General features: G+C 50.8%; 7 protein-coding genes and 1 long non-coding RNA gene across 18 annotated transcripts; 4 read left to right on the forward strand and 4 right to left on the reverse strand.

The window, feature by feature from the left end:
• The first annotated feature begins 326 nt into the window (after positions 1-326).
• Positions 327-51,677, forward strand: SHROOM1 (shroom family member 1). 3 transcript variants are annotated; one of them, XM_068157853.1, is made up of 7 exons: positions 327-401; positions 37,559-40,426; positions 42,142-42,212; positions 43,943-44,518; positions 46,281-46,431; positions 48,549-48,821; positions 50,938-51,677. In XM_068157853.1, the coding sequence occupies exons 2-7, from the start codon at positions 37,664-37,666 to the stop codon at positions 51,190-51,192; spliced, it is 4,089 nt and encodes a 1,362-aa protein (XP_068013954.1). In that variant the 5' UTR covers positions 327-401; positions 37,559-37,663; the 3' UTR covers positions 51,193-51,677. The 3 variants fall into 3 exon arrangements, with proteins under 3 accessions (XP_068013954.1, XP_068013961.1, XP_068013969.1); XM_068157860.1 differs by lacking the exon at positions 327-401 and adding an exon at positions 13,260-13,764; XM_068157868.1 differs by lacking the exon at positions 327-401 and adding an exon at positions 19,718-19,846.
• A 10,164-nt stretch (positions 51,678-61,841) lies between these two features.
• On the reverse strand, positions 61,842-65,328 carry SOWAHA (sosondowah ankyrin repeat domain family member A). Its single transcript, XM_068157894.1, has one exon. The coding sequence runs from the start codon at positions 65,203-65,205 to the stop codon at positions 63,787-63,789; it is 1,419 nt and encodes a 472-aa protein (XP_068013995.1). The 5' UTR covers positions 65,206-65,328; the 3' UTR covers positions 61,842-63,786.
• A 10,944-nt stretch (positions 65,329-76,272) lies between these two features.
• SEPTIN8 (septin 8) lies at positions 76,273-140,250 on the forward strand. 5 transcript variants are annotated; one of them, XM_068157920.1, is made up of 10 exons: positions 76,273-76,444; positions 99,932-100,046; positions 104,628-104,823; positions 105,741-105,927; positions 112,193-112,354; positions 116,446-116,542; positions 116,856-117,024; positions 117,441-117,573; positions 119,932-120,122; positions 137,459-140,250. In XM_068157920.1, the coding sequence occupies exons 1-10, from the start codon at positions 76,415-76,417 to the stop codon at positions 137,622-137,624; spliced, it is 1,446 nt and encodes a 481-aa protein (XP_068014021.1). In that variant the 5' UTR covers positions 76,273-76,414; the 3' UTR covers positions 137,625-140,250. The 5 variants fall into 5 exon arrangements, with proteins under 5 accessions (XP_068014021.1, XP_068014007.1, XP_068014012.1 ...); XM_068157906.1 differs by lacking the exon at positions 76,273-76,444 and having other exon boundaries at positions 137,462-140,250; XM_068157911.1 differs by lacking the exon at positions 76,273-76,444 and having other exon boundaries at positions 105,747-105,927.
• An 889-nt stretch (positions 140,251-141,139) lies between these two features.
• Positions 141,140-146,098, reverse strand: CCNI2 (cyclin I family member 2). Its single transcript, XM_068148444.1, has 5 exons — positions 145,939-146,098; positions 144,811-144,960; positions 142,922-143,056; positions 141,321-141,395; positions 141,140-141,160 (listed from the first exon to the last, which is right to left on the reverse strand). The coding sequence occupies exons 2-5, from the start codon at positions 144,922-144,924 to the stop codon at positions 141,140-141,142; spliced, it is 345 nt and encodes a 114-aa protein (XP_068004545.1). The 5' UTR covers positions 144,925-144,960; positions 145,939-146,098.
• A 2,596-nt stretch (positions 146,099-148,694) lies between these two features.
• On the forward strand, positions 148,695-174,958 carry KIF3A (kinesin family member 3A). 3 transcript variants are annotated; one of them, XM_068157969.1, is made up of 19 exons: positions 148,695-148,777; positions 150,813-151,095; positions 153,260-153,404; positions 153,628-153,712; positions 154,181-154,286; positions 155,200-155,339; positions 157,091-157,288; positions 157,649-157,823; positions 159,350-159,451; positions 160,988-161,059; positions 163,226-163,234; positions 165,237-165,393; positions 166,213-166,393; positions 167,152-167,262; positions 168,300-168,425; positions 168,673-168,726; positions 169,489-169,557; positions 169,746-169,870; positions 170,389-174,958. In XM_068157969.1, the coding sequence occupies exons 1-19, from the start codon at positions 148,772-148,774 to the stop codon at positions 170,435-170,437; spliced, it is 2,193 nt and encodes a 730-aa protein (XP_068014070.1). In that variant the 5' UTR covers positions 148,695-148,771; the 3' UTR covers positions 170,438-174,958. The 3 variants fall into 3 exon arrangements, with proteins under 3 accessions (XP_068014070.1, XP_068014052.1, XP_068014062.1); XM_068157951.1 differs by lacking the exon at positions 160,988-161,059; XM_068157961.1 differs by lacking the exons at positions 160,988-161,059; positions 163,226-163,234.
• A 1,549-nt stretch (positions 174,959-176,507) lies between these two features.
• On the reverse strand, positions 176,508-181,447 carry IL4 (interleukin 4). Its single transcript, XM_068148456.1, has 4 exons — positions 181,316-181,447; positions 181,100-181,147; positions 177,418-177,549; positions 176,508-176,612 (listed from the first exon to the last, which is right to left on the reverse strand). The coding sequence occupies exons 1-4, from the start codon at positions 181,445-181,447 to the stop codon at positions 176,508-176,510; spliced, it is 417 nt and encodes a 138-aa protein (XP_068004557.1).
• A 24,966-nt stretch (positions 181,448-206,413) lies between these two features.
• RAD50 (RAD50 double strand break repair protein) lies at positions 206,414-241,678 on the reverse strand. 3 transcript variants are annotated; one of them, XM_068157989.1, is made up of 26 exons: positions 241,636-241,678; positions 240,255-240,428; positions 239,223-239,306; positions 238,788-238,939; positions 237,865-238,050; positions 236,564-236,768; positions 235,637-235,765; positions 234,614-234,779; positions 233,545-233,738; positions 232,006-232,212; positions 230,561-230,743; positions 230,186-230,343; positions 229,315-229,490; positions 228,225-228,462; positions 223,032-223,221; positions 221,312-221,438; positions 220,925-221,118; positions 219,599-219,709; positions 218,576-218,668; positions 218,378-218,491; positions 218,136-218,263; positions 215,475-215,699; positions 211,458-211,543; positions 210,554-210,696; positions 207,663-207,796; positions 206,414-206,832 (listed from the first exon to the last, which is right to left on the reverse strand). In XM_068157989.1, exons 2-26 carry the CDS (start codon positions 240,381-240,383, stop codon positions 206,646-206,648), a joined length of 3,939 nt encoding a protein of 1,312 aa, XP_068014090.1. In that variant the 5' UTR covers positions 240,384-240,428; positions 241,636-241,678; the 3' UTR covers positions 206,414-206,645. The 3 variants fall into 3 exon arrangements, 2 of the variants coding, with proteins under 2 accessions (XP_068014090.1, XP_068014082.1); XM_068157981.1 differs by having other exon boundaries at positions 241,594-241,660; XR_010989687.1 differs by lacking the exon at positions 210,554-210,696 and having other exon boundaries at positions 206,743-206,832; positions 241,594-241,660.
• Positions 241,679-247,296: 5,618 nt separating this feature from the next.
• On the forward strand, positions 247,297-249,045 carry LOC137445792 (uncharacterized). Its single transcript, XR_010988489.1, has 3 exons — positions 247,297-247,368; positions 247,946-247,978; positions 249,006-249,045. It is a non-coding gene; the product is annotated as an uncharacterized lncRNA (long non-coding RNA).
• The last annotated feature ends 18,163 nt before the right edge of the window (positions 249,046-267,208 follow it).

Consider the following 267,208-nt stretch of genomic DNA (forward strand, 5'->3'; position numbering starts at 1 on the left):
TCACAGAATCTTTTAGGTTGGAAAAGACCTCCAAGATCATCGAGCCCAGCTACTAATTCTACTCTACCAAGTCCTCCATTAAGCCATATCCCCAAGGACTTTCCACGGCCGTGTGATGATTGGGGAGGAATGTTGAGCCCTAAAACAGGGCAGAATTTTCCCTCCTAAGCACATACCATATTGAAAACGAGGGACGCCTCCCTCCATGGAGCCCTGCGAGCTGGCCTTCTTCGGGGACAGAGTTCCAGGTTAATTACCCTGACCCCTCCTCCGTACCTCCTCCTGGGCTGGGCTCTCCCCGCTACCCTCCCAGGAGCTCCGGCGGAGACCGGGAGAAGATCCCAGTCCGTACCGGAGCCGCGGGATGCTCTGCCCGCCGCAGCTGGCCCGGGGGGCACCAGGTAACCGTCAGCCCGGCTGGTGGGATGCTGGGAGGTGGCTGTGGAGGGGTCCATAGCCTGAAGTGAGGAATTCTGGTGGGGGTTGCAGAGAAACGATGCTGATTTATTGCTTCTAATTAGCGTAGCCCAGTGCAGCCGGCTGGAAGTGATTCGCCTTTGGGGGTGTGTGTGTGGTGTGTGTCTGGAGGTGGACGATCTGGGGCGGGGGGATGGGTCCGAAGGAAGTGGATGGTGGGGCCCGGAGGCGGATGATGGAGGGGTCCAGAGGTGGATGATGGGGAGATCCGGACGTGGATGGTGGAAGGGTCCGGAGGTGGATGGGTTGGGGAATGCTGGGGAGGGGGAGGAGGAGGAGGAGTGGAACAAGCGAAGCGCTGCAGCAGCAAAGCCAAAGTTCAGCCAGCCCTTGGGATCTTTGGAAAGCTTCACAAAGAGACGTTTTGCCCGACTTTGGTACTTAAATTGCCACTACAAAGTCGTGCGGCCGGTGCCGTGCGGCCCCCTTTCTGCTTATAAACCTTTACGGCTGAAAACGGAGGGGGTTTTGGTTGTGTTTTCTTCGGGCCGCGACTTCTGCCGGTGCCTGTGCGGTGTCCAGGGCACGCTGCCAGCTCACTCCTATTGTCTGCTGAGAACACAGCAGCTTTAAAAGTGATTTTCATCTAACCTGATGTTATTTCGGTGGTAAAAAGCATTCTTTTCGCCGTTCAAAACTGCCGCACCAAAGGAGTTCTGATGTGTAACAATGTGCCTTATTTATGCTCTCTACAGCAGGAGGGTTTTAATCTTTCCATGCATTTAAAGACCTCAGCTACATAATTATTTCCAGCAAATAATTGCCTGGCCCCTGTTTTTTTTGTTTGGGTGTTGGTTTTTCTTCCCTCCCCCCTCCCCGTGTTCTTCTTATCCTGTGTTAATGGGATTTTTTTCCTTGGGAAGAAAAGTCTCCCAAGCAGCATTTAATGTCCAGAAAGCAGCAGTGTCAGGTAGAAACTGGATCTGTTCCAGTGAAGTGTGTCCTAAAGAATTCCAAACTAAGCTCTGGGGTGTTCAGTGTTTGGCAAATAGTCAATGAAGTGATGCAGTTAAAAAGAAGAAGAAGAAGAAGGAGTAGGGAGGAAAAAAGGTTTGGGCTGAAGTGTGGAAATTAATGAGGCTGTATGAAAGTTTAAAACTTGCAAAGCAATCTGAGTGTGTGTTCAGAAAATGGAAATCCAGGTTGAATAAGTAGGGGAGGTGACAGGAAAGTGGTTTCCAGTGTGTGGGGGAGGGAATCCCATTTTCCAGCCTTTTCCAAAGGGTGAGAGAATATGGAAATGTGTTTGTTTATGAACTTGCCCTGGAGGGGGGTGTAGCTTGATGCTGTCTCTTGTTTGGCCTTATTCAGTGCTAAGGTTCAAGCCTGAACATGCCAAGGGCCAGACTCATGCTAAGGAGACTATTCAGGCCTGCCAGGGCCTCTGGCTGCACCCAGAGTGAGCCAGGGGAACTGGGAACCACATCCAGCGTTCAGGGGAAAACTTCAGGATAGGATAGGATAGAATAGAATAGGATAGAATAGAATAGGATAGAATAGAATAGACCTTCAAGATCATCGCATCCAACCTATCATCCAACACCACCCAACCAACTAAACCATGCAACCAAGCACCCTATCAAGTCTCCTCCTGAACACCTCCAGTGAGGGTGACTCCACCACCTCCCTGGGCAGCACATTCCAATGGGCAATCACTCTCTCTGTGTAAAACTTCCTCCTAACCTACAGCCTAAACCTCCCCTGGCGCAGCCTGAGACTGTGTCCTCTTGTTCTGGTGCTGGTTGCCTGGGAGAAGAGACCAACCTCTGCCTGTCTACAACCTCCCTTCAGATAGTTGTAGAGAGCAATAATGTCACCCCGAGTGTCCTCTTCTCCAGACTAAGCAGCCCCAGCTCCCTCAGCCTCTCCTCATAGGGCTTGTGTTCCAAGCCCCTCACCAACTGATATGGCTGGAGAGAGGCTGAGGCATGGGCTGAGCTCTTCTGCCTGGGCATCCATGAGCCCTGGAGCTGCCCTCAGCCCAGGCACAATCTCTCCATCTCCAGTTTTGATCTGATGTTCCACCCCAAACCCTTCTCTGGAAGCTGAAGGATGAAACACTGCCATGCTGCCAGGTGTTTGGTGCTTCCAGCTGTTAACACACTTATTTCCTCACTCCAACTTTGTGCCAGAGCTTTCCATCTGTGAGTTTGCATTCTGCTTGGTAGCTTTGCCCAGAATTTTGGGAAGATGGGGTCAGGATGAATCCTACCTTTCTAAGAAGCAGCTTAGGGAGGAAAAGGCTGTCTTGCCTAACTTCAGTCCTTCTGACCTGTCACTGCACAGCTTTGTTTCCCACGCTTTGCAGCAGGGAACTGCATTTTGCTTTGCATGAATTTGCATCTGGGGTGTGCTTTTTGCTGTTCCCTCTGAAAATCTGCCCAAGCCTGGCCAATTAAGCCTCTGAAAAATGCCCATGCTTGGGTTGTTTTGAAGTTTAAACACCTGAAGATTCTGTCTTCAACATACTGGAACCCGACCTGTGCTGGATTTCATGGCCCTGCCCTGGCAGGGGGGTTGAACTCAATGATCTTTGGAGATCCCTTCCAACCCCTAACATCCTGTGAGCCTGTGACCCCCCAAGAGCTTCCAGTTGTGGCTGGGTTGACTGTGCCAGTCCCAAATCATGAATGAAGATGCTGCCTTTGACCTGTGGCTTCTGATGATTGTGGCTCTGAGCAACCTGATCTAGAGTGAGGGGTCCCTGCCTGTGGCAGGGGGGGTTGGAACTGGATGATCCTTGAGGCTCCTTCCAATCCTAACAATTCTGTGATGAAACCAGATTGTCACCATCATGACTGGTTCCATGAGAGCTGGCCATGGCTGAGCCCACTGTGCTGGCCTGGCACTCTGGGCCATGGTCATGGGGATGTTGGACAGAAGGTTGGACTTGATGATCTTAGAGGTCTTTTCCGGCCTTAACAATTCTGTGCTTCTATGAGCTGACGGGAGAGCTGTTGGCATAAAGCAGTGAAAATGGATTTGTGCAGGGTGGGGCTGAGACAGCTGTGGAACAGGAGACCTGTGAGAGTTCTTTAAGATAGTTCATCTCTGTAGAAATGTAATAGAGAGTGAGCAGAAAGCAAAGGGGAGAGGAGAAAAAAGAGCTAAGCATAGTTAATTGCTCTTTATGATGCTGTGTTTTTTTGTTCTCCTAATCTTAGTTATTGAAATGAAACTTTCATTCCTTTTAGAAGTCATTTGCAAAGGCAAAACTCTGTTGGCAACATCCTTGATGTCAAATTTGAATAGATCTCATAAAGTTTGCTCTTTGAAAGGTTCCCTCTGCTTACCTGAGTTTCCATCTTTGTGGGGTGGTGACGGCAGCTCGTTGTTCCTGCAGACTATTCTGGAGAGCTGGATGTGCACTGCCTGTGCTGGAAGTGTTGGCCAAGTGGAAGGCAGAGCAGACCTCAGTGCCTTGAGCTGACTCCAGCAGCAGCAGCAGCGTGCTCCCAGCTGAGCCTCTCTGCATCCCCTCCCCACCACCCTGCTGCTTTCAGCAGAGCTTTTGGCTCCGTTTTTCCAGCCTACCATTAGCACACTCTAACAAGAGAGGGCAAATGTGACCTCTCCTCAGACAAGGGATGTATTTATCTCAAGGGTAAGCCTTTTCATCTCAGGCTTTGAGATTTTGTCATTTTCTCTTTTTGCCTGCACAGCCCCAGTTCTGCTGCTGGCCCTTGCTGTGCCTCCCTGCTTGGGTTGCAGCTCCTCCTTGTCACTCTCTTCCTTCCAAGTCCAAATCTCTTTGTCCAAACAGGTGCTGACTCCCTTAGGTTCCCAGCTGATCTGTGTCTTCCTCTTCATTCTCCTCCCAGTCAGAATTCTAGAGGTTGGCATATTTTGGTGCCTCCCAATTAAATTTCCTTGCTAGAATCATAGAATCAATAAGGTTGGAAGAGACCTCAAGATCATCAAGCCCAACCTGTCACCCAAGACCTCATGACTACTAAACCATGGCACCAAGTGTCACATCCAATCCACTCTTGAACACCTCCAGGGATGGTGACTCCACCACCTCCCTGGGCAGCCCATTCCAATGGCTAACAACTCTCTCTGTGAAGGACTTTCTCCTCACTTCCAGGCTAAACTTCCCCTGGTGCAGCTTGAGACTGTGTCCTCTTGTTCTGGTGCTGGTTGCCTGGGAGAAGAGACCAACCCCCTCCTGGCTACAACCTCCCTTCAGGTAGTTGAGGATGGCAATAAGGTCTCCTCTGAGCTGCCTCTTCTCCAGGCTAAACAATCCCATCCTCAGCCCCCATTTTCCCTCAGGACTGCCAGTCCAACCTCAACACACTTTTGCTCTACTATATTCCACCTGATTCCAGCTCTTTTCTGAATCTGGTGATTCCTTTGCTCCACCTGACTGGGATCCAAGCAGCTGAGAGGTGAGAGCATGTGTTGGAGGCGCTCTGGTTTCAGTGTCTGGAGGGGATGCTGGGCTTCCACAAGAAATTCCAGGAATAGCCTTGTAAGCCATGGATTAGCTGCATGGAAACTTTAATGCATCAAATCTGGACTGAATTTATGTGAAGTGGTCGTTCAGGGCTTTAAATCCAGTCCCAGATTTAGATCATTGAGGTTTCACAGATAAATCAAGCCCAAGTGCTTGCTGCATTGGCTGCTCCTCAGCAGGTTTTCAGCCTGAGCTCTGAAGGACAGGAGCTGCTGTTTCATCAAGGGTTGTCAGAACCTTTACTAACCTGGAGGAGACAATGTGTCATCCTGAGACTTCTTAAACAGCTGGGACACTTCAGCTACCAAGTCAGAGAAAGATCACCCAAATCTCATGAGCATATCTCCAGCTGGCATATTCCAGTCCGATGGATAACCATTTATCCTAGGATCTGCAGCAGGAAAGGCGAAGCACTGCTGATGCTCATGGCACCTTCCTACAATACACAAACCTCTCTCTCTTTCACCTCCAATATGAGATGACAGCTCTCCTCTTCAGGAGCTTACTCTTGGTGCAACATTCATCCTGCTGGAAAGCAGCTCCATGGAGAAAGACCTTGGAGTCTTTGTGGATAGCAAGTTCCCCATGGGACAGCAATGTGCCCGAGTGGCCAAGAGGCCCAATGGTGTCCCAGACTGCATTAAGAAAAGGTTGAGGGAGGTTCTCCTCTTCTCCCCCCCTACTCTGTCCTGCTGAGACCACACCTGGAACACTGTGCCCAGTTTTGGGCTCCCCAGTTCAAGAGAGACTCCAATGGAGGCTATGAGGATGACTTGGGGACATGAACATCTCTGCTGTGAAAAAGGCTGAGAGCCCTGTGGCTGTTTAGTCTGGAGAAGAGAAGGCTGAGGGGGAATCTATCAATGTCTATAAATATCTGAGGGGTGGGTGCCAACATGAAGGTGCCAGGTTCTTTTTGGTGGTGCCCAGTGATAGGACAATAGAATAGACTTAACCAGGTGGAAAAGACCTTCAAGATCATCAAGTCCAACCCACCACTTGACACCATCTAATCAAGTAAACCATGGCACTAAACATTCCATCCAGGCTCCTCTTAAACACCTCCAGTGATGGTGACTCCACCACCTCCCTGGGCAGCACATTCCCATGGCCAATCACTCTTTTTGTGAAGAACTTCTTCCTAACCTCCAGCCTAAACCTCCCCTGGCGCAGCTTGAGACTGTGTCCTCTTGTTCTGGTGCTGGTTGCCTGGGAGAAGAGACCAACCCCCACCTGGCTACAGCCTCCCTTCAGGTAGTTGTAGAGAGCAATAAGGTCTCCCCTGAGCCTCCTCTTCTCCAGGCTAAGCAACCCCAGCTCCCTCAGCCTCTCCTCACAGGGCTGTGCTCCAATCCCCTCCCCAGCTTTGTTGCCCTTCAAGGAACAATGGCTACAGGCTGGAGGTTCCACTTCAGCATGAGGAGAAACTTGTTTGGTGTGAGGGTGCTGGAGGCCTGGAGCAGGCTGCCCAGAGAGGTTGTGGAGTCTCCTTGTGTGGAGAGCTTCCAACCCCACCTTGGCCATTGTGCTCCTGGGCAAGCTGCTGTGGGCTCCCTGCTTTAGCAGGGGGGTTGGACTGGGTGATCTCCAGAGGTCTCTTCCAGTCCCTACCATTTTGTTATTGTGATTCCATGCCTGGAGCTGCAGAAGACAGCTTCCAGAAGAGGCAAGGAGCATGGTCAGAATTTGAAAACCTTGGGCTTTCCTGTGCCACTCTGCCCCAGTGTTATGCACTGGGCTGTGCCCTGAGCCTGTCTCTTGTGAAATTTCAACCCTGGCTCGAAGCAAATATTTCTGGGTTGGTTGGTTGGTTTGTTTTTAATGACAACAAGCATAACACAGCAAGAGGTTTGTTTTGTTTGCTCTGAAAATCACTTCTATGAAAGTGACAAATAAGTATTTGGGTTTAAATCATCAACAGACTTTCCAGGAGTGGTGAAACAAAGGATGAGAGGAAATGGCACCAGGGGAGGCTTAGGTTGGACATCAGAAGAAACTTCTTCACTGGAAGGGTTCTCAAAGACTGGCACAGGCTGCCCAGGGAGGTGGTGGAATCCCCATCCCTGGGGGTGTTTAGAAGAGGCAGAGATGTGCTGAGGGCCATGGTTTAGCCCCTAGCCTTGGTGGAGTTAGAGACTGGTTGGGCTGGATGCTCTGAAAGGTCTTTTCCAACTGAAACAGTTCTGTGACTCCAGCCTATGAAATGGCTTAGCTGCTGAACACACTCCTGGAGCTGAGTTTTGTGGTAACCTTAGAGCCTGCAAAACGTAAGGGTTTGACCCCAGGGCTTGTCCAGCTCCTGTGACTAATCACCATGAAGCTAATCTCTGGGTTGGCACTGCTCTCTCTTTGAAATGCTCACACCATGTTGCATATTTATTGCTAGAGCTGAATTTTCTGGTGTCTAAAATATCAGAAGCTGGTTTTCCAGGGCCACTTGTAGAAGGCTCAAGAGTGATTTGATTTCATTTCCTACATAGCAGCAATCCAAGACCAATGATGCAATGCTGCCTGGATGTGACTGGCACTATCCAAATTGTCCTGAGGAGTCACCAGGGCCTCAGTCCTTTGCCCAGTCAAACCTTTCAAGGTAACAATATTCCCAGTAGCACAAGATCTGATTTAGGAGATTTAGGCAAGAGTTAGACTGTGGTGCCCACCCTGCTTTGGCACTCTGAGAACAGCCATGGTGTGATGCTCCAGGATCTCAGAGCTGAGATTCTCAGATCCCCCAAATGCTGGGTGTGAATCTGAAGCTTGGCTTGTGTCAGGAAGGTTTGTGTCACCGAGGCTGGAAGCAGATCATCTGTGCTGCCTCCCCACCATGGCCATGCACACTCATTCCACATTGCTGAGGGATTTAGACATTCAAAGGCCCTCCCAGCTGGAGATCAGATGAGCTCACATGGTTTGTATTTTTGTCTAATCCAGGTCTTTCTGCTCATGGCAAGTGTGTGGTGTGCACCTGTCCAAGCCTCCCTCCTCTCATGCCTTCACCTGTCCAAGCCTCCCTCTTCTTATGCCTCCACCTGTCCAAGCCTCCCTCCTCTTATGCCTCCACCTGTCCTTGCTCCCAAAGACCATTTCTCCCTCCTCTTATGCCCCCACCTGTCCTTGCTTCCAAAGACCATTTCTCCCTCCTCTTATGCCTCCACCTGTCCTTGCTCCCAAAGACCATTTCTCCCTCCTCTTATGCCTCCACCTGTCCTTGCTTCCAAAGACCATTTCTCCCTCCTCTTATGCCTCCACCTGTCCAAGCCTCCCTCCTCTTATGCCTCCACCTGTCCTTGCTCCCAAAGACCATTTCTCCCTCCTCTTATGCCCCCACCTGTCCTTGCTTCCAAAGACCATTTCTCCCTCCTCTTATGCCTCCACCTGTCCTTGCTCCCAAAGACCATTTCTCCCTCCTCTTATGCCTCCACCTGTCCTTGCTCCCAAAGACCATTTCTCCCTCCTCTTATGCCTCCACCTGTCCTTGCTCCCAAAGACCACTTGTAGGAGTGTAGAATCATTTTAGTGGGAAGTGACCTTTAAAGTCATCAAGCCCAAGCCTTGAGAAGGTCCAAGAAGATTTAGTTTGTAAGATTGCAGGGCTACCAGTGCTGTTCTCACAGTATCCACTGCTTTAGCTGCCTCTGGTGCTGCTAGGAGACCTCAGTAGGAGTTGGCCACCCAAGGAAGTGTCCTGATTTCAGGTGCCCTTGCCAGGTGGCATGCTGGTCAGTTACACTGCTGACCATCTCCACAGCTTGGTGGTTCTTGGATGGCTTTTCATGTCCTGAATGCCTTGAAATGAAGTGTTTAATTTGGGCTGGAGTTGGAACCTTTGATTTGGCACAGAAGGGAAAGTTGCACTTTGAAGGTTTTTTTGTAGACAAGCCAAAAAAAAAGGAAAAGTGATTTTTGTGGTCTGAACTGAAGCAATTCTCAACCAATTCAGCTGTCAGACTGAAAAGATCTCTGATGGGACAGTGCCAGAAAGCTGTTCCTGGCAGATCTCCTCCGGCAAGGTGCACGTCTCTAGTGCTTCTTGAATGAAGTGCTGAGTTTCCAGTCCCAACCTCATGAGAATTCCCCTGCAAACCTTTGACTGAAATAAGTTAGCAGGAGGCTGGGACTTTCTTCCTAAGCAGCTTCTGTTCCTCAGGAAGCTCAGTTGCTGCTTCTGCCATGTGGCATTTTCCAGCAAGGGCTAAGGAGCTCCACAAGGCAGACAGATGTGGGACTGTAACTGAGCTTTAGAACTCCATGGGTGGGAGCAGCTCTGGGATGTGTCCCTCCCTCCCTCCCTGCCCTTCCCTTTACACTAGCTGCTCTCCCTTTCCACAGCAGATCTCATGCAGTAATGTTGAGGTGGACCTAAATCCCCATCCAGGTCCATGGTGAGCAGAGTGGCTTTCAGGATTGTTTTTGGGATGCTCCAAAGGCAGCTTGGGTGGTGTTTCAGAAGGGTCTTGTAGAACCTCTTCTAGCTTACTAGTGAAATGAACTTGCACAGGTGCTCTTTGGGTCTGTTGAGCTCAAGGAGTTGAGACCACAGCCTGAAGTGACCTCTGGAAAAGCATCCTCAAAGCTTGCCTGGTGTGTGATTGTCTAATGTGGTAGTAAGTTGGACTTGATGATCTCTGAGGTCTCTTCCAACCTGGTTGGTTCTATGATCTGTGAGATCTGGGCTAGGTGACAGAGCAGGGCTCTGGCACACAGGAGGTTTGCTCTCCTTCCACTTCTGCTGTCAACTTACTGCATGGATGTGGCTAAAGTGCTGTGTAGCCCCAAGTCTGTCCACTGAATAGCTTCTGGCAGCTCCTTGCCCCCTCCCTCAAGGTGTTCAAGGCCAGGTTGGATGAGGCCTTGAGCAACCTGGCTGGTGGGAGGTCTCTCTGCCCATGGCAAGGGAGTTGGAACTGGATGATCTTGAAGGTCCCTTCCAACCCAAACCATTCTGTGATCTCTGAGAAGTATCACATTCAAAGCATCTTTAGATATAATTTTAAGGAGGGGGAGCAAGCAATTTTGCTTCAGTTATATAAAACAGGCTGCTAGAGCAAGATGGATTTGGTCATATGAAATCAAAAGGAAACCCCTTAGCAGGTTTGTGTGGTTTGTAGTGAATTGTCACTTGTGCTGAGGGACACAGGTTACTGGTGACCTGGCACTGCTGGCTGAATCAGAGAACCTTAGGATGGGTTGGGTTGGAAGGGATCTCCAAAGCTCATCCAGTCCAACCCCCCTGCAGTCAGCAGGGACATCCTCTACCAGATCAGGTTGCTCAGAACCCTGTTGAGCCTGCCCTTGGATATCTCCAAGGAAGGGGCTTCACCTGCTTCCCCTTGGACAACCTCTTCCAGTGTTCCAGCATCCTCAAGCTGAAGAACTTGTTGCTAACATCCAATCTAATTCTACTCTTCTCTCATTTCAAACCATTGCTCCTTGTCCTACCACTGCAGGCCTTTGCAAACAGTCCCTCTGCAGCCTTATTCATCGAGTCCAACCATCAGCCTAACCTCACCACGACCACTAAACCCCATGTTCTTGAGCACCTCCTAGGATGGTGACTCCATCACATCCCTGAGAATCCTGTTTCAATGCCAGACCACTCCAAACTACAACTCCTTGTTCATTGCTCTCCCTGGTGCCTTTCCCCTTTTCTCCCCCTCTCCCTGGTGCCTTTCCCCTTTTCTTCCCCTCTCCCTGGTGCCTTTCCCCTTTTCTTCCCCTCTCCCTGGTGCCTTTCCCCTTTTCTTCCCCTCTCCCTGCTGCCCTTTCCCCTTTTGCCCCCTCTCCCTGCTGCCCTTTCTCCTTTTGCTCCCTCTCCCTGCTGCCCTTCCCCCTTTTGCTCCCTCTCCCTGCTGCCCTTCCCCCTTTTGCCCCCTCTCCCTGCTGCCCTTCCCCCTTTTGCCCCCTCTCTCTGCTGCCCTTCCCCCTTTTGCCCCCTCTCTCTGCTGCCCTTCCCCCTTTTGCCCCCTCTCCCTGCTGCCCTTCCCCCTTTTGCCCCCTCTCCCTGCTGCCCTTCCCCCTTTTGCCCCCTCTCCCTGCTGCCCTTCCCCCTTTTGGCCCCTCTCCCTGCTGCCCTTCCCCCTTTTGGCCCCTCTCCCTGCTGCCCTTCCCCCTTTTGGCCCCTCTCCCTGCTGCCCTTCCCCCTTTTGGCCCCTCTCCCTGCTGCCCTTCCCCCTTTTGGCCCCTCTCCCTGCTGCCCTTCCCCCTTTTGCCCCCTCTCCCTGCTGCCCTTCCCCCTTTTGCCCCCTCTCCCTGCTGCCCTTCCCCCTTTTGGCCCCTCTCCCTGCTGCCCTTCCCCCTTTTGCCCCCTCTCCCTGCTGCCTGCTTTTTGCCTTTTCTTGTACTTGGGTAGCTTTGTGAGACACTGGGTTTTATTCATGTGGGTTTTTTCTCTCCAAGCTACATTCAAGAGACATCAGTCCACATCCTGCTGGGTTTATACCTTTATCAGCTCCACTGCACCTAACAAAAGCATTCCAGTAAGACAAGTCAATTATCAGCCATCACTCTGGACTGTAGTCACTGGCCAGAACTTCATGGCCTGTATTTGTTGATCCCACACTGCTGGACCAAGCTGCTGGTTTCCTTTGCTCTGCACTGGTTAATCTGGAAGCATGGCAGAGCTGCCCCATTCCCTAGCTGGAACTTAACTGTGTAAAGCTCCTTTTCTTTGTGACATCTCGTGGCTGCATTATTTATTTAGCCTCCCTGTGACACAGACACCACTGCACTGGAGTGTGGTGAGGGAAAGCAGAGAGCCTGCTGCTGCCTGTGCTGTGTAACTGGATCGAAGTGCCAGCAGCAACCCTCCTTAGGTATTTGTTTTTCCAAGTGCAGCAGGAGTGGAGCACAGAGCTGATGACAAAAGCAGGCAGCACCTGGCATTGCTGCTCCTCTCCAGCTGGACCTGTGTCCCAGGGGAGCCATCATGTCCTTCTCTTCTTACTCCTCTCACATTTTATGCAGCTTAAAAGGACAACAAATGGATCCCTGATTATCAGAAGCCTGCTCTTCAGCTAGAAGTGTGACTCCTGAACACATTTGGTCAGTGGAGCGACAACTTGCACTTCAGTTCTGGGGTGTTAAGCATGTGTCAGAAAAGAGAGTGCACAGCTCCTGGCAAGGGACACATTCCTGAAGGACAGGGTCCTGGTTCTTTTCCTTGAATGCTCCTGGAGGCGTTTAAAAGAGGCAGAGATGTGGTGCTGAGGCTCATGGTTTAGCACCAGCCTTGCTAGAGTGAGAGAACCATAGGATTGCCAGGGTTGGAAGGGACCTCAAGGATCAGCCAGTTCCAACCCCCCTGCCATGGCCAGGGACACCTCACACTACAGCAGGTTGCTCACAGCCACATCCAGCCTGGCCTTAACCTCGAGGGCTGAGGCTTCCACCACCTCCCTGGGCAACCTGTGCCAGGCTCTCACCACCCTCATGGGGAAGGACTTCTTCCTAGCATCCAATCTGAATCTACCAACCAAAGTGATTCTATGACTGTGAAGATCTGCCATTAAATACTTCACCAGGGTCAAATCCTGTAGCCTTACTCGGTCAGAGCTCCCAGTGAAGGCTGATGTGGGTAAAAGCATGGCTGTGCTGCTTGGCACAGTACCAGTTCAAGGTAATTCTTGGCCACTCTCCTTTCCCAGCACACAGCTGCTGGCTTCTGCTCCACCCTGCAGCACAAAACCCTGCTCACTGCAACAGCTGCTGCTGTGAGCTGGGGAAATTGGCCTTAAATAGGAGCAGGAGCAAAGGGAAGGCCCTTTGGCTGCAGAATGTTTTGTGTCACAGCAGGGACTGGAGGAACATGGGGACCCATCTTTGATCCACAGCACATCTATGTGTCTTAGAGCAACAGCAGGGGCTTCGTGGGACCTTTCTTCTGCAAACTGTTACCAAGCAAGGCAGGAAAAGTGATGGTGTCCCTGTGCTGGGCACTGGGGAGGCTGCAGATCAAATCCTGGGTTCAATTTCAGGCCCCTCACCCCAAGAAGGACACTGAGGGGCTGGAGCATGTCCAGGGAAAGGCTACAAAGCTGGTGAAGGGTCTGGAGAACAGGGATGGGGAGGAGCACCTGAGGGAACTGGGGGTGTTTAGTCTGGAGAAGAGGAGGCTGAGAGGAGACCTCACTGCTCTCTACAGCCGCCTGAAAGGAGGTTGGAGCCGGGTGGGGGTTGGTCTTTTCTCCCTCATAGCAGGTGATAGAAGGAGAGGAAATGGCCTGAAATTGTGCCAGGGAAGGTTTGGGTTGGAGATGAGGAACAACTTCTTTCTTGTAAGAGTGGTCAGGGTTTGGCACAGGCTGCCCAGGGAGGTGGTGGAATCCCCATCCCTGGAGGTGTTGTGGCAATGTGTGGCCATGGCACTTGGGGAACATGGTTTAGTGGCCATGGTGGTGCTGGGTTGGTGGCTGGACTTCCTCTTGGAGGTCTTTTCCAAGCAAAACAATTCTATGATTCTCTGCTTTCCTGGTAAGTCACTAAATGACAAGAAATGGCAGGAACCCCTCTGTTTGCTGAACCCTGAACTCCTGCAGGAATGCCTGGATTCTGTGGGTAAAACAATGAAGCTGTGTCTGTAGCTACAGGACCTGAGCTAGTTGGGTTGCCAGGTGGGCAACCAGGTCTGTGAGGGCTGGATGAGAGCTCCCAGGGATGTTATTTGCTAGGCTGCTGCTGTTTGGATGGGCTTGGTGGGTAAACCCCAGGATTTTGATTTCATTTTTTTCCCTGTGTCTCTGTGCCACCATTGACCTACTTTTGGAGGCCAACAACCCCCAGCAGCCATCTGTGTCCCAGCTGATGCCAAGTAATGAAAATAACCTCAAAAGGTAATAACCCAAGGGGTGATGGGGAGGGTTTTGGGGGGCAGCATTTGCTGTTTGTGCTGCTTCTCCCTTGGGATTTCATTTTCCAACACCTAGTTAAAAAGGCAGGGAGGGAGGATGGACGTGGAGATCAATGCTGCAAAGCAAGGGAGGGTTTAAATTAGCCCTGCCCACAGCTGTGTGGGACATGGCTGAGGAATCACTGGAGGAGAAATCCCTTTGTTGTGAGGGTGCTGGAGCCCAGAGAGGTTGTGGAGTCCCCTTGTGTGGAGAGCTTCCAAACCACCCTGGCTATTGTGGTTCTGGGCAGGCTGCTGTGGGTGTCCTGCTTTAGTAAGGGGGTTGGACTGGGTAATCTCCAGAGGTCCCTTCCAACCCCACCATGCTGGAATTCTGGGCCAGCCCTAGCTCTCAGTAGGAAACCCACCTTGTACATCAATATTTCTGGTTGTGAAGCAGAGTTTGAAAACACAGAATAAACTAAACACTGAGGAGCCCAAGGACAGATGAAATGAGCCTCAGCTCTGCTGTTTGTCCAGCCTCCTTTGCCCGTTTCCACTCTTGACTCTATTTACTATTGTTGTTACCCTCTAAGTGTAGAGATAACAAACCTCAGCCTGTGTTTCCATGACTTGTAAATCTCCTGAGAGCACTTCAGTTGCTCCTTAGCAGTGATGAATGGAGGGCTGCTGTGGTTGTCTTCAAGAGGGGAATGTGGTTTCTGCCTTGCTCTTATCACTTTCTCTGATCCCAGTGGATCATGGTGGGTTTCCTGGTCAAGAGCAGATGTGAATTCTCTTTGGTTTGGGGGGGTTTCTCCTTCATGTCATGTTATTAGTCATTAAACATCATCCCTGGGTAGCCTTCCAGTATCTTAAGGAGGCCTATGAGAAGCTGGGGAGGGAATTTTTAGGGTGTTAGGTAATGGAGGGGGAATGGAAAAAGATAGAAGTGGGTAGATTCAGATTGGATGTCAGGAAGAAGTTCTTCCCCATGAGGGTGGTGAGAGACTGGCACAGGTTCCCCAGGGAGGTGGTGACAGCCTCATCTGGGTTGGACGCAATGATCTTGAAGGTCTCTTCCAACCTGGTCTGGTCTGGTCTGTGCTATTCTATTCTATTCTATTCTATTCTATTCTATTCTATTCTATTCTATTCTATTCTATTCTATTCTATTCTATCCCTGGAGGATTTTAAGGTCAGGCTGGATGTGGCTTTGAGCAACCTGCTGTAGTGTGAGGTGTCCCTGCCCATGGCAGGGGTCTTAGAGCTGGATGATCCTTGAGGTCACTTCCAACCCTGACAGTTCTATGATTCTATGTCAGGATGTGATGCTGAGGGATGTGGTTTAGTGCCAGTGACTTAGCAATGGTGGTGGGATTGTGAGGTCTAGGGAGCAGTTGGACTTGATGACCTCAGAGGTCTCTTCCAAGCCCAGCAGTTCTGTGGTTCTATGATTTGATCAAGTTGAAGTGGGAGGCTGTGGCTGACCCCATCTCCCAGGGGTGTGTTGTTCCTGCTGTCCCTCCAGAGCAGCTGCTCAGTGATGGAATGCAAGGATAAAGCAAAGGATGATTGTTCAGTGCTCTCCACAAAGGCAGGGGGAGGTTTAATCATGGATACTTGTAAAGCAAGGTCTTGCTGTGGCAGTGGGGACCCTAAAGCAGCTGTGACCCTACTCCTGGCCTGTATCAGGACCAGTGTGGCCAGCAGGAGCAGGGAGGTCATTCTGCCCCTGTACACTGCACTGGTTAGGCCACATCTTGAGTCCTGTGTCCAGTTCTGGGCCCCTCAGTTTAGGAAAGATGTTGACTTGCTGGAGCATGTCCAGAGAAGGGCAACAAAGTTGGTGAGGGGCTTGGAACACAGCCCTGTGAGGAGAGGCTGAGGGAGCTGGGGTTGCTTAGCCTGGAGAAGAGGAGGCTCCAGGGAGACCTTATTGCTCCCTACAACTACTGAAGGGACGTTGTAGACAGGCAGAGGTTGGTCTCTTCTCCCAGGCAACCAGCACCAGAACAAGAGGACACAGTCTCAGGCTGCGCCAGGGGAGGTTTAGGCTGGATGTTAGGAGGAAGTTCTACACAGAGAGAGTGATTGCCCATTGGAATGTGCTGCCCAGGGAGGTGGTGGAGTCACCATCATTGGAGGTGTTCAGGAGGAGACTTGATGGGGTGCTTGGTGCCATGGGTTAGTTGTTTAGGTGGTGTTGGATTGGTTGATGGGTTGGACACGATGATCTTGAAGGTCTCTTCCAACCTGATCTGGTCTGGTCTATTCTATTCCCTGTTATCTTTTGCCTGTGGTTTGTGTGCTGATGATGTTGGCAGCATGGTTGCTCCATCCTCCTGGTGGGAATGCTGCCTGGGAGCAGTTGGTCATTGTGGGTTAGCGCTGCAGGTGACACAGTGTGGTGCTGGCAGGGCATTGTCCTCAGGCTTTGCATTGTTCTGCAAAGCTTCAGGTGATTTGCTCTGAGCTGTTACTGTCGCTGTCCACCCTGCAAAATCAGACAATCAATAAGGTTGGAAAAGACCTCAAGGATGTTTCAGCACCCTTGGGTTAGGGAAGTCGGGTTTGTGCCTGAGAGTCCCCCAGTTCTTAGTGGATTTATCCTGGTAACAGTGTGGTAAGAAAATGTAGTTGTCCATCCCAGGTTTACCCAGAAGAGACTCTTCATTTAAGGGCCCTTGAAAGTTGATGTGTGTGTGGTCCTTGTCCAGACAGTAACTAGGGGCTGTGCTGTGTTTGGAGGTCTGAACACCATCTCAACTCTGATGTGTTTAAGTGTCTTAGTAAAACATCTCATCCTGCTGAGGCCACAGCTGGAGAATCAGGTGCAGTTCTGGGCTCCCCAGTTCCAAAGGGCCTGGGAGCTACCTGAGAGAGTCCACTAGCTGGAGGCTACAAAGGTGCTGAGGAGTCTGGAGGAAAGGCTGAGAGCCCTGGGGCTGTTGAGCCTGCAGAAGAGCAGCCCCAGAGGGGATCTGAGCAATGCTCAGCAAGAGATAAAAGGTGAGGGGCAAGAGGCTGGGGACAAATGTTTTCCAGTAGAGCCCAGGGACAGGACAAGGGTCAATGGGCACAAACTGGAGCCCAGGAGGTTCCATCTGAACAGGAGGAGAAAGTTGTTTAGTTTGAGGTTGCTGGAGGCCTGGAGCAGGCTGCCCAGAGAGGTTGTGGAGTCTCCTGTGGAGAGCTTCCAACCCTCCCTGGGCATTGTGCTCCTGGGCAAGCTGCTGTGGGTGCCCTGCATGAGCAGGGGGCTTGGATGGGATGATCCTCAGAGGTCCCTGGGATCAGGGCCAAGCCTGACAAAGATACCCGGCAAATCCCAGAGCTAACCCAAACTCTCCAGAATTAAAAGCCTTGCTGCTGAATTCACAACTTCCCCTGCTGTGCCCTGGCCAGGAAGGAGTTAGAGCTGGAACCTTGTGAGCTGTGAGGTGACTTTGGCTCTCTGTATTTTCTCTGTGGTGTGTTGTGAACCTTCATTACTCATGCAGGGCTCAGGTCAGGTTTGCTTGCAGCCCTTCGACGCATCGGTCATCTCGACACAGCTGCACAACACTTGCTGGCACCAAAGGGAGACTCTGCAGGGGGACCACCACCCATGTCACCATCTCTGCCCCTAGCTGAGGCTTTTGCTCCTGACCTGGCAGGAGGAGCTGCTCAGGTTTGTCCTTTTACTCCCAAACTGGCATCATGCAGTGCAAGATTGTTGTAGTTTTCGTTTCTTGGGGCGTTGGAAGCAGCTCTCTCAGCTCCTGCTGCAGAGCACTTGATCAGATACCAAGGCAGTGCTTTGTGAAAACAGCATTTAATGCAATGACCAAACACCCACTTAGTTACTGAGTAACTTGCCAGGAGCCCTTCTCCATACTCTGCCAGTTAATGGTCACATTATGTGCTGCTGGAAAAAAGAACTTGGGATTTAGGGATGGTTTGCTTGTGTGCAGGGTTTGGAAGAGGAGCCTGGGGGGTCGCTTGCAGAAGAACTCTCAGCCTCTCCCTGCTTCTGTGCAGTAAAGCAGGGATGGCTTCTGAACCCTTTGCAGTGGCTTTGCCCACCAAAGCCTACATCTGGGTCCCACTGGGAATCATCTGCTCCTTGCCTCCACAGAGAAGCTGAAGGTAGCCACAAGCGACCAGGAAATGTGGAAGGAATCCCCAGGTTCCCCAATACATCAGCATCATAGAATCACAGAGTCCTAGGGGCTGGAAGGGACTTCCAGAGATCATCCAGTCCAAGCCCCTTCCAAAGCAGGATCACCTAGAGCAGATCACATAGGCACAAGTCCAGGTTGGCTTTGAAAGCCTCCAGGGGAGGAGACTCCATAACCTCTCTGGGCAGCCAGCTCCAGGGCTCCAGCACCCTCACAGAAAAGAAGTTTCTCATGTTGAGGTGGAACCTCCTGTGTTCTAGCTTATATCCATTATTCCTTGTGCTATTACAGTGGGTGCCACTGAAAAGAGCCTGGCCCCTTCCTCACCTGCCACCTTCCTCCTGACCCCACCCCTCAAGCGGAACGGGAAAGGCTCTTTTCAGTCATCGTAGAATTGCTTTGGTTGGAAAGGACCTTTGAGATCATCAGATCAAACCATTACCTGCCTCTGCCAAGGCTGGTGCTAAACCATGTCCTTCAGCACCACATCTCTCAGGCTTTTCAACACCCCCAGGGATGGGGATTCAACCACCTCCCCAGGGAGCCTGTGCCAGTGTTTGAATAAATCAGAGAGCTGCTGCCTGCAGGGCATTATCCAGTTGGCAGCTTAGTCTGAGGACAAAACACAGCGGCATAAAATCAGCTTATTATTTTTTTTTTTAAGGCCAGCTGGAAAGTAGCAGGAATTCATCTCAGCAGATAAGGATGTTATGAAATGTGGTATCAGGCTCCATCACATCTAGCTGGGGGGGGCAGGGGAGCAGGAGGGAATTTATTGCAGAGGCTTGAGCTGATTCAGGCTCGCATGAAACAGATGAAAGCTTCCATCTGTAAGGCTCCTGTGCCATTTTGTGAACAAAACACTTCAAAAAAGAGAAGATAAGACCCCAAAAGATATTTTAAGCATGCTTCCCCTTCCTCTCCCTCCCCCATCCCCCCCAAGCCTTGTGCAGAGTATAAAACATTGCTTCAGTGTTCCCTTGATCTCTATTAACTTCTATTGCACAACCCTTTCCTCTCCCCCTCTGGAAGCAGGACAGAATTTAAGAAGATCAATTCTAACTACTTTGTTGGATTAAATCTAACCCTTTTCAATTGGATTTAAGTAGCTTTTGTCTAATAGTGCTTCCTGGCTGGCCAAGAGCAAGGGGGTTTGTGGTCAGTGTGCTATGACCCCGGGCTGGGGACAGCAGAGGCCAAGGTGTGGTGGAGTGAAGATGCTCTTCTATGGAGATGATTCCCAGTGAGGCTATGATCTAGCCTTTAGTGGCTTTGGTTCAGAACCCATCCCTGGTTTATTGCACAGAAGCAGGAGAGGATGGGATTGTTTGGTTGGAAATAGTGTCAACTCCACATCTCCTGTGCACGAGGAGAGCAACAGGAGCCTCTGGGATACTGATGATTCAGTACCAGACTTGGTAGAGCTAAATGATGTTTGGACTTGATGATCTTCAAAGTCTCTTCTGACCAAAATGATTCAATGATTCTTTGAAGCCATGTTTGAGGTTCTTCTGCAAGCAAGTGGATGCTATTGTGGTGCTGCTGTCCCGATGGGATGCAGGGTAAGGAAGTGTTTTGGGAGCCGGGGGAAGAGACCCTCCCCTGCTCTCTCTGCTGTGGCTTCAGCAGCAGCATCATAGAATTTTTTGGTTGTGGCTCCGTGGGAGTGGTGGCCACTGCCCAACAGCTGGGGCAGAAAAGGTCCTTGGTTAATAATTGACCAGGGAGATAATGAAAGAGCAGATCCTGCAGCTGGCTTCCCTTCCTTCCCCACTGACATTGCAAAGCCCTGCATGGCAATGTCAGAACCCAGAGGTGCAGAGAGGAGCTGTGTGTGAGAATCTCCTGTGCACCCTCAACACCCCTGCTGTGCCTGCAGCTGCCCTGCTGCCTCCCAGACAGCCCAGTTGTGTGGAGAGCCAGGTGAGAGACTGGGGAAACCACCTCTGGTATGGAATGAGCTGCGTGGAAAACACCTCAGGTTCTGCTGTTTGCCCTTCTCTTCTGCTGTCTTTCAGATCCTTTGCAGGAGTAGCTGGAATGTGGTTCTAAACTGTTAGGAGTTGGGTTTTGAAGAGAAAATTGGAGGTAGAGACTTGGCTCTGGCTATGCTCACAGTGAAAGTGTATTCAGCTCTTGGAGGTAGCTCACCCAAAGGAGCAATTTCTCTACTGAAGGAGTGGTCAGGGATTGGAACAGGCTGCCCAGGGAGGTGGTGGAGTCCCCATCCCTAAAGGTGTTCAGGAAATGTGTGGATGTGGCAGTTTGGGACACACTTTAGTGGTCATGTAGGTGTAGAATGTTGGACTTGATGATCTGAGAGGTCTTTTCCAACCTTACTGATTCTCTGATTCAAAAGTCCTGCCGATGTGTGTGGTTTAGATGGACATGTCTGGGGTCTCTCTAACTCAGCAGCTGCTGGCTGGAGATTGCTTGATGCAAGCAAAGAATGACGATAACTTTCTGGTTGCTCCATGTTGCTTTTATCTTGCTAGCTGTAAATCTGGTAGGACATCCAGATTCTGCTGATCCAGAGTCTGAGTGACTGCTCCTTGGTCTCTGATGGTTTTGGGGAGGGAGGCATGCTCAGTGAACCCCTGAGTGCAGACCTCTGAGGCTCCCAGGACCTCCCAGGGTTTGATGCAGAGTTTGTACGGTGCTAGGTAGTTTGAGTGTTTCCATGCCCATGGCTGCTTGTGGGTATGGTGGCAGCATCTGACCAGGTGGTCTCTGCTCAGCTCCCAGCTCTGCAGACCTGTTGGGCACACAGGACAAGGATGATTAGAGACATTCTGCAAGAGCCAACCCAGACCCAGGTATGAGTTAATGGGGGTGGTAGGAGAAGAAGATGTAATGTTGGAAAATGAAGCACTGAAGTGGTGTGGTTTCTGTTGGTCCTTTCCCCTCCACCAAGGACTAATTTGGCTCTTGGGTTTCTTCCAGAGCATCTGCTGCCCAAGTTCGTCTGCTCCCATCCAGAGGCACATTCTGGAGCAGTCAGCAGGAAAACAGATGAAGGAGCAGGATGTGTCTGGGAAAATATTAAAACCACATTTGAAATGTTTAACCTAGGGTTGGTTGCAGGCAGCCTTAGGCACATGTGGCCACACAAGGCCACCTGAACTGCAGGGCTTACCCTCTGTGTCTCTGCATGGGAAAGATCTGATAGGACAAGAGGGAATGGCCTGAAATTGTGCCAGGGCAGGGTCAGGTTGGAGACTAGGAACAAATTCTTTGCTGCAAGAGTGGCCAGGCACTGGAACAGGCTGCTCAGGGAGGTGGTGGAGTCCCCATCCCTGGAGGTGTTCAAGAAACCTGTGGCCATGGCTCCTGGGGATATGGTTTAGTGTTGGGTTGATGGTTGGACTGGATGAGCTCAGAGAGCTTTTCCAAGCACAAAGATTCCATGAATGCAATCCCTATCACTGAACAAGGGCAGACCTGAATTCACAGCCACTGTGCAACCATTCATTCATCTTTAAGATGCTAAAGTTCTCAGTGTGTGAGGAACCAACCACGCCTCTCCCCATGGACACAGCCAGGCTGGTGGCACTTCGGTGTGGTGGTCAGCCTGACAAAAACACAGGAGGTCTGGGCTGTGCTTGGGTGTGCAGCTTGGACCTTTGTGTGCAGATCTAAGGAACTCCAGGTCTGTGTTAAACAGAGGAGGTGAGAGGTCTGCCACTGAGGTATTTTTCCATGGAAAGAAGTTTGGTCCAAATGCACCTAGTGATCCTCCAGCAGTGGCAGTGTTTCTGTGGAGGGGCTGGTGATGAAATCATAGAATCACAGAATGCACTGGGTTGGCAAAGAGGTCATCTAGTCCAACTCCCCTGCACTGTGCAAGGACATCCCCAACTAGACCAGGTTGCTCAGAGCCCCATCAAGCCTGACCTTGCATGTCTCCAGGAATGGAGACTCCAGCACGTCCCTGGGCAACCAGTTCCAGTGTTCCACCACCTCATGCTAAAGAACTTCCTCCTAATTCACAGATTGCCTTGAGTTGGAAAGGAGCCTCAAAAGTCATCTTGTCCAACCCCCCTGCAGTGAGCAGGGACACTTCCAACTAGATTGGGTTGCCCAGGGCCATGTCCAAATGCATGTGGTGATCCTCCAGCATAGGCAGTGTCTATGTGGAGAGTCTGGTAATGAAAGGTAGGTTGTAAACTATCCATTTGGGGACTGGAAGGGAAAGTTTCCATGGAAAAGATTAAATCATAGAATCACAGACTGGTTTGAGTTGGAAGAGTCCTTAAAGATCATCCAGTTCCAACCCCCCTGCCCTGGGGCAGTCCAATCCAATGTTCCACCAGATCAAGCTGCTGAAGACCTCATCCAACCTGGCCTTGAACACCTCCAGGGAGAGGTCACACACAACCTCCTTGAGCAACCTGTTCCAGTGTGTCCCCACCCTCACTGTGAAGAATTTCTTCCTAATCTCCAGGCTCCATGTAGAAAGGCAGACCTGAGAAATGTCACACTTTATTTGGAGAGGGACTAAAGGCTGTGAAGGGTTAGAGCAGATCCCCTAAGGAGACTTCTCTCTTGGATTCCTCACCCATTGTCAGGGGCTGAGGGACTGCCCTGGCTCAGCTGCTTTGCTCAAGTCTCATTACTGCTCTGAGCACTGCCTTGTCCCAGAATGAGACACATTTTCCTTTTCCTCCTGCCATCCCCAGCGGATTTTGCAGCAGCTCTGAATGCTGTTTGCAGATCAGGTGTTGAATTCCTGCCTGCTGCTCCAAGCAACCTGCACCCCAACCATTAAACCTCTACTAATCTAACTGGTGGATGTTTCCAGGTTCTGTTTGACTGCAAATGCAGGTGCTGACTGTTTGTTATGGAAACCAGTGATAATGATGTTTAGTGAGGTCAGGAATAAGTGATTATGGATTCTGCAAGATATGGGAATGTCCTGGAAGGCAACACTTGCCAAAGGGCCAGGCCAATAGAAATGGAGTCCTCTATGTGTTGGATATTTGCCTCTTTCTCCAGTAGAACATTCTGCAGTCACTGGATATTCCATTGCTGCCTCCCTCAGCCCAAAGGCAGGTTGCAAGTATCTTTAACAGCTGGATGAATTAAACTGAGAAAGACATCAGTCTGGAGAAGAGAAGGCTCCAGGGGGACCTTCTAGTGGCCTTTCAGTGCTTAAAGAGGAAAGATGGAGAAGGGCTTTATCAGGGAGTGCAGTGACAGGACAAGGGGAGATGGTTTAAATTGAAAATGGGAGAGACAGAGTGGAGGAAGAAATGCTTCACACTGAGGATGGTGAGACCCTGGCCCACATAGCTCAGAGAGGCGTTGGATGCCCCATCCCTGGAACTATTCCAGGTCAGGTTGTTTAGGGTCTGTGCAACCTGCTCTGGTTGCAGATGTCCCTGCTGACTGCAAGGAGGTTGGACTGGGTGACTTTTAAAGGTCCCTTCCCATCCAATCACAGAATCACCAAGGTTGGAAGAGACCTCAAAGATCAACCTGTCCCCACAGACCCCATGACTAGACCATGGCACCAAGTGCCATGTCCAATCCCCTCTTGAACACCTCCAGGGATGGGAACTCCACTACATGACACCAAGCTGTGTGGTGCAGCAGACAGACTGGAGGGAAGGGAAGCTATCCAGAGGGACCTTGACAGGCTGGAGAGGTGGGCACAAGCCAACCTCATAAGGTTCAACAAGACCAAGTGCAGGGTCCTGCATCTGGGTCGAGGCAATCCCAGGCACAAATCCAGGCTGGGCAGGGACTGGCTGGAAAGTAGCCCTGAGGAGAGAGACTTGGGGGTGCTGGTGGACAGGAAGCTCAACATGAGCTCTCAGTGTGCACTTGCAGCCCACAAAGCCAATCAGATCCTGGGCTGCAGCAAGAGAAGTGTGGCCAGCAGGTCAAGGGAGGTGATCCTCCCCCTCTGCTCAGCTCTGGTGAGACCCCACCTGGAGTACTGCCTCCAGTTCTGGAGCCCCTAATACAAGAGGGATATGGAGGTGCTGGAAGGTGTCCAGAGAAGGGCCACAAGGATGATCAGAGGGCTGGAGCACCTCTCCTGTGAGGACAGACTGAAGGAGTTGGGGCTGTTCAGTCTGCAGAAGAGAAGGCTCCAAGGTGACCTAATTGTGGCCTTCCAGTATCTGAAGGGGGCCTACAGGAAGGCTGGGGAGGGACTGCTCAGGATCTCAGGTAGTGATAGGACTAGGGGGGATGGAATGAAGCTGGAGGTGGGGAGATTCAGGCTGGATGTGAGGAGGAAGTTCTTCACCATGAGAGTGGTGAAGCCCTGGAATGGGTTGTCCAGGGAGGTGGTTGAGGCACCGTCCCTGGGGGTGTTTAAGCCCAGGCTGGACGAGGCTCTGGCCAGGCTGATCTAGTGTGGGGTGTCCCTGCCCATGGCAAGGGGGTTGGAACTAGATGATTCTTGTGGTCCCTTCCAACCCTGATTGATACTATGGTACTGATACTCTGATACTGATACTCTGATAACTCCTATGACCCTCTGAAAATGTGTAGCTGCTGTTTCTTATGTCCAAATAAGAATGTTAGAGAGCTAACAGCTTAACACCAAATTAATTAATCCATAACCCTTCATTTGTCCACATAGAAGTGCTACTAAGGTTTGCTAATTGCATTTCAGGCTGGCAGTGTGCTGTGAAAGAATGGCAGAGCCACAAGGTGTGTTGAGGATAGTAAGTTAACAAAATATCTTGTAGCCAGAAGGGCTTTGGAGGCAAGAGTGATGGATCCTGTTCCTGTTGCAGGGCTCTCTTCCCATCCTGTGGGGCTCTCTTCCCATTGTGGGGTATCAAATGAATTTCTGGTAAGGAAGATAATCCCACTGGGAGTGACAGCATTCTGGCCTGGAACAACAAGAGTGTGGTCAGCAGGACCAGGGCAGGGATTGTCCTCCTGTTCTCAGCACTGGTGAGGCCACATCTCAAATCCTGGGTTCAGTTTTGGGCTCCTCACTCCAAGAAGAGCACTGAGGGGCTGGAGTAGGTCCAGAGCAGGGCAATAAACCTGGGGAAGGTTCTGGAGAACAGGGATGAGGAGGAGCAGCTGAGGGAATTGGGATTGTTCAGCCTGGAGAAAAGGAGGCTGAAGGGAGATGTCATTGCTCTCTACAACTCCCTGAAAAGAGATTGGAGCCAGGTGGAGCTTGATCTCTTCTCCCTAGTACCAGCTGAAAGCAGAGGAAATGGCCTGAAATTGCACCAGGGGAGGTATAGGTTGGAGATTAGGAACAATTTCTTTGCTGCAGGAGTGGTCAGGGAATTGAGCAGGCTGCCCAGGGAGGTGGTGGAGTCCCCATCCCTGGAGGTGTTCAAGAAACCTGTGGCCATGGCACTTGGGGACATGGTTTAGTGGCCATGGTTGTATTGGGTTAATGGCTGGATCAATGACCTTGGAGGTCTTTTCCAACCCTAACAATTCTCTGATTCTATGTAAAACAAGGAGATGGATCTGTTGGCTGCAGCCCTGTTGCCCCATCTCTTCTTCCTTTCCCTGTCTTTCTCACAGGCTCAGTCTCCTCCTGGTCCATGTTTAGTCTTATGAAGTTTGCCAATTAGCAGGAGGTGATTTCTCTGCTGTTCTCTGGGAGGATCTGGGTGAGCCAGCTTGGCTGTGCCATCCCTTTACTCAGGAGCAATCTGGTGGGATTCTGTGTCCAAGTTGTTAGATGTGGGTGATCCTTGGATGGGAACAGCTTTGGGAATGCAGTGAAGGGAGTGTGAACATCTCCGTGTCGTCCCTGAGGTTCCTTGCACACAGCCCAGAGCTCACCGAGCTCAGCAGAGAGCTTCTCATCACACTGAAAGAGCCTGGAATGAATTGTGAAATCCATCTTTATTCCAGCAAAGGCCATCATCTAAATATGGACACACATCTATTGAGACACAGAAATAAACCACAGAATCCCACTTGATTAGATGGGAGCTGGGCACAGGGCACTGCCCCTTACCCAGCCCCACATCGATCGGGGTGAAAGCTGGAGCCACAGCCGCAATGTTTGTTCTCATGGCAGATCTGTCTGTGGAAAACATTAACAGCCCAGAGAAACTGGAGTCCTCAGCTTCTTTCTGGCTGAGCCTCTTGACCTGTACTGACAGAAGCATCCATTAAGCCTCTGAGAATAGTTTTATAACAGAAGAAAGTGAATCTAGCCGCCAGGAAACCACTATTCCTCAAAAGATAAGGTGGCTTGATGGCATTTCCCAGCCCAGCAGCTCTCCCTCAGAAGACTGAGTGGGAGTTTGTTCTCCCAGAGCAATAATAAAAGGCCAGGAAAGGCAAATTGTGCTCCATGAAATGCTGTAAATACTTTTGGTGTGGGGTGTGTGGCAGTTGCTGGAGCTGCTTTTAAGGAGCACTTGGATGTTTCTAATTCATGTTAACTGCGGACATGGTTTTAAAGCTCTGTCTTACAAAGAGTGCTCACCAGCTTCTACTGGTAGTCACACTGGAGTCCAACCTTGTGTCCAAGGAAGATCTTGGAGTGGATTTCACCTATTTAGAGGCTGGGATTTTTTGTTTTCTTCTCTCTTGATGCCTAGGCTGTGGGAAGCTTGGTGCAGTCCATAGCAAGTCAGGGAGGACTCTCAGTCTCAAGCTGTGCCAGGGGAAGTTTAGACTCAAGGTGAGGAGAAAGTTCTTCACAGAGAGAGTTGTTAGCTGTTGGAATGTGCTGCCCAGGGAGGTGGTGGAGTCACCATCCCTGGAGGTGTTCAAGAGGGGATTGGACGTGGCACTTGGTGCAATGGTTTAGTAGTCATGAGGTCTTGGGTGAGGAGGTGTTCAAGAGGGGATTGGACATGGCACTTGGTGCCATGGTTTAGTAGTCATGAGGTCTTGGGTGACAGGTTGGACTTGATCTTTGAGGTCTTTTCCAACCTTATTGATTCTATGACTATGAGGATTGGCTTTTTCTCTGCTTTTTCTTGGCTACCCTTGCTGGCAGCAGCCAACAAGGTAGGAATGGGAAAACATTTTCTGAGGCTGCTGTGACCACTGATGGTGTTGCACCCTGCTTCTGGAAATCACATCTCTTTTCTTGCTGTCTGCTAAAATAGGATGGTTTGTCCATCCTGGAGAAAGCAGTCATAGAATCACAGAATGCTTTGGGTTGGAAAGCACCTTAAAGATCATCCAGTTCCAACCCCCCTGCCAGGGGCACCTTCCATTACATCAGGTTGCTCCAGGTTCCCTCTGTCTCCTGATCCATTGGGTTTCTTGCTTGTCTATTTGCACTGAGCCATGCAGGGGTGGGAAGAGTATTTTTCTGCCCTTAAAGAGCATCCTTCTTCCTAAGCTTGTTGCAGGAGGGCACTAGTGAAGGCTTTTTCCTGCTTAGTTTGATTTTCACAGAATGTTAGTAGCTGGAAGTGACCTCAAAAGATCACCCAGTCCAACCCCCCTGCCAGAGCAGGAGCACATAGAGCAATCACACAGGAACACATCCAGGCAGGTTTGGAATATCTCCAGAGAGGGAGACTCCACAACCCCCCAGGGCAGCCTGTTCCAGTGTTCTGTCACCCTCCCAGTGAAATCATTCTTCCTCCTGTTTCCTTGTGTGTTTTCTAGGCTACTGGATAAACCATATTAATCCTACAGGAATTTTCAGGCATTGGAACAGGCTGCCCAGGGAGATGGTGGAGTCCCCATGCCTGGAGGTGTTCAAGAAACCTGTGGCCATGGCACTTGGGGACATGGTTTAGTGACCATGGTGAAAGTTGGAGGTTGGACTCAATGATCTTGGAGGCCTTTTCCAGCTGAAGCAATTCTGTGATTCTATGAACATGTCTGAAAATGAGCAGCAGCACTAAGGTGTTTTGGGTTGGTTTTTTTCCAAAGCTCTGAGATTGGTCTCTTCTCCCAGGCAAGCAGCACCAGAACAAGAGGACACAGTCTCAAGCTGCACCAGGGGAGGTTCAGGCTGGATGTTAGGAAGAAGTTCTTCCCAGAAAGAGAGATTGCCCATTGGAATGTGCTGCCCAGGGAGGTGGTGGAGACACCATCACTGCAGGTGTTTAGCATGAGACTGGATGGGGAGCTTGGTGCCATAGTTTAGTTGATTAGATGGTGTTGGGTGATAGGTTGCACTCAATGATCTCAAAGGTCTCTTCCAACCTGGTTAATTCTATTCTATTCTATTCTATTCTATTCTATTCTATTCTATTCTATTCTATTCTATTCTATTCTATTCTATTCTATTCTATTCTATTCTATTCTATTCTATTCTTCTATTCATATTTAGAGTCTAGTTTTTTAATGCTCCAGAACATTTCTGAGTCGGTCCTTTTCTCCTGTATAAGCAGCATAGATGGTAAATTGAGGGTGTCAAATGAACTTGATTCATTCCAAAAGCAAAAGAAAGAAAATGGGGCTGAAGAAAGAAAGAAAGGAAGGAGGAAATTGAACCAATGGGAAAGCTGGGAAAGAAAAGCAGATCTTTGGAATGAAGCTTTCTGAAGCTTTTTTGGTGTGAAGTGCTTCAGAGGTGGGAACAAAAGTACAAGTTTGGTGCCTCTGATTCTGTGTGGAGGAGATCAGGGAGTCATAGAAGAGAATCAGAGGATTGTCAGAGTTGGAAGGGACCCCAAGGATCAGCCAGTTCCACCCCCGCAGCCATGGGCAGGGACACCTCACACTACAGCAGGTTGCTCACAGCCACATCCAGCCTGGCCTTAAAAACCCCCAGGGTCATGATGATGGAAACCAAGAGAAATTGTTGAGGCTGAATAAGGGAAGTCAGGGAATTCAAGGACAATGGAGAAGTATGTAGTGGGTGAGTGCTCTAATTAAAAGGTCAGACTCTGTTGGGTGCTCAGAAAAGGTCTCTCACGAGGCTGGGCAGGCTTTGCCAAACCTGATCTTCCTTACTAAATCCTTGGCCAGAGAGTGGACTGTAGGGCCTTGGGTCCAAAAGCATTTTATCTGTGCCATAGATTTTCAGCAGCCAAGCACATGTGGTGTTGAGATGCCAAATGTTCATGTCCAGCAGAGAGATGTCATCATTCCAGGGAAGCTGTGGGATGGACCCATTCTGGCATGATGGCTCAAGGAGAGGTCCCATGCCAGTCAGCAGGAATCTTCTCCTTCCATAGAAAGCTGCGCATAGCTGGGTGAAGTTTAGGAAGAATTAGCTTCCTCCCCTCTCCTCCCAAAAGAAATATTGAGGTGCATTATTATTTTATTCCTCTTGCATGACCTAGGAGACCTCCATAGCTCCAGAAAACAGAAGGTCTGACTGGTTTTTACTGGAAATGTTTACATTCCTCAAACTGATGACAGTTATTTCCGTGCACATGAGGCATAAACTTCATCTACACCCCTTTTAGACACTGCTTTGGGACTGGCTGAAACTTTGACCTTCCCTGACTCCCAGTAACAGGGTAAATTTCCCACTGGGTCTGTGTAAGCCAAGCTTAGAATCATAGAATTGTCAGGGTTGGAAGGGACCTCAAGGATCAGCCAGTTCCAACTCCCCTGCAATGGGCAGGGAAACCACAAACCAGATCAGGTTGCTCAGAGCCACCTCCAGCCTGCCCTTAAAAACCTCCAGGGATGAGGCTTCCACCACCTCCCTGGGCATCCTGTGCCAGTGTCTCACCACCCTCCTGGGGAAGAACTTCTTCCTAACATCCAAGCTGAATCTCCCCATTTATAGTTTTTTTCCATACCCCCCAGTCCTATCACTCCCTGACACCCTAAAAAGTCTCTCCCCAGCTTTCTTGTAGTCCCCTTCAGATACTGAAAGGCCACAAGAAGGTCTCCTCAGAGCCTTCTCCTCTCCAGCCTGCACAACCCCAACTCTCTCAGTCTGTCTCCACAGCAGAGCAGCTCCAGCCCTCTGCTCATCCTCATGGCCCTTCTCTGGACACCTTCCAGCACCTGCAGATCCTTCTTGTAAGAGGGGCTCCAGAACTGGGTACGGCGCTCCAGCTTGGGAGGATGTCCTTGGATTTTGCTATGTGATATCCTTGGCAGCTGAGAGCATGATGGGCCTGGAAATTGCACTAACTGAGGGACCTGGGGTTTAGTCTTAAGAAATTCTTGTAAGGAAACCACAGATTAGCAGAACATGTGTTTTCCAGTCTTCTGAAGGAGGTGTCATCTGATACCTTCTCGTCTGCTGCCTTCCTGTTTGAAACCTGAAGCTGGAAGTCCTCAGGGATAAAAGTGTTGATTATAGGCTGGAAAAAAAAGGGTAATAAAGGGAACATGTGTACTTTAAAGAAAATAAATGAAAGAAGCTGAGAGAGAAATGGTGACTTTGAGAGGGCAAAAAGAGGATCAGCCAGCCACACTTTCCTGGATGGATCCTCTCATTTCCCTCACCCTTTCAACAGTCATGTGGAAATGATGGTATTTGAAGACTTCAGACACTTGTCAGCAGTTTCTGGATGTTTCAGAGCCTGGTCAAAGCAGCAGCTTTGATTTTCAGACATCTCATGTCTCAGCAAGAGAGGGAGTCATTGAGAGTGTGTAGGTCATCTGTGTCATGAGTGTGTGTGTGTGGATTTCTGTCCTGGATGGAGATCTGGGAGCCTGTGCTAGATCAGCAAGGGCTGATGTACCAAAGGTGGCTGTGATACCAGAGGCACTCTGCTCATCTTCCACAAGATTTTAGCCTCTCCTGCTTAGGGACATGGTTTAGTGGTGATCTGGCAGTGAATGAGCTCAATGACTTTAAAGGTCTTGTCCAATCAAAACTCAAATTGACCTGAAATTGTGCCAGGGGAGGTTTAAGTTGGAGAAGAGGAACAATTTCTTTGCTGCGAGAGTGGTCAGGGATTGGCACAGGCTGCCCAGGGAGGTGGTGGAGTCCCCATGCCTGGAGGTGTTCAAGAAACCCGTGGCCATGGCACTTGTGGCCATGGTTTGGTGGTAGTGATGGTGCTGGGTTGATGACTGGATGGGATGATCTTAGAAGCCTTTTCCAACCCAAACCATTCCATGATTCCATGGCTTCTCTTGGGTACCCAGGAAGGCTTTTCTGCTCAAGCAAGCCTCAGCAGTGACATATCGGTAGCGCTGGGATTTCACAGTCTGTGAAGCAGATGGGTCAGGTGCTGTGGACTGTGCAAGCCATTGGAATCTGAAGAATTTGGGCTAATATTTACATCAGGAGTTTACCTTTGATAAGGAGCAGGTCACTCACGAGCAGGTACATGACATAACAGTGGTAGGTTCGTCATGCTGTTTGCTTTGCGTCTCGCGCGCTGGCCGCTCTCGCTGCCTGGGGAGCAGCTGCACCATGGGGCCTTGATATGGGTGAAGAGCTGTGGGTTGCACCTTCATTGCCATGCAGCTCATCTGTGTGGGAGGGAACTCTGGTAGGAATAGCTCTGAGCTAGAAATAGCTATTTGAATCTGGGAAAGGACTTCCTGAAAGCAGGGTGGAGTGAGGTGGGGGTTGGGCTCTTCTCCCAAGTCACCAGCATGAAAATTCAATTTAAGAAGGACATTGAGATACTTGAATGTGTCCAGAGAAGGGCAGTGAGGCTGGGGAAGGGTCTGGAGCACAGCCCTGTGAGGAGAGGCTGAGAGAGCTGGGGGCGTTTAGCCTGGAGAAGAGGAGGCTCAGGGGAGACCTTATTGCTGTCTACAACTACCTGAAAGGAGGTTGTAGCCAGTAGGGGATTGGTCTCTTCTCCCAGGCAACCAGCACCAGAACAAGAGGACACAGTCTCAAACTGTGCCAGGGGAAGTTTAGGCTTGAAGTGAAGAGAAAGTTCTTCCCAGAGAGAGTAATTGGCCATTGGAATGTGCTGCCCAGGGAGGTGTGGAGTCACCATCCCTAGAGGTGTTCAAAAAAGGATTGGATGTGGCACTTGGAGCCATGGTTTAGTTGTCAGGAGGTGTTAGGTAATAGGTTGGACTTGATGATCTCTGAGGTCTTTTCCAGTCTGGGTGATTCTGTGTAATAGGAGTAAATGGCTCAAGTTGTACCAGGTGAGGTTTAGGTGGGAGATTAGGAAAGATTTCTTTGCTGCAAGAGTGGCCAAGGATTGGAACAGGCTGCCCAGGGAGGTGGTGGAGTCCCCATCCTTGGAGGTGTTCAAGAAACATGGATGTGACACTGGGGACATGGTTTAGTGGCTGTGGTGATGTTGGGCTGATGGTTGGATTTGATGATCTTAGAGGTCTTTTCCAACCTTAATCGTCTAAGTTTTCCACATGCCAACCTGTTGGCAGGGGATCACCTTCATCTCAGGTGGTTTGGAGGAGGAATCCTGGTTGGTTTTCTGGATGACCATTCTTCACCCAGACACCCCAGTCTCACATGAAGGCATGAACTCTGCTTGTGTTCCTTAAGGAAAATACTCCTCCTTGCTTCTGGTGGAAAGATCATGCTTGAAGGGAACTGCAGAAGCATGCAAGGGTTCTGCGTGGCTGTGCTTGGTGCTGGGACTCTTTGTCCTGGGTTGTGAAGGAAAAAAAAAACAGAGGCTTGATGAAGAAAATCCCTGTGTTGCTGAGGAGTGAGCCATTGTATATCACTACAGGTGAGTTATGGATCGATTAGCAGCACCTAACACAGTCTAAATAAGGTCAAACAAGAGCCTACTGTGAGGAGAAGAAAGGCTGCCTATAGAGGAAGGGTAACTTCTTAACTGCCTCCAGTCTAGAATCAGTGGTTTGCCTCTGTGTAGAGTTAATTTGCCGCGGAGACGTGAGGCTTTGACCTCCTAAACTGGTCAGAAGGAATTCAGGGTTGTGCAACACAAAGCAGCTCCCCCTGGCACTGAGAGCTTGAGGAAGTGACTGGTGTGAGACTTCAGGAGGACTTGAACCTGCACCGAACGCTGGGGCTGGTGTTTGGTCATGTACCTGAGATGAGAAAAGGTACAGCTCGTGCTGGAACACTGGGAATTTCCTGGCACTGCTGCCTTACTACTACTTCCCACCCCTGTTATTTTCATGGAGGAAACTTGGAACAGCTTTCTAAGACATGACATCATTGTCTTAGCCCAGAGACAGCCCAGCCTCACGTACACAGCGTCCCGGGTCATCCAGGTTTTGTTCTTCCTCAGCCATCAGCCTGCTGGGAAGTGTCAGACAAGTGCCATTCCCTATGGACACCCTGCTTCCCCTCTGTGATCTTGCTGATCTCAGCTCCCTAAAACACAGGTTGTGTGCTTTGCATCTGCAGACTGCTCTGCAGAGAGGGCTGAGCTCTGGGTTGGGTGTCCTAGGTAGTACTGGAGCACCCATCCTGCCAGGAGAGGCTGGAAGAATGGGGGCTGTTCAGCCCAGAGGAGAGAAGGCTCCAGGGAGACCTTAGAGCTGCATTTCAATATCTGCAGGGGACCTACAGGAAGGCTGGGGAGGGTCTGTTCAGAAGGGCCTGTGGGGATAGGACCAGGGGCAGTGGTTTAAAACTGGAGCAGGGGAGATTTAGGTTGGACATCAGGAGGAAGTTCTGCACAGTGAGGGTGGTGAGACAACGGAACAGGCTGCCCAGGGAGGTGGCTGAAGCCCCATCCCTGCAGACATTCAGGATCAGACTTGCTGTGCCCCTGGACAGCCTGATCTAGTTGGAGGTGTCCCAGCTGACTTGCAGGGGGCTTGCACAAGATGACCTCTGAGGGTCCCTTCCAACCCAATGCACTCTGTGAATCTGTGGAGTAAATATAATAAATCAGTGGATGGAAGTCACGTTTGCCTTTGGGGGGTTTTGAAAGGAAACAAACAAACTTTGGACCTTCCTAGGTGGCTTGTGGCTTTACTCCTTCCTTGGGCACAGAGTGACATGTCATCAATGCATCACCTTTGGTGTTCTTGCTTTTGATAGACTTTTAATTTAACTCCCCCCCCCACCCCCACCCCCCCCATTCAGAGGTTTACAAAGAAAATATTGTGAGCCTGTCTGGAATGTGCACGTTGTATTCCAGCCTTGCCAGGGCATTTCTGCAACCCAGAGTAGTCCATGAGAGTGCTCTACCACCTACCATCTGAGGAGAACAATAAGGGCATTGTTTGTGTCAGCTGGCTCTTAAGTGCAGCAATGTTTTTCTTTTCCAAGTGAAGGAGAAGGTGGTTTGCACATAGGTCCTGAAATATGTGGATGTGAACATTCTGCTTCCAGGGCTTAGGAAACATCTCTCTCCCTAGTATCAGGTGATAGGATGAGGGGAAATGGCCTGAAATTGTGCCAGGGAACGTTTAGGTTGGATATCAGGAACAATTTCTTTGCTGCAAGAGTAGTCAGAGATTGGCACAGGCTGCCCAGGGAGGTGGTGGAGTCCCCATCCCTAGAGGTGTTCAAGAAACCTGTGGGGACATGGCTTAGTGGCCTTGGTGAGGGTGGTTGATGGTTGGACTGGATGAGGACATCAAAACACTTGAACGTGTCCAGAGAAGGGCAACAAGGCTGGGGAGAGGCCTTGAGCACAGCCCTGTGAGGAGAGGCTGAGGGAGCTGGGATTGTTTAGCCTGGAGAAGAGGAGGCTCAGGGGAGACCTCATTGCCCTCTACAAGTACCTGAAAGGTGGTTGTAGCCGGGAAGGGGTTGGTCTCTTCCCCCAGGCAACCAGCACCAGAACAAGGGGGGACAGTCTCAAGCTGTGCCAGGGGAGGTTTAGGCTCAAGGTGAGGAGAAAGTTCTTCACTGAGCGAGTCGTTTGTCATTGGAATGTGCTGCCCGGGGAGGTGGTGGAGTCACCATCCCTGGAGGCGTTCAAGAGGAGACTGGACGTGGCACTTGGTGCCATGGTCTAATCATGGGGTCTGTGTTGATAGGTTGGACTCGAGATCCTCGAGGTCTCTTCTAACCTTGGTGATACTGTGATACTGTGATTCCATGAATGCAATCCCTATCACTGAACAAGGGCAGACCTGAAATCACAGCCACTGTGCAACCATTCATTCATCTTTAAGATGCTAAAGTTCTCAGTGTGTGAAGAACCAACCTCACCTCTCCCCATGGACACAGCCAGGCTGGTGGCACTTCGGTGTGGTGGTCAGCCTGACAAAAACACAGGAGGTCTGGGCTGTGCTTGGGTGTGCAGCTTGGACCTTTGTGTGCAGATCTAAGGAACTCCAGGTCTGTGTTAAACAGAGGAGGTGAGAGGTCTGCCACTGAGGTATTTTTCCATGGAAAGAAGTTTGGTCCAAATGCACCTAGTGATCCTCCAGCAGTGGCAGTGGTGGTGTTAGGTTGATGGTTGGACTTGAGGCTACAAGAGGATTTTTCCAACCCAAACAATTCTCTGACTCTATGTGACAGGCTTTCCCTGAGATGAGCTTTAGCAGACTTCTGGAGAAGACTGTGTGTGGATGTTGTGAGTTTCAGTTCTCATGGGTTTCACTCACTTTGAGGATGTGAAATTAGGAACTCGGTCTCGAATAAAAGAAAAATGCAAAACTCTGAGCCCTGCAAGAGTGGCTCCAAAGGACACCCAACACGTGGTGGGGAAAGTCCTCTTGCTTATCCAGCACTTCTCCACAGAGCACAAGGAATGGCTGCAGGCAGCTTCAGCCAGGCAGTCTCAGACAGGAGGAGGAGATGGAGGAGGGAATGTCCCCTGAGCTGTTGTCCTCCTGCACCTGGCACAAATGAGGGCTTGGTGCTTGCTGCTGCTGTTTCCAAGTCAGGTGTCCTGACCTCACCTTCTTAGATACTGAAATGATATTTCCTGCTATTTCTGGTATCATCACAAACAACTTGAGACAAAAATTCTCCACTGTGCTGCTGACCTCACTGCAAATGATGGACTAGAGGAACTTTAAGCTTCCTTCCACCCCATGCCATCCTATGGTCACACCACAGAGAGAGAGCTTGAAATAACGAGGGAAAAGAGGTCTTGGGCAACCAAGAGAGTTCTTGTCTTGATAAACACCAATCACAGCACAACTGTGTTTAGATTCTACACTTAGCTGTCAAAAGCTGGAGCCAAATTCTCACTGTAAATCAAGGTGGCTCTATTCACTCCAGTGGAGTGGTGCCAGCACATCCCAGGCACAGACTTGGCTCAGTCTATTAATAGCAACAGAGGAACAGCAGAGCTGCTTGGAGGGGTTCCACTGGAACACAAGAAGAATGACAGAGGAATCTGCCTTCTGGTTCCCTTGTGGGATGTGGTTCCCACAGGGTTTGGTCCCCAGCACCTCCAGAGACCACCCAGCTTGCATAGCTCAGTGCTGGGCCAGGTTCTCAAGTGCAGTTTGATGTCACAGCAGTGTGATAGCAACTGGGGTACAGTCCCAGGCTGCATTTAGTGTCACTGCAATTATCCTCTCTGCTGCTTTTCTTTCCCTTCAGGGAGATCCAAGTTTTTCCCTTTCACCAGGCACCTGAGCTTTTGATTTCTTTAAGTTCTTTGTGGTGGAGAGGATGGGGAATGTCATCAGCAGCCACTGATGCTTCATATTTCCTCTGTGACCCTGTTAGTCAGGTATGGAGAATTCAATTCCACAGCTGCATTTTAGATCATCCCTTAAAGGCAGAACTTCTCCAGGCATCCTGGAGGCCACTTCTGACTGAAGTTTCCAACAGCTCCCAGCAGAAATTCCCACTGCCTGGCATAACTCTGCTTTCTCTTCCCAGAAGCCACTTAACTTCTTCACTGAGCCCCACCAGTCCCAGCTTTCTTCATAGATTAACTTGTGTGTTTTGGCTCAGCCCCAGCTCTTCCTTTGGCTCCAAATGAATGATACCAGGACTGTCTTTGAAACAAGGCAGGAATGTGAAGCTTTTTGATTAAGCAGCAATCTCAGCCCTGGAACCTCTCTCTCTGCCAGCTTTAGGAGGCCACACTGCAGAAGTAGAGTACTGGGAAGATGAAGGTCTGGGGAGTTGAACCCTTTTGAAGGAATCAGACCTGTAACAATCTGGTGGGATCTGGGAACAGTTTGCATTGTGTCAGAAGGTTTTACTTGTCCCTGAAGGTTTTACTTGTCCCTGAAGGTTTTACTTGTCCCTGAAGGTTTTCAAGACTGTTTTGGGTTCCTTAAGAAAAATGCGGCAAGCAGGTTGAGGAAGGTTCTCCTCCCCTTCTGCTCTGCCCCAGTGAGGCCATATCTGCAGTACTGGGTCCAGTTCTGGGCTCCTCAGTTCAAGGGAGACAGGGAACTGCTGGAGAGAGTCCAGTGGAGGCTCCAAAGCTGCTGAGGGCCCTGGAGCAGCTCTGTGAGGAGCAAAGGCTGAGAACCTTGGGGCTGTTGAGCCTGGAGAAGAGCAGCCCCAGAGGTAATCTGATCAATTCTCAGCAAGGAATAAGGGTAGGGGCAAGAGGCTGGGGCCAGATTCTTGTCAGCAGCATCTGAGCTGGGATTTTCAACCCCTTGGATTTATTTTTAGGCAGATTCAGGAACTAGATTTGATTGTAGCCCTTGGTGTTTTACAATCAGGTTGAGAGGGCACCTTCTAATTTTACTTGTAGTCTTTTAGATTCAAATGAAGACCTAAAGAACTTGTTCTTGCAGACCTGATTGCTCTGTGTCTGATAGACAAAAGAATCATCCTTGCAAGATCCTGATAATTAACGAAGCCAGAAATTAACTTTAGTTACTCTAAATACTGTTTTCAGCTTCTCCTCTCGAGTGTGCATGTGTGATGCTTGCTGCCTGACCTCCCCAGGTGCCAGCAGAATCCTCCCACTGAGCCTTTTTCATCTGTTTTTCTTTCCCTTTTTTTAGGTTCCTCTGGATGTTATTGGCATGTGGCCATGGAGGAAAATGTGCTTCTCTAACAACTGGCTTGTGGACCATTCATGAGACTTTGATTTCTGGAAATGTTTCAACATGGATTCATCTGGGAATGAGATAGAAAGATGGACTCACAGGCGAGGTGGGCGAAGCGGAGAGCTGATAGAGCCTCCTGAAAACAGTAACCATCTCTCACCAGTGAAGTCCATCAGCAGTGCAGACCACCTCTTGCACATCCCTGGAAGAGCAGACTCTGCTTACAGCTCCTTCTCAGGGGGATCAAACATTCCAGAGTACCCCACCCCATCATGCTATGGGGAAAGCTGCTGCTTGCCTCCAGAGCAGGGACCATACATGGACTCAAACTACGTGAGAGGTATTTCTCCTCTCAGCACAGCAAACTCTGACCTCAGATGCCAGCAGCCACACAAGGCACCAGACCTCAGCACCCATAGCAACCCCCACAGCACCAGCCCTGCTGGTGGAAGCACTCCTGCCCGAGGGACCTTAAGCCAGGGAGCTCTGGGGGCACCTCCACCTTCTCCTCCCACCCGACTCGATAGCTACAAAGTCACCAAACAGCTGGAGAACTCAAGAGGGAGGCGCAGCTCTGGAAGCCACAGGGAGTGCGGCGGGCAGCCAGCTCCGTGCGGGCAGGACAAGCAGCTGGTGGATAGGGATGCCCCAAGGAGTCAAGGCAGGGGTGAAGCTGCAGAGCAAGGTGTGATGGCTGTCAGGGGACAGGCTCTGGAGAACAAAGGCCCTTCTGTCGATGCCACCAGCGAGGTGCCTACGGCAAAAACTCAGGGGCTACAGGTGGAGGAAGATGGGGAGTGGAGCCCATCCCAGCAACCTGTGAAGAGAAGCAACCCCCACATCTTCAGCAGACCTTCTTCATTCATTTTTCAAGAATACTTAAAGACTGACTCTGTGGCCAACGTCCCCAAAATACTTTCTGTTTATAATTCAGTCCAGGCTTATAAAATTCCTCAAGTGATGAACTCCAAGTCCTATCACCCAGTGCATGCCAACCCCAGCTCTGTTAATGATACACAAGAAGACAAACAATGTCCCTGCGGTGTACATAAGCCAACCTTCAGAGAGGCAGATCTGCAGGGCATGGTGCCAGAGCCCTGCCAGCCAACAGGATCCTCGTCCTGTGCTCTGTGCCCACACGGAGCTGAGTCGCACTCAGACCTGGATCAAGATGTGTTTGAGAACAGTGGTGCCTCAAAGCACCTGCAGAATGGCCTCCTGATTCAAAATGCTTCCTGGAAGCTGAAGGGTTGTGCAGGTGGAAATCAGTGCTGTGAGTCTGAAGGAAAAATGGGGAGTGGTGTTGGGGAAGCACTCCTGAATCAGCAAGGCAGACTGCGGAGGGCATCGCTGCCCTCCAGCTATGATGCTGTAGAAATGGAGAACCCTGGCTGTGAGGAGCTGGATCAGGGCCGTGGGCAATGCTATGACAGTGCTGACCAAATGTCCCTTGTCAGACCAAAGGAAGATTGCACATCTCAGTTTTTGCACAAAGCTAAGCAAGAAAACCAGGCTGATAACAGCAGGCATCTAGGACCAGAAGAACCTCCTGGTCCTTACCAGAATCATCAACCTGAAGTTCACAACCAGCTCTTCAGACAGCTTCAGGATGATCTTGCTGGAGCGCAGATAACCAGGCAGACGACTCCCATGCTTTACTATCTTTCTGGGGGGAAGCCCACCACTGTCCTGCACCACAAGAAGCTCACCCAGTGTCAGGAGGACTCGAGGAGCTCACCAAAGGAATTTCCAGCAGGCAGCCACCCTGCCTCAGCATGGTGTCTTGAGGTACAAAGGGAAAGAGATCAGGTTCAAAGGAGCAGCCACCACCCTCGGTGCAGCACTGCTGAGCTGCTGGAGGCTGAGGATCTCTTTCTGGGGAGTCCTGCTTCATCCATGGAGGAGAGCTTCAAGAATGACTACAGAGAGAAACTTAAAGTGGCTCAGAAGAAGGTCCTGAGAGAAACCTCCTTTAAAAGGAAAGACTTACAGATGAGTCTGCCCATCAGACTGCGACATAAGCCCTCTACAAGGCCATCCATTGAGCATCTCAGGTCTTTCTCCCTATCCAGTGCAAGTGAGGATGCCAAACCTGCTCCTTGCTCCCCTTCCCATCTAGAACCCATGGAAAGTTGCAGCAGAGATGAGGACATTAAGAGGCCACAAGTGACACGAATAGGGGGAAGGAAAAGGGTGACCAAGGAGCAAAGAAAACTGTGTTATTCTGAGCCTGAGAAGCTGGATCAGTTAGCAGACAAGGACCTATCCTGGGGTCAGGTCAGGGATGAAATCACTGAGCAGGATAGAGTGGCAGCTAGGAGAGGGGCTCTGGAGAACAGAGGGAGGGCACTTTCCAGTTCAGGCATCTCCAGGATGGAGCTGAAACAAATCCAGCACACTGCTCTCATTGAGTACATGGAAAGGAAGGTTAACCAGAGACCAGGTAGTGCACAGCACCTCCCAGTGCACAAGCCACCCCTCCAGAAGAGGCTCTCACATCCCAAATGGCCTCTTCCCAAGGTTCCCAATCCAAATGGGAGCAGGAATGTGCAAACCATTGAGGTTTCATGTCAAGTTTTCTCTACAGAAACATCACCTGATGTTTTTCCTCCTTTGGCTTTTGTTGCCCCACTGAATGTGGCCAGCGGGTGTGATCCCAGCGCTGCTGCAGGTGCAGCCACCTCGGGGCATGACCCAGCTCCCAACCATGCAGGTGGAAGCTGCAGCAGCAAATGTTCTTCAGCTGAAAGGCTCCTGCAGGCAGGTGGTCCTGCAGCTGGGAGAGCCCGTGAGAGATCCAAATCAACTCCTTCTTCCATGCAGGTAAGAGAGAGGTTGGAGCTCGATAATCTCAAAGGACTTTGCCAACCAAAACAGTTCTGTGATTCCATGAGATTGAGGTTTTTGCCTGAGTCCAACTGTGAGACCATCCACGTGAAAAGCTGCTGTACTTCACCAGTGAGGAACTGAGACTTCAATGTTTTGTCAGCATGTGGTAGGGAGGTGATAGGGAGGAGGGAAGATCTCCATTTTCTTAATCTCTAGGAAATGCTCTGCAGCTGTGTGAAAGCAAAGTGCCAGCTCTGCTTTGTAGCAGGCAGGAGAAAGAATTGGATGTGGGGGGTGGGTGGAGGTGTTCTGAGAGAAGTGCTACCAAGTTTAACATGGATTTAGGATTGATGTAACAGTTCATTGTCCTTGGCAGTACTCTGTAAGGTAGTGCTGAAGGTGTTCTCTACTGTGAAAAGTTGGCAGGGAATTGCTTAAGGAGAGGAACTTCCTAACAGGTGACTGAGAGTTGCACTGAGATTGGGTAGAGCCTTTTGCTGTCATTCAGCAAGTGCAGAGGTAAAGGCAGGGCAGATGAGGAGGGTCTGTGTCATGGGACATGCTGTGCAAGTGCTGTAGGCTCTGCCTGAGAGCTGGGCAGCACTGAGGTCATGAGAGTGCCTTCCAGAGCTGTAGAGAGATGTACCTGGGATCTGACACTCACCCAGTCCCAGCATGGTGGGAGCTGGAAGGGACCTCTGGAGACCATCCTGCTAAAGCAGGGCACCCACAGCAATTCACCCAGGATCACAATGGCCAGAGGGGCTTGAAAGCTCTCCAGAGAAGGAGACTCCACAACCTCTCTGGGCAGCCTGCACCAGGGTTCCAGGGCTCTCACACCAAACAAGTTTCTCCTCCTTTTCAGATGGAACCTCCTGGCTTCCATTTTGTGCCCATTGCCCCTTGTCCTATGATTGGGCACCACTGACAAGAGTCTGGCCCCAGCCTCTTGCCCCCCACCCTTTATCTCTTGCTGGGTATTGATCAGCTCCCCTCTGGGGTTGCTCTTCTCCAGGCTCAACACCCCCAGGGCTCTCAGCCTTTGCTCCTCATAGAGATGCTCCAGGCCCCTTAGCATCTTTGGAGCTTCCAATGGACTCTCTCCAGTATCTCCCTGTCTCTTTACTCAGAAGTCACATTGTAGAGGACATGTGGTGTGTGCAGGATGATGCTGTTTGGGTTTCAAGAGGTGCTGCTGCTAGCTACAGCCACCCAGAAAAGATTGTTATGGAGAGATTGCTATAAATGACCAATGCTTTTGGCTCCTGAATTTGAAGGACAGTAGCTGTCAATATTGTTATCAAGGAGAATAAAGAGGATAAAAGGGTGAGAAAACAAATAACCTGATTTACCACTGAAATTGCCCAACTGAAGAGGCTGAAAAACTTCATCCAGTGCTGGCTGCTTTCTGAATCATTAAGAGAGTAGAGGATAGATTTTGTTGTCAGCTGTTCTTGGTTGTCTAGTTACAAAACCAAAACCAAACCAACAGATGGATTCAACCCAGGAAGAGCACAGTAGGAATTCCATCAACAGAAAGAGACAGTTAAACTAAAACCAAACCTCTCAAAACCCGAAACCCACTAACCCTGGTGAACCTCCTCAGATCTAGAGCTGGCTTTTGTGTCTGGAGATGACAAGGAGAGGAGGCAAGCAGCTGTCTCCTCTGAAAATTGTTGCTTGTCCCAGTGTTCTGTTTTCATTTCCAGGACACTCATGGATGTGCTGGGGGTCCGGCAGCACCACCTCGGCATTGTGAGAGTTGTCACAGCACCCCCAGGTAAGGCTGAGCCCAGCTAGTGCCTGTGCCCAAGGTGTGTGAACTCCAGCTCTGCTGCTGTGGTGATGGGACAAAGGGCAATGGTTTGAAACTAGAACTGGGCAGATTTAGACTGGATATTAGGAAGAAGTTCTTTTTACAAGGGCTCGTAGTGATAGGGTGAGGGGCAATGGCTTTGAGCTGGAAGAAGGGAGCTTGAGGCTGGAGAAATTCTTCACAGTGAGGGTGGTGAGACACTGGAACAGGGTGCCCAGGGAAGCTGTGGTTGCCCCCTCCCTGGAAGTGTTTAAGACTAGGCTGGATGAGACTTTGAGCAACCTGGGCTAGTGGGAGGTGGCCCTGGCCCTGGCAGGGGGGTTGGAACTAGATGGATCTTTAAGGTCCCTTCCAACTCAAGCCATTCTATTATGTCCTTGTGTCCTGGGATCCTTCCTTGTCTGTATGGGAATATTCATCTGCTCAGCTATGTGTTTAATTTGGGGACAGTTTAAAATGATAGAGAAGGGCAATGAAGCTGGGGAAGGGTCTGGAGAACAGGGCTGGTGAGGAGCAGCTGAGGGAACTGGGGGTGTTCAGCCTGGAGGAAGGAGGCTGAGGGGAGACCTCGTTGCTCTCGACAACTCTCTGAAAGGAGGTTGGAGTGAGGCCGGGGTTTGGTCTCTACTCCCAAAGAGCATGCAACAGGACAAGAGGAAATGGCCTCAGGTTGCACCAGGGCAGGTTTAGATCGGACTTAAGGATAAGTTTCTCTACAGAAGGAGTGGTCAAGTTCTGGGACAGGCTGCCTAGGGAGGTGTAGAGTCGCCATCGCCGGAGGTGCTGCGGGTATGGTGGATTGGGCTGAAGGCTGGACACAGAGGTCTTTTCCAACCTTAACGATCCCGTGTGGCAAACGCAGCCTGTCCCCGAGCTGCTGTGCCTGCAGCGGCTGCTCTCCTGCCGATCTTTGAGATCACAGCTCCCTCGTCTGAGCTCTGCTGAGAACGGCATCTGCAGCAGCTCGGATCTGCTCAGCCTTCACAATGCGGGGTGGAACGGGGGCTTTTGAGGGCGTTGGGGTTTTGTTTGTGGTTGTTTCCTTCAAAGACAAAGAAAATATTGCACCCTTTACACCACACCTGGCAAGAAAGTGAGTTTCTTATCTGTTTTGTTTGTTTGAGGAGCCTCAGGGGAGAAAAACGTTGCAACTGTCTCAACAAAGCAGTGATGCTGACACTTGTGTAAGCATAGAATTTCCACTTGCAGTCACCCGTGATATTTCCAGAGACATTGTCCATTTCCCATGGTATTCCCACAGAAATTAGCCATTCCCCCTGATATTTCCATGGCTACTATCCATTTCCATGATATTCCACAGGTTAACAGATTGCATTGGGCTGGAAGGGACCCTCAAAGGTCATCTTGTCCAACCCCCCCTGCAGTTAGCTGGGACACCTCCAATTTGATTAGGCTGCCCAGAGGGAACACCAAGATGGATATTTCCATGGATATTCTCCATTTCCCATGATATTTCCAAGTATATTCTCCATTTCCCATGACACTTCCACAGATATTATCCATTTGCTGTGATATTTCCATTTTCCAGGTGATTTGCTTAGCCCATTAGCTGCTGCTACCCCCTTTAATGGGAAGAGGAAGCTGGAAAACTAATGATGATTGTAGCAGCTTAGGGAGCAAAACCATTGCAGAGGAAGTATCTCAGGTAAAAGGAAATCTCCTCTTTCATACAGTTTCCATGATCCTGAGAGAGGTGGGTGTGAGAACCATGGCTCTAAAGATGATGACACAGCTGGACATGGATGTTGTCAGGATATGAAGGAGCTGACTCCTCAAAGCCCTATACCTACCCCAAGAAGTGGAAGCAAGGATGATGCTCAGGCGGAGGAGGAAGGCAGGAGGAAACCACCGCACAGCAATGCTCTAATGAAGTGCCCAGAGCATCAGCCTGCAGCTCCTCAGGAGCAAGTATCCTCCTGCCACACAGTGTTGACTCACCAAGGAGACAAAGCCACAGCCAAAGGTTTGGCTGCAAAGGACACTTTCATGCAGAGCAGCCAAGATGATCTTCTCCCTGCCAGAGAGACAGCTCTGCCCAAGGGGAGGCTGCAGTCTCCTGAAGACCAGCGGTACGAAGAGCTTGCCATGGAGATCATTGCCAAAGACAGTTCTCTGGTTGATATTCTCATGCCTCACCCTGTTAGAAGCACTGCTCTAGACCTGCTGGAGGGTCTGTTTCCTGTGAGTGTTTCTATGCTGAGCAGACCACGCAGGAGCAAGGGAGACCTCCAGCACCGGCAGGAGAACGAGTAAGTAGACAACACCAATATTATCGAGTGTTGGAAACTCTTTTAGTGGATGAATAGTGTGCATGTACTTGTAGTATGATGGTCAGGGATTGGACTTGATGATATTTGAGGTCTTTTCCAACCAAAGCATAGCATCAATAAGGTTGGAATCATGGAGTTGCTTGGACTTGATGATCTCTGAGGCCTTTTCCAACCAAAGCATAGCATCAATAAGGTTAGAAAAGACCTCAAAGATCATCAAGTCCAAGCAACTCCATGATTCTATGACCTGAGCATATTGTTTGATTCTTGTTTCATCAGCAAAAGATTTTAACTTTCTGGGTCACATCTCAAGAAGTATCTGAGGCTGTGGATATATGATGGAAGAAATGTGGCTCAGTGAGACCTTATTAAAAGGGACTGTGAAAAACAGCGTTCAGCTTTGGGGGCCTCACTCCAAGAAGGGCATTGAGGGGCTTGAGTGGGTCCAGAGAAAGGCCATGAAGCTGGTGAAGGGTCTGGAGAACAGGGCTGGTGAGGAGCAGCTGAGGGAAATGGGGGTGTTTAGTCTGGACAAGTGGAGGCTGAGAGAAGACCTCTTTATTAGAATAAACCTTTATTAGAATAAACCAAACCAGGTTGGAAGAGACCTTCAAGATCATCGTGTCCAACCCATCAACCAATCCAACCCACCCAAACAGCTAACCCATGGCACCAAGCACCCCATCAAGTCTCCTCCTGAACACCTTCAATGATGGCGACTCCACCACCTCCCCGGGCAACCCATTCCAATGGGCAATCACTCTCTCTGTATAGAACTTCTTCCTAATATCCAACCTGAACCTCCCCTGGTGCAGCCTGAGACTGTGTCCTCTTGTTCTGGTACTGGCTGCCTGGGAGAAGAGACCATCATCCGCCTGTCTACAACCTCCCTTCAGGTAGTTGTAGAGAGTGATAAGGTCACCCCTGAGTCTCCTCTTCTCCAGGCTGAGCAACCCCAGCTCCCTCAGCCTCTCCTCATAGGGCTTGTGTTCCAAGCCCCTCACCAACTTTGTTGCTCTTCTCTGGACTCGTTCCAGCAAGTCAACCTCCTTCCTAAACTGAGGGGCCCAGAACTGGACACAGGACTCAAGGTGTGGCCTAACCAGTGCAGTGTACAGGGGCAGAATGACCTCCCTGCTCCTGCTGGCCACACTGTTCCTGATGCAGGCCAGGATGCCATTGGCCCTCTTGGCTGCCTGGGCACACTGCAGGCTCATGTTCAGCCTACCATCGACCTCATTGCTGTCTACAGCTCCCTGAAAGGAGGTTGGAGCCATGGGGGGGGAGTTGGTCTCTCATCCCAAAGAACAAGTGTCCTGACAAGAGGAAACGCCCTCAAGTTGCTCCAGGGGAGGTTTAGGTTGGACATTGAGGAAGGATTTCTTCCCCAAAAGGGTTGCCAAGACCTTGAACAGGATGCCCAGGGCAGTGGTGGAGTCCTCATCCCTGGAGGGGTTTCAAAGCCATGAGATGTGGCACTGAGGGACATGGTTTAGTGGTGGACGTATCAGTCTTAGGTTAATGGTTGGACTTAATGGTCATGAAGATCTTTTCCAACCTTATTGATTCATGCAGCACCAGGCTGTAAGTATTTTGCTCTGTATCTTGCCAAACAAATTAGAGAAGTTGCTGCTGGGAGAGGAGAGAGATTCTGAACCCAAGGTGGATAAATAAAGCCATGGACACAATGTCTGAGAAGAAAACTCTGTTTGCCCAGGTTGTTTATTTTCTGTCCCAATAGCCAGAAAAGCCATGGAGATGCACCAGAAGAGTGTCCTGAATCTGAACATGATGCCAAGCAAAGGAACCAAGATTCTACCTCCAAGGGAAACCAAGACCTGACAAGCAGCACAGACAGCACAAATGACCTAGAAGACATCACAGCTAAGAAAGTAGGTAGATGACCATCTGAGGAACTGCTGGTTCTTCACCATGACAAAGAAGCTATTAGCTTAGGCATATGGTCCAAGAGTTGTGTGCAGGGAGAAGTTAGGTTATGGGCAAACCTGATCTTAAGGTCTCTTCCAACCAGCTGATTCTGTGATAGGTTACACAGAATGATAGAGGTTGGAAGTGACCTCTGAAGACCACCAAATCCAACCTCCCTGCCAGGGCAGGATCATCTAAAGCAGATCACCCTGGGGAAGCATCACCCAGAAATGACCAAGTTGCCACCAGCAGCTCTCAGCTAACTGCATTCAACTGCATCTACTTGGACATCTTACTGTGCATATTTCTATTCATGACTTCTACCCCAATAATCATATTTCACAGATAACTTGGAGCCCATTTTTGCTAACAGATGAAGTCCTGGCAGCTTGGGATATTGACGATAAGAGGTGGTATTTAAATCCTGTGTGGTAGCTGACCTCAGTGCCCTCGAATTTCTGTAGGCCCAAGAACCAGAGGTAGCTTGGATGTAGCTGGACTGCAGTGGAAGTCTTGCAGCTAGGAAGGGCAATGTGTAGCTTTGAACAACTAAATATTATGTTTTCTCTGTAGAAACCTGGCCCTGCTCTGTCTCAGGCAATGACAATCTGCCCTCTTGAAGCTCCTTCTCCTAGCTAGATTTAGGCTGGACATTAGGACCAGCCAGATTTGGATTGCACATCAGGAAGAAATTCTTCACCATGAGGCTGGTGAGGCCCTGGAACAGCTTGCCCAGAGAAGCTGTGGAGGTTCCAAGCCTTGCAGCCTTCAATGCCAGGTTGGATGAAGCCATGCAAGCTGGTTTAGTAGGTGGTGTCCCTGCCCAAGGCACAGGGTTGAAACTAGATGATCTCCAAGGTCCATTCCAACCCAAACCAGTCCATGATTCTTTGAGCATGTGGTGATATTATTCATGGCCAGGTGCATGACCACATGTTCATGATCTAAGTGCTGCTCCTGGTCATAGAGGCATTGGCTGATCTCCACAGGAACTGATGGGGGTCTTCTCCTGCTCTGCTCTTGCAGCACTTTTCTAGATCAGCTTTTCCATACCAAACTACCCAGGCTCTGTGGCTTTTGGAATCATAGAATTGTTAGAGTTGAAAGGGACCTCAAGGATGATCCAGTTCCATCTCCCCTGCTGTGGGCAGGGACACCTCACACCACATCAGGTTGCTCACAACCACATCCAGCCTGGCCTTCAAAACCTCCAGGGCTGAGACTTCAACCACCTCCCTGGGCAACCTGTTCCATTGTCTCACCACCCTCATACTGAAGAACCTCTTCCTAACATCCAAGCTGAATCTACCTACTTCTATTTTTGCTCCATTCTCCCCAGTCCTGTCAGCCTGACACCCTAAAAAATCCCTTCCCAGCTTTCTTGGAGCCCCCTTCAGATACTGGAAGGCCACAAGAAGGTCGCCTCAGAGCTTTCTCTTCTCCTGAACAACCCCAACTCTCTCAGTCTGTCTCCAGAGCAGAGCAGCTCCAGCCCTCTGCCCATCCTTGTGGCCCTTCTCTGGACACCTTCCAGCACCTCCAGATCCTTCCTGTAACAGGGGCTCCAGAACTGGACACAGTGCTCCAGGTGTGGTCTCACCAGCGTGGAGTATCAGCCATGGAGCTGACCCTTTCTGGGTGTGTTATAACCACAGCTCCACTCAGTTCTTGCACAGGTTGATAACAGAGCTGTGACTTCACCACGCTCATGCCTTGGAGCACAACCATGTGTAATCACCTTGTAATCTTTATTGCAGTCCACTCCTGGCTGCTTGGAAGCTCTCTGAGCTGGGGATTATATCACCAGTTAAGGTGATTACCAGTAATTTGCTTTTCAGAGTTTTAAGTACAGCTTAGAAAACTCTTTCTTTCTTTTTCTCCCCTGTGTTTGTTTTTGGGTTTTTGTTGTTTTGTTGTTGTTGTTGGGGGGGGGGGGGTTGTTTGTTTGTTTGATAGAGCTTTAAATGATTTTAAAACTCCAAATTTTGGCAAAGAACACCTGAAGAAAATGCACCCCCTAGAAAGGATTCTTTGGGGGCAGTAACAGCTTTCTGCGGCTTGCTTTCTTTTCCCTTTGCAGCAGGAACTCATCTCCTGCCTCCAATCCAAGCTGCAGAGGCTGTGGGAGGAGAGGGAGCTCGTCCTTTCTGATGTCCAGGAGTGCTCCAAGCAAGGTGAGGAGCTGGAGGCGATGGTGAGGGCCATCTGCAAGCCCAACGAGTTCGAGCGCTACATGATGTTCATCGGGGACCTGGAGAAGGTGGTGAGCCTCTTGCTCTGCCTGTCCACCCGCCTGGCCAGAGTCCAAAATGCCATGAGGAGGATTGATGGCAACACAGACGCTGAGGAGAAGGTGAGTGATGAGCCAGCAGGGTATTTCATTTGGTTTAGCTCACCTCTTTGCAGGTGAGGCTCTCCTCCCTGCTTCTGTCTGACAGCTCTGGACAAGAGGTGTACATTATACCTGAGTCCCAGCCAGCTGGCCCAGCAGGTGCCTAGTGCCACACTGCAGGCTGTGTCTCCATGGCCAAAGCAGACTGGACTACAGTGGTGGCCTTTCAGGATTTAAAGGAGCCAGTAAGAAAGCTGGAGACAGATTTTTGAGCAGGGCCTGTTGTGACAGGATGAGGGGGGATGGTTTGAAACTACAAGAGATTCAGAATGGAGAGAAGGAAGAAATTTTTGATACTGAGGGTGGTGAGACCCTGTCCCAGGTTGCCCAGAGAGGTGGGAGATGCCCCATCCCTGGAACCATTCCAGGTCAGGTTGTATGAGGGTCTGAACTAACTGCTCAAGTTGCAGATGTCCCTGGGGACTGCAGGGGTTGGACTAAATGAGCTTGAAAGGACTTTTCCCACTGAAACTGTGCTATGATTCCATGATTCCTTGAGTCTGGTGAAGACCACAGGTTCAGTGTTAGACAACAGAAGTTCAGAAGGAGCTCAATAGCTGGGTGCTGAGATGGCAGTAGAACCCTGAGAGGGTCCAAGGCAGAAAAGGGGGTCACTGGACCCTTTGGCTACTCATAGAATCAGATAATTGTTCTGGTAGAGAAAGACCTCTGAAATCTTTGAATCCAGTCATCAAGCCCAACACTATGGCCATTAAACCATGTCCCCAAGTGCCATGGCCACACATTTCTTGAAGACCTCCAGGGATGGGGACTCCACTAGTGCCCTGGGCAACCCACTAGTGCCCTGGGCAACCCATTCCAAGGTTACTGTTAGTGCAGAGGTCGCCATCATTTTATCCTGCCACTGACACTCTGGCCACACACGTGTGCCCTAAAGAGCATCTCAGAATACAGAATTTGCCAGGTTGGAAAAGACCTTTGAGATCACAGAGTCTGACCTATCCCCCAACACCATCTAATCAACTAGACCATGGCACTAAGTGCCTCATCCAGTCTCTTCTTAAACACTTCCAGTGATGGTGACTCCACCACCTCCCTGGGCAGCCCATTCCGATGGCCAATCTGTCCTAACATCCAGCCTAAACCTCCCCTGGGGCAGCTTGAGACTGTGTGCTCTTGTTGGGTCACAGGTTGCCTGGGAGAAGAGACCAATCCCCATGCAGATGGGTAAAAGATACTTCAAAATTACCAGATTAAGTGTATTGATTTTTGTTTCGTTTGTTTTTTCTTCTTTTTTTCTGGAGAGTAGCACAGGAGAAGTGAGCCTTGGTGGGATTTGCTGGGTGTCTTTACCTTGCAAACCACAGGAATGAGTAATTCAATCGAGAGAAAACTCCTCTGGAGCACAGAGCCCACAAGCGGAAGTCATTAAACTAAATGGCTTGTGGCTTCCAAATGAAGATGTAGAGTCTGGCAGGACCAAGGAGTTTATAGATTTGTAGATTCATAGAATGGTTTGGGTTGGAAGGGACCTTAAAAATCATCCAGTTCCAACACTCCTGCCATGGGCAGGGACACCTCCCACCAGCCCAGGTTGCTCAAGGCCTCATCTAGCCTGGCCTCGAACACCTCCAGGGAAGGAACATCCACAACCTCCCTGGGCAACCTGTTCCAGTGTCTCACCACCCTCACTCTAAAGAATTTCTTCCTAATCTCCAGGCTAAACCTGCCCTCCACAAGCCTAAACCCACTGTTCCTCATCCTGTCACTACAAACCTTTGTAAAAAGTTCCCCTCCAGGTTTCTTGTAGCCCCTTCCAGGTACTGCAGGGCTGCTCTAAGGTCTCCCCAGAGCCTTCTCTTCTCCAGTCTGAACAGCCCCAGTTCTCTCAGCCTATCCCTATAGGGGAGGTTCTCCAGCCCTCTGATCATCTTCATGGCCTCCTCTGGACCCATTCCAACAATTCCATGTCCCACTTTTGTGTTGAGTGGACGAGAACTCTAGGTGAGGTCTCACGAGAGCAGAGCAGAGGCGGAGAAGCCCTTCCCTCATCCTTCTGGTCAGACTGCTTTGGGTGCAGCCCAGTTCTCACAGCTTTGCTTTTTCTGCCCCACAGCAATCACTGGCTGAACGGCACAAGCTCCTCTCCAGGCAACGAGAAGATGCCAAAGACCTGAAGGAGAACCTGGACCGCAGGGAGAGAGTTGTCTCTGGGATCCTGGCCAAGTACCTGACGGATCAGCAGCTGCAGGACTACCGCCGCTTTGTGCAAGTCAAGACCTCCTTGCTGATCGAACAGAAGGACCTGGAGGAGCAGATCAAATTTTTTGAGGAACAATTAGAACACCTTGAGCAAAGCATCCCCCTCTGATCCCCACCAGTGTTTGCACCATCTTTGTACACAGCACTGTTTGTGACCCACCCTGGGAAACGGGCAGCCGCTCGCTGCCTTTGGTGAATTCCTGCGACCCTGGGCATGGCTTGGTGAGTTCCTGCCGTCCTGAGAGCGCCACAAGTGCTTGGATGCTCCAGGGATGCCCTAGGCACATACTGGACAACCCTTCCCCTTTGGATGGGCCAACTGACAGCATCCTACAGCGGGCAGCAGACCGCAGTTTGCAACGACTGATCCAGGATGTGTTGCTCCTGTTTACTCAGTGCCTATTTCCCCTTCTGGTTGTCTGTCCATCTGTTTCCAGATTGACACAATCAATCTCAATAAAAGAAGGCCAGAAATAGTTTCCTCTTGTGGGTGGGCTGAATGTCTGAAGTGAAAATGAAAAATGGCCTGGGTGTTCAAATGTAATTTGGAGGTTGCAGGAAGCCATGGGAAACATTATGGATGGTTCTGGTGAAACTCCTTGGTTCTCCTGTTTGTGTGGTGCAGCAAAAGGACTCTGGAAGGGAGGGAAAGAATGCTTTCCTTTCTTGGCAGGTGTCATCCATAAGTCTCTCCAGGCTCTCTATGGTCCTGGTAGGATATTGAGGTTGTAGTGAGGTGAGGGCCAGTCTCTCCTCTCTAGTATCAGGTGATAGAATGAGAGGAAACACCCTCAAATTGCACCAGGGGAGGTGTAGGTTGGAGATTAGGAACAATTTCTCTCCTTCAAGAGTGGTCAGGGATTGAAACAGGCTGCCCAGGAAGGTGGTGGAGTCCCCATCCCTGGAGGTGTTTGAGAAATGTGTTGGCATGGCACTTGGGAACAGGGTTTAGCGGCCAGGGTGGTGTTAGGTCAGTGCTTGGACTGGATGACCTTAGAGGTCTTTTCCAACCAAAGCAATTCTATGGTTCTGTGGCAGGCTGCTCAGGAGTGGGTCTTTAGAGGTCAGAAAAATGAGTGGTCCTCGTGGGTATCACAAAGAGCTGGTCGATGAGGAAGGCAGCTGAAATGAACACTTGTAGGCGTGAGAAACTCTGAACTTATCCCTGCAGAGCCATTTCCAAAGTCCTTGCTATGCTTTTGAAGTGTTTATTTTTCCAGCAGCACCTCCAGGGGCTTGTTTTGAGGTAGTTTTCAAGTGCCAGCGTGCACAGGGAGTGCTGAACGTGGGGGGAATGCTCTGCTGCAGCGTAAGGTGGGTGGGATGAGTGGAGGAGATTATTCAGCTTGAGTGAAGCTTTATATAAATCCCTGGAGGGAAAAAAAAAGTCTTGAAAAACTCCTGTTGTGTGTTGAGTCAAAGCAGTGGTGGTGTTGAATTGAAAATCTGAGTCTGGCTGGTTAGTTTGTGTTGAAGCACTGCGGAATATTCAGGCTGAGCTCCACAGCCAGGCCTTGCCTGAGGTGTGGGTGCTAATTGAACTCAGGCTTCTCCCACGGGCAAGACAATTGTTCCAGGGTGTTGGGTTTTACCAAGGAATGTTGTGCTAGTGGTGTGTGTCTCCTGACTAAGTGTCATCTCTGCTGAAAGCAGCTGTCCTATTCCTGAGGCATCTTCTCCCTTGGGATTGGCTGTTTTCCCCAACCATGCAGCATGGGGACCTGGGGCAGGTTTAAGCTGATGGGTTGGGTTTCATAGAAGCACAGAATTGTTTTGGTTGGGAAAGACCTCTAAGATCATCCAGTCCAACCACCAACCCAACACCACCACTGCCATTGAACCACGTCCCAAGTGCCATGGCCACATGTTTCCTGACTATCTCCAGGGATGCTGACTCCACCAGCTCCCTGGGCAGCCTGTTCCAATCCCTGACCACTCTTCCAGCAAAGAAGTCATTTCTAATCTCCAACCTAAATCTCCCCTGGCACAATTCCAGGCTGTTTCCTCTCATTCTCTCCCTTGATGCCAGGGAGAAGAGAGAAGGAAGAAGAGGTGTTCAAGTGGCATATGGACCTGGTAATTAGAGACATGGTTTAGTGTTGACCCTTCAGTGCTGGGTTGAAGGTTGGACTGAATCATCTTGGAGGTCTCATCCAACCAGACTGATTCTGTGACCCCCACCTGGCTCCAACCTACTCACCAACAGCTGATGCCCAGAGCCACACTTCCAGGGGCTCCAGGGCCTTGGCAGTTCACCAGAGCTGAGAGCTGCTGAGTTGCTTCTTACTCGAAGTCAGGTGTATGTTGGGGGAATGTCAGGAATGAAGGAGCTCCCTGCTCTTACCCCTCAGGGAGAACAGGCAGGAAATCCCCGCTGCTGGCAGCAGTCAGCAGTCTCCTGTTGCAGCCTGCAGGAATGACACTTGAGCATCCCAGGTAGGAGGTAATGTGACCCCATCAGCATCAGAGGACTGCTATCAGTGAGCTGTCTGTGTGAACTAATTACAGACTCACAGCATGGTGGGGGTTGGGAGGGACCTCTGGAGATCATGGACTCCAACCCTCCTACCAGAGCAGGATCATCCACAGCAGGTTGCACAGGATGGTGCCCAGGTGGGTTTGGAATGACTCCAGAGAATCCACCACCTCTCTGGGCAGCCTGTTCCAGTGCTCCACCACCTTCAAAGTAGAAAAGTTTCTCCTCATGTGCAGATGGAACTTCCTATGCTCAAGTTTGTGCCTGTTACCTCTTGTCCTGGCACTGAGCACCACTGGAAAAACACTGACCTCATCCTCCTGCCACAAACCCTGTAAGTATTTCTAACCATTGATAAGATCAGTCTTCTCTTCTCCAGGCTAAACCGCCCCAGGTCCTTCAACCTTTCCTCACAAGACAGATGTTCCAGTGCCCTCATCATCTTTGTAGCCCTTTGCTGTATCCTCTCAAGTAATTCCCTGTTCTTCTTGAACTGGGGGTGCCAGAACTGGACCCAGTACTCCACAGCCACATCCAGGAGAGCTCAAAATAGCAATGCTGAGGAGAAGGCAGAAGGTGAAACAAGCAAAACGCAGGAGCCCAGATCTCCTCCATGGGGTGGGGAGGCTGGGGGGAGGCTGGTGGGACTCCAGGAATGAGGTCTGCTAACTCATTCACAGTGAGGGTGGTGAGACACTGGAACAGGTTGACCAGGGAGGCTGTGGATGCCCCCTCCCTGGAGGTGTTCAAGGGCAGCTGGGATGAGGCCCTGAGCAACCTGGGCTGGTAGGAGGTGTCCCTGCCTATGGTGGGGGGGTGGAAGTGGATGACATTTAAGCTCCCTTCCAACCCAACCCATTCCATGAATCTATGAATCTGGCCATCCACACACAAGCAGTGTGGGGGAAGAATCTGCAGCAGCTTATGTTCTGCTAAGGAAAAGCTGGTGGGCTTGATTTTAAGATCAAAAGATGCCTTTTCTTGTCTGGGGCCAGAGAGATGAGCAAGTGCCCCAGGTGAGGGGCAGGGTGAGTGGCCAGCAGGAGCAGACAGGGAGGGCATCACTCCAGCTGACAGCATCTGGGCAGCATTGCAGGGATTTCAGCCACAGCAGCTCATTTGGGATCTGATTGAACATCCACTGCCATGTGTGGGAGTCACTGCTGGAGCAGGAGCTGCTGGCTCAGCCTCTTGGGCACTAAGTGGAAGAATTTAATGTGGATTTTTAAAGCCCAGTCTGGTTTCCTTTGCTGTGGGACTTCTGCATGTGGAGCTAATTGAGGAGTGGAGGGGTTAAAGTCAATGTGCTCTGTGAAAGATCTCTTTGGTGCTTGCAAGAGCTGAGTTTAATAAGTAGAAGGATGTTCTCTCAGCTTTGGGAATTCATGGCAACCAGCTGAATAATGCTTTAAAAATAACCCTCAGCAGCATTGCCAAGCTGATCTTCTGTGCCTGGAGGGAGCCCACAAAGACATGAAAGAATAATCAGCTGGAGGAACCCTGCAGCCCCAGGGTGGCACAGAAAGCACTCATGGAGCAGAGCCTGGATTTCACTGATAAAGGGAGAGAGGCATTAAAAGGTATCAGAGATCCTCTAAAATGTTACATGGAAGCTGAGTCATCTCATAGATGAATGCACAGGGAGAAAATATGGGCTGAAAGAGACACTGCTGAAGAGGTGCATAACCAGCTAGAGGTCTTTCTAATGGCCTTCAGCCCGTGATGTAAGAACCTCAAGAAGGAAACTCTTGGGAAGGAACCTCTCCCAAGACTCCAACCCCATGCCAGCTGCTGATGGGATGGCTGGCGGCTCCAGCAGCCCTGTCTGTGATTCAGCTGCTCCCTGTTGAGCATGAGATCAGTGTCACCTGGTGTCACAGTGGGAAGCACAAGCTGGTGGATGGAGACAAAGAAGTCTGAGTGATTGTCACTGATGGGTAGAAGGCTGGACCAGAGTGTGGGGGTGAATGGACAGCCCCTGTACACTGCACTGGTTAGGCCACACCTCGAGTACTGTGTCCAGTTCTGGGCCCCTCAGTTTAGGAAGGAGGTTGACTTGCTGGAACGAGTCCAGAGAAGAGCAACAAAGTTGGTGAGGGGTTTGGAACACAAGCCCTATGAGGAGAGGCTGAGGGAGCTGGGGCTGCTTAGCCTGGAGAAGAGGAGACTCAGGGGTGACCTTATCACTCTCTACAACTACCTGAAGGGAGGTTGTAGACAGGCTGATGATGGTCTCTTCTCCCAGGCACCCAGTACCAGAACAAGAGGACACAGTTTCAGGCTGCGCCAGGGGAGGTTCAGGTTGGATGTTAGGAAGAAGTTCTATACAGAAAGAGTGATTGCCCATTGGAATGGGTTGCCCGGGGAGGTGGTGGAGTCGCCGTCATTGAAGGTGTTCAGAAGGAGACTTGATGGGGTGCTTGGTGCCATGGGTTAGCTGTTTGGGTGGGTTGGATTGGTTGATGGGTTGGACACGATGATCTTGAAGGTCTCTTCCAACCTGGTTTGGTTTATTCTAATAAAGTTTATTCTAATAAAGCTGCTTGGAGAGGAAAGAGCTGGTCCAGCCCTGAGCTGACCTGAGCTTGGAGCAGAGCTGTTGTGCTTTGCTGCAAGGGAGGAAACCTTCTCAGGAGAGTGCTGGAAGAAAATACAACACAAAAAAGCATGGTGAGAAAGGGTTTGTACCACTGCAGTTCATCATTGTGACCATATTGGTGATCCTTACTGGTGTGGCCATGCTGAGACCATCTGTCTCACCTAGGAGAGGTTGGCCAGCAGTGCTGCTGATGACAGACAACATGTTCTCACCACTGTGCTCTGTCAGAGCCCCACAGGAGCCTAAACACCTCCATATTTCTGTGCCACAGGAGGGTTTTCCATCTGCTCCCCACCACATCTGCACACTCTAGAAATGTTGAAACTATTCTATGTGGCTCAGTTGGTAGCACATAAGACCCTTAACAGGAAGGGTGTGAGTTCAAGCCTGCAGTGGGCAGGAGCGTTCTCTCTGGGCAGCAATGTCCTTTCTCTGCCCAGGGAGGGAGGTGGTGGAGTCACCATCCCTGGAGGCATTCAAGAGGGGATTGGAAGTGGCACTTGGTGCCATGGTTTAGTGATGAGGTCTGTGGTGACAGGTTGGACTCCATGATCTTTGAGGTCTCTTCCAACTTTGGTGATACTGAGTGAATGAAGAGTGATGGCTTCAGACTGGAAGAAGATGGGTTGGGATTGGACATTAGGAGGAAATTCTTCCTCATGAGGGTGGTGAGGCACTGAAACAGGTTGCCCAGAGATGTGGAGGTTCCATGTCTGGAGGTGTTCCAAGCCAGGCTGGATGAAGCCTTGAGCAACCTGGGGTAGTGGAAAGTGTCCCTGCTAACAGCAGGAGGTTGGAAGTGGATGATCTTTGAGGGTCCCTTCCAAGCTAACCCATTCTGTGGTGATTCTATGACTGCAGTCTCTATGGGAGCATATCTGGCAGTCAGGGATGCAGAAGCTCCTCACTGCCTGGGATGCTTTTGGCAGTTGAGATGCAAGCATGGTGCCTGGATGCACACTGGGGAGGGAGGGTGGCTCCCTGATACCATCCATGATTTTATGTCAAGGGCTTGTGCTCTTGGGTGTTGTATTTGACTTGGTGAAAAGGAAGGTTATGTGTCAGCAATGATCCTGCTCCGCACTGGTCAGGCCACACCTTGAGTCCTGTGTCCAGTTCTGGGCCCCTCAGGTTAGGAAGGAGGTTGACATGCTGGAAGGTGTCCAGAGAAGGGCAACAAAGTTGGTGAGGGGTTTGGAACACAAGCCCTATGAGGAGAGGCTGAGGGAGCTGGCGTTGCTTAGCCTGGAGAGGAGGAGACTCAGGGGAGACCTCCTTGCTCTCTACAACTACCTGAAGGGAGGTTGTAGCCAGGCAGAGGTTGGTCTCTTCTCCCAGGCAGCCAGTACCAGAACAAGAGGACACAGTCTCAAGCTGCACCAGGGGAGGTTTAGGCTGGATGTCAAGAAGAAGTTCTTCATAGAAAGAGTGATTGCCCCTTGGAATGGGCTGCCCAGGGAGGTGGTGGGGTCACCATCATTGGAGGTGTTCAGGAGGAGACTTGACAGGGTGCTTGGTTACATGGGTTAGTTGATTAGGTGGTGTTGGATGATAGGTTGGACACGATGATCTCGAAGGTCTCTTCCAACCTGGTCTGGTCTGGTCTGGTCTGGTCTATTCTATTCTATTCTGTTCTATTCTATTCTATTCATCTGTGCTCTTTTCCTGGAGAGTCTCATGGTGATGAGGATGGAAGTAGAGGGAGGCCACAGGGCAGGCTGAAAGGAATTCCTCCCAGGAAATGGTGGTTTGGCTTTGGCTGGAAACTTGTGCTCTCAGGTGTAGAAGAAGAGTCACACTGTGTGTCTGCTGATGGGACTTTGCTAGCAGTTCACTCCAACAGAGCCAGTAGGTGACCAACCAGCATGGCTCAGTGAGCAGCAGGTGGTGATGGGTTGGTGTTTCACAGGCAGCAGAAAGGCTGGCTGTGTCACAAAGGCCTGCAGTGACAGGACAAGGGGCAATGGTTTCAAACTACAGAAGAGTAGATTCAGATTGGATGTTAGGAGCAACCTCTTTACCATGAGGGTGGTAGAACACCTGAACAGGTTGCCCAGAGAGGTACTTGAGGCCCCATCCCTGGAGATATTCAAGGTGAGGCTCAAGAAGGCTCTGGGCAACCTGATCTAGCTGAGGATGTCCCTGCTGACTGCAGGGGGGTTGGACTGCATGACCTTTGGAAGGTCTATGATTCATGATTTGCTTTGCCTTCTCATAAGCCTTGGAACTAGAATAGAAAATGTCTGCCCCTCATTATGAGGCAGAGCTTTTGATTTGTGTCACCCTGCTCTGTCCCTGTTCTCCTTCTGCAGCAGACAAACACCACACTGTTTGTGCCCATGCTGTGTGCTGGCCAAATCCCCACTAATCACCTCATCATTTGGGGTTGCCCCATGAGCACGAGCCACTGGCATGAGCCAAACCTGTCTTGTTGCCATTTTATTCAGATTAATATGTAAATCAGGAGGCAAATGCATCCCAGGAATGTAGGTCATGGTGGAAATGTGCAGAGCTGAGCAATGAGGAATTAGGATCCCCTAACAATGGGAACTAAGTCTTGAAAGGTCTCCTCTACCTTCACCTGGTGGCTGCAACTCCTGTTGGGTCTGTGGCTGTTATGCAGCCACTCTGCTGCTGGACCTTGGGTTTGAGATGAAGCCAAAACCTTGTGCAGCCTCCTGCGGGGTGCTCCAGCAGTATTTTGCAGAACAGCCCTTTGTGGCTGGCACTGACAAGGGAATGGAGGTGGCCAAGCAGCTGTCTCAGGCTGACCACAGCAGCCCCACCTTGTGCTGCTCAAATATCTCCATCCAGGAGGACAAAGTCTGTCCCTTTGTGCACTATCACGGCTTGGAGCTTGTTTGCAAATCTCTTCAGAGCAGGTTTTGGAGCTGCCACTCCTCAGAACAAAATGTACTGAAGGAGCAGAGGAGCTGAGTTATCTTGAGAAAGGCAGAGGGAGCCAGGGTCAGGCAAAGATGAGCTCTGCTGATCCCTGCTGCTGCTAAAGTGAACTCTGAGCTGGGTTTATTTGTGTAGGTGCAGCACTAACAGGTTGTAGAGGACACTGCTCGTGCTGCCTGCAGGCCTAAGGAAATTATCTGGATTCTAGTTCAGGATATCAGTGCTACCTGTGTGCTTTCAAGAAGTGACCAGGGTGATTATCTCCAGTGTAGAGCAGGAAAACTAAGATGAGGCAAGCAGGCAGGCTGGTAACCAAGGTGAAATACAACCCCAAGCTCCCAAATCCTGGTCAGCTTCCATCTCCAGCCTTCCCCCACCACAGAAGCACCTCCATGGGGAAAGAGCAGAGCCCAGGGGCTTGGGTGGTTCAGTTTTATCCTCTCCTGCAATTGGCTGTGATAGTGTAGAAGGCAGCTCTGGGCTGAACTAGAGGTTCAAAAGGCTGTTTGCCCAGCCTCTGCCACAAGCCAGATTGCTGAAGACAGCCACAGTCCTCCTTTTGCCTCTATCACTTGTGAAAGCATCACAGAGTCACAGGATAGCCTGTGTTGAAAGGCACTTCAAAGGTCATCTAGTTCCAACATCCTGCCATGGGCAGGGACACCTCCTGCTAGATCAGCTTGCTCAAGGTCCCATTCAACCTGGCCTTGAACACTTCCAGACTTGGAGCCTCCACGGCTTCTCTGGGCAACCTGTTCCAGTGCCCCCATGGGGAAAAGCCCTCCCAGTGTTTCATCTCAATCCAGCTTCTTGCATTTTGTAACCATCCTCCTTCCTCCTGTCACTCCACACCTTGGTACAGCTCCAGCTCTCCTGTAGCACCCTTCAAATACTGAGAGGCTGATCTAAGTTATCCCTGGAACCTTCTCTCCTCTAGGCTGAACAAGCCCAACTCTCTCAGCCTGGCCTCGCAGCAGAGGGCTTCCAGCCCTGCCAGCATTGCTGTGGCCTCCCCTGGCCCTGCTCCAACGGGTCCCTGTCTATGCTGAGGACTCCAGAGCTGCCCCAGCACTGCAGGGGAGGTCTCAGCAGAGGGGCAGAATCCCCTCCCTGCCCCTACTGCCCACACATCCTGGCTGAAATTCACAGCTCTCATTCATTCGTGTAAAAATCCTACTGCCTCCAGCCAGACCTGGCTGAAATGAAGTGAAAGATGAACTTAAGCAGAATCTGCCAGGCTGAGCCCCTCATAATGCAGTCACAGCCTTTGTCTCTGTCAGGACACGCTCTGATGATCATCCTGCAATGTCCCTTTCACTGTGGCAACAGCAACACTGGAAACCAGAGGCCTGATTTTCCTTCAGCCTGAAGGCAAACCCTGTTCTTGTTAGATTACAGCAGGGCATTTCCAGTACCTCCCGGTATTTGTCTGCACCTGAACTCCTGTAGCACTGGGTACACCAACCACAGCCTGCCTCAGAGCTATCTTTTCCTTCATCTGCTCTGCAAGGAGCAGGAACGAGCTGAGTCACGGCACAAACTTGTTGGCAGAGGCTGACCCACTCCACCCAAAGCAGCCAACCTTGGGAGCTTCCCACCTTTGCGTGGCAACCTTCCTGCCAAGCCTCCCAGCAGCTCTCCTGAGGAGGCTGCAAGGTCCAGGGTGCTGCTGCTGCTGGGCATTTCATGGCATGTCATGCCAGCTCATCACTTGCAGTGCCTGGAGGAAGGAGGAGTGCAGAATTTCCCTGATGATCTGTGTTGCAATGAAGTCTCATCCAGCTGTGACGTTTTGCTTTTCCTTTGACGCAACAAAGAAACCTTCTCCCTACTTAGAACCATCAAATGCCTTAGGTTAGAAGAGACCTTTAAAGGTCAGCTAGTCCAACTCTTCCTGCAGTCAGCAGGGACATCTGCAACTGCAGCAGGTTGCTTAGAGCCCCAGGCTGACCTGGAATGGTTCCAGGGATGGGGCATCTCCCACCTCTCTGGGCAACCCGAGGGTCTTATCACCCTCAGAGGACAAAAATCTTCCTTGTATCTAGTTTAAATCTCCCTCTTTCAGTTCAAACCATCACCCTTTGTCCTGTCACAACAGGCCCTGAGAAAAAGTCTGTCTCCAGCTTTCTGATCATTCCTTGAAGCACTGAAAGGCCACCAGAAGGCTCTTCTGGAGCCTTCTCTTCTCCAGGCTGAACAAGCCCAACTCTCTCAGCCTGGCCTCACAGCAGAGGGCTTCCAGCCCTGCCAGCATTGCTGTGGCCTTCTCTGGCCCTGCTCCAACTGGTCCCTATCTGTGTTGTGCTGAGGACTCCAGAGCTGCCCCAGCACCGCAGGGGGGTCTCAGCAGAGCACAGCAGAGGGGCAGAATCCCCTTCCTGCCCCTGCTGCCCAAGCTGCTGGTGATCAACCCAGGACAGGGCTGCCACCACACACATACTACCCGCAGGGTGAAGCCATAACCATGCTTCCCAGGTTGTTGGATTTTTTTTAACAGAAAGCAGTTCTTCCTTGACTCTTGCCTCTGACCCAGGTGGGTTTTACTCTGAATTAGCACTAAAAACTCAGCTGTGTGACTTGAACAGGTATGGGGCACACAGCCCTAACTGCTGAACAGACTTCTGAGTGAAATGGAATCATACTGGAGCGGCTTTCCAGTTCACACACCAACAGAACACTTTTCCCAGGCAGTGCCAGTCCTGGCAGTGCCTCAGACACAGCCCAACCATGCACAACAGAAGCAACAACATGCTTCTGTTCTGCAGGAAATACGGGGGGGGGGGGAAGGTGTTTAGTGTCAGTGAACTTGGCAAGACCTATTTTCTTTCTTTGCTGGCAGTGAGCTGACAGAGTGCAGCAGCAGGCCCGGTTTCAAATGGCCACGCTGGTCAATGGTCACACCAGCAGCCATGGAGCAAATAGGATTTTATTTCTTTTTTAACCCTACTCCAGATATAGAAGTCATGAGGTGCTCAATCATTAACGTTTGCTTAACAACTTAATGAGTTCAATACGGAAGCAGAGCGGTGCAGAATAATCCAACCTCCTCCCCCTGCTCACAACCGCTGTCACCAACCCCAGGGACTCCAGGAAGAAGGTGTTAAGAGAGTCAAACAGGGCAGTGCCTTCACCTTCAGCACAGTCCCACAGCATTCTTTTGCCCAGCCTTTTGGGAGAAGCCAATTACAGCCAATTAGAAGCAGCAGGCTTAATGCAAGGCTGAAGAAAACAAACATTCCTGGAGTCACTGACTTGGAAAAAGCAAAGCAAACCACGCAAACAAGCGTTTCAGGATGGAAACCAAAACACCTGAGGAGGCTGAAAAGCAGAGCATGCACAGGAGCACCATCCCCTTCTTCACCTCTGACTTTATTCTACATGGTTTTAGTTACAGTTTTAGAGCAAATGGGATGGCTCAGCAGCCCAGCCCCAGGAGCTGGATGATCTCTCAGCCCTGCCTCTTCACTTTGACTTGAACCAAATAGTAATTATCAAGCTACTTTATGTAGTACTTAACCTGCAGTTAGCATGCCTGTCAGAGCTACCTGTAGCTCTAGACACAGAACAATTATAAGAGCTTTGGGTCAGTGATTCATGCTGTTGAGGCAAACACTAGGAGGTCATGCAGCCATGCTCTCAAGAAACACCTAGCTTAACATAAAGCCCAAGTATTAGAAGTATTTATTGTCAACTAGTCAAAAATAGTAATAATAATAATAATCAAAGGCCAAGTTCTAAAGAAAAAGAATTAAGACACAAGAGCCTAACTTTGTTGGCTCCTCAGAACTGCTGCAGGATGCCATTCCCAGTTTTTCAGTTCAGTTGTTCCACCATCAAGCATCACCAAGCTTTTTCTTCCAGTTAAATGACCTGACCAGAGTCAGGTTTCAACGTTCACAGTATCATCAAGGGCTGTGGTTGATACCACCTGGCCAGAAAGGCTTTCAGGGTGAGGAAAAAGGAGGGGGAAAAAAAAGACATTTAAAATGCTGATGTAGCTTTCAGGCTGAGGTAGACAGGTCACAGTGACCTGAGTGCTGAGGGCTGGGGAGTTATCTTGAAGCTGTTTAGCTAATAAATTGCATTAGGCAACAATTCAGCTCATTATGTTCCTATTTTCTGATAGGGAGAAAGTTTGTTTTGAAAGAGTGAAGCACACAGAGTCTTTTTCTTTCTTTCTTTCTTGTTTTTTTCTTCCTTTTTTTAAAAATAGAAATATTCCTCTTCTGCTACCAAAATAGTCAGAAACATGATAGAAAACTAAGCATCTTCCCTCTAATGATTTAAGCCTGCTCTAGAACAAGCCACGCTAAAGCAGCCGGCTACCAGCTTGCTGTTCACAGTGTAAAAGACACAATGCTGTCCCTTCCTTTTGCTCTCCAGCTGAGGAACACACATCTCTCAGGCTGCACCTTAGACATTTTAAGCTGTCTGCACACACACACACACAGAGGTGGGTTGAATGTTTGACCATGGAAGTATAAAGGTCTCCACAGACATAGCAGCAGCATACATACAGCATTGATAACACTCCCTTTCCTCAGGTCTCTCTGAGCTGGGTTTCACCCAGTGCCCTTTGGAGCTAGATCCTATCACCCATTTAGTTCAACCTCCAAAAAGACAGACAGGGAGAGAAGAAATCCAAGCTGCTTCTGTGAGAGGAAATGGAGACAACCCCCCCTCCCCAACAGCCACATTATTAAACAATTTTGATCCCAAGGTGGCTAGTGGCCAAAGAACAGCTCAGAAACAGGTCTGCGTTTGACAACAACCTCCTCTTCCTCCTCCTCCATCGCCTCAGAGAGGGAGGAATATGAAGGGAACCCCCCTCGGGTCTTTGGCTTTCTCCTCGGGCCGGTGGTGGCAGCCAGGAGCTTGTTCAAGGACGAGGGCTTCCGTAAACCCTTGGTGAGATCGTAGAAAGCCATGTCGTCGGATATGACCCCCAGGAAAGTGCTCGTGGAGCTCAAGATGGAAGCTGCAAGCTTTGTGCTCTTCTTGATGGGCATGGAAGGCTCCACGCTGTGGGTCAGGCGGGGGTCCCCCAGCAAGCGCCTGACGGCAGAGGATGCCCCTTCCTTTAAGTACTGGTGTGGCTTCTTCCCGCTGTAGTCCCTCAGGTCCGTCTTGGCGTGGTAGCTGTAGACCAGCATGGTGATGATCTTCTCCTGGCCGTGGATGGCGGCCAAGTGGAGCGCCGTGTAGCCACCGTGCGCCCGGGCGTCCACGTTGACCCGGGTGCCCCCCTTCTCGGCCGCTCGGATGATGTTCGTCACCATGTCACAGTTGCCGTTCTTGGCAGCCCAGTGCAGGGCGGTGAAGCCCGAGATGAAGTCCCTCCGTGCCGCCAAGCTGGCATCGCCCAGCAGAAGCCCGTGGAGCTGCTGGGTCCACTGCCCACCTGCCGCCATCACTAGCCACTGGTGCTCAGCCTCCTCCAGGGGCACCGCTGCCGTCTCCTCACTGGCACGATGGCTCTTGAGCCCCCGTCGCAGGCCAGGCGAGCGGGACCAAGCCTCCTCCTCCGGCTGCGGGGGTGACAAGGGGGACCCTGGCTCCTCAGGCGTCCCCGGGGTGGCGGCGGTGGCAGAGGGGGGCGGCACGCAGCGAACCGGCAGCATGCAAGGCTTGGGCAGCGGCTCCCGCCGGGGCCCCGCTGCGCCGGCGGGCAGGGGCACGGTGCCATCACCACCCTGGAAGAGGCCCCGCAGCTCGGAGACGGCCCGTGGGCCCGGCAGTTCCTCGGGGGACGCCGGCGAGAGCTGCCTGGTGGGGACCGGGGCCGGAACCGGGTCGGGGCTGGGGTCGGGACTGGGGTCGGGGCCGGAGCGGGGGCCATCGCCATCTCCACCTCCATCTCCCGGTGCCGGAACGGCCCCCGATGCCAGCGCCCCCCCCGGCGGCGGGGCGGCGCGCAGGTCCCGCTTCAGCACGACGAACTTGGCTCCGTCCCGTTCCTTCACCACGGCTACGGCATTCACCGCCGCCTTGAACCGCTCCCGCCGCTCCGTCCGCTCCGCCGCCTCCCCACCGGCCTCCAGCAGCGGCCGGAAGGCGCTCACCAGCTCGGCGTTACGCACCGACCCGCCGCGCTCCCGCAGGAAAGCCAGCACGGCCGCCGGGCTGATGTCGAGCTCCGCCATCCCGCCGCCACAGGTGCAAGCGCCGCCGACCGACACCTACCACCGACACCGCTTCCTGCTCGCAGCGCAGGCACAACCCAGGAGCCCGTCCTCCCGGCCTCGGGGGCTGGCCGGGATTTGCGGGGCAGGAGCCACCTGCGGCGGCGGCAGCGAGCGCGTCCCCCGCGGCCGCTCCCGCTGAGGTGATCGAACCGCCCCGCCCCGCCCGCCCCACCGCCTCCGTCTGAGAGAGCGAAGCGAGCGGAGCGGCGGCGGCGTCTCCTCCCGCGGGGCGGCGCTGTTGGGGCGGCGACTCGGCCCCGACACCGGCCCCAAGCTCCCCTCGCCTCTTCCTCGAGAGGTGATGGGAAGGGAGAGAAAACGGGAGGACGGCGGCTTTATCGCGTCCTCGTGCTCGTCCTGGTCCCAGTCCCAGTCGTTGTCCTGATCCTGGTCCCGATGTCGGTACGGTCCCAGTCCTGTTCCTGGTCTTGGTCTTTCTCCTGGTCCCGGTCCCTTGTCCTGTTCCTCATCCTGCTCCTGCTCCTGCTCCTTGTCCTGGCCCTAGCCCCGATCCTGGTCCCGGTCCTGCTCCTCGTCTAGGTCCTGGTCCTGCTCTCCGTTCCGGTTCTTCTCCTGCTCCTCCCCCTGATTCTCGCCCTGACCCTGGTCCTGATCCTAGCTCTCGTTCGATCCCGTTTTGCTTACTGCCCTAATATATCCCAGAAGGAATTCATGTTGCTAAGATGACTACCTCAACTCTTCAAAGACTCAGGTACGAGCAAACCCTTCACTGATTTACTCCCAGCTTCCTAACCTGATTATTTTTCTGTTGTTTCAATAGTAAATAAGTGCAGCTATAGGTACAAGTTGCTGCAATCAGGTCTCCATCCTCTGAGAAGCCTCTCTAGGAACTGTGATTCTTCTGGGCTGGAGTTTCGTACCTCAGTCAGTCATTCAGAAGGTAGGTGGCTGGGTCAGTCTTTTGAAGGATGTTCAGCTCCATGTGATGCTATTATCTTACTTACTCTCTATGTGTCTTGTCACTGTCTCATGTCTACAATCTCCATACATCTCTATGTGTATTTAGATAAAGGACAAAATCTTCCCAACATGCCTGCATCTATCCATGTACACCTGGAGAAGAGAGAAAGCTCTCCCAAAGAGAGAAGCTGTCTGCTGCTCTATCAATTACTTCTTCACAAGTATTTCACATCATCATTGCTTATTATTCTAGAGGGAAAACAAAATCCCAGACAAAATGCTTTTCCCCAGGTGAAGGAGCAGGACTGAAGACCTTCTGGAGGGATGATGTTTCAGCCTGCAAAGTCACTTTTTTCTCCTCTGCCATGCTGGAATTGTTGGTGAAGGGTCTGGGGAGAACAGGGCTGGTGAGGAGCAGCTGAGGGAATTGGAATTGTTTAGTCTGGAGAAAAGGAGGCTGAGTAGAGAGCTCATTGCTCTCTACAGCTCCCTGAAAGGAGATTGAAGTCAGGTGGGGGTTGGTCTCTTCTCCCTAGTATCAAGTGATAGGATGAAAAGAAATAGCCTGAAATTGTGCCAGGGGAGGTTTAGGTTGGAGACGAGGAAAAATTTCTTTGTTCCAAGAGTGGTCAGGGAAGGGAACAGGCTGCCCAGGGAGGCAGTTGAGTCACCATCCCTGGAGGTGTTCAAGAAACGTGTTGACACAGCACCTGGGGGCATGGTTCAACGGTCATGGTGGTGTTGGGTTGGCAGTTGGACTCAATGCTTTTGGAGGTCTTTTCCAACCCAAACAATTGTCTGATTCTATAAGAAATTGAGATCAGTGAATTGATTCCTGAAGGACTGAACATTTTGTCTGGCAAACCAGCGAGACAGACTAGCACAGAGTGACCTGTCAGCGTGGTATGAAGGCAGATGAAAGTAACTGTCTGTACGAGGAGGGATAAGAAGACAGAAAATAGATTCAGTTTTGTTTCCACTGACTTGGAACTTGAATCAAATGGAGCAGCAGCCTGTGCCAAAGTCTCCCTTTGGAAGGTGATTTGAGGTGTGTCTGTCCCCACACACTTCATCTCTCCCTCTTCACCTTGATGCTGACCTCCCTTCTGCCTCTTCACACCTTTTTACTGATGGTGGGAGAGCCTCTTCCCACGGATTGCTCAGAGCCTTCCCTTGGCAGGGTTTTTTTCTCTCTCCCATCTCTGTGCAAACCTCTAAAAAGCCATTTTCTCTCTCTTTAACAAGCTGGCACCGAGCCAGTTCTTCTAAACTCATTCTGCTGCTTTCGTGTTCTTTCACATAATAGGGTGTAATCTCCATGCTGCTTGTAGCCATTCAGTGTCTCCACGTGAATCACACACCTCACTGCTGCCTTTTCACAGGGCATCTGCAGCAGCTTCACCCTCTGCTGAGGCAGCCGCTCGTGGCTGCTGGTGTGTGGTGTGAGCAGAGCTTTCTAGCTCATGGCATCTCCATAGTTCTGCCTGGCCTGCTGGGGAGAGCTGATAACGAGCAGGCATCAAACGTTAATTGCAGCACTTTGCTTCCAGTGTTGATTTCCTTTCCTTACTGGAATCCATTGCAGGCATAAGAAACTCTCAGCAGTCCATGATTTTTGCATTGCAAACGGTCAGCTATACCCTAAGATTACAGTTCTTGCTGCAAATGGGAATGGGAGGGGAATAAAGTCAGAAGAAGGGGCTCTTGTGTTACATTTTTCCTATGTTCCTCCTGGTTCAAACACAGCAGGGTGTTTCTGTGAGAGGTTCTATGCTCTGTCCCTGCCTGTGCAGGCATCAGCCCCCTGCACCCATGTATACTTCGAGACCTGGAATGAGGCTGTCTGATCCCACTCACTGAGCCCAGCCTCACCCTTATCCTGCAGAGGGATCTCATAAAATCATAGACTGCTTTAGGTCAGAAAGGACCTTTAAGATCAAGTCCAAACATTTCATCAAGTCTCACCTCTGAGCTCTATGAGCCAGGCTTTCAGGATGCCTCACTGCTTAGCACCTAAGGGACAACCTTTGGGTTGTCAAGGTCCCATCACCTCTCCAGGGACTTCATTGGGTCAGGGTCCTGAAGGAGGGGTGTAACTCAGACCGTTCTTCACTGCAGGTCCTGGCATTCCTTGAGGCTGCAGAACAGAGGAACGTGTCCCCAGGAGGACAGAGGGAGAGGATATCAAGTCACTTTGTGCCACACCAGGTAGGAGCTGGTTGCTCTTGTTTGACTGCCCTGACACAAGGAGCTCTTCCCCCAGGTAATTTTGCAGTGATCCATCCAACCTCCTGTGCGCTTCCCTCATCCTTTGTGGCCATCCTGTGCTGTGTGGTTGTGCTCCTGTCACAGCCTCTGTCAGTGAGTATGAGGTTAGTCTTAAACTAATTAAGAAGGAAGCAACACTTCTGGCTAATCCTTTGTACCATTTCCAGAACACAGACCAAGGCAGATCCTGTTTTTCAGCCTTCCCCTTTGTCTGATGATGCCTTGTGGTTGCCCAGTTTTCAAGTTGAGTGTCTAGTAGCACAGGACCAGATTCCAGGGAGCTCCTCTTAGCTCATCATCGTAGAACCATAGAATCGTCATAGAATGCTTTAGCTTGGAAGGGACCTTTAAAGGTCATCCAGTCCAACCTCCCTGCAGCCAGCAGGGACATCTGCAACTAGAGCAGGTTGCTCAGAGCCCCAGACAACCTAACTTGAAGTGGTTCCAGGGATGGGGCATCTGCCACATCTCTAGGCAATCTGGACTGGGCCTCCCCACCCTCAGTGTCAAACATTTCTTCCTTGTATCTAGTTTAAATCTCCCTCTTTCAGTTCAAACCATCACCCCTTGTCCTGTCACAACAGGCCCTGAGAAAAATTCTGTCCCCAGCTTTCTGATGAGCCCTTGAAGCACTGAAAGGCCACCAGAAAATCTTCCTGGAGCCTTCTCTTCTCCAGGCTGAACAAGCCAAACTCTCTCAGCCTGGCCTCAGAGCAGAGGGCTTCCAGCCCTGCCCACATCGCTGTGGCCTCCTCTGCCCCACTCTAGCAGATTCCTGCCTGTGCTGAGGACTCCAGAGCTGTCCCAGCACTGCAGGTGGGGTCTCAGCAGAGGGGCAGAATCCCCTCCCTGCCCCTGCTGCCCAAGCTGCTGGGGATCAGCTCAAGACATGGCTGGCTCTGGGCTGGCAGCACTCTGTGATGACTCATGTCCAGCTTTGCACCACCAGTACCCCCAAGTCCTCCTTGGGGCTGCTCTCAGTCATGTCCATATGGTCATACTCTAGTCCAGCTCTGCAGCAGAAGTTCAGCTGTCTCAATTATTCTTTTCAGTAGAGATAACAAAAGCCTGGAGCATTATGGCTGCTGATGCTCATCGCTCCTCTGAAATTTCCAGCCTTCAAAAGCAGGAGAAGTTTTGCCTCTCTTTCTGTGTCACCAAAATCCTACAAACCAAGTTTTGGTGGTTTTTTTTGTGGTGGGGCTATTTACAGAGTACTGTGGGCTGCTCTGTAGGAGATTTCAAGACAACTGTCTTGATATTTTTAATTCACTGACTGTGACAAAAACAATGTACAGAAAGCCACAATTAAATTCATTTAATACTCATTTTTAAATACAAACACTGCATTTTGCTTGTTCTGCATCATAAGCCCTAGACAGCTGCCCTCTGGTTTTGCCCTAAGTGACTGAGAATAGTTATGTTGCCTGTGAAGAAGTTTCACAACCTTCAAACTGTCACCATTCCAGCGTAGGAACCTGCACAGGGAGCCTGGGGCCTTTTCCCACCCCCTGAGAGGAGGAAGATAAAGGTTATGTGACTGTAATTCTTCACACTGCACAAAGCCAGGAAATAAAGAAGATCAAGCAAAGCATTAAATCAGAGCAAAGAAGTTTCTACTGACACTTCAAAAGTGAGGGAGGTGGTCACCCAGGTGTGGCTCCTTCCTGCATGATATTCCCAGAGCCACGTGGAGAAGGTGAAGCATCAGGTGGGAAGCAACAGAGGAAGAAAAAGAGAATGTGAGGGATAGTTCATCATTGAATCATAGGATGGCTTAGGTTGGAAGGGACATCAGAGGTCATCTACTCCAGCCTCCCTGCCATAGGTAGGGACAGCTCTCAGCTAGACTTGGTTGATCAAGGTCTCATCCAACCTGGCCTTGAACACCTCCAGGGAAGAAGCATCCACAACCTCTCTGAACAACCTACTCCAGAGTCTTACCACCCTTGCACTGAAGAACCTCTTCCTAAGATCAAATCTAACCCTACTCTCCATCAGCTCAAAACCATTCCCCCTTGCCCTGTCACTAGATGAAATGTCCCTCTTCAGCTTTCCTGTAGGATCCCTATTGGAAGGCAACTATAAGATCCCCCCAGAGTCTTTTCTTCTCCAGGCTGCACAACCCCAGCTCCCTCAGCCTGTCCTCATAGCAGAGCTGCTCCAGCCCTTGATCATCCTTGGGGCCCTCCTCCTCTGGACTCACTCCAATAGTTTCAGGATGCTGCTGCTTTGCTGAAAGGTGAAGCTTAGGTGCTGTTGACTACAGATAGGATTTGTAGCTCAGGGAAAACTCATTTTCCTCTGAAATGAAATCAGGGTTCCCAGAATAAATGAGATGACAAAGCCCAGGGGTTTCCACTTTGCCCCTTGGTATTTTCATGTGAAACAAAGGGCGTGCATTGTGAAGGAAAAGAGCTCTTCCTTTGTTCCATGGAGAAATGCAGTAACCTTCCATAGATAAACAACTGAGCAGAAGTCTGGGAAGGGGCAGGGAGGCGGGGAGGAAGGTTATTTACAGATAAAAGGCACTTTCTCATAAACCAGCAAGGTTCAGCTGTAGCTCAAGGACCTCAGTAACCAGTTTAGGAGATGTTTATCAACAGCAATCATTCAAACTGCACTTTGCTGTGTATCTCAGAGTATGTATTTATTAAATACTGCTTGTACCATACAGATGGTGCAAGGACCCACCCCAAACATCCTCTGGTTTTCAGCTGGTGCCTGTTAACCTGATGGGATTCTAGCAGGAAAATGCAAAGCTGATATGAGGCACAGTGTGGTAATCATAGAATGGTTTGGATTGGAAGGGACCTTGAAGATCATCCAGTTTCAAGCCCCCTGACATGGGCAGGGACACCTTCCACTAGCCCAGGCTGCTCAAGGCCTCTTCCAACCTGGCTTTGAACACCTCCAGGGAGGGAAAATGCACAGCCTCCTGGGGCAACCTCTTCCAGTGTCTCCCTACCCTCACTGTAAATCCTGCCCTGTAACCTTAGGAGGCAAAGGACTTTGGGGTCTGACTCCAGCCATCCCACTTAAACCCACCAGGACCACTCAGTGTGCACAGGGGAGAGGGACCTACAGCTCTAGCTTAGAAGGATCATGCTTGTGTAAATACACCTTGTAAGTGCCGTAATTTGTCAGTGGACCCAGTGCAAGATTAATAAGGGGCTTGGTGGTCATGCTGCTAGAAGAGCAGCTGTGAAACCATTTGATTTCTGACAATCTCCAGGAGGACACTGCAAGATATTAATAGTTTCCAATAAGCTGCTTCCTCCAGCCTGTGTTGGAAATCATGAAGAAATTCTGTTTATCTGCACCACCTGGATATGAAGATCAAGGATTTTACTCAGCCCTCTTCAGAAGGCCTTGATCTTGCTGCTCTGTGCATGGCAGGCAGGATGATAACTTGCTTGCTGTGGCTGCCTGTGAAGTAAAAACGGGCTGTGATCACATTTATTCCTCTCCACTTTCATTGCCTGTACCTTGGGGTCACAAGATGAAATAGCTCCTGCTGATCTCCCCTCACATCAGAACTGTGCTATTGCCCTGCAGTGAGGGGCGTTTTCCTTCCCCTGTTCAGGACAGAGAGGTTCAGGGACATATTTGTGCCTCTCCAGTCCTTTGTGTTCTCTGCCCCATCTTCTTACCTGTAGGAGATTCACTGCTCGTCCTAAATTCACTCTGGATTTCGAAGGCAGAAATGTTCCACAGGGTAGGTTGAAAATCCTTGCAGGAGCACCCAGCACTATAACATATGTTTAATTCCTGAGCTATTAGGAATAATTTGCATAACAACTGATGCCTTAGCGGCTAATGGAGCCACCCAATCCTATTCTCTTGTCTTGCAGCAGGTTTTGTGCATCTGAAGCTCTGGAAATGAGCAGGGTTTCGTTAGACTCGGCAGGAGAAATCGCGTCCTTGAGGAAATTAACAAGGTGTTTAAAAATAACCCCGAGCTTCTACACAGTGCTCTCCTGTCATAGAGAGCTGCCCCATGCCAGTGGGGCAGTGCTGGTGGACAAAAGGAGAGAGGACTCCAGCTGCAGAGGGTCACAGCAGCACAGCTCAGGGAGCCAGGTGACAGCAGTGCTGTCCCTTGATCTTCTGTGATGTCTCAGAATTCCCCTGATGCTGTGAATCTTGGCAGCTCGCAAAAAAACAGGAGCTTGTCTGGGAATCAGCTTTTGTGAGCCTTGTGTTGGTACATTCTGCACTTTGTTGGCAAGGAAAAGAGCTCTTAATGAAGCTAAGTCCATCATTTCTCCCAAAGTCCCTGGCTTAATGGCATTTGAAACTATGCTAAGCAAGACTTTAATGTCTTAAATCAGGACTCCAAAGCTGGTCTGTGAAGCACAAAAAAGGAACCCAAAGAAAAAACAGAGTAACTTTTTAACCTTTTTATCTGTTTATTTTTGCTTCTTTGTGATACATAAAAGAGGCCTGGAATGTTCCCTCTCTTAGCTGCTATCTAAACTATTCTGCTTTCATCTGTACACCAAAACCTCCAGGGTTTAGCTTCCCTGGTTTTGCTGAAGGGCCCAGGGAGAGTCAGGGAACCTCTGGCCAAAGAAACAAGATGGTAAAGGGAGGGTCTGGTCTGCACTAACATCTCACTTGAAGGGATACATGCAGCTGACACACCTGAGGGATGGCATCCATCCAGAGGGACCTGAGAAGCGGGGCTGTGTGGATCTCATGAAGTTCAGCAAGGCTGACTGCAAGGTCCTGCACCTGGGTCGGGGCCCACCCTGGTATCAAGACAGGCTGGGGATGAAGGGCTGGAGAGCAGCCCTGTGGAAAAAGACTTGGAAACGCTGGTGGGTGAAAAGCTGGACATGAGCTAGCAGGGCCTGTAGCTCCCTTCAGATATTGGAGAGCTACTATCAGGTCTCCCAGGAGCCTTTTCTCCATGCTGAACAGCCCCAGTTCTCACAGGAGAATACAGCCTGGAAAACAGCAAACTGAGGGGAGATCTTCTTAATGTGTATAAATATCTGAAGGGTGGCTGTCAAGAAGAAGAGGCCAGTCCCTTTTCAGTGGTATCCTGGGATAGGACAAGGGGCAGTGGATACAAACTGAAACCCACAAAGTTCCACCTCAACATGAAGAAAAACTTCTTTACTGTGAGGGTTCTGGAGCCTTGGAGCAGGCTGCCCACAGAGGTTGTGGAGTCTCCTTCTCTGGAGACTTTCAACACCTGCCTGGATGTGTTCCTGTGTGGCCTGCTCTAGGTGATCCTGCTTTGGCAGAGGGGTTGGACTCAATGATCTCTAGAGGTCCCTTGCGCTTCCTACCGTTCTGTGAAATCCTGGGAATATCTTGTTTAATTTTCCAGCATAAGCACAGTCCCCTTCGAGGTTGACCAGTGCTTCCCAGAGCTCCTGCAGCACAGTGTAGCTGGATCCCAAGGAGTCCTGAGAACAATCAAAGATGTGGAGATGCAGACTGTGGCTTCACACACCTGCTGTGGCACAGCAACTCAGTGCCCACCAGCACAGCGTGGGCTCGTTATTTATGTCACCGTGGGAGCAGGAGAGCTTCGTTAAGATCACAAATAGCAGGTGAGGGAGAAGACAGAAGGAAACATGGAGTCTTGTAATGAACCATAGCTCCTGGTTTGGTTGTCTTTGGGTGCTTCACTCCTGCTTTAGGGTTCTCCAGGGGCTGTGCTTTTGTGGAACTGGGATGTTGGGTATCTTTCCTTCCCTTATCTTGCCAAAAAGTGGAAATTTGGCAAACCTTTTGAGAACTCCAAACAGGGCCTAAGTGCAGCTGCTCACTGCTTCCTAGGAACTGGGCTGGGACTTGGAGCTCCAGTTGTGCCATGATTAGGTAATGACTATGTTTGTGACCCTCCTTTGTGCAGGATGCTGGAGCTGATCTAGGAGGACCTGAGTAGACAAGAGTCCCCTGGACAGAGCCATTCCAGGTAAGCTCTCCCTTGGGCATTCCCTGGCAGGTGGTTGCATTATGTGCTGAGATTAGCATCTAGCATAATTTAGGGAAGTTCAAGCCATGAACTGGTTCTTGAAGGACAATCCTTCCTCACCAGCAACAACAAAGACAGAAAAGCATGTTTTAGCCCTGCCTGGGGTGAGGAGTGGAGCACCAAGCCTTAGGCCATACTCAAAGCTGTCTTGATTCCTTAACATTCCATAGCTGGGAGAAGCTGTGAGTGGAGAAGCAGCCCTGAGGGTGGTATCAGAGGAGCAGCTCAGCTGAGTAGATGTGTCCCCAACAGCAAAGAGGGTTCAGTATGTGTCTCCAAAGCTGCTGGGAGGATTTCTACTATGCCCTCAGGAATTGCACAGTAACCACTGCCTTTTTTCTCAGACACCAAGACCAGGTTGGATGGGGCTTTGAGCAACCTGATCTAGTGGGACGTGTCCCTGACCAGGGCAGGGGGGTTGGAACTGGATGATCTTTACGGTCCCTTCCATCCCAAACCATTCCATGATTCTATGACAGTAGCTTTTCTGTGGCTCTCATGTGTAGTGCTTTGCAAGAGGCATTGCTCATCTTGAGGGGTTCAAAACAACCCCCACGAGTCCTTTCCCCATGCAGAGCCAGTGTTGTGGGGAGAAATAAATCTCTTTGCCCAAACTCAGATCTCCAACTGGAAGCAGGTATTGCTCCAAGAGAGAGGATGAGGAGGAAAGGAGACAGTGGCTGATAGATGGACTGAGGAAAGCCCAAGACCAAAGCAGGGGAGCAGACAGACTAGGGGTGTAGATGTGGTCTGGTGAGCCAGCTGCATGCCGGAGAGAAGGCGTGGCTCTGCAAAGCTGTTCCTTGAGAGGTTCACTGCAGCAGAGGGCACCAGAAAGCAGCAGAAATTGCGCTCTGCGCTAACAGCTTGTGAAATACTCCTGCCTCTGTGGCTCGGAGACTGAGGGTTTGCCGGTGGTGGGCTTGGCTTTGTGCTTTATGTAGGAAGAAATGACAAGTTGAAGGTCTTCTGGTGCATACTTTAATTTTCCATGGACTTGGGCAGCAAAATGGCCAGAAGCTCTCACTGGCTGCAACTTTGGTGTCACTTCTGCGTGTGACACAGGCACTCCAGTGCAGAGACACTGTGAGGCTGGAGTGAAGTAGGCATTGGTCTCTTCTCCCAAGTAACTAGTGATGAGAGGAAATGGCCTCCAGTTGGACCAGAGGAGGGTTAGGTCGGAGATTAGGAACAATTTCTTTGCTGCAAGAGTGGTCAGGCATTGGAACAGGAGTCCCCATCCCTGGAGGTGCTCAAGAAACAAGTGGGCATGGCACTTGGGGACATGGTTTAATAGCCATGGTTTAATGGCCATGGTAGTGTTGGGTTGACAGTTGGACTAGATGATCTTAGAGGTCTTTTCCATCCTTCTATGACCTGGTGGACTTCCAGAATGATGAATGCTTGAGAGATGGGGAAATAGGTCTGCAGATACCTGTGTGTATCCTCGGAACCCTGCAGAAGATGCTACTGGTGCTTCTAGATGACCTTTAAGGGTCCCTTCCAATCCAAACCATTCTATGATTCGATGATTTGATGTTTTTACAGCCGAGGGCAGTGCTGCAGGCTTATCTCGCAGCCCTCTCCATCTGCAGAACGCCCCTGGTGTCACGTCCTTATCCCCGTGCCCCCCAAACCCTGCCACTGACCCGCTTCGGGAAAGCTGCTGGGACCACCGGAGCCTCCCCCCGTGCTCCTCCGAGGCGGGGGGGCCGAGCCGGAGGCAGGAGGGCCGGGCCAGGCCGGGCTCTGCCTCCCGCTGCCGCCTCCCTCCCCCGCCGTGGGCGGGCTGCGCCGGGGCCGCTCCCGCCCCGTTCCCGGCCGGTGCCGGTGCCCGTCCCCGGGGCTGTCGGTCCGACGGGCGGTGCCTGTGGCGGGCGCAGGGGAGTTTCCAGGAAGTGGCCATATTGGATCCATTCAGCTGCAGCCAGCCGCGGCGGGTCGAGCCGCGCTCCCGCCGCTGGAGCCGCGCAAGCCCCGGCCATGGCCGCCACCGACCTGGAGCGCTTCTCGGTGAGCACCGCCCGCCCCGGCTCCGCTCCTGCTCGTTTTTCCTCGGGCCAGAAACTTAGGTTTAAGCCCTTAGGGGAGGGGTGGGGAGAAATAACCCTGCCGGTGGTGGGGAGCGGGGCAGGCGAGGGGTTGCACCGCGCCGGTGTGTGCGGCTGCTGCTTCGCCAGCCGAGCCGGGAGGAGCCCCTGGCTGCGGGGGCTGCTTCGGGTGCGGAAACTGCTTCGGCTGCTGGGGGTCCTGGGAGAGAGAAGGGAATCCGGCGTCCTCGGGAGGGTGCGGGAAGGTCTTGCCCTGCGCCGGGGGTCCGGCAGGCTGCAAGGCTCCGCGGCCTCAGCGTGATGCTGAAAGCGGTAACGAAAGTCACCCGTGACCCTTCCGTGGGCGCCCGGGATGCTCCCAAAGGCTGTCCGGTATCCGTGAGTCCGCAAGGATGGAGCACCCCGCAAAGAGGGGCGGAAGAAACGGGGTCAGAGCTCCCTAAATAAGAAGCGTTTGCGTGCGGCTGGTATCCAGACAGCGAAGCGGTGAGGAAGTTAGAGGCGGGGGGGGGGGAGTGTGTGTGTGTGACCCTGCGAGGGACACGCCGCTGGAACCGGGGGCGAAGCAGAGCCTGGGGGGAGCCGGTCCCTGAAGCAGGGTAGGAGGAATGTACAGCAAATATGGAGCGTGACCTGTGCTCCGCCGCCTCTGCAGCCCGCACGTTGTGTAACTGCTATCGGAAGTCAATTTGGCTCAAAGCTGTGCCTGCCTAAAACTAGGCTTTGTCTCTCCGGCTTTGGTTTTGGTGTTGTTGTTGGATGGTTGTCTCGGCTGAATAGCTGGGGGATGCGTCTTGGAGCCGTGCAGGGCTAAAAACGGTTTTACCGCATGAAGGAGCGCAGCTCTCCCAAGCCAGAGCTGGCTGGGGTGATGTAGCTGAATAAATGGGAACAGCAGCGGTGGCTCTCCGAGCTAGAGCCGTGCCCTTGGAGCACAAACAAGTTCCCTGCTACTGTTTGCTCTGTAAACTACTTTTGGCCAAGAATCTCAAACTCTTGTTTCATTTCTTTTGAATCCTGGCCCAAAAGTTTCCAGCTCCAGAAGGAGCTTGCAAGGCTGTCACTTACCAAAGACTTCCAGCAAGGAAAATAGATTGTGGGGCATTTATTTAAGAAAGCAAATGCTGCTAGATGCTGGAGAGAGGGGATTTAGATGAAGCCTCAGTGGTAGGGAATGGAAGCACCATAACCTATAGAATGGTAGGGATTGGAAGGGACCACTGGAGATCATCAAGTCCAACATCCCTGCCAGAGCAGGATCACCTAGGGCAGGTCACACAGAATGCATCCAGATGGGTCTTGAGCTGCTCTAGAGGAGACTCCACAATCTCTCTGGGCAGCCTACTCCAGTGCTCCATCACCCTCACAGTGATGAAGTTTTTCCTCATATTGAGCTGGAACTTCATTGGTTCCAGTTTGTATCCATTGTCCCTTGTCCTATCACAGGACACCATGGAAAAGAGACTGGCTCCTTCTTCTAGACACCTACCCTTCAGACATTGCAGCCTCACTGCAATTCTTTCTGCTTTTGTATCATATATGAAGGCTTTCAGTCCTAATTTGGTGGCCTTTTAGTCTTAATTTGATGTATTCTAGCATTAGAAGTCACCAAATGAAGATTAAAAGTCTCCAAATCACATTAATTAATCACATTAATTGGGTGACTTTTAATGTTGATTTGGTGCTTGTGTAGGTTTTCATGCAAGTTTGGCATAGAATAGAATTAACCAGGTTGGAAAAGACCTTTGAGATCATCGAGTCCAACCTATCATCCAACACTATCTAATCAACTAAACCATGGCACCAAGCTCCCCATCCAGTTGGAGGAACCAAAAATACTGCCTAGGCAGTAAAAAACCCTTGTGTTATTTGGGGTGGGTACATGAGTGCTGGCTATACTGGTGTCAATATTCTGTCACTTAAGTGAAATGGCAGGGCTCCAACAGTGGTGCCCAACTCCATCAAGAGAAAATCTGCTTGCTTCATGCAGGGAGCTGGGGTGGGTTTGTAGGGATCTGCAGGCTCAGGAGATCTGGTGATCTGCTCATCTCTGGATGAGTTTGCCTTTCTGGAACCATGCATCTGGCACAAGCAGATGGGAGAGCAGCAGCTTGCTTCTATCTGATGCAGGGCAGAAGACTGTCCTGGCTGCTGTTTCCTCTCCCCTCAGCACATCTCAGCTCTGATGCTGTTCCCCCAGCAGTACCACGGAAACCTCATGATGAAGGTGTTCCATGTCATTCTTTCTGCAGGGTTTCCTGCTTTCTTGGTGCTGCTCTGTGTCACTGTGCCTCAGTTTCCTGAGTCAGGGTGGGGATAACTCATTAGTGCCAAGGAGAGGTGATGACAAATTCATTTATTTTTACTAGCTGTTTGTACCTGCAAGGGGAGGTAATGTTGAAAAAGCCTCTGAAGTATGATCTTAAAAGTCTCTCAATGATCTTCAAGGTCTCTCCCAGCTGAGTTCTACAGTTCTATGCTGTTGAGACTGGTAAAGATATTTACAAGTGTCCAGCTGACACTGAGATCCTGGAATGCAGTGACCCTTAGGTTTGGATAATGTGTTTTCAAAACTCCTCAGATGCATGCTTCCCTTGTACAGTCCTCCAGAAGGCCTCTGTCTCCAGCACAATAAAGTTCCCTTGAAGTGCTGCTGTTGGAAGTGACCAACAAAAGCAAATGAAAGAAAGCTGACCCACAGAAAGCTGCCTCTGAGGCAGCAGAATCACACCAGTGGTGCTCAAGACAGCCTTTGTTTTTGTGAATGTACTGCTTGTGAGAGAGGTTGGCTTCAGCCCCTGGAGACTGAAGTTTTCTGCTGATCTGCCACGAGAATGAGGCTTAGATTCACTGTGTTTGGGGCTTGGTCTGCAGGCATCCCCTCTAGATACTGAGGTCAGTTGTCTTCATTGCAGTTCCCACCAAAGTGGAGAGAAAGCTGATCAAGTTTGATTCAATTATGAAATACTTCAATTTGTCATCAAACCTCAGAGCTTCTTCATTGCCAGTTCTGGCTAGTGCTGAGCTGGCAGACGTGGTGATTGCTGGTGCAGACACTGGCAGTGTTACCAAGGCTGTTGGCACATTGGGTGGGCAGCAGCCCAACCACCACATTCAAACAGAAGCCAGAAAGTGCATAAAATGCAGCAGGGAAATGGGGAAGCTCTGGAGGAAGGTAGAAAAGCTGGAAGGAGAAGTGAGGGAGAAGTGACTGGAGATGTGTAGGAGAATTAATGAGATGAGATACGAGACCTTGTTGCCCAGAGGTGTGGTTGAAGCCTTATCCCTGGAGAAATTCAAGGTTAAACTTGATGGGGCCCTGAGCAGCCTGATGTAGTTGGAGATCATAGAATGGTGGGGTTTGGAAGGGACCTCCAGAGATCCAGTCCAACCCCCCTGCCAAAGCAGAATCACCTAGGGCAGGTCATACAGGAACACGTCCAGATGGGTCTTGAAAGCCTCCAGAGAAGGAGGTGCCCCCCCTCAGAAGGGGGTTGGACAAGATGATTAAGGTTCTTTTCCAACCTAATGCATTCTGTGCCTGTAAGACTGTTTTGACCCCCTGCCTGTGGCTTTCCCTTGAAACGCTGTCACTTAACCACCCACATTAACCCCCTGGCTGAGTCAGAGGAGCAAAGGCAGTTTCTTGGGCTCTAAACAGAGCCTGTGAGGAGGAGCAGGTGTTCTCAGCCTTCAGGGTGGGCTGAGATAAGAATTTCACATTACACTGTCAGCGTTGAGGAGGTCGGGGCTGATGGCTCTGTGTGTGTACCATGACCATGCATGGAAAGGAGCTTTGCGATCGTCAACCCCCGGCGAAGGGAGCGCTGGTTGCACGCATGTAGCCGTGGCTGGAGGGCAGCTGTCTGCATGAAGCCCATGAGAGGATGTCTCTTGGTGGCAGTGATGGATAGCTGGGCTTTTCCTGGTGGCTTTACTATAAATTCATGCTCCTTAGAAGATCTTGCCAGAAAAAACACGGCTTTATACCGAAGGAAGCTGAACAACGTCTTCCTCGCTGCAGATAGACAATGGGATTTATTTTATCTCGGCAAGGTGCTGAGCTCTCTGTGTGGGGAGTCTGGCAGCATGGTGTGAGCATTACTTGGTTACTGGCTCCTTGTGTCCTGCTTCCAACTTGGCGGGAGGAGAGGGTGCCTGTGACTGCCATAACTGCCCAGGATGTGAGAAACTTTGTGTGTTTCAGCTGTGAGTTCCTGGTTTCCTTCACTGCGTGGCCTGCAGCTGCTCCTCCATGTAAAGGGACCAGTGTCAGCCCATGAAAGATGGGCATGAGGAGTGGGCTGAGTCATAGAACTGTTTTGGTTGGAAAAGACCTTGAAGATCATCGAGTCCAACCATCATCCTAGCACCACCATGGCCCCAGGTGCTATGACAACATCTCTGTCCTGGACTCTGGCAGGGCAGTTGCCAGAAGGCTTATCACTGCAGGTCCTAACCACAGACTTGCATTTTCTTTTAATCAAACTCTCAGAAAACCTTGCCATGGCTTAATTCCAGTGGAAATTGGGGTTTGTTTGGATTCAGACGTTCTTCCTGCCCTATGTTTTTGCTTATTTGGTTTGGTTTTTTTTAACTCAGCTGTTTGGAAGCTCCAGGGTTAAATTTCCTTGCCTGCTTTTGTCATTCAATAATTTTACCTTTAGCCTGGAAAAACCTCAAGTGATCCCCCATGCAGTGTGGAACAGAAGTGACAGATTTCTCTCCAAGCTGGTAACATGCACCAGGAAGGGAGCCCAGCAGGAGCAGCCCTTTCCCTCCCTGCCCTGGCCAGTTCTTGTGCCTGTAGCTTAGGCTTTTTTGGGGAAGGAGGGAGGGGGGGGAAAAGGGCCTTCCATTGGAGGATACAAATTGGTGGTTGCCTCTCTGAGCCCTGCAATCCCTCCCTGGGAGGCTTGACTGTGCTCGTACAGGAAGCCAGCTCTGGTGGTTTGAACCACAGGAGCAATTAGCTGCACCACAGTCCAGCACAGTTAAACACGTATTTGGAGTGTATGTGCTGGCAACAAATGCTGCCCAGAAAAAGGGGAGGGGGTTGTGGGGTTTTGTTGTTGTTGAAGAGAAGGCTCTGGGGAGACCTTACGGTGGCTTTCCAGTACCTGAAGAAGGCTTACAGGAGAGTAGGAGAGGGACTTTTTACAAGGGGTTGTAGTAGTAGGATGAGGGGCAATAGCTCTGAGCCGGAAGAGGGGAGATTGAGACTGGAGATGAGGAAGAAATTCTTTCCAGTGAGGGTGGTGAAACACTGGAACAGGTTGCCCAGGGAGGCTGTGGATGCCCCCTCCCTGGAGGTAGTCAAGGCCAGGCTGGATGAGGCCTTGAGCAACCTGGGCTGATGGGAGGTGTCCCTGCCCATGGCAGAGGGGTTGGAACTGGCTGATCGTTAAGGTCCCTTCCAACCCATTGCACGATTCTATTTTTTCCCTTCCCCACTGTGGTGCTGTTCCTGTGGGTGAATCCTGAGCCTCTCTTCCTCTTGCAGCAGAGATGCAACACGTTGCTCTGCGTGGGAGCTCCAGAGCTGCTCCCAGCCGCTCGTAACTGCGGCGAGCGCTGAGGCAGTGGGTGGAGGGACGTGAGCTGGCAGCTGCTGGAGCCCTCTGTGCCCTCTGCAGCAGCAAAACAAATGAAAGCCTGAAGAATAATGCTCTTTCAGGAGGCCAGCACCGTGTCAGGGCTCCTTGTCACTGCTGTGCTGTCAGCTGTCAGCCCATCTCCAGCGTTGCTGGAAGGCCAAAAGCTCTCTAAATATTATCTTCTGTAGCAGGATCCCAGCGCTGTCGGCAGCTGCAGGGAGAGATGCAGCCCTGTCTCGGAGCGCTCCCGCCGGCCCCAGCCTGCTTGTCTCGAGGCATCTTGGTGCAAACCAACAGCTGTGGGGACTGGGCTGATTTCATAGATGCATAGAATGGTTTGGGTTGGAGGGGACCTTGAAGGTTATCTAGTTCCAACCCCCCTGCCATGGGTGGGGACACCTCCCTCTAGACCAGGATTGATTGTCATACTCAGCTCCTTTTCCTTCTGGTGCTCCTTTGGCTCCAAGGTTGGGAGGGGAAGAAATGGCATGATGCTGAATTGGCTTTTTGTGGGTTGTGCAATCAAGAGAAGGTATTTGGGAGGCCATGGGACTGAGGTAGACGTGTAGGGTGTGGGCACACTGCTTCCACCCTGCACATTTACCTGATTAATTTGGATTATTCAGAACATGTTGTAGAATCATAGGCTGGTAGAGGTTGGAAAGGACTTCTGGAGATCGTCAAGTGGACCCTTCTGCCAAAGCAGGGCACGTCACACAGGAACACATCCTGATGGGCCTTGAAAGGAGACTCCACAGCTTCTCTGGGCAGCCTGCTCCAGGGCTCCAACACCTGCACAGTGAAGATGTTTTTCTTAATGTTGAGGTGGAATTTCCCGTTTCAGTTTGTATCCATTGCCCCTTGTCCTGTCACAGGACACCATTGTGTATCCTGGGCATAGTTGAGGCTGTAGATGGAGAACCTGCCCTGCTTGTTCAAGATTAGGCACAACCCTTAGAAATAACATTGTCCTGTCCCATCTTTGTGTTGCAGTGAGGTGGAGCCTGTGTCTTTATGCACAGCCTACTTGTTTCTCCCCTTCTCCATGCTTGTGTAGCATCAGCAAGCTCTGGGTTTCTACCTGAAGCTTTGCATTTGTAATCATGCACCATAAAAACATCAGGTGGGTAAGAGAGAGCACATCTCTGCTCCCAGAGCAGCTCAGGTGAGGAAAAAAGCCCACAGAATCCCAGCATGGTGAGGACTGGAAGGGACCTCTGGAGGTCATCCAGTCCAATGCCCCCTGCTAGAGCAGAGGCACTCACAGCAGCTTGCCCAGGATCGCAACATCCAGGTGGGTTTGGAATCTCTCCGGAGAAGGAGGCTCTACAACCTCTCTGGGCAGCCTGCTCCAGGGCTCCAGCAGCCTTAGAGTACATTTTTTCAGGGAACAGAAGGAAATGTAACCCTGAAGGTGCTGCTTCTCCTCAGTCCCAGCCATGTGCTTTCCTTCCACAGCCTCCTCTGGTGTAAGCAGCCGTGCTTGCCTCCAGCTTGTGACATTTAGATGCAAAAGCTGGAGCCAGACAGAGAATCAGCACCTTCCAAAATGGGATGACTGGAGATTTTCAGGGGGCTGGGGAAGGATGGTGTTGGTGAGAACCACAGGCTTCTCAGATACAACCCAAGTCGCTGCCCTTGGCTTGCAGGCTCACCAGGGCCCGTGGGGTCAGGGTTGTGGAGGCACCACTTTGTTTAGATGTTCAGATTCCTTTGTGAAGCCAAAAAGTGTCTGTCTCCCACACACATGAAATTCCAGAGATGTCAGACAGCTAGAGAGAGGTTCCCATGGAGCACCCTGCCTCAGGACTTTTGCCCTCGCTGGCTTGCACAGCCTCCAAACCACTTTGTCACAGGGAGCTGTGGATTTCCACTGAGGGACTTGGGGCTGCTCTGTTCTCTCCTCACAGAATTGCACACAGATGGGTAAAGGTTGGAAGCAGCCTCTGAAGATCATCTAGTCCAGCCCCTTGCTGCTGCATGAGGTGCTGTGATGGGTGTGTGCCACCTCTGCATGCCGTGTGCAAGGAAACATGCAGGGAATGCATCCAGAGTCCTCCACAGACAGCCAGAGGCAGGACGCATCCCTCAGCTTCTGCCTGGCTGCCTTCAGGTCTGCTCTGAAGAGCATTGTACAGGAACAGCTTGGTGTGAAATGTGTTACCAGAGCTCCTGCCCACACTGTGTTAATCAGTATCTGTTTTCCTGCCCAGGGTGTGTGGGGCAGCTCGGGTCAGAGGAGGCATCACTGGGTCCCTAACCCAGACCCTGCTCCCAGCAGGCTGCTCCCAGCTTTGGATCTTAATCCAAGTTTATCCAAGCTTTCAGCTCTGACATAGTAAAAGGGCTGCCAGAGCAGACCTCCCAGGAATGCTCTCCTTCCCCCATCATCTGCAGCAAAGGTGTTTCCAGCTCATCTTCATGAGCGTGCATCACACACGAGTAGTCCTTCAGCTTTATCTTCTGCTCCGTGTGTTTTGCAGACAGAGCTTTGCTTTGCTGGTTTTTTTTTTTCATTGCCTCCAGTCTTCAGATTAAAGCTGTTGTGTGCTAATCCATAGGAGCCTTTCTGGAGGCATGTGTTAATAGGATACAGAGCAGTTAGCTCGTTAGCCTGATGACTCTGGGTTAGCTCTGGGAGCTGAGTGCCTGTGGGGTGTAAAACTTCCTCTGAGGGCTTTCAGGCAGTATCACAAGGAGACCTGTCCAATAGCTTCATGTGGTGTGTTTGGGGAGGTGCTGTGAGATGCTTCACAGAACCACAGATTGCATTGAGCTGGAGGGGACCCGCAAAGGTCATCTTGTCTAACCCCCCCTGCAGTCACCAGGGACACCTCCAACTACATCAGGCTGCCCAGGGCCACATCAAGTCTGATCTTGAATGTCTGCAGGAGCTGGGCCTCAACAACCTGTACCAGTATTTTACCACTCTTAAAGTAAAGAACTTCCTTCTGATGTCCAACCTAAATCTGCCCTGTTCTTTTTCAAACCATTGCACCTTATCCCATCCCCACAGGCCCTTCTGAGCAGTCCCTTCCCAGCCTTCCTATGAGTCCCCTTCAGGTACTAAAATGTAGCTCTAAGATCCCCCTGGAGCCTTCTCCAGAGGAGTTGCCTAAGGCAGACTGGGAAAGAGCATCCAGTGATGACCAAAACTCTTGGGTTCCTGTTATATCTCTGTTCCCTTGTCTAAAAATACACAAAATAATGGCATTAGTTGTAATCAGGCAATAAATTCTGGGAATGGATGTGGGAATTAGCCATGTTTATTTTAAGTGGTAACTAAAACAAATTGTCCTGGTGGCTGATATCCAGCATGGCTTGATCAGCATGGTGGGGATCCAGATTCTTCTTCCCCTCTTCAATGTTCTTTTGAAACTGCCCCAAACCTTTTCTGTCCTTCCCCGTAGGAGTAAGCACTGGGTTTCTCTCTTGGCTTTGTCTCATGGCCATTTGTATTTACCCAAGTGTCTCTTCTTTGTGGTAGGATTCATAGAATGATGTGGGTTGGAAGGCACCTTAAAGGTCATCCAGATCCCACCCCCACTATGGGCAGGGACACTTTCCACTAGACCAGGTTGCTCAAAGCCTCATCCTACCTGGCCTTGAACACCTTCGGGGAGGGAGCATCCACACCACCATTCCAGTGTCTCACCAACCTCACTGTAAAGAACTTCTCCTGCTGGTCAGATTAGTTGAGGGAGGCTGGTGGGAAGGGAAAAGGTCCTGCTGGTCATATCAGTTGAGGTAGGTTGGTGGGAAGGAGGAAGATCCTGTTGGTCATATCAGTTGAGGTAGGTTGGTGGGAAGGAGGAAGATCCTGCTGGTAAGATCAGTTGAGGTAGGTTGGTGGGAAGGAGAAAGATCCTGTTGGTCATATCAGTTGGTGGGAAGGAGGAAAATCCTGCTGATCAGATCAGTTGAGGGCAAGCTGGGAATGCATCTCCTGCCTGGGGTGAACTTGGGAAAGTCTCTTACTAGATAAGGTGATAGGATTAGTCTCTTGTCAGGGTTAATTGGGAAGTTCCATTCAATTAAAAGCCTCAGCACCTTCTGAATAAACACTTTTGAGAAGCTAACTGGGGCAGCCTGGCGTGTTCTTGTTTATCTGCTTTTGGGGGCTTTGTTTAAACAGACTGGAGGAGCAGTTCTGTTTGTGCTTTCTTGGTTTTGAGCAGCTTTCTGGGGGATGGAATTCTGAGGCTGCTGAAAAGCTGAACTTTCTCATCCTTTAAGGTCATTTTGGAGGAAATGTCTCTCATTTTTGGTTGCAGGGTTTTCTGCTTTGACCACTTTCCTTATTCTCCAAGGCAAGGCACGTGCTTGCAAGACACTGTCTGCATAATGCCCTGCAAATCCTTTTTTGCTCCTTTGGAAACTGTCATCCAGGGTTTGTGATAACGTGTTTAATCCATTCTTGATTAAGTAGGACCTCACAATTAATTAATTAGGCTTCATGAATGTTATAGGGAAATGGCTAAATAGCAGCTTAAGGCGGCGGGGGGTGGGGGGGAAGGGAAGGGGTGGGAATTTTGCTTGTAGTGTGAAAAGGCAGAGAGGAATTTAAGCCAGAAACAGTCAGTTTGTTTGCAGAAAATGCAAACTGATGTTGCATTCACAGGTTGTGACTGAAGTGTCTTGGATGTGTGTTGGAGAAGGAAAGAGGAGAAGCTTTTCTCTCCCGTCGCCCTTAGCTCTGAAACCCAGCAGAAGCGTCTGGCTGAAGGCTGTGCCGATTCGTCTGCTGCCCTGCCTGTGTGTAGGATTTGTGTTGTATGTTTTGGGGTTTGTTGGTGTTTTGTAAAGGAGGAGAGGCTGCTGAGGCTGAAGCAAAGCTGAAGGCAGTGCTGGCAGTTCAGCTCTGTGCTTGCAGAGGCTGAGCAGAAGCTGGTGCAGAAGGGGAATGCGTTGGGTGCGCAGAGCCCTGCTCCCAGCTGGCAGTGCTCAGGGTCTGGTGTGTTGCTGAGATGGGATCAGAGAATCACAGAGTGGTTTGGATGGGAAGGGACCTTTTAAGGTCACCTAGTCCAACCTTCTGCATGGTTGCTTAGAGCCCCAAACATCCAGACCTGGAATGGTTCCAGGGATGGGGCATCTCCCACCTCTCTGGGAAACCTGGGACAGGCTCTCACCACCATCAGTAGGAAACATTTTTCCCTTCGTCCACTCTGAGTCTCCCTCTTTCAGTTCAAACCATCATCCCTTGTCCTGTTACACCAGGCCCTGCTCAAAAGTCTGTCTCCAGCTTTCTGATCAGCTCCTTGAGGCACTGAAAGGCCACCAGAAGGTCCCCTTGGAGCCTTCTCTTCTCCAGGCTGAACAAGCCCAACTCTCTCAGCCTGGCCTCACAGCAGAGGGCTTCCAGCCCTGCCAGCATTGCTGTGGCCTCCTCTGGCCCCACTCTAGCAGATACCTGTCTGTGCTGAGGACTCCAGAGCTGGCCCCAGCACTGCAGGTGTTGTCTCATCAGGGCATAATGAGGTGTTGGTACTGGGATACCAGTACAAGGTGTGCCCCAGGAATCAAAACACCCTTTTGGCACCAGTGCCTTGGTACAGGAAGGCAGTTAAGGAGTTTGCCTAAGGAGTTCCTCCCATAAAAGAAGTTTTGCTTTCTCACTTGAATCCCTGTCCACCTTCCTGCTCTGGCAGGGAGGTTGGGCTAGGTGATCTTTTGAGGGGGTTGGAAGGGACTAACGTTCTGTGACTGCCATGGGCAGGTGACTGACATGTTGGATTTGTACAGCCTGGGGCATGTGGGGTGCTGCACTCACTGGTCCCAGGGTTTATGAGCAGCTCTTAAAGATGGATCCAAAAGCTTTCAAGAAAGGCATCACTTCAGGCAACAAAACCTTTTGTTAGCCTTGGAGGAGAGAACCTCAGCTTTTGAGCCTTCTTGCTCCATACTGTAAAGTGGCTTTCATTTTGCTTTGGCAGGTCTTGCTGGTGGTGACTCCGTATCTGGTTTCTTCAGTGATGTTTGTGCCTGCCTGGAGTGCAGCTGGGAGCTGGGAGGGATCTGAATAAAGGCTTGAGTGTCTGGGAAAATTCTTGGCATTCTTAGGAGAGTGGTTTAAAGGGGGGCTGGGAATTGTTTGTTGGTTTTTTTTAGCATGAGGTTTTTACTTGGTGGGGGGGAAGGGGGGAAATGGATTTCAGTGCGGGCTGGGAGCTGCTTGTGAGCAGGCAGCAACTGGAGATGGCTGCTGACATGGTGTTGAATCCATGGAGGGTTGGCAGTGCTCTGGAGTGTTGTGTGTTGGAAAAGAGAAGGAACTGAAGGCCACTGGGGACACTGTTGGAGGGAAGAGCAATGTTGGACATCACACAGTTACGGAATGGTGGAGATTGGAAGGGACCTCTGGAGATCGTTGAATCCAACCCCCCTGCCAAGGTAGGGTCACCTCTAGGTCACACAGGAACACACCCAGCTAGATTTTGAATGTCTCCAGAGATGGAGACGTTACCACCTCTCTGGGCAACCTGCTCCAGTGCTTTGTCACCCTTAAAAGTTCCTCCTCATGTTTAGATGGAACTTCATATGTTCAAGTGTGTGCCTCTTACCCCTTGTCACTGGGCTTGCCCTGTCACAGTGCTGCTGTTTACAGTTCTTTAGGGCTTTCATAGCAAGGAAAACATTATGGCACTCCCTGCTCAGGCACAGTGAAGGCAGAGTTGCTTCTGCCATCTGAGATGTGTTCTCTTTGACAGGCCACATGCCACCAGCAGCCTGGACCACAGTGAGGTTGCAGAGCAGCTGGAGCACAGCAGGTTGCTATTGTAAGACAAGTGGCAAATCAGCCCAAACTCCATGTCTAAAATTATCTCTGTAGGGTTTGGGTGGTGTTGTTTGGGGTTTTTTTTGGTGGGTGGGGTTTTTTTTGGTGGTGTTTTTTGGTTTTCTTTTCTTTCTCCCTGCCTTTCTTCTTCTCCTGGCCTGTTATTAAGGGCTCCACATCAGGGAACTGGAATTCTGAGCACATGCTTAAGATTAGCTGAAAACCTGGAGAGTTGGGAATGTGCTTGCACTTGGCAGCTCTGCTTGAGATTAGGTGGCATTTAGGTGTGACAATTTTAGCCTAAGAGGTGCTGAGATCTCCTCTTGCCAGCCCCAGCTGAAGCGGGCAGCCTTGCATCTCAAGAGCCACAAACACCCATGAGGTCACACTTACTGTGCCTGAGTTTCCTGTCAAGGTTATGCTTCAGCATCACCTAACTGTAGACAACTCCAAATCTGAGCTCTTGGACCCTGTCTTTCTGCTTGGTAGGCTGTAAGCATAGAATTATAGAATGCTGGAGGTTGGAAGTGACCTCTGGATGTTGAGTCCAATGGCTGTGTTAAAGCAGGGTCACCCAGGGCAGGTCACACAGGAATGCACCCTTGCAAGTCTTGAAAGTCTCCAGAGAAGGAGACTCCACAACCTCTCTGGGTAGCCTGCTCCAGGCCTCCAGCATCCTCACACCGAAGAAGTTTCTCCTGTTGAGATGGAACCTCCTGGGTTCCTGTTTGTGCCCATTGTCCCTTGTGCTGTCACAGGACACCATTAAAAAGAGATTAACACAATACCCTGTATTGGTTTGGGTGGTAAAGGAAATTTCATCTTGTCCAACCCCCCTGCAGTCAGCAGGGACATCTGCAACTAGAGCAGGTTGCTCAGAACCCCAAATAACCTGACCTGGAATGATTCCAGGGATGGGACATCTCTCAGCTCTCTGGGCAACCTGGCCCAGGGTCTCACCACCCTCAGTGAAGTATGTTTCTTCCTCCTATCTAGTCCAAGTCTCCCTCTGCTAGCCTAGCACCACCTTCTTGACACCCAGCCCCACCAATGCTGTCATACATCTAATAGTCCTTAGCCTGGGAGTCCAAGAATGATCTGATTTTGAGGTGTGAAGTTGTTTTGAGCGTTGCTAGCACCACAGAGCTGCTTCTCAGTCGTCAGGTGTGCTGTGGCTGTTGCTACCCCTCAGCTGCTGGAGCTTGGCAGAAGCAGTGTTTTTCTCATGGAAACTTGAGTCTGGACTTGCTGCTGCTTCTTCTGTGCAAATGTCAAGTGGCATTTGTGGAGCCAGGGCTGAGAGATGAGGCAGGATCTCCTGAAAGAGCTGATTTGCCAGATTTTTCTGCATTGATCCAGAAACTGGGCCAAGCCCCAGGGAGTGCCTGCTTGGACAAAGAAGCTGAGCTTGGCTTCCTTCACCGTGTGCCCAGAGGTCTCTGGGCAGGGACCCAAGTGCTCCATGACTCAGTTGACTTGTGAAATGACGAACGAGGTAGCAGTGCCTCTGAGGAATCCTGCGCTGATGGGCGTTGGGGGATGGCCCCTCAGTACCACGCAGTTCTGGGCTTAGGGGAGGGACCCTGTGTGCACTGGACCCTTGAGCAGACCTCTCTGTTGCATGGTTTGGAGGCAGTTTGACTTGCCCTGCCCCATCAGGCAGTGCTGGCAGGGTGGCTGCTCGGGGTGCCAGCGGGCAGGAGCCTGAAAGTGGGGCCAGCTTGCTCTGCTGGGGTTTGAGCAACAGCCACATCTCATTTTTTCTGAGGTCTTGAGCAACCGGGGCTAGTGGGAGGTGTCCCTGCCCGTGGCAGGGGGGTGGAACTGGATGGTATTTAAGGTCTCTTCTAACCCAAACCAGTCTATGATGATTCTGTGATTCTCTGCTCAGCTGCAAATGAGGCTGCTTACAGAAGGAGCCAATCATTTCCTGATTCCCTGCATTTCCATTCAGGAGAGAAGGGAATGTCATCCTTCTGAGCACCCTTGGATGTGGGAGCAGAGAATTGTTTTGGTTGGAAAAGCCCTCTAAGATCATCCATTCCAACCATCAACCCAACACCACCATGGCCACTAAACCATGTCCCCAGGTGACATGGACACACATTTCTTGAACACCTCCAGGGGTGGGGACTCCACCACCTCCCTGGGCAGCCTGTTCCAGTGCCAGAGAATCCTTTCTGGGAAGAAATTTTCCAAATATCTGATCTAACCCTCCTCTGGCACAATTTCAGGCCATTTCCTCTCCTTCTATCAATTGATACTAGGGAGAGGACACCAACCCCACCTCACTCCAGCCCCCTTTCAGGGCCTTTCAGAGAGCAATGAGGTCCCCCCCTCAGCCTCCTCTTCTCCAGACTACACCCCCCCCAGTTCCCTCAGCTGCTCCTCATAAGACTCATTCCCCAGTCAGTGTGCTGCACACACAGCTGTGGGTTGTGGATGAGGACTCAAGAAGGTGAGGTCATTGCTTTGTGACAAACAGCAGTCCCCAGCTGTGCCGGGTGCTGGCGGAGCTGTGCCCGCTGCGTCCCACCACGGGCACGCTGCCAGGCGGGGCCACGGGAGCCTTCCATGCTCTTCCTCCTGCTGGCCTCTGACTCATGCTGATCAGGGAGCTTGCAATCTGTCTGCTAGGGCTGCTTGGTCGTCCTGTTTGGATTTGATTGCAAATTGGAAAGCAAAGGATCTGTCTGTGCTTTGCGCTTTGCAGGGTGCTTGGCACCGTGGCCCTGCTGCTACCGCAGCACAAAACGGTGCCCATGGGGACAGCTGAAGGCGCTTGGCAGACACAGAGCTGCTTAGCAAGGCCTGCTGGGGCAGGACACGGGGTGGTGGTTTGAATTAAAAGAGGGAGATTTTAGCTGGATAGGAGTAAGACAGTTTTGACACTGAGGGTGGTGAGAGCCTGGCCCAGGCTGCCCTGAGAGATGCCCCATCCCCAGAACCACTCCAGGTCAGGTTGTCTGGGGCTCTGAGCAACCTGCTCTAGTTGCAGATGTCCCTGTCCAGTGTAGGGGGGTTGGACTAGATCAGCTTAAAAAGTCCTTTCCCTCCTAAGCCAGTGCTACAAAGCTACTGACAGGAGTTGAGGTGAAGGTAACCAACTGTACCTGGGCTGGAGAGTGACCCATGCTGTAATGCCCTGGAGGATTTGGTGCTATTTGAGATGGAGATGTGCGCTAGGGTGAGAAATTTCGAAGCAGAGGTGCCCCTTGGTAGTGGGGACTGAAGCACTGTGTTGAAGTGCTGTGCAGGTGATGAGTTCTTGCCTCTTGCTGTTCAGTAAGCATGTGTGGGAAACAAAAAGGGGAAAAGCCTTGGGCAGAGGGGACATGAAGTCCCACTGCCTGGGAGCTCTTGGAACAAGAATGCTCTCCAGATGGCCATTCAGGGCTGGTGTCTAGGGAGCTGCAGCCTGGCCACAGCTCCAGGTGAACCCAGCTTGATGTGCAAAGCCTACAGAGAATGCTAGAGGGAGTGTTTGGGAGCAGCAGGTAGCTTTGGGTTGGAGGTCATGGCTCAAGGGTAAGCCCTTTTCACTCAGCAGAAAGAAGGGGCTGTGCTTCCCCTCCTCCTTCCCCTAGAGATCTTTGCAGTTTTGCCTTGGAAAATGTCATCTGTTGATCTTACTCCCATGTTTTGTTGGGCTGTAGAATGGGGAAAGGAACCTCAGATACAGGCAAGTGCTGTCCTTCAGCATAGAACCCCTGGAGTCTTCACTCAGCTCATGGTTTAGAAGATAAGCAGCAAACCCAGGTGATTTTAGGGATTCCCTCTTGGTTTTACAGGGCGTGGGGAGGGACTTTTGACAAAGGCTTGTAGTGATAGGATGAGAGGGAATGGATTGAAGCCTGGGGAGGGCAGATTTGGGATATTGGGAAGAAATTCTTTCCAGTGTGGGTGGGGAGACACTGGAACAGATTGCCCAGGGAAGCTGTGGATGCCCCCTCCCTGGAGGTGTTCAAAGCCAGGTTGCATGAGACCTTGAGCAACCCGGGCTGGTGGGAGGTGTCCCTGCCCCCCTGCAGGGGGGTTGGAACTGGATGATTTTTAAGGTCCCTTCCAACCAAAACCATTCTGTGATTCACAACTCACGTGTAGGCTGATGAGCCTGTAGCAGGGCCCAAGATTTACATTACAGCTCCTGTTTATGCCAAGGCACACATGTCCCCATTTATGACTGTGGCATTCAGTTACTCTTCCGTTTATCACCTGCTTACTTCAGGAAACAAACCTGAGGGTTTTCTCCAGCAGCAAACACAAAGAGATGTCACCCAAGAGCATTTCTTATTGAGCTGGAAGTGCAAAAGGAGACTTCTCAAAACGTCTCTTCTGTTTTTTTTCCCCACCAACTGATGTCGGAGTGGTCTTTCAGATCCAAGTTCCAGCCTGCTCATACTGCTCCTGGTGAGCAAGCCAGGAGAAGCATGGGGGGCAGCACATCTAAAAGCAGAGCCCCAGCTGGGAACAGGATGCAGATGAGGGGCAGCTGAATGTGGAGCTGATCTTCTGGCTGGTGCCATCCCCCACAGCTTGTGCAGGCAGCCATCCAGCCACGCTCCCTGAGCGGAGAAGGTGCTGAGAAACGGAGTGACGCAAAGTGAGAGCGATGCTAATTTGGAGGTGAAGCGTGAAGAGGGTGCAAGAGGAGAAGCTGTGATCAGATTCTTCCTTTTTAAAGGCTTGTGGGCATGCTGGTGATGCTGGTGCCACTTCTCCTTACAGGTTTCTTTCAGCCCTCTACTAGGAAGAACCTAATTAATAGGAGGTGTTTTTAAAGACACTCAAGAGGTGCGGTGCTGAGGGACATGACTTAGCACCAGACTTGGTGGAGTTCTAGAATGGTTGGACTCTCTGATTTTTAAGGTCTTTTCCAGCCAAAATGATTCTGTAATTCTCTGGTTCTAATATGTGAACACTCTGTGGACCTCCTTACAGGCATCTGCATTTGGTTTCTCTGAGGCTCCAAGAGTTGGGGCTGTGCAGCCTGGAGAAGAGAAGGCTCAAGGGAAACCTTAGAGCAGCCTTCCAGTACCTGAAGGGAACTACAAGAATGCTTGAGGAGGGACTTTTGACAAGGGCTTGTAGTGACAGGCCAAGGGGCAGTGGCTTTGAGCTGGAAGAGGGGAGATTGAAACTGGAGACTAGGGAGAAATTCTTTCCAGTGAGAGTGGGAAGACATTGGAACAAGTTGCCCCAGGGAGGTTGTGGATGCTGCCTCCCTGGAGGTGTTCAAGGCCAGATTGGATGAGGCTTTGAGCAGCTTGGGCTGGTGGGAGGTATCCTTGCCTATGGCAGAGGGGTTGGAACAAGATATCTTTAAGGTCCTTTCCAACCCAATCCATTCTATGAGTCTCTGTCCTCTGCCTTTTCTTGTCTCTCTTGCAATCAGAGGCCCAGTAACAGCTGCCAGCTGCCTGCCTCATGGACCCACAGCATAGTTTGTGGGACCCTGCTGTGGCTGGAAGCCGCTGTGGGTTTGATATAACTGGTTTTGACTCTCTGGGCAGCATCCTGCTGGTGTGGCTGCAGGCATGGTCCAGCCTGCTGATGTGCATCACAAATTCAGCTCCAAGCTCCTGCACAGCCTGGCTGGGAGCTGGGGGTGGCTGATGCCTTGCAGCAGGTTTCCCAGGGAAGTGGTAGAAGCCTCATCCCTGGAGGTTTTTAAGGCCAGGTTGGATGTGGCTCTGAGCAACCTGATCTAGTGTAAGGGGTCCCTGCCCATGGCCAGTGGGTTGGAACTGGCTGATCCCTGAGGTCCCTTCCAACCCTGACAATTGTATGATTTTATGAAACACTACGTTTGGAGGTTTCTCTTCGCTTCTCTTGATGCTCAGCTGAGCCTGGCAGTCTGCACTGCTAAGGGCGCATCTGTCTTACTGCTGCATGCCAGGAGAAGGGTCCTGTCACGTAGCTGTCAAACCAGAGCCAAAGATCAATATCCCTCTGGGATGGCTGCTGTTCCCATGTCTGTGCCCCCAGATGCCATTTGTGTGCCTGTTGCCTCAATGGCCTCAGCTTCTTGGCCTGACCAGAGCATCTGGGAAAACATTTAAAGGACTTTGGACTCAAAAGTGAATAAATTCTGCTCTGACCTTGTGATGAATCTTTTCTTTCCCATGAAATTCCAGATTCAAAACACAAACTATCCCCTTGTCTCTCTGCTTCAAGGCACAGAAGATCTTCAAAGAGCACATTCAGAGGCTCCAAGTGCAACCCTGATAGCAGCCTGTCATATGATGCCATTAGTGACCCAAGAAGTGATGTTGGGGCTGGAGCAACTGTTTATGTTGGGAGTTCACACTGGGAGCCATCACAAACTCTTTAATTATCATGTTGCAAAATGACCAGATTGGCTTCAAGAGAGGTTGACCAGGTTGAGGCTGTTTGCAGCTACAGAATGGGTGAGAAGCAAGAGAGTTGCTTGGTTCTGGCTCCATCTTTAGGGACATTCAAGGTCAAACTCTGTGGGACCCCAAGCAACCTGATCTAATTGGGCTCTCACTGCAGAGGGGGTTCTGACCTTTGAAGGTCTCTTCCAACCTGATGCATTCTGTGATTCTAAGTTACCTCTCCAGGGACCTAGTTCCCCTCAGGTGTTGCGGGGGGGGATCAGCACAGCTGGAAAGGGCAGGGCTGTGTTTCTGCCTGGCTCTTGCCACAGTTAATGCCATCCAGCTCTGCCTCCTAACCTGCCTGCTCCTGTCCTGCAGCACAGTTGCATTGCTGGCACCGTAAGTGCTGCTGAGATTCTAAATTTTGGCTTAAAGCAAAACTCACCCCACCCCCCCCATACTCCATGACTGCATGACTGCTGCCCTCATTTATTGCAGCATTTGTGTTCTGCATTGATTCTGCTGAGCACTGCAGCCTGGCTGCTCCTGCTGGAAAGAATTCCATTTGGAGTGTCACCTTCCTGGCTTCACTAGCAGGTGAACCATGAAGTTGTCCTTGAGCTACCTTGGGTGAACAGGAGCTGGCCAAAGGGGTTTGACATTCGGCCTGAGACTCGCAAGTCAGTTGCAGGTAGATGCAGGAAGAAGTGCTGGTGGTTTCTCAGTGGGGTGGTGAGTAGGGTCCTTCTCCAGGGCAGGTCAACACACCAAACACCACAGGTGAGCAAGAAATTTGGTTGTGTTCACAAGGCTGTCACATTAGAAGCTCAGTGGATTGGAGGGGAAGAATAAACCAGAGAAGACTTCTGCTCTTTTCTGCACCTTCCTCCTTTCTGCCCCTTTTTCTTTGGCTCCTTCCTCCCTTCTGCCCTTTTGTTCTTCCATTCCTTCCTCCTTTCTGCCCCTCTTTCTCCCTTTTCCCTTTCCCTCTCCCCCCTCCCTCCACCCCACTCAGGGCTGTGTTTGTCCTAACACAGCACCAACAGCAGAGCCTTTTGGAGGCTGAGTGACAGCAGAACACGCTGCAAGCGCAGCAAATGCTTTTCAGCTTGGGTATCAGCAGCGTCTTGGACTCCAACCAGATGATTATCACTGCTTACAGAAATGAAAGGAAACTGTGCATTTCAAGGTCACAGACAAAACTATTTCCCTGGGGTTTGGCTCCTTGGGTTAGCAGCTCCAAGAGAAGGCTTTGGCTGGTTGGGTTAGCAGCTCCAAAAGGAGACAGAAGCAGTTGGGAGCGAGTGGATTCTTGTCCTGTAACGAACAGCCCCCAGACGCCAAGAGAGGAGAAAAGAAAGCCCTGTGTGAAGACATTTGGGCTTCCTCTGGCTGAGACATGACTGAGTTCTCAATGCAGCCTTCCTGAGCTGGAGCCTATTTTAAAATCCTAAGCAATGGTGCTGCCTGTTGCCTGGAAACCTTCTCCCAGCCTCGGGCACTCTCAGCCTAATCATAGCCATCGGCAGCCTTTATTTATTTCCCATCCAAAATGTCATCTCAGGCTCCTGCTTTGCTTGTTTTGTTTGTTTGTTTGTTGTTTGCTTGGTTTTGTTTATTGTTGAAGCTGAAAAGGCACAAAGTGCAGCCATCAAAGTGGGTGACTTTCTGCTGGGCTGTCACTGCATTGTGGTGGTGGGAACAGGCATTCCCAGCTCTGGGAGCTGGTGGCTCAAAGGGACACAGGGGGAGAGGAGAAAATGGGGGCTGAGGGGCTCCTAGAATCAGAGAATTGTTTTGGTTGGAAAAGACTTTGCAGATCATCCAGTCCAGCCATTCTCTAGCTCTGCCAAGGCTGGGGCTAAACTGTGCCCCTCAGCACCACATCTCTGCCTCGTTGAAACACCTCCAGGGATGGGGATTCAACCACCTCCCTGGGCAGCCTGCTTTAGTCCTTAAGAACCCTTTTAGGGAAGAAGTTTCTTCTGATGTCCAACCTAAACTTCCCCTGGTGCAACTCAAGGGGGCTGAGAGCCTGAGGAATCCCTCAAGTGCTGTTGATGGATTCAGTGCCTTCCTGCACCTTGTGAGTGTCTCCTAAAGGGGAAGAACAAACCTAAACAGCTCTGAACCCTTCCCTAGCACATGCATCCAAATTCCCCTTCCCAGTGCTGTTGCACTATCCCATGCTAGATCCACAGATCAGTATTGGGCTGCCTGGATCAGCAGGACTTGCTTTTCTCCCTGTGTGCTGGGAATTCATCCTGTAGTTGGCTTCTGGCCCTCCAAAGGTATTAGTCTGAGCTTTAGCAGCTCTGTGTGCTGACAGATGGACAGAAGAAAGTTTAACTTGGAGGTTTCCCTATCTCAGGGGCTCTTTTTAATTCACCTAAACTCCTGGCCACCTTAAAACCTTAATTGATGCCATCTCTCCCACAGGAGAACTTTAAATGATTGCAATTTCCACTCAGATCGATCCTGGTGGGATGGAACAACACTAATGGCAGCAGCCCTGCTGTGATTTAGTTGTGTTGCTGACCAGGGAGTGCCTAGGGAAGAGCTAAAGTCATCTCAAAGCTGGTAACAAATGCTAACCAGGGCAGCAAGGAGCTGTCTGCGAGGCAGAGGAGCTGCTTCAGCTGCTCACTGTTGTTCTTGTGGTTGAAATGGTTTATCTGACAAAGCTGAGGCTATTTGTTCTACCAAAGGCAGGACTAAAGGAGGCTTTGACTGGAGATGTGGTTGAACAAAGGTTGGTGTTTTGTTTAGCCATCTTATTGCAGGCACAGAGCAATACACAAGGCTTAGCACTGTCACTTCTTCTATTTCCCTCTTAAATTAACTTTGACAGCCAGCTTAGGCTCTTCTCAGTGTGCTCTTGTCTCACAGTCTTAGTGCTGTGACATGAAGTCTGAATTGTCAGGGACAGGCAGAAGGAGCAGAGCCAGGCAAAGAGCAGATACTTTTTCCATCCCCATCTTCCACTGTGTGCTGGTGATGCAGAAAAACAGAGTCACTGAGCAAGGAAAGTGTGAGGGTGAGTGATTCATGCTCTGAAATCCTGGAAGCTTGCTCTCCATGGAAGGGTAAGAGTGCTGGAGAGGCTTCAGGGACTGTGCCCTGCTCCCTGCCTTTGGACAGTGGCACTTAGGGGGAAGGGCTTACAGCAGTATGGGCTTTAGGCCTTTGACAGGTATGAATGGGACGTGTGGGTCTGCAGTGGAAGAGGGACAAGCTTCTTTAAGGCTGCCAGGCAGACTGAAGATCAACTGCACACTGGAATCAGGAAACCTTCCTGCAGTGCCTTTGCTGCTGCAAAAAGAAGTTTTCAGTCTGCTGGTGATTTGCCCAAGCAGGGCCAGAGCTCTCTACCAGCTTCTCTGCACTGAAATAGGTCCCCAGATTCCTTCCTCACAGGGTTCTCCACTTCTCCAAAAAGGCAGCTCCCCAGAGAGGTAAAGCAAAGAGGGAAGGTGCTAGAGAAGCCAGGAATCTGCCACAGGAAGGAGTGAGAGGAAACCTCATGGTCAGAGCTCCCTGTTCCACCAAACCCCCATCACTTCATCCCAACCAGCATTCACTGGAGCTGTGGTTGTGTTTGGGACAGCAGACAAGTGCTGCAGATAGTCCTTGTCAGCAGGAGCAGCTCAGCTTTACTGCTGCTCATACGAAGACTAAAGGATCTGCTAAGCCTATGCTCTGCCCAGCTTTTCTGGGGCAGGATCCCAAGCAAAGTCAGGGTACCTGGAGAGGAACTTGGTGTGGTTTGCTGTGCTCTCTGCTAGAGGAGTCAGGAATCTCCCACAGAAAGGAGTGAGAGGCTGCAGGGATGGTGCTCTGCTGCCTGGCTTTGGACAGTATCACTTCACTGTGCAGAGAGGTGGCAACATCTCTTGAAACGTTTGTGCAAATCCAGACTGTTCTTAGGCACTGGAAAGAGAAATGACCCTTCTGTCATCTCCTCTCCTCTGGGATCCCAGCAGCTCTGGGCTGCCTCTCTGCAGAGCTCCCAGCATAGACTTCTTGTCTCCTCGGATGTTTATTGTCTAGTTTCTAAGCAAAGCTTCCTACAGGTGACCAGCTTTGCCTTCCTCCGGGGGAGGGAGGAGGCAGAAGGGAGAACAAAGTGCGTGTGGGGGAGGCAGGAACAGGAACAGCAGAGGAACGGTGGAAAGCTGCCTGGTCGCAGATGGTGAAGCAAGAGGGTTCCTCACCCTGCCTGTGCAACCGGCACCCCTGAACGGCTCGGCGAGCAGAGCCACGCTGCTCATGGCAACTGCACAGGCAACAAGATCCACTTCTAGAGGGAAAATGCAGAGGCTGTCGAGTTGAATCCAGTGCTGGAGGGTTTAGGCAAAGAAAATTGAAGAGGACAAGGAGAAATGAGTGCTAACGCACTCGGTGATGGGCTTGCCTTTGCTAATCTCTCCCACCTGCGTGTAGTTGGAGCTCATGCTGGTGTTTGCTTTTCTTTGTAGCCTGGTAGCTTCCTTCTCCCAGTTTCTCCTTTGCAATCAATATTTTTTCCCCTCCCTTGTGTGTTTTTGATGGCTGTCAGGGGGCTTGTGCCGTGGCACGCCAAAATACAAGCTCTTGCGGGCAGCATTGGCGCTTGTGTCGTGGCCCTGCAGTGCCCAGGAGGGTGGTTACTTGGGCTTGGTGGTTCCTCTCATGTCTCTAATTTTCCCTCTCAGTGCAGTTTGCTAATCTGGCTTCTTCTCCCCCCTCCCCAGAATGAAGAGAAGAGGAACCTTTCCCTCGGAGGCCATGTTGGCTTCGACAGTCTCCCCGATCAGCTGGTCAGCAAGTCCGTCACGCAAGGCTTCAGCTTCAACATCCTCTGTGTGGGTGAGCATGGGGCTCTGCAAACAGACGTGGATGGGGCCAGGATTACTTGGGTGTCCTGCTGTGCCACTGAGCAAGTCAGCAGTGCCTCATTCTTTTAAAGAAATCCTTGGTTTCGATGCACTTGAGCTCTCTGGAGCTCGATGCTTCCAAGCTGCAACTTCTCACAAGTGGCTCTTGAAGGCTCCCTGCTCAAAATTAGAGAGGGTTTTGGGGAAAGCTTTAATACAGCCATATTCTGCTTCTGGAGGGTGGAAGGGGGAAATGGGTGTGGGGCTGTCCAGCTCTGCCTTGAGCTGAGCTACTGGTGCAGGAGCTGCAGGGAGCATCAGGGAGGTCCAAGTGGCTGAGCCTTGTGGATCTTGAGACACTTGAATGTGTCCAGAGAAGGGCAACAAGGCTGGGGAGAGGCCTTGAGCACAGCCCTGTGAGGAGAGGCTGAGGGAGCTGGGGTTGTTTAGCCTGGAGAAGAGGAGGCTCAGGGGAGACGTTATTGCTCTCTACAACTCCCTGAAGGGTAGTTGTAGCCAGGAGGGAGTTGGTCTGTTCTCTCAAGCAACCAGCACCAGAACAAGAGGACACAGTCTCAAGCTGCGCCAGGGGAAGCTTAGGCTGGAGGTGAGGAGAAAGCTCTTCACCAAGAGAGTTGTTAGCCATTGGAATGTGCTGCCCAGGGAGGTGGTGGAGTCTCCATCCCTGGAGGTGTTCAAGAGGGGATTGGATGTGGCACTTGGTGCCATGGTTTAGTCACTAGGTCTGTGGTGACAGGTTGGACTCGATGATCTTTGAGGTCTCTTCCAACTTTGGTGATTCTGTGATCAAACCAGAAGAATGTCCACATCAGTGAGATGTTGCTTGTCTCCTTTGCTACAAGGGCTTTGCAAGAGGAAGGATTAAAGGAAGAGAGTGTGTATGGCAAGTTAAATATTTGCAAACTGGGGTGGCTGCTGTGAGCAGCTTCTTGGTGAATAAGATGTCCAAGGAGATGCGGTTAGTTGAGAGCTGCTGGTGATAACTTGGTCATTTCTGGTCGATGCTTTCCCAGGGTGATTCTAGGGTGGTCCTGCGCTGGCAGGGGTGTGATCTTCAGAGGTCCCTTCCAACCCCTACCATTCTGTGATTCTGTGAGTCAGAGGGCTTGAGGCATGACCATCTCTACTAGGAAAGGGAGCAGGAGTGTTCCTGGGTTTATTGATTGTAAAATATTTACCTTGTGGATTGTGAGCAGGTGCAAGAGGCTGGCTGTAAACCAACCCCATGCTATTCTTGTTGCTTTAATGCTGGTATTGATGTGATCCAGCAGGCTGTGCTGGCTGGAGTACTGGAAACCAATTCCTTCCAATGATGAGAGGAGCATTATCTGGTTGGTTCTTGTATTGTGTGTGAGTGCTGAAGTACTGTAACCTGCTAGAGCAGCAGAAATGCATCCTGAGACAGCAGCACCCTGTCTGCCTCCAGCCTGCCCCAGGGGAATATGGCTGGGGATAGGCTGAGCAGTGAACCCCTGACGGCTTGCATGAGGTGCTTGTACCAGACCTGAGCCATTTCTGCAGGTCCAAAGCACATGTGAAAAGCTTGGCTGAAATCAGAGCTGGGCTGCATAGACTTGTTCTTTAGCACAAAGATACTTGCCACAGAGTACAGTGTGGGTTTAATTAGTGTCCTTCTCCTGCCTTCTCATCTGTCATCCCTTTTGTGAAACACCAGAGAAAATGAACACATTGCTTTTGGATAAGATGGGGGAAAAAAAGCCCAACTCTCTACCCCAGTTCCTGCTCCCAGCTGTGCCCACAGCTGAGCATGAGAGCATGGCTTCCATCAGCGGTGACTTCTCCATGTGACCTTCCTTTTGGATTCAGCTAGAGCACCAGGCTGGTTTGATTTCCTACCACAACTCTAACCCACAGCTGGTAGGGAGCAGTATGGACCTCTGCCCTCTTACGGTTGTGCTTAAAGAAGGAAGAAGCCTTGGCAGCAGCAGAAACCTGCTCACCCTCCTGCTTTCCCCATAGCATCTCCAGTGCAGGGCTCCTTGGAGGTGGCTGGGTTCAGCAAGAGGAGCTGCACTCAGCAGAGGGCTCTCTGTGCTGGAGATGTAGGAAGTCAGCAGGGAGTAGAAGGCTGTTTCCATGGATTTTGCCTCTCTTCATTCCCTTGTAAAACTGTAGAGTAAATGAGGAGTTCAGTCTGGCCAATCTGGAAGATATCAGAGTCTCTTATAGTTACCAGGAGCAGCAGTTCAAAGCCTTTCTGGCTCACAGGCAGCTTATGAGCCAAATATTCTGGGATGGATCTTGGTTTGTGATGCATCCCAGGTGTCCTTCAGTGACTGTTGGAACTGGGCAGGGGGGCTACAGATGGGAAACTTCTCCTGGTCTTGGCCCTACTCATTCTCCAAGAACAATTCTCTTGCTGCCACCAAAAATGATTCTTTACCAAGTGTCTCTGCCATACCCTCTTGACTCCCAGGTTCTCTCACTCTGCATGTCTCAGAGGTTCAAGCTGGCAGATGACTTTTTTATTCTGTTACTGGAAGGGTAAAGATGCCTCAGAAGTTTCCTGCTTCAGGGTTCTGCTAAGACCTGTGATGAAAAGGCACCGTGGAAATGTGGCCTCTGAAAACGGTCATGCTTAGGCCTCTGTGGCACAGATGCTGTGTGGCATTTTGGTATTGGTTTCACTGGGGGTTTTTTCCACCCATAAACGATGTTTCATTGTCTCTTCATGCTGATCTGGCATGAAGAATCATGGGGCAACAGGTCAGCCTTGAAAGGAGCAGAAATACTGAAGGGAAGCTCCAGAAATCACAGAATTACAGCATGGGGTTGGAAGAGACCTCTGGAGATTATCCAGTCCGTCCCCCTTGCTCAGACAGGTCACACAGGGACACATCCAGGTGTATTTGGAATGTCTCCAGAGAGGGATTCTCCACCACCTCTCTGGGCAGCCTGCTCCAGTGCTCTGCCACCCTTAGAATCACAGAATCACCAAGGTTGGAAAAGACCTCAAAGATCATCAAGTCCAACCTGTCACCCAAGACCTCATGACCTCATGACCATGGCACCAAGTACCACATCCAGTCCCCTCTTGAACACCTCCAGGGATGGTGACACCACCACCTTAAAGAATCTCTTCCTCATGTTTAGATGGAACTTCTTATGTTCAGGTTTGTGCCCATTCTCCTTTGTCACTGGGCATGAATGAAAAAGGCCTGATTCCATCCTCCTGACACCCACCCTTTAAGGATTGCCCAGCATTGATAAGATCCCCCTCAGTGTGCTCTTCTCCAAACTAAAAAGCCCCAGTTCTCTCAGCCATTCCTCATAAGGGAGATGTTCCAGTCCCTTCCACACCTAAATCAAGAGCAGTGAGAGATGAAAGCAGCTGAGTTGCAAGATCTCCCTGTGCAGCTGGAGCTCTTCAGAGCAGAGCAGGACTTCTTGCTCCTTCTCAAGCAGCTGCTGCCTTGCTGGGGTGGTTTGGTGCTCTGCACAGCTTGTCTGGTGCAGGATCCCAAGCAAAGTCAGGGCACCTGGAAAGGAAATTGATGTGGTTTGGTGTGTTGTCCTCAATGGGGAAATGAACCCAAAGTGCTCTGAGTTAGCTTTGCATGGAAGCCACCTGGGCATGAGCCAGGGTGTGCCAAGATAGCCAAGAAGTCCAACAGCATTCTGGCCTGTACCAGCAGGAGTGTGGTCAGCAGGACCAGAGCAGTGGTTGTCCCCCTGTGCTGGACACTGGTGAAGCCACAGCTCAAATCCTAGATTCAATTTTGGTCTCTCAATACAACAATGACAATGAGGGGCTGGAGTGGGTCAGGGGAAGGGTAATGAAGCTGGTGAAGGATCTGGAGAGCAGGGCTGGTGAGGAGCAGCTGAAGGAACTGCCCAGGGAGGTGGTGGAGTCACCATCACTGGAAGTGTTTAAGAAGAGACTGGATGAGGCCCTTGGTGCCATGGTTTAGTTGATTAGATGGTGTTGGGGGATAGGTTGGACTTGATGATCTTGAAGGTCTTTTCCAACCTGGTTAATTCTATTCTATTCTAACTGGGAGTGTTAAGTCTAGAGAAAAGGAGGCTGAAAGGAGACCTCATTGCTCTCTACAACTCCCTGAAAGGAGACTGTAGTGAGATGGGGCTTGTTCTCTTCTCCCTAGCATCAGGTGATAGAATGAGAGGAAATGGCTTTAAATTGTGCCAGGGGAGGTTTAGGTTGGAGATGAGGAGCAATTTCTTTGCTGCAAGAGTGGTCAGGCACTGGAACAGGCTGCCCAGGGAGGTGGTGGAGTCCCCATCCCTGGAGGTGTTCAAAGAAATATGTGGCTGTGGCACTTGGGGACATGGTTTAGCAGCTGTTAGGGGAGGACTTAGTGAGATGTCTTTTCCAGCCAGACTGGCTGTGTGATTGTGGGAAGCATGGGTGGCCTTCAAGGATGCAGTTCCCTCTGTGCCCACACCCCAGCTGTCTGCAAGCAGTCTGCGGTAACCTTTCACAGTGTCATTTACCTCTGCCTTGTCATTAACCTCCTTTGAAGCAGCTGTGACAAACTGAGGCTGCAGCAAGCTGGTGGTATCTCCTCCTTAGGTGAGACTGGCATTGGGAAATCCACTCTCATGAACACCCTCTTCAACACCACCTTTGAGACCGAGGAAGCCAGCCACTACGAGAGCACCGTGCGCCTGCGGCCGCGCACCTACGACCTGCAGGAGAGCAACGTCCACCTCAAGCTGACCATCGTGGACGCCGTGGGGTTTGGGGACCAGATCAATAAAGATGAAAGGCAGGTCTTGTGCCATCTGCTTGCCATTTCTGGGCTTGCCTCTGGGGCTTGTCGTCCTGAGCTGCCTGTGGTCCTGCTCGCTGGGGGGCGGAGGAGGTGTCCGTGCTGCCCTTCAGGGAGTAGCTTTCGTGCAGTGGCTCTGATTCTGGGGGCTGGCTGTAGAGGTTGAGGAGCTAAAAAACCACCAAACACCCAACTGCTGAGTGTAGTTGGTTGGGGAGCAAAAGAAATAGAGGTCATAGGAACTCTTCCTCTTTAGGAAGAAGTTCTTCCCCATGAGGGTGGTGAGACACTGGCACAGGTTGCCCAGGGAGGTGGTGGAAGCCTTATCCCTGGAGGTTTTTAAGGGCAGGCTGGATGTGGCTGTGAGCAAGCTGCTGTAGTGTAAGGTGTCCCTGCCCATGGCAGGGGAGTTGGAACTGGCTGATCCTCGAGGTCCCTTCCAACCCTAACAATTCTATGATTCCCAGCAGAGACTGGTGTTCTCCAGGAGTGTGTGCAGTTAGCAAGCTGTCCTCAGTGCAGCATTGGGAATGATCTGTCCTGCCAGCACTCGTTGTCTCTGGATCTGTCTCATTTAATTACAACAAACATGTCAGTTAAGCCCCAGGTAAAGGCTTTCTGGGACTCCAAGGTCTTTCCTTGGTCATGTTGCACTGCTACAGCCAGATGGCTCAGCCTTGAGGCCTGGGCATGGTGTGTAAGTAGTCATCTTCCCACGCTCCACTATCCTCAGGCAGGCTCAGGAGCCTCCAGCACCCTGTGGATGAGAAGGTCTGCGTGTAAATGCCGCACATTTTTTGGTGTGAGGGATCTCATGGGTGCTTTTCAGATGATGCCACGGCGTGCCTGGGAGAGCTTGAGCCTCCCAAGGGCTGGGCTGAGCAGTGCCTGGGTTGCTAATGGTCTGGTTTTAGTTACAGGCCCATCGTTGAGTACATTGATACGCAGTTTGAAAACTATCTGCAAGAGGAGCTGAAGATCCGCCGCTCCCTCTTCAACTACCACGACACCAGGATTCATGTCTGCCTCTACTTCATCACCCCAACCGGCCACTCCCTCAAGTCCTTGGACCTGGTGACCATGAAGAAGCTGGACAGCAAGGTAAGGACTTGGAGAAGGCCATGGTCCCTCTTTGTGGAAGCGGTGCTGTGTCTTGTTGGTCGGTTGGCACATGGAAGGTTTTGCTCCTTCTGTATGGGCTGGAGGCCTTCCTATGTGTTCACAGAAAGCATTGGGTTGGAAGGGATCCTCCAAGGGCATCTTGTGCAACCCCCCTGCACTCAGCAGGGACACCTCCAACTAGATCAGGCTGCACAGGGACACAGCAAGTCTGATGCTGAACGTCTCCAGGGACAGAGCCTCAACCACCTCCCTGGGCAACCTGTTCCAGTGTCTCACCACCCTCATTGTGCAGAACTTCCTCCTGATGTCCAACCTAAATTTCCACTGCTCCAGTTTCAAGCCATTGGTCCACATCCTATCACCATAGGTCCTTCTAAAAAGTCCCTCCCCAGCCTTCCTCTAGGTCCTCTTCAGATAATGAAATGCTGCTCCAAGGTCTCCCTGGAGCCTTCTCTTCTCCAGGCTGAACAGCCCCAACTCTTTCAGCCTGTCTTTGTAGGAGAGGTGCTTCATCTGCACTGATAGGTTGCTCAGGTCCTGTGCTTTCCTGAAAGTCACCAGGTGACAAAGCTGTTTCCCAGCTAGCTGGAAGTCTGGAGTGTGTCCCTCAGTGTCACTGCTGCTGGTGCCAGCTGATCTGGACAGGAGATCACAGTATCTTCTGGCAGTGTAAATATTCTGATAAGTTCTCAAGGTGATAGAAATCCTACAAGTGGGTCATGAGAGGGTCCAGCTCAGGCTTGTTTCTCTGTCCATAATGAGAGGGTCCAGGTGGGAGTTGTTTGTGCCTTAGGGACCAGTGGGTTACTTCACTGGCTACCACTGACATTGCTGCAGCTCAGAGGAGGTTTCTGACACACTTCTGGTTGTTCCAGCTGGCTTCCAAGCAGCTGCAGGAGGCTTCAGAGGTCACTGGTAGCAGCAGCACATCTTCTTCATGAGAATTTCCTGTCTTTCAGAGCAGTCTCTTAGCTGCAAGGTGAGAGACTTTCAGATGGCAGATACTGAGCAGTTAACAAAGAGGGCAGGCAAGGCAACTGTGACCCCCAGAAACAGGGGATGCCCTGGATTACACTCAGGGCAAGCCTCTTCTCCTGCTGGTTGTCCTCATGCAGCTCTATTGGACTTTCCTGGTGGGCAGAGCTTCCCCTCACAGAGTGCCTGCTGTTTGCCCTGGCCACCCGGGGCTGTTGGCCTGCTTTTGCTTGGCCCTGCTCCAGAGCAGGCACTGGTTTCCCATTGCAGTGGGGCTGGCTGCAGCCCTGGTAGCTGTTACACTGACTTCATCAGCAATCCAGAAACTTTCCCTTCATAAACTCTTGTCTCTTGGTGTGCTGCCAGCATTACATGTTCCCAGAAATATGTTTGGAGGAAAGCTTTTGCACGATTCCCCTTGGTGCTGGTGGTCCCACAAAGCTTTTCTCTGCCTTCCTTTCTGCATTCCCTACTTCTCACATCTCCTCCTGGCTGCCTTTCATGTGGTCCTTGGGTAGGACCAAAATAAATCCTTTGTGCTTGTGCAGAGATAGGAACTTGGTGCTCACTCAAGCTTTTTATACTTCTAAACCTCCACTTAAATAATCCTCTCTGAAGTCATTTTATCCCTTTGCTCTCATCTCCCTTCTTACCACAGTGTGAGAGCATCTTGGGTTTCATGGTGTGGTGGCCTCACACAAGCAGGCACATGGAAATGGATAAGCAAGCAGAGACCATGACTCTTTTCTGGGTATCAGGGGGTTTAGGTTTCATTTTTTCTCCAGTGGTGTCATCCCAGGACATCAAAGTCCTTTCCAGGCACTCCTTAGAGATTTGTGGTGACTGCCTGTGCTGTGCTCCTTTGCAGGGCATGTGAACCTTGTGCCTGGGGGCCACTGTGTGTGTGCAGAGCATGCTGGGGTGTAAGCAAACCCTGGGCAGCTTTCTGTCTGCCCCAGACTGGTGACAGCAGCTGATTCCCATGGCTGAGCAGAGAGGTGACATGCACTGACTCATGTCTGCAGCCACCAGAGTATACCTTGAACCTGGCTTTCCTCTTGGCAAGCTCAGTGTGGCTGGTGGCCACTGTTTTACAGCTGAGGGATGGAGCCCAGGGAGGGGAATCATCATAGCTTCATAGAATGGTTTGGGTTGGAAGAGACCTTAAAGATCATCCAGTTCCAACCCCCTGTCATGGCCAGGGACACCTCCCACTAGCCCAGGTTGCTCAAGGCCTCATCCAACCTGGCCTTGAACACCTCCAGGGAGGGGACATCCAAAACCTCCCTGGGCAACCTGTTCCAGTGTCTCCCCACCCACACTGGAAAGAATTTCTTCCCAATATCCAGTCTAAATTTGCCCTCTTCCAGCTTAAATCCAACCCCCCTTGTCCTCTCACTGCAAGCCCTTGTAAAAAGTCCCTCCCCAGCTCTCCTGTAGCCTCCTTCAGGTACTGGAAGGCTGCTCTAAGGTGTCCCTGGATCCTTCTCTGCTCCAGGCTGAACTGCCCCAACCCTCTCAGCCTGTCCCCACAGGGGAGGTTCTCCTGCCCTCTGATCATCTTCCTGGCCAGAGGTGTAGCAGGGGCAAAGCTTTGCTGGCTCAGCCTCTGGAATTGGTTTCCCAAGGGGTTTTGTAGGGACCTGGATCAGTGTGCTTTGACACAGCACCAGGTGCTGGGCAGGCTCTTCAATCTGGGTGCTGATTTCAAGACTGAATCTTGCTTGTGGTGTGAAATTTACCCAACCCTTTCTGGCTAAAGCAGGTTTGTAAACAGCTGTAAAGCAATATTTGTTTGGCTGAGCTCATGGGCAGCTGTTGTGCAGGGTGGTTAGTTACAGCCAGAGGGCCAAAAGCATCTTCAGAAGTTGGTTCTAGGTAGGTCAGATGGGTCTGGCTGGTAGGTGGGTGGGTGGGCAACACCTGTGATCTGCCAGGGGCTGGCTTTCCACTGGGTTTAAACTGGGGAAAGGGAGAGATAAATAAATAAGATTAATATGGGAAATAAAACCTGGGGTGCATTAAGAGGAGTGTGTCCAGCAGATCCAGGGAGGTTCTCCTCCTACTCTACTGTGCCCTGGTGAGGCCACACCTGGAATATTGCATCCAGTTCTGGGCTCCCCAGTTCAAGAGGGACAGGGATCTGCTGGGGACAATCCAAGGGAGGGCTACAAGGGTGATTAAGGGGCTGGAGCACTGCCTGATGAGGAGAGGCTGAGAGCCCTGGGGCTGGTTAGCCTGGAGAAGACTGAGAGGGGATCTAATCAGTGTCTATCAATGTCTGAGTCAAGAGGGAGGGGACAGGCTCTGCTCAGTTGCACCCTGGGATAAGCCAAGGGGCAGTGGATATAAATTCCAGCACAGGAGGTTCCACCTCAACATGAGGAGGAACTTCTTCACTGTGAGGCTCACAGAGCCCTGGAGCAGGCTGCCCAGAGAGGTTGTGGAGTCTCCTTCTCTGGAGGCTTTCCAGCCCTGTCTGGATGTGTTCCTGTGTGACCTGTGCTGGATTCTGTGGTCCTGCTCTGGCAGGGGGGTTGGACTGGATGATTTCCAGAGGTCCCTTCCACTCCCTAACATCCTGTGAGCCTGTGAAAACTGCATCTGTGTCAGATGAGAAGGTGATTTATCGATTTAATCTGCCCTGCTGTGCTGCCTTGGGCATCCCAGGGCTCCCTGGATGATTTCCAGCCAGTGGGTGCTGTTTATGAGCTGTGGTGTGGCTGATTGCTTGCCCTTCATGAGCTGCCACATGCCAGATGGGTCACTGGGCTGCTTTGGGCTGGTTTGTGCCTCTGCTGCTTGCTTTCCGAGGTAGGATTTGCCTGCTGGCTTCACTGGGGCCTGCATCTGGGAATGCTTTGGAGATGGGGACAAATCCAGCTGTGGCAATGCCTGTAGCCTTTATTAGCAGAATTGTTTCCTCCCAGCTGCCTGATTTCAGCACCTCCTTGGTAAGTTTTCCTTTTGGAGACAAGAAATAACTCTGTGGTCAGGATGGCTCAGGAGGTGCATTTTCTGTCTGTTTGTGAGGTCGTTGTCTTGTCTGGAGCACAGACTTCCTCTGGCCACAGTTTCAGCTCTGGCAAAGACCTCCAGTACATGGACTGACAGTCAAGGGGACACTGCACTCCTGCCACACTCCAGTAGGCAACTTCTTTGCATAGAGAAGAATGCTCTTCCACCATGTGGCAGAAGAATGTGGCTCTGGGATTGTGTCTGCAACCCCAAGTAAACATTTTTTGTGTAAGAGTGGAGAGAGAAACCTCACAGGGCTCTGATCTAGCTGAAGATGTCCCTGCTGACTGCAGGGGGCTTAGACTAGATGACTTTCAAAGGCCTGTTACAACCCAAACCATTCATATCCTGGGCTGCATCAATAGGAGTATGGCCAGCAGAGCAAGAGAGGGGATTCTGCCCTTTTACTCTGCCCTGGTGAGACCCCACCTTGAATACTGCATCTGGTTCTGGTGTATCCAGCATAAGTACCTCTGCTAGGAATATAGGCTGGGGGAGCTGGGATTGTTCAGCCTGGAGGAGAGAAAGCTCCAGGGAGACCTTAGAGCAGCATTTCAGTCTTTGAAGGGGACCTACAAGAAGGCTTGAGAGGGACTGTTCAGAAGGGCCTGTGGGGATAGGACCAGGGGCAATTGTTTGAAACTGGAGCAGGGGAGATGTAGGTTGGACATCAGGAGGGAGTTCTTCACCATGAGGGTGGTGAAACACTGGAACAGGCTGCCCAGGGATGTGGTGGAGGCTCCATCCCTGGAGACACTCAGCATCAGACTTGCTGTGTCCCTGGGCAGCCTGATCTAGCTGGAGGTGTCCCTGCTGAGTGCAGGGGGGTTGCACAAGATGCCCTTGGAGGATCCCTTCCAACTCAGTGCAATCTGTGAAAAGATTTCTCCTGTCTGGCACCCTGCACATTTCCCAGGTGGTTCATGTCATCCACACAGCAGGCATGAGCTGTGACCCTCTCAGAGAGGCTCAGGGAGTCCTCAGGAAGGATCTGCAGCTACTTTGAAAGCATCTGAGGGGAGTCCCTGCACTTTCTCCTTAAGCACAGGAAGGCTTTCCCTCAGCTCACTGTAACAATTCCTTGAGCTTCTCCTCTCAAACAACTTGTCAGCACAGCCAGAAGGGGGTAGGTGATAAGTGGAGGTGTGACAGCTGATATTGTCTCAACGTGTGTAACAAAATACTCAGGTGAGAGCAGAGGCTTTGATCTGCTCCTCCTGCATTTATCACAAGGTGTTCATCTTTGCTTTATCTGGAAGCCTTGGAGCCTGATTAGTCCTGGGAAACTCTTCCCTCTAGTGTTCAGCTGGGCTTGTGCTGCAGCTTGCATGCAGAAGCTTGCTGGCTTTATGGGATGTAAAGCAGCCACTGTGGTAGGACCCAGAATCTTGTGTCAGGTTCAAAAAGGACAAGTGCTGGGTGCTGCACTTAGGTCACAACAACCCCATGAAGGTTCCAGGCTTGGGGCAGAGTGGCTGGAAACTGCCTGGTGGAAAGGGACCTGGGGGTGGTGGTTGACAAACAGCTGAAAATGAGCCAGCAGTGTGCTCAGCTGGCCAAGAAGGTCACCAGCATCCTGGCCTGGATCAGCAGCGGCGTGGCCAGCAGGACTACGGTGGGGTTTGTCTCCTGTACTCAGCACTGGTGAAGCCACACCTTGAATACTGGGATCAGTTTTGGGCCCCACACTCCAAGAAGGACATTGAGGGGCTGAAGTGGCTCTAGAGAAGGGCAGTGAAGCTGGTGAAAGGTCTTATGAGGAGCAGCTAAGGGATCTGGGGTTGTCCAGCCTGGAGAAAAGGAGGCTGAGGGGAGACCTCATTGCTTCCTACAGCTCCCTGAAAGGAGGTTGGAGTGAGGTGGGGCTTGGCCTCTTGTCCCTAGTATCAGGTGATAGAAGGAGAGGAAATGGCCTGAAACTGCACTAGGGGAGGTTTAGGTTGGAGATTAGGAATAATTTCTTTGCTGCAAGAGTGGTCAGGGATTGGCACAGGCTGCCCAGGGAGGTGGTGCTGGAGTCCCCGTCCCTGGAGGTGTTCAAGAAACCTGTGGCCATGGCACTTGGGCACATGGTTTGGTGGCCCTGGTGGTATGAAGTTGATGGTTGGACTGTATGATCTCAGAGGTCTTTCCAACCCAAACGATTCTGTCACTGTGTGACCAAATCCCCCCACGAGCACCAACCCAGCCGAGCTGCTCCCTGCCCTGCTGCTCACCCGCTTCTTGTTCTTCTTCCTTCCTTCCACTGCAGGTGAACATCATCCCCATCATTGCCAAAGCAGACACCATCTCCAAAAGTGAGCTGCACAAGTTTAAGATCAAGATCATGAGCGAGCTGGTCAGCAATGGTGTGCAGATCTATCAGTTCCCCACCGACGATGAGGCAGTGGCTGAGATCAACTCGGTGATGAACGTGAGTGCTGCTGCCGGCCGCCTCGCCACCGCGGCTGGGCACTGCCACGCTGCCCAGCCCCCAGAATGCACCTGAAGGGCAAGTTTCATCAGGGCTGTCCAGACACTGAAATCCATTGGAAAGCTGAGCTGGAGATCAGTCAGTCCCCCTGAGGCTGGGGCGTTCAGAAGGGCAGCAAAGCTGGGGTGGGGTTTGGAGCACAGCCCTGTGAGGAGAGGCTGAGGGAGCTGGGGTTGCTTAGCCTGGAGAAGAGGAGGCTCAGGGGAGGCCTTCTTGCTCTCTACAACTACCTGAAGGGAGGTTGTAGCCAGTTGGGGGTTGGTCTCTTCTCCCAGGCAACCAGCACCAGAACAAGAGGACACAGTCTCAAGCTGCACCAGGGGAAGTTCAGGCTGGATGTTAGGAAGAAGTTCTTCATAGAAGGAGTGACTGGCCATTGGAATGTGCTGCCCAGGGAGGTGGTGGAGTCACCATCCCTGGAGGTGTTTAGGAGGAGACTTGATGGGGAGCTTGGTGCCATGGTTTAGTTGATTAGATGGTGTTGGATGATGGGTTGGACTCAATCTCAAATGTCTCTTCCAACCTGGTTTATCCTATCCTATCCTATCCTATCCTATCCTATCCTATCCTATCCTATCCTATCCTATCCTATCCTATCCTATCCTATCCTATCCTATCCTATTCTATCCTATCCTATCCTATTCTATCCTATCCTATCCTTTAATCTGTAGGCTGGCTGGAGGAGCTCAGCTCAGCTCTGAAATCTCTTTTATTAAGTTTGGGATGAATCCTTCTCTCCAAAGTGCATTCTGTCTGCTTTCTTTGGGTGACTCCATTTGAGGAGGGGAGAAGCTTGGAAGCAAACTTTACAGTTAAGATTAATATAAATCTCCTGACCTATGGAGGCAAGGCAGAGAAAACTCCATTTACAACAAAGGAGAAAAAATCAGAAGCTCTACTTTGTCCTCAAAATTCAGGGTTCAAAGTTCAAATTCAAAAGAAGATCAGAGACCAAACTCAGACCTGGCTGATGAATGTGCAAAACAGTTGGAGGCTTCCTGTCTCCCACATCAGAGTGTGGCTGTTGTACTCTCACAGAATGCCAGCTTGCAAGGGAGCTCAGGGATCATCTGGTCCAAGCTAGCAGCAGCTGCAGTGTTTTCCATGTTAACTTTTTTATTACAAAGCAGCTCACAATGAACACTTTCCTGCAGAGCAGGTTCTGATTCACAGCTTTGCCTTTCTTTCACACCCTCCTCTTCCTTTTTCCCTTTTCAGTTTCAGTAGCCAATTGATTTCTGGATCACTTAGATAATGACAAAAATTTATCATAGAATCACAGAACTGTCAGGGCTGGAAGGGACCTCAAGGCTCAGCCAGTTCCAACCCCCCTGCCATGGGCAGGGACATCTCTACAGCAGGTTGCTCAGAGCCACAATCCAGCCTGGCCTTCAAATCCGCCAGGCATGAGGCTGCCACCACCTCCCTGGGCAACCTGTGCCAGTCTCTCACCACCCTCATGGGGAACAATTTCTTCCTGACATCCAATCTGAATCTCCCCATTTATAGTTTTGCTCCATCCCCCCAGTCCTATCACTCCCTGACAGCCTCAAAAGTCCCTCCCCAGCTTTCTTGTAGTCCCCTTCAGATACTGAAAGGCCACAAGAAGGTCTCCAGGGAGCCTTCTCCTCTCCAGACTGCACAACCCCATCTCTCTCAGTCTGTCTCCAGAGCAGAGCAGCTCCAGCCCTCTGCTCATCCTTGTGGCCCTTCTCTGGACACCTTTCAGCACCTCCAGATCCTTCCTGTCCTAGGGGCTCCAGAACTGGACACAGAGCTCCAGCTGTGGTCTCAGCAGAGTGGAGCAGAGGGGGAGAATCACCTCCCTGGTCCTGCAGGCCACACTTCTCTTGCTGCAGCCCAGGCTCTGCTTGGCTCTCTGGGCTGCAAGTGCTCACTGCTGGCTCCTGTTGAGCTTCTCCTCCCCCAGCACCCCCAAGAACTCTTCTTCAGGGCTGCTCTCAAGCCAGTCCCTGCCCAGCCTATATCAGTGTTAGTTCTTTTTTTTTGGATGAATTAATCAAAAAATTGAAGGATGGACTCTTGGTAAAACAGTTGCAAGCTGTGTGCACTGGGGAGAAAAAACCACGACTTGTGCTTGCTTGGATTTGCTTCCCAACCCCTCCAATGAAAATATTTTTGACCTCTTCTCCACCAGTTCCACCCTTCTGACTCCCTTTCTTCTTATATGTGAGGAATTGTTTAGTCTGGAGATACAGGAGGCTGAGGGGAGACCTTCTCACTCTTTACAGCTCCCTGAAAGGAGGTTGAAGCTTGGCGGGGTTGGTGTCTCCTCCCAGGGAAAGGAAATAGCCTCAGCTTGCACCAGGGGAGCTTTAAGTTGGACATTGAAAGAAAGTTCTTCCCTGAAAGGGTTCTCAAGGACTAGAGCAGGCTGCCCAGGGAGGTGATTGAATCCCCTTCCCTGGAGGTGTTTAAAAGAGGCAGAGATCTGGTGCTGAGGGACGATTCACAGATTTCATTGGGTTGGAAGGGCCCTCAAAGGTCTTCTTGTCCACACCCCCTGCAGTCGGCAGGGACAGCTCCAATTAGATCAGGCTGCACAGGGCCACAGCAAATCCACCACCTCCCTGGGCAACCTGTCCCTGTGTTTCACCACCCTCACTGTGCAGAACTTCCTCCTGATGTCCAGCTTAAATCTCCCCTGCTCCAGTTTCAAACCATTGCCCCTGGTCCTATCCCCACAGGCCCTTCTGAACAGTCCCTCTCAAGCCTTCCTGTAGCCCCCTTCAGATACTGAAATGCAGCTCTAAGGTCTCCCTGGAGTCTTCTCTCCTCTGGGCTGAACAGCCCCAATTCTCTCAACCTGTCAGTGTTCAGCCCCAGACTTGGTTGAGTCAGGGAATGGTTGGACTTGATGACCTTTAAAGGTCTTTTCCAACCAAAACAATTCTATGATTCTGTGATTTTTGTCCACCTCATCCTGCTGAAGCCCCTGCTCCACAGCTCCTTTCTGCAGTGCTGAGGACACTGCTCTGTCTCCTTGCTGCTTGGCAGCCTTGGAGAGCACTGAGCACATGTTGTATCCTGCACATGTCCCTGCCAGTGCCCACACACACACTGCTGTGCCAAGGCCTGGTTCCTGATGGCTTCCTGCCTTCTGCAAGGCAGGGAGTGCCCTGCTCATGGCATGTGGGGACTGCAAAGAACAACCTGACAAATGGGTAGAGGGACAGCAGTGATGATTCTGCTGTGCCTTCAATATTTCCCCATCTAGTTTAGCCCAGCCAGCACTGCTGCTAAGCTGCCCTCTTCTAAGGTCCCAGTGGGTAGTAGAGACAGCTCTGAGTGTTGGAGAGTGATGGCTGCAGAGGAAGGGCTTGGTGCAGCAGAGTGAGGGGGATCTAATGGTCAGGCTCATCTCTGAGGGGTTAACCCATGCTGGATATGAGCCAACATCTGCCCTGGTGGCCAAGAAGGCCACCAGCATCCTGGCTTTGATCAGCAATGGTGTGGCCAGCAGGACCAGTGCCTGTACCGAGCACTAGTGAGCCCACACCTGGAGTACGGGGGTCAGTTTTGGGCCCCTCATTCTAGGAAGGACATTGAGGTGTTGGAGTGAGTCCAGAGAAGGGCAATGAAGCTGGGGAAGGGTAGAGCACAGGTCTGGTGAGGAGCAGCTGAGGGAACTGAAATTGTTCAGCCTGGAGAAAAGGAGGCTGAGGAGAGACCTTCTGGCTGGAGGAGGCTGGAGTGCGGTGGGGGCTGGTCTCCTCTCCCAGGATGAGAGGCAACAGCCTCAAGTTGCACCAGGGGAGGTTTAGGTTGGGCCTGAGGAACACTTTCTTCCCCAGAAGGGCTGTCAAGTCCTAGGCTGCTCAGGGCAGTGGTGGAGACCCTACCCCTGGAGGGGTCCCAGAGCCACGGAGATGTAATGCTGAAAGACATGGTTTAGTGTTGAGCTGGCAGTACTGGGTTAATGGTTGGACAGGAGGACCTTAAAGGTCTCTTCCACCCAAACCCATTCCCTGCTTGTCTGCACTGCGTCCCTGGCCTTGGCTCTGTTGCAGGCTCACCTGCCCTTCGCCGTGGTCGGCAGCACAGAGGAGGTGAAGGTTGGGAACAAGCTGGTGAGAGCTCGGCAGTACCCCTGGGGAGTGGTGCAAGGTAAGGGGATGGGTAAGGGCCCCCACTACAGACCTCCCTTGTGCCCATGCATCCACTGGCACCCTCCCCAGCTCTGCCCTATGCCAACTGGTGCAGAAACATCCTCTGCAGCCTCGGGTGGGTTGGCCACTCTTTCCTACCAGGAGCTCCCGTTCCTGCCGGGGTCAACAGCAAGCCTTGCATCCAAGGGGCTGTGTGCTCTGGGTGGGACAGCGGGGCCAGGGGAGGAGAGCCTGGAATTAATCTGCAGGTGTGTTTGTCCTTCCCCCACCACACCTGCAGCGCCCCTGACTTGTGCCTTTGCTTCCACCAGTGGAGAATGAAAGTCACTGCGACTTCGTGAAGCTGCGGGAGATGCTGATCCGGGTGAACATGGAGGACCTGCGGGAGCAGACCCACACCCGCCACTACGAGCTCTACAGGAGGTGCAAGCTGGAGGAGATGGGCTTCAAGGACACAGACCCAGACAGCCAGCCCTTCAGGTGAGCAGCCTCCACGGGCTCCAGCAGCAGGCCAGAGCAGCAATCTGGCAGTGACGCTCCAAAATAAAGAGGCCTTTAGCTGTATCCGCCCTGCTGAGCTGGGCTCAAAGTTTGCAGCTGACCTCCCTCCCCTCTCCCTCCCCTCTCCCTCCCCTCTCCCTCCCCTCTCCCTCCCCTCTCCCTCCCCTCTCCCTCCCCTCTCCCTCCCCTCTCCCTCCCCTCTCCCTCCCCTCTCCCTCCCCTCTCCCTCCCCTCTCCCTCCCCTCTCCCTCCCCTCTCCCTCCCCTCTCCCTCCCCTCTCCCTCCCCTCTCCCTCCCCTCTCCCTCCCCTCTCCCTCCCCTCTCATTTTATACATCCCCATCCCTAACTCCCTGCTCTCCAAAGAGCCTGGATTTGGTTTTGCTTTCTTCCCTAGCCTCCAAGAAACATACGAGACTAAAAGGAAAGAGTTCTTGGGTGAGCTCCAGAAGAAGGAGGAAGAAATGAGACAAATGTTTGTTAACAAAGTCAAGGAGACAGAAGCAGAGCTGAAGGAGAAGGAGAGAGAGGTGGGTGTGCCAGATCCTCTCAGAGGAGCCTAAAATGCAGCCAGCAGGAGCTCTGGGGCTGGGCAGCCTATGCCTGCTGGAAGGCACTTGCAGCTCTTGGGCAGACCTCATCTGCCAAAGCACCAACACACAGAGCTTCATCCAGTCAGAGAAGGGGACACAGGGTAGGGGTTTCAGAAGAGCATCACTGCTTTAGGTGCCTCAGAAACAGAAGAGTCCTGTGCTGTGTGTAGGGGACCTGGCTGCTGCTTGGTGAGTGAAGGGCAATGAAGGATGTTTTGGGGAGCACCCATGTCAGGTAGATCTCACCCATGGAGGCTCTCTGGGCAGCAGGAATGCTCCAGGGGGCAGCTGGGCTGTGGAGTGCCCAAGGTCAGTGGTGTGAAGCCATGGACAGCTGCTGTGACTGTGGTGGTGGGGGAAATAAATGGCCCACCTTCAAAACTAATGAGGAACAGAAGGGTCCCCAATGTCCCCAGCCCTGTTGCAGGGCTGCAGGCTGAGCTGGCTCCTCAGTGCACTCCCCCAGAGCTCAGGCTTTCTCCTGGTTTGATGTGTGGTGCCAGGCAGAGCTGAATGTCTTCTGTTGTCTCTGGTTTTGGTGAAGAATCACAGAAACAGTATCACAGTATCACAGTATCACTTAGGTTGGAAAGGACCTCGAGGATCATCGAGTCCAACCTGACACCGCAGACCCCATGACTAGACCATGGCACCAAGTGCCACGTCCAATCTCCCCTTGAACGCCTCCAGGGTCGATGACTCAACCACCTCCCTGGGCAACCCATTCCAATGCCGAATGACTCGCTCGGTGAAGAACTTCCTCCTCACCTCGAGTCTAAACCTCCCCTGGCGCAGCTTGAGACTGTGTCCCCTTGTTCTGGTGCTGGTTGCCTGGGAGAAGAGGCCAACTCCCTCCTGGCTACAACCACCCTTCAGGTAGTTGTAGAGGGCAATAAGGTCACCCCTGAGCCTCCTCTTCTCCAGGCTAAACAATCCCAGCTCCCTCAGCCTCTCCTCATAGGGCTTGTGTTCAAGGCCTCTCACCAGCCTTGTTGCCCTTCTCTGGACACGCTCAAGTGTCTCAATGTCCTTCTTAAACTGAGGAGCCCAGAACTGGACACAGTACTCAAGGTGCGGCCTAACCAGAGCAGAGTACAGGGGCACTATGACCTCCCTGCTCCTGCTGGCCACACTATTCCTAATGCAGGCCAGAATGCTATTGGCCCTCCTGGCCACCTGAGCACACTGCTGGCTCATATTCAGGTGGCTGTCGATCAGCACACCCAGGTCCCTCTCTGTCTGGGAGCTCTCCAGCCACTCCGACCCCAGCCTATAGCTCTGCATGGGATTGCCATAGCCAAAGTGCAGCACTCGGCACTTGGACTTGTTGAAAGCCATCCCATTGGACTCTGCCCATCTGTCCAGTCGGTCGAGGTCCCTCTGCAGAGCCTTTCTACCCTCTAATTGACTAACATCTGCCCCTAACTTTGTGTCATCTGCAAACTTGCTGATGACTGACTCTACCCCTTCATCCAGATCATCAACGAATATGTTGAAGAGGACAGGGCCCAGCACTGATCCCTGGGGGACACCACTGGTGACTGGCCTCCAGCTGGATGCGGCACCGTTCACGACCACTCTCTGGGCCCGGCCCTCCAGCCAGTTCCTAACCCAGCACAGAGTGTAGTGGTCCAATCCACAGGCTGACAGCTTAGTCAGCAGTTTGCTGTGGGGGACGGTGTCAAAGGCCTTGCTGAAGTCTAGGTAGACCACATCCACAGGCCTCCCCACATCCACCAGGCGGGTCACCTGATCATAGAAAGAGATCAGGTTGGAGAGGCAGGATCTGCCCTTCCTGAATCCATGCTGGCTGGACCTGAGCCCTTGGCCATCCTTCAGGTGCGCAGTTATTGCTGCCAGGATGGACCACCAAGTCCAACCCATAACCCTACTCCACAAAAGTTCTCCCCTAAACCATATCCCCAAGCTCCACATCCAAACCACCTTCAAACACATCCGGGGTTGGTGACTCCACCACCTCCCTGGGCAGCACATGCCAACACCTGACCACTCTTGCTGGGAGAAACTTCTTCCTAATATCCAGTCTAAACCTACCCAGTTGTAGCTTTAGGCCATTTCTCTTGTTCTGTCACTAATTACCTGTGAGAAGAGCCCAGCACCAGCCTCTGTGGCTGCCCAGAGGTCACTTGTGCTGAGGTGCAGGGACGCTGGCTGCCCTGTGCCAGCTGCTGGGTCTCTGGGGGTTAGTGGGGATTGGGGCAGGAGGTGTGGCTGTGGCTCTGGGGTTGGGGGTGGATGCTGGATGTGATGCTCAGAGGCTTTGTCTCCCACCAGCTGCATGAGAAATTTGAGCACTTAAAAAGGATACACCAAGAGGAGAAGAGGAAGGTGGAGGAGAAGAGGAGGGAGCTGGAGGAAGAGATGAACGCCTTCAACAGGCGGAAAGTGGCAGTGGAGACCTTGCAGTCCCAATCTTTGCAGGCTACCTCACAGCAGCCACTGAGGAAGGATAAAGACAAGAAAAAGTAAGTGTCTGAACTTGATTCTTGTCCCCTCTGCTGCTGGGGAGCTGGGTGTCTGCTCAGATGCCGAAGCAGCAAATGAAAAGGGGGATTCTGAAATCCTGATTCCTACCCTTCTGACTCTGCCTAATGGGGAGGAGAGACAGGGCCCTGCTGTGTCCTGGCACTGCCCTGGGGAAGCCCTTGGGGCTGTAAGTAGGGGGAGATTGACAGTTTGGGAGCATTTCTTAAAGACTGTGGGTCATGTGAGATTGTCCTTACCTCTGTGACAGCAAGCTGCAAGGAAGGTGACTACAGAAATAAGCTGCACCTTCTCCCCAGCAGAAGCGTGGGGACACGCTTGACACAGCTGTGATGCCTTACAGATGAGGTCTCCCACAGTGTGAACCTCACTGTGATCCATACTCTTGGGACCCTCTTTGGAGAGTGTGGTGTTTTAGTTTTGGAGCCAGAGCTGTAATGATGGAAGCAGCAGCAGCTCAGAGTGGAGATGCAGTGGAAATTCTTCATGGAACAGGGCTCTAAGGCAGTTCTGCTTACCAGAAAGCTCTGTCCCCTAAGGGCACCATCCTCATCTTAGCTTGCTGGGAGTTAAATGACACTGCTGAAGCCAGCAAGAGACAGTGGCACATAAATAATCTTTCAGCTGCCTGGTTGTGAAATGATAGAATAGGAGTGGGGCAAAGAGGCTGAAAAAGAAACGGTTCTTCAGGGATCAGTGGCTATGAGCAGAACAAGAAGCACCATCATGCAAGCTGCTAATGCTGCTGTGGCAGCAGGTTTTGTTCCTTCCCCTTGCATGATGGAGCTGAAGAGCCTGAACTGCATTCTGTCAGCTCCAGAAGGGGCTGGTGGCAATGATTTCACAGCCTTTCAGTGATGGAAAGGAACAAAAAAACCATCCAGAGGAGCAACACTTTGAGTTCTGAGTTTGCTCTTGATGACTTCATGTTGCTGATTAGATTTCCAGTACCTGAAGAGGGCCTACAGGAAAGCTGGGAAGGAACAGGATGAGGGACAATGGCTTTGAGCTGGAAGAGGGGAGATTGATGATGTGGTCTGGGTGTGGGGCTGGGCTGGGTTCTGTCTTCAGCTCTGGAGCAAGGCATCAGCACCAGGAGTAAAATGAATAAATTAGGGAGAAGAAGTGGGTTGGGGCTTGGGGTTGAGGTTTGGGTTTTTTTGCTTCAGATTCATGAGCTAGTTCAAAATGCAGTATTTGGGGGTTTCTGGTTAAGCAGGATGATGAAATCTGTAATAAAGAAACTCAAAGGAAGCTCCCTCCCCTTGGCCTTGACCTGCCTGCCCAGACCTCTTCTTCATCTTGGAGGCATCCAAAGGAGCTGGAGGTCATGTGAAACCTGTGTGACAGAGAGCACAGCCCTCTCCCATCCCACTGTGGCTGGTTTGATGTTGACCCCACAGACCACTCAGGCATAAGGGGACTTCTGTACTCCCTGGCCAGCAGCAGGAATGTCTCTGCTGGCTTTGTTTCTGAGATCCTTCAACCACAATGGCATCTTGGGGTGCATGAAGGAGAGTGTGACCAAGAGGTCAAGAGGTGTTCGATTCCTTTACTCTGTCTTAGTGAGGCCATAACTGGAGTATTTTGTCCAGTTTTGGCTCCCCAGTTCAACTGAGACAGGGAACTGCTAGAGAGAGTCCAGCAGAGGCTGCAAAGCTGCTGAGGGGCCTGGAGCAGCTCTAAAGAGGAAAGGCTGAGAGCCCTGGGGCTGTTGAGCCTGGAGAAGAGCAGTCCCAGAGGGGATATGAGCAATGCTCAGCAAGAGATACAGGGTGGGGGGCAAGAGGCTGGGACCAGACTCTGGTCAGTGGTGCCCAGGGACAAGACAGGGGTCAATGGGCACAAAGTGGAACCCAGAAGGTTCCATCTGAACAGGAGGAGAAAATCTTTGGTGTGAGGGTGCTGGAGGCCTGGAACAGGCTGCCCACAGAGGTTGTGGAGTCTCCTCCTCTGGAGAGCTTCCAAACCCACCTGGCCATTGTGATCCTGCTGTGTATGCCCTGCTTTAGCAAGGGGGTTGGATTGGATGATCTCCAGAGTTCCTTTCCAACCCTCTCTATGCTGAGATTCTGTGAACCAGACTGAAATAGAGGAAGACAACTGAGATGTGGGAGCTGGTGGCAGGCAGCGTCCTCCTCAGAGACTGGCAGCAAAGCTTTCTCTGGCAGAACTCATGGTCCAGGCTGTGCTGGGCTTCGCCCAGTGAGAAGCTGATGCTGTGCAGAGCCAAGTGTGAGCCTGGACATCACTTCCAGGAGAGCCCCAGAGCTCCCCAGGGGATGGAGATGGGGATGGAGACATATCCCAAGCTCAGGGACCAAGATGTTGGGACCTTTTAAGAACTGGGAATCCATCATGAGCTCAGGAGGGGGTGGATTTCTTTCCATGTTTAGGAGACTTTATTGGCCCTTTTCTCAACTCCTCTTTCAACTCAGTGGTTTTTAGTAGCTTCAGGAAGTACAAGCTGGAGGAGTTGCAGGTGTGGAGGAGAACTAAAAGCATCTGTGCTGATGTTCTCCTTAGGCAGCTTGCCAAGCAGGTTGTCCTCTGTGGTGGGATAACTGGGCAGCACATTTAAGCTCTGCTTCTCTTAGGAGGTGCTTCCTTCAACACCAGAATCTCCTCATTTTGACCTATGCAGCACATTTAAGCTCTGCTCCCCTTAGGAGGTGCTTCCTTGAACCCCAGAACCCCTTGGTTTTGAGCTTTGCAGCAGGTTTAAGCTCTTCAGGCAGCTTGCCAAGCAGGTTGTCCTCTGTGGTGGGGCTCGGCGCGCTGGTGGTCGCTCCCATCCTTGAGCCCTCAGTGTTTGTCCCTTCCCTTCCTGTGTGGTGGTGGTGGTGTTTTATGTTCATTTTAACACATTTGGCTACGTTTTTGCTTTGGTTTTAATTTGCCATAACCTGAATTCACCTTCTTTTTTACGTTGTTCTTTCTTTTGTTTCTTTTGTCTTTTCTTTTCAGTTAATCACACACAGCCTTGCAGGCCAAGAGTGGACTTGGTGCTTTCATGTGTTTAAATAAAACAAAACAAAACAAAACCCACAACAACAAAAAAAAATGTTGCTTGAGTTTCCCCCACCCTGTGACCCTCCTCATAACATTTGTGTGAGTGGACCAAAGGGACAGAGGTAAAACTGAGCCCTCTGCGGCGGCCGCGGTGCGGAGGAACTGGCTCCTGGCTGTGCGCAACTGAGCCAGGAGGCTTTCAGGAAGGAAGTTGACCATCCCCTCTGTTTTGGTTCTTAAGAAATAAATCAACTAATCCCTCCAGCAAGATGGTTTGTAACCCTGTTCTAAACCCAGCAGCTGCGGATGGAGTTGCCCGTAACTTGCTTTGCCTCAGCTCACCCAACCGGCTCGATAATTGCTTCCTAGGTTGGTTTGGTTTGGTTCCTGCTGGAGGTTCATCTGCCTTGCCCTGCACCTGCCCAGCTGTGAGGAGTGGCATGAAGAATGCTGAAACCTTTAGGTTTGGTTTGGTTTGATTGCTTTCCTAACCAAATTCTCCATTGGAGTCCAGTTTTGGAGTGGGTAGGAAACCCACAGTGCTCAAAGGGGTGTTTTTTTTCAACCCTGGGAGAACCTTAAGCCCTTAGTTCCAGTAATTATCTATTTTAATCCTGAATTACTCTAAACACAGCATTTATAATATATATATATATATATAGAGAGAGAGAGAGAGAGAGAGAGAGAGGTTAATAAAACTCCTGGGACAATGTTTTGAGTTTTTCTTTACTGCTAAAGTAGAGCATTGATAGAGGAAAAGGTTGGGGTTGTTGGGGTTTGGTTTTGGTGGGGGTTTCTTTTTCACAGAGTCTGTTGTGTGAGGCGGAGCTTCAGGATCTCTGGCACTTCTTGCTCCCTTCTCAGTATTGACTGATGTCATCTTACTCTGCTGGAAGAATTATTTAAGCTGCATTCTTTACTTCTTACACTTTAACCTTAAGCTTACTCTGTGTGCCTAACAAGGAGAATCTCCTCATTCTGAGCCCTGCAGCATGTTTAAGCTCTGCTCCTTACAGGATGTGTTTCCTTCAACACCAGAATCCCCTGATTTTGAGCTTAACATCAAGTTTAAGCTCTGCTCCTCTTGGAAGGTGCTTCCTTCAACACCAGAATCTCCTCATTTTGAGCTTTGCAGCACATTTAAGCTCTGCTCCTCTTGGGAGGTGCTTCCTTCAACACCAGAATCTCCTCATTTTGAGCTATGCAGCACATTTAAGCTCTGCTCCTTACAGGACATGCTTCCTTGAACCCCAGACCCCCCTGATTTTGAGCTTTGCAGCACATTTAAGCTCTTCTCCTCTTAGCAGGTGCTTCCTTTGCCACTCCCCCTGCTTACAAATTACAGCCTTATTTTCATGGGCAGCTGAGCTTAGAGGAATTATTAGGATCAATATTAATTTCTTTCCAGTCAATCCATTTTGGCCAACTGAAGAGAGCCTCTCTAGCTATGCTGTCATGGAAAACTAATTGGATTCCCTGCCATCCATCAGATGCTAGGCTACATAAATAGGAATTAATTAGTATTAACCCCCCCACACACACATAGTGGAGATTGTAAAACACTGGCTGGCTAAGTGTTAGTTGTTGAGGGGTTGTGGTTTTATTTAGGCATTAATGTTACAGGAGACTTCCTGATCTTTGTTTTCTTCCTCCCCCCTCCCTTAATATTTAAGCTAAATGTCAGCAAATTCTTTCTGGGACTCCTAGATGGAGGTGCACAGAGCAAGGTCTGTCTGCAGGCAGCCTTTTGCTGGGCTGTAGAAGGAGGTTCTTTAACTTGCCTGTCCCATTCAAGCAGCTTTCTCTGCCAGCTGGCAGAAAACCTGAAACATGAAGCTGAAAATCATGCCAGTGCCACTTGGTTCATGTGAGAACCTCCTGAAGATCTCACAGGTACCTCAGAACTGGCCATTTTTCAACCCCATGTGTGCTTGGTAGGAGCCTGCTGGAAGCTCCACACTGGGTTTTGAAGACTGTGCCTGCAGGTTGGATGTGTTTAAAGAGTTAACTCTCCAAAATTAGGAGGGTTTATGTGGGGTTTTTTTCCCCTCAGAGAAACACAGAAGGAACCCAACTTAGGATCTGCAAGCAGACAGTTCCAGCTCACTGCTGCCTGCAGGAGCAGTCTTGGAGCAAATCAGGGGCAGGAGTTTGATTGTTTTGCTATTGATAAACACTCTGCCTGTGTAAGCAGCACTGGTTGGTTCCCTGGTTTGCTTCTCCAGGCTGCTGCTGTGCTCAGACTGCTGATGCTGGGCATGCAAACAGCTGCCTCACCATTGCTTTTCCAGTCAAGGTTTTTCTCCCCCTCTCCTGCTGCAGCCAGCATGGGCTGTGCAAACCCATTTCCATCTGCCCTGATGTGGCAGGGATCAATTCCTTCCTCCTAGAATCACAGGTAGTTAAGGGCAGTGATGATAACAAAGAGGAAAAGCCTTCACATCCTGGGGCACTGTGGAGGAGTCCCCAGCTTTGCCCTGGTGAAGGCACTCAGAATGTATGTCACAAGATTTTTCATGGTGATTCTGATGTGGCATTGACTTCATGTTCACCTTGGCCTTCTAGTTACTACTCCTTTAGAGCAGTCATCATCATCACCTCAGCTGGACTCAGACATCATTTTTTAGTCTTCTGGGATTCTTTTCTCTAGCATTTGATTTTTTCCCCCCCTTTTGGCTGAGAGAAGGCTGAAGTCTGTGGTCTGTAGGGTAGTTGTGTATCTTATTTAATGAGTTACAAGCACGTGGTGATGCTCACCTCCCTCCACTTGGAAGATTTACATCTTGTAGGCTAGCAGAAGTGGAAGCAACCCTCCCCCACCCTTCCAGATACAGCTGAACCCATTCAGTTGCACATCCTTGAGCTGCTCTGTACCCTGATCTGCCCAAGGGTTGCCAAAAGGCAGTACCCAATCCTGTGTGATTCCAACATTCACCATCACCTGTGTTGTCTGCTCTCTAGCTGAAGTGTCTGTGAGGCTCTGAGCTCCAGACCCTGCACTGTCTGGCCATGGTTGGTACCCCCAGGGTGGATGGGGAGGAGGTGGTTGGCTTGCAGCACATGGAGACCTGCATGGAAGGAGCTCCAGGTGCTGCATCCCTTCCCTTTGCCACTCCTGCTGTGGTGGGGGGGTGAGAGGGTGTGTGTGTGTGTGCTGCTGCTTTTCATTGTGTTTGGGTTTTTTTCTGTGTGTGTGTTTTATTTTTATTTGGCCTTTTGTTGCTTTCCACTCACTTTGTACATTTTTGGTTGGTTGGTTTGTTTCTTTGATTAAATCTCACATGTATTTTGAGTGTTTGTGGTGTCCTTTATTTTGGCAGTGGGCTCCTTGTGTCCTCTAATGGATCTCTGCTGAAGTACCACCATGGAGTGACTGAAAGCTTCACCCACAGGGGGTCTTATGTCCTGTGGGAATGCTCACAAGCCAAATTAGCTAACTCCTGTGTCACACAGCATGCAGAGAAGCATCTCATCTGGCACCTGGGGAGAGAGAGTCAAAGATACTCATCCAAATGCCATGCCTGTTGGGGCAAAGGTTGCTTTCAGGCTTGCTGGCACTTCTCCTTTGGGGGACCTGGTGGCCAAACTGATTTACCAGTAGCCTCACTGTTGTAGTGATGCCCAAAGAGGTGATTGAAGGGTAGGGTGAAAAGGGGGCAGAGGTGGAGGGTGATACAGGGTGGGGTCTGGAGAACAGGGCCGGTGAGGAGCAGCTGAGGGCACTGGGGTTGTTCAGCCTGGAGAAGAGGAGGCTGAAGGGAAGACCTCATTGCTCTCTACAACTCTCTGAAAGGAGATTGGAGCCAGGTGGGGACTGGTCTCTTCTCCCAAGGAATGAACAGCAGGGCAAGAGGAGATGGCCTCACATTGCACCAGAGGAGATTGAGGTTGGACATTAGGAGAAAATTTTTCACTGAAAGGGCTCTCCAAGGCAGGAGCAGGCTGCCCAGGGAGGTGATTGAATCTCTATCCTTGGAGGCATTTCAGGGCTGCAGGTCTGTGCTGCTGAGGGCCATGGTTTGGCCCCAGGCTTGGTAGAGTTAGAGAATGGCTGAAGTCACTCTCAAAGCACTTTTCCTACCAAAACAATTCTCTGCTTCTGTGGTTTGCTAATGGCACTTCCAAAGCTGTGCTCTTCTGGAGAAGCCCATCACAGCCACAGATGAAGGCCAGAAGAAGAGCACAGCTGCCCCTGAAGCCAGAGGAGGCCACAGCAATGCTGCCAGGGCTGGAAGCCCTCTGCTGTGAGGCCAGGCTCAGAGAGGTTGTTCAGCCTGGAGAAGAGAAGGCTCCAGGGAGACCTTCTGGTGGCCTTTCAGTGCTTCAGGGGCTGATCAGAAAGCTGAGGACAGGCTTTTGAACAGGGCCTGTTGTGACAGGACAAGGGGTGATGGTTTGAACTGAAAGAGGGAGACTCAGAGTGGAAGAAGGGAAAAATGTTTCCTGCTGATGGTGGTGAGAGCCTGTCCCAGGTTGCCCAGAGAGGTGGGAGATGCCCCATCCCTGGAACTATTCCAGGTGAGGTTGGTTGAGGCTCTGAGCAACCTGCTCTAGTTTCAGGGGGTTGGCCCAGATGAGCTTTAAAGGTCCCTTCCCACCAAAGCAGTCTGGGATTTTATGCTACAGCTCCACTGCTGTGATGTTAAAGAGGACCCAGCTGGTGCTTCCAGACATCATGTTAGCAAATACTTTTACACAGGAGCAATGTTAAGACCATTAATGTTTCTGCCAAGCTCCTAGAGAGATGCTTGCAAGAGAGAGAGAAGCACAAAACCTGGTTGTAAGAGCAGGTCAGCAGCAAGGGAGTTACTGGTCACATTTTATACCTCCAGAGCTGAGCCCTGGTGGCTGAGGCCCTAGGACATGCTGCTGCTTTCCATTCAGGACACAACCCAGACCTACCCTCATCTTGTCCTGGGCTGAAGCTGGGGGAGAGATGGAGCCTGGGAGATGAAGACAGTGCAAATCTGGTGGCTGTGCTGGTGGGGAGAGCCAGCTTGGGCTGTGCCTGTGGTCCTGGCTGGGCTGGAGATGGCTCCACCTCTCTGCCCAGCCTCTGTCTCTGCAGCAGGTGACTGCAGCCATCTTTCCTCGTTAAAGCTTTAAGTCAGGTCTCTGATTACCAGTTCCAGGTGAAATCTTGGCAGCCATGAGAGCTTCTCCACTCTGGGTGGTTTAAAACCCAAACTCTCCCCAGCCCCACGAGAGCTGCCCTTTGACCTTTCATGCTGTCTTGAATTCATGTCAATTAACTGAAACCCTGGTTCTCTTTTGTTCTTTCTGTAGCTTCTTTAGTCTTCCCACTGCGTGCTCCATAACATCAGGAAGATTTGTTAATTAGAAGATTTATTAAGGCCAACCCACCTCATGCAGAAGAAATTAATGGGTGCTTTCACCTTTAAGCTGGCAAGGTGGTGCACAGAAGAGGTGGTGTAGCAAGGACTGGGAAGTGCACCGTGCCTTGTGGCTGCCAGGAGTTGCCTTGATCAGGTTTCTCGATAAAAGTTGCCCCCTGAGGTCCTTGCCAAGAGCTAAACAGCTAATGAAGGGCTGCTGCCACTAAAGCCAAGCACTAACCTCTGGGTGAGGGCAGGTAGCGCTGAGCCAGCCCCCAGGCGGAGGAGGGGCAGAGCTAGGTTGGTGCGAGGTGGGGGGGCTCAGCTTGCTGCTTGAGCTGCTGCTCTGAGTCTCCTCTCCTCTGCCTGGGCTGGGATGGAACTGGAGAGCCTCCTAACATCCAGCTGCACCCTCTCACCTTTCTCAGCAGTAACTCTCTCGTGGAGCTTTTTCCCCATAGCCTTACAGGTGTGCTAACCTGAACCCCCCCACACCCTTCACTCCTTGAGGCTTCCATGAGTTACACCTTCTGCCTCACCACTTAACCCCTTCCCCAGAGCCCCCTGCCCACCTCCCCACCCCCTGCTTGGGGCACGGGTAACCCTGCCTGGCCAGGCTGCTGGGCTCTGGGTGAGATTGGAACCGTTTTAAAGGACAACTAAATGTTCACTGTTAACCTAAGGGAAACACTTGAAAGCTGGAGACTCCCTTCCTGGGGGTGAGTTCTGCCTTTGGAACAGGCTGACTGCCCCTTGCACAACCCCTTTGGGTTGAACAAGCAACCAAACAAAAAAGGGGGAAAACTTCCAAGTGTGATGTCTGTGCCCCAGACTCACCTCACACAGGAGCAAGGAGAGGTCCCAGTTGCTCTTGGTTTTTCAAACAAGCTTGTAAATGACTCTCAGGAATGAGCTGCTTGTACCAAAGTTGGGTTTAATAAAACCAGAACTGACTTGTTTAACAAACAGCTGTTAAAAGCCATGCTTTGTGCACCAGCTGGAGGCACTGGGACACCAGAGTGCTGTGGCCCAATCCACAGCCCTCACTGTTCCTCCAGGTTCCCCCTGTTTGCCTTCTGTCTCTGTGTTTTAAACTGTGATGTCCCCCATGTGCTCCCACATGCACATAGGTCCATCCATCCCCTTCTCCAGCCTGCTGTTTCTCCTGAGGCTGTAGGACCAGCATAAACCCAGGCAGGAGGTCTGAAGGCAGCTTGCACCTTTTGCACCTTGGACACCTGCTTTGTGCTGGGTGCTGTGACCAGAGCAGGACAAGACCTGGCCATGAAGTGTAGGGGGCGTGACAGCAGCTCAAGGAGGCTCCCACCAAGCCAGCTGGGTCTCCATCACCACCTAAGAGCTTGGGGAGGTGAAGAGGGTGAGGTGGAGGCACTGAGCTCCTGTCCCTGAGGTATGTTGGATGTCATGATCTCCAAAACCTGCCCCTGAGGTGTGTTGGATGTGACAGAGTCACCAAAACCTGTCTGTGAGGTGTGTTGGATGTCACAGTCTCCAAAACCTCTGGATGCCCTTGGCACAAACTGAAACTTGGAGGTAAATCTCAATAAGTAACAGGTGTGTGGCCTGAGGAGAACTAAACTGGGCACACAGGGAGGTTCTGGAGACTCCTGCCACATGCAGGCAGCAGGGACTAGCCTCATGCCAAGTGTGCTCATCCCACAGCAAGCAGGGCCGAGGCCCCAAGTGGGGCCAGGTGAGAAGCAGGTCTGCCCAGGCTGTCCCTCAGCAGCCATGGAGTCAGAGCTGGAATTGTCCTTAGCACAACTCTGTCACTTCATGTTGTGACCATCAGGCTGAGCTGAGCAACGGAACAGCTTTTGGTGCTGCTGTTGATGGTGAGTTCCAGACTTGCCTGTGCTCTCTGTTGAGGCAAACCTGTGTGACTCCCTTGGCAAACCTTTCATCCAGTTGGCAGGAGAGCTGAACTGGGAATGAAAACTTCTTCTTTTCTCCCCTCCAAATTGCTCAGATTTGATAAAGTCCTGTTTGCCATGTCTGTAGTTTAGGCAGCAGTGGGACTCAAGTTGCATTCCTTGCTGAGGAAGAAATGAGAGGGAGCTGCTGGGCCCTGCCAGGAGTTAAGGCAGAAGCTGCTCTAAGGGCACATCCCTGCAGTGCCCAAAGAGCTGAGCTGTGAGTGCTGGTCAGAGTGAGTCAAAACCACTACAGCTGATTAGCAAGAAACAACCCCACAACACATAGAGGTCATCCCACAGATGAGCTTTAAAGGTTTGAGGTATGTCTGGAGGCACTGGGTACCTGCAGGCTGCTCTGAAAGGTCCTCCTCTGTTCCCAGTGCTGGTCCCTGTTAAGCATTTATTTGCCATACCAGAAAACTCCCATCAGAAACCTGCAATGTGGTAAAAGAGCTCTGGGATTAGTCCTCCCTCTGCTGTGTTCTTCTGTCTTGGTCAATTCTCTGACCACAGGAGTTTTGTGGAGCTGTGTCAATGAACTCTTCTAGGTCATCACACCCTCTCCCATAAGCAGGAGTTCACTGGTGCCTGCTGGTCTGCAGTGAGGCAGCTTCATGCCTGTGTGTGACAGCTCCTGGGGGACTTGCTTTAGCTGTGGCACCTTCATTTTGGGGCTGCTTTATGAACAGGAGATGTAGCAGGAGCTGGGGGGGGGGTGTGGGGGTGACTCCAAATTGCTTTGCTCTTTCTGTAGGTGATTAAAAGGAGTTTGGTTTGTGTTCTGGTTCTGCTTCAGAACCTGAGCAGCAGAGGCTGCCAGGAAGCATCTTGAAGGACCAAACAATTCCATGGATCCTTCTCCCAGGGGACTGCAAATGCTTCCTTTGTGTCAGCTTCAGGCCCATGGAAATCTGGCCTGAAGTAAGGCAACAGCAAAAGGAGCCTGGGGTTGAGAGGTTTGCTTCCCCCAGGCTGAGATCCCTGCAGGGAAGGGATCCTGCCCCTGCCAACACAAACCCACCCAAGGGCTGGAGCCTGGCACGGGAGCTGTGGGATGCTGCTGCCCAGGGAGAGGGGGGCAGCAGCTTTCCCTGCTGTAAGAGCTCTTTGAAGATGCTCTGTGAGTGTTCTCTGGAGGCCTGCAGGGACTGAACATTCCCCAGACTAGCATCCTCAGAAAAGCAGCCCTGAGCTGATCAGATCTGTGCCAGCTGCATCTGGCACGTTCTCACCAGTAACTGCTGTGCAGCAAAATGCTTACAGGATGCAGAGGGGAGCTGAGCTGCAGGTGGGATGAACTTGTGTCTGTAGCATGTAGCACACAATCCAAGGAGGCAGGGACAGCAGGGAGATGGTCATCACTCCAAACCCACATGGAGGTGCTTTGTGTGGCCTTCTCCAGGTGACCTTGCCTTGGTAAGGGGCTTGACCTGGATGCTCTCCAGAGGTCCCTTCCAACCTTCACCATTCTGTGATTCTGTGATCTCTGAAACCCAAACTAATTGTTCCTGTCACTGCTGTCCCTGGCTGTGTGCTGTGTTCAGCTTCTTGTTCATCCCCTGTCCAGGCAGTTAGGGAAAGGTACTGGAATCATGGAATTGTTTGGGTTGGAAGAGACCTTTGAGATCATGCAGTCCAACCATTAACCCAGCACTGCCAGGGCACCACTAAACCATGGCCCTCAGCATCTGCAACAGCTTTGAAACTCCCCCAGGGATGTAGACTCCACCACTGCCCTGGGCAGCCTGATCCAGGCCTTGACACAACCCTTGTGGGGGAAGAAATTGTTCCTCAAGTCCGACTCGAACCTTCCCTGGCACAACCTGAGGCTGTTTCCTCATGCCTGCCTTGGTTCCAATCTTGTCCTCTATTAACAGCCTCAGACTCTGGTCTGCAGTAAGGAGAGGGTTTGTGCACCTCTTATCAGTGCTCTTTCCATCCCAGAATGGTCCTGCTGCACCAGCAGCTTCTCCCTGTGGCTTGCAGCCTGCTCTTGAGAGCAGGAGGCTCTGTTCTTAACGATGGTGCTGGGAACACAAAGGTAAGTGGCACTTTGAACCTGCTGAGGCCCAGCCACCAGTGTGCTGGATCCTTTTATCATCACTTCAGCACTGGAGGGACCTGTGCTGCCAGAGGGGAGCAGCAGTACAGCCTGGGGCACCAGGCTCCCGGTTCACTGTTCCCAGCATGGGAGCACAAGACCTTGGTGAGCCTTTCATCAGCACTGGCTTCATCTTTTATAGTCAGCCCCCTGTTAATGTGTGCTTTAGAGATCAGATGATCTGCAGAGGCTTGGAAAAGCAGCTCCAGGCATGGGCTTTGAGGTGTCATCCATCAAGAAACTCTGTAGAGAGGCTCAAAGCTGGGGGGAAAAGCCATGAGCTGTAGTTGTTGTGGTGTGAAGTGTGGTAATCACTGTGTAGAATTTTTCTGCTGGGTTCTACTGGTTAACACAGCTGGAGGAAATGCTTGAAGTGGGACAAAGGGATGGGAGAGAAGCAGAAGACAAGGGATGGGGAGGAAAGCAGAAGCCAGGGGATGGGAGGAAAGAAGTAGAATCAAAGGGATAGGAGGCAGAAGGAAAGGGATAGGAGGAAAAACAGAAGGAAAGGGATGGGAAGAAAAGCAGAAGCAAAGGGATAGGATGGAGGAAAAGCAGAAGCAAAGGGATAGGAGGGAGGAAAAGCAGAAGTAAAAGGATAGGAGGTAGGGAAAGCAGAAGCAAAGGGATGGGAGGAAAGAAGTAGAATCAAAGGGATAGGAGGCAAAAGCAGAAGGAAAGGGATGGGAAGGAAAGCAGAAGCAAAGAGATAGGAGGGAGGAAAAACAGAAGCAAAGGGATGAGAGGAAAGAAGCAGCCACCCTCCCCAGCTTCCTGCAAGGAGCTCTGTGGGCATCAGCTTTGGGCTGGCCTCAGAGAGCACACTGAACACAGAGACTCAGCTTGCATTTTATTAATGAAAGCTACAAAAGACAACTTGCCTCCCTCAGGAAGTCAGGCTGGCAGGTCCCAGTGTGCTGCAAAAGGAAGGTGCAGTGCTGGGCAGAGCCTTTCCACGGCATGAAGAGCCATGCCTGTGGTACCCAGGCAGGAGGAACAAGTACCACACCCCAAGCATGCTCCTTCCTGACCCCTGGCTGTGTGGGCACCTCATGAACCTCCTCTGGTCTGAGGGTGGGTGCAGCACAGCAGTCACAGCGTGTGGCACTTGCCCTATGGGACCTCTTTTGGCTTAACTGCTGGTTCAGGTCCCATATGCTCACAGGTGTCACTTCTCTGGGTCTCTGACACTCAGTGTTTCTTTCTGGAGCATCTGGGCACAGCTTTCTCTGTGTTTGAGAGATGAAAGTGTGGCACACAGAGCTCACTGTTCTCAGTGCCAGTGCAACACTTCAGGAGCATTTGCTGTTGACAGAGCTGCTCAGGACACCAGTCCTGCACAGCTCTCTGTTCAGGGATTCCCCTCCTACAAGGTAAGGTGGTGAGCATGGGGGAAGGTGGCCAGAAACTTTCTTCCTGCACTGTTACAGGGGTCTCCTTGCTCCTGTCTCATCCCTGTGCCCAATTTATTTGTCCCAGGTCACTATGTGACACCTGCTCAGTGCTGAGCCTGTGAAACTCTTCCCTGTCCTGTGACAGGACCTGCAGGTGTGGTGGTGTTACTCATCTGCTGTCTGGATGGTGCCCTCAGACTGGGGTAAAAATCACCTACAAGCCTGGCCACCCCCCTAAGGACACACTGATGTTAAGAGACTTAGCAAGTCTGGCTTTTAAAAGTGCACCAGAGATTTAGGCTGAGCTTTGTAGCTTGGAGAACTGCTTTGCTGTGAGGCTGAGCAGTTAATAACAACTGATGTGGTGGGGGGGAATCAATTAAAGGCATTTTGCATTGTCTAGCCTGGTAAGAGACAGTAAGTGAACTCCCCCAGGATGGCAAATGCTGGTTGGTGAGGGTCCAAGGCCATGCTGATGGCAGACAAAGATTCCCCAGCTTGTAGGAACTGGGATTGGGTCTTTAATGGCTTAACCAGGGAGGAGCACAGACCTTAGACCCCTGGATTCTAGGTTAAGGCTTTAAGTGGAGGCTTGATTCTCAGTCTTCTTCCTATGAAATCAAACCCTTGGCTCCACCTGAGAGCTGCTCTGCCAGAGCTCCCCCTTCCCCAAAAGCAGCTCCTGCCCCCTCTCCCATGGGGCAATTCAGATCAGCTCTAGTAGGAGACTAGAGTGGGCTGGTGAGAGACTGTCCCACTCCATCACAGCTACTGAAAACATAAACTCTCCAGACATTTGGTCCTTTCTGGTGCATTTTGTGTCCTTCTGCCAACTTGATCCCTGAGGTGGAGGGTTGTGACCAAGCCCCTCCTCTTCCCAGCTCTCTGTGGTGTTCAAAACTGGGGGTGGGGGATTGGGGGGGAGGGGGTAGCAGAGGCTGCTGAGGAAGGCCATCAAAAATGGAAAGGTTTTGTCATGATCCCCTGAAAACACAGCAGCACTTCTGCTCTTTTCTCTTGGCTGTTCCATGCCCACGAGTTTCCTAGCCTCTCTCAGGTGGCTGTAAAGGAGGACAAGGGGAGCTGCCTTCTCCAGCCCTCAGCTGAGGGCATGATCCCCCTGTGCTCACCCTCCCAGCACCCCCTGCCCCCTCCTCACTGCAGAGGCGTCTGAACCCATCGTAGAATTCCTCCATCTCCATGAGGGCACCAGGAACGGGGGCTGGACGGGGAGTGAAAGGTGCTAAAGCTGCCTGGGTAACAGTGAGCCTCCACCTCCCCTGGAGGGAATCCCTCGCTCCAGAAGGGTTGGGGTGGGGTGGCCCTGGCTTGGGGTGGCCCTGGGTGCCTTGGCTGAGGGGGTAGAAAATGTAAACAGCGTTGGCTGGCTGCATGCACGTTAGCTCCTGGGCCACCAGCTCCTTGCAGTAGATGAATTCAGTGCTGTCCACCTGCAAGGGAAGGTGCAGAGCTTGCTCAGTTCATGGTAAGTTGCTCTCACTTCTGGCCACTGCTCCTGTAAGTGTCATTAGGGGGAGGGCAGGGACAGGCTGTACTGGATGCCTCAGTAGATGTGCCAGCAATATGTGTTGGCCTGGATGTAAGGAGCTCCTGAACTGCCACACAGAAGGTGGGTGAGCACTCATAGAACCACAGAATGGTAGGGGTTGGAAGGGACCTCTGAAGGTCAAGTCCAACCCCCCTGCCAAAGCAGGATCACCTGGGGCAGGTCACACAGGAATGCATCCAGGCAGGCTTTGGAAGTTTCCTTAGAAGGAGACTCCACAACCTCTCTGGGCAGCCTGCTCCAGGGCTCCAGCACCCTCACAGAAAGAAGTTTTTCTTCATGTTGAGGTAGAACCTCCTGGGTTCCTGTTTGTGACCATTAGCCCTCCCCCTATCATAGGACACCACTGAAAAGAGCCTGGCCCCTTCTTCTTGCCCCCACCCTTAGATATTTTACAGATAGTGGTAAATATTGATCAGATCCCCTCTCAGGCTGCTCTTCTCCAAGCTGAACAGCCCCAGGTCTCTCAGCCTCTCCTCAGCAGATGTTCCAGTCCCTTCATCATCCTTGTAGCCTCTGTTGGACACACTCTAGTAGATCCCTGTCCTTTGTGAACATTTAGGAGGTGGCAACAAGTAGGAGGGACAGCAGGAGGTGAGGCTATTTCAGACAGATTCAAGACCACAAAATGGGTTGATGGTAAGGTGGCAGCTTGGGTCTTCAGCCTTCTAGGTGTGTTCTCTTGAAGAGCATGTGTTTCACGATTTAAAAGTCCAGCAGAGCTTGGTGGATCATCAGAAACCAAACTGATTAGATATTAAAAACCATAGGTGTCCAGTAGGAGGCTGGAGCTGCAGCAAGCAGGTTTTAAAGGTGCTCTCAGACACTCCCATCATGGGATTGTATCAGGACTCAGGGAATGGCTTGAGTTGGAAGGGACCTTAAAGATCCTTTAATTCCAACCCTCCTGCCATGGGCAGGGACACCTCTTACTAGACCAGGTAGAATCTCTCCTTGCTGAGGAAGCAGGGGTCTATCTGTGGCCAAGCAGGGTAGGTTTAGACTGGAGATTAGGAAGAAATAATTTGGGGTGAGGGTGGGGAGACACTGGAACAGATTGCCCAGGGATGTCATGGCTGCCCCTTCCCTAGAGCTGTTCAAGGTCAGGTTGGATGAAGCCTTGAGCAGCCTGGGTTAGTGGAAGGTATCCATGACCATGGCAGGGGGGTTGGAACTGGATGATCTTTAAGGTCCCTGCCAACCCAAACCATAACCAAATCAATTTGGAAACCTCATTTCCCTGCCAAAGAGAGGGCCCTCTTCCCAGTGCCAGCCCTCTTCCCAGTGCCAGCCCTCTTCCCAGTCACAGCCCTCTTCCCAGTCACAGCCCTCTTCCCAATGCCAATCCTCTTTCCAGTTGCAACCCTCTTCCCAGTGCCAGCCCTCTTCCCAGTGCCAATCCTCTTCCCAGTGGCAGCCCTCTTCCCAGCCCTCTTCCCAGTGCCAGCCCTCTTCCCAGTGCCAGCCCTCTTCCCAGTGCCAATCCTCTTCCCAGTGCCAGTCCTCTTCCCAGTGCCAGCCCTCTTCCCAGTGCCAATCCTCTTCCCAGTGGCAGCCCTCTTTCCAGTGCCAATCCTCTTCCCAGTGGCAGCCCTCTTCCCAGTGCCAGCCCTCTTCCCAGTGCCAGCCCTCTTCCCAGTGCCAATCCTCTTCCCAGTGCCAATCCTCTTCCCAGTCACAGCCCTCTTCCCAGTCGCAGCCCTCTTCCCAGTCGCAGCCCTCTTCCCAGTGCCAATCCTCTTCCCAGTGCCAATCCTCTTCCCAGTGCCAGCCCTTCACTGCAGGTTTATTCCCTCACTTTAGCAGTAGCAAGGTCTGCTCTGAGGCAGAACCTGGGCAGCTGCTCCTCAGCAGGCTGCTGAAGTGCAGTGTTGGTTGTAACCAGACATGTGCTTCCTTAACGCCTCGGTGTCCTGGCCTCAGCCCTCGTGACCCAAGGCCCTGTTGATCCCTACCTGTGCTTTCTTTAGCAGATCAGTAATAACAGCAAGCCAGCCAGGAGTCTGCCTCTCCAGCTCTAAGGTGATGATCACCAAAGCCAGTGTGGAGCCCTTAAACTGCACTAGTTGGTGGCAGGCCATACAGTGCTGTAGCTGTTTGGTCAAGAACGCGACGTGGCGAGAAGGATTCCTCTGAGGCAGCCCTTGCAGTAGATGGGGCCAGTTGGACATCATCATGGCATGGAACTGGAGAGAAGATAAAGTATATATATATATATATATATAAAAATATAAATATATATATAAAAAGAAGCAGAGGTCAGTGAACTTTGTATGTTTCCCTATGTCCCCAACCAGAAGTACAGACTTCATTTCATCTCCTCTCAGGAGACCTAAAAGGTTTCCTCCCTTTCTCCCCTTTTATTTTGTGTTTTGTGTTTGTACTTGCCAGCCACTGAACTGGATTTTGGGGCTGGGGGAGTGGTTTGGGCTTGGGTTGGGGTTTATTTTTTGAGCTTATGAATGTACAAGGTCTGTGTTTCCTAACAACTTCTGCAGTTTCTACATCACCCAGCTTGCTGTCCAGGAGAAATCGATTCAGGCCAGCAGATATGAGTAGAGTGAAACCAGGAGTCATGACTGCACTCTGAATTTCCTGAGGAAACAAGCACCTAAGCCAGGCAGTTTTCACAATCAGCAGCCTAAGATGGCGAAATTGCACATAACATTCAAACAAACAAAGGGATCCCAGGATGGATTTGTACCACCTGATTTTTTGCCTTACTAGCACATGGTCGTTTCTTGAAGACAAATTCAAATCATTTCTATCAAGTATTATTTAGCAACCACAACATGAGGTGTCCCTGCCCATGGCAGGGGGGGGGGGGGGGTTGGAATTAGATGATCCTTGAGGTCCCTTCCAGCCCTGACAACCCTGTGATTCTCTGAACTAAGTGCCAGGTCAGGGTTGTCTAAAGCGAGGAGGAACAATCAGCAGGACGAGAAGGAAAATGGTTTAAGAATCAAAACCACTAAACCAACTAAAGCTGTGTGTGTGTGAAATGTAGCAAAACTCTGACAGCTTTCTCTGTACAGTATTCATAGACTGGAGATAGGTAGAAATATTTTTGCAAGTGTGTATTTCAATAAAAGCAACACAGAGTGGTGAGTTAGGGGAATCTTTTTGATGTCCATTTTTGGTTTCCCCTGAACAGGGGGAGTAAATTCTCTTTATTTTTGAGCAAGATGAAAGGTTTTAAATAGTAGAAAGTGTTAAAAGTCCATTTACAAGGCAATCACTGCAAGATCCTTTCAAGTGCAGGTGGGTTGGAAGAGGTTGGTTGGAACTCAGCTGCACAGAGTTGTGCAGTATGGGAATCTTTTTAATGGCCACTTTAGCTCTCCTCTGAAAATGGGGAGGAAATGCTTTTCTATTTGTGAGTAGGATGAAAGGTTTTAAATAGTAGAAGATGTTAAAAATCCATTTACAAAGCAATCACTGTAAGATCCTTTAAAGTGCAGATGGGTTGGAAGAGGTTGTTTGGAACTCAGCTGCATAGAGTTGTGCAGTATGGGACTCTTTTTGCATGTCCACTGTAGTTCTCTAAAGTTGGGAGCACAGTTTGGTTTTGAGCAAAACCAAAGGATTTAAATAGCAGAAAGAATAAAAAACAAACTAAATTGACCACTGTAAGATTCCTTAAAGTGAGGATGGTTGGAAGAGGTTGTTTGGAACTCAACTGCATAGAGTTGTGCAGTATGGGACTCTTTTTGCATGTCCACTTTAGTTCTCTAAAGATGGGAGCACAGTTTGGTTTTGAGCAAACCCAAAGGATTTAAATAGTAGAAAGAATTAAGAATTAATTAAATTGACCACTGAAAGAGTCTTTAAAGTGACGATGGGTTGGAAGAGGTTGTTTGGAACTCAGCTGCATAGAGTTGTGCAGTATGAGAATCTTTTGCATGTCCACTTTAGTTCTCTAAAGTTGGGAGCACATTTTGGTTTTGAGCAAAACCAAAGGATTTAAATAGGAGAGAGAATTAAAAACAAACTAAATTGACCACTGTATGATTCGTTAAAATGAGGATGGTTGGAAGAGGTTGTTTGGAATTCAACTGCATAGAGTTGTGCAGTATGGGAATCTTTTGCATGTCCACTTTAGTTCTCTAAAGTTGGGAGCACAGTTTGGTTTTGAGCAAACCCAAAGGATTTAAATAGTAGAAAGAATTCAAAATGAATTAAATTGGCCACTGTAAGAGTCTTTAATGTGCATATGGGTTGGAAGAGGATGTTTGGGCAGGGCTGTTTGGAACTCAGCTGCGTAGAGTCGTGCTGTATGGGACTCTTTTTAATGTCCGCTTCAGTTCTCTGAAGATGGGAGTAAATTCTTCTTATTTTTGAGCAAAATGACTGGTTTTCAATAGTAGAACATTTTAAAAGTCAGTTTAAAAAGAAGTTCCTGTAAGATTCTGTAAATTGCAGATAGGTTAGAAGAGGCTGTTTGGGAAGGATGTGTGTGTGTCGGGTGTGTGTGTGTGTGTGTGTGTGCGCATCTGTGTTTTCTAGTCTGATTTGATAAGGAGCTGTTTCTTTAAAGAGAAGTAAATCCACAACAAAGTAGTGCTTACAATGTTTAGGAAATCCATTGGTGTTGCTGTGTAAAGATCCCAGTGAAGCTTATCTAGTATAATTCTTTCCATTCTCAAGATCTCAGCTGGAGAGCATTTACAGCCACTCTGCACTGCGAGCATCTCCACCGATGGCATTGCCTGTAACAAACCCACCATAAATCACAGAAAATAATAAAGCAGCCAACATCCTACCCACTGCTCTCTGTCTTTCTCTGTGCTCTGAAGGTATCTGACATGGTTATTCACATCCCAGGTGCTAAGCAGAATGCAGGAGACCTCTTTCCAAGGTAACTCCCATCCCAAGTGAGGGCTTGTCCATGCTCTCCTCAGAGCAGCTGGCTGTGAACCCAGCCCAAGGCAAGAATGGTGCTGGCTCACCACAGACCTCCTGGGCCACCATCAGCCTCCTGCATGCTGCCATGTTCCCTGCTAGCAGTCTTAGCAGTTCTGCTCCTCTGACAAGGAGGAGGCTTCCTGTGGGCCTGTTTTACAGGACCTTCTGTGGTCGTCCTGCTTCCTGTGGTCCTTGACTCAGCTTCTTTTTAGCAGAGAGGAACAGAAGAATAACCACAGCATGATGCACCCTGAGAAAGGCTGTGAAAAGCATTTCACTGCAGCAGAGGCTGCTCAGGGACAGGTCTGTCTGACTCCAGCTAGCTTGCCTGTTCCTTTTCAAACCAGGATGAAGGGAAGAGGAGAACTGCCATCTGAAATGCTCTTGGTTCATGTTTGTAGCTGTCTGAAGAGGTCTGTCAGTGCATTTCTGCCACAAGAGGTTATGCTGTGTGATCTCACATGAGTAGTTGCTGATTTGATGTGCTCGCCTTGAGGTGCAGACCTGAGTCATTTCCTCACCAGGTTCAGAAACCAGTTTGGACTGCCATCAAACTCCTCTGAAGGACTTCTGCTCTGTCTCACCTGCCTTACCCTCCCAGGAGCTATCACAACAGAATTGCAGCACACAGATGCTGTGCATCTTGAGTAACCCCCAGACTAAGCTTTCCTGCTGTCCTGATGAGAGCCTGGAGGGCAGGAGTAGGGAAACCCCTTTCATTACACAAGCAAATCAACACAAGTCCTTCAGCCATAAAGATCACAAATCTGCCAAAGATAAGACTGAACATGTGATTGTCACCCCTAAAGGACTACTTGGGGTAAACAAGCTAAACTGTCCCCATAATAGTTGTTGAAAGACCTGGAAACATGAACAATCTGAATGCAGGAGATGGGTTTAGTATGTTTGAAATTAGAGCATACAGACCTCATCTTCTTCACTGGTTTTTGCTGCAAGGACAAGGCAGGAAATTGCAATGCACTGAAGATATTTTAACTGGGCCTGAAGGGAGAAAGATGAAAAGAGTGAGTAAAGAAGATAACACTGGGGGGGGGGAGGGGTAGGGGGGAGAGTTGGGGGGATAATAATTGTCATTCCATGACAGATGTACAAGTTTCATTTCAGTTCCATTCATTGGAAGCTGGAAATAGGAATCCAAAGCCAAACAAAAGAAATCCTCTTCTTGGTGCAATTTGCATTCAGGTATCCCCCAGTTTTTAGCCTGCAGTGGCACAGTATTTATAAAGCAATGGGATTGCTCTTAGATGAGCATTGTTAATTAACATGCTGTTGCTAAATGCCACCATTCATCTAACCCAGAACTGAGAGCTGCAAGGTTCAGTTCCATGCAGAACTTTTGCTGTGGCTTCACAGGCAGGGAAAGCTGGACCCCCAGTTTGGGTTCAGACAGTGGTTTCAAAGTGAAACTGTTCAATGTGATAATACAAATGTTCTCTTTTCTGCAGAGCAGATGAGAAAGAGTTCTTTGTGCTTAGCACAGCATCTGGACTACAAGTCACACAAACCCTTCTGCTGAGGACTGTGGATCAGTGGAGCCTCATCAAACACTCCAGTTCTTGTGTAGATATTTATATATGGATGTGCTTTAATGCCTTCCCCAGCACTGACACTGCCTGCTCCCTAAAGTCATAAGGCTGAAAGATGGGATGGGTGCCATTCAGAGGCACCTGGACAGGCTGGAGAAGTGGGTTGAGGAGAATTTCATGAGGTTCAATAAGGCAAAGTGCAAGGTCCTGCACCTAGGTTGAGGCAAGCCCCATTATCAGTCCAGGCTGGGGGATATAGAGACTGGGGGCAGCCCTATAGGAAAGGACTTGGAAGTGCTGGTGGATGAGAAGCTGGACAGGAGCTGGCAATGGGCACTTGCAGCCCAGAGGGGCAATGGCAGCCTGGGCTGCATCAAAAGCAGTGTGGCCAGAGAGTGGATTCTGCTCCTCTGCTCTGATCTCCTGAGACCTCACCTTGGGTGCTCTGTACAGCTATGGGGCTCCCAACACAAGAGAGACATAGATCTGCTGGAGAGGGCCCAGAGGAGGGCCACAAAGATGATCAGAGGGATCTCCTATGATCAGAGCACCTCTCCTATGAAAACAGGATGAGGGAGATGGGGCTGTTCAGCCTAGGGAAGAGAAGGCTCCAGGGAGACCTTAGAGCTGCATTTCAATATCTGAAGGTGACCTACAGTAAGGCTGGGGAGGGACTGTTTAGAAGGGCCTGTGGGGATAGGACAAGGACAATGGTTTGAAACTGGAGCAGGGTGGACTTAGATTGGACAGCAGGAGGAAGTTCTTCACAGTGAAGGTGGTGAAATACTGGAACAGGTTGCCCAGAGATGTGGTTGAGGCCCTGTCCCTGGAGACATACAAGATGAGACTTGATGTGACCCTGGTCAGCCTGATTTAGTTGTTGCTGACTTCAGGGGGGTTGGACAGACCTGGTGCCTGCTTTGTGTATAAAGTGATTCCTTACTCCTTACAGGCAGGAGTAAGCTGAGGGAGGGTCTCTACCTTCACTGATGCCAGTATCCGGTTGAAGATGCTGGTTGCTAAGGCAAACGTCTCAGGGTGAAACTGGAACTGGGAGCTTGTTTCTGCAATCCAGAGCACTGCTTTCTTGTAGCACCACAGAGAGATGTCCATGCCCTGAGGGGAAGAGACAGCTGGAAGTAAAACACACTTAGTGCTTTGATGGTTTTGTTAAGGTATCTCCAAAGGAAGGCTGGAATTCTAAGGGCTCTAATGAATGTTTTGGATGGCTGGAGGCTTCAGATGGAGAAAGTCCTCAGCTGTGCCTACAGAGTGAGGGCAAGGGCACATTTTGGAGCAGTTTGCAGCACTCCTTTGTGTTGCCCACCCAGCCAGGCTCTAGCTATGCTTACAAGGGTCTGGTATTGGAACAGGCTGCCCAGGGCGGTGGTGGAGTCACCATCCCGGGAGGTGGTCAAGAAGCGTTTGGCCATGGCACTTTGGGATGTGGTTTAATGGGCATGGTGGTGTTGGGTTGAAGGCTGGACTGGACGATCTTAGAGGTCTTTTCCACCCTTAATGCTTTTATAATTCTATGATTCTTTAAGAAAGAGCAAAGCCACATTGTGCCTTGGGGGATGTCCCTCCCTGGGCAGCCTGTTCCAATGCCTGAACACTCTTTCAGGAAAGGAATTGTTCCTGACATCCAACCTAAATATATCCTACTTCATTTGGGTGAGAGGAAAGGCTTCACTCTCTGTCATTCCAGTGCCACTCTGTGCATTCTGCCATGGATTTGATGCACTTCACAGAAGCCACTGAGCCTGTTGCTATTGCACACAGAAGCCATCAAGTGTAGGAGCTTCCTATGGGAGCAGACCAGGTCACTTTAGCAGCCAGAAATGAGGCTGGGTTTCTGTCAGACCTCAGTGAATTTCCTCTTCTCCCATCTGAGTAGATGGGCCCCAAAGATGGGGTTGAGATCAGTTAACTCTACTGACATATTTATAGTTTCATAGTTTCATAGTTTCATTCAGGGTTGGAAGGGACCACAAGGATCATCTAGTTCCAACCCCCCTGCCATGGGCAGGGACACCCCACACTAGATCAGGCTGGACAGAGCCTCATCCAGCCTGCTCTTAAACACCCCCAGGGACGGGGCCTCGACCACCTCCCTGGACAACACATTCCAGGGTTTCACCACTCTCATGGTGAAGAACCTGCTCCTCACATCTAGCCTGAATCTCCCCACCTCCAGCTTCATTCCATTCCCCCTAGTCCTAGCACTACCTGATATCCTGAGAAGTCCTTCCCCAGCCTTCCTGTAGGCCCCCTTCAGATACTGGAAGGCGACAATTAGGTCACCTCGGAGCCTTCTCTTCTTCAGACTGAACATCCCCAACTCCTTCAGTCTGTCCTCACAGGAGAGGTGCTCCAGCCCTCTGATCATCCTTGTGGCCCTTCTCTGGACACCTTCCAGCACCTCCACATCCCTCTTGTAATAGGGGTTCCAGAACTGGACACAGTACTCCAGGTGGGGTCTCACCAGGGCTGAGTAGAGGGGGAGGATCACCTCCCTCGACCTGCTGGCCACACTTCTCCTGATGCAGCCCAGGATCTGATTGGCTTTGTGGGCTGCAAGTGCACACTGAGAGCTCATGTTGAGCTTTTTTTTTTTTTTTTTTTTTTTTTTTTTTTGAGCTTTTTTTTTTTTTTATGGCTGTCTGCTCTTACCTGCTCCACCCCAAAGTGCCTGAGCCCAACCAAACTGCCAAGCATCAGTAAGATGTAAGATGGGGCAAATACTGACCCTTCTCCCCCTCCATTCCTTAGCCTTAATCCATGTGGGATGACTTTGGCTCTCAAGTGGATTAGGTGGCAGGACCAGCACGGCAGAATTCCTTAGGGGTTTCCAAAGAGGGCAAGGCTACCTTCAGGGTGAGATCCTGGAAAATAGGCACTTTCCACATCCTAGCCTCTCTGGCTAAGGCATTTTCCAGGAAGGAGGCAAGTCTGGAGCTCTCTGGAGGTCCAGGGCACTTCATTGCAACTCTTTGAGCCAGTTTCCCTGATGAGAGCCTCTGTCAAAACCAAGACAAATATTTATAAAGCAACATCCCAGCTTTTTGTACCGTGGTTTCCTCTCGTGATGCCCTTCCAACGCTGAGAACCAAATCAGGAGCAGCCCTGTGACTTGTTTACTCGCAGGCAGAGCAATCATTTTGCCCCGAGGGGAAGCTCATGATGAAAGAAAACATGTCAGATGGCTGCACAACAGTGCAGTGGAGCTTTTTTCCTCCTCCTGGGCTGTGGAAGGGCTTGCTTGAGTAACCTTGGGTCGAGCAGCATGTCCTGCTCTCAAGCTGCAGTCTGTTGTCACCCAGTTTCAAGTTCAAGGTTTATTATTTTTTCCCCCTGCAAAAGCTCACAGATGACTGTTCTTAGGAGGTTTACGAATTCCTGGCTAAAAGCTTTCCTTAAAGCAGTTGAACCTTATGCTGGTGCTGCAACAGCCGCACTGCAAATGTCACTCTCCAGACTAAGCATGAAATCATAATGTTAGGTGACAACCAAGCAGTGGGAACATCTCAGCCTGAAACTGAGCAGGAAACAAAATAGGTATTTCTAGGCATAAAATTTCTGCTTTTCTTCATGAAGAGCAGTGGATGTGGGCTTTATATCCACTCAGCTCGCAACATTATCTCCACAGCTCCATGAAACACCCCAAAGTGACATGAATCACCCCAAAGTGACATGAATCCTCTGGGGGAATCCTCTGGGTGGAAGCAGAAGCCACACATGACTGTGGACTTTAGCTGCCACTGGATCCCAACGTGGCTGTTGAGGAATCCCAAACTGGATGTCAGAGGATCCCAGCCTGGATATCAGAGCATCCCAACTTTGATGTCAGAGCATCCAAATCTGGATCTCAGACCATCCCAGCCTGCCTGCCCGGAGCATTGCCACAGAGCTGTGAGATTATCTGTCCGGTGTGATGCACAGAAAAGGCTTTGCTTCTGTAATTAGAGAAGAAGAAAAGGAATTGATTAAAAGCTCACCCTGCAGGGACCGTGACTGGTGACCGACCCCGAGCGGCTCCCGCAACGCCAGCGCCTGGGCTGCGCTTCCCGTCCCGGTCTGCGGTCCGGGGAACCCCGGGAGCAGATGCTGGGTCCCGGAGCAGACCTCCGGGACAGCGGGTAGGCGGTGCTGCCCCGGCACCGGCGATGGGCTGGCCCGGGGGCAGCTGGCCCCGGCCGGCCGCTGCCAGCGGCGGCTGCGCGCAGGAGCCGCCCCGGGGAGGGCGGAGGGAGGCGGGGAGTGGGGGTCAGTCCTGCCGGGCCCCGCCGCCGGGACCGGAGGTGTCTGTGTCACTCCTTCAGTGCTCACAGGCGCTGCTGAGGGTCTCAGGGTTAGGGTGGAACACTCGGTGAGCCGCAAAACAGTCCCCAAGCCGTTTTTCTTGTGTTTTCATGGAGCATGTGGGACATGCTGCGACCAGTGCTGTTTAGTGGCTTCATCAGTGGCAGAGACAGTGGAACGGAGGCACCTCTGTGAGTCTGCACCTGACACTGAGCTCTGTGGTGCAGGTGGAATGTCTGAGGGTTGCAATCCATTTGGAGGGAGGTGGACAAGCTGGAGAACTGGGTCTGTGTGAACCTCGTGTGGTTCCAACAAGGCCAAGGGCAAGATCCTGACACTGCGTCAGGGCATCCCCTGGTATCAGCACAGGCTGGAGGGATGAAGGGCTGGAGAGCAGCCCTGAGGAGGCTTGACTTAGGGGTGCAAAGCTGGACATGAGCTGGCACTGAGCGCTGCCAGCCCAGCCCCAGCCTGTCCTGGGCTGATCTCCAGCAGTGTGGGCAGCAGGGGCAGGGAGGGGACTCTGCCCCTCTGCATTGTTCTGCTGAGACCTCCCCTGCAGTGCTAGGGCCAGCTGTGGAGTCCTCAGCACAGACAGGGACCCGTTGGAGCAGGGCCAGAAGAGCAATGCTGGAAGCCCTCTGCTGTGAGGCCGGGCTGAGAGAGTTGGGGTTGCTCAGCCAGGAGAAGAGAAGGCTCCAGGGAGACCTTTCAGTGGCCTTTCAGTGCCTCAAGGAGCTGATCAGAAAGCTGGGGACAGACTTTTGAGCAGGGCCTGTTGTGATGGGACAAGGGGTGGTGGTTTAAACTAAAAGAGGGATGTTTACACTGGAGAGAAGGAAGACATGTTTGACACTGTCCCAGGTCGCCCAGAGGTGGTAGGTGCCCCATCCCTGGAACCATTCCAGGACAGTGTGGGGCTCTGAGCACCCTGCTCCAGTTGCAGATGTCCCTGCTGACTGCAGGGGACTTGTACTGGATGACCTTGAAAGGTTCCTTCCCACCCAAACCACTCTTGTGATTCTACGATAGGCACTTCTGTGCCTGCCAGGGCTGGGCCCCTTTGCCAGCACCCTTGTTTCACCCCGTGTTTGCCTCCAGCCAAGGGCTCCACCTCTCACAACCACTCACAGCCTGGCTCCTGCTTCTCTTTGTTTTTCTCACACAGTGTTTTGTGTTGGGAGCTGGTTGCAATATTTTATGTTAAATCTTTTCTTGTTCCTCAGCTTTGTCTGCCCACACACAGCTCCCTGTTCCCTCAGCAGCCCTTTGGGTTATACATTTTTTTCCCTGGGTGCTAAATGACTCCATTAGCCTGCGAGCCTTTGCACACAGCAGAGCTCTGAGTAACGCTGTGGCAACACATAAACAGCATGGAGATTGTGTTTGCTGAACACCTTGTCCTCTGGCTTCCTGACTCATCTGTGATGCTCAGCTGTCCTTGTCCTGTCATTACCAGCGTGCTCCCAGCCCTGGATACCCTGCTGAGTCTGCTGGCTGAGATCAGAAACCCTTCTGGAATCCCCAGACCAATCCTGTCCACATTCCTGCTCCTGCCTACAAGCCTCTGGCAAAAAGGCAATGCAAGTGACTGGCAGCCCTTGGTTTGTTTCTGTGTTTGATGTGTCCTGGCCTTGCCCTGGTGTCCCAGGGCTTGCTAGCCAGAGCAGAGGCATCGTGAGGAGGAGTGGGACTGGAACGACACCCTGCAACTTGCCAGCAGAAGGGCTCGGATGTGCAGGAATTCCTGGGCGGGAAGGAGCAGGAGGAAAAAGAGATGGATTTACTGCTTGTGTGGAGAACAGGGTGAGGCTGCAGCACTGACAGCTCAGGAGCCCGTGTCACAGGCCCAGAGCTCTGTCACTCCCCTCAGAGCCTCATTAGGCCCAGAGCTCTGTCACTCCCCTCAGAGCCTCATTAGGCCCGGAGCTCTGTCAGAGCCACAGAACCCTGCCAGACCTACTGGAGGGGCTCTCCTGCTGCAGTGGGAGCTGTGTAAGGGCCACTGGAGCCTCATCAGGCTCAGCACCCTGTCAGGGCCATGGAGCCCTTTCAGAATCACTGGAGCCCTGGCAGACCCTGAAAGTCAGGGCTCTGTCAGCCCGCAGAGCCTCGCCAGGCCCAGTGCCCTGTCAGAAACCCCGGAGCCTTGTCAGCCCTACAGGGGCCTGTCAGCCCTCGGAACCTCGTCGCCCCTAGCTCTGCAGCCCCGGGAAGCGGTGATCCCGCCGCAGCGGCCCCGGCCGTGGCCCGCCCCGCATCCCCCCAACTCGCCGCCGTTTCCATGGCAGCGCCTCGCCCGCCCCCCGCCGCTCCGCCCCTAGCCATTGGCTCCTATGACAGCGAGGGGGCAGGGGCGGCCCCCTCCTCTCCAGCCATTGGCTGCGCGGCCTCCGCAGCGCGCGGGGATTGGCTGCGGCGCCGGGGCGGGCGCAGGCGCGGTGCTGTTATTGTTCCGTTGTGCCGCCCGGCGGCTCCCCGCGCCTGCCGCCGCTCCCTGCCCGCCGCCGCTCCCTGCCCTCTGCCGCCATGCCGGTGAGTGCCTCCCCGCCTGCTCCGCGCTGTCAGCCCGGCCCTGCTTTGCTGTTGGCCGCTGCCTGCCTTCCTCGATCCGTCGCTGACAGGACCCGAGGAGCCCAGCGCTGAGGGGAATCGGAGGCCCCGCGGCCTCGGTGTGGGAACCGACGTGCGTTGTGCGATGGGAAATGATGGGCGGTGTGTGCCGCGCTGTCAAGCTGAGCGGGGACGGTGGGGTAGGGCGGCTTCCCTGGCAGCGAGGGGTGGTGGCTGACCTCGCTGTCGCTGCCGCTGCCGAGCCTCCGCCGGGATGCTGCGCAGGCTCGCTGCGCCAGCACGGCCCCGCTGCTGGCGAGGCGAACGGCGCTGAGGGCGGGGGTGGTGGCACAGCTGAGGGCTGTGGGGTCCGCTCAGGGCTGAGGTCCAGCTCAGGCAGCGCTTCCCGCTGGGAGTGACGCTGCTTATGTGGCTCATTCCGATTCCAGAAACTCCTCTGCACCTGCAGTGGTAGAAGAGGGCTGTGGGATCCCTGCTCCACTAGATGAGACCACACAGCTCTCAGCTTCCACCAGCAGAAGCTGTTCCTGGCCTCTGCTGAGGCCTGGCAGTGGTGGGCAAGGAAAGAGGGTTTGTTTCTTGCCGACATCCGAGGTAGCTGCTTTGGAAGTGGTTCAGCGCTCAGATACAGAATCTGTTACCGAGGGTAGTGCCTTAGACTTCACTAGATCAGAGTGTTTGAGATTTATTTCATCAGGAAAGAGCAGCTGATACCAGCTTGCTTCGGTGCAGTTGAATCAGCGGTGCTTCAGAGTTTGCATTTGTGGCTGTTAGATGAAGAAAAGGTTTGTGAGGTTTTAGAACACTGCATTCTCAGGTGGCCAAGAAGGCCAACAGCATCCTGGCTGCATCAGCAATAGTGTGACCAGAAGGAGTAGGGAAGTGATTCTCTCCCTGTACTGGGGACTGGTGAGGCCACAGCTCAAATCCTGGGTTCAGTCTTAGGGCTCTAACTCCAAGAAAGATGTTGAGGGGCTGGAGCAGGTCCAGAGAAGGACAACAAAGCTGGTGAAGGGTCTGGAGAACAGGGCTGGGGAGGAGCAGCTGAGGGACCTGGGGGTGTTCAGCCTGGAGAAAAGGAGGTTGAGGGGAGACCTCATTGCTGTCTACAACTCCCTGAAAGGAGGTTGGAGTAAGGTGTGGGTTGCTCTCTTCTCCCTAGTATCAGGTGATGGAACAAGAGGAAATGGCCTGAAATTGCACCAAGGGAGGTTTAGGTTGGAGATTAGGAATAATTTCTTTGCTGGAGAAGTAGTCAGGGATTGGAACAGGCTGCCCAGGGCACTGGTGGAGTCCCTGTCCCTGGAGGTGTTCAAAAAATATGTGGACATAGCACCTGGGGTCATGGTTTAATGGCCATGGTGGTGTTGGGTTGAAGGTTGGACTCAGTGATCTTGGAGGGCTTTTCCAACCAAACCAATTCTGTTTCTGTGATTGTGTGATCAGCTTGCTTCAGTGCAGGTGCATCAGAGGAGCTTCAGAGTTTGTGTTTGTAACCACTTGATGAAAGAAAAGGTTTGGGAGGTTTTGTAACACTGCATTGGAATTTTCTAAGTGGTAAGAATTCAGAAAGTGAACTGAGGCTTGCAACTGAAATGAGTTGCCTTCAGCCAGTGCTTGTTGGCCTCTGCTTGTGTCACCTGCAAGGTTTCAGGTTGGGGTGCACCGGTGAGAGAGTGTTGATGTGAAAGACTGGCATGGCCACAATGGCTTCCAGCAAACTCCTCACAGATTGCTTGCAAGCATGCAGTTCTTCCTGGAATCGATTCCTAGATGATATTGAGTGAGTCTCAGGTTTATCCTTGAGTTCCTACTTGAGCCAACAGAGGATTGCTTTGACTGAATAAGTGCAAGTGTATTCTGGTTTTAAGTCCCCGTCGTGTGGAGATGGACGTGTCTACTCGAGTTGATTCAGCAGGGTTTGTGCTTAAACACACAGGCATGTGGAGTGTGGTGTCAGAGCCTGTATAATTGGTTGCTTTTTAACTGATGATAGATCAACAAGCTGGAGAAGCTGGACAAACCAGAGAGCTGTGATAATGTCAAGGTGGTTGTTCGCTGCCGGCCTCTCAATGACCGCGAGAAAGCTACAGGCTACAAGATGGCAGTCAGCGTGGATGAGATGAGAGGAACTATAACTGTCCACAAAACAGACTCATCCAATGAGCCTCCCAAGACATTCACCTTTGACACAGTGTTTGGACCAGAGAGTAAACAGCTGGATGTCTATAATTTGACTGCAAGGCCTATCATTGACTCTGTGCTAGAAGGATACAATGGTAAGTCTTCCTTGGTTTAAGTCAAGGAGCCCATCTCCTATTCTTTTGTTGCCTAGTTAAGAGTTCCTGATGATCTTATTTGAGGGGCCAGTCACCTTCTGAGGGCTATAGCCCTCTGTGGCTTTTGTTGTGGCCTCAAGGTAGCCTGAAGGTACTTTGTGTTGTGGGCACTCAGTGGCTGCACCTGCTGTGACCATTAACTGGTGGTGAACACAACACAGCTGAGATCAGTCACTTGGGTGATTACAATTTTTTTCTTCTCCTCTATCTTCTGTTTGCCAAAGATCTGCCCTTTGTCTCATCATCAGACTTCTCAGCAGCTCTTCACTGTGCCATTTCAGTAACCAGGCAGCTGCCCGCGGCCCTGCAGTAACTAGGTAATGCCCAGCAGCCTTGTGCACAGAACTGCTGCATCTTCTCCTCTAAACTTGGCTGTTTTCAACTAAGATAACTAGTTCAGCACATCTGCCCTGCCCCATGGTGCTTCCTCCAGCTGGGAGGAGCGTGGCCATGGTTTGTGTGTGTCTCTGCTGTGCATGTAAATGTGTTAGCTAAAGGAGAGCGAGTGCTGGCGGGGAAGCACTCCACTGCTTTCCATAGCAGCATGCTGCAGGTGGCAACAGATGACAAAGTCCTAAATGTTTATGAAGAACCTCATAAGCTCTTATGCTAACACACCCTGGTCTCAGCTGATTGCAATTCATGATTTGCAAATCAGTGGTTGAAGGTTTGGACTGGATGTGAGGAAGTGTTTCTTTATCAAGAGGGTGGTCAAATCCTGCAACAAGTGTCCTGGAAAAGTGGTTGGTGCCCCAAACCTGTCAGTGTTTAAGAGGCATTTGAACAATCCCCTCAACTATATGCTTTAAGTGTTCATGAGCCCTGAATTGCTCAGGCACTTGGACTCGGTGGTTGACAGCTGCCTGAAGGTGAGCCAGCATGTGCCCAGGTAGACAACAGCATCCTGGCTTGGATCAGCAGTAGTGTGGCCAGCAGGAGTAGAGACATGTTTGGCCCCTCTGTACTGGGCACTGGTGAGGCTTCACCTTGAGTACTGGGTTCAGTTTTGGGGTCCTCACACTAAAAGGACATTTTGGTGCTGGAGTGGGTCCAGAAAAGGGTGATGAAGCTGATGAAGGGTCTGGAGAACAGGGCTGGTGAGGAGCACCTGAGGGAACTGAGGTTGTTGAGTCTGGAGAAAAGGAGGCTGAAGAGAGACCTTCTACAATTCCCTGAAAGGAGACTGGAATGAGGTGGGTGTTGGTCTCTTCTCCCAAGGAACAAGCAAGAGGATGAGAGGAAACAGCCTCAAGTTGCTCCAGGAGAGGTTTAGATTGGACCTGAAGAACAATTTCTTCCCCCAAAGGGTTGTCAAGCCCTGGGACAAGCTGCTCAAGGCAATGGGGGAGTTCCATCCCTGGAGGAATTTCAGAGCTGTGTAGATATGATGTGGAAGGGATGTGGTTTAGTGGTAACCTGGCAGTGCTGGGTTGGTGATTGGACTTGATGATCTTAAAGGTCTCTTCCAGCCCAAGCAATTCTGTGGTTGCTGTAGGTCCCTTCCAGCTGAAATATTCTGTCCAGCTTGTCCGTAATGTCCGTGTCTTGTCAGTCAAAACCTGAGTTTCCAGCAGTGCTAGGTTAAAGCTTAGAACCAGGATATTTCTGGAGTTCTTGAGCCTGGGATCTCAGGATGCTTTCTGGATGTCTTCCTTTGCAGGCCAAATTGCAGCTGCATCTGCAGGTTGAGAACTGGGCTTGTGCTGTGGCCTGTCTAGAAGCCTCACGCTGTTTTTGCCATGGCTTAGAGCACCAGCAGTAGTTGGTATCTAATGATCTTCCTCTGATTGACCATGTTATTAATTGGGCTTGCCTTAATTACTTGTGTGTGAGACCTTAGTGTACTAGCACTCGCACTTTAATCACTCTGTGCAGTTAAAACAAGCTGACAATTTCTTGGCTATCTTGCAGGCTGCAGAAAGCAGTGGCTCAGCCTCTTGGCTGTGGTTGCCCAGCGTTTCTCTTGCTGTACCTCCTGGAGTGGGTGGAAACCTTCAACTCCATAACAGCAGAGCTGTTTAGAGCCATCATGCTAAGAAGGGATGAAGTCAAACTGCAGCTAGCAGCTTCTTTGTGTTTGCTCATGTATCTTCTTACCCTTCAGGTACTATTTTTGCATATGGGCAGACTGGAACAGGCAAAACCTTCACCATGGAAGGGGTCCGAGCAGTTCCTGAGCTTCGAGGCATCATCCCCAACTCCTTTGCCCATATATTTGGCCACATTGCCAAGGCAGAGGGGGATACAAGGTAAAAAAAGCTTCTGTCCACTGCTTCTCTCTCTTATGTCTCCATGTAGCCCGAGCCTGACCTTGTCAATGACAACTGACATGGTCCCTCTGCCCTTAGCTGAAAGCCTGCTGCTTGGGACAGTTCTTGGTGGGGTTGTGGCCATGCATGACTGTTTCCTCTGCACTCTTTGTTGGACTAACACACTCCTTACTGAGAGAGCTCCTCAACTGTTTGCCTTCAGGTTTTTGGTTCGTGTGTCTTACCTGGAGATCTACAACGAGGAAGTGAGGGACTTGCTGGGGAAAGACCAGACTCAGAGATTAGAGGTGAGCCTGCTGTCCAGGTCTGCTGCTTGTCCTGGTTCAGTGACCACTACTATAAAGACCAGAGAAGCACCTGAAGGGAAGTAGAGGTTGGACTCCTCAGCACTGGTGCTACTTCCCTAAGATAGAGTAGTTGGATATCTCCACTGACTTCTGAACCTTCTCCCCTTGGGCAGTTGCACAGTGGGAAACTGGCTGCTCCATCTAGGTCAGTTTTGCCACCTGCACTTCTACCCCAGAGGCCCCTCAGCAGTGTTTCTAGGAATTGCAGACTGAGCTTTCAAGTTGCTATCTGCCACCAGAGGAAACCAGTGGACTCTTGGCCTGCATGAGTCTGTGTTCCTTAGCTGCTTTGTTTCTGAGACTGGGAGCCTTTTGCATGCAAAGCAGACCCTGTCCTGTTAAAGTACCCCTGCAAATTGCTGTTGGGGATCTGCTGGGGATGCTCAGTCTCAACTGTTTCTCTCTTAGGTCAAAGAGAGACCTGATGTGGGAGTTTATATCAAAGACCTTTCAGCTTATGTCGTAAACAATGCAGATGATATGGACAGGATCATGACTCTGGGCCACAAGAACCGTACGTAGCCTTGCTGTGGGCAGCTTCCTAGCTCAGGCTGGTTATGGGACCCCAGAGTAAGAGATCCCAGGCCTACCCTGGGAAGATTGTTCAGCTGAGCAGAGAGGGGGGGAAAAAAAGGATACCTCCTCCTGAACTGCTTGTGAAGCACAGGTGAAGAAGGGGAGCGGTTGTCACAACTGCTGGTGTGTGTCTTCCACGTTTGCCCTCTTCAGTTCTGATCAGGGTGGAATGTGGCTAGGGAGGTGGTGTGGGTGGGAGGTGCTTTGTCTTCTGTATGGCTTCTGAAACTCAAATCCTTTTATGACCTGAAGTTTTGGCTGCTGTTGCTCTTGGCAAGGATTGCTGTGCTCTTATTTCTCAAAGTGCAGCTGTTTCCAGGGATCAGCTGTGCATGCTGGAACAGGTCACTCAGAGGTCATGGAACTCCCCCTCCTTGGAGGTGTTCAAGGCCAGGTTGCATGAGGCCTTGAGCAACCTGAGCTAGTGGAAGGGACCCTTCTAGTTGGAAGGGACCCTGAAGATCATCCTGCCCATGGCAGGAGGGTTGGAACTAGAATGATCTTCAACCCTTCCAACCCAAACTCTAGGAGTCCATGAATCTACGCTGTAGGCTCCTGATCTCTGTAGGCTTAAAGAAACAGCTGAGAACTACTTCTGCTGTTGGGATGGGAGTCTGTGGTTGTCATCTTAAAGCTACAGCAGGCTGTAACACCTCTGCAAGTCCGAACTGGAGGTGTGCTGCACCTCCAGCACCCAAGAATGCAGTTTGCTGCTGGCTCTGACCATCCATCTTCTGAAAAACAGGGTTAGGTCAAGCGGGGATGAAGTCCTCTTTGAGAGCAGGAAGCGCTAGGGGAGCCTGTGAGTCCTTCTGAAGACGTCTTTGCTTGTTCTCTCTCTCCCTCCAAAGGTTCTGTGGGTGCCACCAACATGAACGAGCACAGCTCGCGCTCGCACGCCATCTTCACCATCACCATCGAGTGCAGCGAGAAGGGGGTGGATGGCAACATGCACGTGCGCATGGGCAAGCTGCACCTCGTCGACCTGGCTGTGAGTAGGGCCTGCTGGGCCTGCTGGAACCTCTGGTGGGCGTCACAGATCGTCTGTGGGCTGTTGAAGGCACCCTAAATGGCGTTAAGATCCACAGCTGAAGTGGCTCTGTGCTTTGGTTTGACCTTGAACTTCTGTGCAGTGCTCAGAGGGGACCTGAAATTAGAGGTATACTAGGAAAGAGTCCTTGTAGCTAGGGCTTGGCCCAGGGAAAGTCCTCTCTTGCTACTATAAATTAACCATTAAGTGGATTAGCTACACTGGAAAGAGCTCTCTGGATTGAGTTTTCATGTCTTGGAGAGGGTTGTGACCATGCAGTTCATCACTTGAGAGTTTCAGAATGGGAGATTTGGGAGGGACCCCTGGAGGTACCCATTCCAACCCCCTTGCTAAAGCAGGGGCACCCACAGCAGCTTGCCCAGGATCACAATGGCCAGGTGGGTTTGCAGTGTCTCCAGAGAAAAATCCACAGCTCTGTCACTCACTTTGAACCAGTGGGATTGTGCTGGTACAATGTGGCCTCAGCCCAGATTTACTCTGGAGAAGATGGCAGGAGAGGGGAGACCACAGGCACTCAGTGCCTGCATGTTGACTTTGTTTACCTGATGTATGCTTAGGTTGCTCTGAAAAACACTTCAAAGTCATTGCGGTGTTGGTTTCCTGCCTGATAGAGAGAGTGACTGCTGATGGGAAAGGCTGGAGATGGTGCTTGGCAGCTGCAGCTGGGGTGCCTCACAACTGCTGACTTCTCAGAATGGTTTTGGTCATGGAGCCAATCTCCATTAGCCCAGCTGCATTAGTATCATACACTGCTTCAGTCTGTAAGGGACTGCTCAAGGTCATCCAGTCCAACCCCCCTGCAGTCAGCAGGGACATCTGCAACTAGAGCAGGTTGCTCAGAGCCCCAAACAACCTGACCTGGAATGGTTCCAGGGATGGGGCATCTCCCACCTCTCTGGACAACCTGGGACAGGGTCTCACCACCCTCATAGCAAAGCATTTCTTCCTAATATCAGTCTAAGTCACTCTTTCAGTTCAAACCATCACCCCTTGTCCTGTCACAACAGGCCCTGCTCAGAAGTCTGTCCCCAGGTTTCTGATCAGCCTTTGAAGCACTGAAAGGCCACCAGAAGGTGTCCCTGGAGCCTTCTCTTCTCCAGGCTGAACAAGCCCAACTCTCTCAGCCTGACCTCCCAGCATTGTTGTTTGAGCAATCCATAGTTTTATGGTGCTGAAAGCTTCAGTTCCAACCTGTTAGACTTGTCTCTCTAACAATCTGAGGTACTTAGCCAGGTTCTCTAACAACAGATGAGGTGGTTGGTGACATCGCTGCCAGCAAGACTTCATGTGTAGTTGATCCTCTTTAGTGAGGGAACATGTATTGGGGGATCTCGTAGGTCTCTACAACTACCTAAAAGAAGGCTAGAGTGAGGTGGGGTTTGATTTCTTCTCCCTAGTATCAGGTGATAGAAGGAGAGGAAATGGCCTGAAGTTGTGCCAGGGAGGTTTAGGCTGGGGATTAAGTAAAGTTTTTTTCACTGCAAGAGTGATCAGGCAGTGGAACAGGCTGCCCAAGGAGGTGGTGGAGTCCCCATCCCTGGAAGTGTTCAAGAAATGTGTGGCCATGGCACTTCAGGTTATGGTTTAGTGGCCATGGTGGGCTTAGGTTGATGGTTGGACTTCATCTTGGAGGTCTTTTCCCACCAAGTGATTCTATGATCTGTAACTCTTGCTTCTTTCTCCCTTCCCAGGGTTCTGAAAGGCAGGCAAAAACTGGGGCCACGGGGCAGCGGCTGAAGGAGGCCACCAAGATCAACCTCTCTCTTTCCACGCTGGGCAATGTCATCTCGGCACTGGTGGATGGCAAGAGCACCCACGTGCCCTACCGCAACTCCAAGCTGACCAGGCTCCTCCAGGATTCCCTGGGGGGCAACTCCAAAACCATGATGGTAAGCTGAGAGAGGCCCTTCCCAGTGCCAGGGCTGTGCTTTGATGGGGACAGCATAGTGACCCTGCCATGAGAGCAGCCTGGCACTCACCTCTTCAGTTCAGAGCTGTTTGCAGCTTAGGGAACCTTCCCTGGGCATCTTGTCTTTGCCTCTGTACAGGTGAGGTTCTGAACACGGTGCAGATGTCTCTAAGATCACATAGAAGCTGTTCTGTAATAGCCAGAATTAGCTTTGGTGTTGAAGCAGCAGAGAAGCTTGGGGAGAGCAGCAGAGAGAGAGGCAGAGCTGGGGATGGCTGCTGAAATTGCTTGTTCTGGGCTCTGGCAGTGTCCCTCAGCAACTGTCTTGTGTGTGTCACAGTGTGCAAACATTGGGCCAGCAGACTACAACTACGACGAGACCATCAGCACGCTCAGGTATGCCAACAGAGCCAAGAACATCAAGAACAAGGCCAGGATTAACGAAGATCCCAAAGACGCTTTGCTCCGCCAGTTCCAAAAGGAAATTGAAGAGCTGAAGAAAAAACTGGAAGAAGGTGAGGGCCCCCTGTGGGTGTCAGCCCTCATCCTGGGTGTGAACCTTGGGAGGTGTGTCACACTACTCTGGCAGCTGGTGCAGGCCACTGATTTGCCCCACTGGCTTCCAGGAGAGGTGTCCCGAGGGCAGTGGTGACCTCTGGGACCTGGCTTTGCTTGCACTTAGCACTAGGTGGCACTTAGCACCAGGGTAAGTGGTGGCTTCTGGGCTGTGTTAAGTGTGCCCAGGCTCTCCTGTGAGCAAGAGGGCTCTGGCATGGCTGGACATGGTGTAGGGAGTTCATGTAGCATGGCAAAGGGTTGGAGGAGGAGGGCTGGTGTGTTTTCAGGAGAACAATGAACTGATTTTGTGGAGGTGGAACTGGGGCTGGCTTTCAAGTGCTGCACAGAGCTAAAAAAACACCTTTAAGGCCTGTAGCATCACGGCCTTGTGACAGTGTTAGTCTGTCAGCACTGAAAGACCCTGCCAGGGGACCCTGAACAGTGCCCTTGGCAGGACAGCCCTCTTCAGAGGTGCTCACAGCAGGGAACAGCTGGAGCAGAAACTCAACATGTCTGTCCTGGTCAGGAGGAGCAGGAAATGGTCAGTAACTCTTCCCTCAAGGACTGGGGGCTGGCTGTAGCTATTTCATCCCTGGTGTGCTGAGGCTGGCTTCTTACATTTCAGGCTGCAAGCTTGAAACCAGTTTTGTTCTCTAATGCTGCTGGGTGGCCAGGGTGTTAGACACTGGCTTCTGTTGAGCTTGGTTTCCAAACTCAGGCTGAAACATCTGAGCTTCCTATCTACAGGGGCAGCAATGATAAACATTTGTGAAGCTGGAGATTTCTCTGTTACCAGCCATCAAGTTTCACGTGTACAGGAGAATGTCTGAGGTGATCCTGCTGGGAAATCTGTGTAGCTTAATGCTTCAGCAGTGCAAGGGTGATTTATTGCCCAAGAAAAGCACCCACTTGAGCTTTACCATGGAGACACTGACTGCACAACACTACATCCCAGAATGGTAGGGGTGGGAAGGGACTTCTGGAGATGAAGTCCAACCCCCCTGCCAAGGCGTGGGGTCTCCTAGAGAAGGAACACTTCCAGGTGGGTTTGGAATGTCTCCAGAGGTGCAGACTCCTCCATCTCTCTGGGCTGCCTGTTCCAGTGCTCTGCCACCCGTGAATTAAAAGCTCCTCCTCGTGTTTAGGTGGAACATAAGTCGTCTGTGCCTGTTACCCCTTGTCCTGTCACTGGGCAGCACTGAAGAAAGCCTGGTCCCATCCTTCTGGCACTCAACCTTCAAGTATTGATCAGCATTGATGAGATCCCCCCCAGTTCCCAGCCTTTCCTCCTAAGAGGTTAGCCTGGGCTTCTCAGGGTGATGGCAAGCTGTGTGCTCAATGCTTCGTGACTTCTGCAGCTGCTCATAAGCTGATGTAGGACACTGCTGGGCTGGACAAATGCTGCTGTCACAGGAGCAAGCTGTGACAAGCTGTGAGGTGAGGAAAAGCACATCTAAAAGCACACTCTTTTCTTCTCTTCTAGGGGAAGAGATCTCTGGTTCTGAGACCAGTGATTCTGAAGAGGAGGATGAAGATGACGAAGGGGAGATTGGAGAGGATGGGGAGAAGCGGAAGAAGCGTCGGGGTAAGGCGGCAGAGATTCCTGGCAGTGCCTCCAGTCCCCTACCAGGAGCTGGTGGCAGAAGCTGTAGGCAGAGCCAGGCAGGCAGAAGTGGAGTTGTAGAGCTGCCCTCCAGCCGCTGCAATTATCATGCCTCTCCTAGAAATAAAGCTGTGTGGTGCCCAGCTGCCAGCCTCTCTAGTACCTGCTTCCACTTGGGGTAGTCATCCTTGCTTGTGGAGAACACCCTCTTCTCTTGTGGCTTCCTGGTTGCCTCAAGGTGGCTGAATAGCTTGTGCCTGGTGTGCTGGAACTTCCCCAGCTCTCAGAGGTGGGGGGAAGGCAGGCACCCAAGATCGGTGGGAGGCAGATGTGGTTTTTATAGCCTTGGGAATGGTTGGAGGGGGAATTCTGGCTGTAGTTCAGGCAAAGGATTCATCTGTCTTATGGATGTTTGGTTACTGACTCTACTGATGTCCTACTTTATGTTGATGGAGAGAGAACCTGACCTCTGAGAGTCTTTGTGCAAGCTGGAAAGCCAAATGGCAGCTGCACATCCCTTGTTTGGGAACGCTCTGGAAATCCCATGGTGAAGTTTGCTTTGTCCTGCACCAGTGTTAAACTCCTGTGTAACATCTCAACTCCAAGGGATGTTGCAGAACCTAGAAGTGCAGATCACTGGGTGCCATGGGACGCTGTGGCTTCCAGGGAGCTTGCTATGTGCCTCTAGAGCCTCTCTGATGGGGAGCAGAAGTCAAGCCCAGTGCTGCTCCTCAGCTTCCAGCTTCTCTAGTAAATTAATTTTGACACTGACCCTGCCTTCCTGCCCTGAAGCACTCATCTGCTTTAGGTGCAGTCTCTTCATGTTGGTTTCTGTCCAAGCAGAGTCATAAATGACCTCTCTCATGCCCTTGCTGATAACAACAACTTCACTTTTCACCTTCTGGTAATTCCTAGAAGCCACCTGATTAACCACAGTCCCCATCAAGCACCAAACTGTGCCCATATCTCCTCCCAAGAGGAGACCACCTTCAAAATGTGGGGCAAGTAACTTACTTACTCAGCTTCCAAACAAGTTACTCTTAGGTTCCCTACTTAGGGGTGCTACTAGCTGGAGTACACACAGCAGCTGCCCCTGTGTGAGCTGATTTCTGCCTTCCAGAGGGAGGAGCACCCCTGGCCACCTACATAAGACTGGAAAGGACTCCTGGTCACTGAATCCTCTGCTACTGCAGACAGCCACAGCCTTCTCCACTACGAGCTGGTTCCCCCTGCTGTCGCTTGAACTGGAAGCTGCCTTGGCATGTTGTCTTAAGCTCTAGGCTGGTGAAGATGGGTTTTAACCAAACTCTCTTTCTGAGCATGCTATTTTGTGCTGGGAGATGGTGGCTTTGCAGGCTGAGCCTGGGAGGGACCCTGCCCAACGCTTCTTGATGGGGACTTGTGCCTTTCTGAACCAGGTTGCTGGCCCTTCTGGGTTACTTCCCTTTAGAACTAACTTCCCATCTGCATGTTTCTTCCTCTCTGGGTTGTTCTGTGGGACTCATTTCTGTTTTCCAGGCAGTAGCAGCAGCAGTAGTTCAGACTCCACATGCTCTGTCATAGAGAAACCTCTGGATAAGTCCTTCACTAGTGAGTGGGAGCTCTTCAGTCCTTTAAGCTTTCCATAATCTGCACACTCCATTTTGCAATGCTGCACTCTTCCCTGTTATGTCTGTTGGAAAGATAAACCTGAGCTTTTAACTCTGCTAAAGCATGCCTTGCCTCTGCTGCTTCCATGCCTGAAACAGTTTGTTCAGTGTTCATTGTGAGCCAGGCAGGTGAGAAGGTGATAGGAAGCAAGGTAGCAGGATGCTTGAAGATTTAAGGGCACTTGGGAAATAATAGGCTAAAAATGACAGTTTGCAGCTTCTGTGTTAAATGCTCCCTCTAAAATACCAAGTTATGCAGTGTTAGGTTAATGTTGGGCTTGGTCTTAAAGGTTTCTTCCAACTAAAATCATCATAGAATGGTTTGGGTTGAAAGTGACCTCAGAGGTTTAGTTCCAACCCCCTGTTATGGGCAGAGACACCTCCTACTACACCAGGTTGCTCAAGGCCCCATCCAGCCTGGCTTTGAACACTTCCAGGCTTGGAGCCCCCCCATCTTCTCTGGGCAACTTGATTGCAGGAGAAAGTCTGAGGTCCCCTTTTTGAGGGAGCTGCTGCTATAAGAGCTGATAAAGAGGACAGCTAGAGAGCTTGTGCTGTTTTATACTGGACTGCATCCTCAAACCTTTGGAGAAGATGAGTGGAGCAGTCAAGGATCAAGCAACACAAGGTTTATGCTTGCAAGGTAAATGTGGTGGCACTTGGTTGATTGGCTTTAATTTAGCAGGTAACTTTAAAAAGTGGTGGTTGGTGTCTTTTTAACTGCCCCATGACATGAAGTTCTTGGTCACTGGGGGACTTAGTTCAGTCTCACCAGCCCTGGAGGTGTTCAAGAAACACTTCAGGACGTGGTCTAGTGGTTGTGGAGGTGTTGGGTAGAAGGTTGGACTTGATGACCTGTTCCAACCTTAATGATTGATTCTGTGATTCTAAGGTTTAGTAGGGAGGAAAATCTCCTGGTCAGAGAAGGCTCTGTCCTGGTACAAACCCTAGAGTCAATTAGTGCTGACTGAAGAAATAAATCACATCCAAGACCTGGCTTGGAGGGACTTCAGCCACTGTAGAGGTGTGTGGAGAGAGTCTGGAAAGTACTGCTGTCTAGTCATACCTCCATCAGACTCACACCACTCGTGAGTGGCCTACAGCTCAGAGAAAGTGTAGCAGCAGGTTAAGAAGGGTCCCAACCTCAGGGAGACCTTTGGTAGGTGATAGGGTGGCAGGCTTGGAAATGTGCTTGCTTCAAAGTTGCTCTCTCAAAGCTTGCTTGGAAGCAGAGTGTTTTACTGGGGTGAGGACAGTTAATAGCAACCTGCTGGTGTGGCAGCAGTGGAGGAGCCCTCCTCCTCCTGCCAGCCTGGAGGCAGTTCTGCTGTGGAAGCTGCACTGGGCTGTTGGGATCAGTGTGGTTTGGGATATTAACTGTCCTCAAGCTTGGCCCTTTTGCATGTGGTATCCTTCATTAACCCTTTCCTGTCCTGCCTCTCTTGCTGCACTTGCTTGAATAACCAAACCTGGCTCTTTACCTCTATGGAAGCATCAGTTACTGCAAATTAACCTACTAATTACCCTGTGTAATTGATGGAGAAACCCTCTGCTGAGACTCCCTGTGTGCAACCGTCACGTCTCTTGGGAAGGAATTGGCTTGGAGACTTGGTTAAAACTGGTAACAAGTCACGTGTGCTGACCCTGGAGAGGTGATGTCAAGGAATTGGCTGCCCTGGGGAGGGGGAAGCATCAATTTCTGGCTGAAGAAGCCATCTCTACCCTCTTGAGTTGTTCCTTAGGGCATGATCCTTGCGGCAGGCTCCCGGTGTTCCCTTTAGATTCTGCATTGCACTGAATGGGCAGAAGAATGCAAGAGTGAGCTGGAGATCCCCCCTGGATGTGCACAGCACTCTCAAGTACAGAACCTGTCTCTGCTTTAGCATAAACCCACAGTGCATTACTGTCTGCTCTACTGGAACTGAGTGATGGTTATCCTCCAAGTAGAGTTTTCTCCTCCAGAACCATGCCTATACGATGAGTGTTTGTTCTGATGCTGCTGATCCCTGGCCAAAATGATCAAAGCAATAATGTGTTTTTCTTTCCTCCTCTTTTCATGTGTGTGCTGCCTCTCTGTGATTTGCTTTCTGCTTCCTCTTAACGCAAGACCAAGCAGGTTGGTGCCGTTGATTTCCACCTCCTCCTAAGGCAACTGCAGAGCTTGTGAGAAGGGTCTCAAAACTTGGTTGAGTTCACCTTTTTCTTTTCAGTTGAGTGCTAGGCAGGATGTTAGGAAGAAACTCCTTCCAGTGAGGATGGGGAGAGACAAACAGGTTGCCCAGGGAGGTTGGAGATTCTCCCTTCAAGGGCAGGTTAGAAGGGACCTGGAGCAACCTGGGCTAGTGGGAGGTGTCCCTGCCCGTGTCAGGGGGATTGGAAGTGGATGATCTTTAAGCTCCCTTCCAACCCAAACTATCCTCTGAACATAGAGGTATTTTAAGTACCCTACATACAGGGCTGTGTGCTAACAGTGAGGAGCTTTTAAAGCCTTCCCTTTTTCCAGATGATGAGCTCTGTGTAGAGAGGGCTTCTCCCTCAAAGACCAATCCAGAAAACAGTGCTTGTTATCTGATTCCAAAGTTTAGCAGATGGAAGCTGAGGCAATTTGTAGTGCTGAGACCTTCCCTTGCCCCAAAACTAATTGCCTGGGGTTTTTTTTCTTGTGTGCAGATGTGTAGATAAATGTAGAGCTGCAGTGCAGTGTGTCTCTCAGAGGTCACTGAATCCCAGCGTGGGAGGGTTTGGAAGGGACCTCTGAGGATCATCCAGTGCAGCCCAACTGTTAGAGCAGGATCACCTAGAGTAAATTGCATAGGTCATGTGGGTATTTAAATTAAGCTGAATGCCATGAGGGCTGGAGGGAAGGAAGCCACTGTCTTAATTTCCTTGGACACCTTCTGGCCTTACCACTGTGAAGGAGACCCTTGGCAGTAGATGGATGCTATTAGCTCTTAGGCATCTGGGTATTTTTTGTCTGAAGAAGACTAAGGACAATGTTGGATTCATTTGTAGTGAGTAAAGGGAGTAGGACTTGTGGGGGAGCTGTGGATTTGAGGATGTTAGACTTGAACTTCCTCACCCCAAATACCCCCCACAGATCCCTGTGTTGGGATCTCAACAGTTGACTCAAGTCTTCTAGAGTGACTTCTGAGAGCAGCAGCCTCAAGCTTTGTCTAAGCCAGGGGTGTTTGGAACCAACCCTTCAGGTGATAGAATCATAGAATTGTTAGGGTTGGAAGAGACCTCAAGGATCATTCAGTTCCAATCCCCCTGCCATGGGCAGGGACACCTCACACTACAGCAGGTTGCTCACAGCCACCTCCAGCCTGGCCTTCAAAACGTCCAGGGGTGAGGCTTCCACCACCTCCCTGGGCAACCTGTGCCAGTGTCTCACCACCCTCATGCTGTAGAACTTCTTCCTAACATCCAATCTGAATCTCCCCATTTCTACCTAGATAGGTTCCATGAGTTGCTCTGCTCACTTTGTAACCCTCTGAGATGTACCTGGTGTGCTGTAGTTGTGTTGTAAAGACAGCTGGTGAGTCACAGCAAGCCTCAGTACTTTCAGATCTGTGGGTAGACGCTGTTAGATACCATCCCAAAGTGTCTTGAATTGCCTGGTTTTCATTAGGGCTCTCCTGAATTTTATTTTCACGGTAAAGTGTTCTTAAAATACCTGTTTGCCCACTTTGCAGTAGTTCAGCCCACCAGGAGGGCAGTGTCTGAGGGGTGTGGTGGGGATGCTGAGCTGAAACTGCAGTCTTGTAACTCTTGATAGCTCAGCTTTTGTAGCTGTAGGTCAAGGAAGTCTTCTCTTCTTCATTTGGCCTCACCTACATAGTTAAAACATCTGAGTTCCCAGCTTAGACTTCTCTTGAGGTTGCTCCTCCAGGTGCTGCTCTTATGTTCCAGTGCTCTTTCTCTGAGGGAACTGGTGACAACTGGTCAGTGTTAAAGTGGGCTTTGAAAGACTGGTTGTGCCCAGCCTGGAGCTGAAATCTAATTGGCCTAATGTTTGCTAAATGCTAGCATTCAGTCTGAACTTGGAAGAACTGCTGTGATACAGAGGATCTCTTACTGTTCTGGGAGCTCATTTGTTTCCCCTGTCTCTTCTGAAGGCAAAAAGAAAGTTTCCCCTGATAAGATGGTAGAGATGCAAGCAAAGATTGAAGAGGAGAGGAAAGCTCTTGAAACTAAGCTTGATATGGAAGAGGAGGAAAGAAATAAAGCCAGAGCTGAACTGGAGAAGAGAGAAAAAGACCTGCTGAAAGCACAGTAAGTAGCCTGCTCTGAGCAGTCTGTGTAGCTTTCTCCTTGCTCAACCTGTCCCTCAGTTATGGCTGTGTGGAGGTGTATCATGAGGTGCCTGTCAAACTGCGAACTGAACATCAGCTCTGGCTGTTAGCAAAGTGAGAGAGGAGCTTGTTCTGCTCTCAGAGCTTAGAGCAGATGGAGAAGACAATCTTATCCTTTAGCCACCTCCTTAACTTTATCTAGTTGTGCAAGGCAGCCTAGAGACATGAATGCTCCAGCCCTTGGAGAGCTGTGGAGAGCAGCAGAGTTGCTGTGCTGTGTGGGCAGTAGCTGTGTTGCAAGCCATGTTTCCTGCAGCATGCCATCGTGAGCTGTCACGTTGGGTGCAGAGGTTCTCCACTCCAGAGCTGAAAAGCTGCTGGGATCCCCTTGCAAACAGACTGCTCCAACAGCAACCAGCATGCCTGGTTTGCATCTGGGCTGCTCTGCCCTCACCTTTGTTTGCTGCCTGTTCTCCTACTGCCTCTGGCATTGCCATGCTGGCAGGAAGGAGATGCCTTGGGCGGCCTGGTGATGTTGCCGGTGCCTTGCAGCCCCTCATGGAGACACTTGAGGCAGGAGAGAATTCTCTTGCTGATCTGGTTTTGCTTGAGAGAAAGTGAAGGGAGGCTTGGGGAACTCCCTGCATTCATTTATGCTGCTTCACCCCCTCTGAAAGCCTTGAGAGCAGGACAAGTTTTTCCAGCTCTGTGAGCACTGTCTGGGCTGTGAGGCTGAGGTGGCCCTGCTGCTGTGTGAGCACTGCAGGATGGGAAGCTTCACTCTTGCCTGTCTCTGTAGACAAGAGCACCAGTCCCTGTTGGAGAAACTGTCTGCACTGGAGAAGAAGGTGATTGTTGGAGGAGTGGACTTGCTGGCAAAAGCAGAGGAGCAAGAGAAGCTTCTGGAGGAGTCCAATATGGAACTGGAAGAACGGAGGAAGAGAGCAGAGCAGCTGCGCAAGGAGCTTGAGGAGAAGGAGGTGAGGCTGTGTGCTGGAGCTGCTGAAGGCAGCAGTGGCAGGGCACACCATGCTCTGTGCTTGGTGTTGCTTGTGGGGGTGAAGCGTGGCTCTGCTCAGGGCACAGCAGAAGCTGGCTGCTTCAGAGTGGGGCTAGTGGAGGCCACAGCACTGCTGTGAGGCCAGGCTGAGAGAGTTGGGCTTGTTCAGCCTGGAGAAGAGAAGGCTCCAGGGACACCTTCTGGTGGCCTTTTAGTGCTTAAAGGGGGGGATCAGAAAGCTGGGGACAGACTTCTGAGCAGGGTCTGTTGTGACAGGACAAGGGGTGATGGCTTGAACTGGAAAAAGGGGAATTAGACTGGAGAGAGATTTCTTTTGCAGTGAGGGTGGTGAGACCCTGTCCCAGGTTGTCCAGAGAGGTGGGAGATGCCCCATCCCTGGAACCATTCCAGGTCAGATTGTTTGGGGCTCTGAGCAACCTGCTCTAGTTGCAGATGTCCCTGCTGACTGCAGGGGCTGGTTTGGACCAGATGACCTTCAAAGGTCCCTTCCAACCCAACCTGGGACTCTATGATTCTAACCACTTCTGAAGCCACATATTAGCAGTGCTCACCTGCAGGGTGCTGCAGGCCCTGTGGATCTCAGCCAGGTGGCCAAGGCAGGACTTCCAAGGCCTTGGAAATGCTTTGGTTTGTTGCAGTTGTTTCTCCTGCTGTCCACACCATTGCAGACAGTTTGTGTGAGGATGATGTGTGGATGTCTCTAACTGTTGCCCACAGCAAGAGCGCTTGGACATCGAGGAGAAGTACACCAGCCTCCAGGAGGAGGCACAGGGCAAAACCAAAAAGCTCAAGAAAGTTTGGACCATGCTCATGGCTGCAAAATCAGAGGTTGGTGCCTGAAGTTCTCAACTTGTGCTGACATGAGGGACTGCAGCTGGGAAGGGTTGGGCCTTTGTGACACCAGAACAAGTGCCACACGTTTAGAAATGCCTTTGTGCTGTGCATTTGGTTCCTGTAGCTCAAAAATGTCTGATGATTCAGGTGTCAGGGCTGCACAGGGGGGATTGATTTTCCCTAAGACAGCCTGAGAGGAGGTTTGTGTGAGACCCTGTGAGATTCAGAACTTTACAAGGGCTTGTAGTGATAAGATGAGAAGGAAGGGATTGAAGCTTGAGGAGGTCAGATTGAGACTGGAGATGAGGAAGAAATGCTTTCCAGTGAGGGTGGGGAGACACTGGAACAGGTTGCCCCGGGAGGTTGTGGATGTCCCCTCCCTGGAGGTGTTCAAGGCCAGGTTGGATGAGGCCTTGAGCAACCTGGGCTGATGGGAGGTGTGCCTGCCCATGGCAGGGAGGTGGGAACTGGATGACCTTCAAGGTCCCTTCCAACCTAAACCCTCCTATGGTTCTGTGAGAGCCACTGGTTATTTCTGAACCCAAGCTGTATTCTGGCAGCCCAAGCTCCTGCTTTGTAGCAGCCCAACTGCCCCCCTGCCCTTAGCTCTCTGTCCTTTCTGCCTTCATCTCTTCCTCAGGCACTGGATGAGTGTCCTCTGGCTGGTGTCTAGGGTTCCTGTGCTATTAACAAATGCATTTTTATCTTCAGCATCAGAGGTTTTCCTTGAAATCTTGCCAGGGATGGAGCTTGTCTGCATGCTCTGTGTCTGCTCTTAGCTGGTGCAGAGCTTGAACTGGCAGAAGGCCAGGTTGGTTTTGAGGAAGCTGAGCCCTTAATACTGCTCTCAGCCATCTCTGAGCTGGAACATCTCAGGGGGGTTTAATCTTCAGAGAGCAATGTTCTAGTATCTACAACCAGGGTTGGCTTTTGCTTCCCAAAAGCCTCGTGCAGGCAGAGGACTGTTCTCTTTCAGGCTGTTACCATGGCCTGAGCTGGTGCTGACTCTCCTGTGCCTGCCTTGTCCTCAGATGGCAGATCTGCAACAAGAGCACCAGAGAGAGATTGAAGGCTTGCTGGAGAACATTCGGCAGCTGAGCAGAGAGCTTCGTCTGCAGATGCTCATCATAGACAACTTCATTCCTCGGGACTACCAGGTAAAGACACAGCTGCAGCTGAGCCCTCTGGTGTTTCTCCTGGCTGACAAACACACTGAGTTGCCTTCCCTCTCCCTTTCCCTCGCCCCCCCCCTCCCCCTTCTCCCTTTCCCTCGCCCTGGTAAAAACAACTTGGGATGGTCAAGGCTGTTCTTAAGCAAGCTGCCCAACCCTTCAGGGATGGAAAATGCAGCTGGAGGGATGATTGTGCAAGGCTCCATCGCTTCCTGTGCTCCTCTCTCTCTAGGAAAAGATTGAAAACTACGTTCACTGGAATGAAGACATTGGAGAGTGGCAGCTGGTAAGCTCGTGGCTGATGTTAGCACAACCTCCTGGGGAGCCAGCCAGCCTAGAAGAGCATGGATAAAGCTCTGGGGTCACTTGGTATAGACTTGGGGGTTCCAGGAGTGGCTGGAAAGCTGCCAGGGTAGAGGAAGACCTGGGGGTGTTGGCTGGCAGCTAGCTGAACATGAGCCAGCCTGTGCCTGGGGGGCCAAGAAGGCCACCAGCATCCTGGCTTGGATCAGCAATTGTGCTTGTCACTGGTGAGGCTGCATCTGGAGTACTGGGTTCAGTTTTGGGCCCCTCACTCCCAGAGAGACACTGAGGTGCTGGAGTTGGTCCAAAGAAGGGCAACAAAGGTGGTGAGGAGCAGCTGAGGGAACAGGAGTTGTTCATCCTGGAGGAGGCTGATGGGACAGCTCATTGCTCTCTGCAGCTCTCCAAAAGGAAGTTGGAGCCAGGTGGGGGCTGGTCCTTTCTCCCATGGAACAAGTGACAGGATGAGAGGAAATGTTCTCAAGTTGCTCCAGGGCAGGTTTAGGTTCAACATGAGAGGAAACTTCTTCACTGAAAGGGGTCTCAACTACTGGAACAGGCTGCCCAGGGAGGTGGTCCCATCCCTGGAGGTGTTTCAAAGATGTGGTGCTGAGGGCCATGGTTTAGCAGCAGCCCTGGCTGGAGTCAATGACCTGGCAGATTTTTTCCAACCTAAATGATTCTTTGATTCTAGGACTTCACCAGACCAAAGCAGGCTTTGCTGACAGACCTTTCTTTCTTCCAGAAATGTGTGGCATATACAGGGAACAACATGAGGAAGCAGACCCCTGTCCTGGACAAGAAAGAGAAAGATGTGAGTGGCTTTGTAAGCTTCTTTTGAACTGCACAGGTGAGGCTCTGCTGCCTGTGCCTCCCACTGCATGCTCCTAGAAAAGCTGTCCATTTCCAGCTGGGTTTTGAAGAGATGACTCCTCCTAGTGTCCCAGAAGCTAGCACTGATCAGTGCATGAAATGATTCTGATGATCTTTTTGCTTTCCCAGCCCTTTGAGGTGGACCTGTCCCACGTTTACTTGGCTTACACTGAAGAAAGCTTGAGGCAATCGCTGATGAAGCTGGAGAGACCCAGGACTTCAAAAGGAAGATCCAGGCCCAAGACTGGTAGAAGGTGAAGAACTTTGGAGTATCTTTGTGTCATGGGGGATTTACCCAGGGGAAGGCTTAAGTTTGTGTGTGCAAACTTACCCCAAGTCTTCAAACCTTTGCCTAATGAGAGGACAAAACGCAAACACTTTGCACAGTATCAAGTTTACTGATGCCAGGTGGGACAGAACCGAGCTGAAATCTTTCCTGCAGTAAAATCTTGGCCAGAAGGACTTCTTTGCTTCATTCCCATCTTCTGGACCATGTCCTGTGGGTCAGTTGACTGTCTGACACTACACAGTCATTACTGGCAGGGAGTGTGCTGTGGGGGCAGGGTGGGGAGGGGAGATTTCAGCAGGGATTGGGTTTTTTTTTTCCCCTTGGTGGCTTTGGCTTTTGCTATGTTTGTGGCAGAGTAACACTGTGTGTTAGTTTGGATTTGGAATGTGGCTGGTCCCTCTCTTTCCTAGACAGCATAGTGATGTGTGTGTGGTGTTGTTTGTTTTTCCCCTCCCCCCTTTCCTCTTCTTGCTCTCCAAACAGAAAACGTTCGGCAAAGCCAGGAGCTGTCATTGACTCCCTGCTGCAGTAGGTGTGACCTGGTCAGGATTTGCCTGTTCAGTGAGTCTATAAAATTGAGCCAGGATATGGAATTACAAGAGATGGCACAGTTTGACATCCCCTCCCCCTTCCCCCCTCCTCAGCTGTATTAAAACCATGCCCTGCTGGTATGGAGCTTTGATTTTTAACAGTCAAACCCAGCAATGTGTATTTCTTCTGTTGCCTGTATGTTATATTAACAGAACATTAAACAGGTCTTAGATGATGGCTGTGAAATCCCATGTGTTAAATGTCTTAAACTCTGGCAAACAAGGGTTCTAGGGGGTGTGTGTTGGGAAGTGTTAACTCCCAAGGGTTGATGACTTGGATTTCTGCCCTGCTTTGCACACACCTGGCAGCTTTCTCTGGCTCCTCTCTTGCACCTGCTGAGATTTGAAGGTGGTGGCTGCAAACCTTGAGAGCATCTCAAACCCTTTTAGGTAAATGGCCCTCACCTGACCCTTTTTGTGCATCAAATATGCAGCTCTTCTCTCCCTCTTCATTTGCTCTCTTGCTCTAAAAAGGGGGAAAAAGGTGCTTGGGGAGGGTGAGTGTGAATGCCAAAAGCCTGAGGCTCCTGGAAAGGGACCATGCTCTAAGTGAGGCTTCCAAGTGGTGCTGTTGTTTGTATCTCTTTGCACTGTGCAGGACCAGGCTTTTGGTGTAGAGGCAAGGAGAGAGCTTTGGGGTTTTCCCCTCCTTTTGAAGGCTGTGGTGCAATGTTGCTTTGGCTGCTTTTATTTATGCTTCTGAGCTGGAATGTTTGACCTGTGTGAATTCTTCTGTAACCTGGACAGCAGAGATGATCTAAGGGGGCTGCTCTGACACCAGGATTTGGCTTCTTCAGCCTTGACACAGTGTGATGGCTTTGATTTCTTATCCCTGGCTACAAGGGCCCTGAACTGATGATGGTTTTGACCAGGCATGGGGTTTTTCCCAGTAGCATCCCCTGGAATAGCTACTGCTGTTCATTGCTGTGTAGGCTGTATCATCTCTGGCTGTGCTCTGCTGAGAGGAAGGCAGTTCTGGTCTCTAAGCATTTCTTTGCTGTGGCTGCTCTTTTATTTTGGGGTTGATACTTATGCTGCTAATAGACACACCTCACTTGAAGACATGGCTGTTGTGTCACAGAAGATGCCTCTCCTTTGGATCCTGTGTGTTTGGTAGCTGGTGCTGGAGCACATGGGCTGCAGGCATCTCAGCAGCTCCCTTGGCAGGAGCTGAGATAGTCTTAGGGTTAGCCAGAGGTGTAAAAAGCTGAGAGTACCAATAGGAGAGATGGAGTCCTTAAGTACAGAGTCATTAAATGGTTTGGGTTGGGAGGGACCTTTGAAGGCCATCTAGTCCCACATGCCTGCAGTCAGCAGGGACAAAAAGTGACAGGAAGAACAAGACAGCTTCTTGGGTGCACTCAGTTCTGGCTGGTAGCCACATTTGATTACTAGAATGTTCCTGTGAAGGACTTGGAGGGATGAAAACTTGATAAACAGTTAATTACTCTGAATTGCTGTCAATCTAAAGCTGCAGAAGGCTTTGCTCTTGAATTGTTGACCTTACTTTGAATGTGCTTGGGTAGAGCTGGGTTATCCATATGCTCTTGCAGCCCAGAAGCCAACCATTTCCTGGGCTGATCCCTGGCACCAGGGGCAGGGAGGGAATTCTTACCCCTCCTGCTCTTCTGAGACCCCCCTGCAATGCTGGGGCAGCTCTGAGGTCCTCAGCACAGACAGGGACCTGTTGGAGCAGGGCCAGAGGAGGCCACAGCAATGCTGGCAGGGCTGGAAGCCCTCTGCTGTGAAGCCAGGCTGAGAGAGTTGGGGTTGTTCAGCCAGGAGAAAAAAGGCTCCAGGAAAGATCTTAGAGCAGCTATTTGAGGGTGGAGAACTGGAGAGGGAGTTGTTCCAAAGGTGTGGAGTGGCAGGGCAAGGTGTGATGGCTTCAAACTGGAAGAAGCTGGATTGGGATGAGGTGTTTGGAGGAAACTCTTCCCCATGAGGGTGCTGAGGCACTGGAACAGGTTACCCAGAGATGTTGTGAAGGCTCCAAGACTGGAGGTGATCAAGGCCAGGTTGGATGGAGCTTTCAGCAACCTGGGCTAGTGGGAGATGTCCTTGCCCATGGCAGGGAGTTGGAATTAGATGATGTCTAAGGTCCCTTCCAGCCCAAACCATTCTAGGATCCTAGCTCATCTTCCATCCTTCTCATCAAACCAGACACTCAAAATGGCTTCAGTGCTGCTCTGTCCCAGACTTTAGGTCAGCTGTGAATCCCAGCAGATGTGTCCATAGCTCTGGCCTGCCCTAACTGTCAGGCCAGGGGAAACTGCTGTGTTCCTGTGTTGTGTTGTGCTAGGATTTGCTGAATGTTCGCTTTAAGGGAGTTCCTCTTGGGCTGTGCTTTCACAAAGCCAACTGGACATGGTTGGTTGGGTTTGGTTTTTGACCTGACACACATCAGAGACACCCCTGGACCTGACCCTGCACTTCAAGGGATGGAGAAGTTAACTCTAGAGGCACATGCTGTAGGATTTAATAACCTCACAGTGCTGCTGCTGCAAACAAGAGTCCTCTGCATATCTGAGTGACCTATGGCCAGAGAAACCAAGCTACTGCTTGTGCACCTTTGTAACTGGTTGGAGAAGCCTGGATTGGCTGTAGTCTCCTGTTACAGGGCTTGGGGAACAAATTCTCTGCTCTTCTAGAGGACTTGAGCAAAGCCTTCAACACTGTCCTGCACAACATCCTGGTCTCCAAACTGGTGCAGGATGGGTTTCATGGATGGACCATTCAGTGGGTAAAGAACTGGTTTGATGGCCACACCCAAAGAGGGGCTGTCTGTGGGTCCATGGCCAAGTGGAGGCCAGGGACAAGAGGAGTCCCTCAGGGATCAGCACAGGAACCAGTCTTGTTTAACATCTTTGTTGGTGACCTGGACAGTGGCATTGAGGCACCCTCAGCACCAAGCTGTGTGGTGCAGCTGATAGCTGGAGGGAAGGGATCCATCCAGAGGGACCTGGACAGGCTGCAGAGCTGGGCCCAAGCCAACCTCATGAAGTTCAACAAGACCAAATTCAAGGTGCTGCAGCTGGGTTGGGGCAATCCCAGGCACTGATACAGGCTGGGCAGGGACTGGCTTGAGAGCAGCCCTGGAGAAAAGGCCTTGGGGGTGCTGGGGGAGGAGAAGCTCAACAGGAGCCAGCAGTCAGCACTTGCAGCCCAGAGAGCCAAGCAGAGCCTGGGCTGCAGCAAGAGAAGTGTGGCCAGCAGGGCCAGGGAGGTGATTCTCCCCTTCTGCTCCACTCTGCTGAGACCACAGCTGCAGCTCTGTGTCCAGTTCTGGAGCCCTAGGACAGGAAGGATCTGGAGGTGCTGGAAGGTGTCCAGAGAAGGGCCACAAGGATGAGCTGAGGGCTGGAGCTGCTCTGCTCTGGAGACAGCCTGAGGGAGTTGGGGTTGTTGAGTCTGGAGAGGAGAATGCTCTGAGGAGACCTTCTTGTGGCCTTCAGGATCTGCAGGGGGCTCCAAGAAAGCTGGGGAGGGACTTTGTAGGGTGTCAGGGAGTGATAGGACTGGGGGGGATGGAGCAGAACTAGAAATGGGTAGATTCAGCTTGGATGTGAGGAAGAAGTTGTTCCCCATGAGGGTGGTGAGAGACTGGCACAGGTTGCCCAGGGAGGTGGTGGCAGCCTCATCCCTGGAGGTGTTTGCAGCCAGGCTGGATGTGGCTGTGAGCAACCTGCTGTAGTGTGAGGTGTCCCTGCCCATGGCAGGGGGGTTGGAACTGGCTGAGCCTTGAGGTCCCTCCCAGCCCTGACAGTTCTGTGGCTTCAAATGAGCCTTCCCATGCCTGTGAAGATCTCTCACCCTGACTTACCCTTTTGTTGCAACTTCCTTTTCAAAATGGGGAGTCTGGTGAGGGGCTGACCTTCTGGACCCTCTGGGCAGTCTGTGAATGTCTAACAGGTCCATAATGTGTCTCATGGAGGAAGAGGGTTGGTTGTGGGGGGCTTAAGAGCTTAATACAGCCCTTCCTCTCCCATGCTGTGTAGGATCTCTCCCAATTCCTGTCCCAGTAATAGAGATCTTGTGTGCTCATCTTCATGTCTCACCACCAGAAGGTTCTCCTCATTGCAGGACATCAACCTTAACATTGAGGCTCTGGCTGGTTTCTGTTGTTTGATGTTGTGCACGTGAATTACTTCATCCTTTAACTTGTTCCTGAGCCTTTCTTTAAGAGGAGGAGGGGGGAAATGGTCCTTAGTGCCTTTCTCTGACTGCACTGCACATCTCCAAGCTGTCACCTTCTCAACAGTTCTGCTTAGCCAAGCTCCTGGAGAGAGGAGGAATTGCTCATCTGTAACACTTATCTTCTTATTTATTGGGGTTTCTAAGTGGTTTATTTCTGGTTGTGCTTTGTGTTATGATTAAACTTTCTTCTGGACACTGTATATAGCAGTCCCGTGGCCCTGGAGCATGTTCATCCCAGCCAATAAAATTCTTGATTCCTAGTTCCACCTCTGTGCATGGTTTTCAACTCACTTGGTGCACCCAGCAGCTCTCTGACCTGCCTGAGTCGGAATGGTGGGCAGGAAGGGCACCTCTGCCAGTCTGTGTGGCCCTGCTCTACAGCAGGGGCTGGAGAAAGTCAATGGAGGCTGCATGGGGACCACCCCTGCCATGCTCCAGGGTAGTGCACAGCAAGCTCCTGCACAAGAGGTAGATGAGGCAGAACAAGAGGCTGCTTTGTGAGACCCTGGAGGAGATCAGTGGGTTGGTTGAAGGTCCAAAGTTGGACCTCAAGGAGCTGACAAGGCACATAAAATTGTTTAGGCTGGAGCAGATGTTTCAGATCAAGTCCAACCACTGACCCAGCACTACTCAAGCACCACCAAACCATGGCCCTTAGCACCACCTCTCCACAGCTTTGACACCCCTCCTGGGATGGGGACTCTATCACTGGGCTCTCATAACCCTTTGGGGGAAGAAATTGTTCCTCATGTCCGTGCCCTGGGGCAACTTGAGGCTGTTTCCTCCTGTCCTGTCACTTCTTCCTTGGCAGAAGACACCAACCCCAGCTTGGCTTCAACCTGCTTTCAGGGATTTGTAGAGAGCCAGAAGCTCTCCCCTCAGCCTGCATCTTTGACATTCTCTGGCCTGCTCTACCAGGTCTCTGTCTGTGCTGTGCTGGCTCCAGAGCTGCCCCAGCACTGCAGGGGAGGTCTCAGCAGAGGGGCAGAATCCCCTCCCTGCCCCTGCTGCCCACACTGCTGGGGATCAGCCCAGGACAGGCTGGAGCTGGGCTGGCAGTGCTTGGTGCCAGCTCATGTCTAGCACTGCACCCCCGGGTTGTTCTCCTCAGGGCTGCCCACCAGCCTGTGTTGATACCAGGGGTTGCCCAACCCATGTGCAGTACCTTGCCCTTGGCTCAGTTTTGTTGCCTCTGCTGCAGGAGCTCTACTGCTCCCAGTGAATTTCTTCCTCTGGTGGACATCTCAGCCTGCCCAGGCAGTAGGGACCAGGTTTTTGTGGCCTAACCTTGCAGCTCCCTTGTGTCCTGTGACTCAGCTCATGCAGGAACCAACCCTTGCAGGGTCCTGGGGCTTTCCACAGCCCTCTCCAGCCCTGTGCCAAAGTAAGCTGCAGGACAGTAGACACCTACACACCTGCAGTACTTTGGTCTTGTGCTGCTTGAGAGCCCATAACCACCACCCAACTCTGCTGCAGGCTGGAGTCATCTCCTCCAACTCCAGCAAGTCTCTAGTTCTGCCCTCTCCCACACCACTATTAGCAGCCAAGAGCAGGCTGCAGCCCCAGCTACCTCCTCAGGCAAGCATCCCAAGGCTCCTTCAGAGGTGCTGTGCTGCCCCTTGTTGCTGTTGGCACCTGCAAGCACTCAACCACGCTTCTCTCCAAGTCTCTTCTGGCTGAGGAAGATCTCAGGCACCTTCCACCCCATTTAGTCCAAAAATACATTTATTAAAAAACATTATAAATAAGCTCTGAAAAAGTACAGCAAAAAAACTACATCATTAGAGTTCCAGCCCAAGAAACCAAAGTTGGTTTTCACTCCCAGCTCCTGGTTTTCATGAGGCGTTGGTGGAGTCTGTGCAGGGCCCTCAGGAACTCCTTCAGGGTAGTAGTGGTGGCTTCTGCCACGGGACAGGGTGCCTGCAAGAGGGAGAAATGCCCCTTGGCATGCTTCCTTGAGGAGGTGCCTGGGGCTGCAGCCTGGTCCTGGCTGTCACTGGGCAGGGGGGAGAGGCTAGAGTCCTAGAATGGCTTCAGTGGGAAAAGACTCCTGAGGCCGTGCTGTGGCCACATGTTTCTTGAGCACCTCCAGGGCTGGGGACTCTACCACCTCCCTGCACAACCTATTCCAAAGCCTGAGCACTCTTTCTGTGAGGAAAGGATGAGGTGGAAGCAAGAATGGTGACCAAGGGAGAATGTGAAGGCTGCAAAGGCCTTAGAATCATAGAATCATTTTGGTTGGAAAAGACCTTCAAGATCATCAAGTCCAACTGTTCCCTAGTTGCACCAAGTCACAGAATTCATTAGGTTGGAAGGGACCCTCAGAGGTCTTCTTGCCCAACCTCCCTCCTGTCTGCAGGGACATCTGCAACTCAATCAGGCTGCTCAGGACCACACCAAGCCTGATCTTGAATGTCTCCAGGGACGGGGCCTGAACCACATCCCTGGGCAACCTGTTCCAGTATTTCACTACTCTTGCTCTGAAGACCTTGTCCAACCTAAATCTCCCCAACTCCAGGCTCAAACCATTGTCCTTCATCCTATCCCCACAGGCTCTTCCAAACAGTCCCTCCCCAGCCTTCCTGTAGACCCCAAGCACATCCCTGGGCAACCTGTTCCAGTGTTTCACTGGAAAAGTCTGGTGCTAAACCCAGTCTGGTGCAAAGCCATGTCCCAGCTTGAAGGCTGCTGAGGGCTCCCTGGTGGGGGAAGAGCCTTGCCTTACCTTGTGGCCTATGTTCTTCCTTTGGACCAGTGTGAGCAAGTTGGAGTAGATGCCCTCCAGGTAGCTGTGGCAGCTGTGGCTCTCCCATAGCACAGTAGCAGCTTTGCACAGCATCTCCACATCATCACCTGTCTGGAAAAAGATACAGGGGCCCCTTTTGGAAACCCTCTTCCACAGCAATGGCTTCAGCAGCAGCAGGTTCCACCAGCACACATTGGGCATTTCTGCCCCAAAGGGCAGCTCTGAAATGCACCTTGAGAGGTTCCCTCCCTGAAGGTGTTCAGGGCCAGGCTGAATGAGGCCTTGAGTAACCTGGGCTGGTGGGAGGTGTCCCTGCCCGTGGCAGGGGTTTAGAACTGGATGATCATCAAGGTCCCTTCCAATCCAAACCATCCTGTGACTCTGTGTCAAAGCTTTCCAGTGCCTGTGTCTGTCTTGGGTCTGTTCCCATCTCTGGTAGGCAGGGAACTGCCAGTGAGAAGCTGTAGCAGAACTTGGCACAGTGATGAGCACCCACAGAATCCCAGCATGGTGTGGGTTGGAAGGGACCTCTGGAGATCACCCAGTCTAACCCTCCCTGCTAAAGCAGGGCACCCACAGCAGCTCACCCAGGGTCACAATGGTCAGCTGGGTTTGGAAGCTCTCCAGAGAAGGAGACTCTACAACCTCTCTGGGCAGTACCAGGGCTCCAGCACCCTCACACCAAACAAGTTTCTGCTCCTGTTCAGGTGGATCCTCCTGGCTTGCAGTTTGTGCCCATTGCCCCTTGCTCTGTGGCTGGGCACCGCTGAGAGGAGCCTGGCCCCACATGCTTACAGCTCCTCTTGCAGGTGTGAGTGTGGGACCTGTGCCAGGGAGCTGCTCCTTGCAGGGTCCCTTGGGAATGAAGCTGGTTTGGGTGGGCATAACAAAAGCCCTTGGGAAGAGGTTGCCTCCATCAGGTGCTTTGAGTAGATAAAGGCAGAGACAGCTGGCAGGTGAGGAGCCCAGAAGTGCTGGTGGGAACAAGACATTTCAGCTGACGTCACCTCAGTGCAGTATCTTCAGGCAGGTCCCTGTAGCTCCAGCTGCTTGCATCTCCTCAGCTGTCACCCAAGTGCCACCAGCCCATCCCTGTCAGCACAGCCATGGCCCCCACCCAGGGGTGCTGAGCCCCAGCCCCTCACAGGAGACTGCTGTGCCCCTCAGCTGCAGGCAAATGAAGGGCATCAGCAAGGGCATTGGTGAGGGTGTGGGGGTTGTGCCAACAGGAACCTGGGGCTTGGGGGAGCTGGCTCAGGCAGCAGCTTCAGAGCAGAGCTTGGCTTCATCATCTGCTATCAGATCTTCTAAGGAGCCTCCCACCAGAGGGAGAGAGGGACAGTGTCCAACCCAGGTGTGAGATGCCTTGCAATGGGCACCTGTGGGTGTGGGTGAGTGGTGACACTGCTCCAAGGCCAAGGGAGAAGGTTCTCCTCCCTTCCCTTCTGGAAAGCCTGAAAGCAATCAGTGCTGCCCCAGCACCATCTGCCCACTCCTCCAGCCTTCCCCCTGGCCTCTGACCCTGCTTTGGCTGGAGCTGGAGCTGGGTGTGGGAAGGTGAGGGTACCAGTGCTGGGCATAAGGAGCAGGAGGACCAGCCTGGCAGCCCAGCATCACTGCTCGGGGCTCAGGATGAGCTCCTTGCTCCTGTGCCACCCATGCTGGGCACTGGGTGCAGTGAGGACCAGCCTAGCAGCCCAGCATCACTGCTCAGAGCTCAGGATGAGCTCCTTGCTCCTGTGCCACCCATGCTGGGCACTGGGTGCAGTGAGGACCAGCCTAGCAGCCCAGCATCACTGCTCAGAGCTCAGGATGAGCTCCTTGCTCCTGTGCCACCCATGCTGGGCACTGGGTGCAGTGAGGACCAGCCTAGCAGCCCAGCATCACTGCTCAGAGCTCAGGATGAGCTCCTTGCTCCTGTGCCACCCATGCTGGGCACTGGGTGCAGTGAGGACCAGCCTAGCAGCCCAGCATCACTGCTCAGAGCTCAGGATGAGCTCCTTGCTCCTGTGCCACCCATGCTGGGCACTGGGTGCAGTGAGGACCAGCCTAGCAGCCCAGCATCACTGCTCAGAGCTCAGGATGAGCTCCTTGCTCCTGTGCCACCCATGCTGGGCACTGGGTGCAGTGAGGACCAGCCTAGCAGCCCAGCATCACTGCTCAGAGCTCAGGATGAGCTCCTTGCTCCTGTGCCACCCATGCTGGGCACTGGGTGCAGTGAGGACCAGCCTAGGAGTCCAGCATCACTGCTCGGAGCTCATGACGGGCTCCTTGCTCCTGTGCCACCCATGCTGGGCACTGGGTGCAGTGAGGACCAGCCTAGCAGCCCAGCATCACTGCTCAGAGCTCATGACGGGCTCCTTGCTCCTGTGCCACCCATGCTGGGCACTGGGTGCAGTGAGGACCAGCCTAGCAGCCCAGCATCACTGCTCGGAGCTCATGACGGGCTCCTTGCTCCTGTGCCACCCATGCTGGGCACTGGGTGCAGTGAGGACCAGCCTAGCAGCCCAGCATCACTGCTCAGAGCTCAGGATGAGCTCCTTGCTCCTGTGCCACCCATGCTGGGCACTGGGTGCAGTGAGGACCAGCCTAGCAGCCCAGCATCACTGCTCAGAGCTCAGGATGAGCTCCTTGCTCCTGTGCCACCCATGCTGGGCACTGGACGCAGTGAGCACCAGCCTAGGAGTCCAGCATCACTGCTCGGAGCTCATGACGGGCTCCTTGCTCCTGTGCCACCCATGCTGGGCACTGGGTGCAGTGAGGACCAGCCTCGGAGTCCAGCATCACTGCTCGGAGCTCATGACGGGCTCCTTGCTCCTGTGCCACCCATGCTGGGCACTGGGTGCAGTGAGGACCAGCCTAGGAGTCCAGCATCACTGCTCAGAGCTCATGACGGGCTCCTTGCTCCTGTGCCACCCATGCTGGGCACTGGGTGCAGTGAGGACCAGCCTAGGAGTCCAGCATCACTGCTCGGAGCTCATGACGGGCTCCTTGCTCCTGTGCCACCCATGCTGGGCACTGGGTGCAGTGAGGACCAGCCTAGGAGTCCAGCATCACTGCTCAGAGCTCATGACGGGCTCCTTGCTCCTGTGCCACCCATGCTGGGCACTGGGTGCAGTGAGGACCAGCCTAGGAGTCCAGCATCACTGCTCAGAGCTCAGGATGGGCTCCTTGCTGCTGTGCCACCCATGCTGGGCACTGGGTGCAGTGAGGACCAGCCTAGCAGCCCAGCATCACTGCTCAGAGCTCATGACGGGCTCCTTGCTCCTGTGCCACCCATGCTGGGCACTGGGCACAGCGAGCACCAGCCGAGGAGTCCAGCATCACTGCTCAGAGCTCATGATGGGCTCCTTGCTCCTGTGCCACCCATGCTGGGCACTGGGTGCAGTGAGCAGCAGCCTAGGAGCCCAGCATCACTGCTCAGAGCTCATGACGGGCTCCTTGCTCCTGTGCCACCCATGCTGGGCACTGAGCGCAGCGAGCACCAGCCGAGGAGTCCAGCATCACTGCTTTGGGCTCATGGTGGGCTCCTTGCTGCCATGCAGTGCCACACCAGGATGGGCAGGACTCCATGGCTGCCTTGTGCTCTCCTCCAGCCCCTGGCAGCCTCTGCCCATGCCCCCATGCCTGCATGCCCAAGGAGAGATAAACTTTCTCTTACCTTACCACCTGCAAAGACATCTGTCACGTTCATCTCGTCACAGGAACCCTTCAGGGAGACACACAGGACAGCAGGCATCAGGCAGGAGAAGCCAGCAGCACCAATCCCTGCTGCCACAGGAGGCAGGCACATGCCTGGCCCTTTGCCTGGCTGCCCTCAGCACCTTCCTCTGCCTCAGCACCCCCGAGGCCAGCAGTGGGTGAAGGCTGAGCCTACCTGTGTCTGGAGGAGCTGGCTCAGCAGCCTGATGTTCTCCATCAGGAAGTTGGCAGTGGGTGGCAGCAGGGTAGCTGAGTGGCCCTGGCAGGCTGAGAGCAGCAGGGTGGTGAGCAGCAGCAGGATGCTCATGGCCTGCCTGGGTGAAGCCTCCCCTCAGCTGGCAGTGCCTGGATTTGGGGGTGATCTCTACCTGGTGTGTGCGTTCCTGGGAGAAACCTCTCCATTTATGGCTCTCAAAAGCGCTGAACCTGTTGGAAAAAACACCCCAAAACAAAACCAAACCCCCAAACCTTTTGTTTTTCCCTTAGCTGCACTTTCCAGAGTCACTCCTATGGACAAGAGGTCTTTTTTGCAGCAGTCAAAGATGTTCTTCTGATCTTGCAACGTAGGAAGTTTCCACCGTGAGCTGGCGGTGGTAGGAGTCAGCTCAGGGCAGGCGAGGGGGACCTGCCTGCCCTGGCCACTCTGCCTCTCCCCCATCCCAAGGCCTTTCCCAACACCTTCAGGTGCAAGTGCCCCAACTGGGAAGACCACAGTCCCGAGCCTGCTCGAATCCTGGAGCTTTGCTCTTGTTCTTCCGTCCTCCTCCAGCTCCTCCAGCTTACGTTTGGTCATTTGAATATCTCCAAATCATGCAAAGCATCCTTCATCTGCATATCAGCTGCTGCCTTGGGCTTAGCTTAACCTGTGCCTGGGGAGGAACAGAAAGTGTGGTGGAGCCCTGCCTGGGACCCACTGGGACTAAAATCTCCAGGGCTGGGAGGTTTATGGAGAGCTGCGGAGCTTCCTGGCCAAACAGCACTCCCAAAGCAGAGTGGCCCAGCCTGCAGCAGCCTGCAGGGCTGTGGGTGAGGGAGAAGGAGCTGGTGGTCTCATCCAAGGATGCTGGGGAGGGACTCTTGATAAGGGCCTGTAGTGATAGGATGGGGGGGCAATGGCTGTGAGCTGGAAGAGGGCAGATTGAGATTAGGAAGAAATTCTTGCCAGTGAGGGTGGGGAGACACAGGAACAGGTTGCCCAGGGAGGCTGTGGATGCCTCCTCCCTGGAGGTGTTCAAGGCCAGGTTAGATGAGGCCTTGAGCAGCCTGGGCTGGTGGGAGGTGTCCTTGCCCATGGCAGGGATTTGGAACTGGATGATCATCAAGGTCCCTTCCAACCCAACCCATTCCATGACTCTGTGATGTTGATGCTGGGCGTGCTGGTGCTGGGGACATGGAGCTTTGCACCTCTGCTTGGCCAGCTGCAGGCTGCCCCATCCCATCCTACCTGGCTTGGGGTAAAGCCTGAGTGAGGTTCAGGGGCTGGCACCCCCAAGCAGCCCTGCTGCAGGAAATGGTGCTGAGCAAGCTGCTAAGCAGGGAAGCTGTGGAGTTTTGTAATAACTAAGAGGGATTTTCCTCACTCAAACAGCAACTCGCCAGCAGATGCTTGATAAGAGCTTGAGAGGGCTCCAGGAGCAGCCAAACAAAGGCTCTTGGGTTTGTCTCGTTCCAAAATGCCCCAGATGAAGTTGGTGCCACTGACTCAGACAGAGCTTCCCCAGGGGGTTGTGTCTGCTGCCTGCCTGCTGATGGAGAGCAGATAAGTGTCCCTGGCAGCCGGGATGCCCCTAGACACCTCACTGCTCTGTGCCCGGGGGTGGTGGGGAGCTCCCTGCCCAGCAGTGAGCAGAGAATCACAGAATGGTTGGCTTGGAAGGGACCCCTGAAGGTCATCTAGTCCAACATCTGCAACTAGGGCAGGTTGCTCAGAGCTCCAGACTGACCTGGAATGGTTCCAGGGATGGGGCATCTCCCACCTCTCTGGGCAACCTGAGACAGTGGAGCATTTCTTCCTCATCTCAGTCTAAATCCCTCTCCTCTCTGTGAAAAACTTTCTTCCTTCTCTCCAGTCTGAATCTCCCTCTTTCAGTTCAAACCATCACCCCTTGTCCTGTCACACCAGGCCCTGCTCAAAAGCCTATCTCCAGCTTTCTGATCAGCCCCTGAAGCACTGCAAGGCCACCAGAAGGTCTCCCTGGAGCCTTCTCTTCTCGAGGCTGAGCAAGCCCAACTCTCTCAGCCTGGCCTCACAGCAGAGAGCATTGCTGTGGCCTCCTCTGCCCTGAATCCAAGGAGAAGGGGATGGAGGTGGGGGGGTCCTGTCCCACAGACACGGTGTTTTCCCTGGTGATCAGGGTGGAAAGCTCAGAAACTGGAGTAAATGAACAGAAAATGCTAAATGAACAGAAAAATGTAACCTTTGAGCTGCCCAGGCTGAATCACGGTGGAAACCTGCATCACTGTGCCACTGAGGCCAGCTGAAGGCAGCCATGGCTCCATCAGTCAAGCTGGAGGGCTGGTTCTGGCCCTGGCACGGTGCCCATCTCAGCATGTTTGGGGGGTGAGGATCATTTCTAGAGCCTCAGCAGCACCTCTGTCCCAGCCATTGCTCAGGGATGAACCTGCTGCAGCTTCCCCTTCTGGAGGAAGATGCTTGATTCAGAAACATGTCCTCAGTTTTCCTCCACTGCCATTCTCCTCCTCATCACACAAGGATCCTGGCCTGGGCTCCCAGCATCTGTGTCCCTGCAGCCACCAAGTCCCAGGGCCACCAGCTCTGCTTTTTAACCCTTTTCCATGTCCCAAACTGGAGAGATTCCAGGACAGCCACAGAGGAAGGACCATGAGGGCTTGCTGGAGCATCCCATGCTGCCCAAGGGAAAGTCCAGCGGGCACTGGCAGAGGTGTGCTGCTGTTTTCATCCCTTTCTGTTGCCTGCCAGGTCTGGTGTTGCTGCTGTTAATGATGGGGTTCCTCCAGAGCAAAGCCAAAGGCTGCAGGTGATGCCCCACCACAGGACTTTAGAGCCATTTCCTGCATTTCCAGCCATTTCCTGCAGTAACAGTGACCTCCAACAGCCACTTTTGGCTATTTTCTTCCCTCCTCCTGTACCTGCCAAGCAGGGACTTGTCCTGTGAGCTGGCCCCATGAGTGCTGCCACTGGGAAAATAGGATTCTGCACCTCTTCTCCAGCATCCCATCCCTCCCCTCTCTGCTGAGCACCTCCTGGCCACCTGCTAGCACTGACCCACCCCCCAGGCCAGGGTCTGCACCCCAACATACCTCCCTTCATCACAGCCCCATGCGTGATGGCACCTGGGGCCATGGTTTAGTGGCCATGGTGGTGCTGGGTTGATGGTTGGACTGGATGGTCTTGAAGGCCTTTTCCAATGGAAATTATTAAATGATTGCATGACAAGATCCTTCTCCAAAACAAGGTCCTCTCATCCCTCTCCTCCAGCCCTTCCCTTCACCCCCTGTTTTCACAGAATCACCAAGGTTGGAAGAGACCTCAAAGTTCATCCAGTCCAACCTGTCACCCAGACCTCATGACTGAACCATGGCACCAAGTGCCACATCCAATCCCCTCTTGAACACCTCCAGGGATGGGGACTCCACCACCTCCCTGGGCAGACCATCTCAATGGCTAACAATTCTCTCAGTGAAGAGTTTTCTCCTCACCTCCAGCCTAAACTTCCCCTGGCACAGCTTTTTTTCCCTCTCAGGAGGTCCAGCAGTGCCTTTTGCTGCCTTGCAGACTCTCTCTGTGGCAAACTGGGGAGATGTATCATAGTATCATAGTATCATAGTATCATAGTATCATTCAGGGTTGGAAGGGACCACAAGGATCATCTAGTTCCAACCCCCCTGCCATGGGCAGGGACACCCCACACTAGATCAGGCTGGACAGAGCCTCATCCAGCCTGGGCTTAAACACCTCCAGGGACAGGGCCTCGACCACCTCCCTGGACAACCCATTCCAGGGCTTCACCACTCTCATGGTGAAGAACTTCCTCCTCACATCCAGCCTGAATCTCCCCACCTCCAGCTTCATTCCATTCCCCCTAGTCCTATCACTACCTGAGATCTTGAGAAGTCCTTCCCCAGCCTTCCTGTGAATTCTGCCCCCCAGATCCCAACCTTCCCCACCCCATTGCCCCTGTGCCAGCTGGCCAAGGAGACAGCACCTCCTGCTGACCTTCCTTGAATGCTGAAGGCCGGGGGAGGGAAATCAACAGCACAAACCGTGGCTACCAAGAGCTCGTTCCTCAGTAGTTTATTGCCCTGAAACACCTCTTGTAACAATCAGTGCAAAGACCAAAATGAACCAATCAAACCAAGCCAGGACATGGAGATGGGTGCTAATTGGAATATATTAGCTCTGTCAGAATACAAATGTGTTTAAATAGAAGGAGAGAACAATAAATTATACATCATCAGGTGGAGAGGTGAGAGTAAGGCAGTAAAGAGGTCCCTAAGGCTGAGGTAGCAGCACTTTAACCAGGGCTGTGAGCCACAGATCTGCTCTTCTCCAACTGAAACCACCCAAATTCTGGCTCTTTCCTCTTTGGTTTGGGTCCCAAATGAAGAAAAGCTTTGGACAACCCAGGGTTTGGTTTTGTTTGTTTGTTTGTTTGTTTTGTTTTCCTGGCCTTGGATCTTTAGGTATAAAAATAAGTTATTTAAATAAACTATAATAATAAATAACCTCTGGAAATGATGGTGCCAGGGAGCACCCAGGAGAGCCAAAGTGATCCTGCAGACTCTCCTGCTCATCACTGTCAATAACTTAAAAGCCCACCCAGAAAAGACACATTAAAAGCACATAAAAAGGCACACTGAGGGTGCACTGACAGGGCTGGCTGCTGGAGAGGCAGCTCCTTTCCTCTTCTCCTTCCTCTTCCTCTGCTCCTTCCCTTCCCTCTGCTCCTTCCCCTCTGCCTCTTTGCCCTCGGTTGCTGCACTTCCCCAGCTCTGCTCCCACTGAGAAGTTGTCCCCCCTGAGCTGCTGTAGGAACTTGAAAGTGTGAAATGCATCATTTCAGCCCAGATCTTGATCTCTTTAGGAAGAGAAAATGATTATGAAGAAGCCTCCCTTCACTAAGAGGAACAGGAAGCAGATAATCTGGTTTTGGTTTTTTAGTAGGTGGAGGAGTTGCAAGCTCAACCTCCTCGGCCACCCCATCCAAGTGTGATGCTCTGTGCTCCTCCCAGCCAGGAAAATCCTCCCGTGAGCCTTCCCAGGGGGTTGCAGCCTCTTGAGGGGCCACAGCCATCTCAAGGGGTCACATCCATCACTCCTAGGGGTCACATCCCTCCCTAGGGGACACATACATCCCTGCCATGGGGTTCTAACCCTCTCTTGAGTGGTCAAATTCCTCCCAGGAGGTGATATCCATCTCTCCTGGGGTGGTCAGATCCCTCTTAAAGGGTCACCTCCATCCCTCCCAAGGGGTCACGTCCTGATTTATGCTGGCTGGAAGAGCCACAGGGCTGTGAGGGAGCTCTAAGGGCAGCCTCGTCCAGACAAGACCTCTCCTGCCAAGCTGAGGTTTGTCTAACACACTTGGATGGAAAGCCTGGGAGCTGCCAGGCACCCGCCAGGAAGGGGACACTTCCTGAGTGGTCGTGGGTGCCCGCTGGGACTTACATTGGGTTTAGGGGGGCAGGGGCAGAGCTGAGGAAGTGCATGCAGAGGGGAGCTAGAAACAGTCAGCACAACCTATTTTAAGAGCTGCCAGCAGGAAGGCTCCTGGACCTGGGGCTGGCGGCGGAGCGGTGCCCGTCTCGGTGTGCTGCTTGCATGCCCAGGCGCCTGAACAGGCCCTGGGTGAAGTTCCCCAGGGCTGGCAAGAAGTGGCGCAGGTAGATCTCGTTGTCATTGCTCAGGGAGCAGGTCTGGGGAAGGAGGGAAAAACATTACCAAGATGTTCTTCACTGCCAGGGTGGTGAGGAACAGAATTTGTGGGCATCACATCCCTGGAAGTGGTTAAGACCAGGCTGGATGAAGCTTGGAGCAACCTGGTCTGGGTGGAACTGGGTGATCTCTAAGGGCCCTTCCAATGCAAACCATTCCATTGTGATTCTGTGGCATCACAGCTGACAGCAGGAATCATAGAATCAGAATTCTTAGGGTTGGAAGGGACCTCAAGGATCATCTAGGTCCAACCCCTCTGCCATGGGCAGGGGCACCTCACACTAGATCAGGTTGCTCAGAGCCATATCCAGCCTGGGACTGAGGAGCTGTGGTGGTAGCTAGCAGCCCAAGCCAATGCTCTGTTTCTGTGGACTCCATCTCCACATAAGTAATGCAGTAAATAATACAGAGTCATCAGGATGTGGGAGCAGGAGGGTGGGAATCTGTCCTGTGCTCAGGACAAGAGCCTGGCCCCTGTGCCCAGTGGTGTGACCCCCATGGCCACCAGCCCAGGGGACATTCACCCTCCGCCCCCCTCCAACACAACAGTGCCCTGAGCCCTGCTGTGAGTGCCCCTGGGGAGCCGGCAGCCAACCAGGGCCCACATTCCCTAAGCTGGCATGGGGAGCACAGCTGTGGCATGGGGTGGGGGCTGCAGGTCCTGCTTACCTCATTGCCCTGCAGGCTCTGCAGGTTGCTGATGATGGGCTCGTAGTCCTTCTTGCACCTGGAGACTCTGCTGAGGGCCTTCACAGCCTGGCACAGCAGCACCTGCTCCGACAGCTGCCAACGTGAGGAGGGAAAACATCAGAACCACACAGGGGCTTGGACTTGATGCTGCTTATTGAGGTGCCCAGGACTGGTGGGAGATTTCCTACAATCCTGGGATTGCTTTGGTTGGAAAAGACCTTGCAGATCACTCAGTCCAACCATTCTCTATCTCTGCCAAGGCTGGTGCTAAACCATGGCCCTCAGCACCACATCTCTGCCTCTTTGAAACACTGCCAGGGGTGGGGATTCCACCACCTCCCTGGGCAGCCTGTGCCAGGCTTTGAAAACCCTTCCAATGAAGAAGTTTCTTCTAATAGCCAACTTAAACCCTCCCTGAGGCCATTTCCTCTTGTCCTGTCCTCCTGTCACTTGTTCCTTGGGAGAAGGACCCAAGGCCTGGCTCCAGCCTCCTTTCAGGGACTTGTAGAGAGCAATGAGGTCTCCCTTCAGCCTCCTCTTCTCCAGGCTAACCAACCTCAGTTTCCTCAGCTGCTCCTCACCAGCCCTGTTCTCCACACCCTGCTCCAGCATCTCAGTGTCCTTGGAGTGAGGAGCCGAAACCCGAATCCAGCAGCCAAAGGTGTGGACCCACCAGCACTGAGCACTGGATGACAATCCCTTCCCTGCAACTCCTACTCATACTTCAGACTGACTTTCTAAACAACTTCCATTCCATTGCTGTAGTCACAAGGGACTGCTTGGAGCTGGTCCTCTGCAAAGGAGGTTGGCATAAAGCTGTGTGCCACCTTCATCAGCTGGCACTCGACCAGCCAATCTCTGCTATGTGGGCTGCATGGCAGTGAGGAGGACACCCTGTGTCTATGTCTGTCATAAAGGAGGTTTCCACCCACCCCTCCCTCATCTTTTACCTTCTGATCCGTGAACACCACCTGTGCCACTCGGGTGTCATTGCAGGGCATCTGGGGAGGAAAGAAAACGGAGAGCCATCACTAGGTGACCATCAGTAGGAGATCACCACTAGGAGACCACCATTAGGTGACCATCAGTAGGAGATCACCACTAGGAGACCACCATTGGGAGATCACCACTGGGAGATCACCACTAGGAGACCATCATTAGGACACCATCACTAGGAGACCATCATTAATAAGACCATCTTTAAGAGACTGTCCCCAAGGAGCTACCAGCTTTGCCCTCTGCCAGAACGGGACCTGACATAGAAGCACCCCATGTGCTGCCACCACCAAGATCCAGCTTTCAGCAAACTGGTCCAAACCAAGCTCCTAGGAAGATGAACCCAGATTTGCACAGCTCTTGTCAGCAGTCCATTGGGAAGGGTTGGGAGAGAAGGGTTGGGTGCTATGGGCTGGAGCAGTGACCTCCCCAACAGCTTGCACAGTGTTGGACCACCAGGTCCCCACCACCAAGCTGTCCCGGTCGCCCTAGCACAGCTCTGTCTGTTGGACAGGGAGGTTTGGGGGAGGTTGTTCCATTTCCCAGCAGGTTTTTTCTGTGGTGTGCCCAATGTCAGGTGGAAAACTTCACCTTGCCCAACCCCAGCAACTTCTTGTACCACCAAGCTGAGTGGTGAGCACCTGAAGCCTAGGCTGACTGGGGCTGGGGTGCACAAAGAACATCATCATCATCATCATCATCATCATCATGAAGAATGTTTCTCTGGTGTGTAAGCAGAGACAAGGCAGGAGGTCCCTTCCAACCCCTATCAGCCTGTGATTCTTGTAGGGAATTTAATCAATGTCTGTAAATATCTGAGGGCTGGGGGTCAAGAGAGAGGGGACAGGCTCTGCTCAGTTGCACCCTGGGATAAGCCAAGGGGCAGTGGATATAAACTCCAGCACAGGAGGTTCCACATCAATATGAGGAGGAACTTCTTCACTGTGAGGCTCACAGAGCACTGGAGCAGGCTGCCCAGAGAGGCTGTGGAGTCTCCTTCCCTGGAGACTTTCAAGACCCATCTGGATGTGTTCCTGTGTGACCTGGGCTGCATTCTGTGGTCCTGCTCTGGCAGGGGGGTTGGACTGAAGATCTCCAGAGGTCCCTTCCACCCCCTACCACCTGTGCTCCTGAGAGGTGCAGCAGCACTCACCTGTGCTCCGGAGAGGTAGAGATGGATGTGGCGAATGATCTCAAACAGCTTCTGCTTGGGAGGAGGAGTTGTCAGCGGGCTGGAGGAGGTGAGCTGGAGCAGGGAGAGCAGAACAAAAGCAGCCTTCAGAGAGGGGACCATGCTGGTGCCGATGTCCCACCGCGTGCCGGGCTGGCTGCTCAGGGCCTGTCTGGCTGATCCCTGGGCTCGGCGCCGTTTTATAGGGTGCAGAGGCAGCGGGTGTCCCCACTGCTGCCAAATATAGAGAGGAGTCTTCCTGTGCTGAGCAGAAGAGGTGTTTGGGGCCTGCCAGCCACCCCACAGAAGGGCATTATGTAATGAGGAGGAGGCTGGGTGCCCTCAGCCAGCCTTATCTGCTCTGCAGATACCATGCAGATTTTAATCTCCTCGATGATAGCTGAAGGAGATACTGGGATGGGGAGCTGAGAAGTTCCCTTTGATGCCTCAGGATTTATTTACTACTGAGTGTGTTTGTAATGTGCTGCTGCTGGTGGAACACCATCAGCCTGTGCATGGGGAACACCATCAATGTGTACATGAGGAACATCATCAATGTGTGCATAGAATCATAGAATCAAGAAGGTTGGAAGAGACCTCAAAGATCATCAAGTCCAACCTGTCACCCAACACCTCATGACTACTAAACCATTGGCACCAAGTGCCATGTCCAATCCCCTCTTGAACACCTCCAGGAATGGTGACTCCAAGAGGAACATCATCAATGTGTGCATGAGCAACATCTCCAGTGTTGTAAGGGGTTGGAGGCAGACCCCCTGCCCACCAAAACCATCCTCTGCTACCAAGAATGTGCTGGGTTGAGGCAGCCCCCTTCCCCACCACTGGCAAAAACAACAACTCAGACAAAACAGATTGCAAAAGTGATGGAAAGGTTAAATAGAGACCAGTGAATGTTTACAGAAACCCAGAAAAGCACAGCGACAAAGATCCCAAAACAGACCCAGAGACATCCCATCCCCACCTGAGGGTGCACCCAAGACCCCCAGGGCTCCTTTCCCCCCCTCCCCCCCCCCCCACTGCTAGGCTAGTCTCAACTGGCCAGATCTGAGACTGCCTATCCCCCTGTGGCCTTGGGCCTAGGCAGGCCCAAAGCCAGGAGACATCTCCCCCAGTTATCAGCTGACAGAGGAGGAAGAGAAGAGGAAGTGCTAGACCCCGCACTGGATCTTACAGTGGTGCAAAGAATTGTGGTAAGAAATACCTAATTTCCTGTGTCCACCCCTCTGGGCTGGACTTCTGGACACAGGAAGTAAACACAGGAGGGGGCACCCAGGTCAAACTGCAACATGCCACCCCTTACTTCATACCATACTCTTTGCACCCAAACACATCATCAAATCAGAAATCTTCTGTTGATATGTCTGGTGAAGTCCATATCTTCATCTGGGCGTCCACCCAAACAGTCTCTCATTCAGGCTCAAGTATCAGTCCAGCCCAGTTCTTCTTCCCTCATCTAATGGAACCTCCCAGCGATGCAGAGTTCACTCTTCTGCGGTGCAAGCTCTTCACGGATCCGTTGGACATCCTGGTCACCTGGAAAGAACCTCACAACTTCTCAACCAAACCTTTATTTCCATCTGTATTTACTCAGTGGCATATTTCCACCCCTGGGGCAAGCCAGTCAGAACAATCAGGCTCTAATTGCTTCTCCACCCCTCCAGGAAAACAGCACGCTGAGCCTTCCACAAGGGTCCTGCAAGCCTTGTGCAAGTCTGCACGGACCTATCCCAAGGGCAGTGCTGACCGCTTCCAGCCGCGGCCCGAGGCTGTACAGATGCATGTCACAGTACACCGCCTTCCCACTAGGCGTTCGCGTACCGAGGCGTGACAGCATCCAACAACACAACCCTCCCCCGGAAGAGGGAGGGGCTGCACCACAACCTACTGAGAAGAAGGGAGGTGGAGCCAGGTGCTTGGTGCCATTTTCGGAACTCATCTGAAAAAGTCAGGGAAGAGACTAGGCCCAGCCCTACTGCAGCCCGAGTGGATGGCCGGGGGCCGCCAGTGCTGCTCCGAGCTCACGGCCGGGCTCACCGACGCCGCTGCAGCCCGAGTATACAGCAGGGCTCTGCCCACCTCTGCCGCCGTGGTACAGAATCAAAATCACCTCCACCCCTGGGGCATTCAAATGCCTCCTCCAGCGAAAGCCATCAGCACGTCCTCAGGGCCCTTGAGAACAGCTTTCCAGCTGGAGTGCCCGTTCGCCCTTCTTGGGTTTGGGGAGCCACGGCTGGCCCTACCCCTCAGCGAGAACGGACCTGACTCTGATCTGCTCGCCGCTGCCCGTCCCCCACTTCACTCCCCGCCGCTTCTGCCTCTCCACAGAGAATAAAGGTGGAGGAAGGGCAGGTCCCGCATTCTCAAGTGGTGCCCCCATTCCGATGGTTAAGAACCAACCCCTGCTTGAAACAGCAGGAGGGGCTCTGTGCCACCGGCCACACACCAGGTGTCCCCCTGCAACCTACAAGAACTCACACAATCGCCCCAACAACACCACTTGAGCCCCAACTGCCAAAGCCCAAAACGATGCCCAGAACTAAATTTAAACTCCCTTATCTTCTGCAATCCGATCTGCAGAGAAATCACAACAACCTCAGAGAAATCACAACAACGAACTCCTGCCTGGCTCACCAAGAATGTAAAGGGGCTGGAGGCAGACCCCCTCCCCACCAAAGCCATCCTCTGCTACCAAGAATGTGCTGGGTTGAGGCAGCCCCCTTCCCCACCACTGGCAACAATAACAACTCAGACAAAACGGATTGCAAAAGTGATGGAAAGGTTAAATAGAGACCAGTGAATGTTTACAGAAACCCAGAAAAGCACAGCGACAAAGAAAGATCCCAAAACAGACCCAGAGACATCCCATCCCCACCTGAGGGTGCACCCAAGACCCCCAGGGCTCCTTCTTCCCCCACACTGCTCTTTCTTCCCCCCCACTGCTAGGCTAGTCTCAGCTGGCCGGTCTGAGGCTGCCTATCCCCCCGTGGCCTTGGGCCTAGCCAGGCCCAAAGCCAGGAGACATCTCCCCCAGTTACCAGCTGAAGGAGGAGGAAGAAAGAGGAAGTGCCAGACCCCACACTGGATCTTATAGTGGTGCAAAGAATTGTGGTAGGAAATACCTAATTTCCTGTGTCCACCCCTCTGGGCTGGACTTCTGGACACAGGAAGTAAACACAGCAGGGGGCACCCAGCTCAAACTGCAACAAATGTGTACATGAGGAACATCATCAATGTGTGCATGGGGATCACCTCCAATGTGTGCATGGGGAACATCTTCAATGTGTGCATGGGGATCACCTCCAATGTGTGCATGGGGATCTCCTCCAATGTGTGCATGGGGAACATCTTCAATGTGTGCATGGGGATCACCTCCAATGTGTGCATGGGGAACATCTTCAATGTGTGCATGGGGATCACCTCCAATATGTGCATGGGGAACATCTTCAATGTGTGCATGGGGAACATCTTCAATGTGTGCATGGGGATCACCTCCAATGTGTGCATGGGGATCACCTCCAATGTGTGCATGGGGAACATCTTCAATGTGTGCATGGGGATCACCTCCAATATGTGCATGGGGAACATCTTCAATGTGTGCATGGGGATCACCTCCAATGTGTGCATGGGGAACATCTTCAATGTGTGCATGGGGATCACCTCCAATGTGTGCATGGGGAACATCTTCAATGTGTGCATGGGGATCACCTCCAATGTGTGCATGGGGAACATCTTCAATGTGTGCATGGGGATCACCTCCAATGTGTGCAGGGGGAACATCATCAATATGTGCAAAGATCTTGTGGACAAAGATCTTCTGCTGTGTGGCAGGAGGCCTGCCAGGGTGGCTTTGGGTTTCTCCTGCAGGATGCCAACCCTTCCTCCAGCACATGATTGAGGTTGTAGGATGCAGCAGCCATGCCAGCTGTGCTGAGCTGTTTGCTCTTTCACTTGAGTACCTCTGGCACCCATGCAGGGCTCTGCAGCCAGCTCACAATCACCTCCCCTGGGGACACCGCCATCCTGGGATGTAGGTGGGATCATCCTGGTGCCCATTGCTGCTTTCCAGGGCACCACTGCTGCTTGTTGATGTGGAGAACCTCTCCTGCTTCACCACAGTGGGGGGCCTGGGGAGGTTCTGGGACCACAGTGCCCTGTGCCACAGCTTGGCCATCAGAGGTGGTGGCAGTGCTTCGGGGAAGGAGATGCCTCAGGACTGCTGTCGGAGGGGAAGGGCTGAACCGTGCGGCACAAAGGTGTTGAGGTGGTCTGGCCATGGCGGCAGCAAGCTTCAGGAGCCACAGTCTGAGCTGAAAGAAAAGAAAAACCTCAAACCTTTTATCAAGATGTTAAACATCTGCAAGGAGACAGAAAAAATGCTCTTGCATGTAAAGGAAGAAGTGGCTGAGGGCATTCTCCGACGTGTGGGTGGTTGGGGTTTAACCAGGACTTACTCAGCTCTAAAGCTCAGATCCCAGCCTGCCAGGGTGTCTCCTGCAGGGCCTGGCTGGATGTGGGGCCTCTCAGCCCCAAGCAGTGCTGTGCCTGTGGACATTAACATTTCCACACCATGCCATACTGTTCCAAACTCTCCCTCACCATCCTATGCCATCCCACTCCATCTCATGCCATCCCTCACTATCCTATGCCATCCCTCGCCATCCTATGCCATCCCACTCCATCTCACCCCATCCCTCCTCATCTCACACTATCCCTCCTCATCTCACACTGTCCATGCTACCCCTCATCATTCCATGCTACCCCACATTGTCCCACACCATCTCATTGCCATCCATCACCATCCTATGCCATCCCACACCATCCCAGAATCCCAGAATCCCAGAATCACCAAGGTTGGAAAAGACCTCAAAGATCATCAAGTCCAACCTGTCACCCAACACCTCATGACTACTAAACCATGGCACCAAGTGCCACGTCCAATCCCCTCTTGAACACCTCCAGGGATGGTGACTCCACCACCTCCCTGGGCAGCACATTCCAAAGGCTAACAACTCTCTCTGTGAAGAACCTCACCTCGAGCCTAAACTTCCCCTCCCCATCTCACACTGTCCATGCTACCCTTCATCAATTCCATGCTACCCCACATTGTCCCACACCACCTCATTGCCATCCCACACCATCCCATGCCATCCCTCCCCATCTCACACTGTCCATGCTACCCTTCATCAATTCCATGCTACCCCACATTGTCCCACACCACCTCATTGCCATCCCACACCATCCCATGTTGCCCCACTCTGTCCCACACCATCCCAGAGGATGTCAGCAACCAGCAGTCCTTCAGGGGCTCAAAGCACCACTCCTTGAGCAGCAGGGCAGAGAAGAACCCACAGCCCTTTCCTGACACAGCTGAAGTGTGCTGTCAGTGGGAATTCTGGGGTTTAAATCCTGACTGCCTCCCCAGAATGGCCTATTTCTGTCCCAGATTGTTCTGTGGCTTTTGCAGGCAGATCTGAAGCAGCTCCTCATGGCTCTCCTCACACCAAACCCTGCCCAGGGCAGCTCCAGGCTTCACCTTCAGCCTCAGAGCTGGCAATTGTTACATTGATTTAGAATACTGTGGAATGGTTTGGGTCAGAAAGGACCTCAAAGATCAGGGGATGGTCTGAGATGGGAGGGGCCTTAGAGATCATCTACTTCCAACTAGATGGGCAGGGACACCTCCTGCTAGGTTGCTCAAGCTCCATCCAACCTGGCTTTGAATACTTCCAGGCTTGGAGCCTCCACATCTTCTCTGGGCAACTTGTTTCAGTGCCTCCCCACCCTCATGGGACCTCTGGGTTGTTGTTACCTCATGGGTAACAACCACCCAGCTGAAACCTCTTTCCTTTTTACTTTTCAGGGGTGTCAAGGGGCTTCATATCCTGAGGAAGCACCAAACTTCCCAGTTCAGCCCAGCCCCTGCCCATTTCACTGTGTTCTTTGTGTGCTGGAGGATCTCACATTACAATGGGGCATGGGGCATGGCCTAGTGGGCATGGAGGAGTTGGGCAGGAGGTTGGATTTGGTGGTTCATAGAATCACCAAGGTTGGAAAAGACCTCAAAGATCATCAAGTCCAACCTGTCACCACAGACCCCATGACTACTAGACCACGGCACCAAGTGCCACATCCAATCCCCTCTTGAACACCTCCAGGGAAGGTGACTCCACCACCTCCCTGGGCAGCACATTCCAACGGCCAACAACTCTCTCTGGAGAGATGGAATGGGTTGGGTTGGAAAGGACCTTAAAGATGATCTAATCCCCCTGCCACTACCTGGGACACCTTCCACCAGCCCAGGTTGCTCAAGACTTCATCCAGCCTGGCCTTGAACACCTCAAGATCTTTGCAGTCTTTTCCAACCTTCATGATTCTATGATCCTGTGATTGGCAACAAGAAGGGCAACAAGGCTGGGGAGGGGTCTGGAGCACAGCCCTGTGAGGAGAAGCTGAGGAAGCTGGGGTTGTCTAGCTTGGAGAAGAGAAGGCTCAGGGCAGACCTTCTTGCTCTCTACAACTACCTGAAGGGAGGTTGTAGCCAGGTGGGGGCTGGTCTCTTCTCCCAGGCAACTAGCACCAGAACAAGAGGACACAGTCTCAAGGACTTCTTGTGGCCTACCAGTATCTGAAGGGGGCTCCAAGAAAACTGGGGAGGGACTTTTGAGGATGTCAGGGAGTGATAGGACTGGGGGGAATGGCACAAAGCTAGAAATGGGTAGATTCAGATTGGACATTAGGAAGCTGTTCCCCATGAGGGTGGTGAGAGATGGGCACTGGTTGCCCAGGGAGGTGGTGGAAGCCTCATCCCTGGAGGTTTTGCAGCCAGGCTGGATGTGGCTGTGAGCAACCTGCTGTAGTGTGAGGTGTCCCTGCCCATGGCAGGGGGGTTGGAACTGGCTGATCCTTGAGGTCTCTTCTGACTCTGACACTTCTATGACTCTGTGATTCCAGGGAACATGTCCACGGTCCCACCCACCATGTCCTGGAGTGGTGGTCCTGGGGGGTATCATGGGGCCATGGAGGGGTTGGGAACACCCCACAGCTGCAAACCCCTGAGGAGAGTGTGTGTCACCTCCCCCCCAAGGCAGATAAGAATCATTCCTCAAACTATTGATAAGGAACCGTGAAGGTGGTGATGGGAAAAGCTGATCTGCATCGCCTGGGCTGCTGTGGGTGGGAAATGCCATGCCTGCTAGAAAGAGAAGCCCAGTTCTGAGAAATGCTGCTGAGATGGGGGCTTGGCCATGAGGATGCGGTCACAGCCACATCATTGACCTGAGAGGACCCAAAAAGAGAGGGGATCTGATCAATGCTGATCAGCATCTAAAATATGGGAGGGAAGAGGATGACTCCAGACTCATCTCAGTGCCCACTAACAGGACAAAGAGCAGAGGGCACAAACTGGAGCCCAGGAGCTTCCATCTGAACAGGAGAAAATTCTTTGATGTGAAAGTGCTGCAGCCCTGGAACAAGTTGCCCAGAGAGGTTGTGGATTCTCCTTCTGTGGAGAGCTTCCAGCCCCCCCTCCCCCACCCCCATCCCCCAATCTGTTGTGATCCTGGGCTGTGGGTGCCCTGCTTTAGCAGGGGGCTGGGCTGGATGATCTCCAGAGGTCCCTCCCAACCCCACCATGCTGGGATTCTGAGTAAGTCAGATTTAGAGGAATGCTCCCTCTGGCACTGCCCCCTTCCCTTTCCTGGCTCTGTAGGAAAGGGAAGAGTTGTGGTCCATAGTTTGGGATGGGCTGAACTTGTCCCTTTCCAGTTAAGCAGATAGAACCTTTGCCTCAGTTCTGCTCTGTTACAGCAGCAGTTGGGAGTTTCCCACACTCAGGGTGGGGAAAGGACCCAACACTGCAGGCAGTGGGGACCTCAGCTTCTCCTGGATGCCTTTTCTCCTCCTGCAGCTCCCAGCATGCTCAGCCTGGCTCCTCCTGGCTGGCTGGGCAAATGGAGGTGGGCAGGCCACCTTCACACCTCTGCTTTAGCAGCCAAGGTCACCCTAGTGGTTCTGTGGAGGGATGGATGGGATCATGTCATTGAGAAGGGTGTCACAATTCACAAGGTCCAGTAGATGCTTCAGGTGGGGTGCTCTGAACAACTTCAGGTCTTGTTTTGAGGGCCTGATCTTGGACAGCCATCTTCTTGTTTCCAGTCCTGGTCCAGCTTGGCCTTTTTGAAGCCTCGAGAAGCCACAGCATTCTCTGCAGGCTGTTGGCTCGTGTGTGCTGCTCCTTACTTTCAGAATCATAGAATCATTCAGGCTGGGAAAGACCTTCCAGATTCACCCTGCTCTACCAACTCCCCCACTAAACCATATCCCTAAGCACCACGTCTGCACAGCTTTTAAACACATCCTGAGATGAATCCTTCAGCCTGGAGAAGAGGAGACTCTGGGAAGACCTAATAATGACCTTCCAGTACCTGAAGGAGGCTACAAGGAGGATGGAGAGAGGCTCTTCACAAAGGCTGCAGTGCCAGGACAAAGGGCAATGGTTGGAAATGAGAGCAGAGCAGATTTAGATTGGATGTTAGGAACAAGTTCTGCACCACGAGGGTGGTGGAACACTGTGACAGGCTGCCCAGGGCTATGAGGATGATTAGGGGACTGGAGCACTGCCTGGTGAGGAGAGGCTGAGGGACCTGGGGCTGGTTAGTCTGGAGAGGAGAAGACTGAGAGGGGATTTAATAAATGTTCATAAATATCTGAGGGCTGGGGGCCAGGAGGGAGGGGACAGGCTCTGCTCCCTTGCTCCCTGTGATAGGACAAGGAGCAATGGATGTAAGCTGCAGCGCAGGAGGTTCCACCTCAACACAAGGCAGAACTTTACTGTAAGGGTCACAGAGCACTGGAGCAGGCTGCCCAGAGAGGCTGTGGAGTCTCCTTCTCTGGAGACTTTCAAGGCCCAACTGGATGCATTCCTCTGTGACCTGAGCTAGGTTGTATGGTCCTGCTCTGGCGGGGCGGGGGTGTTGGACTCTAAGCTCTTTGGGTCCCTTCCAACCCCTGACATCCTGTGATCCTGTGGTTGGGGCCACATCCCTGGAGATATTCAAGGTGAGGCTCAAGGGGTCTCTGAGCAACCTGATCTAGTGGAGGAAGTCCCTATTGACTGCAGAGGGGGTTGGACTGGATGACCTTTGGAGGTCCCTTCCAGCCCAAACCATTCTATGATTCTATGATGTCTCCACCACCTCCCTGGGCAGCTTCTTCCAATGCTTGACAATCCCTTCCGTGAAGAAAAAAATGTCTTTCCTCATGTCCAGCCTGAAGCTCCCCTGGTGGAGTCTGAGGCTGTTTCCTCTCCTTCTCTCACTTGTTACTGTGGGGAAGTGAAACAAAACACTTTCTGCCATGAAGAGAGCCCCGAATGTGGGTCACAGCAGAGTGCCTCACATCAGCACATGTTGTATCTCTTGCATCAGTGGCTGAGTTTACAAATTGTGAGGGTTTCAGCCTCTGTGCTGGGATGACACCAGAACCATCCTGCTCCCTCCAAGCCATATAGATGGAGGGCAAGGTGAGCTACAGCTTCAGCTTCACCTCCAGCTCCAGCAAGCCAATTTTGTTGTTGTTGTTTGTTGTTTCTCCACAAATCAAATTACCTGGAGAAGGATGAAGCCAGACAAGAAGTTTGCAAAGTGCATCACATCTCCTGGTGATATCATCTTGCAAATTAATGGCTGGCTCCTGGCCAGGGAGGTAGCAAACAAACTCTCATAGTGAAATAGATCAGCAGTGATAGTTGGGGTGACATTTAAATGCTAACAAAGATACAGGGAGGTGGGAAAAGATGAAGTGTTTGAGACCAGCATCTCTATTGATTGGTTGGGTTGGTGTTTGCTGGGAGAGCATCACCTCTCCTGGGGGTTTATTTGCAACTTTGAGGGCATGCAAAAGCAAAAGGAGGGAACTGGACCTCCACCATTGGAATCAGAGAATCGTTTGGGCTGGAAAAGGCCTCTGGAATTGTTGAGTCCAAGTGTCAGAGCAGCACCACCATGGCCACTAAACCACATCCCCAGGTGCCATGGTCACAGGCTTCTTGAACACCTCCAGAGAAGGAGAATCCATAGCCTGCTCCAGGGCTCAAGCACCCTCACACCAAACAAGTTTCTCCTCCTGGGCTCCAGCTTGTACCTGTTGTTCCTTGTCCTATCACAGGACACCACTGTAAAGAGCCTGGCCCCTTCTTCTTGCCCCCCACCCCTCAGATATTGATAGACATTGATCAAATCCCCTCTCAGCCTTCTCTTCTCCAGACTACACGGCCCCAAGGCTCTCAAGCTTCCTTCTCAGGAGAGATGTTCAAGCCTCTTAATCATCCTCACAGCAAGCATTTCATTGCATTAAGTTATGCATACAGTACCATAAATGAGAGAGTCATGTAAGCAGGAGAATTCATGACCTGAATTTGTCAGGATGGTGACAAGGTCAGGAGCTGAATAAGCAACACCCAGCACAAATGACTTGCAGGCTTCCCTGCTGGAAACCCACCTCAGCTCCAGCCAAAATGGCAAGAGAGAAGCCAGTTCTCCTCCACTTTATCACCTGCCCAGTGAGGGACAACAATAAATCTCTGCTCAGCTTGCCTTGCAATGTCTCTGCTTGGTTCTGTACCAGGACTGGTGCTGAGCTTTGTGTAGGTTGGACTTGATGATCTGGAAGGTCTTTTCCAAGCTGGTTAATTCTGTACTCTGCATCCTGCAGGGATGACAACCCTTCCCCCTGGCATCCTGCTCCTCTGCCCACCCTCCACCTGTGGGACAGGGCTGGAGAGGACGATGAGCCTGAGTGAGCTCATTGGGTAGGACCAGGGAATCATAGAATCACTAAGGCTGGAAAAGGCCTCTGGGACCATCAAGTTCAACCTTCTACCCAACACCACCATGGCCACTAAACCACCTCCCCAAGTGCTATGCCACACATTTCCTGAACACCTCCAGGGATGGGGACTCCACCAGCTCCCTGGGCAGCCTGTTCCAATGCCTGACCACTCCTGCAGTGAAGATGTGTTACTAATATCCAACCTAACTCTCCCCTGCTGCAACTTGAGGCCATTTCCTCTTGTCTTATTGCTAGTTACTTGGGAGAAGAGGCCAACACCGGCCTCACTCCGACCTCCTTTCAGGGAGCTGTAGAGAGCAAAAAGGTCTCCCCTCAGCCTCCTTTTCTCCACTCAACACCTCCAGTTCCCTCAGCTGCTCCTCACTAGCCCTGTTCTCCAGACCCTTCACCACCTTTGTTGCCCACCTCTGTATCCACTCCAGCACCTCAGTGTCCCTCTTACACAGTGGTGCCCACACCAGGACACTGCACTTGAGCTGCATTCTCACCAGTGCTAAGAACAGGGGCACCAGGAGGCAGCGGCTCCTTGTCAGCTCCTCGTGGTGGCCTGTGTCGAGGCAGGAAGCCACAGCAGAGCAGGGATCCCCTTGATGAGGTGCCTGGGGTGGCTGAGTGCACCCATCTGCAGCCACCCTGTTTCCTGTGGGTACAGCAGGAGAGGCAGCAGCAAAATCCTCTGGTCGGTCACAGCAGGGCCCTGGTTCTGTTCTCACTCTCCCTGGGGTGTCCCCAGCCAGCAGAGGATCATAAAGGTGTTTAGAGGGTTCTTCTGCACTTGATTCAAAGAAGTGCATTGATTTTCCTTCCTGGCCCAAAGAGGCAGGACTGGTGGAGTCTCTTTCTCCACACTGTTGGATACATGGAGTATGCAACAAAAAGTGTGGAAGAAACCTCATGTGGATAAGTATTTTTTGGTCACTTGGAAGTGTGAGCAGTAGGAGAGGGTGCTTCTCCCCCTCTGCTCTTGGGAGTCTGGGGCCCCACACATGAGAAGGATGCTGGAGTAGGTTCAGAGGAGGCCATGAAGATGATCAGAGGGCTGCAGAACCTCCCCTATGGAGACAGGCTAAGGGAGCTGGGGGTGTTCAGCCTGGAGAAGGCTCCAGGCAGACCTTAGTCTTAGTCTTAGACCTTAGCCTTCCAGTACCTGAAGGGGGCTACAGGAGAGCTGGGGAGGGACTTTTTATAACCTGTTTGCAGTGATAGGATGAGGGGCTATGGCTTTGAGCTGGAAGTGGGGAGATTGAGACTGGAGAGGAGGAAGAAATTCTTACGATTCAGGGTGCCTGATCTAGTTGAGGATGTCCTTGATGGCTGCAGAGGGGATTGGACTAGATGACCTTTGGAGGTCCCTTCCAACCCAAACCATTCTATGATTAGGAAGAAATTCTTTCCAGTGAGGGTGGTGAGACACTGGAACAGGTTGCCCAGGGAGGCTGTGGATGCCTCCTCCCTGGAGGTGTTCAAGGCCAGGTTGGATGAGACCTTGAGCAATCTGATCTAGTGGGAGGTGTCCATGGCATGAGGGCTTGAACTACATAACTTTTAAGATCCCTTCCAACCCAAACCATTCTATGATTTTTGACCCCTGGCACAAGAGGAGTCATTTACCCACCACACTTTCTGTCCAGCCCAGGCAATTACTTTAACCCCCCCAAGTGAGTGTGTGTGAGGAAGAGGGGAAGGGCTGATTTAGGTTAAAAAACCATGGGTTCCAACTACTTTCCAAGGTACTTGGGGTTAAAACCCCAAAAAGCTCAGACTTCAGAGAGCTTGGAGAACTGCTTCTGAAGCTAAAGCACCTCTTCCTGAGCCGGCATCTATGTGTCATGCTACAACAAACAGGTGGGACAGGAAAATGTGAAAACTCAAAGTCATTTTGTTTCTGTCGATTAGATCTTTGAGAAAATTCCCCTTCAGGAAGTTGCAGCAGAGGCAGTGAAGCTTCTTCTTCAAAAGTGCAAACGTAATGCCTGTTAGCAGCATTTTCCTTTGCCTCCTCTCCCTCCTCCCCTCCCCTCCTCCTCCCCTCCCCGCCCCCCAGCTGGTGCTCGTTGCTTTTTCAGGGGCTCACACTCAAGGCGTCATTGCTAGGAAGTCCCACTGCAGTCACTTATCTCTGAGTGGTTTCCCAGTGACTGGGGCCAGCCTGACTCTGGTGACTTGCAGTTTCAGAAGACAATCCTTGCCTCCAATGCTCAGCTTCTGGCATTGCCCCTTTGAGGCACCTACTGCCAAGTCCACTTTGCGCCAGCCGTGTAGATGGCTGAAGAACATCAGCCAGAGAGATGAAGCAGACACAGAACGCTGTTGGACTGTACCTGCTTTTGGCATATCATCACAGAATGGTTTGGGTTGCAGGGATCTTAAAGACCATCTGTTTCCAACCCCCATGCCATGGCAGGGACACCTCCCACTAGATCAGATTGCTCAAGGCCTCATCCAACCTGGCCTTGAACTGCTGTCTAAGCTGTCAGCTCGTGGCTTGGACCACAACACTCTGTGCTGGGTTAGGGACTGGCTGGAGGGCCGAGCCCAGAGAGTGGTGGTGAATGGTGCCACATCCAGCTGGCAGCCAGGCACCAGTGGTGTGCCCCAGGGATCAGTGCTAGGCCCCATCCTGTTCAACATCTTCATTGATGATCTGGATGAGGGGATTGAGTCAGTCATCAGCAAATTTGCAGATGACACCAAGTTGGGAGCAGATGTTGGCCAGTTAGAGGGCAGAAAGGCTCTGCAGAGGGACCTCGACCGACTGGACAGATGGGCAGAGTCCAGTGGGATGGCATTCAACAAGTCCAAGTGCCAGGTGCTGCACTTTGGCCACAGCAACCCCATGCAGAGCTACAGGCTGGGGTCAGAGTGGCTGGTTAGGCCACATCTTGAGTCCTGTGTCCAGTTCTGGGCCCCTCAGTTTAAGAATGACATTGAGACACTTGAATGTGTCCAGAGAAGGGCAACAAGGCTGGGGAGAGGCCTTGAGCACAGCCCTGTGAGGAGAGGCTGAGGGAGCTGGGATTGTTCAGCCTGGAGAAGAGGAGGCTCAGGGGAGACCTTATTGCTGTTTACAGCTACCTGAAGGGAGGTTGTAGCCAGGTGGGGGTTGGTCTCTTCTCCCAGGCAACCAGCACCAGAACAAGAGGACACAGTCTCAAGTTGTGCCAGGGAAAGTTTAGGCTGGAGGTGAGGAGAAAGTTCTTCACTGAGAGAGTTGTTGGCCATTGGAATGTGCTGCCCAGGGAGGTGGTGGAGTCACTGTCCCTGGAGGAGTTCAAGAGGGGATTGGATGTGGCACTTGGAGCCATGGTTTAGTCATGAGGTCTGTGGTGACAGGTTGGACGTGATGATTTTTGAGGTCTCTTCCAACCTTGGTGATACTGTGTGAGCCTGTGATACCGGCAGGGAGGGGCATTCACAACCTCCCTGGGCAGCCTGTTCCAGTGCCTCCCCACCCTCACTGGAAAGAATTTCTTCCTAATCATAAAATGGTTTGGATGGGAAGGGACCTCCCAAGGTCATCTAGTCCAGTCCCATCTGCAGTCAGCAAGGACATCCTCAACTAGATCAGGCTGCCCAAAGCCCTGCCAAACCTTACCTTGAATATCTGCATGGGTGGGGCCCCAATCACCTCTCTCCAGCCTACATTTGCCCTCTTCCAGCTCGGAACTATTGCCCCTCATCCTGTCACTACAAGCAGGTGGTTGGTAATGGGATTTAATGAGAGGGGCTCAGCAGTCAGGAAGGAGCCACAGCTCCTGTGGGCTGGCAGGGCTACACTTCATCCACCCCAAGGCAAAAGGGTCCCGGGGCCACCTCTGTCCGTGGTGCTTAAGCAGTCCCAGAACTTGTCTGTTCCTGCCAGGTCTGCCCACGTTCCTGTCCCTGTCCTCACTTGCTTTGTCCCTCAACATCTGGGAAAGATGGCTTCCTGCATCCTGAAGCACAAGGAAAGCAGTGAGCAATGCTCTTGGGATCACTTCCCCCTTTGCCAAATACTCTGAAGGTACTGACCTGAGCATGGGTTGTTTAACGGTAGTTTGAAGATTCTTCCTCTGAAACTGCCCTTTGGATCACACACTGGCTACTAAGGTTCAGAGCCAACCACTGCTGGCAGCAAGGGCTGTCAGCCCAGCTTCTGCCTGGGGACTCACACTGGGATTTCAAAGTAGAAGAGGTGCCGAGGAACCTGGCTGGCACCTCAGGATCAGGTCCTCTAAAGGTGCTGCTGGCTTTCCCCTGCCATGCTAACAGAGCAGCAGGTCCTCCCTGATGTTCCTGCACCCAGGAACAGAGCCCCAGGAGGACCTCTGGTGCAGCTGAAGCTCAGCATCCACACAAATCGAGCCTCTAGGGCACTTCTGCACCATTTTCACAGAACTTGATGGTATCTGATGGAGAATCAGAATATGACATAGTTCTCTGAACTGGCAGAAGCAGAGAGCAGTAAATGGCAGCAAGCAAAGGGGGCATGGTTAAAACATGCTCCTGTCCTCCATTCCCTCAGCAGCTGGGGATGGGACTCCCTTTAAAGAAAGCTGCTAGCCCTCATGAGGGTTGAGCCTTTGAGCAGCCAGAGCAGTGGTACCTTGCAGAGCAACACCTTGATGTGGGAACAGAGTAACTGCTCAGCAAGTTTGCTGACACCAAACTGGGAGGCTTGGCTGATACAGCTGAAGGCTGTGCAGCCATCCAGCACGACTTGGACAGACTGAGAGCTGGGCACAGAGGAACCTAATGAGGTTCAACAAGGGCAGAGTCCTGTATCTGGGGAGGAATAACAAACTGCACCAGTACAGGCTGGGAGGTGATCTGCTGGAGAGCAGCCCTGTGGAGAAGGATCTGGGAGTGCTGGTAGATAACAAGTTATCCAAGGGGCAGCAAGGTGCACTGGTGGCCAAGGCCAATGGCATCCTGGGGTGTATTAAGAAGAGTGTGTCAAGGGAGGTTCTCCTCCCTCTCTACTCTGCCCTGGTGAGACCTCATCTTGACTACTGCATTCAGTTCTGGGCTCCCCAGTTCAAGAGGGACAGGGATCTGCTGGGGAGGGTCCAGTGGAGGACAAGGATGATAGGGGACTGGAGCACTGCCTGGTGAGGAGAGGCTGAGGGACCTGGGGCTGGTTAGTCTGGAGAAGACTTAGAGGGGACTTAATAAATGTCTATCAATATCTGAGGGCTGGGTGTCAGGAGAGAGGGGACAGGCTCTGCTCAGCTGCACCCTGTGATAGGACAAGGAGCAATGGATGTAAGCTGCAGCACAGGAGGTTCCACCTCAACACAAAGGAGAACTTCTTTACCCTAAGGGTCACAGAGCACTGGCACAGGCTCCCCAGAGAGGTTATTGAGTCTCCTCCTCTGGAGGCATTCAAGGCTCAACTGGATGCATTCCTCTGTGACCTGAGCTGGATTGTATGGTCCTGCTCCGGCAGGGGGGTGGACTCTTACCTCTTCTGGTCCCTTCCATCTCCTGCCATCCTGTAACATGGTGGAGCTTGTGGCTCCTGTGCAGACACATGGGAGCTGCAAGTACACCTTGAGCAACACAAAGCCATCCTCAGCTTGCTCTGAAGAGGTGATGGAGGGGAAGCCCTGTTCCAAAGAATCCAAAGCCTGGACTTCCACAACAGGACAGACAAACAGCAGCACAACTTTATTTTCACTTTTAAAGAGCAAAACACAGCCCAGAGTTAACTATTATGGTGACTCTTCAAACCCAGGCCACAGCCAGACACAGAGAGAAAGGAAGTTTAAAAGTTGGGCAGTTTCAGAGCAGCTCAAATTGCAACACAATTGTAATTTCAGATGCCTTCACCTCAGCTCTGCCCTGGGAGGCAGCTAAGCCAGGCTGCAACAGCTCAGAACACTAATGAACATAGGAGCCCAGGGAGCTGACACTGCATTTCATGATCTCAGAGCACTGGTCAAGGTTCTTCTTTATCCTGTAGAACTTCTCCACGTACTCAGAACGACCCAGGAGCTCCACAAAATCCTCATCATGGGTTATCACCAGCAGCTGGAAGTTACGCTGCTGTGAGCGGCTCTTGATGATCCTGCAAAGAGGGAGGGCAATCACAGCCTGCTGGGCTGCAGCTTCTGCCTGCACAGCACCAAAGCCCTCAGCTGCTCAGGATGGATAATTCATTGCTAAAGAGTTAACTCAATGAGTGAACTGGGCTCCCCGCTGCAAGAGAGGCAGGGAACTGCTGGAGACAGTGCAGTAGGGGCTACAAAGCTGCTGAGGGGCCTGGGGCAGCATTGTGAGGAGGAAAGGCTGAGAGCCCTGGGGCTGTTGAGCCTGCAGAAGAGCAGCCCCAGAGGGGATCTGAGCAATGCTCAGCAAGAGATAAAGGATGGGGAGCAAGAGGCTGGAGCCAGACTCCGGTCAGTGGTGCCCAGGGACAGGACAAGGGGCAATGGGGACCCATCTGAATGGGAGGAGACATTTCTTTGGTGTGAGGGTGCTGGAGCCCTGGAGCAGGCTGCCCAGGGAGGTTGTGGAGTCTCCTTGTCTGGAGAGATTCCAAACCCAGCTGGCCATTGTGCTCCTGGGCAAGCTGCTGTGGGTGCCCTGCCTTAGCAGAGGGCCTGGAGTGGATGATCTGCAGAGGTCCCTTCTAACCCCACCACGCTGAGACTCTGTGCCAGTGAGTGACAGGAAGTGCCCAGCGCTCTAATGCGGATCACCAACACCCACCTGAAAAATAACCATCCCACATGATTTAGGAAACATTTTTTTCTCTTCCATGATCAATAATCTAAAGCTACTTCCCTTGCATTTAGGTTTTCAGATGCCAACAGAGATATGCCAGTTTAAAATAGAATCAATTTCTGCTGACTACAACCAACATCTGAAGAGCTTCACCAGGAAGAGGTCACTTACTCCACCAGGGCATGTGCCAGCGACTCAATGTTCTCTCGATCCAGGTTGGTGGTGGGTTCATCCAGGGCCAGTATGCCACAGTTGAGACAGAAGGTTTCTGCCAGAGCAAGGCGGATAATAAGAGAAGCAAGCACCTAAGGGGAACAAAAAACAGCACCAAAAGCTTACTCTTTGAAGACCTGGCAGAGGAATCAAGTGTAACACGTGGGGTTTGATGCTGTTACTGAGACTGACAGCACAATCAGTCACTGAAAAGCTGCATTAAGGAACAGGGCTGGTGAGGAGCAGCTGAGGGAACTGGGGTTGTGTAGTCTGGAGAAGAGGAAGCTGAGGGGAGAGCTCATTGCCCTTTACAACTCTCTGAAAGGAGGCTGAAGCCAGGTGGGGGTTGGTCTCTTCCCCCAAGGAACAAGTGACAGAACAAGAGGAAATGGCCTCAGGTTGTGCTAGGAGAGATTTAGGATTGGAACAGGCTGCCCAGGGCAGTGGTGGAGTCACCATCCTTGGAGGTGTTCAAGAAATCTGTGGCCATGGCACTTAGGACATGGTTTGATGGCCGTGGTGGTGTTAGGTTGATGGCTGGACTGGATGAGCTCAGAGGTCTTTGCCAACCCAAACAATTCTCTGTTTCTATGAAAGTCTGAACTGAAAGATCTATTCCACAAAGTCCTATTGGAAAGCCAGAGAAATCAAATGCTCAAAATTCAGGAGACAATGAGGTAAGGATTCTGATGGGAGGTGAAGCTGCTGCAGCACTGCCAGGCCACGGCAGGGATGGTGTCAATCTGTACACCTCCCACTGGGCCTGAGTGCCTGACCTCCTGAGCACTCACCAATGCTGCAGGCAGCAGCACTGACTGCCTCCCAGGGCACTTCAGTGTTGAGATGCCCAATGATCTTAACATTCAGCCTCCTGCAGCAGTGAAAACTCCAGAACACTCGATGGAAACTGTGCTGCCAAAAATACTTTCCCATTATCACAACTGCTGGCATCACAGCTCGTGATCAAAGGAGGCTTCTCAGAACATGAGCTAAGAAACTGTGAAGGAGTTTCACTCTCATTTACATATGACTCCAACCTGACATCCTAGGCTACTTCAGGAGAGGACACATTTGTTGCCTGTATTGCTGTTTGGATTTCCCCCCCAGCTTGGCATGGAATTTTCAAACCCAAGCACACAGGAATTCATTGGACAGAATTTTCCACACTGAAGCAACAATTCAGTGTGCATTTCCTCAGGAAGGAGAGCAGGCCTTGTGAGGAGCAGCTGAGGCAACTGAGGTTGCTCAGACTGGAGAGAAGGAGGCTGAGGGAGACCTCATTGCTCTCTAGTACTCTGTGAAAGGAAGCTGAAGCCAGAGCCCAGAGCCAGGTGGGGGCTGATCTCTTCTCCTGTGTAACAAGTGACAGGACAAGAGGAAATGGCCTCAGGTTGCACCAGAGAAGGTTCAGGTTGGATATTAGAAGAAATTTCTTCACTGAAAGGGCTCTCAAAGTCTGGCACAGGCTGCCCAAGGAGGTGGTCAAATCCCCTTCCCTAGAGGTACTTCAGAGAGGCAGAGATGCAGTGCTGAGGGCCATGGTTTAGCACCAGACTTGGCAGAGTTAGAGAATGGTTGGAGTTGATAAGCTTAAAGGTTTTTCCAACCCAAATGAGTCTGTGACACAGGCAGCTTGCTGCCCACAGAAGTGGGAGATGCCCCATCCCTGCAGGTCAGGTTGTTTGGTTTGTTTGGTACTCTAAGCAACCTGCTTCAGTTGCAGATGTCCCTGCTGACTGCAGGAGGGTTGGACTGGATGACCTTTGATGGTCCCTTCCCACCCAAACTGTTCCATGATTTTTTTTTCCCCCCACACTTCATCTCTCTAAAATAAATAAATTAAAAGTAAAAATCAAACCAGAAGTACAGGTGATGGTTTTGCAGGTAGATGAAGGCTGGTTCTTTCCTCTGGCTTAAGAATATTTCAACTGCTGTGTCGTAATGTAAGAGAGGTGGACACAATTCTCAAGCCCCAGTGGTGTGGTTACCTCTGATGAACCTCTGACTGTCAAGGAGTTTGGAACACAAGCCCTATGAAGAGAGGCTGAGGGAGCTGGGGTTGCTTAGCCTGGAGAAGAGGAGACTCAGGGGTGACCTTATTGCTCTCTACAACTACCTGAAGGGAGGTTGTAGACAGGCAGAGGTTGGTCTCTTCTCCCAGGCAAGCAGCACCAGAACAAGAGGACACAGTCTCAGGCTGTGCCAGGGGAGGTTTAGGCTGGATGTGAGGAAGAAGTTCTATATAGAGAGAGTGATTGCCCATTGGAATGTGCTGCCCAGGGAGGTGGTGGAGTCACCATCATTGGAGGTGTTCAGGAGGAGACTTGATGGGGTGCTTGGTGCCATGGGTTAGTTGTTTAGGTGGGTTGGATTAGTTGATGGGTTGGACATGATGATCTTGAAGGTCTCTTCCAACCTGGTCTATTCTATCTTACTGATTACAGTGAACCTCTGATTACTGATCCTGTCAAGACAGATGTGGTATCAGAGCCACTTGGCCAGTGTGTGCCAATGAAGTGTGGAAGGGAAAAACACAGGAGCAAGCCAACAGACTTAAAGCTATGGGAACCTTAGTGGTAACTAGCAACAGCCAGACTGGGAGGACTGGAACGGAGAGGGAAGTTGAACCCTTCACTTCTGCACTGACTCAGACCAGTCACCAACTGAAACAATGGATTTTGTTCCCAAAATAGGCTTCAGAACCACATACTGCACACTGTCAGCAAGATCCAGATACAGCAAAGGAGGGACAGAGCTGTCCTTAGAGCTGCAACCAGGACACTTCCCTCTCCCACATCCACCTCAGTCACTTTTCAGAACCTTGCCTACTGAAAATGAAATGCTGTTACCTTCTGCCCAGCACTGCACCTTCCTCTCATATCCAGAGCTGTGTCCCCTTTCACCATCACTACTCTGTAATTGTAGCTTCTTCTTTTATCAGAGGCCGAGACGTTCTCATCCGCATCAGAACGGATCTCTACATACTCAATGTCTGAAAATGGGAAGGAAGAAAGCTTTTCAGTTAGCAAAAATCTTTAATGCTATCACTGAATCACAGAATCACAGCATGGTTTCTGTTGGAAGGGACCCTGATGACCATCTAAGTTCCAAGTCCCTGCCATGGGCAGGGCTGCCTTCCACTAGACCAGGTTGCTCAAGGCCTTGTCCATCCCTTGAACACCTCCAGGGAGCTGGAGAGTGGTATCATGTGCAGTAACCACAGAAATTCTATTCACAAGCCCCACTAACAGCTGCACCTTGGAAATCAATGGGTTAATAAACTCATGCAGTTCCCCTCTCTCAAGGAAACCTTACCTTTGGAAAGCATGGAAAAGGGAAAATTAGCTCAAGGGAAAATGACTACACAGAGTCACAGATTGCATTGGGTTGGAAGGGACCCTCAAAGGTCATCTCGTCTAATCCCTGTGCAGTCAGCAGGGACACCTCCAACTAGATCAGGCTGCCCAGGGCCACATCAAGTCTGATCTTGAATGTTTCCAGGGGTGGGGTCTCAGCCACACCCCTGGGCAGCCTGTTCCAGGATTTCATGGCCCTCATTGTGCAGAGCTTCCTCCTGATGTTTGAACTGCACCACGCGAAATAAGAAGTTTCCAGTCCTGACCAACAGATGCAGCCACCAGAATGGAACCAACTGTTCCCAGCTCCTGGATTTGCAGAACTCTGAACACTTTTGTGTGCTGTGCTCAGTCTGAAGTGGAGCCACGTGGGCCAAAGTACACCAGAGTGTCCCACCTTGTCCTCTGTAGGTGCTTCGCCACAGGTCACGGATGATTTTGTTGATCTCCTCCATCTTCATGCTGTGAAATGTCATTATTGCTCTGGAGAGGAGAGCCAAGACCAGGAAAATTGTTATAGCTGGAAATGCTATGGTTAGAGAATAACTGAGGTTGGAAGGGACCTCACAGATCATCTACCCCAGCCTCCCTCCAAAGGGCTGGGATGCCTCTCCACTGGGCTTGATTGACCAAGGCTTTATCCAACCTGTCCTGGAAGAGCTTTGAGAAAGGCATCAGTTCCCTTTCCATTCCTTAAAATACTTCTGGTGAAAGTATAATTACCAACCTCACTGGCAAGAATTTCTCTCTAACCTCCAGTCTGAATCTGCCCTCCTCAAGCCTCAGGCCATTCCCTCTCATCCAGCTGATGAACTGTAGCTAGAAATCCTGGAGTCAAACACAATTCTACCTTCACCTGAAGCTGTTAGAAAACACTAAAGGGCTTATTTGGAAGCACCTCCCACGAGCCCAGGGGGTGAAAGTTGTTGCCTGGACTTGGAGCAAATCCAGGAAGTGTGGTGGGTAAATAACTTCTCTTGTACCAGGGGTCAAAAATCAAGGAAAGGTTTGGGTTGGAAGGGACCTTAAAGGTCTAAGTTCAAGCCCTCACACCACGGGCAGGGACACCTCTCAACAAGACTTGGTTGCTCAAGGCCTCATCCAACCTGGCCTTGAACACCTCCAGGGAGGGAGCATTCACAGCTTCTGTGGGCAACTAATGAAAGCCAAGAATGCATTGCTCATCAACAAGCAAGGGTTTGTGATAAATATTAGAGTCATAGAATCAACAAGGTTGGAAAAGACCTCAAAGATCATCAAGTCCAACCTGTCACCGAACACCTCATGACTACTAAACCGTGGCACCAAGTGCCACGTCCAATCCCCTCTTGAACACCTCCAGGGATGGTGACTCCACCACCTCCCTGGGCAGCACATTCCAATGGCTAACAACTCTCTCTATGAAAAATTCTCTCCTCACCTCCAGCCTAAACTTCCCCTGGCACAACTTGAGACTGTGTCCTCTTGTTCTGGTGCTGGTTGCCTGGGAGAAGAGACCAACCCCTTCCTGGCTACAACCTCCCTTCAGGTAGTTGCAGAGATCAATAAGGTCTCCCCTGAGCCTCCTCTTCTCCAGGCTAAACAATCCCAGCTCCCTCAGCCTCTCCTCACAGGGCTGTGCTCAAGGCCTCTCCCCAGCCTCGTTGCCCTTCTCTGGACACGTTCAAGTGTCTCAACATCCTTCTTAAACTGAGGGGCCCAGAACTGGACACAGTACACAAGGTGTGGCCTAACCAGTGCTGAGTACAGGGGCACAACGACTTCCCTGCTCACTAAAGATGAGCTGATAGCACAGAGGAGCTACACTGGTGGCTTTCCCAGCCGCAGTTAAGAGCTTTCAGTCTCTGGCCATTAGAGTTGCCGTTTCGTCTCACTGATGCTCCAAACGATTACCAATAAGATGCTTATCTCCCTTTTCTTGAAATGATAAGGCTGATTTCCTGTTTTGCCTTAAATAGAAACAATAGATGAGTTGATAGCACACACACACACACTAAAAAAAGCTGAATTTGAAAAGGGAAGTTCTTGGAGAGCATTTCCATCGAAGCTGAAAGGGAAGAACTGTACTGAAAGACTCAGAACATGTCCAGAGAAGGGCCACGAGGATGAGCAGGGGGCTGGAGCTGCTCTGCTATGGAGACAGACTGAGAGAGTTGGGGTTGTGCAGGCTGGAGAAGAGAAGGCTCCAAGCAGACCTCCTTCTGGCCTTCCAGTATCTGAAGAGGGCTACAAGAAAGCTGGGGAGGGACTTTTGAGGGTGTGACAGGACTGGGGGGAATGGAACAAGACTAGAAATGGGTAGATTGAGATTGGATGTTAGGAAGAAGTTCTTCCCCATGAGGGTGGTGAGAGACTGGCACAGATTGCCCGGGGAGGTGGTGGCAGCCTCATCCCTGGAGGTTTTGAAGGCCAGGCTGGATGTGGCTGTGAGCAACCTGCTGCAGTGTGAGGTGTCCCTGCCCATGGCAGGGGGGTTGGAACTGGCTGATCCTTGAGGTCCCTTCCAACCCTGACAGTCCTATATTCTGTGAAGACCTAGGCTAATCACCATAGAATCTCAGAATGCTTTAGTTTGGAAGGAACCTTTCAAGGTTTTCTAGTCCAGCCCCATAACAATGAAGGATTCCAACACAGGTTTCACCTTTTCTAAACTCTTACTGCGGAGCTGATGTACTTTGAGGTAGCATGTGAGTCAGACTTAAGAAACCCACTTCCCCATTTATCCACTGCATATCCTGGAATCTTCCCTCTACCAGTTATCCACTGCTGTAGTGGGTTGAAATTTCCCCCTCCAACGTTAACTTTGCCAGACAAGCTCAGTTAGAAGCTACAACTACCACAACTGCCTATCTTGGAAGCTTCCCTCTACCTCCCTCAACAACAAACCCCATCAAAAAGACAAGAAGAAAGGAAAACCATCAGCAGTTCTGGGAGACCCACTTACAAAAGCTTCCTAAAGGTGCCTTCAGGTGACCTGCCTCTGTCCAGGTAAAGCTTCCTAAAGATCCTTCAGGTGACTCTACCTCTGTCCAGGTAAAGCTTCCTAAAGGTGCCTTCAGGTGACTCTACCTCTGTCCAGGTAAAGCTTCCTAAAGATGCCTTCAGGTGACTCTACCTCTGTCCAGGTAAAGCTTCCTAAAGATGCCTTCAGGTGACTCTACCTCTGTCCAGGTAAAGCTTCCTAAAGATCCTTCAGGTGACTCTACCTCTGTCCAGGTAAAGCTTCCTAAAGACCCTTCAGGTGACTCTACCTCTGTCCAGGTAAAGCTTCCTAAAGATCCCTTCAGGTGACTCTACCTCTGTCCAGGTAAAGCTTCCTAAAGACCCTTCAGGTGACTCTACCTCTGTCCAGGTAAAGCTTCCTAAAGATACCTTCAGGTGACTCTACCTCTGTCCAGGTAAAGCTTCCTAAAGATACCTTCAGGTGACTCTACCTCTGTCCAGGTAAAGCTTCCTAAAGACCCTTCAGGTGACTCTACCTCTGTCCAGGTAAAGCTTCCTAAAGATGCCTTCAGGTGACTCTGCCTCTGTCCAGGTAAAGCTTCCTAAAGATACCTTCAGGTGACTCTACCTCTGTCCAGGTAAAGCTTCCTAAAGACCCTTCAGGTGACTCTACCTCTGTCCAGGTAAAGCTTCCTAAAGATCCCTTCAGGTGACTCTACCTCTGTCCAGGTAAAGCTTCCTAAAGACCCTTCAGGTGACTCTACCTCTGTCCAGGTAAAGCTTCCTAAAGATACCTTCAGGTGACTCTACCTCTGTCCAGGTAAAGCTTCCTAAAGATACCTTCAGGTGACTCTACCTCTGTCCAGGTAAAGCTTCCTAAAGATACCTTCAGGTGACTCTACCTCTGTCCAGGTAAAGCTTCCTAAAGACCCTTCAGGTGACTCTACCTCTGTCCAGGTAAAGCTTCCTAAAGATGCCTTCAGGTGACTCTGCCTCTGTCCAGGTAAAGCTTCCTAAAGACCCTTCAGGTGACTCTACCTCTGTCCAGGTAAAGCTTCCTAAAGACCCTTCAGGTGACTCTACCTCTGTCCAGGTAAAGCTTCCTAAAGATGCCTTCAGGTGACTCTACCTCTGTCCAGGTAAAGCTTCCTAAAGATGCCTTCAGGTGACCTGCCTCTGTGTAGATTTAGCTCCAAACACCCTGGGAGCATATTCTATTCATCACCTTACAGATCTCCTACTAAGCCTGTACCATTTGTAGTACATTTTCATGAATCAATGGACACCTTGTTATCTTAACATTTAAATGCCTGACTTTGAGAAATCATCAAGTCTCAAAGAATTTAGGTCAATCTATTTCTTACTCCTAAATCAGCCCAGACTTAGGAAAGGGAAAGCTGCTTTTGCCTCAAGGCTGTCAAAAGTAACGAAGCCTGAACCACTGAAATGACCCTCCCCTGAACATACTTACTTATCCAGAGCCTTGTAATAAAGGTCCAGGTCTTTGTTGGCCAGCTCTGTGGTTCTCATAACAATCATAATCTCCCTGTATGTCTCCTCTGCATCTCTGAACTGTGGCTCTCGAAGCTCCTTTTTGAAGCGAATGATCTCCTCCTCAAACCCGTGCTGGCGGCCCAGTGCCAGGTGATGGCTCCTCTTCAGAGACTCTATTCTCTCCTCTAAACGGTTTTGTTCACTGTCAAACCATAGAACCAGAGAATTGTTTGGGTTGGAAAGGGCCTCTAAGATCACTGAGTCCGACCCTCATCCCAGCACCACCATGCCTACTAACCCATGGCCCCAAGTGCCATGTCCCCACATTTCTTGAACACCTCCAGGGATGGCAACTCCACCCTGGGCTGCCTGTGCCAAAGCCTGACTTCTCCTGCAGGAAGGAAATTGCTCCTGATCACCGAACATTAGGGCTTGGAAGGGACCTTGAGGGGTTTGGAACACAAGCCCTATGAAGAGAGGCTGAGGGAGCTGGGGTTGGTTAGCCTGGAGGAGACTCAGGGGTGACCTTAGTGCTCTCTACAACTACCTGAAGGGAGGTTGTAGCCAGGCAGAGGTTGGTCTCTTCTCCCAGGCAAGCAGCACCAGAACAAGAGGACACAGTCTCAAGCTGCACCAGGGGAGGTTTAGGCTGGATGTTAGGAAGAAGTTCTACACAGAGAGAGTGATTGCCCATTGGAATGGGCTGCCCGGGGAGGTGGTGGAGTCGCCATCGCTGGAGGTGTTCAGGAGGAGACTTGATGGGGTGCTTGGTGCCATGGGTTAGTTGTTGGGTGGGTTGGATTGGTTGATGGGTTGGACGCGATGATCTTGAAGGTCTCTTCCGGTCCGGTCCATTCCATTCTATTCTATTCTACAGAGATTGAGTCCAGCCCCCCAACCAAAGCAGGTTCACCTAGGGTAGGCTGCACACAAACACATCCAGGAGAGTTTGGAAAGTCTCCAGAGGAGGAGACTACACAACCTCTCTGGGGCAGCCTGCTGCAGGGCTCCAGCAGCCTTACCATAAAGTACCACCTCCTTGTGTTGAGGTGGAACCTCCTGTGTTCTAGCTTCTACCATTGTTCCTTGTCCTATCACTGGGCACCACCAGAATGAGCCTGGCACCTTCATCTTGACACCCACCCCTCAGATATTTAGACATTGATAAGATCCCCTCCTGCCCTTCTCCAGGCTAAACAGCCCCAGGGCTCTAAGTCTTTGGTCATAGGAGACATGTTCCAGTCCCTTAATCATCCTCATAGCCTCCATTGAACTCTCTCCAGCAGGTGCCTGTCTCTCTTGAACTGGAGACCCCAAAACCAGACACAGCATTCTAGGTATGACCTCACCAGGGCAGAGTACAAGGGGAGGAGAACCTGCCTAGCCCTGCTGGCCACACTTTTCTTGAGGCACCCCAGGATGCTCTTGGCCCTCCTGGCCACAAAGGCACATGGAGAACTTGCTGCCCACCCAGACTCCAAGGTCTTTCTCCATGACCTTACTCTGTCCTGGTGCCTGCTGTCATTCCTCCCCAGATGCAGGACTCTGCACTTGTCCTTATTAAACATCACAAGGCTCCCCTCTGCCCAGCTCTCCAGCCAGCCCAGATCTTGCTGGATGGCAGCACAACCTGATGGGGTGTCAGTCACTCTTCCCAGTCTGCATCATCAGAGAACTTGCTCAGGGTCCACTGAATCCCTCACCCAGGTCATTGATGATGATATTGAACAAAACTGGACCCAGTTCTGATCCCTGGGGAACACCATTGGCTTCCACCTGGACTCTGCACCACTGGATCACAACCCTCTGAGCTGTGCTGTTGAGCAGTTACCAATCATCTCACTCACTCTGCTGGAGTTTACCCACGAGGAGGTTTTGGGAGACAGCATCAAAAGCCTTGCTGAAGCTGAGACCAATGATATCCTGCCCTGGCACAATTTCAGGCCATTTCCTCTCATTCTAAACCATAGCTGATATACAAGTCTGCAAGTCATTGGTATTTAGTGGCTCACAAGATTTTAATCAAGGTTCTAATTGGGAGTTTATGTTCACAGAGTAACAGCATAGGGGAGGGGGTGGAAGGGACCTCTAGAGATCATCTAGTCCAAAGTCCCTGCTAAAGCAGGTTGGACAGTGGCTCATTATATTGCAACTGTCAAGTCTGTAACAGTTAAAATTAACATACTAACATCCTAAGAAAGGGCAACTAAGCTGGGGAGGGTCTGGAGAACAAGCCTTATGAGGGAAGGCTGAGGGAATCAGGGTTGTTTAGTCTAGAGGGAGCATCTCATTGCTCTCTACAACTCCCTGAAAGGACACTGGACTGAGAGGTGGGGGTTGGTCTCTTCTTAGTACCAGATGACAGAACAAGAGAAAATAGCCTGAAATTGTGCCAAGGGAGGTTTAGGTTGGAGATAAGGAAAAATTTCTTTGCTGGAAGAGTGGTCAAGGATTGGCACAGGCTGCCCAGGGAGGTGGTGGAGTCCCCATCCCTGGAGGTGTTCAAGAAATGTGTGGCCATGGCACTTGGGGACAGGTTTAATGGCCATGGTGGTGTTGGATTCACAGTTAGACTGGATGGTCCTAGAGGGCTTTTCCAATCAAACCAATTCCCTGGCTCTGCTTTGAAGATGCTTACTTTTTCAGCTGTGGGACTTTCATCTCCCCCATCTCCTTCATCAGGTGCTTTATATTGTCTTCAACTCCTTTCAGCTCTTTGTTCCGTTCTCTCAAAGTAAGATTATCCTGCAGCCACCTCTCCTGTATCTATCTCCACACAAAGCAAGAGGTTGGATCATGTTTCAGTGAATTGGTTCTCAAAGTCTGAGGTCTGCACACCTCCCACAAGCTGCAAACACAGTAACAAAGCAAAGCCTCTACCTTTTTAGTGTCAATATCTTGGCGAATCGTTTCCATCTCTTTAGTTATCTTCTCCTTCTGTTTCTCACAGGCAGCTAACAGAGAATTTACTCCTTCCAGTTCAGACTCCTTTTGCTAAAGCAATGATACAGCAAAGCATTTATTGAAAGACAGAAGTGCTTTTCAGGCCCACTTTCCATCAACTAGTTTGCAGGTTACCTTTTTATAGTCATCTTTCCTTTGCTGGATGTAGTTTTCAATTTCTTTCACGTACTTGTTTATGTCTTTAACTTTCTCTTTGATGCTATTCATCTGCAGGGAAAATGAAATGAAATACAATGAGGTACAGGTCAAATGAAGAGAGAGTCTCATGCCCAAGAGCTGATGCATTGTCACAGATCAGGCACCTCATAACATCATTGTCAAGTCCTCACTGTCACTGCCTTTCACTTCCTAACGAAGCCTTCAGCATCTGGAGCGCAGATAATCCTCACCACCATGAAACTGGTGTCCAGAACAAATGGGAACACACTCTCTTGTGCTTACACAAGAGGGTCACCAGGTCTGGCTCTTGGCAAGGACAGGTTACAGCCTCCCATGATACTTCTCTCAGATTTTAATACCACTGGACACTTCTTTTTGCCAAACACCCTTAAAAGCCTTTTGACAAGACTATCAAAGGTTAATTACAATTCAGCTCAACTCCTAACTTGGCTATGGTCCTTTTCCCTTCCTAAAAGTAGCACCACAGATTCATGGAATGGTCTCCTGACTTGGCTATGGTCCTTTTCCCTTCCCAAAAGTAGCACCACATTCATGGAATGGCATGGGTTGGAAGAGACCTTAAAGATCACCTAGTCCCAACCCCCACTACCATGGGCAGGGACACCTCCCACCAGCCCAGACTGCTCAAGGCCTCATCCAGCCTGGCCTTGAACACCTCCAGGCAGGGGGTATCCACAGCCTCCCTGGGCAGCCTGTTCCAGTGTCTCCACACCCTCCCTGTGAAAAAATTTCTCCAGTCTCAACCTCCCCTCTTCCAGCTCAAAGCTATTGCCTCTCATTCTATCACTACAAGTCCTTGTAAAAAGGCCCTCCCTGGCTTTCTTGTAGGTCCTTTTCAGGTACTGGATTCTAAAAGCATTCACTGAAGTCACAAGCAGACTCATTCCCATGATTTCCATCAGTGCCTGGAGAAGAAGATGCAATCCTATCTCCCAGGGATGCCAAGAGCACACAAACCTTCTCTTGTGCTTCTTTATTACATGCAGTCCTCTTATTGACCAGATCCTCCTTCTCCTGCTGCAATTCATCCAGGGTTGCATTCAAAGGGAAGACCTGCTCTTTTGCTTCCTGAGAAAGAGTTGAGAGACAGTTCCTTTTATTTTCTCATTCTGTTCCAGGTCAGTGATTTCTCAAGTGGCACAAAAGAAATCATTACAGATGATGTGTTACTTACTTCCTTTTGTGGTTTTTATTGGTGTGTGAAAATATGTATTGAAAAAATCCTAGAAGTTTCCCCAAATCAGAAACTGGTTTGGGTTGGAAGAGACCTTAAAATACTTCCAATCCCCTGCCACGAGCAGAGACACCTCCCTACCAGACCAGGTTGCTCAAGGCACCAACCAACCTGGCTCTGAACACCTCCAGGCTTGGAGCCTCCTCATCTGGGCAATGTGTTCCAGTGCCTCAGCACCCCCATGAGGAAGAATTTCTTCCTAATGCCTGATCTAAACCCAGCTTCTTCCAGTTTGGAGCCATCACTCCTCATCCTTTGCTGATAAGGCAGTAGCAGAACAGGACAAACATTTAATACCACATCTCATTTGGCAGGATCACAGGCAACATGAAATGTAATAAGATTGTGGTTGGTTGCTCTTATTTTCCCCCTCAGGATAACAAAGCTAAGAGCTACAGAATCATAGAATAGTTTGGGTCAGAAGGGTCATGCAAAGGTCATCTAGTCCAACCCCCCTGTAGTCAGCAGGGGCATTCTCCACTAGATCAGGCTGCTCTGAGCCCTGTCAAGCCTTGTCTTGAGTATTTCCAGGGATGGGGCCTCCACTACCTCCCTGGGCAACCTGTTGCAGTGTTCCACTACCCTCATGCTGCAGAACTTGCTCCTAACACCCAATCTAAATGTTCTGTTCTCCAATTTTGAATCACTGACCCTCATCCTGTCACTGCAGGCCTTTGTGAAGTCTCTCTCCATCCTTATAGTCCCCTTCACGGACTGGAAGGCTGCTATTAGGTCTCCATGGAAGCTTCTCTTCTCCAAGCTGAACAACCCCAGCACCCTCAGTCTGTCTTTGTAGGAGAGGTGCTCCAACCCCCAATGATTTTTGTGACCCTCCTCTGGACCCAATCCATCAGGTCCATCTCCTTCCTGTGTTGAAGGCTCCATAGCTGGACACAGCACTGCAGGTGAGGTCTCAGCAGAGCAGAGGGGCAGAATCATCTCTCCCCATCTGCTGGCCAAGCTGCTTTTGATGCAGCCCAACCCCAGTGGCCTTCTGGGCTGCAAGTGCACACTGCTGGCTCGTGCTAGCAATGCAGAGTATTTCCTACCTTGATCTCTCTGCACAAGGACTGAACCTCAGTGGTTAATTCCACTGTTTGCTCCTCCAGCTGCCGCCGCCGCTGCATGCTGCTGGAGATCTGCAGTTTCTCTGCCTTGAGGTCATTCACTGCACTCTTCAGCTGCTGAATCTGGTTTTGCTGGTCTTGCTTGAGTTTTTGCTTCAACTCAATTTTACTAGTAACTGAGGATAGAAACAGAGTCACAATAAAAAGATTTATTGCCTCCCTGAGGAAAACTTAACCCTGCATGAAGCCAGGATGACCCCAACCCACTGCAGGAACAAAGTTGTTTCAGAAGGCAAAGTAAATGGAAGGTGGCATTTCTGCTGGCAGCAGGGCAACACAAAAATGAAAGACTGGGTTTAAAACACCTACCTGTATCCCACAAGTGTTTTTTCTCTTGTTTCTCTTGGCTTACTTGGAGAACAGTTCTACTCAAATCGACCCCCAGCAGCTTAGCCTCCTGCTGAGCAATTTTCCGTTCCAGATCCTTAATATCACTCTGAAAGTGGGAGGAAAAAGGAGTATAGTATTAGTGCTTAACAATGCATTGTTTTCACCTTTGGCACAAACTTGGGGCTTGAGACTTTCATGACTCAAGACCCTCAAATTCATCTCCTCTGCTGCAGCACTGTGCCCAGTTCTGAGCCCCTCAGTTCAAGAAGGGCATCAAGACACTTGAACGTGTCCAGAGAAGGGCAACGAGGCTGGGGAGAGGCCTCAAGCACAAGTCCTATGAGGAGAGGCTGAGGGAGCTGGGGTTGCTTAGCCTGGAGAAGAGGAGGCTCAGGGGAGACCTTATTGCTCTCTACAACTACCTGAAGGGAGGTTGTAGCCAAGAGGGGGTTAGTCTGTTCTCCCAGGCAACCAGTGCCAGAACAAGAGGACACAGTCTCAAGCTGTGCCAGGGGAATTTTAGGCTGGAGGTGAGGAGAAAGTTCTTCACTGAGAGAGTTGTTAGCCATTGGGATGTGCTGCCCAGGGAGGTGGAGGAGTCACTGTCCCTGGAGGTGTTCAAGAGGGGATTGGAAGTGGCACTTGGAGCCATGGTTTAGTCATGAGGTGTTGGGTGACAGGTTGGACTTGGTGATCTTTGAGGTCTTTTCCAACCTTGTTGATTCTATGATTCTATGACATCATTGGCAGTGAGGTTGTGTCACCCCACAGGCTGCTAGGAACTGGAATTCCTCATTGTGAGAGGAAATCAGTTAGTAAGGATGGAAAGGTTGTGACAATCCCTCAGAACAGTGCAAACAATCCCTGTGACAAGTGAGGTGCTGGAGCCTGAAGAGGTGCTGCCATCTCCCACCTGTGAGACGTCCTCAGCCCTTTACCTGCTCTCAGGTTATCTGCACAATTGTCCCTCTTGTGGTTCTCAGTCAAGCAGAGATTTTGTGTGGCTAATTAGGGCCTGAAGAGTGTTCAAAACAGCCTCCTGTGTCAGGAAAAGCATAGGGCATCCATTCCCCTTTGCCACAGAACAGGAAAGCTTTTGTGACAAGACTTCAGAAAGAGATGTCAAGGCCTGGCCCAGGTTGCCCAGGGCAGTGGTGGAGTCCTCATCCCTGGAGGGGTTTCAAAGCCATGCAAATATGGTGCTGAGGGGCATGGTTTAGTGGTGCCCTGGCAGTGCTGGGTTAATGGCTGGAGACTCCATGATCTGAAAGGTCTTTTCCAACCTAAGCAATTCTGTGACTCTATGAAAGTACAGAGTGCAGAGGCTGATGACTATGAGCACTGAAAACCACTTTGGTGTACTTGTGGTCATGCTCAAGCTCTGGATTATTTCTCTGCTCCTAGTTACTTCAACACAGAACTACATCAGAAGAGACTCTGTGGACCTCAAGAGAAGAAATCATTACATACAACATGAAGTTTAATTAGTACCAAGCTCACCTATGTTCTGGTGTCTTTTAAAGTGGTTTTCTTTTGCTTGAAAGGTCTTAACTCATTTAAATGCTAGCAAGTGACTATCAATGTCCTTGCTTACTGCAGGGGGCCTGGGCTAGAAGAGCTCCAGAGATCCCTTCCCAGCCCAGTGCACTCTATGGTTCTATCATCACTTTAGGTAAGAACATGAATTACCAAAGCATACCTGGTACCTTTCCATTAGTGTTACATCCTGTAAACATGCCTTGCCACTCTCCTCCTCAGTCATAGCTGTCTGCAAGGCTGTTTCCTGCTCTTCTATCTCAGCCTTCAGGGCTGTTAAATCCCTGTTTGCATTCTGGACCTTGTTCCTCAAGTTTGGTATGTCCCTGTCTTGGAGTTCAGCTACAGTTTGCCTGAAACAAAACACAAATCCATTCAGAGCTCCTTTGTCAAAACCAGCAGTTTCAGTTCAAGACACTCAAGACAGAAGAGAAAAGGAGGCTCAGGGGAGACCTTATTGCTCTCTACAACTACCTGAAGGGAGGTTGTAGACAGGTGAGTGATAGTCTCTTCTCCCAGGCAACCACTACCAGAACAAGAGGACACAGTCTCAAGCTGTGCCAGGGGAAGTTTAGGCTGGAGGTGAGGAGAAAGTTCTTCACAGAAAGAGTAACTGGCGATTGGAATGTGCTGCCCAGGGAGGTGATGAAGTCACCATCTCTGGAGGTGTTCAGGAAAAGATTGGATGTGGCACTTGGAGCCATGGTTTAGTTGTCAGGAGATGTAAGGTACTGGGTAATAGGTTGGGCTTGATGATCTCTGAGGTCTTTTCCAACCTGGTTGATTCTGTGATTCTTAGATCACAAAGCCTGTGGTATGATTTAACAGTGGAAGATTAAATTTAGCCCAAAGTTATCCCCTTAACATTGCCCATGTCTGATGTTACATACCCAGCTAAGGTAATGACACATCAGTTTAGACAGCTGAGATGAAACAAGCAAACAACATCTGGATTTTAACTTCATTAAAGCAAATGCTCAGGAGAGGGTTGAAATCCTCTGTGCAGGAGTGCCCTCTTGTGAGGGAAAAGCTCTCTCCTCCAACACATGTTCTCCCGATTGTCTCAGAACAAAGGTCTGCTCTGACACTGGAACCTCTTCACCTACTGGCAGGAAAACTCACACTCTAGGCTTAATTTAAATGCTGTTAAACTGGAGTCTCTTCACTTACTGGCAGGAAAACTCACACTCTTACTTTAAAGGCTGTTAGTCTGGAGTCTCTTCCTTTACTGGCTCTACTCTTATTTTAAATGCTGTACCTTTGGAGGTTCCTTCCAACCCAAACCATTCTATGATTCTATGGATGCTAAAGAACAGAATAGACCAGACCAGGTTGGAAGAGACCTTCAAGATCATCGCATCCAACCTATCATCCAACACCACCTAATTAACTAAACCAGGCAGCCAAGCACCCTATCAAGTCTCCTCCTGAACACTTCTAGGGATGGTGACTCCACCACCTCTCTGGGCAGCCCATTCCAATGGGCAATCACCCTCTCTGTGTAGAACTTCTTCCTAACATCCAACCTGAACCTCCCCTGGCACAGCCTGAGACTGTGTCCTCTTGTTCTAGTACTGGCTGCCTGGGAGAAGAGACCAACCTCTGCCTGTCTACAACCTCCCTTCAGGTAGTTGTAGAGAGCACTAAGGTCACCCCTGAGTCTCCTCCTCTCCAGGCTAAGCAACCCCAGCTTCCTCAGTCTCTCCTCACAGGGCTTGTGTTCCAAACCCCTCACCAACTTTGTTGCCCTTCTCTGGACTCGTTCCAGCAAGTCAACCTCCTTCCTAAACTGAGGGGCCCAGAACTGGACACAGGACTCGAGGTGTGGCCTAACCAGTGCAGTGTACAGGGGCAGAATGACCTCCCTGCTCCTGCTGGCCACACTGTTCCTGATGCAGGCCAGGATGCCATTGGCCCTCCTGGCTGCCTGGGCACACTGCAGGCTCATGTTCAGCCTACCATCAACCAGCACCCCCAGGTCCCTCTCTGCCTGGCTGCTCTCCAGCCACTCTGACCCCAGCCTGTAGCACTGCATGGGGTTGTTGTGGCCAATGTGCAGAACCTGGCACTTGGATGTTGTGGCCGGTTGACTTTGCCCCCTTAAGAAAGGGAATATGGTGGACGGAAGTTGGTAAACGGAAGGAATAATCTAAACTAATTTCATTGGGAGAGTGGGAGGAAGCACCTTCGGAACTGGGAGTGAACTGGACATTTCCAGGACTTTTCTATCAGTCTTGCTTCCGCTCCTCCACAGTGCAGCTCTGTCTCTGTGCTGGGCTTTCTGCCAAGGCCTCGGCCTTGAAGACAGATAAAGGCCGGTATTAACTCCCTTCCAATTAACACGAACTGCTTCTAACATTTTTTTTCCTCTCTTTTCTCTCTCCTTCTATCCCACTCTGGGGAAAGGGGGGGAAGAGAGGGGAAAGCGGAGGTGGGGGACCCCTCTCTGCCGAGGGGGGTTACTCTCATTTCTGTGTTACTCTGTTGTATATCTTTGTATATATTGTAGATATTGTAAATTTGTAAATATTCCCCTGCATACCCTACATTGCTTTGTAAATATAGCTCCACTGCTTTGCTAATTCAGCTTGTGAGTTTTTTTTTTCCTTTCCCTTCAAGTTTCTTTCCCTTTGCCTTACAGGGGGGAAGTGAAGAGGCTTCTTGACCTTACCCTTCCACCCACCACAGATGTGTTCAGTCTCCTGCCCTTGGACTCTGCCCATCTGCCCAGCCTGTCGAGGTCCCTCTGCAGAGCCTCTCTACCCTCCAGCAGATCAACTCCTGCCCCCAGCTTGGTGTCATCTGCAAACTGAATGATGATGGAGCAAAACACTGACAAAACATTTTGTTGTTTGATTGTGTTTTGGAGGAGAAAAGGAGACAAGAACCAAACAGCCTGCCCAGTATTTTCATAGCTTTAAGAATCATTCAGCCTGGAAAGGGGAGAACACTGCAGGCAGCTTTTCTGAACTATTATTATTACCTGTTTCTGCATTGCTTTGGAGGTTGAACCACACACACACACCCCCCAAAACATACAAAAGGCTTTTAAATAACTGATCAAACATATTGGATTGGACTGAAGCTATTTTAGTCTCAGGGACACAGATGCATTCCCAAAGGATGGAACTACATGACTGGAACAAGATGGCACTGGCAATCCACTCTAAAACCCAGAGACCTCTCTAGAGGTCACAAACTGCCAGCAACAGAAGCTGCTGTCAAAGGAGATACACACCAAGCTGTCACTAAAGGTTGTTTAACCAGGTTCAGTTCCCATTCTGTCTCCACAAACCTTCCTTGCTTCAATTTTAAGAAGCATACTTAAGGTGAGGTGGTATGAGACACATTTTGCTAACAACAAAACCGCTTTAAGTTACAAGGACAAAAACAAAGAGGGGAACTGTGCCTGGATAGAATCATAGCATCAAGGTTGGAAAGGACTTCAAAGATCATCAAGTCCAACCTGTCACCACAGACCTCATGCTGACTAGACCATGGCTCCAAGTGCCACATCCAATCCCCTCTTGAACACCTCACAACCAGCAGAAAAATAAATACACAACCACTTTTTTCCTTGTTTCACTCTTAGCAGAAACCCCAGAGGGCCAGAAAGAGCCAAAAAATAGAAGAGTTGGAAGTTGAAATGAGTGGAAATCAAATGCTAGCAAAAATATTTACTTATCAGTGAGAATTTTAATGACCTAACTAGCCCTGAAATGATGTCTGCAGGATTTTTAGTGACCAGAAGCCAAGCATTTGAAAGAGAACAGCTTGTAACAGTATCACAGTATCACCAAGGTTGGACCTCAAAGATCATCCAGTCCAACCTGTCACCACAGACCTCATGACTAGACCATGGCACCAAGTGCCACATCCAGTCCCCTCTTGAACACCTACAGAGATGGTGACTCCACCACCTCCCCAGGCAGCACATTCCAATGGCTAACAACTCTCTCAGTGAAGAACTTTCTCCTCACCTCCAGCCTAAACTTCCCCTGGTGCAGCTTGAGACTGTGTCCTCTTGTTCTGGTGCTGGTTGCTAGAGAGAAGAGACCAACCCCATCCTGCCTACAACACCTTCAGGTAGTTGTAGAGGGCAATGAGGTCTCCCCTGAGCCTCCTCCTCTTCTCCAGGCTAAGCAACCCCAGCTCCCTCAGCCTCTCCTCACAGGGCTTGTGTTCCAAACCCCTCACGAACTTCGTTGCCCTTCTCTGGAGACGTTCAAGTGTTTCGATGTCCTTCTTGAACTGAGGGGCCCAGAACTGGACACAAGACTCAAGGTGTGGCCTAACCAATGCAGAGTCCAGGGGCACAATGACTTCCCTGCTCCTGCTGGCCACACTATTCCTAATGTAGGCCAGGATGCCATTGGCTTTCTTGGCCACCTGGGCACACTGCTGGCTCATGTTTAGGCGGCTGTCAATCAGCACCCCCAGGTCCCTCTCTGCCTGGCTGCTCTCAGCCACTCTGACCCCAGCCTGTAGCTCTGCATGGGGTTGTTGTGGCCAAAGTGCAGCACCTGGCACTTGGACTTGTTGAATGCCATCCCATTGGACTCTGCCCATCTGTCCAGTCAGTCGAGGTCCCTCTGCAGAGCCTTTCCACCCTCTAACTGACTAACATCTGCTCCCAACTTGGTGTGATCTGCAAACTTGCTGATGACTGACTCAACCCCCTCATCCAGATCATCAATGAAGATGTTAAAGAGGAAAGGGCCCAGCACTGATCCCTGGGGGACACCACTGGTGACTGGCCTCCAGCTGGATGTGGCACTGTTCACTACCACTCTCTGGGCCCGGCCCTCCAGCCAGTTCCTAACCCAGCACAGAGTGTAATGGTCCAATCCACGGGCTGACAGCTTAGCCAGCAGTTTGCTGTGGGGGACGGTGTCAAAGGCCTTGCTGAAGTCCAGGTAGACCACATCCACAGCCTCCCCACATCCACCAGACGGGTCACCTGATCATAGAAGGAGATCAGGTTGGAGAGGCAGGACCTGCCCTCCATGCTGGCTGGGCCTGAGCCCTTGGCTGTCCTTCAGGTGTGCAGTTATTGCCGCCAGGATAATCTGGTCCATCACTTTCCCTGGCACTGAGGTCAGGCTGACTGGCCTGTAGTTTCCAGGTTCCTCCCTCCAACCTTTCTTATGGATGGGGACCACATTGGCCAGTTTCCAGTCACCTGGGACCTCACCGGTGAGCCAGGACTGGAGGAAAATGATGGAGAGCGGCTTGGCCAGCACATCTGCCAGCTCTCTCAGCACCCTAGGATGGATCCCATCCGGTCCCATGGACTTGTGAGTGTCCAAGTGGCTCAGCAGGTCAGGAAAACAACATGGTTTGCCAAGTACTTTACCTAAGGGGTTTGAGACTCATCATTTCATCACGTTTTTTCTCTTTCCTTTTAAGCTCAGACTCAGTTGACTTCAGTTTGTCTGGAGCCAGGCGCAGCTTAGACTGCAGATCGCTAATGACATCTTGCAGCTCGACCTCTGTCTGGAAAACTCTTTGACAAACAGGACAACAGGGCTGGTTCTCCTCAGTCAGTTGTGTAATGAACTGGGAAAAAACTGCAGTGGCTCCAGCAAGCACAGCTGGTTTAGAAAGAAACAAAAGATTTGGTGTTTAGGAAGCAGAGTATCATCAGATCTGGGATTTCGATCCAGCCTAAGGGAAGACAAAATTAGAACCCACAGAAATCACAAAGGATCACCAGAATCCCAGCATGGTACGGGTTAGAAAGAACCTCTGGAGATCACCCAGTCCAACCCCCTTGCTAAAGCAGGCCACCCACAGCAGCTTGCCCAGAATCACAATGGCCAGGTGGGTTTGGAATCTCTCCAGAGAAGGAGACTCCACATCATCTTTGGGCAGCCTGCTCCAGGCCTCCAGAACCCTCACACAAAGGAATTCGTCTCCTCCTGTTCAGACAGAACCTCCTGGGTTCCAGTTTGTGCCCACCACCCCTCATCCTGTCCCTGGGCATTACTGGGAAGAATCTGGCCCCAGTCTCTTGCCCCCCATCCTGTGGCTATGGCTGTGGGAGGCAGTGGACTCACCACCCCTGCAAGTGTTCAAGAAACTAGGGGACATTGTTTAATCATAGAATTGTTAGGGTGGGAAGGGACCTCAAGGATCATCTAGTTCCAACCCCCCTGCTATGGGCAGAGACACCGCACACAACCTGATGTGGCTCAGAGCCTCGTCCAGCCCGGCCTTAAAAACCCCCAGGGATGAGGCTTCCACCACCTCCCTGGGCAACCTAATGGCCATGGTGGTTTAAGATCAGTGACTGGACTCAATGAAGGAAGTCTTGGAGGTCTTTTCCAACCAAAACAATTGTGCAAAGCAGCAGTGCTGGTATAGAATCACAGCATCCCTGCCTGTGCCTCACATTTAAAACAGCGTTTAGGGAAAACCAAACCAGAGCTCTCCATTGAATTTACCTCGCTGCTTGGAGCTTTTTTCAATGTCATCCTGAAGTTTCTTCAGATCACTGTCAAAATCCTGGCTTCCACACACATCAGAGAGGCGTGTTTCATGATCATACAACTGCTCCTCTTTCTTCTTTAGCTCATTACTGGTGTGAGTTTTATCCGATTCCAGCGACGCCAGCCGTTTGCTGCAACAGCAATGCAGAAACTCTTTTACTGCCAACCCCCTCCCCCCAACAACCCTCCCAGATTTTGAGCTGTTCAAAGCAAAACCAAAGGCAGGGGAGGTTAATTTGAAATGGGCATTCCAGAGCTCTTCAGCAGGAAGGATTTTTACATGAAACCTGTAGTGACAACTTGTTCTTAAACCAAGATCAGCACAAAGTGTGGTGGTTTAGACTAGACATTAGGAAGAAGTTCTTTCCAGTGAGGGTGGGAAGAAACTGGAACAGCCTGGCCAGGGAGGTTGTGGGTGTCCCCTCCCTGGAGGTGTTAAAGGCCAGGTTGGATGAGGCCTTGAGCAACTTGGGCTGATGGGAGGTGTCCCTGCCCAAGGCAGGGGGATTTGAACTGGCTGATATTTAAGGTCCCTTCCAATTCAAACCAGTCTTCGACTCCACGTGACAGAGCTCCACAGAGAATCACAGCATGCCAAGTCAGAAGGGACCCCAGGGATCATCTGGTCCACCCTTCCTAGCTCACAGTGTAATTTAAATTAGATGGCCCAGCCAGGTTCTGCAGGACACTTTGATTTTGCAGACACCTTAATAAGCAATAACGAATTAAACTCACAGGCACATTAAGCAGGTTAAACTCTCCAACATTCCCACTCACAATTGCATAAATACATAAGGAAACCCTAATGAACTAAATTAATACCTACTTCAGGGCTGCAAGATTATCCCTTGTCTGATTAATCTTTCTATTTTGAGCATGGAGCCAGTCTTCAAGTTGGTTTTTATTAGGGAAGTAGCCCATTAGTGATGTCAGCTCCTCAGAATGTCTTGATTTCACTTTTCTGATCTGCTCTTCTTTGTCTGCCTGGGAAAATGAAGCATTTTAGATGATGTTTACCCTATCTTCCAGTTGATGGCACCAAGTGTGCTCATGGAGTGAATGACTTCTGTGAACTCAAGACAGAAGCTTCACACAATTGTTGATAAGCAAACCAGCCCCAAGGGGGCCCCAGCACACCAGCCCTGAGGGGACTGCATTCATTTGATGTCCCTCTCTTACAAGATAATGATAGAAAAATTACTTTGTCTTTCTTCAGCATCTCCATCTGGGTAATTGTCATGGTATGTAGATTCAACTGATCCATCTCCTGATCCAGCTTCCTAAGAGCTTTGTCCAGGGTTATCTTCTCGTTTTGCAGAGTCTGTACTTCCTGTTCCAGTGCTTTGATGTTGCTGCTCCTCTCAGCCTTCTCCAGCTCGTGCTCCTGAAGCACAAATACAAGTCAGAAGACTTAAGTTATTTAAGTACTAACTAAAAGAAACTCAAGCATTAGTGTATGTGAGAGAAACAGCTCTGCAGACACCATGGTTGGTGAACAAAGACGTAGGAGGTGCTCCTAGAGCTTGAATAGAGATTCCCCTATGGCCCATGATGAAGATGATGGTGAGACAGGTTGATCCCTGCAGCACGTGGAGGTCCATAGTGGAGCAGGTGGATACCTGAAGGAGGCTGTGACTCCACAAGCAGCTCAGGTTCCTAGCAGGACCCATGACCCTGTGGAGAGAGAAGCCCATGCTGGACCAGTCTGCTCCTGAAAGGCAACACTTTATGAAAGGGATCTTTGCTGGAACAGTTCATTATGAACTGCAGCCAATGGAAATGACTCATGTTGGAGAAGGTCATGGAGAACTGTGTCCCATGGGAGGAGCTCCACACTGGGGCAGAGGAAAAGCATAAGGAGTCTCCCCCTAAGGACAAAGGAGCAGCAGACACCATCTCATAGACAAGATAGCAGGAAAAACAAAGGTAGCTCACGTTTTTTCTAGTCAATATTTGCAGACTCACTAAGTCCCCTAAGGGAACAGGGTGTGAGAGTTGGAGCTGTTCACCCTGCAGAAGGCACCAGGGAGAGCTTCTGGTGGCTTTCCAGTACCTGACAGTGGCCTATGCAGTGGGAAGGTACTTTTTACAGGGTCTTGGAGTGACAGATGAAGGACAGTGGATTTGAGCCAGAAGAGGAAAGATTTAGACTGGAGATCAGGAAAAAATTCTTCCCAGTGAGGGTGGTGAGAAACTGGAACTGGTGGCACAAGGAAGTTGTGGATGGCCCTTCCCTAGAGGTGTTCAAGGCCAGGCTGCATGACGCCTTGAGCAGCCAGGGCTAGGGGAAGGTGTCCCTGCCCATGGCCCAGGATGATCCTTAAGGTCCCTTCCAACCCAAACCATGCTGTGATTCTATGACCTCAGCAGCTGTGGCTACTGCCCTGTTCACAACCCACCAAGCAGACTGCCTACGTTCTATGCATGTGATGTACAACAGCAAAGAGTGAACAGTCCCTGCCCCAAAAGGTGAAGCATCTGAAGAGGTAAAGCTTAGAAAAGGAATCAAAAGGGCAAAAATGCAGCAGATGGAATGAACATCAAGGTGTGGGGAGTTTGTTGTTTGGGGTTTTTTTTTGGTTTTCAATGCTAAAGCCAAGTTCTTCAAACCTCTTTATAACTTCTTTCTCAGCGACATTAACTTACTGTCTTGGCAATCTCCTGATCCAGCTCCAGAATCCTGTCTGAAAACCCCTCCAGCTGCTGCAGCTCATGTTTTACATTCTTCAGCTCCACTTGTTTCTTGTTTTGCATGTCTGATTTCAGGTCAATGGTTCTTTCCAAGCCAGTCTTCTTGTCTCTTATCTCCTCTATCTGTTTTTGTTTCACTGCTTCTTTCCGTGCATATTCTCTCTGAAAGAAGGCAGCAAGAACAAACTCAATTTTGTTTCATTACATAACAACCTTCAAAGCCATTTCTCCACACTAGCCTGCAGCTGTTCACCACTTCATAGGAGACACTGAAACATTCAGGTAACTGGAACTTGTCAGTTTCCTGCTGAAACATTATGACAGGTAAATGCAGACATCACACTGACAGTGTTCTGCAAGAGCAATTCCAATGTGAAGATGACTTCAACAAAAAGCTGTTTCTTTTTTAACCACTGGAACTCTTCCTCAGGCTTGTCAGGGATCCAGCTGCATGGGAGGGCTGCTGAGAAAAACCTATCTGAAGAGCTGTGTCAATTCAGACTATTTGATGACCACTCTCAGCTCCAAAACTAATTTCCAGTGAAAGATTCAGGCAATCTCTAAGATCTTCAGAGGTCACTTTCAATCCCTATCATTCTGTGACTCTGTGAATCCAAAATGAAGAACTCCAGGAGGAAAAACAACAACAAAAAAGGTTCAGCATCCTTCCCCCTCAACATTCTTCCTATTCTTTCTAAGACCATGAATGGCCCAAGGCCAATGGGATGAGGTTCAACAAGGCCAAGTGCTGGGTCTTGCCCTTGAGTCACAACAACCTCATGAATCCCCCAAGCTTGAGGCAGAGCAGCTGAAAACTGCCCAGTAGAAAAGGACCCTGGGGTGCTGGTTGACAGCAGCTGGAGATGAGCCAGCAGTGTGCCCAGGGGGCCAAGAAGACCACCAGCATCCTGGCCTGCATCAGCAGTGGTGTGGCCAGCAGGACCAGGTCAGCACTGATGGGTCCACACCTTGAGTACTGCATTCACTTTTGGGCCCCTCTCTCCAAGGACACAGAGGAGCTGTAGCATGTCCAGAGAAGGGCAACAAAGCTGGTGAAGGGTCTGGAGAACAGGGCTGGTGAGGGAAGCAAGGTTGCTCAGCCTGGAGAGAAGGAGGCTGAGAGGAGACCTCATTGCTCTCTGCAGCTTCCTGAAAGAAGGCTGGAGCCAGGTGGGGTCAGTTTCTTCTTTCAGGTAACAAGCAAAAGCATGAGAGCAAACTGCTTTAAGTCACACTAGGGGAAGGTTTAGGTTGGACATGAGGAACAATTTCTTCACTGAAAGAGCAATTAAGCCCTGTAAGAGGCTGCCCAAGGCAGTGGTGGAGTCTGTCCCTGGAAGTGTTCAAAATATGCAGAGGTGTGGTGCTGAGGGCCACGGTTTAGTGGTGACTTGGCAGTGCTGGGCTAACAGTCAGGCTCTGTGACTCTCTGAGGACATGCACGGAGCAGCAACATCCTAACCACCACCACTACTGGACCAACACATCCCTTACCATGGCACGCTCTGCAGCCTCTGCATCTCTGTCCTGCCTCTCCCTCACCAAGGTGTGGAAGCTGGCGATGTGCCGGTCACTGAAGGGCGCTCGCTCAAAGCCATCGAGCCCCAGCTGCGCCGCCAAAGACTGAACCAGGGAGTCCCTCGTGGAGATGTGCTCCTGCTGACGGTCTGCCTGCAGCTGGAGGCGACCTTCACAGAAAGAAAACATGATGGAGAATCACAGACTGGGTTGGGTGGGAGGGGACTCTGCAAGCTCATCTAGTCCAACCCCCAGCCCTGCAGCCAGCAGGGACATGTGCAGCTAGAGCAGGTTGCTCTCAACCCCAAACATCATCACCTGGAATGGTTCCAGGGATGGGGCAGCTCCCACCTCTCTGGGAAACCCTGGGACAGGCTCTCACCACCCTCAGTGTGAAAAACTTTCTTCCTTCTACCCAGTCTACATCTCCCTTTTAAGACATCACCCCTTGTTCTGTCACAAGAGGCTCTGCTCAGAAGTCTGTCCCCACCTTTCTGATCAGCCCTTCCTTGAAGCACTGAATGGCCACCAGAGGGTCTGCCTGGAGCCCTCTCTTCTCCAGGCTGAACAAGCCCAACTCTCTCAGCCTGGCCTCATAGCAGAGGGCTTCCAGCCCTCCTATCATTCTGACCAGCTCCCAGCCCCAAGCTGAACAACTGAGCATGCCAAGTCTTTAGCTTTCATGTTTTTTCTCTTTTCCAAACACACTGTGGTTTGGAAGAATTTCATCACCTAAAGAAAGCAGAGCTCAGACAGTGAACACAAGGCTGACACTGATCTAAGTCACAATCAATCATGCATTTGGGATAGCTGTATAAAGAACAAAGGAACTACATGATGTAATCAGAGCTCAGAACAACATAACACTAAAACCTCCGAGAGAGGAGCACTCAGGCCTGTCCATTTGTGAGATGACCCCAAACTCACACAGATTTTAGGGGGGGGTTCTCCAGTTCAAATCCCCTCAGTTCTTATCAGTAGATCCATTTCAGATCTTAATTAGGCAGCAAAATAAATACCAGGTTAGAGAAGAAGTCTAAAATACCTCGTTCAACAAGCAGCTCTGATTTCTCACTGTTAAGTCTCTGGCACTCTTTGGCGGCTCTGTCCAACTCGTGCTTGCAGTCTGACAACCTCTTCTCCTTCTCTTTCACTGTTTTCTGGTGGTTCTCATATCTGTCCCTTAGCTGTTCATCTGTTCCTTGAAAAACCTGTCCACCAAATACAGCAGTGCCAGCAGAGTCCATTTAGAAGCCAGTTAATGTTGTGTTACAAAAGCCAAGAGTTTCCAACAGAACAGAAGTCAAGACACAAGAAACACAACACCTCCCACACTGAATTTCTGCAAGATAAAAAGCTCCAAGAAAAGCTGGAAGAAATAAAATCTACCTTTTTCCTAGGCTGCCAGAGTAAATTAATCGATTAATTTGTTTATTAATTATTGATCATGTTTATTTTTTATTAATGTCTATATATTTTTATATATAGTTTTATTAGTTATTTATTTATCATCTATTTTTACCACTAAATTTAATTTTTCTTAGGCTGACAGAGCAAATTCATCTAATTTTTTACCACTAAGGAACTTGTTTCCAGTTTTCAAGACAAATTTAAGTGCTTTGCCACAATCATTTTAACAGAGAGAAAGAAAAAGTCCCCAGGGAGATGCAGAATATTAAGGTCAGGAGCTAGCCCATATTAGCTCAAACAAGTGCTGGCTGTCATCAGCACACAGTGAGAGGTAGAGTTTTAAGTTACACACCACAGGAAGTTGCTGTTACCACTAATAAAAGTTATGAGTTATGTGAACTTTTGCCAGTATTTGCCTTCCTGACAAGCTGTTCTGTGATAGAAGGCTGTGGACAGAAGTCCTTTAACCCAAATGACACAGAATCTGATACAGCTTTATTGAGCCCTACTGGCAGTATCTGACAGCACCAAGAGAGCTGAGTGGGCTGTGAAAATGCTCTTCACCAGCACCTGATGCTAATAAAATATATACTTAGGCAGCAAAAGACAGGACAATTCTTCAGCTGAAAGGATGGCAGCATGCAGTTTAAAAGCCAACCTTTTCCATCTTCTGCTGCAGATCTTGATTGTCTTTCTCCATCTGCCTCCTCCTGCTCTCCAGGGCTTTCACCTCGTTGTCCAGCTTCATTACTTTCATGAGATTCTGTTCCACTGATGCCAGAGAACTCTGCAAAGAAACAATGCTGCAACTGAAGCACCTCACCAGCTTAGGAATCCCATAACCTGTTGTCTTATACAGTACAGCTGCTCTAAGTGTAAAGCCTTAGAGGCTGAGAGACCTGGGGCTGGTGAGCCTGGAGAAGAGCAGCCCCAGAGGGGACCTGATCAATGCTCAGCCATAGCTACAGGGTGGGAGGCAAGTGCTTGTGGCCAGACTCTTCTGACTGGTGCCCAGGGACAGGACAAGGGGCAATGGGCACAAACTGGAAGCAGAAGGTTCTATCTGAAGAGGAGAAACTTCTTTGGTGTGAGGGTTCTGGAGGCCTGGAGCAGGCTGTCCAAAGATGTTGTGGAGTCTCCTTCTCTGAAGAGATTCCAAACCCCCCCTCAGCCATTGTGATCCTGGGCAAGCTGCTGTGGGTGGCCTGCTTTAGCAAGGGGGTTGGACTGGATGATCTCCAGAGGTTCCTTCCAAGCCCCACCATGCTGGGATACTGTGATAGAGTAGTTTTAATTCCCAGCTGAACTTGACAAAGTGATACTTTCTCAAGCTACAAAACCCCAACACCACCACAAGAAACTCCAAACTATTCTCTTCAACCTCCAGTGAATGTTTCCAGGCTAGACCATCATCTACCAGGTTAATGGAGCTATGTTTGATTCAGCTTCAGAGCCAAGGATTAGATAGCACCACAGAAAGGAGTAAGAATTGAATCAGGACATTTGCCCAGCTTTTCCATTTCCCTGTGTTCTTCAGCACTGCTGTTTTGCATTGAAGTCTAAATGTCATTGTTATGCAAATTACCTTCAGGGGTTCAAGCTGACTCTCAATAGATTTTACATTTTCCTTAGAAGCCATCAGTTGAGCCTCTCTGTTGCTCAGCTGATCCTGGATTTCCTGTGCCTTCTCTTTGTTCTGCTTTAGGTACTTCAGTTCTGTCTGGCACTCTTTGACTTTGGAGCTTTGCTTCATTCGTACCTGGCGGAGAGTTTCCAGGGCTTTAATATACCTTCAAAAAGAGACAGCATTTCAGATCCTGTTGGCAATACAGCAATTGTTTTGATTGTTTTACAGTGAGGCTGGTGAGACCCTGGCTCAGGTTGCCCAGAGAGGTGGGAGATGTCTCATCCCCGGAACTGTTCCAGGTCAGGCTGTCCGGGGACCTGAGTAATCTGCTCTAACTGCAGATGTCATAGAATCATAGAATCAGTAAGGTTGGAAAGGAGTGGCTGGAGAGCTGCCAAACAGAAAGGGACCTGGGGGTACTGATTGACAGAAAGAGACTCAGGGGTACTGATTGACAGCTGGCTGAACATGAGCCAGCAGTGTGCCCAGGTGGCTAAGAAGGCCAACGGCATCCTGGCCTGCATCAGGAATGGTGTGGCCAGCAGGGAGTCATTGTGCCCCTGTACTCAGCACTGGTTAGGCCACACCTTGAGTACTGTGCCCAGTTCTGGGCCTCTCAATTTAAGAAGGACATTGAGACTCTTGAACATGTCCAGAGAAGGGCAATGAGGCTGGGGAGAGGCCTTGAGCACAGCCCTGTGAGGAGAGGCTGAGGGAGCTGGGGTTGTTTAGCCTGGAGAAGAGAAGGCTCAGGGGTGACCTCATTGCTCTCTAAAACGACCTGAAGGGAGGTTGTAGCCAGGAGGGGGTTGGTCTCTTCTCCCAGGCAACCAGCACCAGAACAAGAGGACACAGTCCCAAGCTGCACCAGGGGGAGTTTAGGCTGGAGGTGAGGAGAAAGTTCTTCACTGAGAGAGTTGTTAGCCATTGGCATGGGCTGCCCAGGGAGGTGGTGGAGTCACCATCCCTGGAGGTGTTCAAGATGTGGCACTTGGTGCCATGGTTTAGTGGGCATAAGGTCTTGGGTGACAGGTTGGACTTAATGATCTTTGAGGTCTTTTCCAACCTTATTGATTTTATGATTCTATGTCCCTGCTGACTGCAGGAGGGTTGGACTAGATGTGAGCTTTACAGGTCCCACCCAACCCAAAGCGGAAGTAGGAACACCAAGATATCAAACAATGCCTTAGACATTTTCAACACACCTACACTGTTAAAGACATTTCTTCCTTAGCTTTTACATAATTAAAGAGAAAAACCTTGTTGCTGAAAAGATCTCATCAAATTTCTGCTTGAGGGCCTTCCCTTCACTTAGTGGCCAGTTGGATTCTTCTTGGTGGCAGAAGATGACGTTGTTGAGCACTGCTTTGGACACCCCAAGGGCACTGATCATCTCTCGATCAATTTCTGCACACTTGGAGCTCAGGCTGACCTTCTCACCATGCCTGTGGACATAAAGAAGGTCCCCAAAGAAGTTAGCAGGGTGTTCTTTTAAAAGCAAACTGCATTTTGAACAGCATCATCTCACTGCAACCTACCAGAACAAGAACAAACAGCAATCTGAAAGCATGCAGTTCCCATACTCAACACAGCACTGCAGCATTTGTAGCCAAGACCACCACAGATTTTTCATTATGCAAAGGTAACAGAGAGAATAAAAATGATCCTGAAGGAATCACAGGATGGCTTAGGTTGGAAGGGATCTTAAAGACCAACTGCTCCAACCTCCCTCCCTCTCAACTAGACTCAACTGCTCAAGGCCTCATCCCACCTAGCCTAGAACACTTCCAGGGAGGAGGCATCCCACAACCTCCTTGGGCAACCTGTTCCAGCATCTCACCACTGTCACACTGAAGAACTGCTTCCTAAGATCTATTCTCTCCCTCAGCTTCAAAGACTTGTGCTCCTGCCCCCTCACCAGCCTCGTTGCCCTTCTCTGAACCTGCTCCAGCCCCTCAATGTCCTTGGAGTGACAGGCCTAAAACTGAACCCAGTATTCAAGGTGTGGCCTCACCACTGCTGCATACAGGGCAACAATTGCTGCCAAGGTCCTGCTGGCCACAGTTTCTGATACCAGCCAGGATGCTGTTGGTCTCCTTGGCCACACTTCTGGCTCACAGCCAGCCATCTGTGTACCACCATCTCCATATAAGAGGAAGAAAAAACCCCCATGACAGCTTACCTTGTTCTAGTAATGACAGATTCCAATGTTTTAAACTCTGTTTTCTTGCCTTTCTGGGTACAGACCATGGATCTCTGTACAGCCAAGGGCTCTCCATTTACATCTCGAAACTGCAATCGAATCTGAGCTCTGACATCTGTTTCATTGGCAACCTTCAGCAGAAACAAAACTAAATGAGGGAAACTATTCTCAATGTCCAAACAAATGTGTGCCTTCCAAGCTGGGGGGGGTCACATTCTGAACTCCCCCAGCTCTCTGTTGTTCCTGAAATGATAAGGGCAGCTTGTGCATGCCTAGATCTTAGGCATCCCTGTTCTCATAAAATAGTTTGGGTTGGGAGTGCCCTTAAAGGTCATTTAGTTCCAATCCCCCCGTACAGTGGAGTAGATTACTTCAGAGTAAACACACATTAAATCTAGTCACTATGGCTTTTACCTTTGGATCATGGACAAATGAGTTTCCTTTGGTGCCAGGAGGAAAATCTCCAGTGGATATGTACTTAAGACACTCAATGATAGTCTAAGAAGACAGAAATAAACATATAGTTAGAAGAGTAATTTAGAGTAGACAAGGTAAACTCAAAGAACAACACAGTAACAGCCCAAATTCTTACAAATGAGTTAAACAGGAGAAAGAAATAAAAAAGCTATTTTATTTTTGGAGTATCATGAGAATGTGGTACTCTGCTGAATGACTTTTAATCAGGATCTGGATCAATTTCCTCTGAAAAAGATCAACCATTTCTCTGGAAAAATCCATGTGTGAAAGGAGATCTCTGATAGTGACAAACAGCCTATTGACAGTGCTAATTATTTAGTGGACAGCAATATTTTAGCCATATCCTTAATTCCTTCCTGTCAAGATTATTATTGATTCTTTTGAGGCCTTTCATAGAATCAGCCAGGTTGGAAAAGACCTCAGAGATAATCAAGTCCAACCTATTACCCAATACTTAACACCTCCTGACAACTAAACCATGGCTCCAAGTGCCACATCCAATCCCCTCTTGAACACCCCCAGGGATGGGGACTCCACCACCTCCCTGGGCAGCACATTCCAATGGCCAATTACTCTTTCTGTGAAGAGTTTTCTCCTCACCTCAGCCTAAACCTCCCCTAGCACAGCTTGAGAGTGCATCCTCTTGTTCTGGTGCTGGTTGCCTGGGAGAAGAGACCAAGCCCCTCCTGGTTACAACCTCCCTTCAGGTAGTTGTAGACAGCAATAAGGTCACCCCTGAGTCTCCTCTTCTCCAGGCTAAGCAACCCCAGCTCCCTCAGCCTCTCCTCATAGGGCTGTGCTCCAGACCTCTCCCCAGCCTCACTGCCCTTCTCTGGACACATTCAAGAATCTCAATGTCCTCCTTAAATGGAGAGGCCCAGAACTGGACACAGTACTCAAGGTGTGGCCTAGCCAGCGCTGTTTCAGAGCTATTTCCAATTCAAACCCCAACCATACAGTCAGCCTTACCGTTTTTCCTGCACCATTTGGTCCCACCAAAATAGTTAATGGATTGAAGAAAGTGATAATCTGTTTGTCTTTATCCTCTACCCCAAAGCTCCTCACTCCAAGGATACTCATTTTCTCAATCCTTGACATTTCTGCAGAACTCCTCCCAAGTCAAGAGTGCAAATGTTATAAATCCTGCAAAATAAAGCTCTGTGAACAATCTAGAAGGCAAAAACCCGTAGCTGACAACATGCTCTTAATACTTTGCACTTGCACAACTATCTCTAACAACACAGCTAAGACTCTTCAGCCACAGCTCACAGCATGGAGCATACAGAGGTTGAAAACTCATTCACTTTAAATTAAGAAGCTCATCAACATAAAACTAAGAGAGGGGCCATACTGCTTATCACTAACTTGAAAGCAACAACCACAAATAACCCTTTAAATCAAAAGCAATGGCCAGAAATCCAAGTCACAAACCACCACGCACACACACTGCTTTCAGAATGCCCCAACCACAACAGAGCTCCACGTGTTCTGCTTTCCCTTCACCGAGCTACGAGCTTTCGTGCCACCTGTCTCTCTCTGGGACATCCAGCATTACGTCGTCCCGACAGGAGGGAGAAGAAAAGGGACGGAGGCTTCACAGGGAAGTGAAAGCTGGCAGGGCCCCGGGGCTGGGCAAGGGTGGCAGCTGCTGCTGCTGCTGCCACGGGGTTGTGGCGACTGACGGAGGCAACTCCTACCCAACCCCCCTTCCCTGCCCCACAGTAAACAGGAGTCAACTCCTACCCAACCCCCCATCCCTGCCCCACAGTAAACAGGAGTCTTCAGAGGGTCTGTCTGTCCGTTTCAGCTCTATTCACATGGCCGAGCCAGCCTTGCTCGCGGCCTTATTTTTCTCTCCGGGCTCTCCCTCTCCCCTCCGCTCTCCCCGACCCCTCCAGGCTCTCTGCAGGCTCTCCTCGTCCCCCCGCTGGCCCCTCCAGGTTCTCCCCATCCCCTCCAGGCTCTCCTCGCCTCCTCAGGTCTCCGCCCGTCCGCCTCCTCCCACTCTCCCGGGCAGGGAAGGCCGAGCCCCGGCACCTTCCGACCCGCCTCAGTGGAGAGGCCCAGCGGTGCTCTGCCCTGCCCTGCCCTGCCCGACCACCTCTGCGGTTGGAAGCAGGCAGCAGCGCCGGGGCCCGGGCGGGGAAGGCATTTCCTGGAGAAACCCCGGTGCCAGGGCAGAGGTGGGCAGCCGGAGTTCCCCGGCCGGAGCCCCGCGCTGCGGCGGGGGTGGGCACTTTCCAAGGCACAGACGATGGCACCGCTGCGGCGGGGGCGACCATTCTCTCTCCACCATCCCCATCCTCACCGGCCCCCGAGCAGAGCCCGCCGCGCTCGCGCTCCCGCTCACCACCGCCGCCGTCCCGCGCTCCCCGGCAGCCCCCGCGGCCTCCGCCCCGCCCCGGTAGCAGCGGATCCCGCCCCCCTCACCGAGCCCCGCCCCCTCACCGAGCCCGGCCCCCGCCGCTCCCCGGGGTGCTTCCTCCCTGTTCCCGAGGCTCGTCTGCTGAGCTGCCCGATCTGCGGGCGAGGAGCGGTGTAGAGCCGAGCCGAGCCGAGCCGATCCTGGCGCGGCAGCTCCGTGCAGCTGCTGGGCATTGCCACAATCCAAGATAAACTTCGCAGCCATCTTCCAGAAGCGAATAAAGCTCCTCTGGGGAGGCGACTCCGGGGTATACGCCGCTGGCGTGTGTCCTTAGAGCTGCCTGCTTAGGGCTCAGCTGCTCAGGAGCACAGTGCCATCAGTTTCTGCTTTCTGTACGGCAACGCTTCCCCGCCTTGCTGTTGGATGCTGCACTCTCCGTGTCCTGCCTCTGCAGCTGCTATGACCTCTAGACTGTTCTCCAGAAGTCATAGGCTAGGAGATTTGATGATTTTTGGGAAGAGCTTTCTGTTTCACACACTCTGTTTTTCCACCAATATGAAATTTGTGCTCTTGGTCAGTGATTCACAGACTCATAAGATTGCTTTGGTTGGAAAACGCCTTCAAAGATCACCAGATCCAACCATTCTCTAACTCTGCCAAGTCTGGTGCTAAACCGTGTCCCTCAGCACCACATTTCTGCCTCTATGAAACCCCTCCAGGGAAGGGGATTCAATCACCTCCCTGGAGATCCTGTGCCAGTCTTTGAGAACCCTTCCAGTGAAGAAGTTTCTTCTAATGTCCAACCTAAACCTCCCTTGGGTGCAACTTGAGGCTGTTTCCTCTCATCCTGTTGCTTGTTCCTTCACAGTATCATAGTATCATTCAGGGTTGGAAGGGACCACAAGGATCATCTAGTTCCAACCCCCCTGCCATGGGCAGGGACACCCCACACTAGATCAGCCTGGCAAGAGCCTCATCCAGCCTGCTCTTAAACACCTCCAGGGCCTCAACCACCTCCCTGGACAACCCATTCCAGGGCTTCACCACTCTCATGGTGAAGAACCTCCTCCTCACATCTAGCCTGAATCTCCCCACCTCCAGCTTCATTCCATTCCCCCTAGTCCTAGTTCTCTTGGGAGAAGAGACCAACCCCCACCTCACTCCAACCTCCCTTGAAGGGAGTTGTAGAGAGCAATGAGGTCTCCCCTCAGCCTCCTTTTATCCTAGCTAAACAACCCCAGTTCCCTCTGCTGGTCCTCACCAGCCCTGTTCTCCAGACCCTTCACCAGTTTCATTGCCCTTTTCTGGACCTGCTCCGGCCCCTCAATGTCCTTGGAGTGAGGGGCCCAAAACTGAGCCCAGTATTTGAAGTGCAGCCTCACCAGTGCTGAGTACAGAGAGACAATTCCTGCCCTGGTTCTGCTGGCCACACCGTTGCTGATGCAGGTCAGGATGCTATTTGCCTTTTTGGCCACCTGGGCACACTGCTGGTTCATGTTCAACCTTTGTGCTACTGTATGATGGTTTAGTCTAAGGGAACTATTTCCTGTGATCTGTCTCCTTTGGCTGGCAGCCCAGTTATCAGCCTCCTGGAGCCTGTAAGTTTGTGAGCATGAAAGCTGAGGACCAGAAGGGACTACCTGAGTCATTGTTTCCAGCCTACTGCAATGCAAATGATCATGTCATCCCATCTAGAAATCTGTCAGTGCTCCTTCAGAAAATTGGTTGAAATATTAGGTGTTCCTGCTCGTGGCAGGGGGTTGGAACTAGATGATCTTTAAGGTCCTTTCCAACCCCTAAAGTTCTATGAGTCTATAATTAGGCAGAATAACAGCCAGCAGTCACAAACTTCCAGTCTAACCATCTGGTGGCTGGAGCATTCCCTGTTTCAGATGCTCCTCTTCACTCACTCCATCACCTGTCTCACAATATCCTAAAGCAGTATTTCTCCTTCAGCTCCTCATCCTTCCTTGGCATCTTTATAACCACTGTGATATCTCCATTGACCTGATTTTCTTTAGTTCCTGTACATACTTTCAGTTCTGATTTCACTCCACCTTACACATGCAAAGACTGACAGACAAGACACTCACATCTGGGAGTTGGAACCTTACATATTGATCTTGTGGGTTTCACATGGAATTGTTTCATTTGGAAGAGACCTTTAAGATCATCCAGTCCAACCATCAACCCAACACCACCGTGGCTATTAAACCATGTCTCACCATCTCCACACGTTTCTTGAACACCTCCAGGGATGGGGACTCCACCACCTCCCTGTGCAGCCTGTTCCAATCCTTGACCACTCTTACAGGAAAGAAATCGTTCCTAATCTCCAACCTAAACCTCCCCTGGCACAATTTCAGGCCATTCCCTCTCATTCTATCACTTAATACTAGGGAGAAGAGACCAACCTCCCCTCACTACAACCTCCCTTTAGGTAATCATGGAGAGAAAGCCATGGTTGGGTGTTTGGCAGTTTCACTGGGAGACACTTATTCTAGGTTGCCTTCAGACCTTCTTTTTCCACTCCACTCCCACGTTTCTCCCACAACTCTTTCTTTATTCATATGCTACAAGACTCATCAATGCTATCTCCCAAAGACCTGCCATGATTCTGTCCATGGGTGATGGGCAAAAGTTTCACTATCAAAATTCATGTGCAACTTGTTCCTCTGCCTAAACACTGAGGAGATACCACCACCTAGGGGGCATCTCACCATGAGTGTGATCAGTCTGGGGCAAAATTTGTCATTGTTTCAAAAGTGGCCAAGACATTGGTGATTCAGAAGCTGGGACAGCACCAACAGATTATATTATTTGCCAATATAACAAGAAACATTTACTCCTTTAGTTCTTGTCAAGTATGGAATCACAGAATTGTTAGGGTGGGAAAGGACCTCAAGGATCATCTAGTTCCAACCCCGCTGCCATGGGCAGGGACACCTCACAATAGATCATGTTGCTCAGAGCCACATCCAGCCTGGCCTTAAAAACCTCCAGGGATGAGGCTGCCACCACCTCCCTGGGCAACCTGTGCCAGTGTCTCACCAGCCTCATGGGGAAGAACTTCTTCCTCACATCCAATCTGAATCTACCCATTTCTAGTCTTGTTCCATTCCCCCCAGTCCTGTCACACCCTCAAAAGTCCCTCCCCAGCTTTCTTGTAGCCCTCTTCAGATACTGGAAGGCCACAATTAGGTCACCTCGGAGCCTTCTCTTCTCCAGACTGAACAGCCCCAGCTCTCTCAGCCTGTCCTCACAGGAGAAGTGTTCCATCCCTCTATAATAAAGTACACACTCTACTAGCATAGCAAAGGATAGAGAAACTGATGTCTACACTAATATTTATAATAGGGCTACCACTATTTGTGAAATATAACACAATGGTTGCTTTAAAGCTATGCTGTAGGAAGGGAAACCTTTCATGACTGATTTCTTCTGCCTAGTTCATCATAGATGCTTTTTATTCCTTTCCCTCAAGGAAATTTGCCATGCTACAGTAAAGGTCCAAATTACAGGGTCCATATTGCTCAGAGCAGTCAAATGCCAATTTCCATGCAGGAATGGAAGTATCTGTTGTGTTACTCCCCACATGCTCTTTCAGGATCCAAACATTTTCAGCTGGGAGCCTCTTATCTGCTTTGGATGTACTCTGACAAAAGGATGCTCCATGAGCCAAGTGTTAAAAGCTTTTCCAAGGAGCTTTGTCAGCTGGGAACAAAAGAAGATGAGGAAATGGCCTGAAACTGTGCCAGGAGAGGTTTAGGTTGGGGATTTGGAACAATTTCTTTGCTGCAAGAGTGGTCAGGCATTGAAACAGGCTGCCCAGGGAGGTGGTGAAGTCCCCATCCCTGGAGGTGTTCAAGAAACCTGTGGCTATGGTGCTTGGGGGCATGGTTTAGTGGCCATGATGTTAGTCTGGATTGATGGTTGGGCTCAACGAGGCTTTTCCAAACCAAACAATTCTGTGATCCTTTCAAGAGGGGTTTTTAACCTCTAGTCACACTTCTCTTGCTGAACTTTAGGGTGAGAATAGGTATTTAACTATTAATGAGGTTTGGAGGGGTTTGTAGTGGTGTCAACGAGACTTCAATGGATAGATTCATCAAATTACGCAGTGAGCAGTTCCTCATTGGATGGCCATGAGGTCTGCCCAATTTCTGTGCCTCTCAAACAGAGAGCTATAGCAAACCAGATGACCACTTTGTGCAGTTTGCCTGATTCCAGTGGAAAATTTTAACCTTTTCATGGCTGCCTGTTACCCTCTCACAAGCCCTTGCCAGGCATCTGAAAGCAGCTCTTAGCCATCTGTAGGCTCTTCAGTATTTCTCAGCACACAGAGTTTTTTCCACTGCTGTGGAGGGACAAAGGTTTCACTTGATGCTAATTTCTGCCATGCTTTTACTGATGGCTGTTGCTAATTAAACCCATCCTCTTCCCAGCTATGTATTATATGCTAAGTGTCACAGAATGGTGTGGGTGAAGGAGGAAGGCTGAAGAAGTCAAAGTGGTTCAGTGGTGTTAGGGTCTGTGTATATCTAAGAGCACGTTGCTGGTTTTTACTGTGCCTAGAACTGCAGCTGATGATGGAAAATCCTGTTGAACAAAGGATGTCATATTACTCAATGCAGTCACAGAATCACAGAATGGTTTGGGTTAGAAGGAACCTTAAAGATCATCTGCTTCCAATCCTTTTGCCATGGGCAGAGACACCTCCTACTAGACCAGGCTGCTTCATGCCTGGCCTTGAACACTTCCAGGCTTGGAGCCTCCACAACTTCTCTGAGCAACCTGTTCCAGTACCTCAGCACCCTCATGGGGAAGGATGTCTTTCTAATGTCTACTCTAAGTCCAGCTTCTTCCTTTTTGAAGCCATTACTCATTGTCCTGTCACTATATGTCTTTATGAGGAGTCCCTCCCCAGCTCTTCTGTAGCCCCCTTCAGGTACTGGATGGCTGCTCTGAGGTCTTCCTGGAGCCTTCTCTTCAGGCTGAACAATCAAAACTCTCCCAGGCTGCCCTCACGGCAGAGGTGGCCTCCTCTGGAGTCACTCCATAGCTCCATGTCCTCCTTGTGTGGAAGGATCCAGAGATGGACACAGTACTCCAGGCAGGACCTCAGCAAAGGGGAGAAGAGGAGGATCACCGCCCTTGACCTGCTGCCTGTGTTTCTTTTGATGCAGCCCAGGATTTGGTTTGTTTCTGGGTTGCAAGCACAGAAATGTGCAGACCTACTTATTTTTTCAGATCTGTGTCTGATTACATGATGCACCAAAGTAAGAAGAGAACCACATGAAGATGTATGCTGCATGAGGAATACTCCTATTTCCTGTGATGAGCTTTTGATATCATGTAAGAAAATTACATCTCTTATCTACTGAGGTGTTTTCCCCTTATTTGATGTCAGAGGGAAGGAAACCCCCAACCTACCCCCACTGAGGCATCCCACAGTGCCTATAAAGATTCACACCACCTCTGGTGCCTTTTCCTAGATGAGAAAACTTTCCCTTGGGGTTAATATTCAAGGTGTACATGAGTATATATAGGCAGCATGTGGTGTCAAAAAGGCATAGGTCACACCCAGCCCTCCTGGAGGCAAAAATGCTGTTGCTCTTTATCTTCTTATTGAGCAGCTGCTTCTCTGGCTCACGGGGCAGTGCAACAGAAGAATTTCAAGCAAACTTCAAGGCTCTGGTGAATCAAGCAAGTTCTGATGTAAGTATAAAATTGAGTCTACAACTACCTGAAGGGTGGTTGTAGTGAGGTGGGGGTTGGTCTCTTCTCCCAGGCAACCAGCACCAGAAGAAGAGCACACAATCTCAAGCTGCACCAGGGGAGGTTTAGGCTCAAGGTGAAGATAAAGTTCTTCACAGATAGAGTTGTTAGTCATTGAAATGTGCTGTCCAGGGAGGTGGTGGAGTCCCCATCCCTGGCGGTGTTCAAGAGGGGATTGGACGTGGCACTTGGTACCATGGTTTAGTGGTCAGGTGTTGGGTGACAGGTTGGACTTGATGATCTTTGAGGTCTTTTCCACCCTTATTGATTCTATGAGTCTGGGCCAGTTTTAGCTCTAGTTTGCATGCCCTGTGTGTTGTTTGTTAAACCTGAGGTGCCGAAGGCACTGCGTGCCAGCCGCCCCTCAGAAGCTGACCTTGCAATTGTTTCCCCAAAGGAAGTTCAGAAATAGCCTGATGAAGACGATATATAGGTTGAGCTGTTCAACAATGTGGCAGCCACTGAGAAGAGAAAGACCTTCTAAAGCTACTTTTTTCTTTCTTTCTTGATATTTCAGATCTTTCTTCCAGTACCTTCCAAGCATTTTCAGGTAAGGCTTCTAAAGTTTCTTTCTTGTTGCTGTGGTTAATCATTTGGAAAAGGATGATGCTTTGTTGCAGATCTTGAGGGAGTGGTAGACTACTAAAAAGAGAGGGGATCTTACTAAAAGGGAATACATAAGCTAACAACACGTTCCTGAGCAGTTCTATCAGCTTCAGTGAAGTTCCTTGTGTGCAAAAAAGTTATGGAAATAATTAGCCACTTCTAAAACCAGGATGGCTGAGACTTGGCTCTACTCAACCTGAAGAACTCTCGCAGAGAGATCCATACTGAGGCTGTTCTGAGCGTGGCTGTACGAAGTGTAGACCGTGATCATGACCTGCTGCCTTTTGGAGCAGAAGGTGGTGGATATGGCTTGTAGTAGCAACACTAAAATGTTCTTACTTCTGAGAGCTCTGGAGCATAATGGAGACTGCCTCTGAAAGAAGCAATCTGCAGCCATGACCACACGCAGTGGTTTTCTACCTGTGGTCTGCAGCTTTCTCTGGCTCTGTGAACTGAAAACAAAAGGTTCATGAAAAATACCAAAGAACAGGCAGGCTGTTGTTGGGAGACCTTATCTGCAGAGGAAAAAGTGTTTAGAGGCTGCAACTTCAAAGGAGGTGAAGAGCAGCACTTTGCAGAGAGAAGAGTACGGCGCTTCTGTCCTTCTGCATGCTGCAGCTGTGGAAGGCAATCAGCAGATCTAATCTCAGGCTGCTCATTCTGACTTTGATAGAACTGCAACCCCAATGGATTTTAATCCTATTTCATTACTCTTTCCCCTGTATAAGGTGGTGTGTTGTTTGGTGGGGTTTTTTTTTGGGGGGGGGAGGGGAGAATATAATATGCTTTCCCCCTCCCTCCGCTTCTGCTGTAGATTATCAAATCCCAGGAAAGAGAGAAGTAGCCTTTTCCCTAACTGTACAGAAACAGGTAATTTCTGGCTTTACTGGGCACATAGTCATTGAATTCGATGACACTTCAGTTCATTTGGCAGGATGTAATCTTGCTGTTGTTTGGTGTATTTCTTTCAGTGCAAACGTGTTCCCTGCCAGCTTGAAAAACTCATAGAGCAGCTGAAAGCTTCCTTTAAGAGTGATCAAATGAGAGCCCTTGTTTCTGTGATGGAGAAAACCAAGGACTACATCATATCAACTTTAAATAAAGCACCTACAGTGAGTTCCCCTTCAGCTCTTTCTTGTGATTACCCAGGTGAAAATGTGAAATTACTCTGATTTGATTTCAAAACAGAGGAAATCAGTAACTCAACAGCCTGGTAAACTGAAGGCAGTAGTACAATTTTGATGCCATCTCCAGATGGTCTTCATTTCACACTCATGGCTGTTGTTTGGCAATGATTTTATCTGAAATACTGAACCAGACTTTGTAGGGTCTGGAAGGAAGTTAGATTTTCAGGAGATGCATCGCCCCTGAGCAAATCCTGGACTTATCATTAGCCAGGAGATCAATAAGAAAAGGCTCTAAGCCACATCTCAGTGAGAAAATCAGCCAGGAGAAAGCAGCAGCATCCTAGCTTGTGTCAGTAAGAGTGGCCAGCCAGACAAGAGAGGTGATTGTCCCCCTGTATTGCACCTTGAGGAGTGGGCTCAGTTTGGGGCCCCCCACTCCAAGAAGAACATTGAGGGGCCTGAGTGGGTCCAGAGAAGGGCAACAAAGTTGGTGAAGAGTCTGGAGAACAGGACTGGTGAGGAGCAGCTGAGGGAGCTGGGGTTGCTCAGCCTGGAGTTGCTCTCTGCAGCTCCCTGAAAGGAGGTTGGAGGCAGGTGGGAGCTGGTCTCTCCTCCCTAGTACCAAGTGACAGGATGAGATGAAATGGCCTCAAGTTCCTCCCAAGGAAGTTTAGGTTGGACATGAGGAACAATTTCTTCCCCCAAAGTGTTGTCAAGACCTGGCCCTGGCTGCCCAGGGAGGTGGTGGAGTATCCATCCCTGGAGGGATTGAAAAGCTGTAGGGATGTGGTGCTGAGGGACATGGCTTAGGGGGGAGCTGGCAGTGCTGGGTTAACGGTTGGACTGGATGATCTTAAACATCTTTTCCAACCTACACAATTCTATGATTCTGTCATTCCTGATTCCCAACAGTCTTCTCTGCATTCATTCATGAAGATATCCATCATTCCTTCTGCTCAGACACCACCTTGTACAGCCAGCCACAGCTCTGCAGCAATATCCTCTTTTTATTTGCTTCTTTATCATCACTAATTATTATTATTGTTGTTGTTGTTATATTGTTATTATTGTTGTTATTATTAATGTATTTCTTTATTGTCGTTGTTGTTGTTATTCTAGAGACCTAAGAAAGATGATTCCTGCCCCACGACTGAGAAGCCTGCACGGAGAGCTCTGAAGTCCTACAAGAGATTCTTCAGAAAGCTGCATGAGAAGTGCTAGAAGCCCTGCTGATGGGTGCTGGCACCCTCTGATCTCTCACCAGAGACACTTTTTACCCAACACTAGAGCCACTAGAGCCAGCTGAGACTGCAAAGCTGCCACAGAGAGACAGCACCACGCAGCCATGAATGTTTTATAAGTGTTTTTAGCAGATATTTATGGCCTGTTGCAGGTATTAACATATTTATTTAATTTATAGAGAGCTTAGGTGTATTTATACAGAGCCCTCAGGTTCAAAGTCAACATAAATTACCTAGGGGGTGATGATGGAGTGATCAAAGTGATTAAGGTGTTCAAAGTGACAATGAATAAAATGATTAATTGCACCGTGGAGTTTGTGCACTGCCATTATTATATGCCAAGGCTTGAAGGAAACTATGGGAGTGAAGATAAAGCAGTGGGGGTTGAAAAGCAGATCCCTCAATGTGCTCTCCTGCAGACATTAGTAAAATGGGCAGAAACTGTTTTCTGGAGGCAGGAGCAAATAAAAACCCAAACCACCCACAAAAAAAAGCCCCAACCAACCAACCCCCAAATGGGAAAATGTGGTTTCTATTTGTTTGTTGGTTTGTTTTTTAACATGTGCACAATTCAGTTTGAAACCAGCTTGCTTTCCTGAATTTACAGATTCTCAGTGTGGTGGGGTTGGAAGGGACCTCTGCAGATCATCCAGTCTCTGGGCTGATCTGCAGGGGCACCCACAACAGCTTGCCCAGGAGCACAATGGCCAAGGGGATTTGGAATCTCTGCAGAGAAGGAGACTCCACAACTCTCTGGGCAGCCTGCTCCAGGGCTCCAGCACCCTCACACCAAAGAATCTTCTCCTCCTGTTTAGCTGAAGCTTCCTGGGATCCTCATTGCTCCTTGTCCTGTCCCTGGGCACTGCTGACAAAAGTCTGGCCCCAGCCTCTTTCCCCCACACCCTTTAGCTCTTGCAGAGTATTGATCAGATCTGCTCTCAGGCTGCTCTTCTCCAGGCTCAACAGCCCCAGAGCTGCAGAACTCCCTCACCCCAAAGAAATGTCTTTTCCTGTTCAGATGGGACCTCCTGGATTCCAGTTTGTGCCTTGTTGGAATGCTATGCAAGGGCACAGAGCAAAGCAATTTCCATCTTAGTGTCTGAGAAAACCCAGTATTAAACCAGGCACTGCAATTAGCAGGGTGAGATCAGTTAATTCATTTGGTTGTGAAACTAACAAACTTTAGCCAGAGCGTGTACATGCAGCTGTGAGGAGGACAGGCAGAGGACAATGCCTGTGCTGTTAGTCACTGCCAGAGCTTTAGCAAGACCCAACAACAGCAAAACACTGACTTTGGAAAGAACCAGACTTGAGAAGGTACCTCTCCAAACAGTGCTCCTCTGACACAGCTCCTGAGGAATGGAGAATATGTCCATGGAGATGCAGTAAGCCAGGAGAGCTGAGCCATGAGGAGGAGATTTCACAGTGAGGGATGCACAGCTGCTAGGACTGATGGAAGGCTGGAGAGCACCAGTTCTTGCTTCTGGTTTGTGGTTCATTCCAGGATAAAGCTGAAAAACAGAAATAAAGAATCACAGCATCACAGAATGCCAGGTTGGAAGGGACCACAAGGATCATCTGGTCCAACCTTACTAGGTAATAGTAAAATTGGAATGAGCTGGCCCAGCACCCTGTCAAGCTGAGTTTTAAACCTGCCCAGGGAAGTGGTGGAGTCACCATCCCTGGATGTGTTAAAAACTGAGTAGATGTGGCACTTCAGAACATGTTCCAGGAGTCATGGAGGTATTGGGTAGAAGGTTGGACTTGATGTTCCTAGAGGACTTTTCCAACCTTAACGATTCTCTGATCTTATGACAGGCTGTGCACAAAAGGGCAGAGGAATCCTGGAGTGGTTTGGGTTGGAGGAGACCTTAAAGATCATCTAGTTCCAACCCTCTTGTTATGTGTTGGGACTTCTAAGTTAGGGAGTTAGGAGGCTGGCTGTGTAGCCTTTAAAATTCAACACACACAACACTGCTCACCTTGTGAGTGGAGAGGAAATCCTTAAGGCTTCCATTTTCAAGATCTCTAGGCAAACCCTCACACACCTGGGCAGAGCCAGCTCCTGCAATAGTCTCTGGCTGAAAGCAGAGGCCACCTGCCCCAAGGCAGAGTCCTTCTGCAGAGTGGGTTGCGTGCTGTGAAAACTGAAACCCAGCACTCTGCTTCCACCACAGAAATCAGAAAGAAAAGAATGGAAACACTGGAGAGAAACTGAGTTGTTTACGCTGAAAGAACAATAACCACAGGTTTCTGAGCTCCTACCAGTTTCATTTTCTGGCTGGGGAAGCCAAGTGTGTCTTGCTACAGGTCACTTTGTGTGGAAAAAGAGAAAAATCTGTGAAAGTAAAAATCTTGGGTAGCCCTCCTTGCATTTCAAATCATTTATGCTTTTGTGGTGTATTTGGTTACAGGTACTTAATAAATTATACATATTAATTAACTGACATGTACTTCTGTACTACATAAATTATCCTCCCACTCTGCTCTGCCCTAGTGAGGCCACAGCTGGAGTAGTGGGTCCAGTTCTGGGCTCCTTAGTTCAAGAGACAGGGAACTGCTGGAGAGAGTCCAGTGGAGGCTACAAAACTGCTGAGGGGCCTGAAGCACCTCTGTGAGGAGGAAAGGCTGAGAGCCTTAGGGCTGTTGAGCCTGGAGAAGAGAAGCCCCAGAGGGGATCTGAACAATGCTCATCAAGAGTTAAAGGGTGGGGGGCAAGAGGCTGGGGCCATGGAGCTCAGCTGGGATGTTGCATACACTTCAGAGATGCACAGGAAACACTTCCCTTTATCAAATGACATAGAACCTTATTGAGGTTAACCAGAGAAATGTAGTTTCCATGGCTGAGATTGCATTAGTCAAAAGCCACCCATTTATTAAGGAGGATTTGAAAACCAAGATATGGTCTCCAAAGCCCCATGATCTCACACATCTGGGTTGCCCTTTCAGATAAGGGAGGAAAGGAACACAGAGTCTGCCGCAAATGTCGCCCTGCTCAGGCCCTCATTTCCACTCTCCAACCCCCCCATTTGTCCCATTTAGCACCAGAACTTCCACACATAATTTTGAGGCATGGCCCCTCTACAGTGATCATGGCTTGTATACCATGGCCAGTAGTGCTGGAGCACCAGAGGACACCCCTTGAACACTACCTTGACATGCCTTGAACGCTCCTTGGACCTTCTTGCTCCTGACACCTCAGGACAGGAGGGAAGAGGAGGAACCTCAGAGGGCTTCTCACCCTGAAGCACCTCATATGTTGCTCTGACCAAGTCCTTCACCTCTCCTGAGACATATCACAGCAGAGGACTGGAGGTGGCTTTGAGCACCCCAAACCATCTGAACAATAATGAATCTGAGGCTGAAAGAGGTAACTAAGGTTTAATTGACTCATGGAAGTGACCTCAAGGATCATTTGGTCCAACCTTTCTTGGGGAAAAAGCATAATCAAAGCCAGCTTAGAGAGACAAACTAGCACTGGAGCAGTTCTGTCATCTCAAGCCAAAGAGAGGAGGGGAAAAGGCAATAAAAGGAATAAAATCCCACCCTGCCCTTCAAAGTCTAACAATTTTGGAGCATGGCAGAGGGTGAGAGAGTGGTCATACAATGGGAAAGAGCCAGCCTTGTTTTCCTCGGGAGCCAGCCACAGCCCTGCTGAAAGACCAGCTTGTGCTACTGACATGTCCCACAAAAATCTCCTACAGTTCTTGAGAACTGGGAATGATCTCAAAAAGCCCAAAGTCTGCCAAGGGGAAAAACAAAACATAAATCCTAGAGCTCATGGAAGATTCAGAGATAGTGCTGGAGTTCTGCAGAAACTGCTAGAAATCCCAAAGGTAGAGCGAGGAGGAAAAGGAAAGGCATAAACTCCATCAGCAGTTAATCAGAGAATCATTCTGGGCTTAGAAGAGATCAACAAGTCCAACCTTCTACTCAGTAGCTCTATGACAAGTTGTGCTGGCCAAGATCAGAAGTGGTTGAGATGAACAGTCCTGCTCTGGGCAGATTCAAAGTTGGGGTGATCACAGCAGCATGGGGGATCCCTCATGGCAGTGATGAGGACCACTGTGACATGGGATGGGCCAACCATCACCCCAGGAAGAGGTGAAAAGCAGAGAACCCCCATTGCCAACCTGGAGGTCCTGCAGCAATTCAAAGTGAAGCTGTCCATGCGTGTCTCCAGTGGTGGGGTCAAACCTCAGCCCAGGTGCCAGCCTGAAAAATCAGTGAGTTTGTGGAAGACCAGAAGACACAAGCTGTAAATGCCAGAAACACAACAGGACAAGGACAGGGATTATTAATGTTTTAAGTATTGGTCTCCTGGAGTGCATTAAGAGTATGGCCAGCAGGTCAAGGGAGGTTCTCCTCCCCTTCTGCCCTGATGAGACCACACCTTGGAGCACTGTGTCCAGTTCTGGGCTCTTCAGATCAAGAGGGACAGGGATATACTAGAGAGCATCCCACAGAGGCTACAAGGATAATGAAGGGACTGGAACATCTGTCTGATAAGCAAAGGCTGGGAGACCTTGGGATGTTTAGTTTGAGAGAAGAGCAGCCTGAGAGGGAATCTGATCAGTGTCTATAAATATCTGAAGGGTGAGAGCCAAAAAGGAGTCAGGTTGTTTTCAGTGGTGTCCTGTGACAGGAGAAGGGGCAATAGATCCAAACTGCAACACCCCAAGCTCCAGCTCAACAGGAGGAAAAGCTTCTTTCCTGTGAGGTTGCTGGAGCCCTGGAGGCTGCCCAGAGAGGTTGTGGAGTCTGCTTCCCTGGAGACTTTCAAGACCCATCTGGATGCTTTCCTGTATGACCTGCCCTCGGTCATCCTGCTTTAGCAGAGGGCTGGAACTCAAAGATCTCCAGAGTTCATTTCCAGCTTCTACCATTCTACAATTCTATGGTTTTCAGGTGCATGACACAAATTCAGCCTGAGGGCAACTGATAGCATCAGGCAAGTTCTCCACAGAGCTCTTCTGCAACGTGCTGCTGCAGAGTCCATGCCCTCGCAAGGTTGCAGTCCACAGAGCTGTGTGATGAGGGAGATCTACAGATAAGCACACGGTGTGAGGAAACTCCTACTGCTGTTAAAGAGGACAAATTGGGTACAGGGGAGTGGGCAGCCATCAACCTGCAGGTTTGCCTCAGCTGAGCCGCACAACCACGATGGATATGGACTTCCTCAATTCATAGTAGTGAGATGCTGAGGTGCTTACTCATACTTGCTGTGGCATCAGGCTCTGGCCCAACGTGCCAAGTAGCGTGGAGCCAGCAGATCTGCTCCTGCCCAGCAGAAGTGGGGCTGGACCATCTGCTGCTGTGGCTGCTACCCTTGCAGAATCCCAGAAGCAGAAAGCAGAGATAACACTGCTTGGAAAAGGGCACATTTCTTGGGGGAAAGTAGTCCCAAAGGGCTTTTTCCAGCTTCTAGGGAAGAAGGAAACACAAGTGACCAAGTTGGCTAATTAAGAAAGAAAGAAAGAAAGAAAGAAAGAAAGAAAGAAAGAAAGAAAGAAAGAAAGAAAGAAAGAAAGAAAGAAAGAAAGAAAGAAAGAAAGAAAGAAAGAAAGAAAGAAAGAAAGAAAAGAAAGAAAGAAAGAAAGTTGTAGCTTCTTCAGTGAATTTAACTACAACAAAGAGAGCTCTGTCCTCAGCACAGACAGGGACCTGCTAGAGCAGGGCCAGAGGAGGCCACAGCAATGCTGGCAGGGCTGGAAGCCCTCTGCTGTGAGGCCAGGCTGAGAGAGTTGGGGTTGCTCAGCCTGGAGGAGAGAAGGCTGCAGGGAGACCTTCTGGTGGCCTTTCAGTGCTTCAAGGGCTGATCAGAAAGCAGGGCCTCTTGTGACAGGACAAGGGGTGATGGTTTGAAATGAAAGAGGGAGATTCAGACTAGAGAGAAGGGAGAAGTTTTTTTCCAGTGAAGGTGGTGAGACCCTGTCCCAGGTTGCCCAAAGAGGTGGTAGATGCCCTGTCCCTGGAACCTTGCCAGGTCAGCTTGGACTGGGCTCTGAACAACCTGTTCTAGTTGCAGATGGACTAGATGACCTTTAAAGGTTCCTTCCAACCCACACCACTTGGAATCTATGAATCAAGAAGCTAGCTATGACCCTTACAAACCCACTGAGCTTCCCCCTGTCAGCAAGGACACCACCATCCCAGCACAAAATCAACTCCCTGATATGCCCATGGGGTTCAGGGTGACACACTTGGGATATAGAATGGTTTGGGTTGAAAGGGACTTTGAAGATCACCTAGTTCCAACTCATCCCTGGTGCCTTTCACCAGCACAGGTTGCTCAAGAGCTCATCCAACCTGGCCCTGAACACCTCCAAGGAGGGGACATCCACGACCACCCTGGGCAACCTGTTCCAGTGTCTCTCCAACTTCACTGTGAAGAATTTCTTCATAATCTCCAGTCTCAATCTCCCCTCCTCAACTTCCAATCCATTCCCCCTTGTCCTATCACTACAAGCCCTTGTAAAAAGTGATAGGATGAGAGGGAATGGCTTGAAGCTTTGAGGGCAAATTTAGACTGGAGATTAGGAAGAAATGAGAAAGACATCCCACATCCCTCCTTCCCCACCCTAAAGGACTCACTTTGCAGTGTCCATCCCTGGGGCCTCCCTCCTGCTTCAGCACAAACTCCAGCACAGGGGCTTCCCTTGCTCCCACGGAATGAATTCTTACACTTGGACCAAACTGCTCCATTAGGATTGCTCAAGTGCTCTCTCATTCTCTCTAGGCAAGTGCTCCACATATTTCCTGTAGGGTTTTGATTGCTTGTTGTTTTGGTTTGGGTTTATCTCTTATCCCAGAGCCTCTGTCCTTGGTCTACCAGGAGATTGCACATTGATTGAAGCTCTGATTTCTGGAGAAGTGCAGTGGAGATGGCAGCTGCTTGGTCATGCTTTGTGTCACACTGGGGCACTGATTGGGCAAATGAAAAGACCACATCTTTATGTAGTTATCGCTTACTTCAGGGGAAGTGCTGACTAGGTAAGGATTAACCATCCAGGCTTCAACATCACATTTACCAGAACCATTTTCTTCCAGAAAATCTCTGCAAATGACCTTTTCTTATCTTGTTTAGAAAATCAACCTAAAATTATTTCCGTCCTAGAGAGACTATAAAATGATCCAGGTCAGATCCAGAAGCACTTGCAGGTAGGCTGAGCACATCAGGAGGATGAAGACCCATCTCTATCTCCTTTTGCTGGCTGTAGGCATCTCCACTGCTTCCCGGATGAGTAGCTTGGCTGAATTACTGGACCTGGCAGAGCAGATGTCCCAGACAGTGGCAAAGAGCATGCAGGTGAGTTTGATTTCCACTTTTCTAACCCCAAAATGTGACCTACTGAACCCTCTGTCCTTGAATAGTTCACTTTTGGAAAGTCAAACTATTTAGGTGTCATTTTACTAAGGAAGATGACACCTGAAAGGCTCAACTAGCATTTTCTCTTTCAGAATCTGAGGGTTGAAACTCCAGACAACATAGATGTGAGTAAAACCTTTTTTATGGGTTGTGGGGTTTTGTTTGTTTGTTTGTTTGTTAATTTTAAACTGTAAAGCCTAAAAGAAGTTAAATAAAAGTAACTTTCCTAAATTGGGTCACGGAGAAGGCAGTTTAAAAATCACCTCCTAAGCCACTCTGTTTAAGAGCAAATAAAGACTCTAAATGTCTTACATGGGCTTGGATGTGTATTATAAGATGTAAAAGGATATTGCAGATATTAAATGGCATTGGAAGCTATAAAATATTGAAGACAGGGAGGTGATTCTCCCCCTCTGCTCAGCTCTGGTAAGACCACACCTGGAGCACTGCGTCCAGTTACAAGAGGGATCTGGAGGTGCTGGAGCGTGTCCAGAGAAGGGCCACGAGGATGAGCAGAGGGCTGGAGCACCTCTCCTGTGAGGACAGACTGAAAGAGTTGGGGCTGTTCAGTCTGCAGAAGAGAAGGCTCCAAGGTGACCTAATTGTGGCCTTCCAGTATCTGAAGGGGGCCTACAGGAAGGCTGGGGAGGGACTGCTCAGGATCTCAGGTAGTGATAGGACTAGGGGGAATGGAATGAAGCTGGAGGTGGGGAGATTCAGGCTGGAGGTGAGGAGGAGGTTCTTCACCATGAGAGTGGTGAAGCCTTGGAATAGGTTGTCCAGGGAGGTGGTTGAGGCCCCATCCCTGGAGGTGTTTAAGCCCAGGCTGGATGAGGCTCTGGCCAGGCTGATCTAGTGTGGGGTGTCCCTGCCCATGGCAGGGGGGTTGGAACTAGATGATCCTTGTGGTCTCTTCCAACCCTGACTGATTCTATGATTCTATGACATTAAGTGGCACTGTAAGATGTAAAATGTGATTACTCATATATTTATTAAATATGCAATATATTTATAAAGGGTATTTATTACATAAATTATGAAATCTATTAAATGGTTATTAGCATATTAAATGGTGTTTTAAGATTTATTTGGCATTTAACTACATTAAATGGTTATTGATACAGTAAATATATTACATGTCTATTAAATGTATTAAATGGCAATTGAAGATTTATTTAGTATTTGAATGTATTAAATGGTTATTAATATAGGAAATGCATTAGCTGGTGATTAAATATATTAAATAGGCATTGAAGACTTTCTTAGTACTTGAATATATTAAGTAGTTATTAATATAGTAAATGTATTAGCTGGTGATTAAATATATTAAATAGCAATTGAAGATTTATTTAGTACTTGAACATATTGAATGGTTATTGATATAGTAAATGTATTAGCTGGTGATTAAATATATTAAATAGTAATTGAAGGTTTATTTAGTATTTGAATGTATTAAATGGTTATTAATATAGAAAATGCATTAGCTGGTGATTAAATATATTGAATAGGAATTGAAGACTTATTTAGTACTTGAATATATTAAATAGTTATTAATATAGTAAATGTACTACCTGGTGATTAAATATATTAAATAGCAATTGAAGGTTTATTTAGTTCTTGAATATATTAAATGGTTATTAGTATATTAAATGCATTAGGTGGTGATTAAATATATGAAATGGTATTTTAAGATGTAAAATTATGTTAAACCCAAGAAATTTGGTCACTCACTGAGGATTTAATTGACCAACTCTTACCTCCTAAACCACTTTATTTGTATTTAAGAGTAAATAATGACTTTAAGTGTAGCTGAGTGTTTCTTATAAGAGATCAAATGTAATTGAAGATATTAAACAGCACTGGAAGCTATAAAATATTGAAGATATTGAGTGGTATTAGAAGATGTAAAATGATATCAATTATATAACTATCAAATACATTAAAGCTATTAAATGGCATTTGCTGGATTATTGAATATATTAAATGGCCACTCCTATTTTCACTGGTATTTTAACATCCCTTTGGTATTTAAATACATGAAATGGTACTTTAATCTGTAATATTTATTCAGTCTTTAAATCTATTAAATGGTTATTAAATATACTCAATGGTATTTTAAAGTTTAAAGTGATGTTAAGCACAAGAAATTTAGTCACTGAGCATTTGGTTCAGTAATTGTTACCTCCTGAACCACTCTATTTGTATTTAAGAGCAAACAATTACTTTAAATGTAGCTGGGTGTTGCTTCTAAGAGGCAAAATGTTGTTGAGGATGTTAAATAGCATTGGAAGATGGAAAATATTAAATGCATTAAATAGCATGGGAAGAGATAAAATATTAAAGGTGTTAAATGGCATTGGAGGATGTAAAATGTTATTAAAGCTCTTAAGTGGTATTGGAAGGTAGGAAATGCTGTTAAAGATAGGAAATGGCATTTGAAGGTATAGAGTGTTATTAAAAACAACCAAATCTTGAGCCAAAGTGAAATATGCTGTGCCACAAGAGTAGCCAGGGACAGGAACTGTCCTGATCCTGTGCTCTTGTGACTCTCCTGCAGAAGACACAATCACAGAGTGGTTTTGTGGATCAGCTTCTGAAAGCAAGGACAGCTCAAGGAAAGAACAAAATCATTCTGCTAGGGGAGATGGAAAAACACTAGAAATGAGTAGATTCAGATTGGATGTCAGGAAGAAGTTCTGCCCCATGAGGGTGGTGAGACACTGGCACAGGTTGCCCTGGGAGGTGGTGGAAGCCTCAAGCCTGGAGGTATTTAAGGCCAGGCTGGATGTGGCTCTGGGCAACCTGCTGTAGTGTGAGGTGTCCCTGCCCATGGCAGTTCCAGGTTGGAACTGGACATCCTTGAGGTCCCTTCCAACCCTGACAATTCTATAGTTCTATGATTCACATTTCTTGTTCACCTGCAAGAAAACCTCCTTTGTAGTCTACTTTTCACACCTTTACCAGGAGAAAAGGGATTAATTCCTTGTATTATCACAGCTTGTCTGAAGGATGGACTTAATGCCCCCAGATCAAGGCAGCAGCTGCTGAGTGCCCACCAATGACTCTCTTACAGACCAAATTACCCTTCATATATTTACCATCTTTTGCATCTCCAATCAGTCTCTTGATGTAAAGGCTCTTTTCTTGACAAGCTGACTCTAAACAACATCCTCTTGATGCAGATGCTGCTAACAAGGTTTGTTGTTGGTTGGATTTGGCTGTGGGGTTTTTTTGCTGCTGTGCATCAACTTGAAGCTTGATTTTCAAGTGAGATCCCAGCCCAGCATGAAGTTCTTTGGACTGTATAGTGGCCAGAAAGTTTCTGTTAATGCAGCCTGAGTCATTCTTTTATTGAAGGAGCAGGGTAAGTCACATTTGTCCATAAACTAGTTACAAGAGATTGGTTTTGTTTGTTTGTTTGTTGGCAAATCCATCCCATTCCTTCTAAATTACATGTAAAGCTCCCAGCTCTGTCTCGCCTCTCTAGATCCTGCCAGGAAGAGCTCTTTCTTCCCAGGCTGGGCTTTAGGTTAGATTTAATTTAAGGTTTTAAGGAGGAAAACAGACCCAGAGCCAGTGGAGCCAAACACCGTCGACTTGCTCTTCCCTTTCCCTGCTGAGGTCCCCACTGGTGCCACCACAGCCATGCCCAGCCCTGCCTTGGGGAAAAAGCTGCTTCACTCTCACTTGGTACAAAAGTGACAGAGGATTTCCTTGAGTCTCTGCATTTGTTCTTCACCACTGACAGAAGTGAGCAGCTTCCCCAGCAAGACCAGGGTGAAAGAACCTTTGTCAGCATCCAGGAATGAGCAACAGGGGACCACTCGTAGGCTGAGAATATTGTGGGCATGATGCTGGCCTTCAGCAGCTGTCTGCATTATCTCCAGTCTTTGCTGAGTAGCCTTTGATTAATTTTTCATCACCACCACCTTCTCCCATTGCATTTCCATCTGTTCATGCTGCTGACTCTTGTGTCATCTCCTCCCTTCTCCATGAGTTTAACTGATCTCCTCCAAACAACCCCTCACTGGCAAGTACAGCCAGCAACATTCTTTGTTCTGCTCCTGTTCCATATCCCTTTCAGCCCTTCTCTCCTCTTTTCCCAGACCATAAGGTCTTGAAGATAAATTCCAGCTGCTGCCTCATGGAAGAGTTAAATGGCCACCCCTGGGAGGGGACAAGCCAGACAGGGCTGTGAGATGAAACCATGACCATTGTTCCCATTTCTCCTGGCATGCAGATGTCATCTGTTGTAAAGGTTAATGCTTGGAGTATTTTCAGGATCATTTCTCTTCTTTCCCCCATGTTCTGACAGCTGTAGCTTCTAGAGCAGAAACCATCTCACATCTATAGCAGAATCATCCTGCTGACATGAGCAGATGCAAGAAATCAAACTGGTCTTCAGATGGCTGCAGAAGAGACAGGACTAGGACTTTAGATAAGTCTTTGGTTCATCTGGACATTACAAAACATAAGCTAGCAGAAACCATCATCTGCCAGGTTTCCATGTGCAGAATGTGCACAGCAGTTTGGGCTCTTTGCTTAAGTCACTGGCACATATAAGCCCAAAAGTCACCAGCAACCTATTTGCCACCTGGGCAGTTGGATGCATTCTCAAGGTGAGTCTTAGTAAACCTCTTGTAGCTCCCGGTTACACGCTCCCATCTCTCAGTTTTGCTCTTTCTTCCATCTTAGGATGTGAACTGTGTCAGCACAATCTTTGAAGGAGCAGAGCAGCTGAGAACCAACCCAGCAATGAAAAAATTCAGTGTTTTCTTCCAAACTTTGGAGAGACTCAAGCCCTTGCTCACACCACGCCAGGCAAAGGAGGTAAGAGTTTGTTTCTCCTCTGTCAGAGGTCATGCAGCAGCAACAAAAAGTGACCCGAAATTCACAACTGAGCCCTGTGTCTACAAGACAGAATAATTTTTTGTACTCACTTGTGCTGAGCATGTGGAAGAAGAAACCCTGGTATTATTTCACTTTTCACAGGGGCTTGTTGTGATGGGATGAGGGGCAGTGGCCTTGAGCTGGAAGAGGAGAGATATAGACTGGAGATTGGGAGGAAATTCTTTAGAGTGAGCGTGGTGAGACACTGGAACAGGTTGCCCAGGGAGGTTGTGGATGCCCCCTCCCTGGAGGTGTTCAAGGCCAGGCTGGATGAGGCTTTGAACAACCTGGGCTGGTGGGAAGTGTCCCTGCCCATGACAGGGGGGTTAGAACTAGATGATCTTTAAGGTCCCTTCCAACCCAACCCATTCTATGATTCACACATTATATACCCTTCCCTTACTCTAGTCTTCAGCTTGACTCACTTCTGAAAGAGGATTTCTCCATGTGATCAGCATGTTTAAGGAAAAGCAGTTCATATGATGACTTCACGATGGAGGAGGGGGGAAGTGCCACACAATGGCTAAATACAACCTAATTTCTTTGTCTTGATTAACTTTCCAGGGGGAATGTGACACAGAAAGAAAGGCTGCAGCAGTATTTCTAGCAAAGCTGATGGCATTCATCCGCCGAGCATACATTGCAAATGCAAGAGGGTAAAGCTGTGAGCTCCTAGAACTGCTGTAAATTCACACCAGCAGTGAAAAAGCTTGGGGGTTTTGGTTTTGTTTTGTATGGTTGGTTGGCTTTGGTTTTGGTTTTGGTTTAAAGCACTCTCCTTTTTGTGTTAGAATCTGACAGGGCACATCCCGAGTTTCAGTGGTACTGAACTGCTTGGTGTTTGGTGTGTAAGCTCTGAGGGTATCCCTGGCAAAATTTCTAGGGGGGGTTGGGGAGGAGGGGAATCAATGCTTGACAAAGAAAATAGTGCAGGGGATTGTGGGAGGCTCTGACTAGGCAGAAAACTTGTGGGCTTTTCATGAAAAGCTCAAGTTAATTTCTGAACAGTCCCAGTGAGACCGAATACAGATGGAGCTGAGCAAAAGCAGCTGGGCCACCCTATGCACCTTGTGTGAGCACTGCCTGGCACCGTGGGGCTCACAGAAGCACTGACTGGTACATGGAGCTGTGAAGTGAATTTCTTTCCTTCCCCTTTCCTTAGGAGCAGGGTGGCCCAGTGTTGGGGGGATGGGACACACTCTATGGGTTGAGGATCTCCCAATTTTTCAGGTTTAAGGTCAAATATGTGCTGGAAAGTGTGCTCAGCAGAATGGGTATTACTCATGATAACTTGTCCAGAGGAGCCAGAAACCCAGGTATAGACCAGTACATAACTGCTGCTGCCAAGAGGTGGTTTAGCTCAAGGAGCTGGTGAGGCAATATTGGGGACCTCCCAGCACTGTACCATCCCTCTGCAGTAAAAAGGATGGATCAGTACCATCACAAAGCAAAACCTTCCTAGTGCAGAGCTGCCTTTGCCACTGCTTTGAAGCCAGATGAGGATGAACTGCAAAAGTCAAAAAGTCACTGGAACTGTTCAAGGCCAAGCTGGCTGAGGCCTTGAGCAAGCTGGGCTAATGGGAGGTGTCCCTGCCCATGGCAGGGGGTTGGAACTGGATGATCTTTAAGGTCCCTTCCAGCCCAACCCAGTCTGTGATATTCACACAATATCCACCCCTTAAGCTCTGCCTGATCTTCTCTGTATCCATGTGTATCACTTACAGCAAGGATTATGAACAAGTAGACAAGAACAGAACCTTGTGCTCACACATGAGGATCACTTTGATCACAGAATACACCCAAAAAATCCTGCTTACAAAGAACACTGAATTTAGCATGACTCAAAGAAAACTCCAAATCCAATCCTGCACTTTGGATCTAGAGCAAGAGAATATTCTGCACGTCAAATCCCAAAGCCTTTGTTAGTTTGGTTTGGTTATTTTGCTGCTGCTTGCTCTTAAATGTGACATCAGATTCCTTATTCTCTATCTGAACCACTGGACCAAGAACTTTAGTGGGCTCTCTGAATGTGTCCAGAGAAGGGCCACAAGGATGAGCAGAGGGCTGCAGCTCCTCTCCTATGAGGAGAGGCTGAGAGAGTTGGGGTTGTTCAGTTTGGAGAAGAGAAGGCTCCAAAGAGACCTTCTTGTGGCCTTCCAGTATCTGAAGGGGGCTACAAGAAAGCTGGGGAGGGACTTTTGAGGCTGTCAGGGAGTGATAGGGGAGAGATGGGGGGAATAGATCCAAGATAGAGGAGGGGAGATTTAGAGTAGATGTTAGGAAGAAGTTCTTCCCCATGAGGGTGGTGAGGACACTGGCACAGGTTGCCCAGGGAGTGGTGGAAGCCTCATCCCTGGAGGTTTTGAAGGCCAGGCTGGATGTGGCTCTGAGCAACCTGATGTAGTGTGAGGTGTCCCTGCCCATGGCCAGGGTGTTGGAACTGGATGATCCTTGAGGTCCCTTCCAACCCTGACAATTCTGTGTAATTATGATTTACATTTTTTAATACCTGCTAATTAGAAACCATCTTCCTCGCTCCCCCCCCCCCCCCCCCCCCCCCAAATTGCTGCTGCTTTGTGCTGAAATATGTTTGCTAACGACTCTGTGAAGAACTTTCTCCACACCTCAAGCCTAAACTTCCCCTGGTGCAGCTCAAGACTGTGTCCTCTTGTTCTGGTGCTGGTTGCCTGGGAGAAGAGACCAACTCCCTCCTGGCTACAACCTCCCTTCAGGTAGTTGTAGACAGCAATAAGGTCTCCCCTGAGCCTCCTCTTCTCCAGGCTAAACAATCCCAGCTCCCTCAGCCTCTCCTTGTAGGGCTTGTGCTCGAGGCCTCTCCCCAGCCTCGTTGCCCTTCTCTGGACACATTCAAGAGTCTCAATGTCCTTCTTAAACAAGCACCAAGAAACACAGCCTGCAGCTTTGGTAGGTCAGCATCAATCTGGCAACTGAAGCTTTGGAAGGAGCTGAGCACAAGACACGTAGAGAAGGAATTTCTTTCTCTTTCCTGAAGCTCCTGGTGATGAGAGGAGTGTTGAGATCAGTATGAATCTATTTCTGTGCTGCCAATTAAATTCTGTTGCATGTGAGAGATGTATGTATTTTGGTGGAGAAAATATTTATTCTGTATTTTTACTACTTTTAATGAAGTGAATAAAAGTTTATCTCTGCCCTTTTTTTTATTCCCTCCCCCCCCCCCCCCCCCCCCCCCCCCCGCCAATTCCTTTCAGCCTGACCCAATACTGGAGCAGTAAAATTGGGCAAGTCCTCACAGGGGAAATGCCAGCCACTACTGGAGGTAGGTTTGAAATCAGCCAGAAATGTGGCCAGGCTACCCAAGAGGTGTATTTCAAATCATGACACTACCCTTGCATCATCTATGTGCTTCCAAAAATTCACTCATCACCCCAAGAAAGACTCCGGTTTGAGCTGGAGAACACAAAAGGAGAGCTTCAGAAGGGGGCTACAGGAGAGCTGGGGAGGGCCTTTTTACAATGGCTTGGAGTGGCAGGACAAGGGGGCAATGGATTTGAGCTGTAAGAGGGCAGATTGAGGCTGGAGATTAGGAAGAAATTCTTTCCAGTGAGGGTGAGGAGACACTGGAACAGGTTGCCCAGGGAGGTTGTGGATGCCTCCTCACTGGAGGTGTTCAAGGCCAGGCTGGATGAAGCCTCGAGCAACCTGGGCTAGTGGGAGGTGTCCCCTGCTCATGGCAGGGCGTCGGAACTAAATGATCTTCAAGATGCCTTCCAGCCCAAACCATTTTGTACGTCCCAGCCTCCAGAACACAGCAGCCCGAGCAGGCTCCCATAGAGGAGCAGGAGGGAACCATTCTGGCTGCTGACAGCAGGTGGCAACAGGAGACCAGAAATGCAAGATGCAACGTCCCGGGATAAGGCTGAGCTGAGCTTGATACCACAAAGGCTCTTCTGAGATGAACGGTCTGGAGAAGATACCGATCAGCAGAACGAGAAAGCAGAGGTGCCACAGCCTCGAAAAGGAGAAAGTGATTGCTAGGTGGTATTCCAGAGAATGTACAGGCAGCACAGCACAAGAAAACCTCCAGAAGCAGCTCCTAAAGACGTGGGCTTGGGGAATACATCAGAAACTTTGTTCATATTTTCCCCCCTATTTTATTTAATTATAAGGAGATCATGCTCAGAGGTCTGGCTGCTCTGAGCCTGTTCTTGCCACAGCTTCCTATCTCTATCAATGCTTCTTGGTGAAAGGCTGAGGGACTTGGTACTGTCTAGTCTAGAGCAGCCCCAGTGAGAATCTGATCGATGCTCAGCAAGAGATAAAGGGGGGGGAGGAAAGCAGGGGGAGACACACACAAGAGGATGGGGCCAGACTCTTGTCACTTGTTCCCAGTGACAGGACAAGGAGCAATGGACACAAACTGGAACCCAGGAGGTTCCATCTGAACAGTAGAAACTTGTGTGAGGGTGCTGGAGCCCTGGAGCAGGCTGCCCAGAGAGGTGGTAGTCTCCTTCTCTGGAGAGCTCTGTGATCCTGGGCAAAGTCCTGTGGGTGCCCTGCTTTAGCAG

Source organism: Melanerpes formicivorus, unplaced genomic scaffold (assembly GCF_026170545.1).
Source record: "Melanerpes formicivorus ecotype bairdi unplaced genomic scaffold, bMelFor1.0.p_v2 SCAF_2, whole genome shotgun sequence".
In the NCBI taxonomy this organism is placed as follows: Eukaryota; Metazoa; Chordata; class Aves; order Piciformes; family Picidae; genus Melanerpes; species Melanerpes formicivorus.

What these genes read in the sequence shown, in the direction of transcription:
- SHROOM1 (XM_068157853.1), top strand. Translation starts at nt 37,664, where the DNA reads ATGGATTCATCTGGGAATGAGATAGAAAGATGGACTCACAGGCGAGGT. An exon ending in CAACTCCTTCTTCCATGCAG is followed by an intron (nt 40,427 to 42,141) that starts GTAAGAGAGAGG and finishes TTTCATTTCCAG; the next exon opens with GACACTCATGGATGTGCTGG. An exon ending in CAGCACCGGCAGGAGAACGA is followed by an intron (nt 44,519 to 46,280) that starts GTAAGTAGACAA and finishes CTGTCCCAATAG; the next exon opens with CCAGAAAAGCCATGGAGATG.
- SOWAHA (XM_068157894.1), bottom strand. Translation starts at nt 65,205, where the DNA reads ATGGCGGAGCTCGACATCAGCCCGGCGGCCGTGCTGGCTTTCCTGCGG.
- SEPTIN8 (XM_068157920.1), top strand. Translation starts at nt 76,415, where the DNA reads ATGGCCGCCACCGACCTGGAGCGCTTCTCG. An exon ending in CCGACCTGGAGCGCTTCTCG is followed by an intron (nt 76,445 to 99,931) that starts GTGAGCACCGCC and finishes CCCCCTCCCCAG; the next exon opens with AATGAAGAGAAGAGGAACCT. An exon ending in CCCCTGGGGAGTGGTGCAAG is followed by an intron (nt 116,543 to 116,855) that starts GTAAGGGGATGG and finishes TGCTTCCACCAG; the next exon opens with TGGAGAATGAAAGTCACTGC.
- CCNI2 (XM_068148444.1), bottom strand. Translation starts at nt 144,924, where the DNA reads ATGAAGTGCCCTGGACCTCCAGAGAGCTCCAGACTTGCCTCCTTCCTG. An exon ending in GGATACTGGCATCAGTGAAG is followed by an intron (nt 141,396 to 142,921) that starts GTAGAGACCCTC and finishes TTCTCCCTTCAG; the next exon opens with GCCCAGTTAAAATATCTTCA. An exon ending in AAACCAGTGAAGAAGATGAG is followed by an intron (nt 141,161 to 141,320) that starts GTCTGTATGCTC and finishes TATCTTTGGCAG; the next exon opens with ATTTGTGATCTTTATGGCTG.
- KIF3A (XM_068157969.1), top strand. An exon ending in GCAACTCCAAAACCATGATG is followed by an intron (nt 157,289 to 157,648) that starts GTAAGCTGAGAG and finishes TGTGTGTCACAG; the next exon opens with TGTGCAAACATTGGGCCAGC. An exon ending in AGGCCCAAGACTGGTAGAAG is followed by an intron (nt 169,871 to 170,388) that starts GTGAAGAACTTT and finishes CTCTCCAAACAG; the next exon opens with AAAACGTTCGGCAAAGCCAG.
- IL4 (XM_068148456.1), bottom strand. Translation starts at nt 181,447, where the DNA reads ATGAGCATCCTGCTGCTGCTCACCACCCTGCTGCTCTCAGCCTGCCAG. An exon ending in GCCAGCTCCTCCAGACACAG is followed by an intron (nt 181,148 to 181,315) that starts GTAGGCTCAGCC and finishes GTCTCCCTGAAG; the next exon opens with GGTTCCTGTGACGAGATGAA. An exon ending in GGAAGAACATAGGCCACAAG is followed by an intron (nt 176,613 to 177,417) that starts GTAAGGCAAGGC and finishes TCCCTCTTGCAG; the next exon opens with GCACCCTGTCCCGTGGCAGA.
- RAD50 (XM_068157989.1), bottom strand. Translation starts at nt 240,383, where the DNA reads ATGTCAAGGATTGAGAAAATGAGTATCCTTGGAGTGAGGAGCTTTGGG. An exon ending in GTCAGCTTGAACCCCTGAAG is followed by an intron (nt 235,766 to 236,563) that starts GTAATTTGCATA and finishes GTTTCTTTGCAG; the next exon opens with AGTTCTCTGGCATCAGTGGA. An exon ending in AGAGCTGCTTGTTGAACGAG is followed by an intron (nt 233,739 to 234,613) that starts GTATTTTAGACT and finishes CTTTCTGTGAAG; the next exon opens with GTCGCCTCCAGCTGCAGGCA.